Raw genomic sequence first — 288,358 nt, forward strand, 5'->3', positions numbered from 1 at the left:
AGTGGAAAGTAATTAGCTTACTGCTAATTAAATCCAATGAACGAAAATTGGAAGAAGAAATATTTTATGCCCCGTTTTTTTATGAGAAAGGAACTCGATTTTAAATTTTACGGCCCTATTTTTGCGCCCCTCTTGATGTTGCATCAGCCTTGGTGAGACTTTGCCAGCCTAGTTATGTGCTTAGGAAGGAGGATAAGAAACCGCTTAAACAACCAAACCCGATTCTCGCCAGTCATATCAGGCCAGAGTTAAGATCAAACAAATCCAAATATTACGGACGAGGATCGTTAGAACATATTCACACACACAGACACACACACACACACACACACACACACACGCGCGCGCGCACGCACGGACGCACGCACAGATATATATATATATATATATATATATATATATATATGGCAATGCGAAAATAATTTGAGCAGCAAACAGGCCATCCCCAAACCCGTCTGGGTAGAACCACTAAAAAGTGAAAACAAGGACAACAAAATACCAGCAGTCCGACAGGTAAATGCTGCCGCTGTAGCCCACGGACACTCAGCCGGAATCTAACCTGACCATGCACGTCCAGAGCTCCGCTCTAATCTAAACTGGACGCTCTGTTGGACGAAATAGACTTTGTTTATTTCTCTCTTATTGCTGCCGTCCCGGTGTCTGAGCTGGTGCTCCTGGGGATGATGCGAAGTTAGCATGCTTGTCTCAAGATCTGCCGTTTGCGAAGTTTTTCTTTTGTATTCATGTTGCTTCTCAGCCATTGCTATTTGGTAAAAGGCTTGCTAGGTTTGTATGTCTTTTGTATTATCGTTTTACGTGCGGCCAGCGTTGTGTCTTCTTGCACAGTTGTAGCATGCTTGTCGGTTCTTTCAAAGCTTTATTGCTTATTATTCTGAGCTCGCGGCATGGAAAGGAATAATGGGCCATGCAACAACCAGGACTCTTCCGTCACAGAACATTGTTTCCCTCTTTACTTTCACAACTGAATTTGTACTCTACTTTACATTGCGCATTGGTCACTTAAAAGTGTTGGTCTGTGATGGCATTGTTGTATATATACATATATATATTTTTTTGGTATGCTTTAGCAAAGCATTTGTGGTGTTGACACAATAAAGCACGAATTGTTTCGAGACAATTTGTCGATACTCCGTTGCGCATTCGGTGGTTACGCCAGCGGTTTACAATTATAATTGTGACAGGTATGCTGAGCCTCTCCGTTTAAAGGAACTACTTGTTTGCTGCTTTCATATTCCGTCTTTTAATTGCCAGGTTTCATTGTCAACTGGACTTAAGCAGCAGAAACCGAGCCCAAATGAATTATTAAGGTTGGCGAGTGCTTACAGGCCTTTCAGTCTCTGCAAAAGGAGTCTCGTAAATAAAGCAGTGGGCGGGGTGGATTCAGAAAAATTCCACTTTTTAAATCCCGTCAATATCATAGGTAGGTTTGAAGCCATTAAACATCACCAAATTAAGTAGCCCCCCCAGATTTCAGTGGGCGCTGGAGTTCCCAGGAGCCGCCAAGTTTTGAACTATGGGCGTCTGTGGAGCCTTCGCTATTAGTGTACAGGACGGGGGCAAAAGTCCCCAGGCCGCAGGTCTTGCTTCTGGTCAGCATATTCTGACACGTGAGATCACATTAAAGTTATAAATGATCTCAGAGGTTAGAATAATGCTTCTTCTACCCTAAACATGTATTTTTAGATTTGGGGCCGTCGTAGCTGCATGACTGTACTACTCAAAAGCAGACCCTGTGGCCTGGGGACCTTTGACCATCCCTGTACATCTACCTTGGCGGCAGTCCTAGCCACGCTTTCCTTGATTGGTGTTAACGCTGTGGGAAGCTGTGCAGTCCTCAGAGCTTGAAGTGCCTTATTTGCCGTTCGAAAAGGCATTGCTGTAATACGGGTCGAACGAAGCATTTCATTTTCCAGCGTTGCAATCAATACATATAAAATTAACCTCAGAAGCAATGAGGAAAGGTGCTCTCAAGTCCGCGCACTCAAATAGGGCTCGAAAGAGAAGTCTACTTTCTGACGTTGGAATAATTGAATAGAAAATTAAGGCCACCAGCAATGAGAAAACGTGCTCTCATATCTGCTCACTCACTTTTTCAAAATATTACTATTCGCCACTAATATTTACTCATATACTAGAAGCTTCGCGACTGTATTGTTCAATCAAGGCAGCCATGAAACGAGGAAAGTATGTCGCGTCTGTAAGCTACAGCATTTTTCAAGCAACAACGTTTTGCCTATCCATCAGATGCCTGTGGTGAATTCCTTAGAGGGAAATCAACTTCAAGAGGGACTTCGCAAGTAACAGGAGAAATGGTGTGAGGAAGGGAGAATTTCCGAATCCTATTCCTCCTTGAGTCACTTCCTTAAAGGTGATTTTAGTAGGATTTTAGTATTTTAGTACAATTGTCAAATTTCAGATTATGTTATTTTCAAAGAAAATTTAAACAGCATTTTGTTTTGAAGTGTGTTGTTACTGAAGTGTGTTCCATAGTGTGCTTTTCAAATTTTGTTCTCTTTTCTTGTGTTTGCCATTGTGTAACGATAACGTTTTGAAAATAACGATATTGAAATAACTATCTTCTACTTGCATCTGTTTCGCACCCAAGTTATGTAACCCTCCAATCGGAGCCCGTGAGGTATTTGAATAAATAAATAAACAAATACTTGGGGGAGTATTGAGAGTTTCCACATTACTTAAGGAGTGTGCATCTCGTGCGGATGGATTGTTGCGCACCCTCGTATCAGATGTCACTAAACAAAATGACGCTGGTTATTTTACGATGCTCAGCAAACTGACAAGATTGCTACCATATATGCTCACTGCCTTTCTTTAAGAAGTTCCCTTTTTTTAGTGTAAATAGGGAGACCACAAGCATTTTATTGTAACTTAAAGTTGATTGTTTCAGAAGTATAGATTGCACATAAATAAGATAATCAGGGTATACCGTTAAATGTATACGACCACCAGATAACACATAAGGCCTGCTAATAAGGAAAATGCCTTTTGAGATTGCAAAAAGGCACCAAAGATAACAAAGTGTACAACTGAATAAGTTTGTAACTCTCCTAACTGAAGAGCCGTGTAAGAACTGACTATATTATAGGCAAAAATTTGTAGATAAGCGCGTAAGCACGATGGAATCATTATTATAACCGGGCATACTGTAAAATAAAGCAAGGTAGAGACGGCGAGGTCGTGACGGCAAGGACAGCGAAGCCTTGTCTAGCGTTTTAATCTGATCACGAACCCAGGCGCGCGCCGGAGCCGGCGCCGTGAGACGATGATGATGGTATGTACAAATGATAGAAGATCATGGCATGTACAAATGAAACAAAATCCACAGAAGGCTCGCACAATCTGCCCGGGGGTCGGAAGCGGCCAGCCTGGCGGCTCCTAACTAACCGATGTACCACGGCGCACAAACGGTTTCAAGAGAGAAACATGAACAATTTCAGTTCCACGGTGGCGTCCATCGGCTGGGGTATCAACAGGCGTGACTTTGTAGTTAACTGGAGAAGTTTGGCTGATGATTTATGGGGACCAAGGTAGCGGTGGCGGAATTTGTCAATAAGGCCAGGGGTGCGCAGTGGTGTATAAAGCAGTACTTCGTCACCGAGACAATAAGAGACCACACGATGCGTAGAATCGTAGCGACTCTTGCGGTCTTCCTGGCAAGCTGCTGTGTTGAGGCGGGCAAGATGACGGCATCTGGCCAAAAAAGATAAGAACTGGGAAGGTACTGATGTGGAGTAGTCGGGCGTAGAAAAGAAGGAAGCGTCGAGAATTGTAGTGGGAGGACGGCGATAAACGAGGAAAATTGGTGAGTAACCGGCAGTCCGCTGTACTGCTGTGTTATAGGCGAAAGTGACGAATGGTAGAATAGTGTCCCAATTTCGATGATCCGGTGTGATGTACATGGAGATCATATCCGATAGGGTGCGGTAAAATTGCTCAGTCAGCCCGTTAGTCTGGGGATGGTAGCTTGAGGTTGTCTTATGAAGGGTGTATGACGCGTAAAGAACTTCGGCAACGACTGTCGATAGAAGGTGGTCCCGCGATCACTTAGGTGCAGCCGAAGAGCGCCATGACGCAATACAATTGATCGCAAAAAGAAATTTGCTACTTCTTGAGCGGAACCGGTCCGTACAGGTGCTGTCTCAGCGTAGCGTGTAAGGTGGTCGACAGCTGTTATAATCCAATAGTTACCCCCATCGGAGAGAGGTAGAGGACCATATTAGTCGATGCCGACTACGTCGAATGGCGTGGCAGGACAGGGAACAGGTTGTAGAAAGCCAACGGGCGAAGAAGTTGGCCGTTTGCGACGTTGGCACCGAGGGCAAGATGCGACGTATTTGGCAACGCCGGAAGATAGGCAAGGCCAAAAGAATCGTTTTTTCACACGGTCCCAGGTTTTGCCAACACCAAGGTGACCTGCAGTAGCGTCATCGTGGAGAGCCGCCAGTATACGTGGGCGAAGCACACGCGGCACGACTGGTATCCAGCGAGTTCTATCAGGGCATTACACGAAGCGGAGTAGATGCAATATTCGAACTTAAGCTGTCTTCGAAGCCGAGCATTGGGTGGGTCCGAAGCGCCAATAAGGCGGTCGATGATGGGACGGCAGTAGGCATCGGCTAATTGCTGTGAGCGGAGAGCGTGTTTGTTCTCAGAGTCGTCAAATGAAACTGTTGTGATTTACGTCGGGGAAAAAGATGGTCGGCTGGGGTCATAGGTGGAAATGCATTGGGAAGAAAAACAGCAATCCGATTCCGAAAATGGACAGCGAGAAAGAGCGTCGGCGTCTTGGTGCTGGCGACCCGATTTATAAGTTACGTCGAAATGGTATTCTTGCAGGCGTAGAATCCAATGGCCATGTTGTCCTGTGAAATTTTTGAGCGAAGACAACCAGCAAAGAGCATGGTGATCGGTCACAACTGTGAAGTGCCGACCGTATAGGTAAGGGCGAAACTTTTGGACAGCCCAGACGACGGTAAGGGACTCCTGCTCGGTAATGGTGTAGTTTTTCTCAGCTGGAGGAAACCAATCACTTTCTCACGCGAAGTTGCATCGCGCTGCAGAAGTACAGCGCCAAGACCAAGACCACTGGCATCAGTGAGCAGGATGGTTGTAGCGCTTTCACAGGCGTGGCCAAGAACAGGGTCTGATGTGAGGGCGTGCTTCATGTTATTAAAAGCAGCTTCGCACTGTTAAGTCCACACGAAGCGTGCTTTAAGTAGTTCGGGAAGTGGAGCAGCCATACTTTCAAAATTCCGTATAAAACGCCGGAAATAAGACGCCAGGCCAAAAAAACTGCGCAATTCTGTAGTACGTTGTGGACGAACAAAGTTCAAGACCGCGATGATTTTTTCAGGGTCTGGATGAATGCCGTCATGGCTGACTAGATATCCGAATATTTTAATTTCCTTCTGTGCAAAGTGGCACTTCTTAGTGTTGAGCTGAAGGCCCGCTGAAGCGAGACACGTGAGGACCTGATTCAGGCGCATGAGGTGGTCGTTAAAAGTTGACGAAAAGATGACAATGTCATCCAAGTAACATAAACAGGTTCTCCATTTTAGGTCACGAAGCACAGTATCGATCATTCTTTCAAATGCCGCTGGTGCGTTACAAAGTCCAAAAGGCATAACATTAAATTCGTAAAGGCCATCGGCAGTTGCGAAAGCGGTTTTTTCTTTATCGTTCTCGTGCACAGGTATTTGCCAATAACCTGAGCGGAGGTCCAAAGTCGAGAAATATTCGGCGCCTTGGAGACAGTCAAAGGCGTCATCATTTCTTGGCATTGGGTATATATCTTTGCGGGTAATTTTGTTGAGTGCGCGGTAATCAACGCAAAAGCGTACCGAGCCGCCCTTTTTTTCACTAACACTACTAGGGAGGACCATGGGCTTGTCGAGGGACGAATAATATTGCGATGCAGCATGTCATTTACATTTTCTTCGATTACTTTTCGTTCAGAGAGGGAAACCCGATAAGGCTGTCGGCGAACGATAGAGTTACCTTCAATAATGATGCGATGGTGTGCAACACTAGTCCATCCCAGTGGTGGGGAAGTGGCATCAAAAGTGGCTTGGTGGTGTCGAAGCAATGTCACCAGTTCTTGGCGTTTGTTCGCCGTCAGGTTAGGATTAATAGTCTTTGTGAGAACAGAAAGAGATGCATCTGGCGAAACACGGTGCTGAGGCAGAGGGGCGGTGAGCATCATCAAGGACAAAGGTTGAACATCCACCATGCAGGGGAGAGAAGTTCCTTTTGGGAGCACGAAGGATTCACGTGAAGTGCTATAGTGGCCGCTACTGTCGCTGACCCGTTGCAGAACCTCACAAGACTAGACGGGAAGGCGATACTTCGTGCAAGATGACGATAAGATGGTGCGATGAGTACGTCCCTTTCAGTGATGTGGTCAGAAACAACGGTAAGCAGTTTTTCGTACTGAGGAGGGAAGACAGTATCAGCGGTGGCAACGAGGGCATGTCGTTCAGAAACTTCAGATGAAAAATCGCTTTCTGTCATATGGTTAACACGGTAGCCATAAGAAATTAACCCCGAAGCGGTTGACAAAAACTCCCATCCAAAAATCATCAGATGCGCACAAGGGGAGAGTGCAGCAAGCTGCACATGATGGCGGACGCCGTCAATAACAACTCGTACAGTCCACTTCGCTAAAGGGCGCAAAGGGATGCCATTGGCTCCACGGAGTTCAGGCCCATCATATGGTGTCGTCACTTTTCGCAAACGGTAGCACCAATCAGCATGAATGACAGAAATCGCAGCCCCTGTATCAATCAAAGCTGCGACTGGTAAAGCTTCAGCGAAAACAGCAATCACATTATACGGGCGATCAGGAGGTCTTTTAGTAAGTTCCCAGAGTACAGTTTGACCTCCGGAAACTGCAACGCTTAGTTTTCCAGATGGCGGACAAGGAGAGTTGTTGCGGGTAGGAGAGGGGAAACTGAGCGGCGGTATGGGGATCAGGACCGCCGTCGGGATGCATAAGTTCCACGAGGCTCAGACGAGGATTCTGGAGGTGGGGATGATCGTTGAGGTGGACTTGGAATAAACCGGCATTGACAATATGACGTTGAAGGCATATCACTTTCGAAGGTGTCGCAACCACGGCGCTCGTTCTGGAGGCGGCGACGACAGAATCGGGATATATGTCCTTTTATGCCACAGTAATAGCAAACTGTTCGGGAGGGGCGCCAAGGTGCGTAATAGTGTGGTGCAGGTTGAGCCGTCGTTATTGCATTGACGTGATTGTAGGTTCGTGCAGGTCGGGGTGGAGGAACCAAAGAAGGGGGGGGGATGCTGCGGCGTGCGCGTAAGTCGGTACTGGGCGGGGTGCAGGGGGGTCAAATGCAATAGGTTGGGTGATTGCTGCCAGCTCTTCTTTGATGATGCTGCAAAGACCGGCGTCATTAGAAGTTACGGAAGAATGTTCGCACCCGTGTCGACAGACAGGCTTGAGGGCCTGGAGCTCCTCGCGGATGATGGCTGGAATAAGTGCCCGCAGATCGAGATCAGCATAGGTTGGGCCAGTAGCGTTGGCGGGCTGCAATCGGGAGGATTGCAGCTGATCGATGCGTTGGCAGGTCGTAATAATGGAATAAATATTTGAAGGATTGTGAGCAACTAGGGTGTTATAAGCCATAGAATTGATTCCTTTCAAGACGTGGTGTACTCGTTCAGGTTCCGCTATGGTGGGACTAATACGCCGGCAGAGTGCAAGTATGGCCTCTATGTAAGACGCATATGACTCATCAGGACCTTGAAGGCGGGAAGCGAGCTTGGTCTTCGCGATCTCAGTCCGAACAGCCGGGTCGGCGAAGTATTGTCGGAACTGCTGTTTGAAGGTGGGCCAGTTCGTTGTGTGGGGCTCGCGGTTGATGGACCAATTCCTGGCGACCTCAATAAGGTAGAAAGAAACGTTGACAAATTTCAGAGCATCGTCCCACCGGTTGTAGGCACTGCAAAATTCATAGGTGTCAAGCCAGTCATAGACATCTTCATCGCTACGACCCGCGAACAGCGGCGGGTCGCGCTCTCGTGTGGGCACAGTCGGAGGGTGTGGTGCAGCCGAGGTAGAGGGTCCGGCCGGTTCGTGGGTACTGTCGGAAGACATAGCGATGGTGGTAGTTGCCAAACGGCGACCGGAACGTAGCGCCAGCGAGAGGCAGGGCCCAAGGCAGCAAGGGTATCCAATTTCACTTCATACACTTGTAAAAGAAGACTAGGTCGAGACGGCGAGGTCATGACGTCAAGGACCGCGAAGCCTTGTCTGACGTTTTAATCAGATCACGAGCCCAGGCGCACGCCGGAGTCGGCGCCGCGCGATGATGATGATGGTATGTACAAATGAAAGAAGAAAAATCTTGGCATGTACAAATGAAAGAAAGTCCACAGAAGGCTCACACAATCCAATTGTTGATGACTGAACTTTTCTCTCCAGTACAAGATCTCTTTCTGAATAACCAATGCACATCTTTTTTTATGCCCCGACAGTTATCAGAATCCCCCATTTGTAAACTTTGTACTGCACAGTCGCCATAGTCACCACCTACAATGTCAGGATTGATTAACCATATATTTAATGACATGCATATTTCTTGTATCATACTCGACAGGCTTCCGGGATGTAATTACTGAGCAGCGCTGCGTTTTTATGCTGGCCTGCTTTATGCTGCGCTCTAATAATTCTGAATATTCTCATATCTATGCCATAAAGAGTGCCGTAGTTGAACTTTGGTCGAAGTGCTGAAGCATTAATGTGAGATTTTACTGGGCTCCTCGTCAAACATAACGAAATGTTATTCAGCCTGACCAGTCCGAGTAGAAGAAATCTCTGAAGAATGTGGTTAGATAATGCAATGTTCCCTTCGTTTCATTACAAGATTCTTCATTTCAGTTGTACGCAACGGTGACACGAAGAACTCAAATTTTGAAAGTTGTGGACTGCCATGTGGTCAATATGTATCCTTGCTCTGGCAAGCTCACCACTGCGTGCTCTGAGCTTGAGATGGCACTGGTGGATGTATTGATTTATAGCAAGCCTCCCAGTATTATTCAGAGAGGGCGCATAGTCAGCACGTTCACCTGAAGTCGAAAAGGGCGCATTGACTACGCAGGTTTGATTTGAACACTTTTTGCAGACTGTGCAAGCAACGTACAAAGTGAAGCCGTGTTGCTATGAGTTTTGCAAACAGAGAGAAAGCATTTTTGCGTTCACGCAGTAGGTATAGCCTCGAAGTCGAGGCCTTTGCTAAGACCACAACTTCGGTATACCTCATGCTAGAGAAAATAAAAAAAAATACGAGTGACGAATATAAAAAAAATGACACTTTATTAATGCGAAACAAGGTTTATCCTAATAGCTGAAGATGAAAGTGGTCGGCAAGAGAATCTAAGAAGAGGACAGGTAATGATTTCGGCCAACAAAAAACTCCATAAATCAGTCACAGTCCAAGTGACAATGCGTTATGAGAACACTACGTGAGTCGATCATGTGCTCTTCATGCTGGTGTTGCGTTTAATGTCAACTTCGATGAATGGGCAAGAGAACAAGCCTAGCAATAGTTGTTAATAGGTCCAGCTGATGCTGCACTCGTAGAGCTTGGCTTGGGATGGCGATGGGTTTTTATAGAGCACATCCCAAAAAGGTCTGACAACACAGGGGACACTGGAACTGCAGCCGAAAAAACTGATGGCTTGTCCTGAGCTTAACAATTCATAGGTGTGCCGCAGGGTTTTTTTTTTTTTTTTTTGCTTCGCCGCTAATCCTTGCCTAAAGCCTTCATTCACGGTAAGGTTCTAGTCGTCAAGAGGTGACTCATTTGCAATTTATTGTTATTCACGGGTAACCCCCGGGGCGCTGACAGAAGACGACATAGGGCCTAGAGCATACTCGACACTTGGGGTTTCACTGAGGTTCGTTTTGTACATTACTTCAAAAAGCGTTCATGCGTGGCTACAGAGCATGACAGTTATGTTTCACAGCTTTAATGGCGTTTTTGTCACACGCGGCTCTGCTCATCGATGAAAGGTTGCGATTCTTTAACTTCTGCTTTTTCCAGCATGTAGCTTCACAAAATAAGATGTTATTACCAATATATGCTTTCCGGAGTTCTCTTCTCATGACCTGGTGCAAAAGTAGTTGATCGTGGAAAATGGATCGATGTTTTTCTTTCTGGATCCCGAGCGCTAGCCTAGGCAATCGGCCGCGTTCTTCCTGTGATTTTAACAGGGCGGCAGGCCACTCGTATTTAAATACTTTGGCGACCGCAACGCCGAGTGGTATATATGAGGCATTAAGAGGTGTTTGGGTTGCCCAGTGAATGTTATGGGCTACGCCGTTCAAAGAGTTGCGCGCAAGCTGGCACTGCTAACCAGCAATTGCGCCAGATGGCGCTGCGTTCCTTATATTTTCAGATGTGTTTGTAAACAATCACCACAGAGGGCGCCTTTGGAGCGTTCACGGGCAACTTGGTGGGGGGAGAAGACACATATAGATGGCGGGATGACTAGAGCATTTAAAAGCGCGACTTTTTTTTTTTTAGAAAGGAGAAATTTTCAAATGCTTCATAATCGTTCAAAAATATACAACAGTCAACGTTCTGTTTCCGTTAATGCCATTTTGCGCTGGGAAATTCTACAAGCTAGATCGTAAGAATGGTGGCTACGACTGCCTTTTAAGAAAAATGCGTGAGGAGAAAAGAAGAAAAGCGTATCTATTCCCAAAAGGTTATATTTTATCGCAAGTCATCCCCTCAATGACAAGTGTATAGAGCAAAATATGAACTCTGTGCGGTAAGCCATTCTTCAGAACTGAGCATGCTTCAAGAAATCTTTATTTGTAACACTAGTAGACAATTTGCTTAGGTGCTTTATATACTACTTGTGTGCCTGTTTTCTTATCATATAAGAAGCGAATAAAGAAAAATAATTTCGCATTACACACAGGAGTTAGTCCCCCTCCATAATGGCTGTTAAAGATTCCAGCAATTTAATGTGGACCTTTCAATCAAGTACCATTTTAAACATTTTCAATGCACAAAAGTTTAATATACTAATGATAATAATAAAATAGCTCCAGAAATTTATTTCGAAAGCAGCTACACAGTGTCTCATTTGAAACCGTAAAAGTGCCAGGCCACCACCGATTGTCCCGGCTCCAGCATGCGCGAAGTCTCATGCAAAAATGCACTGTGACCACAAAGTGATCAAGATATACACTGTGAAAATATACATACCCTTTCATAGCCGCACGCCAATCCACTCTTGCTCCGTTATGTGAAAGAAGCTTATTTGAGGTTACCCTGCTATTTCCAGGGTGTGCGGGAAAGCTGGTGGAAGGTGCGACGGGTCTGTCAGACGAAGGATATTCGAATGTGCTCCCTTTTGTGACGGCTCAGGGCAGATGGCGAGATGCAACTTCGCGTCCAACGTTATCGTAAACGCCATGCAAGCGTCGTGATAACTATGAGGTCGCATTTTATATTTAAAGCATTACTGTGTCGGGTGTGTGCTTGGTGGAGACCATGTCACGCAATTTGCTGCTTTTGACTGTGTTGGTTAGTTTAATGATTGCAATTTGACATTTCGCCTAGATTTGCTGCAGTTGTCCCATCGGGGAGAAAAAGTTAAGTACTGAGTTACACTTCGGGCATGATGCAACGGGGGCCGGTGGTTCTAATTTTCACACACGCGTATTGGCATACAGTCGCAAGCTGCCACTTCCAGGGAAAGACAACCCCACACTTATATAAACCCCATTTTTGTCAAGCCGTCCAAGAGTGCCTTGAGCTCACCGGACGTTACTGTGCCCAGCTCGAAAAACAAAACGATGATGTGTTCTAATTCAGCCTGCAACCTAGTTTTCTTCCACGTTAAATATGTCACACTACAAATATCAATTATGTAATATGCAACGACCCTTATTTCACCGTAGAGGTTAAGCTTTAGTCGCTTTGATTTTACGTTCGACGCCACACTTAACGTCAACGTTCACGGTGCATGTGATTGCCGGCAATGTCATGAAGCTGTGGCGTCATGACACTGTGAACCAGTCATAATTTTCCTTCATTGTCAACTACGATGACTCAGTAAACGGTGACCCTGACATTTCTATTCCAGGGCGAGCTTAATTTGCACCTTAAAACAGGCTTTATGCAGATATCCCCAAAGACCAACACTTGCGCACCACACCTCCTACGCCTCCGCCCCGCAAGGTTGGGTGAATATTTTTACTATTTATCTGCACTTCAGGTAAGGCAGGAACATTTGGAACTCTGCTAGAAACCTAGAAGAACACGTTTATGAGCCAACTTGAAATTTCTTTTTTTTTTTTTGCAAGACATCTGAGGGAAACATTATCTTCGCTCTGGCAATATAATTGTAGCTGCGAATAAAGACTAGTCGAGTTACAGATACGATAGGGGTAGGTTAGGCATCCATATTGGTCACAGTAGATTCCTCTCTTCAGCGATTTTTGACTGAATCCACGGGCCCTATAACGCAAACATAACATCATCAGTATGCCACACTCTGGTCAATTAGCCGGCTTCTAAACTTTCTGATTGGCAGAAATATTAGCAGTTAGGGTCGTGGCTGACTGTTTATTTTTTTTTTATTTTTTTCGTTGTCATAATATAATTGTTCCATAATGCGGCCTCAAATTTGACCCCCAGTGAATTTCTTGGCCGTGTGCGCTTGCTGGAGGTGGGAGACAAATTACGGCAGCCTTTGGGCGAGCGCACCACTGAGCGTTAATCTGTCATACGGTCTAATTGGCTGCGCGCCAACGCTGAAGGGCATCACATCCGGCGCCCGTGCAGCCGTTAATTAGATAAGCCCGCGCGCCAACCAGCCAAAAGATTGACCACTTTGAGCGGTAGCGTGCCGCTGCGTAGGGTCCAGCTTGGTAGACGTTTTGTGGCTGGTGTTCACATACAGCTGGCAATAGCTTATATACAGATGTAATGCTTCTTGGGCAAATTGTTGTTGGCGTCGTGCGCAATTCATTGCGAAATAGCTTTGCAGGGCGGTTTGCCACAAAGGTGGTCAGTTACTTCTAATGCAATGCACTTAGTGCTGCTTTTACGCGTGTAAAATTTGTTGCCATTCGGTCTAAACAAACGCGCTCCGAAATTTGCGTTAGCCTGCATAAACTATTTTTGTCTCCTCTCCCATCCAATGACCGTCATAAACGACACTGCAGGCAGTGTAGTGTTTTTCGAAGGTTTCTCTCGGTGTAGGTCTTGCCTACCCGCAAGAAAGAATAATTGCGATTATACGAAAGATTGAAATTCAACATGCATCTGTGTCTGAGCCTCAATAATCACAGAGAAAGGCAGTGCTTATACTTTAATCAGCAAACTTTAGACTAATTTAAATTCTGTAGGCAGGAAGGGAATAAACAAGGGAAGAAGAAATGCTTTGGCGGAGAGAAAATGCACAACAGTATGATGACGGCCCTACAAGAAAGCAAAAAAGCATAAGGGCAATATTTATTACCGACGAAAGCATGACACGCGTTAACATAGGGTTGAAGCATTTTGTTGTGCGCTTTTTTCTTGACATGCCAAACTTTTTGTTGCAATGTTCTGACTTCGTAATTGTGTAACTACCATATTTACCTAAAATGTTTATTTCGTAAATAATATGTTTATACCTATACCCATCCTTTATGTATAAAGTATGTATAAAGTGGTGTACTATGATGTGTCAAGAATATTGTAACAGTGGTTACACAGAAGTAAGGCCCCGAAGAGCTACTGCAGTGGTTGAAGGAGAGAACCGAGAACGGGTCTACAATTCTACGTCGTCTACCTGTCCTGCCTATTGTGTCTTTCATCTTCATATAAAATATACGTGCCACTGCCACCTCCTCGACAGTATTGCCCCGATGCGGTGTTACTGCCGAACAGACGAGCGGAGAGAAAGAGAGCACAGGAGTTAAAATACGAGTCGCACATCACGCAATGGCTACAGTCAGCCTAAAAGTCAGTCGGAAGGTCACGCGTAATAGGGGTTCATTGGAACAATGTCGATGCGCCGGCTGCTGCGTGATGAGCGGGCTGGTGAGGCTGGTGCAACTTGGTATGTTAGATCGCTGAGGCTGTGACCACAAGGTAAATGCCGAAGTAGCGGCGCAGTAATGTTTCACACAGCCTGCGGGGACGAACGCGCCTTCTGACCCACATATAGTCGCCTGGTGTGTAGGTAACGAAACAGCATCCAAGGTTGTAGCGGTGAGCATCGACCTGCTGCTGACTATGTAATCGTTGTCTGGCTAGTTGCCGCGCTTCTTTCGCTCGCTGAACATACGTGGCGACGTCGAGGTCAAGTTCAGTCTCAATGTAAAGGTTAACAGGTAGCATAGCATCCGGTGGAGAGGTATAACCTGAAGACCAAAGAAAAAGTCGAACGGAGTGAGATGCTTCGTCTCCTGCTGCGCCGTATTATACGCGAAGTTTGCGTATTGAAGAATTCGATCCCAAGTTCTGTGATCGACATCAACATGCATGAAAGCATGCGCTCAAGATCCTGTTGAGGCATTCCAACGAGCCATTTTCTGCGAGTGGTAGGCCGTAGTACGTCAATGGTGGTGTGCGTGCACTTAAGCACAGCCTGAGTCAAACGAGCCCCAGACGCAGCTCCACAGTCGTCATTTATATCTGCAGGAGTACCAAGACTCTGGACGATACGGCCTCAACCGACGGTACTACCACCAATGGCCACAGGTAGTTGGTCCCCGGCGCCTATCCTGGGCAACACGCTGCGAACAACGCCAATATTTTTACGATGACATGTGCAAAGATGCGAAAACGCGGATCTGGTGGAGGGGTTTAATCTTTATTCGTGAAGTTAGCACGGAACACTCGCACAGCCGTTCCGTTATGAAGTTCGACAAGGCCCACGGACGACAACTACCCCCTTCGCGAGAAACAGTGAATGGCGGCTGTCCGCAATTCATTCGTAGTCGTGACGCGAGTCACTCTTCACTACGACCAGCACACTGTACCGTGGTGATAGCACTGCGTCGCCTTCCACAATGCGCAGAGCATTGATTCCTGTATCTTCTGTGTCATTGTGGGTCATGGCCTGTTACCTTGAGAACGTGACTTCTGCTTCGTGTGGATCGATGATAACACCGTTCGCCTACAGACATTCGAGGCCAAGATGAAACCCCTCGAACACTCACACAAGAGGACGAAGTCACCTAGGTAGACGAAACGGCAGACACCAATTCGGGCAGTGTACCTTCCAGCAGGGGTAATGAGATGGCTTCCAGCCATGTGAATGCTAGGGCCCAACCATTACGTGAAAACTTTACTGACATCCTGGGCGAGGGCGTGGCTCATTACTGAATAGTGTGCATCAGTATCAAGTACAAAGTCAGTTCTGTCAATCGTCACAGACAAACCAGAGGCAGCGCATCGGATGCTTTCGCTACGCTGCCCTTTCGAAAAATCATCGTGTGCTTGTATCGACGGCTGAGGATCTTTAGTTTTCCTGACGTCAGCAGCCTTGCCTCCGGAGGCAGCTGGAATCAGTTTTCTCAGCGAGGAAGAACAGACTGCCGCTCAGGATAGCTGTCTGCCCAGTGAGAGCTTGGGGAGCGGTAACGTATAGTAGACGAAGATAGAGAATCATAGCGGCCGTATGTCGCAGGATTCTGACGGGCGGACAGATGAGCTTCAATCCGAAGTATCCGTTCACCGTTCCGCGGACAAAATTGTCGGCAGCGAAACCAGGAAGATCCACTCGACGGTCCACGCATACCCGTTTCGCCACATTGGTAGCTGGGAGGCCGACGGTCAGATGCATGCCACGCATGAGGTAGGGAAACTATTTCTGCTTGTCATGGAGGGGTCTGCCCGCTTAAACTGAGGTGTCATGCCCTCCCCATACATTGGGATGCTTTCGTTGATCCACTGGTTGCGGGAGTGTAGCGCCGGTTCAGCTTTCTCCCGGCCGTCTACGTTGGGAATGTAGCTAAGAGATTTTGGTGGTGAACAGGGGGTTCTCGTGGTTCTCGAGCTATGTCCTAGCGGAGGCCACGAGCGCAGAGTACACGTTATGGAGCTGACAGCCGCCGCTCCAATATAGTACATTACACTTAGTCAATCAGAATTGTTTTGTTTTCTTTTTTTTGCGAGCAGCCACATAATCTATGATGCAGTCTTCGCTAGCAAAATACACCGTCTTGCTAGAGTTAAAGCATAAACAAGCAGAAATCTTCAACATGGACAACAATTCGCCGCACTGCTGTCGTCAGTTGCGACGAAAGTTAGGCTTACACACCTAGAAATACACATAATGTAACGTTTCGAGTTTATTACCTAATTTTGCGATACAGCCATGGGTTGTTATTTCGTGATAAAAAGCAGAGCAATCTCCAATAACAGCAACCACTTCGAAAGCGACGCCATTTTATACACCATGATACGTTCCTGAAGGAAACAGGCCTTGTGGGGTTAGCGGGCTAAAATGCGTCCATCATAATACAAGGGGTGTCAAAATAGTAATACCCATTGTGTTTTTTTCTCCGTCATCTCTTCTTATATTATGATGAAATTTACCAACGCCAAGTCAGCTGGTTGTTACAGTTCGTGAATACTTGTAATCATGAATAAGATATATTGACAAAGACGAGAAGGGAATGCAGTGTTGCCAACTAAGGTGCTCGGGTAGGCTACGCCGCACTGGGGAAGAAGAATGAGGGCATTAAATGGGGAAAGAGAAAGGGTGAGGAACACAGTCAAAATTTTTCACTCAGGCCAGTATCTCTCAGGGAACAAGAAAGTGCCTTGTTGGCATAGAGGACAGTCTTCTGAGAAGCTGTGGCCACGAACCGAGGATCGTATACTATATTAAAGCATGAATATGTATGCATGGAGATGTATTTATGGATATGCATGGATATGTATGCAAAGAAATCATGAATATGTATGCGGCATTATTTGGATCTGATGCGTTTGTAATGCCTCATGGTACACCTGCGATGCATGCCGGACATATCTCCTGCAAATTCTAGGCGGTAAGTTGGACGGTTGTTTTTTTCAACTGGAAACGCTTCATGTCAGTTCGCACTTGTTGTCATATGATATACGTTGCTTCTCTGACACAGCAGTTAAAAGTACACAGGCTAGACAAATCTGCTTCAAAACCAATTATCAAAACTCATAGCAGGTGAAACACGTTCTTCCCAACGACAGTCTAGATGATAACACGGCTGCCTAACGGGTCTCGAAAGTCCATATAGCTCGTACCAAATCTAGGGTTTCAGTACAGCTAACACGCTCTGCTAAAGGTAGGATTGGTTGCGAAAATAAATGCTGCAGGAGGGTAGCGGTTGTACCACTGCGGCTGACAAAATAGTACGAACGTATGCATGGCGCATCGCCTGGCCGCCTAACCTAATACTTTTGTGAATGGCAAAGTGAACAGGCAGGCAGGTGATATAACTAGGAACTGGCCAGAATATGGCCCGAAGGACAATTCAATTTAGATAAAAGCCCAAGAGGTAATACTGAAAAACCCGATTGTGGGCAGGCTAAGGCCATCCAGAGAGGTCAGCCCAAACAAAATCCCTGTCTCCACAACGAGAAGTAATAGATTAATGTAAACTTAAGATGCTGAAATATGCTGCACACACAGAAAAATGTATGCAGACAGATGGTCAAAATTTCCGGGAAAATCCATGCTACGCCTTACACAACCAAGCTACATATAACAAAATATGGCCAACGCTATGAAATACAAGTTCCCCCAGTGTCCAGCGTGTGAAGAGAACTCCGACCTGTTACACGTAATCTATAATTGCCTCGAACGTGCAGTCTGAGACGAAAAATAGGTTATGCACTACGAGAAGAAAAGTTGGCCTACGCAAGTATTTTGTCCATACAGAGCCGCCTTCTACGGTGGCTTTTCAGATTTTGCTGAATCACCAGGCTAAGGTATAGGCACCAAATAAAGTTTCTGTTGTTTCTCTATCTCACCACAATCACTTCATTTGATGGCTTCAGCAGTAAATAGAATTTATTGATGTTGTATTGAACTAGACAATCGTAGCACATTTGTAATGTCAAAATAAAGGTTTATTCCTTCACTTTGCAAAACCTAAGGTGGCAGTCGTGCTATAAATATACATTGAATATAAATATAGGCAATTGATATACTATATACCATGCTTTAGAAGAAGCTATTAATACCATCCATGAAGAGGCTACATTGGGCTGCGTACGAAATAGGCATGTTCCGGCTCAGTAGTTGCCACTGTACGCCCCAAACAATGGAGCGGAGAACAGTGCATGTACAGCTGCGCGAAATGCTTTAGTAGAGATTGCAGATAGTAAGTCCTCAGAGAGAGAGCAATCAAGTCTAACTTTCGACGCTAAATTAAGATGACCCTATTTCTGACCTGTTGCTAAGATTCTATGCAACCTACCCATTGTGATTCCGTTTAGAAAATAGGCACACATGTGGTGACCCTACATCTAAGCCCTAAGCGTAATCAGGCAAAACAACAAAGAAAATTCTCTTTACTGGACACTCATTCGTGCTTAGAATTACCTATACGCAAACGACGATGAAGCTCCGGCACCTTCAAACCGTAAAATGGTGCTCACACAGTTTTTTAGATTTATTACAGCCGGAAATAATGAAGGCTACCAGTTTGCAATGTTAGGGCTATTTGACGAATTTTCTGTAGACGAGGAAAAGCAAACCGTGAAGAATTCTCTGTATTCATCGCGCGGCAATCATAAGCACAAGAGTCGTTTCAGTGCATAGTGTAAGGGAGCGAGCTATTTCGCGCTGGTTCTGCTGGCACATTCTCTTTCAGAGCTCTTCCGTATTTTTTTATTATTATTTTTTCAATTCACGTCGGAACCATGGTAGTCTGCTCGCATAGAATAACATGACTAAACATTTTACAGACATTTATGCAGTGTTTCTAATTAACGTGTACTTCAGGCTGTGTTTCTCACAAACCTATGTATTTTCAAAACTCGCTAGTCGATGTGCAGTATGCATCCAGAGAGAAGGCGTTTAAATACGGCTCTCATCTTTCACACGAAACATAAAGGAACAATAAGGACACAGAGCCCGCACTCAAATCATCTACACCTATAAAGCGACACCTATAAACGACACCTATAAACAGGGGCATGTTTGTGTCAGGAGCTTTTTGCTGAACAGGCATTTCACTTCATCGCTTCCTATTATAACCTGCCGTTACATTATGCGCCATTTTTCCGTGATGGCCGGGTGATTAGGGCGATCGATTTTCAGATAGGGATCTAGCTTCTACCCTGGCCTTGCGGAGCCTGGACACTAGAGAGTGTGACGTCACGACCAAGAAAGCCAGGTAGGAAAAAATAACCAGTTTCTACTACGGTTTCTCCCATAGCCTAATCAGCTGTGTGAAGCTAGGGCACATAAACCAACGAACCAAACTTTAAATGCAAATGATGCTACAAGAACACGAAGGAAGTGGATTGAAAGTTGAAAATTCCGAGGCCTTGTTAGCGAGTTTATCAATAGAGAGGCGCCACTCCTATTTAGAAAGACCATAAAATAAAGCTGTTCTAACTTTCACATTTAAAGGAACACCTTTCGTTTCAATGAGCTTAGGGCTCCATATTTTTTTCTTGACAGCTGCAAACGGCGTTGCAAGACAAAAAATCAAAAAGTTCTTAGGATAAATTCCATCAAGTTATTTTTCCAAAAGGACTGCATTATAACGTACATAAAGGGCCACTTATATCAGCGCTTGGTGAAGCTTTTCGTCCTAAAGCCTCACCTGTTCTAAAAATGTGGAAATGTATTTCAGAAAACAGCCCTTACTGTATGTCTCTGATTTAGAGAATCCCATATAAAAGAGACAATTTTACACACCGAAGTACCGCCATTGGGAAGCGATTATGGTAATGTCATCGTCTGAGTTCAGCAGAATGCAGTGGTCATGGGACAAAACGGTGCAGATTCTGCAACTTGCCTTCCGATTGACATCCTCTATTGGGGAAGAGGGTGCATTACTGTTTTATACGGGACGGTTGTCGCCGGCACCGCTTGGCCACCCCTACCGGAGCCACACAAGTCCACAGCGGCATAGCAGGGCTTGTGCGCCCACTGTGTCAAGCCTGTGTGGTCGGTTGACCACAAGGCCAAAATTCGGTCGAAGGCAGACACCCACACGTCACAGGGCGATTGCGACAGAAGTAAGATCAAAAAACAGCGCGGCTACTTGGGACAAACAGAGAAGGGAGAATAACGGACAAGCGCTGTTCCGTTATTCTCCCTTCTCTGTTTGTCCCAAGTAGCCGCGCTGTTTTTTGATCTTGCAATGCACCAACTAGCTCAGATTTCCGTTCTTCTGCGACAGAAGTATTGTGTACCTTCAAGACAGAGTAAGTGGCGTGTACCCAAATTCCTGAGCCTACTCCTATTGGGGCATGAGATGAGCTACTCGGGAAGAATAAATGTATGTCCGAATTAATTAAAAACTCCATGCGAGTGATTTACTTCAGCCTTCCCACTTCATTGACGCAAAATACACTGCAAGAACTAGGCGCGCTCATTCCTATCCTTGCAGCTCTCCATCAGCGGTCCCAGTGGCTTTCCTACTCTTGTCGTCCAAAGAGGTCTGAATGCTTCAAACTTCATTAATATTATAAATCCCATAATGAAGTCGTCTTGCTTCGCGGTGAAACACCTGGTGTATTTCCGTATACTGGGTAATGGTACGAAGAGCACCTGTTGTGGTGTGACGGGAGAAGTGCGCTGCAAAACCAACCGCTCGAGCAGCACTTAAAGCGTAGAGCCCAGCACTCTGGGGACGTGTGACTCTCGCGTGGGAATTCTCACTTGGCCTGCTTTGCCTGTATTGCATTTCACTCTTTTCTCTTTCGCTTTTACGCACTCCTTTCAGTTACACCAGTGCACAGTATAAAACCGAAGCACCCTTTTAGCTAACTCTGACAAAATTCCTCTGCTTTTGTCCTTATCCCCTAAAATAAAGATAAAACTACCCTTTCAATCATGTAAAGTGAGCACGTCAAGCATTTTTTTAACAGAACGAAAACAGTGCCGTGAATATTCTAATGAAACTTCGGCTCATAAACGTAAATTTGTTTCTTAAAATGAAAATGACTTTTTAACATATAAGCACGGTTTGAAAAAACTCTCTCGGTAAATGTATATTTTTCAAGAAGCAAGAAATTGGAAAATGTACTGAGTGGATATTGATACCTATCCTGGCTACAGTACATGTAAAAGCAATACTTAGTATACATAGTGTCAATTCAAACTATTTCGCCATAGGCAACCTGGTCTATGCATGTACAGCTTCTGATGCGTATTAAAAGCTTGAAAATTGGAACGGTTATGTCTCTTGCTGGGGACGGCGAATAGGATACGGAAGCACAGTGTTGTACTTTTATTGGAATTTGTACAACGGCTGCCCATTTTCATACACATACAAAACGTTATGAATATTTTCGCTTTTCATGAAGTGACATCCAGGTTTCGTAGGAGGAGGAGGGGGTCTTTAGCGACGTCATCGTATAAGCCCTAATTGAGGCATCGCGTGTGCAATCTCTCTATCCTTCCTTCGCAGCTGAGAAAAATGTCTCTTACACTTGCAGCAAATTAGTGTCTTTCGGGTGAAATCTTATTTCTAGTGAAGCAAGTTTCGATCAGGTGTACCTTAAGAATTAAAACCTGCAGCATATGGGACATATTGGCAGCACGAAATTTCCTGCTGCTGTATTTAGCTCATACTGATTATTTTTTCAACTGCAGTTCATTTGATTTTAACTTAAAGCGGCAGCAGACAGGCAGGAATCCTGCGTCCATTGGCTGCATCGTGCTTTTCTCCTATGCACAGGGGTAAAAAAAAATGTTGTGAAAGCGTTCTAGGCAAGAAGAATAAACTTGAATCTGCTATAAGACACGCCGTAGTGAACAACTCCGAAACTGTCGACCAACTGGGATTTTTTAACGTGCAGTGACGTAGCATAGTGTCCGCGTACGACTTCGTTATGTGAGTTTTGAGTAAACGTCATAATGAAACTCTCCCTAATTGAACCACAACCATTTTGATTGAAGTAATGTGTAGGCCAAGAAAACCATATGGCCAGTCACAATACCATTAATGATATGGCGCCGGAAGATGAGCCCCCCAGTTTGGAAGGCGTCCCACATGTTACTGGGGATGAACAAAGGGCGATTCCTAGTAGCTCCAGGACGAATGAAGCGGCTGGGCTAAAGCCAAAAGGACGCTCAGTTGTGGATGTGTCGGGAAGCGACCGGGAAGTCCGATGTTGCAAGGAGATATATCACATAGCAACATGGAATGTAAGATCTATGACGCAAGGTAAACTGGATGTCGTCAAGCGAGAAATGAACCGATTGAACATTGATATCTTGGGTATCAGCGAGCTCAAGTGGACCGGAATGGGAGAATTTAACTTCGGCGACCATTATGTCTTTTATTGTGGGCACGAATCCAAGAGAAGGAATGGGGTCGCTCTCATAGTAAACAGAAGAATGGGTAAAGCAGTGCTAGGGTACAACCCCAAAAACGACCGAATGATTTCACTTCGGATCCAAGGTCACCCTCTCAACGTAACAGTTATCCAAGTCTATGCACCGACCACTACTGCTGAAGAAGCTGACGTTGAGAGATTTTATGCGGACCTACAATGCCTTTTAGACCGCACCCCATCATCAGACGTTGTTTTTCTCGTAGGAGACTGGAATGCTAAGGTCGGGAGCGAAGAAATATCTGGAATTGTAGGCAAGTTCGGTCTTGGCGAGTCAAATGAAGCTGGACAGAGGCTAGTAGAGTTTTGTCAAGAAAACAACCTGACCATAGCGAATACTCATTTTCAACAGCACAAGAGGCGCCTGTACACATGAACTTCACCGGACGGTCTGTACAGGAATCAGATCGATTATATTCTTTGCCGGCAGAGATGGAGAAGCGCTATACAAGCAGTAAACACAAGGCCTGGGGCCGATTGTGGCACCGATCATCAGCTTCTTGTTGCCAAAATTAAGCTTCGATTGAGGAAAACTGAGAAAACTAGAAGGCCTTTCAGGTATGATCTGGATCAAATTCCATTAGAATATGCTGTGGAAGTGAGCAATCGATTTCAAGAATTAGATCTAGAAGACAAAGCGCCCGAAGAGATGTGGACTGATGTTCGTGATATAATACAAGAAGTTGCTACTAAGGTAGTTCCAAAGCAAAATAAATGCAAGAAAGCAAACTGGTTATCTGAAGAGGCTTTGCAAATAGCTGAGGAAAGGAGAATGGCAAAAGTTATGGGGGAAAGAGAAAGATACAAGGTTCTCAATGCGGATTTTCAGAAAATAGCAAGGAGAGATAAGAATGCCTTCCTGAACATACAGTGCCAAGCAGTTGAGGACAACAGCCAGTTAAGGAACACAAGAGCTCTGTACAAGATATCAAAGGAATATCAAAGATATCAAAGGAAGCTTCTGTGCTAAGCTGGGCGTGATAAAGGACAAACGAGGCAAGGACCTCACTGAAGCCTCAGAGATAAAGAAGAGGTGGCAGGAATACACAGAAGAACTGTACAAGAAGGACCCGAATGTGCAAACCCAACATAAGACGGTTGTGATTACAGATATCGAGCCGGGCATCCTGATGAGTGAAGTTGAATGGGCCTTAGCCAGTCTTGCTAAGAAGAAAGCCAGCGGAAGTGATGGCATTCCAGCTGAGTTGCTTCAAAACCTCAACCATGACGCTGTTAGCATTCTGCATACATTATGTCAGAAGATTTGGACAACCCTGCAGTGGCCACAGGATTGGAGGAGGTCAGTTTACATCCCCATTCCAAAGAAAGGCAGTGCCAAAGATTGTTCCAACTACCGCACGATCGCACTTATTTCGCATGCTAGCAAGGTGATGTTGAAAATCCTCGAAGGTAGGCTGCAGCAGTATGTGGATCGGGAGCTTCCGGACGTGCAAGCTGGGTTTCGCAAGGGCAGAGGAACTAGAGACCAAATTGCCAACCTCCGCTGGATCATGGAAAAAGCAAGAGAGTTCCAGAAACCCATCTACTTCTTCTTTATTGATCATGTGAAAGCGTTTGACTGCGTAGATCACATCAGATTGTGGCAAGCTCTCCAAGAGATGGGAGTTCCAATTCACCTCATCTGTCTCCTCAGGAACCTGTATGAAGGACAAGAGGCCACAGTCAGAACTGGGCATGGTCTTACCGATTGGTTTCCGATTGAGGAAGGAGTGAGGCAAGGCTGCATACTGTCGCCCTGCCTATTTAACCTATATGCAGAGTGCATCATGAGGAAGGCCGGTCTGGACGAGTCTTCATATGGAGTGAAGATTGCTGGAAAACGTATCAACAACCTTAGATATGCGGATGATATCACTTTAATGGCAGAAAGTGAAGTGGAACTCAAGAGACTTCTGATGCGCGTACAAGAAGAGAGTGAGAAGTTTGGGCTTAAACTGAACATCAAAAAGACAAAGATCATGGCATCTTGCCCCATCAAGTCCTGGAGCATCAATGGACAAGAAGTTGAAGTTGTGACAGATTTTCTCTTCTTGGGGTCCAAGATTACCTTGGAAGGAGACTGCAGCCATGAAATTAGGAGACGCCTGCTTCTGGGAGAGAGAGCAATGGTTAGCCTTGACCGCCTAGTAAAGAGCAGAGACATTAGTCTGCCAACCAAGATCCGTATAACTCGTGCTATGGTCTTTCCAGTTGTGGTGTATGGATGCGAGAGTTGGACTGTGAAAAAGGCTGACCGTCGTAGAATTGACGCGTTTGAATTGTGGTGCTGGCGAAGACTCTTGAGAGTTCCTTGGACTGCCAGACGATCAAATCAGTCGATATTGTCGACCATAAACCCTGACTGCTCATTGGAGGGTCAAATTCTAAAGTTAAAACTCAGCTACTTTGGTCATCTGATGAGAAGAGAGGAGTCGCTGGAGAAAGATTTGATGTTGGGAAAGGTTGAGGGTCGCCGGAGAAGGGGTAGGCAGCGAACGCGATGGTTAGATGGCATCCTCGAGGCACTGCAGATGAAGTTATGTGATTTTAGGAAGATAGTGAGAGACCGGAAAGCGTGGCGTGAAATGGTCCATAGGGTCACGAAGAGTCGGACACGACTGAACGACTGAACTGACTGACTGAATGTGTAGGATTGGCGGTCTGCTCACAAGAAGGTCAATGGAACTTGCATGCGTCATTTCATTTGCGTTCAGGAAAGCGTGTTTGTAACTAGTCAGTGGAGAGTAATTATTTGATGTAGGCTGTCAAGTCACTTATATAAATCTATATTATTAATCACTGCAAACAATTTGGTTTTGCCTCATATGGATGTTTGCAAGTTATACCCGCTTTTATTTCAGTGTGCAAGATTATAATTAAGCCTAAATGTGAGTAACTGAGAAGCCAACATTCTCCAGCCTTATTTTGCTCCGCTTAGGTTGAAAAATAATGATACATAAAACCACAGCATCAGTTTTCTTGAAGGAAAATCGCGCGCAGTAGGTTACTGAGTTTTTTGAGAGGCAATCTCTACAATGACTCACAATAGATTCCTTCATGGTTGCTTAAAAATGAATTTGTGGTCTGATTGCCTTCCGATCTGCGTCTGCCATCCAGCCTTACGTTTTCTATCCCACGCGTCACTGACAACGAATGTACCAATCCCTTGGGTGCATTAAAAAACAGTGTTAGTGCTTATTATGCATCCTTGTTATTGACCGGGTTAATATTTGCACATTCCCACATTGACGGCATATTTTCGACGAGATTTTTTTTGGCGATGACTAACGTTATGAATACATGGTTATGCAACTACATTCCTTCTTCGTTTTCCTTGCCTCGTCTTGTCGCTCAGGCTTAGATGGCTTGGAGTGCTTTTATTGCGAAAGCAATACTACGCCAGGTTTCGGCTCGTCGCGTAATCCGTGGCCGCAGTCACGAATGACCTTGAACAGCCGCGAAGAAGAAGAACAAGGACAGGAAGAAAGAGAAGAAGAATTCTCGGCCACCTGCAGCTAATGCTTTCGCTCTATATTCTGCTCAGCAGCGTTGAACCATTCTCATGTTTTTATCTAGTTTGCTATGTTGCAAAGGCCGGCCTTTATGATGCAGCAAGCTAACTTCATGTGGTAACACTGGACGAAGTTGTGCATTCACAAAATTAAAGTCAGCTTTCTACGCCAAACAAACCTCTTCTTTAGTGCAGGTGAGCTTTAGAATTTGGTGGTATCTAATACGGAGCTGACAAAAATGCACCTTACGTGGTCGACGCCCGAGCAACAAGGAGAGTCAAGGAAAATCGTACGCTATATAAATGATAATGTAATGTACATGCATAATGTTTCTCGTTGTCTAAAAACAAATGGCCGAAATGCTGGTGTGAATTTGATGTTTACTGCCCCGTACAAACTAGTCTTTCAAACGTATTAATACTAATCGGTGTTAAGCTCGCACGCAAACTCATAACGGGTTTTCACAACACACGTGCAGACGAATTTCGCAGCTAAAGAAGTGTGCGCTTGACATCGTTGTCTTGTCTGTAGCTAACTGCAGCATTGTGTGGCCTGTCAACTACCACAGCATTAGCCCACTCGTAATGGGCATTTAGGTCATAAATGGCTTCCTGCAAACCAATAAGTTATCAATATCCTCATCCGCCGCACTACATCCAATACAGGAAGAAAATCTCTCCCGCTTTCTCCAGTTAACCTGGTCATAAGTTAACAGCATCCACTTGACGCACAAAAACTACTTTGCATCATTTCCCACCTGCTACAGTTTCCTTAATTTGGAATAGAATTTGTCGCCCTTAACGGCAATTGGTTATTCTCTCTCCCTACTTGATGTTCGGCCCACGCCCATTCCTTCTTGATTTCGACTAGAATGTGAAGTTAAATTTTCGATTCTTGTTTAGATTATCTTGGTCGACCGATCGTGCGGGAAAACAGATTCGGTGATTCCACGACACGTTACAGAAAACTGACTGGTGAACTCTTCGGACTCAAGAGATACTTTATCAAAGCGTTCAATATATATGGAAGGTTTTACTGGGAAAGAGTGGTAATGGCGTCTTTTTCATTTCACGACACTTCGCTCACCCTTCTCATCCCGTTCAGGCCAGCAGTCCACAACTCAGGTAGCCCAGTCTCCAACTTTCTTCTTTCGCGTCAGAACACGCGTTTAAGTAACTTTTCTACCATTCACTGTCACAGTCCTTGGCCAATCGCGAAAGTGAATTGCATGAAATAACAAGTAAAATTAATTAGAATTCAAACTTGCCAATGGCACATTGGTACCCGCGAGAGGACTTCCATCGCCAGCACGCGTGCTTTCCACAAAGTAGCATGCTTTCTCCCCTCGGGAAGATGACATTGAGACAACTTCTAGAATGCAGCAGCGGAAACAAGTGATAATTACACACACACCCACAGCCTTCCCATCTGATGCACAGGGGATGCCAGCTGGGTTTCGCTGGTTAAGCGAAGCAATGAGCAAAAGCACCGTTTTCGAATTCGCGCTTGTCGACCACAGGCAGTGCGGAAGTGGCCCTAAACGCCACCGTCATTTTCGCGCTTCCCCACCAATTTTTGGCGAATTTCGATGTCACCGTTCACAGGCATCAGGAAAAGACTCAGCGAAAGGCGCAAGTCAGAGCACGGCGTCGTAGCGGCATTCGCGGGGAACAGGTCTTTTGTTCAGAACCCAGCACCCATTTTTGTCAGTACCCCTTTCTATCCGACCAGCCCCATTCGCACGCACTCTCGTTGTGCGATCCGACATCAGCCCTTCCAACAATATGTACTCAAAAGAAATAACACACAGCGATGTTTCCAACTTCCCGGAACGCAACCAAAAATGGTACAGAACAAAAATGTAAACACAATGCGAACGTGTGCGGACGGCGTCCGATTAAGGGGCTCCCCCTCTCAATCGCTTCTTCAAAGCATCAATGCGTCCACCGGCTCCGATGTAAGCCCGGGTAAGGCATTTCGCCTGGCACAGCTCCTTCGCTACCGGCCCATCGTCATTTCTAATTCTTTTGTGAACGAGACTTCGACAAGCGCCCGGACGCGTCTGCCCGTAAAAACTAAAACAAAGGAAGGCTAAACCCGACAAAGAGCAAGGCGATCGGGCTAGCAGCTTTGGTGCGCTCTCCTCTCGAGCCGCTGCCTGCCATCTTAACTGCTACCCATTATGAATGTGTTGAGTGACGAGTATGCGAAAGTGTACGAGAATGCGGCGCCCATAAGAGCTCCAACATACATGCCGTATGGCCTGAAAACTTATGCACCTTGCCTTTTAACCAGCATGCCAGCTCCTCGCAACGCAGTGCCAGTACTCGTAGAACAAATCGAATTTCTTTTTCATTGCAATTTGAAACATGCATCTTTCTACGCAAGGCGGATGTCGTACTTCTACGCCGAAGGTATGGAACGAATTCTCTGAAGCAACACATCAACAAGTTGAACATGTGGAGGTATCTCGGCAGGGCGACCGAGGCCACATTTATTGTAGAGAAGAAGCAATTGGAGCGTCTGGCTGAGGAGAAGTCTCGGAGCGACCTACTCCGCGTGTGCTAGTGGCCCTACGTCGTTTTCAGCCCGCGGCCTACGCTTGCCACGCGAGCAGCTGCAATGCTCCCTTAGACGGTGAGTCGATAAAGGAAATATTTCAGGCTGGCAAGACTATGTACAATCACAAAGGCTGTAAGTGCTCATTCTTGGTCTACCCCAATGAGGCTAGCAGCATGTAAGAGGACCTGAGGAGGCGATAATCGCAGCGGCTTTAGGATCCAGGTGCGCACTCTTCTGGAGAACGTTAGGGGAAGGCACTGTCGGTGGTGTCGCAGTAGGTAGAAGTGCACACTACGCGGACGTCGATTGACTCTTACAAAAGGGGGACAAGGGGCGAACGCCGCGCGGGCAGACAGCGCACTTGCTGTGGGAGGGTCAGAGAAATAAAAGGGCACTTCACTAGGGTGATCATCACAAGGAAAAAAGGTCGGCTGCAGCCTGGGCGCCTCCACGGCGCGAAATATTTTCAATAGGAAGGGCTGGCTGAAGGTCAGTGCTAACACTAGCTGGGCATTTCCTCGACATTTGCCGCCAAAAGCAAGGGCATTTGGCTCTCCGCCTATATATTAACAAGGTACTGGGTGGAAGGGCTACCCCAATAGGTGAAGCAAGCGGTGTCATGCGCCGAACAAAACTTGCGTAGGCGCCCAACTGGGAGACCAGAAACGGCCGCTGCTGGGACATCATCGCTGATGTGAAGTCAAAAAGGATCTAGACGGTTATGGGGTGGCTGAGCCGGCCAAAAAATCAGTCTGTTTTTGGTGCTACAGGCGCCCCTGTGTTTTAGGGCACATCTCTGCCATAATGGAAGCACTTGCGAGAGGCTGCTCGTGAAGAGGGAGGAACTGTGTCATCCATCTCAAAGGGAGGGTATGACTGATAAAAGATCTGGCTCCTTGTTTGCACCATGAAGAGTTCGCCGGAATTATTCAAAAGAACATTGATTTGGACTAGATAGTAGTTTAAGAGAAGAAATTGCAGCCCGTTTACATAAAGACATGTAGGGAAGCAAGAACAGGATTGATTCGAGGAATATGGGAAAGGTCTTTGTCCTGCAGGGGATATAGTCGGGCAGATGATGATGATGACAACAGGAGTGCATGGCGTAGCATGTCGTTCAGCTGAAAATCCGATTTATTGCAGGCGAGACGACACAGGTGGTCGGGAGAGAGAATGTCGAAGAGGATAGCATGTTTGTAAAGATTGTTGACAATGTCATTCAAGTACATTGACACCTCTGGTTTGGTGAACCACCCGCAAACGCCTCAAGGTCGCAACGGTAGAAACGGCGTGTAAAAAGCCGGGTCCTGCCAGAGATCCTTTAACACTCGGGGCAAATATGCAGATCGCGTCTAGTTAACCACTCGTGGAACTCACCAGACAGTGTCGAACGAACACGGTTACATTTGTTAAGGAATTCTTGAGCAGCCTAGGGCCTGCATCTGACCGAGGCGAACCTCCTAGAATATTCTCCTCCGCACGTAATTGAGATATCTTGCGTTTTGCGGAGCTCGGCCGACTCTGTTCCCGTGATGCGCTGCAAACAATTTAAGAGTTGTATTAGTGGTATTTTTCACGCTTTTTAAACAGAAACCCTAATGTCACTTTCTCGGTGTTCGAATGCGTATTATTCTCTGGTACTGGCTGCCGGTGTAGCCGCGGGTCACGTGAAGTGCAATTCTTAATGTCTTTTGCAGGTGATGTTTGCTCGCTGCAGATATTGTGAGAGAGTGAGGACTGGCCTGGGCAGCCCCTTAAAATTTCTATAACTGTCCCTAGTACGGGATCGCTGTGGCTTCCGCTGCATCTCAAGCTCTGGCCATGACAGCTTTTCGGTTCTCCAAGGTAGAGCTACCTCCCATCCCACTCGGGTGGCTGAGGAGAAAGGGGCGTAAGAGTGGTTAGAGGGGCATGCCCAAACCATGCGGTGCACAATCGAAAATACGCACCCACACTGCAGGCAGCCCTCTTAAAAGTTGGACTAAAATATTACGTATGTTGGTCTATAAGTGAAGAATCCAATTATCTTCGCTTTTGGTGGCGAGTACCTAGGTGATGCCAAGTGGTTAAATACGCAGGCTCAGGTGTCTGAAGCCTCGGTTCTCTCTATTCTCACAATTGCTGAGGCCAACATGACAACAGTTATGTTCGGGCGATCCCGTTACTCGCATCTACATAAATATTTGCAGCACGTCGAATGATGCGTCCTTGTTCTTGGTTCCGCAGACTCTCCGGGAGTCGATGTCACCATTGCTGCTTCATAAGGAAACATGGAGAAGGAAACATAGGAAACATGGAAACATAGCCTAGGCGATAGGTTTTTTGAATGCAAAATTTCACTATGATGCAATTTAAAGCTGCACTAAAAACCAATCGCTGCCGTCTTTGTGCCGCTTAGTCATCAGCGTTTTATGAAATGTGGCTTTAAAATTTCTAGGTGAGTAACCGGTTCTTCTGCATTGAGCTCGAAAGCTTCAATGAGAGTATAAAGGTTTATTTCTCGTTTTAATGCGCAAGTTTCGCACTCCCTCAAAGAAGGAATAGCATTTCTTTTAGATTGTTTGCCATCAATGGATGTTTCACAAAAGTAAGCAATGATCATACCACCCTGTTACTGTGGCTGCAAAAAAAAAACGCAAAATAAAAAGAGTAGTAAGTTAGCAAATGTATGCAACAGAAGAGCAAATGGAAGTCTTTGACTTAAATTGCCGAATAAGTCAGACGCCGTCTTCCACGCGTAGCTGCAACACCATAAAAAAAATTCATTTGTTCCCTCTAAATCCACATTCCTTGTTCTAAATTCGCTGCAGAACAAATATTTTGTTTTACCCAACGACTCACATTTTAGTTTTCAAAGTAATAATGATAATATCATAGATTTAGTGGGCAATAGAACTAGGCAGTTTGAGAGAGGGTGCGCTGTTTAGGAATAATAAAAATCCAATAATAGCTAAAGCGTTAAAACATCTGACCCAACGTAAAGCACACAAATGACAGACGTTAAATGTTCATCAGCAAGCACAAGGTAAATTATAAATTGCGGACTACATATTGAAAATCAAACATTGTGTTAAGAAAGAAGGCAGCCTGTGGTTTTAATGGAGACGCGAGGTATAGGCGTAATTCATGCGCACACGCTATAAGAAACAACGAGATCAATGTCAGTACCAATATCGATAACATTTACTGTAGCCGAGGAGTCCTAGACAAATATATGGTCAAAGGGAACCCTACTGAAAAAAATGTATGAGGCAATAACCTAGCACTTTCTCCCACAATCTCACTCAATTCACATAAGAAACCACAAACAAGTCGCATATAATTGCATAAGGTCTCATAGTTTCTTGTAAATTGTAATAACGTATGTAAGATATTTTATAATAATGATGTTCACCGTATTAGAGCCTATGCGATTAGGTGCGATTTTATGAGGTTATTGCCCTATACAACTTTTCGTTTTTCAGTAGGGAACTAATAAAGAAAAAATAAAAAAGTACTGTTGGCGTAGTAGACAGTCTACTTTTCGCTGTTTATTTTTCGAAAATTCGTTGAGTGTTTATCGGCGTTTATGCACTTATTTGAAATCGTTGTTTTTCAGCTTCTTGAGCAATGCAAAAAAATACTCAAAACTAGCATACAGAATTCTGGAAGCAAAAAAGCACATATTTATTCATCTCGTAGGGAATTCTATATGCAGTATATTGTAACCATAAAATCATATATAGACACCGGGTCAACCGCAATGCCAACCCGATCTTTTATGCTGACTTCATGCAATGTTAGAAACACTCGCTTAAAATTAGCTCTTGACACAGAAAAAACTTGAGGTCTAAAGACGCTCGGGCTATAGCACCTGGCCCAGAATGCTGTTTCCAAAACAAAAGATGATCGACCATAGCGATCACTGTGTACTGGGGGTAGCTGCAGAACTGTGACTCTAGCTTCTTCTTTTTGCACTGGTACTGCACTATGGACCTGTAGGTCTGTTCTTATCGACTAAATTCATTAGTCAGCTATCCTTGAATGTCTCCCATTACTTGGTACTTACACGAAGAATGCAAGAGTGTAGTCTGGGAATGGGTGACACTTTTTGAAAACAAGTCTTCGGGAGAAGCTGTTTTAAGATTTATGCAAATGATTGCAGCGGAGAGTCTTGCGGGTACGTTTCAGCTGCCGACGTGGCAGTGTCTCCGAGAATCTCCCCCTCCCCCCCCCCCCCCCCATCTCGCTAGACTACTTTTCTCAGTGCCTGCTGGCCCCTTTACCTACTAAGAAGGAAAAAAAATTCGGAGGCTTTTTTGTCGAGAATGAGTAATAGGCTAGAATGAACATGGCAAAAATATGCGCTTTGCTCTTTGCACTGATTCCTATTTTTTACCTGTGGGCGTTCATCGCTGTTTTCCGCTGAAAATTACGACGTCCACTGCTTAAGTATAAGAAATTCGGCGATCCATCAGAAGAGTTCTTCGAGGGTGGAAAGAAAATATAATTAGCGTTACAAATGTGAAAAAGAAAAACTAGTGAAAGTAAGCTAATAGCTTATCTGTAGAAGGGCTGTAGGGGTATTTCGACTGCACAGCATTCCATCCTATTTACGCCTTCGGTGCGTACCCACGAGTAGACTTGAGTCTTAGAAGAACGCTATGATTATTTCAGCGCTTATGAAAGGAGCTCTCGAGGCCGACAAAATCAGCATGCCGTATGCCCGTTCAGCTGTACGTCCGTTCTTACTGTAATCTATAAATGGAATAGTGGGCAATTTAGCTTCAGTGAAGCAGGCAGGTTTCGTACAGCTGATTGGACGAAATCTCGTATACAAACTATCCACCCGTTAAAAAATCTGCACAGTGACGCCAGCTGGTATGTATCTATTGTGAAGAAGATGGACCCCTTCTCTGGACGTTGATGAGAAAGAAGGTGTGTGGAATTGCCATCGCGCAGATCGTGTTGGTCTTGATCGCCCCGATTCCCCGTCGACCTCGACGCCGTCGTGAACGTCCTTCTACACTATATATATGTCGTTCTACGTGACGCTGGCGGTAACAGAGGACGTTCCACGTACCCCGCTTTGGTTGAGGGTGGCGCTGGTGAACACTCTCAAGGTTCGTATACAGACAACATTAATACCCATAAAAGTAGCAGGTAGAACAGCGGCCGATGTAGCTCAGTTGGAAGAGCACCAAACGCGATATTCGGAGGTTGTGGGTTCGGTTCCCACCATCGGCACGTTGTTTTTCTTTCTACTTTGTGTTTAATTATCTTTCCCCTGAATAGATTACATTACTAGTTTACGTGATTATCAAAGTATAAAAACGACAAAGTACAATCCCCAATGTTTTTCATGCCCTCGCCGACTGTTGGGTTCTTTCCTTCAAGTATTATAACGAGCACCCTTATTTCCCCTTCATTTATCTGCTTGTAGCTTATGGGGGTCTCGGTTCTGGCAGTCTTGAAGCCATGGGTAGCGTAAGACGGTTCTAACACAGCTTTCGCCCTTGCTCTTGATCACGTTCTACGTGACGCTGGCGGTAACACAGGAGTTCCACGTCCACGGCATTGTTTGATGGCTCTGGTAAACACTCTCAAGGTTCGTATACAGACAGCATTAATACCCATAAAAGTAGCAGGTGGAACAACGGCCGATGTAGCTCAGTTGGAAGAGCACCGGACGCGATATTCGGAGGTCGTGGGCTCGGTTCCCACGATCGGCACGTTGTTTTTTCTTCTATTTTGTGTTTAATTATCTTTCCCCTAAACAGATGATTACATTACTAATTTATGTGACTATTGAAGTAAAAAAAGACAAATTACAATCCCCAATGCTTTCGTTAGCCTCGCCTACTGTTGGCTTCTTTCCTTCATATATATATATATATATATATATATATATATATATATATATATATATATATATATATATATATATATATCCTGCTTCGAGCAATTCAAAACTGTATATTTTCTTTTTATACAGCCGCCTGCATGCGGCCTTATCACTACGATTCCCGCACAGATATCGATTATGTGTTCATTGTTTGTTCATGCTCATTGTTGTGTGGTGCTGCATTATCAGTTTCTTTATCGAGTACGATGCGCCGAGATGCATCTCAAAGATTCCGACCCCCGCATGTGGTTTTGCAAGGTTCCAGGCTTTTCACCTTTTGCTGCTTTATCTGGATGTTTCTTAGCCGCCTTTAAATTGAGCGTTAACGGGTGCGACAGGCATTCTCAGTTCGACGACAAGAGAGCACGTTTGTTGCTATAGCCGCCGCCTAGGTGCTTAGTTCTTTTGCGGGCGCAAGTGAGCCCAATAAAAAGTTGATAGCAGTGCAATTACGCCTGACTTCTCTTTTTGTGTTTACCACCTTTTTGTCAGAACAAAAGGGGCGACGTCATCAGCATAGGCCAAATCTTAACTTAATGATGAGGCAGACAGAAACTTCTAATAGTAGTAGTGGAAAAATGGCTGAGACAAAGGAGCAAAATTATCGGACGAACAGCAAAGGCAGCAATCGGCAGCCTTGGAGAACAGATTATTTCAGTGAAAACAGTTTTTTACCTCTTGGTTAAAATTAGCCTTGTAGAGGACTCCTTATACAACAGCATTAATCCCTTGAGAAAAATGTCTCCAATATCTGCATGCATGTAAAAAAGCGGAAAAGAAATCCTGACGGAGTTAGCCAAACGCTTTTGCAGTGTCAACCTAAATTAGTGATAGCTGGTCAGTATAGCACAAACTTATGCCCTCGAGCAAACTATCCCCAATATTTGCATCCTTTATGATCGCGAACGAGACAATTTCGCAAGCTGATTGAATTAGAGGTACCTGGTAAGTCTTACCTTATGCTGTCTTCAATCCTGAACGTGTAATATGTATTTGAGTTTGCAAACTATTGCCTCTAATGCCACATACCTGATCTACTCCTCTTAGGATTGTGAATACGAGCCACACGTGGGCACAAAGAACCCCAGTGAAAGGTTTGTAATCTACATTGCAGAAGGAATTCGGACGATACTCTTCAACAGTGTTCAAATGAATACGGTCTTTGCATCTTTCTATGAATATAGTATGCCCAGAATAGAAAGTGGGAAGCAGAAAACCAGCATCATAAGATGCTTGGAAAACTTCCACCAAAACAGGTGCAAGGCGAGGCGAAAATCTTTTGTAAAACTTGCTAATAAAGCCATCTGGCCCAGGAGAATACCCTTCAGTTCAAAAATATCATATTTAACCTCATCCAAAATGACAGGTCTCTGTAATAACATACCATACCAATCGTAAAAAGTAGAGTACATTCGAGCAAGCGAGTGAAATCTGATCTCTTATTTTGGCTCCTAGAACTCTAAGAGAGCTTCCGACAATAGTCAAAGAAACAATCCAGAATACCGGGTGCGCCGCTGTAGGTTAGCCCATCATATTAATTTCCTATGTTTTCTTAGCCAGAGTAGTCTGCCTTTCATCACTCATGGCCCGTCGAGGTGGCTGTTCGTCTACACACCTACTGGATTTAGATCTTATTAAGGTCCTTTTATAATTCTCAATGAGAACTTATTGAAGGTCTGCTTTAACATTGTTGATTTCTTCTTCATAATTCCCAGGGTTTATTCTCTCCAGCTCATATAGTAGAACGTAAGCCGTAGCGCATGAAGGTGATGCCTCTTCAAGAATCATCATCATCATCATCATCATCATCCGCCTGACTATACCCACTGCAGGGCGAAGGCCTCTCCCATATTTCTCCACTTCAGGAATGCATTCAAGGACTGCATTCTTCAGGAATGCAGTCCTTGCTGAGGCTTTAACGGCCAAATGTTTTGTCTATTGTTAGCAAAAGTCCCACTTTTGAAAAACGGAGAGATCTATGCTCGACCATCTGTCTTTCAAGCAAGCAGGTCCCCCCCCCCCCCCCCCCCCGATTCAGCACGTCGAAATATTTCATCTGATAGGAGACACTTACTACCTATCTGGGCAGACACACTGCCATAATCTCTGAAGAATATTAGCCGCTACCAGAACCAAAAACAGTTCCTCGCCCATCTAGTGAAACGCAAATCCTCTCTGGTCAAGCGCTGGAAGAAGAATTAAAATCAGTAAAATTATTACTGTCACCCTTATTTTGTCTAACATTCCATAACTCTACTGAGACACATAATCTATAAGTTAAACAGCACTAAGTTCATAACAATTATTTAACACTGCCTGATTTCCATTCCTGCAAACACAAAACCCAAAACTATAATTTTGTGATTTGTGCGCTATTTGTAACCTACGACAGACAAAATGTCATTCCATCCTGCAGCTTTACAAGGACATAAAAGCGCATAATTATCTTTGAGCACTCGAAATTGCGAGCCCATAACATATAGGTAGCCCATTTTCAATGCAGTATGACATCACTGTAATATCCAGTTTATTGGCCAGGAATAGCGTGCACCCTCCAGATAAGCCTCTCGATTGGCTAACGATGACTTTGTATTGTCGCAAAAATAGCTCGAGGGATGCATTTCTATCCTCCTTAGACGACAACTATGTTTCTTGAAAACTTGCCCCTTTCGCACTGCATTTCTTTAGAAGCGTAACTGATTTTTCCTTCGACAATTTCGCACACATCTAACAAATGGGTGGCGGCTTAAAATGCTACGACTCTCGCCAATTTCGGGTCCTGTTTGATTGAACGCATCCCGGGGAATAGGGTGGCCCGCCTGCATATCGGTGGCATGTAGGGCTGATAGCACACTCCTTTTCGAATTCACAATCTCCACTGTTAGCACCTCAGATACATCCTGCTCATAACCACCTCCACACACCCACTGATATGCAGGACGCCTCAAAGGTTCGCTGTCGTCCATGGCCTCTGGCTCTTTCGGTACTGCCAAGACGTGAATCCACAGAGCAAAGCGGGCCACGTTGCTCGCAGCCACGACAGCAGCCGATGAAGCATCAACAACACAAGATGATAACACTGCACTTGAAACACTACTGCAATCCGGTGACGAAGCGGCAGTATCGACGGAGCTCTATCTTCACGCTTTGCAAGAGGAGTGTCTAGCTATTCATCTGCAGAGGCTTTTGGAGCTGCAGGCACTCACCAGCGAGCAGCTAGCCAGCCGGGACTAGCTCCGGTGACTTCATCTTCACAGCCCCTGAACCCGACAGACCTGCCTTTTCAAGTTGTCGAATGGTGTTCCGCGGTGACGACTATTCCTTTGTCCATTGCGGGCTCACAGCTGAGGTCACCATTTTCCTCCACAACATTTGTCACGCTTATAACATGCTGAGATGCCATGGCATTGTCAACCGTCCCTTGGCCCTAGCCCAACCTGTCAGCGTATCTGAATACGCAGTCTTCCACTGTTGTCCAAAGCGATGGCCCTGGGCACACCGAGCGAGGCCAAACGTGGTCAATCCGAATGAGCTGAAGACAGAGCGGAGGCCTTCTTGTGATTTTAACTACCACCTGTGCTCCGAAGACATTAGTGTAATGACGAATTGTACTTGCGGTGACTCCGCCCTTGAGCGGCAGAGAGGTTTCTCTATTAGAAGTTAATATGTGCTCCCTCTCAGAACATGGCCACTTCTCACGTTTCATATTCTAATAGTTCAAAAAGGCTCCAAAGCCTCTACGATAATTCTATTCCCCATATAGCGCGGGAGAAAGCCAACCTAATTTTGATGTTTTTTTTTACCAAATGAAACACTATGCGCTTTAGACCTTTACAATTAGACGCCGAGCGTTCTTTTTTTCTTTTTAATGATTCAATAAACTTCGGAGCTCATGAGAATCCGATAGTATTTCTCCTTGTTTGGTGTGAGAATAAAAGTAGCAATGACAACGACAATGCATCAGTGACAGTCATAATGCTAACGATGATAGTAACTAAATTTACTATGTCGTTAGGAAAGCCGTCCTATATCCTGGCCTTCGCTATTTCCGCTCTTAGCAGACTAATGCGCAGTCCTGTAATGGTTTCCCTTGGGCTTCAACGCAATTGAGATAGAATGGGAGAGGGGGAGCACGATTGTTAAACTCTGACATTTTCAGTGTTCATAAAACTAACTTAAAACATTTGCTCAGTTGAGGCAGCTAATGATGCAGAACCGATCGTTTATGCTTATATTTTTATGGTCCCTCTAAAATACCACTCTCGTTCTGACCTTCTGCAGACCAATGAGACAAATGACCGTAAGTGGGGAGTCAAAGTTAGCAGACTGGCTTAAAGTAACCAACAAATAGAGATATTCCTATGGTGTAAAAAGCTTTGGTCATGCTTAATTTGAATGAAATAAGTAACAAGGTGGGGGGCGAAAATATAGGCTGAGAAAGGACTAAAAAATAGCCAAAGAAATGTTAACTTCTCTGTGCTAACTGTGATGTCACAACGTAATTCAGTCCCTTTAGATCACTCCAGACCACTGTGTTGTCGACAGTGAACGGCACAAATTTTACCCGTGCCACAAACTTCAGATTGTGACGTTAGACACACTAGGTAGTGTCTCACTAAGCTCTCTCTCTATTCGGACTGCGGTGTACCAAAGCAGACCGAGCTGCTGCCGCCTTTCGCATTTAAGTGCATCACAGAAGCGAAGCGGCTGCATGAACACCCTAGCACTGGTCGTGTAGCGTTCAACGAAGCCTCGAGGGAAATTACCGCAAAACTTGCGTCAACCATCCTTTGCTCCTTTCTTCTCCTCTCATATCTCGCTAGCCTCTCTCTCGGCCCCTTGTCCTCTCTTCCTTCCATCCTACAAGCCAGGCCTGCAGCAACTAGCGCTTTTCAAGAGCAAGCTCGGACCGCAGCGGTGGCTGGCAAGCCAGTTGCAGTCAGCGCCGCCTGAGATGTATAGACCAGAAATCCTTAAGGGAAACGCGCTTGGGCGGCCAACCGCGTGTGGGGTTCGCCTCATTTGCACTGAATGAGTCTGGCGGCCGCTGTTGCGCCGTTGGAACCTCGTTCTCTACTTGGTTCCTTTGTTTCAAGCTAGCACCATAATCTCTCCTTCGACTCCGTTCTTCGCCTTCCCCTCCCATGCGGTGCACTGCAGGCGAGCCTTTTTCTACCATTCGTCTTTCTTTTTACTTCCCGTCTTTGTGCCTAAAACAGAGAGCAAGCGGCCAGAGCAAACCACTTCCGACCGAACATTTCCCTTTCCTAGTCAATGCACCCTCCCTTTCTTTCCAAAATTCACTTCGTTGTTGTGCGGAGAAGGAAATGGGGGCCGGAAGGGAAAGAGGATTCATTTGTTTGCCTGTCCTACTCCGGAGCCGCGATCGTTAAACGGAAACATTCCGGAGAACGAAGTACGCACAGGGAGGTCTTGCTATGGCTACTTGCTTCTTTGGGAGTTCTTTGTATAGCGAAATGGTAATATATGAGGAGGCAGTTGTAGCGGTGAGTGTGCAGTGCTGAATTTCTGGCGCGTAACTTTTTTCCATGAAAGCAGCCTGCAATTTAACAGAGTGTATGTTAACAAGAGACACACACAGCCAGTTGGCGGGTAGAGGAGAGTAGACAGGAAAACGCGGATTATCTTGCAAAGGGCGGCGCACGTAATACTATTCTGGAGCTTTAGGAAATTTAAACACTGGTAATTTCAATTAGCGAACATCAAAAATCACAATTTGGACAGAACAATTATTACAATTTTTGATCTGGCAAAGGTGTTTGGCGCTGTCGTTCAATGGAAGAACTGAGAAACAAACCTTAAAGAAGGCCATACTTTATTAGTAATAACCTCCAATGAAACATTTAGTTCAATTGGCCCATATATGCACCAATTCTAGAGCCGCTAACTTTAGCTTGAACCTCCATGTCGGTAAAAAGAATGCTCCAAATTAAGCGCTTCAAGTGAGGGGCACACCTCTGCCTCGGGCCTAGGAGGATATTTTCATCATGGACGCCAAAAATGCAATAAAGGAGGTGACATAATTAATGAATCTTTAAAATATACATCCTTAGAACAACATGTTCTTAAGAAAAATGGACATGTCAGTCCTCTGGCTGGGACAGCCTCCTGTGCGTGAAATAATGTAACTCGTTGTTAGGTCAAAGACGTTTTTGTTTGTGTGCGTGTGTGGGTCTGCGTGCGTGCGTGCGTGCGTGTGTGTGTGTGTTTGTTTGTCTCTGTGTGTGTGTGTGTGTGTTTGTCTGTGTGCGCGTGAGTGCGAAAGCGATGCTGCGCTGGGCATACATGAAAAACAGGACTCAGGACTGATGGATGTACGTAGTCTTACCGTTCAGAATGCCTTTGGAAGATGACATGGCTAGACACTGGTGGGTGATTTCTATAACACCAAGACCCGCATGTTATAGCCATTTTGAGAGGTGCCGCAAACACGGGCTTCGGCATTGTGTTGGAAAGCAGCATAGAAAAGGTGACATAAGTAGCTAGACGAGCTTAAAACGCTTCTCAGTGGAAGGAATCTAACAGAGAAACCATTGTCTCCCACTTAAGACGCTAGGGTGAATTCATTTCATAGCGCAGGAGGGAAGTCTAGATCATGGAGCCATCTAGCGTTGCCCCGGCAACCTTATCAAAATGCTAAGAAACTTCGTCGTCAACAGCGATTCGAACCACCATCGGCGGAAAAGAACTTACGGATGCCGGCAACTCAGCCAACGCCTCATTTTCTCGCGCCGCATGCTTACTACTCAGAGAGTCGTCCTTTTGAAGCCAAAAGCTTCCCTACGAGGGTCAGAGCCGAGCTTCGCGTGAGCCGTATATGCCGCAACGTCAAAGCCAAGGCTAGCTACGCCGTCCCTTCGCCAAGCTCTGCCGGCCGCTGAAGAGGTGTGCGATTCCTCCTCATTAAAAAAAAACAAACAAAATTAGTCTCCATCCAGGAATCGAACCTGCATTCCTTGGATTCGCAGCCGAGTGCTATACCGCTGTACCACGCCCTGGCTCTTCAATGTTTCTTTTTTCTGTATTACAGTCTTAGTATCACAAAAAAACACAAATTACATTTACATGGGCCCCGCCGGGGTGGTACAGTGGTAAGACGCCCGTCTGCTGTCCGAACCCGACCTCGGCGGCTGCGTTTCGATGGAGGCGAAACGAGGAGGCGTCCGTGTGCTGTGCGATGTCAGCGCACGTTAAAGATCCCCAGGTGGTCAAAATTACTCCGTAGCCCTCCACTACGGCTCCTCTGTCTCTCTTTCCATTTTAAAATCAAATGGGAAACTATAATAATTGGAAAAACTTGTCTGCATCTCTAACAAGTATAGATAAAGAAGAAAACTTCAAATACACGTTTCAAATCTTTTTCCTCGTATTCAAACTTATTTTGTGGTTATTTTTTTATCTTCATTGTATACTGTATTGCTTATTATATATTATATTTGTTATTTTGTACCTATTGCGTCTTCCAAATTTACACATGTACCTCGTTGTTCTTTTCATGTGCTAACTTCTGAACGAACTATGTTTTTCAGAGATTTGTACATTTATTATTTTAACCTTCTGTCATAATAAAGATATATATATATATATATATATATAGGCTGAGGGTGGCGCTGGTGAACACTCTCAAGGTTCGTATACAGACAACATAAATACCCAAGAAAGTAGCAGGGGGGACAGCGGCCGATGTAGCTCAGTTGGAAGAGCACCGGACGCGTTATTCGGAGGTCAAGGGTTCGGTTCCCACCATCGGCACGTTGTTTTTTCTTCTACTTTGTGTTTAATTATCTTTCCCCTAAACAGATTACATTACTAATCACTGGGATTATCCAAGTAAACATTAAAAAATAAGACATAAAGTACCATCCCCAACGCTTTCTTTGGCCTCTCCGACTGTTGGCTTCTTTCCTTCATATATATATATATATATATATATATATATATATATATATATATATATATATATATATATATATATATATATATATATATATTATACATAAATACATATTATACATAATACATATTATATGTATTATACATAAATAAAAAGTGGAATAAGGGTTCATGCTTGTAGAATGGAAAAACCTAATCATTTTTAATGGCCGCAGGTTTTATTTCCAAAATTACCAATATTCATGTTTTTATAGCATTTCGCATTTTCCTCCAATCTCTTTTTCGGCTACTTCATTTGTCACAGCACTGCCATAATTTTTGAGAGGGGTAATAAGTTTGGCCTTGGTATAATTGATTATGCAGTCAGTTCTCTGAGGTATAATGCCTGGATTCAAGTTAATTGTGAAACAGCAGATACCCTTCAAACAAAGCAACAGTTTTCAAACCGTTTACGTTTATCTCTTGTCAAGGCGTTGCAGAGGTTTGCCTTGCGCTTGCCAGCCACCTACAATGATGCCTAATGTTACCTTGTACATGTTACCTAGTACAGTATAACGTTACTAAGTACAGTACCTAATACAATGTTACCTAGTAGCATTGTTGTAACATTGGCACCGACACTGTGTCGGGGTTGCCGTTCTCGCCGGTGAGCATGAGCCAGGCGCATTTTCCACGGTAACTAAAACTGAGTAGACAAAATGAAAGTGGGCGACTCCTTCACTGATGTTAGGGAAACTACAAGCAATGTTACATATTTGTGTTGATATGTACAGGTACGAATTAAGTTTGCTAGATGAATGAAGAATAAGCGAGTGCTGCCTTTAGGGTATGACGCGAGAGCGCAGGCTGCCACCCCGCTTGTAAATCCCCGCTTTAGCCATGCTGTATGATTATGACATCGTGGCCTATGCGTATCGTGAAGGCATCGTTCCTGGAAAGCTGATTCTGATATCGCCGTACCATATGAAAAGAGAGGCGACCCCACGATCCGGCAGCGCGCATCTATGTCAGCTTTCAGCTACTGTCGTCAGGTGCCAAGCTCGTCCATATGAAACACATACCAACCAAGCTACGCAATGGCATATTAAAGCTTTCACTTTAATATTAGTTGGGTAAAACAAGGCTGAAAAACAGCATGAGCTTATATGCGAAAAAACATTTGCTTGGGCTTAGCTTTAGCTAATCCCGGTAGGTTGCGCATGGCTACGCTGTAGTTCCGTTACCGTTCTTCTTGTTTCCTGGATGCGTCGTTGCCGCCTAGTTGCATTCCTACGTTCTTTACTGCTGAGTGAACACGTTGACAAAGCGTTTTCACGGTTCAAAGTGTCCATTACATTTAATTCGGAGTCGTCACCAGTTGACGACGATTCAAGAAAAGCGCGACGTGCTCGTCTAGCTGTATCTTGAGCGCGCTGTCGAGTGAGAGGCTGTTTCCGTTCTTCATCTGTCTCTGTAGCCCGCTGTCGTTTCCTGGCGTCATCGAGACGGCGTACCTTTTCTTTCTGTCCATCAGAATGCATAGCGAGTGCCTCAGCTGAGCAAGCGCCATTTATATACCCATCGTTTTCTTTCTCCTCCCCTCAACTGCGAGAGAAGAGGTGACAGCAGCGCCTCCACTTGGTAGCAGCGCGGCGGGCTCCAGCTGCAGCGCGCCGTGCCTACCGACCGCCGCCACGCGACGACTGGACTTGGTAGCCCATCTCTCGCAGCTATTATGACATCACAGTGACGGCATCATCTCATCCACGGCGCACCTTGCCCACCGACCGCCGCCACCCGACAACTCGACTTTGTAGCCCATCTCTCGCATTTGGTATGACGTCACATCCATCGGGGGTCATTAAAGGTCAAGCGTACCTACCAACCATGGCTATGCGAAGGACTTAAAGTGGAAGTAGTGGTGCCTTCGCAATAAATGCAATTGAGTGCTACCGGCGTTCTCTCTAGTGACTGAAAGCTCTGCACATGTGGGTGAGTAGTATATGCTTTTATTTGATTTTCATGTGAGCACCAACTTTTTCAGTCATCTTTTTTATTTGCCTTTCGGAGTTTTATATCGGAGTAGCAGATAGCTTTTTTTAGGTAAAACCGAATTTTCTTTTTTTTATTACTCGTAGCTGACCTCATGTTGCTATCCTCCTAAAGAGGTAACCCCTTCTCCTCGTGAGGCAAAGAAGAAGCATCAAAGACCTCTAGCCATCGACGAGAGCAACCTGCAGCCAAACGTAGTTTGAGCACAGGGATAATTTTCAACTCGAAGAGGCGCCAACCAGTGCCACAGCCAATGTCACAGCCTGCGCATTGTCACGCGTAAGCTCTTCTTACGCATCTACTATAAAACCACCGAACCTACCTCATCAGCCTTTAAATTGCACAGCCTAAGGTCGAGCAGGTCAGAGACTATCGCATGTTGCTCGGATCCCTTCTTAACCTTCATGCTTTGTCTGCTTCCTTCCGCATTTGCATCATTTTCCGAATGTTTGACGTAGCGCTATACCAATGCCTTTTGTTCGAATGGGTGTTATTTGCACGCATTTCTATACGATGAAACTCCATAAGATTTCAGTGACTGTCAGACTAGTTTTGAAAGTTTAGAGAGGTATACATTAGTAGAATTCTTTACATTTTGAGTTTCGTTGGGAGAAAACAAATCGGGAAATTTAGGTGTCAAAAAAGAGTGGTTGCACAAGACAAAACGAATCCCAACTCTCTGTTCATGAAGAACTAACACGACCCCCACGAAGATGATGAACTTCTCAGGCATGAACTTCTTTCCTGCTTATCCTTTCGAAAAACTATAGAGTGGACGTATATAAGGGGCCCCTTTTTAAGAAGTTCTCGAAACGCCCACATTCTCCTCTATATATCAAAACATTTTACAATTACTTCCATATGGCCTCATTGTTCTAGCCCATTTTTCAACAAAAAATATACCAAAACCGCCGGACAAAAACTTTGTCTGTTAAAAGTACAGTAATTTTGCCAGACCTTTATAAGGTCTCTTCACACATACATCGCAAAACTTAGTTGGCTCCAGAATTTTTTTTTGTTACTTAAAGTGCAGTATAGTACACATACCGTGAATACCGAATAAACTTGGTCCTTGAGGTTAACTTATACAGGAAGCTGGTTGGACATTTTTTAACAAAGCGTTAGTTTTTCACGCCCTTTCTCACCCTGACAAAAATGGGTTTTGAAACTCTATTGTCGGACTATTGATCACCTTTTGAATTTGCTGAATTTTGATAGACATTATGCCTCAGTTGAGTATAGTCTTCATGGGGCCAACAAAACGTTTTTTGTGTTCTACCCAGCATAATGTCTGTCACCGTTTTCCTATATGCTTTGTGTTGTTATTTTTTAGCATTCACGAAGAAATTAGCGTATACTGCTCGTGCTGACCCATGTTTTTAAGTGGGTTTAGGCGCCAATGATAAGAACATGTAGTGATTTCGTTATGCTCCTTTGATCTCAATTGTAGTTAACGATTGGCCAGATTTTGCAATGTAATATAAAAGCAGCATGCGACTGCGTGCACTTCCATGATTTATAAGCGCGCATGGACATATTTAACATTAAATATGCACACTTAACTTATGCCTCGCAACAAAGCAGCGAAAATATGGCGCTGAAAATTTCATGATGGTATTTTTGCAAACACATCGCTGAATGCTAATCAAACCTTGCAAAACATCACCTTCTCTAAGTCGCAGAAGGTAACTGTAATGCTAGAGCATATATATTTTATATTATCATAAAAAAAGTTTAGTGAGTAATCATACTAACGAACATGATCCTAGATTTAGCCTAGATCCTAGATAAACCAATTGCAAAGTTCACTATATGCTTTACGGTCTGACATTCTGAAAAACCTCGGGAAAAACACAAAGAAAACGTTATAATGAAAATGGCAAAGAAAAACTTTGAGATCTGTTGTCTTTATCACCTTGAAGAAAAGTTCACTCACCTGAGGTTCATTGCTATTCAGTAACAGCATACTTCATGATAGGATACACTTCGCACACCTGCTTTCATTTCAAATGCACGGTTCCAATTTCAGCCTTTCTATTGCAGGCCTCTTTAGGCAAACGTAGCTATTTGAGCTACCGTTAGAAAGGTGAAATTTGGTTGAAGTTCTTCCAGAAGAGCCCGTAATACCTTTATGTGTTCTTCTATAGAACGGCTTTAATGCCAGTAATGACAAAATTACGAAATGAGCTTCTCTCATTCTTTTACGTGTTGCTTTGCGAGACGTCGAACTATACCAGGCTATTTAGGGATGCAGCATGACCTAACTGTCCTCTGAGTGCTATACGCTGAAACTAATAAGGTCCGACACAGAGTTTAGACCTTAGTTAACAAGTAACTATAGCAAGGTAGCGCTTAGCCGCGTACGCCGTTGTGTTTTCTGTAATGCTACGGTAATAAAGCATGTTTCAAAACACTTTCAAGTACTCTTGAAGAAGCAGAATCGCAGCTGTGGTAAAATCTGAAGGCCTGTCACCTTATTTTCAGCTGCCAAGGGCAGTACTTGTGCCGTCTTTGTTGCTCATAATGTCTACATAATTAATAACTCCAGATTTCTTGCCGCAGTGCTTTTTCAGACCATCGGACGACCCGGCACTTTGCGATGTTATCGTAGCGTGGTCGTCATCGTGATCGAAGCGCCTGAGATTAAAGCTTCGAAAAAGTGTTGGATCTTGTTGATGTTGTACCTCGTGTCCAACGTGCGATGGGGCTAGATATCACCACAATAATAATAATAATATTGATTGGTTCACAAGAACGGAAGGCCAGTATCTGTCACACTTGCTCTGTGGAAAACTGAACCGCGCCGTAAGGGAAGGGAGGAAGGTGAGAAAGTGGAAAGAGGAAAAAGAAGCCGTAATGGAGGGCTAAGGAGTATTTCGACCACCTGGGAGTCTTTAACGTCTGATCACCGCCTTGAGTGCAGAACAACATACTGTACCGGCTGCACTGCCTTGTGCACGCTCACCAGTTCTTCGCATACTTTATATTCTGCAACAAAAGGCGGCGCTAATTGGCGGTATAATGACACCGACATAATTCTAAACCCGCAGGTTTCTCGCTTTTAGGTTTACGAGAAATTCATGAAAGGGCCACACCGAACCACGTTTAGGGCCGGCGATTTTTAAGCAGCGCCATAGTTAACTATCCAGAGGGCCCATGACCTGTTCCCATAATAGGAAGCATACTTCCTACCTTTGCTGTGTTATGCCAACAGGCTTCACACCAACATTATCACTCAGATTCAGATTTCATTTCCAGTACTGAAAGGAAATACCATTTACCGAACACTTTTACGGAGTTGTAAACAATCACTTTGTTTAACGAACCGTAAGTTTTTTATCGGTTTGCACTGTGTACAGCTAGGTGAATTAAAAGGTAAAGTCGGGGGCAAAAGTCGTATAAAAAACGAAGCCGGTGGTGAGCTCGGAGAAGAATGGGATGGAGGGGGCTGCATTTTAATTCCATCTAGCAACAGCTGCTGGGATTGAGAAAATTGAGGCGGTGCTCCCTTTTATTTACATGGTGGTATTGCGGTCGCAGTACATAACGCTAGATGACATCTATAGATGCAGTTTTCCCGAGCTTCGCCGCCAGCTACCTGTTGTGTACTAAATTTGCTCATGCCTGTACGTAGGACCTCACTCGAAAAGTTGGCTGTTTGTTAACTTAAATAAAAGACACACGCGGAAATTAGGTGTACCACATTTGGGCTTTGCCCCGCCGCGGCGGTGCAGGGGTTAAAATACCGAGTACTGTATCGAAATATCTGTCGGTTCGAGCTCGAGCTCCGTCGGCTCCGAGCTTCGTAGCCCTGCCTCACAATGACCGAGAAATACTAGCTCTCGACCTCAAAGCGGCTTTTGACAAAGTGAATCACAGTGTCATACTGGAACACTTCAGTACTAGGGACTGTGTTCCCCATACATTCATTTATACCAGACTTTCTTACTTACAGTGCCGCTATGACTCGCTTGCAAATCGAAGAAAAAGGACCATATCACATGGGCACAAAGGGCACAACACAAGGTGCGGTATTGTCACTTCTGCTCTTTAAAATAGTGGGGATGCATCTCCCCACTCATTTGGCGGATATGAGAGGGGTACAAAATCCTTCGTACGCCGATGACATCATCATCTGGGCAACGAAGGTAAGTCTGGGTCATATGGAGGAAAGCCTGCAGGGAGCAGCTTGCGTGATAGACGCATACGCTACATTCCACGGCCTACAATGTGCGCTTAGCAAATCTTAATTCGTCTACATTGGGCCATCGCCTTAAGAAAACACAAAGATTTGTTTATCTCTATCTACCGGACCTATCAAAGAGGCATCGGAGGTAGAATACGAATTCTGAGATTATACATTCATCAGCAACTGAGGATGAACACAACACTGAACAAACTCCGCAAGATTGAAGACCAGGTGGGCCATATTGTGCTCCGCGTCTCTAAGAAAAAAAGGGGGCTTAAGGAGCAAATATGCATTATTACTGACACATGCTTTCGTCATCAGTAGAATACTTGCTACCCTACCTTCACCTGCGCAAGCACGAAAACGACAACATAGATGTCATCATACATAAACAGATTAAGGGAGCACTAGAACTTCAAAAAACTACATCGAACATCTGCCTTATGGCAGTAGTGGTAATCAACACCTACCAGGAAATTAAGGAGGCTCGCCTCACAAACCAGTACACACGATTAGCCCAAACACGCTCTGCTCAGACACTGCTTGACAGGCTACATATAAAAAACAATATACACATACAGGAGAGTGCGGGTATCCGAACTGTGGCGCCGCGCCCCGCTTGTCCACCCTCTCCACACGAAAATGAATAGGAGAACATCAGGGCCGAAGAACGGCGCCAACGCGTGCCCTAGAATGCCATTACGGCGGAAAATACGGCATGAATTACGTGGACATTACCGGCTTAAACAGCAGAGGTTGTTCACGGCTGCAGTAGGCCACCACACTGACAGGTGGACGGGCTTACATTCAAAGATCCTGGCCCTACTCAGGCCGAGGAAGTGGCCATAGCCTTGGCGGCTTCCAATCTGGTAGTACAATTATAATATGACGGATTCAGGAGAGGCATGCCGGAACTATGAGGCCGGCTGGGTGACACCTCTGGCAGAAATAATACTGCGAGTAAGCATGAGGCAAGCAGATGCACCGACAAAACATATTATCTGGACTCGGGGTCACCAGGGTCTAGGGGGAAATGAAGCCGCGAATCCGGCTGCCCGAGCACTCATCTCTCGGGTACCTCCCGCAGACCCCAGGGAACAGGATGAGGGCCAAATTCCCACCAGATGTAAAGAAAGCATTGATTATTACAAAAATAATAATCGCGGATATCTTTACACCCGCTAAGGGGCCCGGGAAGACGAACGAACGCGTGCGCCTTCGACGTTTAACCAACAAAATGATATGCCCGGCTGTTATAAAAAAACTTTAACCCCGTGGTCACCCGCACGCGCCAGCACTGTGCTGAGGTAGCCGATACTTACCACACGTTGTGGGCCTGCCAGAATAATTCAGCTTTTACCCCCAACAATAGCCCTACATGAGATGACTGGCAGGCGGCCCTGCTTGGCTGCTCAGAGCTTCAAGCGCAAAAGGGCTTGGTCTAGAGAGCCAGGACGGCGGCTTTGACCAATGGGGTCCCGGGCTAGGGGGCCACACCTGTTCTTCAAATAAAAGTTTTTACCTCACCACCACTACCGTCGTAAAGGAAGAAATGAAGGTAGCAATGAAAGCGGAAAGAGAGGACTGCCGTTGGGGGGGGGGGGGGGGGGGGGGTAGAGGGCTACGGACTAATTCCGACCACCTGATGATGTTTGAAGGGCACTGAAATTGCACAGCACATGGACGCAGCTCCATTTCGCTTGCATCGAAACGCAGCAGCCGGCGGTCGTATTGGAAACCGGGTACTCCGGAACAGTAGTAGGACATATTAACCACTGCGCCCCCACGGCTGGGCAGGTTGATTAGAGAGCAATGCAGTTTCCTGCTGCAGAGCTCACTTCCTAACCACGCAACTGCCTCCGCTGCTGCCCCCAAACGACGTTGTGTGGATGTTATGAGGATGTGATGAAGAATAGAGAGCAATACAGTTTCCTGCTGCGAAACTCACTTCCTCCTCATGTCGTCTCTCGGGCGCATCAGTGAAGGCGGTGGCGTGCGTGCTTGGATGTCGTTGGATAATAGTGTCTCCCCGAGTGTGCGCTGGCTTTGGTGAAAACAAACGTCGCTTTCAATTCAAATGTTTACGCCGGTCGAAGAGAATTGCGAAAGTTGTCTTCGCGCACGACATACCTTTCGCATATTAAAAAAAAGCATCTATTAAACATTTACCCGCGCTCAGCGCAGGAAAGGTGCTGCCAAACTCCCCAGAAAATCTCGGTTGGAATTCCGAAGAAGCGAATTCAGAGAACGTTGAGATCTGGAAAATCACCTGCTACATTCATTTCCCGATCGATGCTTCGGAAAACTGTATAAATAAATCATACGAGAACTCGATGCGATTGTCTCAAACGAACCTGCTCAGGTTAAATTACGTTGTATTTCATTTCTTATTCCCTATGTTATTTTTTATTTTTCCTGTGCTGAAGGAAGTCATAAACAAGCTACCCTTATACAGAAGCTCAGGCTGGATGTTTTCATCATCATCATCATCATCATCATCATCATCATCATCATCATCAGCAGCAGCAGCAGCAGCAGCAGCAGCTTCATCATCATCATCAGCCTGACTATACCCACTGCAGGGCGAAGTCCTCTCCTATATTTCTTTAACCCAGTTCTTTGCGAGCTGCATCCACGTGACGCCTGCGAACTTCTTAACCTCATCCACCCACCTAATTTTCTGCCGCCACCTGCTACGCTTTCCTTCCCTTGAAATCCATTTTGTTACCCTAAGCGACCATCGGTTATCCTTTCTTCACGCTACTAATCCTGCCCATGCCCATTTCTTCTTTTTGATTTCCACTAGAATGTCAGTGATTTGAGTTATTTCTTTGACCCACTCTGCACGTTCCTATCTCTTAACGTTATCCCTACCATTTTTGTTTCCATAGCCCTCTGCGTTGTCCTCAACTTAAGTAGAACCCTCTTTGTTAGCTTCACAAATGGCGCTGAATCGGCTAACAGAGACTTCTGAGTAAGTACTTTGAATTAGCTGTGGAAGAGCAACATGTTTACAATACCAAACACACACACTTCTTAAAAGACCAATTAGGCCTGAATGAGGACGCGTCCTCGAGCAACAGTTATCGACTCAGACAGCACAACTGTGTGAAGGTAGGGGACGGTTTTGTTACCAGGTAACAACCATCCTTTCACATAGGATCATAGCAGCCGCCGCCGCTGTTTAGTAATTAATGACGCATGCTCGTGCCAGAGACGCTGTCACGTCGCGCGTCGAAGCCAATCTCGATGTGTGATTCGCGCAATGACTAGAGTTTTATGGGTTCCACTTAAATAACACAGCTAAGTTCTACTTCAATACACTGTCTTTTTCTATCTGTAAGCAAGATGTTTTCAAGCATGCATCATTTCCTTTTTTTTTTTTCCTGTGCAAAAAGAAAAGTTTCGCTTGGGCATTAGAAGCTAATTGCATTTTGTTCTCAGCCCTTAATGACCCCTGACGGTACACTAAATGCATAAAAAAAGAAATATAGTTTCTAGCTGACGCTAGTTGGCAGCTCGTTATTATGTTTTCCTTGTTTGACATAAAGAGCCGTAACACGAAAGAAAAAGGAACAAAGGTTCTTGCCCAAGTATAGTGTTAAACAAAGGAAATGATGTATATACATGAGTTGATTTCAAACTGAGCAAGCTATGTAGCTCACAACCCTCCACTGTGAAAGCTACATTGCTGTGACTGTCCATTTCGATTAGAATGTAGAATGCAGAAATTACACTTACGTAGCAGCACTAAAATGAACTGTTTATTGTGGTAGCTTGAGCCCATAAATGAATAAGCAACGCAGTCTCTGGGATAGCAGTAAATGTGCTTTCTGGTCGTCGCACTACCAACGCTACGTCATTGCACTCGTCTGAACTTAATATAAAGTCACCTAAAAAACATTTAGTTGAACGCGCCAGAGTGACTAACTAGAACAAAGCTGGACCTGACGCGAGTAGCTGTAGTCATTCGAGATACGCCTCAGTGCATCTTGCGCAACAAGGAATGCAATAAAGTGTGCCGACACTGAGCGTGACAAAAAAGAAGATAGTTGTGCACGGCATAACCGGAGTGATAAGGTTACGTTCCAGCTGCTGTCTCAATAACGAAGATTACCAAGGTTCGAGGCAATACGAAGAGGCCCGCCTTTTCTGTCTTGCAGGCACAAAGTTTTTCGGGTGTGTACATATATAGATAGAAACACATGGAATTCATTTCTCTAACTTTTTGCCCTCAAAGAACAAAGGTTTAGTTGAAACTACTGCATCGCACTACGGCCGCTTAGTAAACACTGTATTGCAATGGTACAAATTCGTGTTTCACTTAAATTTCATGTGGAATGTTCCTAAACATGCCAGATTTTGGAAGCAAACTAAATTATAGGGGTGTGTTACTATTGCAATCCTTTTTTCGTGGGACGCATGGCAACATTTATTTTTCTTTTTAAATTAGATATCTCTCTTCTTTCGAAGAACTCGGGCATTCAGTAAAATACCATTTTTCTTATTTTTATTTATGTCTCAATCCCGTTGCCATTAATGATGCTATTTTTTCAACAATGACGTCCCTAGCGCTCTGGACAGAGAGCTGGATTGTACGCCAATGCCCCCCCAAGTTGCACAATTTTAAAATCTCTGACCTTGTCGTTTCTTTTTCGAAACAATATTAGAAACATCGGCGGCTGCATTAACTTTTTTGAAACCTGGGAACAGTGTGAACTTTACACAATATAGGGACGGCGGCGACTTCGCACTAAGCCTCGAAATATCTGAATCCGTTCACGGAAAGTATGAAGCACTTCTTTTGCGCAGAGCTTTGCAGGGTGCCTTCAAGCAGCTGCATGCTTTTTGCGAGAGCTTCAAAGTGGAAAATTGGCGCGGCTGCTTCGACAAATCAAGCCGCTTTGTTTTCCTCGTGAAGAAAACCGCAAACAATGTCATCACCAGTAAGTCGCAAAGAACTAAAACCGAGGTTTTTTGATAAGACACGGAGAGAGAAAAAGCCATTGAAACGTATGAGCTGTTCAGGCCAAATTGAAAAAATAAAAGCGACAACAAAAGCAAGACCTCTCTCTTCCAACGTGGTTCCACTTCGTTGTTTTCGCACTAACCTCGTTGTTTTTGCTGCCGTTCCCCTCCCATCCATCTCTACCTCGTTTCCCAGCCTTAAGCGTGCTTTCAATCTGTCGTTTGAGCAGCTATTCGTGTGTGAAGGCAAAACATTGAGGCGAGAAGAAGAGTGTTAGGAAGGAAACTGCTGGGCCGTATAGGACCGAGCGGCCGCCCTTTATGCGGCCATGCCTATTTTTGGGGCAGAGGCGCAATCTTGGGGAAAACGCAAGTAAAATGCGGAAGAACGCTGACAACAGCAGGGCGAAATCAGAAGTAGCTCCGGTGCAAAGTGCGGTGCTCCGGCTGCCGAAGTTAACGCTTCTTTTTGCTTTACAACACCTCCTCTTTCTCTCCCTCTGTCTCCTACCTTTTCCTTCCTATGCATGCATCCCCTGCCTAAACTCCGCTTGGAGTGAAGCTTTAAAATGCAGCGCCACTTTGTTCTTTTAGAAAGTCAGAATACGCGGCCTGCCTTATGCTGCCACAGAAAAGCAGGCGGTGTTTTTATTTTCTCCCACAAAAACAAGAAACTGCAACAAACTTTTCAAATCATTCGTTGTCCTTGTAGGAAAAGATGCGACAACGGAGAAAGAAGGCATGTTTTCCGCAGCCCGACCGGTATAAATTATTTCTTCCCGGCGATGTCTTTCTAATGCAAATGACCGGGCTTACACAGTGCGGCCATTATTCCTACGAATTTGCTCGGTGCACAAGCAAGCTGGTTTGGCTTCTAAAGCACAGTGAATTAGCCTTGTTTATACCTCAACCAATTTGGATTTTTGTTTGTTTTTAAACCGCATGAGCGCCGCTGGCTGCAAACAGCATTCTGGGAAGAACAAAGCAATCACCCTTTTGTATTTTAAAGATACCACTTGAGCGGGCGCTCAGTTTTTAAAGAACAAAAATACCCTGGTAGAATTCATTTGTTCCTTCAGCGTCTCTTGTTAGTATAAACTGCAGCTCCCCAGTGGCGGCAACCACTACTCCTTGACATCGATACGATATGAAATAGTTAACTGGTGAAAAATTCGAAGGGAAAACGCCGAATCTAGTTTGGCTCGTTTACAATGTACAAGATCCAATATATATAAATGTAAAATTGCGCAATACAGCGGGCAAGTCGACATACATGCCAAGTAAATATATAAAATGTGCACCACTAGCACCAGAGTGGACATTAAAAAGCCCAGGGAATGTGTCGGACATCTCAGTGTGAACTCATTCGAAGCGTGAAGCGTGGCGAATTGCGTGGCTTTCCAATTCAGCGCATCGTACCTACTACGTCGCCGACACACAAAAAACGGGGACTATTCCCGTGATATTAGCATAAGATATAAGACAGGAGTGACTGTCACGGGCGCTTATAATTCTCCTGATTTGCATTTTGGGATACTCAGGAACATACAGCATGGCGTCACCGAAGAAAGGCGTGATGTAATAGTCTACTGCACCTCTAGAAATGCTTTGTGTATAAGTACTGCTCATTTTCCAAAGATAGCTTGATTGCCACTGACTCCTAGATTTATGAAATATAAGGCAATAGGAGTGCAAGCGTGTGCAAATGACGCCAAATCACCGGACCCACTTGACATGAACTGTGCATTTTGATTTGGAGCTCCCCAACTATAAAACATTCAAGTATTCGGAATTCAAATAGGCATATTTGTCCATTGTTATGGATATATTAGGCGGAAACGTAGCACAGTCAGATGAATTATTCACCGTTTAGTTTCATATAAAACAATAAATTTGCAGATTTTACAGACTGCCAATATAGCATTTCTTTACCTACTGCAAAGTGTGTCCTATATCAAAGCTCCAGGCGCTTTCTCACGCCAGCTCCATCCAATTGATGTCCACTATTCTGTCCATGACTTCCAAACACTATATGATTCCAGTCCATCAATACAACAAAACCGTAGATTTTTAGACAATTTTAACTAATCTACAGAACTTTCCTTAGAGAATATGGGCGCCGGCAGCTGCCATACTGCCGCGTGAAGCTACGACTCGTACATCATCCAAATTTAGAAATTCCGACAGCGAACCGATCATTTTTGATCAAGCCACAGAAAATGTCATCCAGCGGAAACAACGGACTGGAATGCACCACAATGGTGACACGGCCGGCCACGTCCCCGCATGGGTGCTTCGCAAGCACTGAGGACCGCAAGTTTGACCCAAATTCAACACCGAAGACGCCATCGTCGTGGTGAAGCCTAACAGCAAGCTCACATTTTCTAATTGCAAGGGAAGCCATCAGATCTCTATGCTTTCGCTGGCACTTCACGCTATCGCAGGCACTCGCCATCTGGCCGGTCTGGGATAAAAACTGATTCTCAACAGAATATGAGATGCTACACTCATCACACATCACCTGTTAATCAACAACCTCGTCGGGCACAACTATCTGGTTCAAGTCTGCCTCAAAATGGCTGTAGAGAAGCGTCACGGTGTTAATACAGTCGACCCTCTATCCACTGAAGTAAACATCATAGAAGGCCCTGCGTCCATACTCTATCTCAGCTTATCCGGTGGCTTTACGGAAATTTGGCGAGTCGAGCATGCCAGTAGCTACCTTATAAGGGCAGAGAATACAATTTGAAGTTTTATATTGTGGAGAGGCGATTCAAGCTTCCATTTACCTCAAGACAACAAGCCAGCACCCGATGCGGAACCGTGAGCCGTCGGGAAAAATGTATTCCTCATTCCACAAACCAACCGCTACCATTCATGGAGATCAAATACCACTTAACAAGGACACGAGTGTCAACCCCAGGGCATGGTATACGATGGAGACCACATGACAGGCTCCTCGAATGCATGTCATAATTCCGACACAAAGTGAAAAACGAAGGCAAGAAAGCAGGGCTGCGAGTCTTCAACCAGCACCGAACTAGAGGAGGACGAGGGAAATCCACAGCATAGGTACTAAGCAAACGGCTCCAGTCAGCCAGCCCGAACACTTCTGCCCGCTACGAGGAAGAGAGCGTGTAGAAAGGACAACGAACGGCTCTAAGGAGATGCAAAATATACGCATGCTAATGCAAGGATGCATACGAGGATATGGCCGCGAAAACTCCAAAACTGTATTTTTTGGTTTTTAACAGCCGCTGGCATGCGGCCTTATCACTGTGATTCTGGCACGCGTATCAATTATGTATTCTTTGTTTTTTAATGCTCCATGTGGTGAGACGCACCTTTATCAGTTTCTTTGTCCCGCAAGATCCGCCGAGATCTGTCTCGAAGATTCTGACCAGTCGCGTATGTTTTTACAATGTTCCTGGTTGTGCTAGTAAAAGTTTGCGACGTTATCTAGATGGTTCGGAGCAGCCTTTAAATTGAGCGTTGATGTGTGCGACAAGCATTCTTAGCTCGATGATCGACGAGCACGTTTGTTGCTGTCGCTGCCGCCGAGTTGCTTAGTTCTTTTGCGGGCGCAAGTCAGCCCAATAAAGAGTTCCTTCCCTGTACTCCAAGACTCTTCATTTGTGTCATCGACCTTGTCACCTCTACGTGACAAATTAATAACATACACACCTAGTGCCCCCACCGCCAAATTCGTGAACCTCACGTCAGAACCTCGCCCGCTCGTGGAGGCATTCACCCCCATGCAAGTACACTTGCAACAAGACAATCTGGACCCACAAGAGGCCCAGCATGCTGCTGTCTCACGGATTATTAACAGCAATACTGCCAACTGCGCCAGCGGGTGGCATACCTCCGATTCACTGCAGAAACTTTCAACTGAGAACCTTCAAGAACGTGCCGAAGCAATCGTTCACGAAGTCCTCAGCAAATACCTCGCCCCCCCTTGTAGGGAACATAGCGATAGAACGTTTGAACCTCTTGCGGCTACACTTTGCACTCAAAAAATAAATTATAATAAAAAGCACCTCCTATTTCAATACCCAAAGCCATTGAGATGAGGTTTGATAGTAACTGCTGAACTTCGCGACTAACAGTCGCACAACAGAGCGCCAAGCAGGAAGCAGAGACAACTGCAATCTGATTACAAAAAAAAAAAAATTGCAAGCGTTCAACGCTGCTGAACCAAATATTGAGCGAAAGCATTAGCTGTGGGTGACCGAGCGTTCTTGTTATCTTTTTCTCCTTCTTCAGCTCACATATTGCCGCGAATCCTTCAAAACTGTATTTGTTGTTTTTCAACAGCCGCCGGCATACAGGCTTATCACACTGATTCTGGATCGCGTATCAGTTCCGTAATCTTTGTTTGTTAATGCTGGATGTCGCAAGTCACACCTTTATCAGTTTCGTTGTAGCGCAAGATGCACCGAGATCTGTCTCGAAGATTCCGGCCACTCGTGTGTCTTTCCACAATGTTCCAGCCCGTGCTGGTAGCTGTTTGCGACGTTATCTAGATTGTTCTGTGTAGCTTTTAAATTGAGCGTTGACGAGTGTGACGAGCATTTTTTGTTCGACAATCGGCCATCACGTTTGCTGCTATTGCCGCCGAGTTGCTTAGTTCTTTTGCGGGCGCAAGTCAGCTCAATAAAGAGTTAATTTCCGTACCATCAAGCCTGTGTCTTTATTTGTGTCATCGACCCTGGTCACCACCACGTGACAATATAAAGCCTTACATTAACCGAGCCGTATGAACGTGCCTTAGCGGCCTATTATAGGGTAACGTGAATGCCAGGTTCCTAGCAGGTTGATTCTGACATACCCATCCCATGTTAAACTAAAGACCGAAGTTGCAGCACCTGCCAACTGAGCTGCGGCTCCGACCGCGCCACGCCGACCGTTTGAGTTGGGAGCACATCTCTCGCTTTTGTGTCACGTGGGGTGTGACGTCACAGCGTCACATGGGTGAGACCTAAACTATGCAAAGGCCTTGCCGCAGACCGGGCCACAAGCTGCAGCTAGGAATCAGTTCTGTTTATCACCCCTCCACGTAAGCGCTCATAAAGATAGAAATCAAGTTTCGAGCCTCCTTTGCCATCGCGTCGCGAAACCGAAACCGCAATAGGGCGACGGCATTGCCGCAGACCAGGCTGCAGCTAGGAATCACTTCTGTTTATCTTCGCAAGAAGGAGGCGCCATAAATATCATGCGCTTCTTGTAAGCCCTAGGAGGTGGCAGCACCTCCAGTGAGCATGCATCGTCATTAGAGCGCGAAATTTCAAACGGAGTATTGAAACCGTACCGGTACGGAAAAACTTGCGGGACGGAAAACCACAGCCGGCCATGTACGGCAAAAACACTCAAAGGCTTAAACTTCGATTGAAGAAAGAGTAGAGAGCTAGAAAACCGCTCAGGTATGACCTGGATCAAATTTCATGAGAATATGCTATGGAAGTGGGGACTCGTTTTCAAGAATAAGATCTAGAAGAGAGGATGCGTGAAAAAAATCTGGACTGATGTTCGTGTTAATATAAACGAATTTATCCTCGAGATAATGCCAAAAGAAAATAAATGCAAAAAAGTAGAATGGTTGCCTGAAGAGGCTTTGCAAGTAGCTGTGGAACGGAGGAAGCCGAAAGTTATAAGTTGTACGGAGAGATACAAGATTCTAAATGCCTTTCTGAATCAAGCGCGCACAGAAGTTGAGGACAAACCCCAATTAGGAAACACAACGGCTCTGTTTAAGGTAGAAAGTGCTTGGGACTGGGCTCGTTGCAAAAACGTAATTTAAAAGGATGCGCAGCTTAGGCGCGCAGGGATCTTTTAAAGAAACGGAAAGTGACGATACGTCCAATCTAGCAGCTAGAGGCTTACTTCAGAAGATTGGAACGAAGACAACAAATGCACGCGAGAACAGTCCGGCGATAAACAGGAAAAAAAAAAAACAATAAACCACCCAAACACGCCGCAATGGCGGCAAGAACGGAACAAATCAACCAACTAAATGTTTCATTCCCATCCGCGCTCAAGAGAAGCCCACGCGTAGGCGACACGCATGTAATTCATTCATCAGTGCGCAGAAAATCTACTTCTCTTTGAGTGAGTGCAACGAATGAGGAGCTAACGTATTCACTCTTTTCTGAAATTGTTAAGGCCTCAGCAACCTCGCACGTCTTAATATCATCTGCACGTGCCAATATTAATGTGTTCTCAAAAGATGGTGACACTTGTATTTGAAGCAATGGGTGGCCAAAAATCCCAGAGCCTGCAATGAGCGACAATTTCTACTGGGATCGAAAAGCCGTTCATTTAGACAGCGTCCAGTCTGCCTTATTTAGCACCATGTATTTCATGTTTTCATGTTATATTGTATTTGGCAGTGTTATTATATTATATATATTATATTATATGTGGCAGTGTTAGAGCCTGCAAACAACTTCTCGTTACTAAACTTTTCACGGGGCTCCAAGCTATATATTGTACAAGGTTTCATATCCAGAGTATTTCTAGAGTGTCTGCAACACTGTTTGGAATTTGTCTTTAAAAGCTATGAGGCTAGATAACATTTTCCGGTTTGTAAGCGCTGAGGGCCTTGGAATGCTACATCTAGTACGTCCAACAGGTAATTTCACGATTCAAGTTTTTGCGTGACTGTTCACACCCGCTAGTGCTGATCCGTGCATTCTTGCAAATCAATTTAACGAATATTTTGCTGGCCTTCCTTTCCTCTCCTGATGTTTACACTCTTCACTGCTTATTGGGTGTAATTCGTGGGGGCATTTGTTCGTCTCCTACTTATTTCTTTCTCCTCTAAAATTGTGTTTCCAGTACTCCCCTAAAATTGTGTTTCCAATATCAAAAAAAAAACAAAAACGTTGTACAAGGATTTATTGTCGATTTGTTTGCGTCTTCCGATATTCTTTGTGTAGTTTGAGTTATGAAGCGTGACGTACTCCTAAGTGAACGTAAAATTCTCCTCAAGTTATATACAAGCAATTAGCTGCACACTGCGACATTGCCTGTTAAACACAGAGAAAAAGGGCATTTTTTGTACCCACAATAAATTTCTGCCTTTGTGATCTTCCAGAAACAAATGTGCGTTGATTCAGTATGATGCGATACTCGTAGCGTTTCCTTTCAATGGACGTAAAAAGAAAAAGAGGCTTTATTGGGTAATTTTTCCCCACTGACCTGCAATCGATGACTGAATAGACATGCTCTTTTTGCACGGCCTACACAGTCTAAAAACGTCCATGATAGATCTAAATTGCGAATTCATTACTTCAGCAGAAGTGCTCCTCAATGGGATTAAGATTAATTTCAGATAATTGTATGTCCAGCTGGAGTTCAAATCGAAATGCTTATCTTGCTCATTTATTTGCTCAACACTGCCTAGTTTATAGTTTTTGCTTTCTTAGTTGTATTGTATTCTGCACTGTGTTGATTTGACGACGTTTTTTTCTTATAGCTAGCGCAAACTTTCTGAATCTAAAACATTGCTTTATTGTAATAATTACCATGCTGAGAAAAAGAAAAGCAACTATCGTGGCTTATGCTGCTCTGCCATGCCGAGGGCCTCGGCTCAAACCTCGATGGCTGAAATTTACGTTTTAAATTGCATTTTTCTTCCGGTACGTTATGGAGTTACGATTCTTAATTTTCGGGTACGGCAACAGTTTTCCTGCTGAATGAGCCTAATATGTTACCATGTAAAATATAACGGGTGGACAATTATATCCATATTGATTTATTGTAGCATTAGCTTCTGCCGGCAATTTTAACAACAATGAAACGTTCTTATCGGGTTTGCGGACTGGAACACGCTTTCCCCGTTTTTGAAGCTGCTATTATTGCAAGTATTAATTTTCGACCAACTCCTTACAAAAGCGAGTCGTATAATGGAGATCCGGAATATAGATCATTGGTCCGAAAATTTGATTTGTAATGGAGGCTTAAATGTTCATGGATAGTATTTTTGAATGCATACCGATTTCGTTAATTAAGACAGATGCGTGCAGATGCGTTGCTGAATACTTCAGCTCAGGCATGTAAGTAACAACCTCTCGTGAATCGCTAATCAGTCTTGTATCGATCATCTGCCTAAGGCATTGGACTTGCGAGAATCGAGTGGTGTTGCTGGCTAGTTGGAGTGTCCGGCATTACAAATTTCACAGATTTCTCAGCTTCGACGTCCTTTTTTTTTTTCATATTCTTCGCGACACGTAGAAAATTGCCCGTTCTTACTTTCTACTATTGTTTTAAAAGGTTTCCATAGTATGCTTCATAGCGAGCAACGATTTCCGGGGCAAACATCCTCAAGATGTTAAATAAGCATTATTCTTATTTTTATTCTTCTTAAACATATTAGGGGGATTTTATATATTGAAATTGACCGCTAGTCATTAATGGAACTCGGATTTGTACTCCGTTTAGCTGTGTAAAGACCTTACTATATAGCCCGAATTCCGCTGGGGACTATCACCTACCACACAGCTCACAGAGGTCGTAAATGATCAGGCACTTGGTATCAATAACAGCAGCCAGACTAATATAATTCTCTGTGACTTTTCGAAAGCATTTGATCGCGTAAGCCACAAAAAAGTATCGGAAAATTACGGAGTTTGATCGGAGATGGGAAAATTTCAAACTGGGTTACAGACTTCTTAGCAAACCGGACAGAGTTTGTATGTGCTCTTTCACCAGACGGAATCGGCAACCCTGCCCGTCACATCAGGCGTCCCACAAAGATCTGTGTTGGGGTCACTATTACTTTTGGTTTTCATCAACGACATTACCAGGAATATCGATTGCTACATCCAGTTCTTCGCACATGACAGCATTGTCTACAAAACTATTAACGGGTACGAAGATTATGTTTCACTAAATGACTCACTGGACAAGCTAACCGAATGGTACTAAAAATGGCAAATGACGAGAAATTCAACCAAACGAGCTTTCGTGACAAGAAGAAGAAAGGAGCGAGCTTACGACTTTTTGTACTATATTAAGGCTGAAATACTGACCAAAGTTCATCAGCATAAGTACTTAGGAATTACACTAACTTCTGACCTAAAATAGGATGCACACATCGCTAATATCACCTCGACAGCATTACACAAACTGTCTTTTTTTTTTCCGAAGATGTCTGCGCCTCGCACATACGTCAACTAAGCTTCTGGCGTATACTACTTTCGTTGAACCAGTTTTCGAGTACTCTAATACAGTTTGGCTTCCTCATTCATTGACCGGAAGTATTGCAAAGAAGCTAGAAAAGTACGGGGCAAAAGCATTGCGGTTTATTCATAACAAATATATGCGTACTGATTCACCGGCTAACCCTGCAGCCATTTTGGGCTTAGCGACACTGTCATCCAAAGCGCAACTAGTACAACTCAAATATTTATTTCAACTGATCCACGATTACTATAAGATAGACCTTGAAAATACATATCGTTCTCGCAGTCACGACCATCAAGACATAAACACGCACGTACTATAACAAAATACGCATGCCACAACGCCAGGTTCATGTATTCATACTTCCCCCTCGTGGTCAGAGAGCAGAATCGCCTAGATCCTTCCATGATTTCTGCAGAATTGCTATCACAATTCACGTCACGACTGGAATTCATGTCATGGAATCAGTAATCCTCTTGATTAACCCTTCAAACGCCTCGCAAACGTTTATTGGATTTCTATCCTGAAGGGAATTTATTTTTATTGTTTCTCTAAAAATGTTACTATTATTATGTTGCCAATCTGATGATATACCTGGTTATTAGATGTGTAATACTTTTTTCTGTGTTTTTGTTTGCTGGTTATTATTATTGTTCCTAACCTAATTTGCCTTTTTGCATTCACCTTTGTTTGGCCTATTATGTGCAATTCATGAATGCACTGTTGAAAATAACATGTTTCAGTTTTGTTTGCCCGCCTGCTTTGGTCTCAGGTGAGACCGGCAGTATTGCAAATGAATATAAATATATATATATATATATATGTGTGTGTGTGTGTGTGTGTATGTGTGTGTGCGCGTGTGTGTGAGTGTGTGAGTGTGTGTGTGTGTGTGTGTGTGTGTGTGTGTGTGTGTGTGTGTGTGTGTGTGTGTGTGTGTGTGTGTGTGTGTGTGTGTGTGTGTGTGTGTGTGTGTGTGTGTGTGTGTGTGTGTGTGTGTGTGTGTGTGTGTGTGTGTGTGTGTGTGTGTGTGTGTGTGTGTGTGTGTGTGTGTGTGTGTGTGTGTGTGTGTGTGTGTGTGCGTGTGTGTGTGTGTGTGTGTGGACAGGACGTACTCTACTGCTTACACAATTAAAAGAGTATAAAGTGATCTGTACGCTTCATTAAACAAAACATTTTGAGTCGATGTTCGATTGGAGAACCGAGAACGATTTTTTGCAAACATTTTTCTGCGAGGAAAACCAGAGAATGCAATTTTGTCTTGTCTAATTTGTTCTGAAATGTAGAAGATGGACATAACTATTAGTTGATGTCGGATCGAGCATGATAGCGGATCGTAGTGCAGTGCGACTTGATTTCGAAGGTAATTTAATGTGGTTAGTACACAATCATATTGGACGGTATCAGTATATTACTGACTGAAAGCCACTGACTGAAAGCAGTGGCTGTTATTAGCCATATCTGCATTGTTAAAAATGTATATTAATAATTCTTATCACATTGCTTAAAATTGCAACAGGTTTCTGACTGTGTTGTTCAGATGACAACAGAGTCTTCTCCTGGTCTGTGAACCCCCTAGAAAACACAAACAGGCTTGTGGCGAGGGAAGAGTGACAAAAGAGCAGAAATTATTCGGCACCGCTGCCATCAGTTGTAATCTACTTGGGTGAGGAGCAGAAGAAATCAGTTATTAGCTGTTCAGCCGGGGTCATGTTTCAAACTTGTCTTAGTGGAATGGAAGTCAGGAGACCGTGAAAGCTACGGCTATTTTTCTTTCCCTGTTTTTGGCGCTACCTCAGCGAGTTTCAATTCGCTTATATTAAGCAAAAGAAGACAGCTGTAGCGCATTAGGATCATTACGGTCGTCGACTGCACCCCTACAGGTGTGCCACTCTGGCTGCACCGCCATAAAAAAAATCGATAACCTTCTTTTCTTCATTGCAGGATTTTTTCTGATGGTCTTCATCGAGCAGGTTGTCTGAGCTAAGGCTAACCTAACACTTAAGGGCTGCGACTGATTGACGTATTTTTTACTTCATTTTGCTCAAATCTGTGCAGTCAATTCAGTAGTAATAACTCTTGTTATTTATTGTTATACCATCGCGGCACAATATTACAGAGATGACTGGTTGACACATGAAGCAGTGAATAAACATAAAGCAAGGGCAGACAACCATAAATAATCAAAATTTAACAATAGTATAAGTATATGAGTAACTGAACATTACACACTGTATTTGGCAACAGCAGAGTGAAAACGTAAACGACCAGGAATTATTGTAATGCAAGAAGGAAGGTGGTTGCAGTCGTATTACGAGAGAAGAATAAGGAATCTATGAAGGGTCTAGTTTTGTATGTGTTAATGTCCAATTTAAACACGTGATCTTAGATATATATAAAGGGGAAAAAAGTAGCTGATAGCGAATTGGATCATTAAGACGGATTTTGTGAAAATACGCCACGTGGTCTTTTTCGTCGTGATTCATGTATAGTTAGGTCGAGGGCAGATTTCTTAAAGGTTATATTTTATGTTCGTTGGTATTTGAGGTACTAAAGGACGCCGTTTTCTCCCCTACCGGTTCAAAACAGTTGAACCACTCTTTCAACACCATGGCCCATATTGATGAAATGTATTCTAGCTCTAAGCATAGAAGTGTTGACCCTACAAGAAGCTTTACGTTTGTTGGCGCTGCGTTAATGTTACATGTCAAATATACGACAATGCGATTACCTTTGTCAGCAATGTGTTTTACACACGGAAACTAGCCGGGTTCAAAGTGTATTGAATTCCGAGCAACCTACATGTTCCGACGGTTTTTAACAACACATCGTCGAGATTCCATTCAGGTGAATAGTTGGCAGCGCTGTAAACACGAGTAACTTGGGACCCTTTAGCATTCAGTGCCATATACCGAGTTTCATTTACACCAGACTCAGATAACGTTAATGTCGAAGTGATACAGGCGGTTATTTAAAAATGTGTCCTGAGACAATACGTCTGCTCGGTAGCTGTACATTGCTTTAATAAGAGGTGCCCAGAATGTTTCGAAAGGGATAATCGTTTTTCAGCTTTTTTTTTTTTACCACCGAAGGAGAGTGTGCGACAAAAGAAACTGTCACGTGACAAAGTGCTCACAATACTTTACAGCAATTTATTGAAACGCCCCACAGGAGTGGTATGTTCTGGATCCCAATTTGCACCGACATTATAGCACTTGTGTCTGATAGGATCACAGTGAACAAAAGAAAGGTGTGAATTGCGAATGAGTGGTACTTATGGGCTCCCTTGACAGCAGTGATGGCCTCATGAGTTTCTAAAGTTCTTCGCCGATGCTACAATAAAAATTGTCGCCAAAGCGCCTACAAACTCTAGCCGTTAAAAATATGGAATGAAGAAAAAGAGAACTTTCGACTGGTGCTTTCAAAAAGAATAAAACTGGATTTTCTCGAAGATTAAGGAAAGCCTTTACGATAGATATACACTGAAAAGACCGCCGCTTCTCTACTAGCTAAAAGTGACAATTCGACTAGCTCTATATTCTATATGCAGGTATAAGCGGTAGTCAAATTAAGCAAACTCTAGATAGTGCAGAACAAAAGCAGCACTCATAACGAAAAAGGCAATAAAATTTTACAGATGTACATGTACACATTAAAATGGTTTCCAATGTCTGCGTGTGATTCCTACCAGAGGGTCGTATAAACAGGGATATATGGAAAAGATGGCACTGGTGCACCTGTGAACTATATCGACTGGGCCTACGCGGGTTCACAGTATTCCAGTGGAGAAAAAATTATACAGAACGATTTTGTGTCGGTGCTTTCCAAGCGTTGTGTAATAATAAAAAAATGTTTGCTGCCTCTAAGAAGAAAACTACATTTAGATGGGTAAACAAACCAATATTTTTCTTTTATTATATATATATATTTTCGGATGACGCGTAAGTAAAACTTCATCGTCAGACAAGTGCCCATATTCTCCATGCAACTGCACATTTTTTCAAAGCAGCTGTGATGTGCCACTAACTTTGAGAATGGCCACTTCGAGGAGTTTGAAAGCATAATTTCGATTCCATAACAAGGCAAAATTGGGCTAGTTAATGCACGTTGCCGATAATGCATGAATCAGCGCTAGGAAGACGTTACAAGCGAGCGGACAAGCACTTGCGCAAGTGTTCGTATGTTCGCTTGTCCCGTCTAGCGCTGACTCCCTCTTTTCTGGATAACTTCGATTCTTCTGGACATTAAGAGAGCTTTCAATGCATAAATTAGGCTTAACGAAGTAGGCACGTTTTTATTTAGTTATACTCCAGTCCAATAATTTGGCTCAAGCAGGAGGGGCTTGTATATGTCGACTTCGAGAACAGTTGTATTTCCAAGTTGGTACGGAAAAATGTTAGGAGATCTTTTTCGTGTTACGCGTAAAAGTGCAGTTTTTTCCGCATTGAGCTTCATCCCCAATTGAAACACCAGTGATTAATTTCTGCAAAGCATGTCTGCAACACATCATGATCATCATGGGACGCAATTTCCTTGAATATAACACAATCATCCGTGTATAACCGAATGGACACATTACCAGTAATAACATCAATCAAGTCAGTGACATAAATTGAAATAACAATGGTCCTAGCACACTGCCCTGAGGGACTCCTGCGGTGACCTGACGAGCACTTGAAGTACTGGTTCTAACATCAACAATCTGTTCTCTGTTTTTGAGATAAGCCCAAATCCACTGTATGATACCAACTGGCAGTCCAATTTTATCTAATTTATGTAGTAGCTTTGCATGGCGAACTTAACAGTGATAACTTAAATGAGTACCGTTGCCGCACCTCCTTACGCTCTATCCTTCGTCCGCGGGTTTCAGCTCCGGTCCGTACTTTATTTCTTCACGCTGCGCGTGCATCCAAAGCGGGATAACAGCAGGACACAAAGCGTTCCGTTGGCTCGCAACCGGCCTGAGCCAGATGGGTGAAGCCGCTGCGTCGCCCTCTCAAAATAGACGCGAGTGCGAGCGCGAGCTAACGGCACCGTGCCGCGCCGCACGCACTCTCGACACCGAAGCATGCTTCGCGCGCTTTTTATCCCTCCGCTTACCCCGCTGCCTCTCGTCTCGCTGTCATTTTGGCAGTCCGTGCTCCCTTACCTCACGCTTCCGGTGAGCCCTCGCCTAAGCCGCGACCAGCTCGGGGGAGGGGAAAAGAGACACCCGCAGTTCCCCTAGCACCCGGGGCGGAAAGAGCAACCCTTAAGGGCCTCTGCGTGTGGACGAAATAGCAACAGAGAACCGCTGTCTTGCTCCAGCATGCCGCCTCGCTGAGAAAAAGCAGTACGCGTTAGGCCTAGCGTTGCCGTGCAGTGCTCACCTCGTTTGCGGTAGTGATTCCTCGACATCGAGCAAGATCCAACGTCTAGCAAGTCGGTGAACGGTCATTGTATCGTTCGATCTGCGCCAGACAGACAGACACAAGGTCGCGAATCTCCCAATACGAGGGAGTGCAGATTTTCTCAATGTGGTGAACAAGAAAAAAAAAACACCTATTTCGGCAGAAACGGCGCAACGTGTCGGCATCGAGTGAGGGAAACTTTTGCTTCATGCGACTCCGAATAACTGGACCAGCTGTGCCACGCTCTTCCGTTGTGAGACAGCCTTCCCAGTGGGACGCAAGTGTGACGGTTTTCTGACGACCGTATGATATGGAAACAGCCCGCTCGGAAAGTGCCAACTATGTATTTGCGTTGGCCCTTCTGTGGGTAGCAGCGCTGGCTCGGGGTCTACCGGATGTCGTTCGAATAGGTGAGACCTCGAAAGAGAATTGCTCTTTTCGGAAGCTAAAATTTCGTAAAAATCATGCTTGTTTTGTATGCTGTCAACGCAGGTGTCACATCTACGCGTATGCGCTTCGAGCTGCAATTACTCATATTAAAATTCGAAAGGATAGCTAGGAAGGCGCTACACAAGTAGGGTTTCCGTGCGATCGAACAATATCTTCCATTTATATCGGCATTTAATTTAGATTGCAATGAATAAGACTATCCTCGGCCACTGTAATTTCGCATTTCTAGCGAGATTGAAATCATTTGAAGTCATATTTACCGTATAATGAACGTGAATTTATAATTGCAATAACCAGTTTTTGTTTCCATGCGCACCTACTCACGAAATTTTAGTACCAGTTTACTGTTCTGGCCTCCAAATGCCGATCCTGGGGGCATGAAAAAAAGACACTTCTTTAACTTTCAGCGAAGGCACTACGTTTCTTTTTCCTTCGCAGCATTGAAGGTTTATTTTCTCAACGCTAGCGCTGGCTATCTCCACAGACCTGTTACTGAAAAGATAGCGCTGGCCTGCCGAAAACATTTAGCTCTTTTAGCAGGGCTTAGCAGCGACAGTGAAGAAAATTCACAGGAAGTGCTTTTGTAACGTCTTCACTGAAAGATGGTTTATGCTGATGTAGCGTTCATAACCTTGCGATACAGAATAATATAAATTTTTGATCTCAATGATTGTTAGTGCCATAGCAAGAAATAATTTGGCACTCCGTGGAGAAAACAAAAAAAAATAAAAAATGAAGTGGAAATATTTTTACACAGCATCTCTGTGTGTGTCCACTATGAGCAGAAATGGTTTTAGCCACATGGGTAAGACGTGCCTATCGGCCGCGCTACACTGAAGGCTTGAAACCTAGAGTAGTATTGCGTTCTCCTCAATAAAATCAGCCTGTCATGACATTTGAATTCACGTTGCCTCTATGTACGGGCAGAAGCTGCCAACTCGGAACGCTCCTTTCATATGGCAGGGTGATATCAGAATCAGCCTGTCAGAACCATTTGCATTCTCATTACCCCTACGACATGCAGGCACGTCCATACGGCTAAGTTCAAGCGTGACTTTATATGGGGGTTGGTAACTTACGCTCTCTTGTCATACCATTAACGGATGAGCTTAAGTGTCCCTAATAATTTGGCACCTCACACTGATAGGCCGTGAGTGGAAAATAATATATAAGGCGAAAGGAGCTTCCGCCGTTGCTTTCGTAATTCAACTAGCATTAACCAAAGCTAAACCACAGCAAAATTTTATCATCTCAGCAATTTTTTCTGAACCAATGTCAGCGTTCCACAAGTTCTGCAAATATTTTTCATCTTATTCTAAAAAAGTTATTGTTACCTTTCTTCGAATATTACGCGCTTAGATGGTCTTTCCAATAATTTCGAAATCATTGCATTGCTGATTTTCATGCATCATAAAGGAACAACGCGCAATAAAGAAATCAAGTGATACAACCGAACGAATTTAGACGAAAGAAACCCTGCGTAGTCAGCTTGTCCTGAAGACTTCTGACTTTTACTGCAAGTTTGGCTGAGTGAAATGACACGAGTTGAGTAATCAACTTGCTGCTCTCATTGACAGACGCTTACCCGTCATAAATATATCGTGCACTAATACCTCACCTTAATTTAATAGGCACCTAGTATGCTTTAGCAATCTAAAAAAGCGCTTTTTCAGAAAAACAGGCTACAAACACCAACGCACAAACTCCTAGCAACGCTACAAATGATGCGATACAAAATAGCAACCTGCGCTATTATCTGCTCTTCACTGTTTCTTCGCCAACGACCTATCATCCATGATATCTAATAACCGTCGCAAGCTTTGGCAGAAAATAGATCTGTCAAATCAAACTGATGCCGCTCTAACCAAACTGATGAATACAGATTCTGAATAACGCATTAAGTGTTCCTAAGGAAACTAAAAAAAATAAAACGTGGCTGTTTGATTGCCTTTGTTTTAACAACGAAATACTTACGAATTCATCTGAAGGCGGCGCTTCATCGCAGCTTGCGCGCTGTTTCTTCGCAGCCCCTTGCCCCTCATGTGTATGCCCCGCGGCATCTGCTCAGTAATTACGGCTCTCAACTGCTGAACGCAAGGACGCATTATGAAATCCTGGGTGTGGCCACAGCTTTCCGATGGAGGTGAAAAGCAATTAGCCCGCGTACGGAGCGCTATGAGGGCATGGTAAAGCAGCCTAGGTGGTCGAAATTCCCAGAGCACAACACTACCATGTCCTTCATATACACTGAGTCGCATTAGAACGTATAAAACCCTAAACAGACAAAAAGTATCTTGTATCTTGTTTGGTTCTATAAAAGTGGAGACTAGCTATAACGGTCAATAAGGGGAAGTTTTGGGCACTTGACACGACATTGTTGTGGGAAAAGGCACCGCGACTTTAGACTATAAAAGTGGAGACTAGCTATAACGGTCAATAAGGGGAAGTTTTGGGCACATGACACGACATTGTTGTGGGAAAAGGCACCGCGACTTTAGACTGGTCAATGGACAACTGACAATTATCGACTCATTTTATTAACCCACGTGGGGATTCCTGGTAAGCGTGATTCATTCTCAGACAATGTGATATTAAAAGAAGAATATTTTAGGTACCAACATTCAGATATTCAGATTCAGATATTCTTTATTTCTCTTTCAAAAAATGAAAGAAGGAACTGCGACAAAAGGCGGTTAGGCCTGACGGGGTCACAGTTCCCCATACAGTTCACAGCGGCGCGCAACACGGAAAACAAACGATAACAGAACATTACAGCAAACGTGGTAATTAATCATACTGGAGTAAAACTTAAAAAAAGGAACAGTGTACACTGTACACTCAAAAAGAAACAACAGCATATGGCACACAAAACACGGAAAAGGAAAAAAAAATTGTACAGTAACATAACATGATGAAAATTTGCATTTGTCAAATACAAAACCAGACTAAACAATAATTCCACTTCGGAGAGAATCAACTGCTTTTTTATTTCTCTTTTAAATCTGCGTTTAGAGAGATTGAACATTGAACATAGGGATGGGTTTTTGAGAATAGTTGGAATCTGGTAATTAAGCTTCTGTTTACCGTAATTTGTCCTTGTTTTTGGGACGAGGTTTCTGTGTTGTCTGAGAGGGTATTTAGTAGGAAATCGATTAGGAGAGACGGAGAAAAGCCTATTGCTATGGATATGTTGTAACAAGCGGTATGTGTAGACTCGGTTAGCTTGAAGTAGATTATGTTTTTGGTATAGAGGTGATGTTGGTAAGTGTTCCGGTCTTCCATGATAACCCTCAGTAGCCCGGAGTGCCTTTTTTTGCAGAATCAAAAGCTTGTGATAATTGCTATTTGTTGTGGTGCCCCACACCAGTGCACAATAAGATAACTTAGAAAAAAATAGAGCATAATACATAGATACTTTTAATGAAACAGGTAAAAGGTCACTGGTCCTGTAGAGACAGCCAACAGTTCTGCTAAGATCTGTGGCAAGTTTAGAAATATGTGTATTCCAGGATAGGTGTTCATTGAACCACACACCGAGAAACTTCTGAGTGGTTACCTGCTGTATTTGTTTGTTAGCATACCTTATATCAAGTGAGTAATGGATTGGGACGTTGATAGGTCTGAAAATAATATAACTAGTCTTGGACAAGTTTAAGCTAAATTGATTTGCCTGCATCCAAGCGTGCAATTTTACCATGTAGTCATTTACAGTAGTTTCTAAATCTGGCAGAGTTCGGGCCGTGAAAAATATATTCGTATCATCAGCATACATGACCAAATCAGGTGAATCAGGTATGTTACAAACATCATTTATGTAAACTAAAAATAAAAGTGGGCCTAAAATAGATCCCTGCGGCACACCTTGAGTAACACTCAAGAAATCTGAAACAAAATTATTGCATTTGACATATTGAGGTCTGTTGCTCAAGTAACTTCTAAGCAGGCTCAAGGAAGTACCTCGTATTCCATACCTAGTTAGTTTGCCTAAAAGAATTTCATGCTGCACGCAATCAAAAGCTTTTCGGAGGTCCAAGAACAAACCAAGTGTATATGCTCGGGACTCAATGTTGTCAATAACTTTCTCTTTAACAGCAAGTAAGGCTTGTTCGGTCTATCTATTCTTTAAGAAACCATACTGGGACGGGTTAATTATATTATGAGCACTGAAGAACTTTTCCATTCTGCTGTGAATGGCTCCTTCGAATACCTTAGAAAATACAGATAATACGGAAATTGGTCGATAATTCGTAACATCATTTCTATTTCCTCCTTTATATACTGGGCACACCCGGGCTATTTTTAGTTCATCTGGAAACACACCGCTGGTGAAAGTTAAATTTATAATATAAGCTAGAACGTCGCAAATTGATACCGATACATACTTTAACGGTATGGCTTTGATGCCGTCATGGCCGGCGGAAACATTGTTTTTTATTTTACCAATATAAGGAGCTACTTCTTGTGGAACCACAGGCAACAGCACAATAGAATTAGATAAAGGTTCAATGAGGTCACGCATGGAGGGGTTTGATAAAGATTGATCAAAAGGGGGTGTACCAGCTTCAATGAAAAAGTGGTTTATGGTGTTTACTATATCAGTTCCACTGGTCTTGGAATCAGATATAACAATTTCTGCGTTATCTCTGCACTTCTGCTTGTTTAGTAATTCGTTTATCTCATGCCAAACTTTCTTGCGGTCGTTATATATTCTCGAGAAGCGTTCTATATAGTAAGCAGTTTTTGCTGCCTTGAGGTCTTTGTTTAATTTATTTCGGAATTTCTTGAACTCAGTAAAAAGGTTTGCATCACGAGTGCATACAAAGTTATGATACATTTTATTTTTAACCTGTATTCGTTTATATAACTGCTTATTGACCCATGGCTTTCTGGACTTTCGAAAGCTCTGCTTAACTTGAATTAAAGGAAATGCAGCATTATAACATTCAGTGAACTTTGCAAGAAATGTAGTATATGACAAGTTGACATCAGATATGTAATATATATTGTCCCAACTAGTGTTTCGATTAGAGTTCGAAATTTAAAAAGGTTTGTCTCACTAATATCCCTAGTTACCTTCTCGGCGCTTTTGGATACAATTTTATTGTGGTTCATAGGAAGAAAACAAAAAATCGGGATGTGGTCGCTAATTTCAGAAGATAACAGGCCAGCCTCCGTCTGAGGAGACATCGTATTTGTGACACAAACATCCAAAAGAGAAGCTGTATCAACGGTAACTCTAGTTGGTATAGATATAGCATTTATACAACCATAAGATGCTATAATGTTATTGAATTCATGTGTGTTACAATCATCATGCATTAGATTAATATTAACATCACCCATTATTACAAAAGGCAACCGGAAATTGGCGAGATAGAGCAGTAAACTTTCAAGAAACTTTAAAAAATGCCGTTTTTTCCCAGCAGGAGGTCTGTATATCACAACCACAATGATATCGGACAGTGACACAGCTAAACACTCGACATTGGGATCTATCATCGAAATGTCTTCTAGTACAGACTGTGGATAACAGTTTTTCACATACAAGGCAATACCACCACCTCTCATATTTGGGCGAATGAATCCATGATGCCGGTAGTTCATGAATGGCAAATGATTATCTTGAGATTTTAACCAAGTTTCGGTAAAGAAAAGCACATCAAACTGCACATTTAATGACCCAAAGAACTCATCAAGACTGTCACGTTTGTTCTTCATACTACGGACGTTAATATGTATGCCAGAGAATCTTCCCATGGAAGTGGCAAACTTGTTGTTAAAGCATCGTGTATCACAATGAATGCAATGGAATGGGCTGTCCATGTCAATGAGATATCAGTCCAGCTATCAGATAAGTCAACACCTAATTAGCCATTTTAGCCAGATCAGATCCTGCAGAGATTTTGATTGTGTCAGATGATTCATCCCTGCGTGCGAAAATCTTGCAGCCATTCGTCCACACAAATTTCCAGCCGAGTTCCTTTTTTCGAGCAATGGTCGCTCCTAGCAGTTTTTTGTTGGCATAGGTCAAGTGTTCATTGACGTAGATACGGCCGCTGTCTGTTTCTGTGAAGCCAAGCTCCTTATTAGACGGCCCATGCTTTCTGGCCTTGGAAAGAAATGCCTGGCGCTTATCTCGGCTCACAAAGCGGACTATGATGTTGGTTTCATCTTTGCGGCTAGTGGGGATTCTATGACACGTGTCAATGTCAATGGAAGAAACTTCTTCATTAATGAACTCGCCGATTTTCTCTACCACTTCGATTGGTTCAACATCTGACTTTACACCCTTGATTTCCAGGTTGTTTAGGCGACCATACTGCTCAAGTTATTCAACCCTTAGAGCCAAACGTTTGTTTTCGGCTCTCAAATTCTCATTGCAGCTTACCAGCTCGCTAAGCTCTTTTCTTAGTGCCTTTATCTCAGAGCTGATAACTTCCGTCTCGTCACAAGTGTCGCTGCAGAACTTTAGGCTATCCTTGACAGAACGCAGCTCAGCTCTCATTTCACGTTTGAAATCGTCCAGTGCTTTCGCTATTTCTTTATCTTTCGACATGGCACAAGAGTGACAAAAACCACTACACAAAAATTCAAGTTTGGCAGCAGTGCGCAACGAAACTATGGGCTAAGCAACAAAAAGTTCAGTCGCTCACCTGCAAAAAGCAGAAGGGATAAGAGGCTTGCTTTTCGTTCGCGCACTGCTGCCAAACTACTGCAGTCCCAGGAATGCTGTCCGTTTTAAAGGCAGCGGAATACAGGCTTCCGTAAAGGTAACTCACGCATGCGAATCGTCCCTTGCACGATTGATCCATGACATTTCATTAAGCTGTTGATGCCGATATACAAGTCTTCTTAATATTTGCTAATTTTTCTGTAGCTTCTGACAGGGTACTTCACGACCGGTTATTAAAGCGATAGGTTTAAAGACATCATTGCCCAGAATATTCGGCGTCAGCGCCATAATTGTGACTAAAAAAGTGTATAAAGCGCTTAAGACTGCTTGAATCGAGAGGAAAGAATATTTTATATTTTGTATTTTTTGTATATTTCATATCATTTTTAATTACTTTTTTTGTATTTGATTGCTTATTTCTCGTCTGACTTTTGCCTTGGGATTACCCATTGTTTAGACGCTTTGGCCAATTGAGCCAAAGCTGGTGTCGCCAGCTGCCTCACCTATACAGCCAAAGTAGCGGGACCGTCTACCTCAGAGATAGAGCGAAACTCGTGGGACTTTGCTGCTCCTCTCAGCAGGATTTGACGAGCCGATGGGGCAGTGACCACGCGTGCTTGACGCGGGCGCTGTATAGATAGCGGAGAGCATAAAAACGCATACAGCAGCACGCCTGCGCTAGTGCGCTCTGGAAAGATTTAGACTTCCGGGACACTCTCGCGGCCGCTCCGGGAAACCATATTGTATTTCCTCGAGCCCGCAATCGACTCATTGCTTTCCTCACCTGTACGGCCGCCGCTACCGATCAACTCAGTCTTTGGCGCCTCAACTAAAAAGAAAGCCGCGAAAATTCTTTGTGCCACAGACTGCTTAATCGAACATTATTTTCGCTTTTGTTAACCTTTACCTGACCTAGTAATATTTTTCGCTGTGTTTACTAGTGACTTTTGCCCATACTTATATCTAGAATACTTCTTTTGTTATCTTTATAGCCTTCTTTTTAACAAAATGGTTTCTTCATTGTCGGGTTTTCCTCTTGTCATTTAACTAGTCGTCTTTTATGAATATCATGTCATGGCGTTTTATTTTTTTCATTGTATTCTATTATTGTGCAGTGTAATTTGGTCCACCAATTATAAACATTCAATTGTTTGTGAAACAAAGTTACCTTTCTTGCACTTATTCCTGAATCACGCACCGACACACTCACTTCACGGGTGACCGGCCAAACTTTTAAATGTGTTCTGAAACCTCCTAGAGGGACGACAGGGAACCCTTAAATGGGATCCCGCGCCTCTTTCGACAGTAAAGGCAGGGGTTTGTGACAGTTGGCTTGTTATGTGGATACATTTGAATTGGATATGGATGTCTCGTTTTGTGCATTCCTTCAGAAGTCACTCGTGTGATAAGAAATGCTCTAGCCTTAAAATCACGGGCATGCGTCTGACAAGTAGTATCTTACAGTTGACATATATAGCTAAGCACTGATTATTTTCAACCTTCGACTTGTATTGAATACGGAGTCTGGCACTTTCCTCCTGGCCAAGCAGGCGCGTTCATTCAGGTTTCATTAAAGCGAGCTTTTCTGAATAACTTCGTAGCTTAGTACTCTATGCTGATATGAATGCGTGATATATTAAAAACACAAATGGTAGGATTCATAGATTAGGAAACAGACTACATGCACAAGAATGAGGAACCGAAAGATGATTTGGTTTGCGTTGGGGGATTTAACGTCCCAAAATGACTCAGGTTATGAGAGACGCCGTAAATAGGGCTCCGGAATATTCGCCCACCTAGGGTTTTTTTACGTGCGCTGACATCGCACAGCACACGGGCGCCTTGCTTTTTGCCTCCATCGATAAGCAGCAGCCATGGCCGGGATTCGATTCCGCATCCTTGGGCACAGTAGTCGATGGAAGGATGAATGGAATATAGGAGCGTCCCCTTTGAAACGGGGTGGTAGCAGTAGCTGTCATGCTCATTTTTCTCCCTATATCGTAATTATTGATTTAGATTGGATAACTAAACCATCATTCTATTTATAAAATTTTTGTTTCTACATTAATAACATTATGTCACTTCTCTGCTTTTAAGCCACCAATGTTCGAGCGCCCCAACCCCTGCGCCACCTGACCTGGCGGGGCAGTAACTGACGGAGAGGCCGCAGATGGGTGATCTTAACGTTGCCGCGTCATACCATTAAAGGTAGACCTTAAGTGTTTGACACTATGTTAGATCAAATAAACACTGATTGTTGTCAAACCTGTTAATATATCGAGTAAGGATTTTCTGTCTTTTTAGTATCAGTTTATCGCTGTCAGAAAGCTTAAAGCGTCTTTCAGCCACATACATTGATGGTATAATTAATAGTGTGCTCGACAGCTCTACCCAAGGACTAGGGATCTAATCTAGGCCGCGACGGCCGCTTTTCGATGGAGGTCACATGCAAGGCAGCCGTGTTCTGTGTGATATGAGGGCTCGCGAAAACAAATCACCAGGTGGTGAAGTTTTCGAAACCCTTCTTTACGGCCTCCCTCCTAGCCTGAGTCACTTACGGCGTTGAACTGTATACCAATCCAACCATTTTGGTGTCCAACAAGAATGCATGCTGAGCCCCTTACTATTCCAGATGATTATTAACAATATCCCTATGTTCATTTTTGTTTTATATTTCTGTACAGTTATTGTACAATTTATTGTAAAATTTCTCCTCGCACCTGTTAACAGGCCGCTTGACCTTGCTGATCCTGGTTCAGTGCATTCCCGATGCTTAATATTACGTCTCAAAAAAAGTTTTTATTCCCCCTCCCCCTCCTAACGTAAAATTGACTCTATCGAGGATCGCTTAACACTTCAAGCTGACCTCTACTAGTAACAGCATGGCGCTCTACCCGAGTCACGGAATTTGACCTTTCGAAAACCAAATTTTCTGTTCTAATTACCCAACGTAAGGTATCCTTACAGGTTGTTCTCTAAATAATACTCCTGTCAATTTGGCAACAGGTGCAAGGACCTCGTATTTCACCTTTATTCTGACCTTAGATGGAACCAAAACATTAATCTTATTCTTGAATCCGCTAATCGATCATTAGGTCTCTTAAAATATTACTTGGATCATGCTGCACCCCATCCCAGATTACATGCTCACACCACTCTGATTCGACCTTCAATGAAATATCGTTCTTTCATTTGGAGCCCGATGAAGCATGCTTAATTACTAAGACTGAATCGTTTCAAGGCGCCACAATTCGTATTATAATAATTAGTTACTGACGTCATACTAGCATCAGAGCCTTGCAGAAACGCGCTGATCTTCATTAATTATATCTCGCCTGAAAACGTGCACAAATATAATTTAGTTATACTGTTCGATCACTCAGCAAACCACAACTTTTTTTGTTCCCCTTTTTTCATTTTTACAGATCGTCTGCTCAATGTTATGCGCTTGTTATGTCCTATATTTAGATATGCACATTCGTGCACACCCGAACTGCTATGGCAATGTGCTCTGCCTTCACGTTTCGCTACAATCCTCCATCCAGCTATATTTTACAGACTACGGTCTACCACAAATACTGCTTGACTTCCGTGCTTTGATCGTTATCTAGTTATTGGGAATTCCGGCCTTGTATTTTGGTTAATGTGAATTCACGTTTTATTTTAATGGTGTCGTTTTCTATGACGTTCTTACGTTCTGCTTCACTGCCCATTTTTGTTTCTTTTGTTTTTTTTTTACATGCTCGAATGTTAATTGCACCAAAAAATTAGTTTACTTTCAGTCACATATGGCCGGTTTTTGTTCTTTTCTGTTTTCTCACTTTGTGGGTTTTCTATATCTGGTCTTGTATGTGACTTTTTCCCTACATAATACCCTCAGCATTGAGGGACTTTAGAGGCCTTTTATAGCAATAAATTAATTTCGTGAAATGATAATAATTATAGAATTTTACCTTTCAAGTAACATTCGAATGAGTTAGCATATATATAAGGCGCATATAAGAGAACTGCTTTGGTGTACAATTAATATCTGATTCTTTTAAACATAGCACAAAAAGCATTTTACTGTTCTCGCTTATAGCCATTCACTGATTGCATTAAATTAGGCCAGGTGGAAAAATATTAGCCAGTGCATTGTGTGTTCAAAAAATTATGAATTCAGTTGAGTCGTGCTTCATTTCACTTCTAGCTGTTTACGTAAAATCTTGAAGCTCATATTGATGTGCTTTAGACTAGAGAAGAGGTCCCATGGTGATTGTTTACTTTCAATGAAATTGCATGGAATTAGCAAACATTCCGTACGAGAAAATGCAGAAAATTCCGTACGAGAAACACATATCGTACGAGCAGGTTAGCACCCAATAGGGTGTTTTTCTCAAAACAAAAAAAAAAAAAAGATTGTATATCGCCAGATGGGAAAACCTTTTCGCACTTTCATAAAGTTGCACGCTGAAGCCCTGCTGGGTAGAACACTAACATTGACCACATCAGTATTTTACAGAAGTTCTATGCTATCTCTACATTTATAACCTCTCTAATAGTATTATTTGCTGCAGCAGTTATATTACTGGGGTAGGAAGAATCACAAACGTTCAATTCGGATCTACGTAAAATACAAAAGGAAATTTTCGATTCTTCCTTCTGGCACCTAGCACTGAACTCTTGCCGCTGCCTCTTTTCAGTGTTTCTCAGTATATTTTGTTTATTTGTGTAACATCAATCGCTATGGACGGGTTAATTTTTTCTATGATGTTTGAAAACCAACAGTAATTCAAGAATGTGAAAAAAAAAATAAAGAATTGTATTCGACCTTCACAAGAACAGCATTCAATTATCGATAAACTCTTATCGAACAATCATCTCTACTTGGTATATTTAAGGCACCAAAAAGTTTTGCTTATATTTTTTAAAGTTGTAACAGTTACACAAACCTGAGGCCATGTTTTTATTAATGTGATTGCTTGCTTATGCAGCTTATGAGAAAGAGAAACCACGGAAGCTGGGATTAGTACCGACTGTGTGCGGTACCATTTTAGATGGTACAATAATCGAGCTCATGCTTGGAATCTTTAAGTTCGCTTTTTTTGCAATAATAAATAGATTAAAAATGGTATTCTCTTTGCCTAGAAACCTGGGGCTGCGTTCTATATCGTTCACAGACATTTTTAGCAAATGTTTTTAGCCGCGACGTGTATTTCATGTTAGTTAAGACTAATGTTAAATTCACCTCTTAACCGTCCTTTTCATAATTCCGCCCGACACAGGGAAGAGCCTTTATTGGCCGTTGCGAGTATATGAGTCCTGGTGTGATCACTAATTCCACTTCACCACAGTTATTGCCACTGGTAGGAACATATGACACACTCTTCCATCTGTTTCCCACAGGAAGCTACTGTTTTCCCGAAAGCCTCCAAGCTCGGTCAACAGTATCTCTGGCTGGGCTAGTTGGTGTGACATTGTGTTCAACCAAAGGATAAAACCGCGCTAAATATTAGACAGAACACACAGAAAGACGGACGGGACCCGTTTGTCTCGTTCGTCTTTCTGTGTGTTCTGTCTAATATTTAGCGCTGTTTTTTTCTTTGGTTAAACACAAAGCCTCCAAGATCTTTCTGAACTCCTACTTTAGATCCAGGAACAGCCTATGTGGCTGACTTGGATGTTGAATCTGGGGTTTCGCGTGCAAATGTCCGGCTCCAGTAGGCGTCTGGCGTCCTTTGCTTTACACTGCATTCTTTCCTCAGGGATGCTCGACATTTCCACTTATACGTGCAACAGGCGCCGAATCCAAATTTGAAGAAATGTACACACTTTGAACAACTGTTATTAGCTAAGTTCTATTTAACATTACGAAGTTGTGAAAATAACGATAACGAAGAGTTTATTTGGTATATTCACTTCTTTATTCAAACTTAAAATATGTTTCACGAGACCTATTTTTACTTTATTTATTTGTTATGTTTTGTCCGTACCTAGACTGCAAATCGGAGTGCAGTTTAGTGTATCTAGCGACAACTGACTGCAAACTACTCAGATAACATATGCCTAACTGGAAAAGACGCAAACAGACAAGATATTGAATTTAAATTTTGGGGCATAAACAAAACTATATCTATTGCTTACCAGATATATTCATAGATAACTTTCTGGCATGCCTGATCAATATGGTTGTTAGCCAATTTTCAGGTATATAACGGCGCACATTTTTAGTGTAGGATATTAAGTGCGTTAATATCTGGAAACCCCTGATTTTGCGAGATTTGGATTCATGGTGTTGAGACTCTGTGAAATTATGCTGTTGTGGCAATTCGATTCTTGGCCTCAGATCTGCGGACGTTTTCTTTTGTAATATTGTGGGATATAGCTGGCTGTTCTTTTTCTTGTAGAAAAACACTTTAATAGAAAAATAGCGATGTATTATATACGAAGTACAATTGATGAAAGCATTGCATAAGCCTTACTTCTTACAGAAGTGCTTTCTACACTTAAGTTTATGCTTCGAACGACGTTGAAGTTCCAGGGACGATAAACGATTTCTTAAACGCCTTCTCCCGCTAGCCGGTTGCGTAGCTTCATGCACACATTACTGAATGCTATGAGCTCATTTCACATGAAACAGGAAATCAGAGAATACAGAGTCATCATATTGAGATTGATGTCAGTGGAGCTTTGTGGCAAACGTCTTACCGACGTGCCCACGGCTCCACATTGTTATTATACTCCAAAATAGATGATTTAATCAAACCTTTGCAGTGAGCACATATGTGTCACGGTGCCAAAATGAGGTTTTTAAACCTTTGTGTACAGTATTGGTCTGCTGCAAGGAAAAAAATCGAAATAAAAAACGTTTCTCCTTAATGTTACGCAGTGTTTCTTCGAAAGCTTACATCTCAATGCTAACGAAGCAATCGCAGTCCCGATTGCGTGACGCTTGTGAAGTGAAGACTTTATTTATTTTATTCTCCAGGATCTCCATCTTCCTTTTCGGAAACCATCCTCAAGCCTTACCTCCATCGCTTGCTCTCAAACAAGGCACACCTTGGGAACAACGCTATCATCTATGCGGAGAAAAGTTGTTTTTTGACGGGAGTCTAGTTTCCTTCAAGCACAAACATCATATTCTGGAGCTTACAATAAATCTGCAGACATATAATGGATGCTTACCGCTACAAGGCATGGCAGAAATAGTTGCGACGGCGTTGGTGGGTAGCTTAATAAAATCAAAACAGCTTGACTTAAAAAATCAGCATTCGTGGCCATACAGATTACCTGAGCTTCAAACATAGCGTACTCGAAAGAAAGGCTTAAAAATGCCATCATTTTAGAACTTTCGCAAAAGAAGCTTGAGCTACTATGAGTAAAAAGACATGAAAGAAAAACCGCGAAGAAAATGTTTGGTGGCAAGACCGTCTACATGTGGGATTGTGTTGAATAAAAAGAAGATAACGCCTCAAACGGAGCTTCCACCGCGGATTCGGAGGGAAGGCAGGGATGTTAACCAGAAAGGCATCCGGTTGGCTACCCTACACTGGGAGAAAGGCATAAGGGGCTTAAAGAGGGGAAGAGAAAGGGGACGTGGCTCACAGTCAGGGTTTGTCACACAAGTTGGTGGCTGTTAGAAAACTAAACAGTGCCCTACATGCCTTAAACGTGGTCGACTGCCGTAGCCTGAAGGCGGAATAGCACATCTTTATAAAATCTGTGGCGTCTGAGGCTTCTTATAATGTTTATAGTACAAGATAACTGATTTGTTGACTTACAAAACCAAAGTACCTCGGGGCAGTACATACAAAAACCTCTGCTCAGGGATCGGACCCTACTGCTCTGAAACTTGAGGTGACAACCACCTGATATGCGATAGGTTTTGAATGCTGCACGTTGAACATTTAAGGCGGAAGTATTTTTCGTCTCAAGTGGGGCGTCACCAGAGTGGACAGAGCCTGTCATCAGAGTGTGTCCACATGACTTGTCAATCATCCATCGTGTAGATAATTAACCTTTGCTGTCCAGAACTACTAATATAATTGAAAAAAAAAAAAAACCAAGTGATGCGCAGTGTACAGGGAAAAAGATTCAATGGAAGGGCCTGAATACTTCAGACCTCAATGCATCTCGCCAGAAGGTAGCGCAGAAATAGGTACTGCTTGAATGGCGTACGTCATGGAGCAGTCTGAGAACTTTGTCTGAAGAAATTGCAGCGACAAATAAAGTGTTTTCTATACCAGTTGTAACAGCATAAGTTGCACAATGTTGTTGATCAAATAGTTGCGCGCGAGAAAATTTCGGTACGCTTGAAGCGCGGCAAAGCATGGCGTTTCACATAATCACACACAAAAAAACTTATCCACTTGATTTATCTGGTGAACTGAACGTGTGGTTACATGCTTGCGAAACATGGCAGTGCAAAAGAGACAATTACAGACGAGAATACAGAAAGGCGCTGAACGCTCAACAATTTTATTGCGAAAGATTTACTCATATATACATTCTGTAGAAGCCTTGCCATATCTAACGCACGCACGAGTAGGTGAGCTCATTATCTGAGAGAAGGATAAATGCGGATCGGACACACGCTTCCAACAGGTTACTTACCAGTTCCCATTCCATGAATTCTGGTGTTACACGTTATCTAATAACAATTAGGTTTACTAATAAATGTTCTCTCAAGATCAGTGGAACAGTCATTAATGCAGTGGCTAACAAAAAAGCCTTGGTAATATTTTCCTGTCATCTAGTCTAGTTTCCTTCAAGCACAAACATCCTATTCTGGAGCTTACAGTAAATCTGCAGGTACACAAGGGATGCTTTCCGCTACAAGGCATTGCAGAAATAGTTGCGACGGCGTTTTTGCATGCTCTTTCAAACTGTCCCTAGCTAATCTCCCAGTTTGGCGAGTAGATGTTTTTTCCATTGATTGAGCGAATTTGGTAATCTGCGCTTTCTGCGCATTCAACGAAAGTCCGCATTTGCTTCTGGCCGCCGCTCTGTTGCTTCGTTGCCTCTGTATTAGTCATTCTGCATATACTTGACAGCCTGTGAGGAGCATTGAACGCGCCTTTCCCGTTGTACCTCTTGGTACATTGTATGTTGGTGGCCCATTTTTGCACCTTTGTGCTCATCTTTTGAGAGTGCCTTAAGCGATTAAAATAGGAATTGCTGAGAACATCCCGCTCAAGCAGCCGCTTTGCTTGATGGTCGAGCGCTTCTGTAATGAGATGCGGCCGAGTTTTACTGAGAGCTGTCTTGAAGCACGATGTGGCAATGGTGGATTTGAAGATTTTTTACCGGACGGAGTTGAAAGACGGACGTTGTTTCCAGGCGCGCTTCGTAGCCCCAACAGTCATCGTCACCATTAAGATGGAGCTTGGTATTAAAAACCTAATTTGGCTATTCATTGGATTTTCGTGGGACAGGTGAAGAGGGTTAATTATCATTCCGAAAACAGCGAATACTACTTTTCTGCTAGCGCGTTCAGTTGCCGGCGCGTCACGATATAACACAACTGAAATGTTTTCCACAAGGCGGAAGATCTTGAGTACACTATGGTATGTCAAGGACGCGATAAGGTGACGATCGATTGAAATGAGCAAGTATGCTTGGTCATATTAAAATAAAAAGTTAAAAAAGGGGCTCAAGAGTGTCAAAGAAGCTAGAATAGAAAGAATATATTTATTAAGAAAATTCATATTTTGTAATTTATCAAGTATAAATTTGAAATAATTGAAGAGTAATAAATGCGTTCAATGTTATCAAAGAGCTCACAATGGAAGCTAGTGTTTACTGTTGCTAAGTATCGGTGTGCATAAAAAAGAACTAAGAGAAAAAAAAGAGCAAAAGAAAAATTATCTATAAAAAGAAAAAGAATGAATAAAAAAACTCAAAACAAATGATGAAAACTCAGAAACTTGAGTCGACATCGTCCGTGTGTGTGAAACGCTGTCGCGTCCCATCCGCAACGACGGAGCTGAAGTGTCCCATCAAAATATTTTGTTGGATTATTGCCTGCCAAGTCGTTACGAAGCAACGCTCGCCATTCGTGTCCACCTTGCTTTTATGCGCTAGTATTGTCGATTGATAACGCCAGTTCTATTCAAACGCATGCAGGAAGATAAATATTAGGGTGGTGAGTTTTCGCGTAGGGGTACAATACAAAAGTTGTTAACCTCAAGGATACTGCAAACTGCTCAAATAGACACTGTGTGCAGTTGAGACCGAAGCATCTTGATTCCAAATGCAATGAATATAGAAGACTGGCCGCAAAATTCGGACTTTCTTTTCCACTCTGAGCGCATAATGTTTTAATCTGCCGTTCCGGAAGGGAGTGTTTCCAGCCTCTTGAAGCTGTGGTTTGCTGATTAGACACCTGCGGTACTTCTTTTCGGAGGTCTATCCCAGAAATGACGCTGCAAAGGTATATGCAAACTCAAAAAAGGAATCGGACTTGACATATGATTATGAATGGCTGTTTGTAAATAAATTTGCATACTACATTTGGTTGTGGTTTTCTTTTACTTTTATGCATTCGAATAAATGAGCTACAGCATTGTGACTTTGGCTATTTTCTAATAAAAACTGCTGCGGTCTCTCTCAATGTAGTCGGTCCCCAGCAGCCAAGTCATTAAGCGATATTTAAGCGTACATATCCACCATACAATATTTATAATTTTTCAAGTATTCAAAATATAAACTCAATGCAATTGTTAGAAAGGTTTTTCTACCTCCGCTAATTTTTTAGTTAAATTTTGATTTTATTCAAAAATTCTAATTTTATGCAAAATGCTTTCAAGAAAGGTTCAGTCAACGCCCGCGATGAAATTTGCATGCCCAAATCAATGGATCAGTTAAAGCGTTCACGGTGATAATAAATTATATACGTTTCCACCCGTACACAGTCTTAAGCGAGCCACCATAGAAATAGCGTGTGATGGCGATATGAAACGGTCAGAATAACTTTAAAGGTAACCAGCTTTACAAAGCTACCAATGTTTGCATGGCCACTTTGCATCATTTCTTTTATTAGCCCCTTTCTTGGCCAATTTTATCCAGAGGACGTTTATACAAACGGCACCCTGTATACCAAAACTGATTTTAAGCGCAGAGCTTGTCTGAATGGATTTTTCCCAACAATTATCTACAAAACAGGATGTAGAACTATTTGATATCGATAACGGATCATTTCGTATTATATAAATGATAATGGCCCACATAGTTTACCCGAATGATTCGAAATTTGTTTAGTTAAGGGCATTCAGCAAGGCCACATAATTATTTTTTTTGTGCTTCTCTCATCAGACTTGCCGCAGAACGTAAATAGAACAGCTTTATATAATGTCTTCCTGCACCTTTCAATCCGCAGAAACCAGCTTACATATACTTGGTACCATAATAGGAGCAAAACCGAAACTAACCAAATACTCACAGACGCCAAAGCACTGCTTTTCCACGGAGGGCATACGGATTGAACAAAATGGCCCGGGCTACAAATTTGATTGAGAAAAAGATCAACAGACGTCTGAATTTTTCGTATTATAGTGTGCGACACAATAAACAACAGCCTGCATAATGTAACGATTTCTGTGGAACAGGGGAACGAAGTCATTTTCGTATTCATCAGTCAAAGAATGTAGTAAAGAAACTCTAAGTACAGGTAGTGTTTTCGAATTTTGTCCACTGGGGTTTTTTTTTTCCACTGTCCACTGGAACTCACAACCACTTTGAAGAGCTTTAACAGCATCCTTACAGTGCACAGCAGGTCATGAATTGCAGCAGCTCAAAGTTATAGGACATCATGAAGGAGCGCAATCTGCATGGGATTCACTTGTAATACTGAACTCACAGCAAACAAAATGCATTTTCTTATCCCATAACGTCGCGAACTCTGAGTGCATTGAATTGACAAACGCTTATTCGGTGACTGAAGCTGCGCTCTTTCCGATCAGGTACGATTGCATGATGCTACCACGTGTCTCTCAGAGCAAACGTATCTCTTCTTATTTTTAATTGTTTTTTAGGCTGTTATCAAGTTTGTATATGACAGCTAAAGTGTTTTCAAAGCTCATGGTAGCGCCATCTAGCGCCACCCTTGCTGAAAATCAAGCACGGCTTGCTAACATGCGGTTGAATTGCGAAAGCATATCATACTAACAAGGACCTCATAATAGTTACGCAAACCAGTAATTAAGTTGTCTATCGGTAGTATAGCTATTTTTATCGAACTAATCCTAGTGCGAAAAAATATCAATTGTCTCGTGGCCCTATCTTGCGCTGTCGACAGTGTTACTGTCGACAGCGCAAGAATATTCCCTATAGTGCCGTGAATATTTATGCAGTTGTTTGTTATCAATATTAGCAAGCTATTTTCGATGACTACCTGGGATGCTTAACGTTTCACTATCAATGTTGATTTGACGCTCTCGATAGCGCTCTCGAAAGCGCCGTAGAGAATAGTTTTGATAGTACGGCAACCGTCGAAAGTTCTCTCGATGGCGCTATTGATATAACTATGTGTATTTTTCTCAACATTGATGGTTCGAGAAAGGTAAATCTATTGGTTGCATCGATACTCTCACTTAACTACCTCATAGTCAACGGCTGCAAACGACAACTTCGGCCCACTCTTTGCAGAATTTTTCTATTTTTTGAAAGCAGTGCCGTTTTTTTTTTTACTCAAAAAGTGCGGTCTGAGCAATACTCGCCCCGGGTGTTGCCGTTTTAAGTCCTAACACCTTATATATCATGAGCGTAGGCATTCAATATCATTATTAGCTTCACACAGATTTTTTTTCTCTCTGACTGGCCGCCTTACTACATCAAGCTACTCTTATGACGACGCAGACAGATGATGTGTCACTGAGATGTAAAAGTTACAAATATACACTCTAGCAATTCTAAATGAGTGAACCTATGCAGTCGCACTCTGCGCACCAATATCACTTCTACTGATCTCTAACTATGCAAGAAAGCATTCATCGCTCAGTGTACAAATTTAATATAATTATCAGACTATGTAAAAGACCGTTTCACACGAATATAAAGCCAGGCTATAACTCAGACTTACGAGTCTGCCTGCGTACCCCAAGGCTAGCGCGTCTGTTGCTGTCCAAAAGGTAAAACCGTTTCGATTTCCTTCTCTGTCTCGAATTACAAAGCAGTGCCCGAGTTACCAGCTTCTAGAAACTCGACAATGCCATAGGTACTCGCCGTATGAGTAAATTGTACTATTCAGGCCTTACGTGACTTGCGACTGTCTTTCCGATTATATATACCACTGAGGGAATATATTTAAGCCATTATAATTTTTCTCGCGAGGTTATTATAAACATTGGTTGTAACATTTTAAATTTATAGATTAGGAACAAAAACCTAATTTGATTAAAACAATGCCATTCTGATTGAAATAGTGGTAAAATACATTCAGGTTTTTCGCCTGTGCCCGTCGACATTTTAGCCTCATGCTCATATATTTCCCTCTTTCTCATACGTATTGTTTATTGCGCAAGGAGAACATGTAAAGCGCTTGACGATGTGCAATTAAAGCCTGATTGCATGTTAATTGTAATATTGATTGCAGTGTTTCGACTGTGGATGCAAAATCGCATATAAACACTGACAGTGATGATCGCGCTGCCCAGAAGAAAGTCCCCTTCTTGGAATGTTGGCTAGGCTTTCGAAGCACAGCTCGTCAGCAACTCTAGTTCAGTCCGCTTTTTTTTTTCGACGTGGTGTTACTATTGCACGAGTCCAATTGATATATTTCCGTAAAATCAGAATAAGTGATAATTTTCCAACCTGTCTCCCACGCAAAAAAAAGATACTTTGTTGATATTTGCTTGAATTCTGTTTTCGAATTATAGGCGCCGGAGAGGAGCCTAAATTCCGAAAGGCATAACATCATCAAGAATTTTAACATGGCAGACAGACATGAAATTAAATTGTTAACAGCTTATTTATTCTTCGTGATTAGCTAAGAAGTTAGTGGGAGGATAGTTGTCAGGCACCCAGCGTTAAGGTGGAATAAATGAAATGATGGAGAGAAAGTCTCCAACCAAGTTTATTTTTAGTTATGTGCAACAGTATGAGTCAGTTTGCCTTTTTTCTTTGTTGAATTACACCTTTTTACATAACACATCTGCTTCCATATCTTGCATGCCTTGAAAGTGAGGTACACGAAATCTTAACGGGGATCTCTGCGTCTCTAACATTAGTGCATAATTACTTGTTATTACGCTCATGAATCTGTTGGTTGTTCCCACCTTTAGCCAAAATATAAATGAAGTGGAATAAACTAGAAAATCAAGGTATCGTGGTAGGATGCAAAATGTATAATCTAAGAAAGCGTAATACCCCACAGAGTAGAAGAGTAAAACTAAATATGGCGTGTTTGTAGATCATCCCTCAAATATTCGCTGCTCATTCTTATAAAAAAATACAAACAATTACTTCGATTGTAGTATATCTTAAAATTTAAAATGCGTTGAGAAAACAAAAACCTGAATCCCTTCTTTGATTAAAATATATGAGAGCGACAACACGTAGAATTTCATTTTTTTCTTAACTTTCTACTCTGCTTTTGCATTGAATATTTTTCACTGCATCCTCCTGAGCACGCTCTGTTGAGGCTCGAAGTTCTATACTCCTGAACTGAGCGACCGGAGAGTTCTTCTACTCGAGGTGCCACATAAATCTTTCGACGCCCTACGTGCCGCTGCAAAGATGTGATGAAGACCGCGCCGACCACTCGTTCAGTCCATGAAATATTGACTGCATTCGTCTCCCGCGAAGGACCTCCTGAAAAACCTGACCGCTGCACCTCGGAAGGCGACAGAGTAAACACAGAGAGACGACCGCGAGGCTCAAGTGTCATCTTCTGTCGCGGGCACGAAGGGATGAAAGACTCCGGTGGCATGCTTCATCGGTCGCCTTGGCTTCCGTGGTGAAATGCACCGTCGGCGGAGGGATTCATCATCCAAACGTCCACGAATTGACTGCAATGTTGATGAATCTGTCTGGGCCTTCTAAGCCTCACATGACGTGAGAACGCAGTGACTCTTGCGGTGTAGACCAAAGGTCAAAGCATTCTGGGAATCGGGTCCTTTTTTTTTTCGTCGCGAGCGCCTGAATATTTCAAAAGGGTTGAGCATGCACCTTGCTGTTAATTTAATTTCAGCCCCTTAACTCTAATAATGGTCGCTTCACAAGCAGTCCCCAAATGACTGGCAATTTAGGCTGTCTTATGAAACTCTAGTAAATATTTCCTTATGAAATTAGGTATGTTTGCAGCTAATCAGAGCAATAATAAATTTAACTAGGCGGGCATATATGACAAAATGCGATGAACATAAATTGCATAAGGCCAGGGGCTACAGTGCTTTTTCAAGTGTTCAAGATCAATATGGAGCGCATATTACTGTTGTGAAGTTCTCTAACAGAGCACAAAATTGACTGCTTTGTCTGTTAATAGTGCAGTACTAGAACGGCTAAGTTATCTCCTCTATAAAAAGATCTTTTTCCTGTAATTGGCTCTTATAAGTAAGTTAGCAATTAAGAAATTTCTCGATCTGCATAGTCATATTATACACAATAAATGTACACGATGACAAACATATTATAAGCATGCAATATCCCAGACAAGCCTAGGACTACTAATTTGGTGTCGCGCACAGTTTTTTACTGGAAAAATGTATAATCGGTATCATTGTGAATCCACTGTATGGAATATTCCTTGCCCTAGCTCATCAAATTAGCATGTGCAAGCTTCCGTAGCCCACTTCCCACCACCTTTCTAATCATATCCTCTCAATTGACTTTGTTTCATCTTCTGTTTCGCTTGCCGTTTCTTGAAGAACGGCTCTTCAGCACCATAAGTATATTCTAAACTTTTTTGCAAGTAAACCCTGAAGAATTTTCTTATTCTCTAAATCAAAAATTGTCAAACAAACCGTGCCAACTTCACGACAGGATTTCATCTTTCCGTTACTCAGCATTCAACTTACACACCCCTCCTTGCATCCCATTTGCCGCTCATTGTCCACGCCGGAACATTTAAGCTCCCGAAGAAGCCACCAATTTGTTCATGATATAATCATCATCATCATCAGCCTGACTATACCCACTGCAGGGCGAAGGACTCTCCCATATTTCTCCACTTAACCCGGTTCTGTGCTAGCTGCATCTACTTGACCCCCGCGAACTTCTTAACCTCATCCGCCCACCTAACGTTCTGCCGCCCCCTGCTACGCTTTCCTTCCCTTGCAATCCAGTTTCTTACCCTAAGCGACCATCGGTTATCCTCTCTTCGCACGACATGTCCTGCCCATGCCCATTTCTTCTTCTTAATTTCCACTAGAATGTCGGTAACGTGAGTTATTTCTCTGACCCACTCTGCACGCTTCCTATCTCCTAATGTTACACCTATCATTTTTCGTCCCATAGCTCTCTGGGTTGTTCTCAACTTAAGTAGAACTCTCTTGGTTAGCCTCCACGTTTCAGCCCCATACGTGAGTACAGGTAAGATGTGTGCTTTTTTCTATTTCATAGTGTGATTGATTAGACACATATTTTTGTGCATCTTTTTACAGATGTTTCAAATAGTGGTACGCTCACAGTGCTGTTAGGCATTCCTTATTATTGCTGTGGGTTTGCTTGGGGCTCAGATTAATGAGTAACTCTGGCAATTTTTTCATCTCAAGTTAATGATTGCATCACTACAAACCATTCTTCAACACACCACATAGAGTTATTTTGAAACAGAAAGAAGAGCAGACCGAAACTGTGTTCGTGGCTAAGGACAATGCTCTGGCTATTGCAGTGATGGGAGGGCATTATTGGAAAAACACTCATATGCTTTTTAAATTGCTGACATACTGACTAGAAATGATGAATCAGTTCACAAACTGCCTAAGACGACCTAATACAATCCTCAAAATTTGTTGTTCACACAGGGAGCAGAGAAGGCAGCGGTGGCGTAGCGGTAGAACATCCGCCTCGCATGCAAGAGGACCGGGGTTCAAATCCCGGTGCCGAGCAATTCTCCACCGGATGGAAAAAAAAAAAAATCCGCGTGTCGATGGAATTGCATAAACAGGTTTGGGGTGCGACCTGATGCCGGTAAACACCTCCGGCAACGCACTCCCTCACCAGAACAGGAGTTGGCCACTCTGGTGCAGTAATTGGCCACAACCTCCTATGACAAGCTCCATAAAACCCCGGCCCTCAGTCACCAGCGGCTGCGGAACAACTGACCACGGCGGCGGTCAGACCTGTGACGCAGCAGGGGGTGCTAAGAAAGCCTGGCTCCGCTGGACAGGCCGCCATTGCAAACTGACCCTGGCAACGTTTAATGCTAGAACCCTAGCTAGTGAAGCTAGCTTAGCAGTGCTGTTGAGGAACTAGAGGGCATGAAATGGGATGTCATAGGGCTTAGTGAGGCTAGGAGGCCGAATGAGGCATATACTGTACTGAAGGATGGACATGTACTGTGTTATCGAGGTTTACCAGAGAGGCGACAACTAGGAGTAGGTTTCCTTGTCAATAAGTATATGGCGGGTAATATAGATGAATTCTATAGTATTAATGAGAGGGATGCAGGCATCGTAATTAGGCTTAATAAGCGGTATAAACTGAAGGTTGTACAGGCCTATGCACCTACATGTAGTTATGATGACCAGGCAGTTGAAAGCTTCTATGAAGATGTAGAATCGGCAATGCGAAAAGTAAAGACGCAGTACACTGTACTAATGGGGGACTTCAATGCCAAGGTAGGGAAAAAACAGGCAGGAGACAAGACAGTAGGTGACTATGGCATTGGCTCTAGAAATAGCAGGGGGGAGTTACTAGTTGAGTTTGCAGAGCGCAATAACTTACGAATCATGAATACCTTCTTCAGCAAACGGAAGAACCGGAAATGGACATGGAAAAGTCCTAACGGGGAGACTAAAAATGAAATCGACTTCATAATGTGTTCAACCCCCGCCATTGTGCAAGATGTAGAGGAAATCGGGAAAGTGCTTTGCAGTGACCACAGGATGGTGAGGTCCCGAATTAGCCTGAATCTGAAGAAGGAACGCCACAGATTAGTAAGAAAGAAGTCCATCAATGAATTAGCGTTGAGGGGGAGGGCAGAAGAGTTCAGGATTTTGCTACAGAATAGGTATTCAGCTCTAACTGAGGAGGGCGACATTACCTTAGAGGCAAGGAACAATAATTTCAGAGGTATCATTACTGAGTGCGCGGTAGAAGTGGGCGGTAGGATAGTTAGAGAGGATACCGGTAAGCTGTCCAAGGAGACGAAAGATTTGATTAAGAAACGGCAGAGTATGAAAGCTTCCAATCCAACAGACCAGATTGAATTGGCTGAGATATCAAAGCTAATCAATAATCGCAAGGTGGCCGATATAAGGAAGTATAACATGGAGAAAATTGAGCATGCTGTAAAGAACGGGGGAAGCCTTAAAGCGGTAAAGAAGAAGTTGGGCATAGGCAAAAACCAGATGTATGCGATAAGGGACAAGGCGGGCAACGTCATCACTAATATGGACAAGATAGTCAAAGTAGCCGAGGAGTTCTATACAGATCTCTACAGTAGCCAAAGTAGTCAGGACCGTAATGAGATTTGCGCTAGGGAAAAACAGTCAGACGTTCCACCAGTGACAAAGGACGAGGTCAAAAAAGCACTAGAAACTATGAAAAGGGGGAAATCAGCTGGAGAGGATCAGATAACTACAGATTTGCTGAAGGACGGGGGGGATATCGTGCCAGAAAAACTGGCCACCCTGTATACGCAGTGCCTGGTGTCATCGACGGTACCGGAACCATGGAAGAATGCAAACATTATCCTCATTCACAAGAAAGGGGACTCTAAGGACCTTAAAAATTACAGACCAATCAGCTTACTGTCTGTTACGTATAAGGTATTTACTAAGGTAATCGCTAATAGAATCAGGACAACCTTAGACGGCAATCAAGCAAAGGATCAAGCAGGATTTCGGAAACGATACTCTGCTATCGATCATATCCATACCATCAATCAGGTGATTGAAAAATGCTCGGAATATAACCAGCCCTTATACATAGCATTCATTGATTACGAAAAAGCATTTGACTCAGTTGAAACTTCGGCGGTGATGCAGGCATTGCGAAATCAGGGGGTAGATGAGCCGTACGTGAAAGTGCTGGAAGATATATATAGTGGCTGCACAGCAACCATAGTTCTGCATAAAGAAAGTAACAAAATTCCCATAAACAAAGGTGTTCGGCAAGGCGACACAATCTCCCCAGTACTATTCACAGCTTGTTTATAGGAAGTATTCAGAGACTTGGAATGGGAGCAGTTAGGGATAAGGGTAGATGGAGAATACCTCAGTAATCTACGATTTGCTGATGACATTGCCTTGCTAAGCAACTCGGGGATGAACTGCGAATAATGATTGATGACCTAGACAGAAAAGTAGAAAGGTAGGCTTGAAAATCAATATGCAGAAGACTAAGGTAATGTTCAACAGCCTCGGGAAGGAACAGCAGTTTACATTAGGTAGCGAAATACTGGAAGTAGTAGGCGAATATGTCTACTTAGGACAGGTAGTAACCGCAGATCCGGACCATGAAAAGGAAATAACAAGAAGAATAAGATTGGGATGGAGCGCATTTGGCAAGCACTCGCAGATTATGACTAGCAGCTTACCGGTATCGCTCTTGAGGAAAGTATACAACAGTTGCATCTTGCCTGTACTCACCTATGGGGCTGAAACGTGGAGGCTAACTAAGAGAGTTCTACTTAAGTTGAGGACAACCCAGAGGGCTATGGAACGAAACATGGTAGGGGTAACATTAAGAGATAGAAAGCGTGCAGAGTGGGTCAGAGAAATAACTCAAGTTACCTACATTCTAGTGGAAATTAAGAAGAAGAAATGGACATGGGCAGGACATGTAGTGCGAAGAGAGGATAACCGATGGTCGCTGAGGGTAACAAACTGGATTCCAAGGGAAGGAAAGCGTAGCAGGGGGCGGCAGAAAGTTAGGTGGGCGGATGAGATTAAGAAGTTCGCAGGGGTCAAGTGGATGCAGCTAGCACAGAACCGGGTTAAGTGGAGAAATATGGGAGAGGCGTTCGCCCTGCAGTGGGTATAATCAGGCTGATGATGATGATGATGATGATGATGATGATGATACACTAGCGCAATTTGGTAATAGAACAAGGAAGAATAGTAAAGCTGGCACGTCATACTATGCTAAGCGGAGCCCAAGTGTTGCTCTAATATTTTTAGTTGTGCGCCTACGACGCCTTAGCCAGGCTTGGGAGTACGACAGTACACGTGCACATCACGCTAGCAGGACCCCTGCGTTTTACGTATCTGCAGGAGCGGGAGTGATTTGCTTTCCGGACTTTGCAGGGCTGCGTGGTAACCACTACAGCTCGGTGACATCCAGCCCCCTCTGCAAACTACAACCAATGAGAGACATTGCCAGAGCTACGTTCTTTGACTAGATTGCTGGCTTTAAATGAATAAATTCGTTTGCCCTTCCAGCGCTCAACTGAAAGCCTCGGTGCCAAAACCTGCAAATCTTTTGCGCAAGCACAAATAAAATTGCCCAATAAGGTGACCTCGTTGAAGCAAACAGGAAGAAAAAAAAGCTCCCGGGCTGTCACATAACTAAAGTTGTGTTGACAGGACAGTGAAGTCACTACATGACATTGAGTGGGCACGGAAATTCCTTACAACGATCGCAATTAAACCAGTGGTGAATTCACTACTCAATTTTGCAATGGTCAACATGTTTCGTATATCACTGTAGCCCCACTTCATGGTGCCTGTAAAGAACAAAAAAAAAAAAGAAGCAATTGCGCTGAAAAGGAAAGCGTTTGAATTTGAACAGAAACTTTTCCCCATTTGTCGTAAGCAGAAAGAGGTGCCTTTCGACACTGAGGATTCATTGGAACACGTTTATTGACAGCCCTGAGTCATGCACCTTTACTTTTGGCATCTGTGCAGGCATCTGGCCCCACCACAGTCACAGCGCTCGAGGCGGGTGCTGATGTGATTGTATTTGACACCTGTCATAAAGCTTAGCTTTGAGGCAAACTCTCCGAGCTTTACCCAGAGCCTAGCGACGGTCGCGTTGTCGGGAGACAGCGGAAGGACCCAGTCGATGTTGCAGGCCGGGCGTATGGCAATTGTAATTTCGGCGAGGGTCCTGGCTCGAATGTCACGGTACTATTGACAGCCCCATACTGTATAGGCAGCGGTCACTAGACTTCGGCAGTGACGGCACATCCATACGTAGGGGTCTTTGTGGAATAACTTTTGCCTCAATGAAGGGGCGAACGGAGTGTTAGTTGCGGGGCGGTGGAGGAACGTCCGCTCATTACGATAGCTTGAGTACGTTATGCGATCACTTCACACCGCGTAGTTAGTAACCAATCATTAAAAAAGGAAATTTTAGCGATAAACGTATGCCTTGTTAGCGAATTGATATGCAAGGGGAGCCGCTGGCTTCTTAATAGGCTGTTTAAAAATATTGACTCATTCCAACTGTACATCTTAAACATCGCTCAAATGTTTTCTGCTGTACTCTTTCGCCGTGTTCCTTCGTATTATATCTCCTTCGTATGCCGCTTTCTTTTCAGGCTGTATTAGAATACCGGGAACTTGTTCTCTCACCATGTGTCTCTGCTGCCGCTTTGAGTTACTTCTATTATTTTCGTTTTCACTGTGCGCGCCTTTGTCCCATATTTAAATCCAATCTGTTTCGTTGTCATAGGCCAGTACCAGTAGAATAACGTGCTTTATTTGAAAAATCTTAGGAACTAACGTCAAAAGTGGAAATAAAATATTTTCGCAAAATAAATCTTTTTGGTCAACTCCACACTATCTCTTTGCACGAAAGACGCATCACATAGAATAAGAGGCCACTAGTGAGAAATATTTAGTCCAAAAGTATCAGATTAATAAAAATCATATTCATAGCACTATCCAACCGTAGGCATTCTTCCACCAAGTCTCCTGAATTCTGGGAAACTAGCGCACAATGTTTTTTTTTTTTTTTTTTTTTTTGCGTGAAGTATCCACTTTTGTTTTCCGACATTAGAAGTGTTACATTTCGCCACCGCCATGTGCGACACCCGACGCGGCAACAACGTAGCATCAGTCAAAGCAGCGAGCATTTCGGCCATTTCAGCGACCTGAAATCGGCCGAAAATACGTGAATATTACAGATCTACGCACCAAACTCTTCCCACCCCTTGCAAAGGGCTGGGGAAGGCTAACGAGCGGCTGCTCCTGCGCCTGCTCACCAGTACAATGTTGTGCCCGGCTACTCTAAAACATTTTGATCCGCAATTCGACGGGCTGTGCTCGCACTGTGGGGAGGTGTCTGACATCTACCAGATGGTGTGGGCCTGCCAGAAAAACCCATCTTTGCCCCCTATCCCCCACCCCACCCGAGAGAACTGGGAGGCGACCCTGTCCGGCTGCTGCACCCTAGAGGCCCAAAAGGTCTTAACGCAGCGCGTCCGGGCTGCGGCAAACGCCAATGGAGTCCCTGTCTAGGCATCCCACCTAGTGTACATACCTATATGTATTATAATAATAAATGTTTTCACCACCACCACCTCCCGCGAACATGCTCCGACCTGTCGAAGTTGCACGTGCTTAATGTGTGTGTGTGCATGTGTGTGCAAACACTGGCCAAGCCCGGCGCTCGAGGGAGAGTGCGTCGCCCTCGCCCGCCTGCAGGATGTAAAGGAAACTTCTGCCGCAACACCATGACTGAGATCTTGTTCGAACATGAATTCTCTCCCTTTCCCCCTGAACTGAAGAGTGTATAAAAAGCAGCGGCAGATTCCGGTTGGGGAGAGGCTGCTTGGGAGACGTCGCAGAGTCGACGTCAGACACCATTTGTGTGAGCGTGTCACTTTTTTCTCCGTGCCAGCTTCTCTGCCCAATTCTACGTGATGGTGAATGAAACGCTTGTTTTGTTAGTCGACGCCTCGACTTTGCCGGGACCGTTGATGCCGTCCGCCGAGCCACGGAACCGCCAAGCCAACGCTACCGATGGGGCCACAAGCCACATGTAACAAATGGTGGTTGCGGTGCGATACTCAGGCGCAGCCGAATCTAACAGTAGATGGTTCTGTTTTCCTGCTTTCTTTATTCTTATGTGATTGTCCGATACCTTGATTACGTATAAACAAATATTAACATAACTTTTATTCATATTGTTCGCTTTCATTTCTGGTTGGATTCAATGCACAGCTTTATGTAATTATCCGCTGCGTTCTTATTTTGTAGCGAGTACTACACTGCGCTAGGTTCTCAAGCCGGTGTCGTAACACCGTGGCCCCTGTGCCACGTGACCGTTGACAAATAACCGTCATGTGTATCAAGAGTTGGAGGAGGAAAGAAGAAGAAGAAGAAGGCAAAGAATAATAAGAAGAGGACGTAAAAGAGGAGGAAGAAGACAGATAACAGTGTAGTTGCTAGTCACTGACGAGAACTTCAGTGCTTCAGTGGAACTGTAGGCCGGCCGGCCAGGAAGGGAGAGAAGCGCTACTGACGTACGTGGCTCTTGATCCTGTGGAAGAGGGGGGATCCTGTGCTTGCTACAGCCAGAAGAAGGCTACTCAAAAGCTGTCCTGGGAGTCCTCAAGGTGTTCGGTGCCTGGTGCTTCTTCATGGTGAGGCTTTTCCACGTTCAGGGGGGTTTTGGTCAGGGTTCAGGATAGCTTTATAGGATTTGGTAATGTAAAGGTGTCATTGCCTTGCGCACAGGCATGTCTTTCACCTCCCCGGAAGGTGGCTCGGCAGATTGGTTCTCCAGCCTGCCGAATGAAAGCTTGCCTCTGGAGTCATTTGCCAAAAATGGTGTCGATGTGATTCCTGTCGCACTCATACCGATAGGCGATGGAATGCTGAAAATGAAAAATCCGAAAACTATTCAGCAGCAACTCAAAAGTCTGACGGATCACTACCTTGATATCTCTGAGGTGCGACCTTTCGGGAGACGAGGTATAGTTTGCAAATCTGCAAACATTAATTGTTTGTCAGATCTGCTACGCTCCACTTCTTTTACATCGATTCCTGTCAAAGTCTTTATTCCTGAACAGCTGGCTTGCACTAAGGGTATTGTGCGTGCAGTGTATCCTGCATATACTGCTCAAGAAATTTTGGAGGAATTTCAGGACGCAGGAGCTGGTGTTCTTTCAGTGTATCGCTGCTCTCGCATAATGGCCAGGGTGCGTGTTGCTACAGAGTCAGTTATAACAACTTTTGCCGATATCATGTGTCCATCTGAGTTAAAAATTTGACCAATTATTTATCGCATTGATCCGCTACATCCTCGCCCCCTTCAATGTACCAACTGTTGGCGATTTGGACACAGTGGAAGAGCGTGTAAGTCTGAGGACGAGATGCAGGGTGTATGGGGAAGGACACTCTTCTAATAACTGTACCGCTGCAAGACCTAGCTGTTGTCTGTGTAGTAATGAGCACTCGGCTGATGAGGCCAGTTGTGAAAAACGATCTCAGGAGCAGGCGTTACTAGAATTAATTCAAGAGAATCATTGCTCTCGAGCAGATGCGTGTGCCCTTCTTGATCGGAAAAGGCACACTTCTGCCATTTATGTGCGCCCTTCTACTCCAGACTTTGAGACCACGTTGTCTACCGCAATTGTGAAAACGGTTGAAAAAGCCCTTTCTGTCGTGGTTGACCGTATGCTTACCAGCTTTACTGAAGCTTTGTCTAGTATTGTTGGTAGCCAGTCATCTTGCCCACCTCAACCTGTGCTGACTCCAGCATCTATTTCATCTCAAACTTGTGCTGTAAGTTTAAATGCAGATTCTCCTCTAGTGCTGGCTCAAGTGCACCCAATCGACAGTGTCCCTGTAGGCATTTCTCGCAAAGGTATTTGCTCTAATGATGTTGAAATGGCCTGCCCTACTCAAAAGCGCCGTGCTTCTAGCTCACCTCCATTTCCCAGACCAAAACTAAAAAAGGGCCTCCCAAAGTTTTAAATCAAACCGATGTGTTAAAAGAGGCTGTTGCGGCCTCAATTTTAGGTAAGTAATCATGGCAGGTGTACAAGTTCTGCAGTGGAATTGTCGCTCTATTGTATCTTCACTTCCAGATGTATGTCTTCTCCTTTCAACACATAAGCCAGACATAGTGCTTTTGCAAGAAACTTGGCTCCTCCCCGCAAAGACATTTACCTTAAAGAAATATCATGTTTTCCGCGCCGATCGTGTAAACGGTAGGGGTTGTGGTTTATTAACTTTGATATCGTCAAAATTATGTCACCAGGCAAAAATAAGCAAAACAATAATGAATCCTGAGTGTGAGATTTTGGCTGTAGATATCACATTGCCGCATTGTGGCCCTGTCACAGTCGCTAACATCTACTGCCCCACAGGGGTACGTAGCACAGACTATTTTGACAGATTACTTACAAATTCTAATAGGGTAGTTATTGCAGGTGATTTTAACTCGCATCATACTCTTTGGGATAACTACTCCGACGCATGTGGACAGCTGTTATGGACGTGGATGTCGGCAAATGCTGTGCGCTGCTGCAATTCTGGGGCTATAACCTTCATGCGCGGAAATTCGCAATCTGTCATCGATTTATCACTGGCAGCAGGTGCGATAGGTATAGGAGGATGGTCCACAGTAGACAGTGGTACATCTAGTAACTACTTTCCAATAACATTTACCATCATGATGGGCACAACACGAGATAGAACTTTGGACCGTAAAATAGTAAACAACGCCAAATATGCAGCTTCGCTACGCTCCTCCTTCAAATCAAACCTTTGTTCATGTAGGACCAACAAAGCACAAAAGGTATTTTCCTCAATTTGCGAATGCTACTGTAGATTCCCAGTTGACTGTGCGGTCTACAGTAAACAATAACTCGCCATCCCCATGGTGGAATGACGCATGTGAGAAAGCCTTCCGCCGTAGAAAAGCCGCATGGAAAAGCCTTTCTTATAACGAGAGCCCACTAAACTGGATAAACTACAAATTTTGTTCGGCGTCATTCAAAAGAGCCATAGCACAGGCAAAGGACGAGTACAACGAAAATTTAAATACTTATTTGTCAAACCCTAAGCACAGGAAGGCTTTATATCGTTTCATGGAACGAAATAGAAACTCGCACCTTTCTCAGTCATTAAGTTCAGTAGTGTTGTCTCCACAGGAGGCAAAGGATGAGTTGGAACAAATTGCGCAAGGACTAGCATTACGTTTCCAGGAGCAGTGCAGAGTTCCCTTGCACGCTCCCATTTCCTGCTCAGACTATGTTGAGGTCGATAAGTCAGAACTCCTATCTGCGATTTCTTCCATGAAAAACTCGGCTCCAGGTTGGGACGGGGTTACGGTAAGGATGCTCAAAATTTTAGCAAATGATTTCACTCAGGATCTCCTGGATCTAGTTAATGAATCATTAGAATCTGCATGGCTACCGCACGTTTGGAAAGTGGCGAAAATTATATTGCTCTTGAAAGACCCTGGTAAAGGATTTCATGTTGAAAACATTCGGCCAATAGCTCTGACTTCGAATCTAGTAAAATTAATAATTGTGCATGGCCGCCTCTCAAAGCATATCTCAGAGGTTAACGCTTTGAGTTCTTCCCAGATTGGTTTCCGCAATGGATGCTCAATATGGTCTGCACATGTAGATTTAGAAAGCAGGATTCGCCTTGCAATGTACAACAAAGAGGTATCAGCGTTAGTGACGCTCGATATTGCTAAGGCCTATGACAGCATTGAACATTCCATTCTACTTAACAAGTTGTCATTATTACGTCCCCTGTTCTACATTTATGCGTGGATCAGGGAATTTTTGAAAGGACGAGAATTCTTTTGCACTGATGGCTCATTAATCTCAGACACCTATGCACAGACAAGAGGGGTGCCTCAGGGCTCTGTGCTCTCCCCACTCCTTTTTAATATATTAATGTGCGAAATTCCTGTTCATCCTGATGTCACTGTATATGTATTGCAGATGACATAGCATTCTTCGCCTCTGCAAAAGATATTCATGACCTATATCATTCACTACAGGCTTACCCAAAATGCACTTGAGGTCTGGTTAGACAAAATTAAATTGGTTTTAAATGTGTCCAAATGTAGTGTGCTAGTTTGTAAAACCATAACCCCCTTATATGTTTCGTTAAACTACCACTCAGATGCCATACCTCAAGTGGAATCTTTGCGGTATTTAGGCATAACGTAGATGCTAGTATGGATTGGAGGCTTCACATCAAGTCTAATGTATCAGTCAAGACTGATACGGATAAGTAACAGGAAATTTGGTATGCGTAGAGATACTCTTCTACTTTTGTACAAAGCCTATGTGAGACCGATTCTGGAATTTGGCTGCATTCTTCATTCTGGGTGCCCAAAATATAAGCTGCATCCTTTGCTGCTTTTAGAAAGGCGGGCGCTGCGCCTCTGCTTAGGGCTTCCACAGTCAGTCTCTACCACTGTTCTGTACTTGGAGGCCCACATTCCGGACCTTAACTCCCGTTTCCGCCTTCTAACTGTCAGATCATTCTTGCGATCATTTGATACTACTCCCGGTGTGGCTATACCTATTTTTGTGTCAAACCCCGCCCTCTTTCTCACTCACCAGTGGAAAAGGGTCTGCAAGCCCAAGGTTGTTTTTACGCAGAGCATTTTACCAAACATTGGTGTGGACCTTGCTTCTATATGTCCTATTGTTTGCTCAACGTCCTTTGTGGATATAAATTATGATTCTATATTTCCATCTAATGTGAAGCACTTGCCCTAAAGTCTAATATCCAGTCTCCTATGTGAACACCTTGAAAAGTTCCCTGATCACGCTGTAATTGCCACTGATGTGTCTGTGATTGCGCACAAAGCTGCGATTGGAATTTTTTCGGAGTCTCTTTCCTGGAGTTTTCGGTGCGTGTCCCGGATTACACACCGATGTTTCTAGCAGAGTTTATGGCAATTGGGCTAGCGGTACTAAAAGTTCCCTGCAGTAAATCAAAAATAATTTTTCTATCAGACTCTCTTTCTGTTTTGTTGTCACTGGAGTCAGCATGGGATGCTCTGTTGAGCCGCTCACTAAAGTATTTCATACCGGGGTGGGCGAAAGAAATACGCTTCATTTGGGTCCCCGGACACAGCGGCATTTTCCATAACGAAACGACAGATTTCCTGGCTAAATCAGCTCTTGATGCATCTGTTTCATGTACCATTCCTAATATCACCATTTTTGAAATGTCCCGTTTCCAGCAATATCAATACCTAGCCGCTACATGCAATGATTCTTTGCTATCTACAGCCGAATACCAGCATCTCATATACTCATCGAAAGTTCGAGCATGTAAATCACGGCAGTGTGAGGTTACGATGGCTCTCCTGAGATGCAGGATTCCTCGCTTAAATCTTTATTTATGTAGATGCGGGATCAGCCCCACAAACCTTTGTGAGGCTTGCGTCGAAATTGAAAATATTGATCCCTTCCTTCTCGCTTGCCGAAGGTTTTCACATCAGAGGAGGGTGCATTTAGAAACTCCAATTGCACGCTTGGGATTTACGTTGTCGGTCCCACTTCTACTCTCTTTCGGTGCGAGTGCGAAAGGATTTGCGTTGCCTCAAATTTGTCATTACTTACATAACTACATCACAGCTACGGACAGATTCCCCTTGCTAATTGCATTCCAAATTTACAAAACTCCAAATTTTTGCTTCATATTTTTTCATTCAATAACTTTTGTGATCTTAAATCTTATGTTTTTGTTTAGTTGTCAATTACTTTAATAACCTAATTCAGTTTGTGTAGGACATTTGGCAGTCCACACTGAACCCTGGGCAATCCCCCTTCGTGGGTATGTGCCAAATATCAAAGAAGAAGAAGAAGAAGAGACGAACGACAACTGCGACTTACTAGGACTTGCTAGAAGGTTCGTTGGAACGTTGTGACTGCGGCATAGTAAATACAGATGTCCGCAGGAAAAAAATCAAAATTTTCACTCTTCACTAGGTTCTAGTCATGCTTAAACCCCCCAAATTTGTTTCTAATAAATATAGCTTCCCAAGAAAATGTAGTGTTGCCGCTCTTATAGAAAAAAATAGAAGACACCTCTGCGATGAACTATCAACTTCTTAATTTCAGAAAGCAGTGATTAGCTCTTCTTTCGTGCTGTGATTGAAAGCTTACCAGCAAACGAAGGCATGCGAGAAATTATCCGAGGAAGAACTAAAGCAAGAACATTTCGAGTCGCTGATTTTTTATTTACTTGGAGTATTCTAAGCTTATCAAGATAGGACTGAAGTTAGGTAGATGAGTAAAATCAGCAATCTTATGCGGGTAAAAGGGCCTCAGCTGGAAGAAGACCCTGACGATTGGAAAGATATGGGAGTGGCTTTGCCCAGAAACGAGCTCATCCCGGCTGGTGAAGATGATTAAGAGTCGGTTGTATAAGTAGCATAAATATAAGCTCCTTCAGGCGATATAATTCTGCTTTGGCCTTCCTGCAGAGCTTTTGTTTGTCATAAAGAAAAAATAATGACTGCTGATAAGCTTGGAGAACCGACAATGCATCTCAGCTCTAAAAAAAAAACGTTTTCTTCGCTGCTCATGACGAACACAATATTAAAATTCCGGCATGGAATGAAGAAATCAAGTATGATACGTTTCTTCAAGAATTTGCACATGGTTGCAATATCGTTTTGAAAGAATGAAAATGTGTTAATTTATATTGTTTGCGTATCCTCTATGTTTCATACCTAGGCAACCAGTTAAGTTATTGCATAGAGCATTGGAGGAACACGTGCCCCACATGTCTCCTACTACAAAAAAGAGAGGTAAAAATAATTGCATACTCAAAATATACTGGCCTGGTAAGCCATTTAATTAGCGAATCCACATTCCATCTTTTTATTCAACTTTTGCTTAAAAACAGCGCTGACAATATATAAAATATTGAAATTCAGGAACATCTTTCCCGTAGAATTTTCACCGAAGGAGGCTCATGGGAGATAGTTTAGTGTTTATGAGGTTTCAACGTTCCATAGTGACTCAGGCATTGAGAGACGCCATATTCTCCTCTGCCGAAAAACAGCCGCCGCGGCCGGAATTCTATACCGCATCCGTGGGCACAGAAATCGACTGCCGTTACCACTGCATCACTAGGGAAAACTGACTGCGCTGAATTGTGCTCTAATTTGAAATTGCCTTCCAAATATCGTAAATTTGATAACCAAGCTCACTAAAGCCTTGAAAGTGTTTTTGATGAGCATGTGAAAATCACGTTTAAATGACTGTAAAGCTGTTATGCTGACATATTTCTTTCCAAAGCTAATATTTTGCAGTGCTTAAGCTTAATCTGTTGATGCGAAAGCTTTCACCTGCAGCTGCAATTCGAAGGTATCTTTGTGACGGACCCGTCGCCAGCCTTTGCGATAGGTTCGATTCTATTTTCAAAGATATTGTCACGTGGTTGTGACAATCCCTCAGGCGCCCAACTAAGAAACTAGCGTTTTACTGAAAGAAACACTATGGAGTTTACTAGTGTCCTCAGTGAAATTAAACAAACCCGCTGGACTAAGCAGAAATCGTGCTCCTTTTGTCGTCGAACTAAAAATTCCTGTTGCACTCGGCAGCGCTGAAATGAACATCTGCGGAAAACTCTCTAGATAAAGACGCAAATGATGCTCGCAGTAACCTGGAACATTGTGAAACGGGTGCCAGTGTTTGGAATCATTTCAGATAGATCTCGCGCATTTTGCATGAAAAACAAAAATGATAAGGCTGCGTGAGATGACAACTAGCATAAACCAACAAAAATTACAAAATCGCTCCGCGCGCTACAATCACAGCGGTAAGATCGGGCATGCTAACGGCTGCTGAAAAACAGCAAATTACGATTTGAATGTTTTGCGGCAATATAGTTCACATTATATTTCTTCAGTAGCTCCTCAAATAAAAAAAACAGCAGATGGTATTCCCGAGTGTTTTGCTTTGGTGTTGTTCTGATCACATCTTTTAGATCATACCAGTTGGGAAACTCTGCTTCAAAAGGTAGCTAGTTTTAATACGTAATTTTCGGGTGTCGGTCTATTATCGCGCCATCTAGAAGCGGTCAATAGAATTTTTTTGTTATTGCCGTTATTGCCTTCTGGATAGAATGTTTCTTTCTTCTCTCCCAACTTAATTACCTCTACGGCTATTGTATAGAAATATATTTGCAAGTTAAAGTCTTAAAGTTATTTAATTTTCCCTCTTTTTGCATTTATCAACAATTCGCCTGAGCAATACGGATTTATCAACAACATCAACTGAGCTAAGAGCATTGGACACGACATTCGGAGGTCATGGGCTCGAGCTCCCACCATTTGCGTGTTGTATTTCGTTCCCCTTGTCGTTTATTATTACCATAAGACATTCTTGTCACATACCAACAATCAAATAAAAACAAATCTCCAACGTTTGCCTTAGACTCGTTGACTGTCAGCTCCTTTCTCTCTCTCTCTCTCTCATCTCTCTCGTATATATTGTGAGCCCTCTACGGATCTTCTTTCATTTGTACATACCATGATCTTCGTCTTCCTCTTGTACATACTATCATCATCGTCCCGCGGCGCCGGCCCCGGCGCGCGCTTGGGTTTTTCTCCATCAGATTAAACGCTGACACGGCATACCTTGCCTTGCCTTCACGACCTTGCCGTCTGGACCTGGCCTTCTTTCACAATTAATATATATATTGTGAGCCTTCCGTGGATGTTTTTTTAATTTGTACATGCCATGATCTTCCTCTTTCACTTTTACATACCATCATCATCGTCCCGCGGCGCCGGCTCCGGCACGCGCCTGGGTTTTGTCACCGGATTAAAACGATAGACAAGGCATCGCTGGCCTTGCCGTCACGACCTTGCCGTCTCAACCTAGCCTTCTTTCACAAGTGGTGGAGGTCGAATTCGATCCCTTTGCTGCCTCTCGCTGGAGCTACTTTCCGGTCGCCGTTTGGCAACTACCACCATAATCATGTCCACCGAGAGCAATCCCGACACGGCCGGACCCTCTACCTCAGCTGCACCGATGCCTACGACTCTGCCCACACGTCAACGCGACCCATCGCTGTTCGCTGGTCGTCGTGACGAAGACGTGGATAAACGCTGCAGTGCCTATAACCGGTGGGACGATGCTTTAAATTTCCTCAACGTTTCGTTCTATCTTATTGAGGTCGCCAGAAACTGGTTCATTAATCGCGAACCCCACAGTACTAACTGGACCGCTTTCAAACAGCAATTCCGCCAATACTTAGCCGACTCGGCAGTTCGGACTGAGATCGCGAGAAACAAGCTCGCTTCCCACCTTCAAGGTCCCGATGAATCATATGCGTCTTACATAGAGGCTGTTCTTGCACTTTGTCGGCGCATTAGTCCCACCATGACGGAACCTGAACGTGTGCACCACGTCTTAAAAGGGATCAATGCTATGGCATATCACACCTTAGTTGCCCAGAATCCTTCAAGTGTTGATTCAATTATTACGACCTGTCAGCGCCTCGACCAGCTGCAGTCCTCTCGATTATAGCCCGGCTTCGCAACTGGTCCGACCTCTGCTGACCTTGATCTGCGGGCAATGATTCGAGCAATCATCCGCGAGGAGCTTCAAGCCCTCAATCCTTTCTGTCGGCATGGGTGCGATCATACTTCCGCACCTCCTAATGATGCCGTTCTCCGTAACATGATTAAAGAAGAGTTAGCTACCATCAGCCGCCCTATGACATCCGAACCTTCTGCAATCCGCCCAGCGCCGACCTACGCGCACGTCGCTGCATGCCCCCCTTCTTTGGTTCCCCCGCCCCAACAAGCACCAACATACAATCACGTCAATGCAATGGCGATGGCTCAACCTACACAACCCAATTAAGCACCTTGGCGTCCCCCCGACCAGTCTGCTATTACTGTGGTATTAGAGGACATATATCCCGCCTCTGTCGTCGCCGCCTTCAGAACGAGCGCCGTGGTTACGACACCTTCGAATGCGACATGCCTTCAACCTCATATTATCAACGCCGGTCTATTTCAAGCCCACCTCGACGATCCTCCCCACCTCCAGTATCTTCCTCTGAGCCTCGTGGGAACCATGTATCCCGACGCCGGTCCACATCCCCATACCGCCGCTCAGTTTCCCCTCTCCGCCCCGCAACCTCTCTCCCTGTCCGCCATCCGAAAAACTAAGTGTTGCAGTTTCCGGAGGTCAAACTGCACTCTGCGAACTCACTAAAAGTCCTCCTGATCGCCCGTATAACGTGATTGCTGTTATCGCTGAAGGTTTACCGGTTGAAGCTTTGATTGTTACAGGGGCTGCAATTTCTGTCATTCACGCTGATTTGTGCTACCGTTTGCGAAGAGTGACAACCCCATATGATGGGCCTGAACTCCGTGGAGCCAATGACGTCCCTTTGCGGCCTTCAGCGAAGTGCACCGTACGAGTTGTTATCGACGGCATCCGCCATCATGTGCAGTTTGCTGTGCTCTCACCTTGTGCGCATCTCATGATTTTCGGATGGGATTTTTTGTCAACCGCTTCAGCGTTAATTTCTTGTGGTGACCGTGTTATCCATATGACAGACAGCGATTTTTCATCTGACTTTTCTGAACGACATCATCCCCTCGTAGCCGCCGCTGATACTGCTTTGCCTCCTCAGTGCGATAAACTGCTTACTGTTGTTTCTGACCACATCACTGACGGAGACGTACTCATTGCACCATCATATAGTCAACTTCCACGCCGCATTGCCTTCCCGTCAAGTCTTGTCCGGTTCCACAACGGCTCAGCGACAGTAGTGGCCACTAACACTTCACGTGAATCCCTCGTGCTCCCAAAAGGAACTTCTCTGAATTGTATGGTGGATGTTCAACCTTTTTTCCTGATGGTGCTCACCGCCCCTCCGCCTCAGCAACGTGTTTCGTCAGACGTCTCTCTTTCTGTTCTCGCAAAGACTATTATTTCCTAAACTCCCGCCGAACCAACGCCAAGAACTGCTGACATTGCTTCGACACCACCAAGCCATTTTTTATGCCACTTCCACACCTCTGGGACGGACTAGTGTTGCGCTCCATCGCATCATTACTGAAGGTAACTCTATCATTCGCCGACGGCCTTATCGGGTTTCCCTCCCTGAACGAAAAGTAATTGAAGAAAATGTAAATGACATGCTCCATCGCAATATAATTCGTCCTTCAACAAGCCCATGGTCCTCCCCAGTAGTGCTAGTTAAAAAAAAGGACGGCTCGGTACGCTTTTGTGTTGATTACCGCGCACTCAACGAAATTACCCGCAAAGATGTATATCCGATGCCGCGAATTGATGACGCCCTTGACTCCCTCCAAGGCTCCGAATATTTCTCGACCTTGGACCTTCGCTCAGGTTATTGGCAAATACCTATGCACGAGGACGACAAAGAAAAAACCGCTTTCGCAACACCCGATGGCCTTTACGAATTTAATGTTATGCCTTTCGGACTTTGTAACGCACCAGCGACATTTGAAAGAATGATCGACACTGTACTTAGTGGCCTAAAATGGAGAACCTGTTTGTTTTTCTTGGATGACATTGTTATCTTTTCGGCAACCTTTAATGACCATCTCACGCGCCTGAATGAAGTCCTCACCTGTCTCGCTTCGGCAGGCCTTCAGCTCAACACCAAGAAGTGCCACTTTGCAGAGAAGGGAATTAGAGTATTGGGACATCTGGTCAGCCATGACGGCATTCGCCCAGATCCTGAAAAAATAATCGCGGTCTTGAACTTTGCTCGTCCACAACAGACTACAGGTTTGTGCAGTTTCCTCGGCCTCGCGTCCTATTTCCGGCGTTTTATAAGGCATTTTGCAACTATTGCTGCACCACTTCATGAGCTACTAAAAGCACGCAGCCCTTTCGTGTGGACTGAGCAGTGCGAAACTGCTTTTAATGACCTCAAGCACGCCCTCACATCAGATCCTGTTCTTGGCCACTTCAGTTACAGCGCTGCAACTGTCCTGCACACCGATGCCAGTGGTCACGGTCTTGGCGCTGTACTTCTGCAGCGTGATGCAACATCGCGTGAGAAAGTGATTGCTTTTGCCAGTCGGACTCTCACTCCAGCTGAGAAAAACTACACCATTACCGAGCAGAAGTGTCTTGCTGTCGTCTGGGCTGTCCAAAAATTTCGCCCTTACCTATACGGTCGGCACTTCACAGTTGTGGCCGACCACCATGCTCTTTGCTGGTTGTCTTCACTCAAAAATTTGACAGGCCGACTTGGCCGCTGGATTCTACGCCTGCAAGAATACCATTTCGACGTCACTTATAAATCTGGTCGCCAACACCAAGACGCCGACGCTCTCTCTCGCTGTCCCCTTTCGGAATCCACTTGCTGATTTTCTTCCCAGTTCATTTCCACCTCTGACCAGAGCCGACCATCTCTTTGCCCGACTTATATCACAACCGTTTGTTTTTACGACTCTGAGAACAAGCACGCTCTCCGCTCACAGCAATTAGCCGATGCCTACTGCCGTCCTATCATCGACCGCCTTATCGGCGCTTCGGACCCTCCCAATGCTAGGCTTCGCCGACAGCTTCGCAATTTCAAGCTCGAAGATGGCATCTTACTCCGCTACGTGTATTGCCCTGATGGAACTCGCTGGATCCCAGTCGCGCCGCGCGTGCTTCGCCCACGTATACTGGCGGCTCTCCACGATGACGCTACTGCAGGTCACCTTGGTTTTGACAACCTACGACCGCGTGAGAAAACGATTCTTTTGGCCTGACTTATCTTCCACCGTTGCCAAATACGTCGCATCCTGCCCTCTGTGCCAACGTCGCAAACGGCTGACTTCTTCGCCCGCTGGCCTTCTACAACCTCTTCCTTGTCCCACCACGCCATTCGACGTAGTCGGCATCGACTTATATGGTCCCCTACCTGTCTCCTATGGGGTAACCATTGGATTATAACAGCTGTCGACCACCTCACACGCTACGCTGAGACAGCATCTGTACCGACTGCTTCCGCGGAAGAAGTAGCAAATTTCTTTTTGCGATCAATTGTATTGCGTCATGGCGCTCCTCGGGTGCTCCTAAGTGACCGCGGTACAGCCTTCTTATCGAAAGTCGTTGCCGAAGGTCTTCACGCGTCATCCACTCCTCATAAGACAACCTGAAGCTACCATCCCCACACTAACGGTCTGACTGAGCGATTTCATCGCACCTTGTCGGACATGATATCAATGTACATCACACCAGATCATCGAAATTGGGACACTATTCTACCATTCGTCACATTCGCCTATAATACAGCAGTACAGCGAACTACCGGTTACTCTCCATTTTTCCTTGTTTAGGGCCATCCTCCCACTACAACTCTCGACGCTTCCTTCTTCTCTACGCGCGACTACTCCACATCAGTACCTACCCATTTTTTATCTCGTGTGGCCAAATGCCGTCATCTTGCCCGCCTCAACACGGCAGCGTGCCAGGAAGTCCGCAAAACTCGCTATGATTCTACACATCGAGTGGTCTCTTTTCGTCCTGGTGACGAAGTACTGCTTTACACACCATTGCGCACCCCTGGCCTTAGTGACAAATTCCACCACCGCTACGTAGGTCCCTATGAGGTCATAAGCCAAACTTTTTTTTTTATTGTTTTTTGGTGCGCTACAGGAAAATACGCAGACACTGCTTGGACCCATAGCCAGCGGCTAGTAAAGGGTCCAATGGAAAAAGTTCATAGGTTGCAGGCACCCAATCGTCAAAGTTAAAGACATCAGAAGCAGTTAACTTTACAAGAAACATAAGAAAGTTAGTTATCGCTTATACATTCGTAAAACTACCAATGAAGAGAAGAAAACAAACTAAAACCTCACAAATCAAACAAAAGCGCGTAGAACTTATACAAGAATTAAAGCAAAGAAAGATGAATGCATAATGTCACCACACTATAACAATACATAATGTCACATGTCGCGGAGAATTAACGCATCAGATAAAATACAGGTATATGTAGGGGTTACATTGGTAATACCAGGCGAACAATGTAAAGTTACAGTAGGCAAATGCAAGTTTAGACTCAAAGTGTTTCATTCATTTTAAGGTAGTATTCTTTTATTGCAATGAAAAAGTTCTTGGCAAGCTTTACGTCACAGGGTAGAGAATTCCAGATTTTGACGCCCGTAAACTGCAGCATACGCTCAACATAAACGTTTCTTTTTATGGGTAAATTAAAACTTCCGTAAGTGTGGCTTTGGGTTGCACGTGACGGGGTGTTAAATATAGATATATCGAAGGGGAGGTTGTTACTTACTATTTTGTGAATACATTCAGCAGTGTTTTTCTGACGAACCAGGTCAAAAGGCAGCACGCGTAGTTTAATAAATAGTGGTTTGCTGGGTCTAGAGTAGCCTGAAAACGAGATTATTCTACGTGCTCGCTTTTGTGAACGTCTAATGGGTTCTAGGTAAGTATCGTACGTCCAACCCCACGACTCAATGCAGTATGACAGGTGAGCATGTACTAACGTGAAGTAAAGGATTCTCAGAATATTGACATCAAAATATTGACGAAATTTATGCAGAGCATAGCAACCCGATGCAATCTTCGTGCCAATGGAGTCAATCTAATGTTGCCAATGTAAATGGTTATCTAGGGTCACTCCAAGGTACGTAAAGACAGTGGTTGGTTCAAGCTGGGTCTGACTGATAGTTAATCTAATATCACTCGAGTCCAGTGATTTTTTCCGTGAAAGTAACAGTATGTATTTATTTTTCTTAGTGTTCAATGTTAATTTGTTCGCGAGATACCAGTCTGCAATTTTTTTCAATTCTGTGTTTGCGATGCTTTCTAGTTCGGCAGTATGACAAGCAGTAACGATAATGGCAGTGTCATCGGCATACATGAGAGCACTGGCTGAGAATAATATCTGAGGAAAATCGTTGACGTAAAGTGAGAACAGTAACGGACCGAGTGTTGACCCTTGCGGTACTCCTGTGTGTAAGCACCGCACATTTGATGTTAGGTTATTCATTGAGACAACTTGTTTGCGATCAGTAAGGTAACTAGAAAAAAAGTCGAGCACCTATCACGAAATCCATATATTCTTAATTTATTAAGCATGATGCCGTGGTTCACTGTGTCGAAGGCTTTTCTTATGTCCAGAAATATAACAGCGGCCAGCTCATTGTTATCTAATGCACTGTTAATTGCCTGGGTGAGTGTAATGACTGCTGAGCAAGTAGAGTGCTTTGGGCGAAATCCATGTTGCTGGGGGCAGATAATATTGTTACGATACAGCAAGCCGATGAAGACCGGAGACAGAACATGACCGATGGCGATGAAAGATGACGTTTAATCAATGTTCGCGGGCCTAGCGCGAGCGCTCCTGCCCGCGCCACTGCCCGCTTCTTCTTTCTTGTCGTCCGTAACATGACCAGGGGCCACCGAGCGATCGTCCCGATCGTGGACGAGGAAGTTTAGCGATGTTAATGATTTTATGGCATGGTGATGGGCGTGTCTGGATGTTTGAAGAAGAAGAGGAAGAAGGAAGAATAGAACGGCTTGCCGGTACGATGTCTGATGCGTGGGTGATCCGCCTCCCTTGGAGCTGTCAACCGTCCTTCACCAGAGTCCATGGGACTGATGGCTCGAGGTCACGTCGGGCAGCTTGGGCGGGGGTTGCGTGTTCGTGTCCATCGGTTCCTTCGGGTCATTCGGGTCTTTCGGGTCCTTCGTCTCGGTTCTGATTCGTATGTCTGTTCTCCTCTTCTTCAGGTCCGGGCTGGGGGCTGGGCGGTGGTAGCTGTTCTGGTCTGGGCTTAAAGGGCTGGGCCGAAGCTGCTCGGCGATGTCCCTGGGCCCTCAGTGATGGTCCCGGCTTGAAGATGGTCTCGATGCCCCAAAGCGAGGATGGGGATGTCGTACCCCGCACCTCCACCAAATGTTACGATACAGCAAGCCGATGAAGACAGGAGACAGAACATGACCGATGGCGATGAAAGATGACGTTTAATCAATGTTCGCGGGCCTAGCGCGAGCGCTCCTGCCCGCGCCACTGCCCGCTTCTTCTTCCTTGTCGTCCGTAACAATATTATATTTCTCAAGAAAAAGGAGAATACGTTTGGACAGAATTTTTTCAAATATGTTATTAATAACGCTAAGTACGGAAATAGGCCTGTAACTAGAGGGGTCAGGAGGGTCACCATCTTTAAATACGGGGGTGACTCGGGCTACTTTTAAGGGTGATGGGTATGTGTAATTCAGCAGGGCATAGTATGTGCCCTAAGATATCAACATTTTCCTTAATAAGCTTTTCAGGAATACCGCCCAAGCCTGCTGCCTTGTTTGTTTTCAAGTCCATGACAACCGACAACACCTCATTGATTTCAACTTCGTGCAGAGCGAAAGAATTAACAACTGACGCTGGAAGATTATTGTCTGCACTGGCATCAGGAAGCTTTGCAGCTAGATCTGGACCGACACTTGTGAAAAATGTATTGAATTCATCAACAGTTTTTTCAGTGATATTAGAGGGAAGTGTGGGACATCTTTTTAAGTTTTGCGTGACCTCATTGATAACTTCCCACATTTGTTTTGGATTTCCAGCAGAACCTTGAATTCGGCTAGTAAACTATTCTTTTTTTCGGGCTCTCATTAAGGACACTGATTTATTACGCACGAATTTGTACTGATACAGATAATATTCGTTGCCTTTATGATGTAGCCATTTATGATACCAATAGTCCTTTCTTCTTAATATGTTCAATATTTCTTCAGTCATCCAGGGACAAATTGGTTTATGACGCTGGGAAGACGCTACACTTTGGCTGCTGCGATTTATAAGGTCAACCAGAGCGCTAATCAAGTTAGAGAACTCTATATTGACATCTTCATGATATATTAAGTCAGTATTGAGTAATAACAATTGGTTACAGAATAATTCATAATTTAACTTGGTTGTATTTCTTGGTTTCATACCTTTTACTTTTGTAGGTGTGTCTACCTTAACAAAAATTGGCAAGTGGTCCTAAATTGGTGTTTGGTAGACGCCAGCATGTACACCGGTGTCAATATCTGTCAGTGCATGATCAATAGATGTTGCCGAAAAGGTGGTTATGCGTGTTGGAGAAGCAATCAAGTTGCGGAAGCTGTATGATTGAAGAAGGTATGTGTAATCTGGGGCACTCGTGGAACTAGTATCAATATTCATGTCACCAACGATAATAACTCGGTTTTTGTAGCTTTTAGTTAAAGAGGACAAGATTGATTCCAGTTTATCAAAAAAATCGGCAAGATTTGAATTCAGAGGTCGGTAGACTACGCCCACTATAAGCCCGCATTCAAGTTTCACAAATAATGCTTCAAGTTCGGGTGAACAACAAGAGACTGATGATAAGATAGTGTAGTGAAGGTTTTCTGTCACGAATAATGCCACACGCACCACCGCGAAACTGCGTGTCCCGTGGGCGTGATATTGTTGCATAGCAAGGAATTGATATATGTTCATGTTTCCTGAGCCACGTTTCAGTGGTCGCTATGATTTCAAAATACTCTCCATTGCTGACGATAAAAGAATTTAAAGAGTTCAAGTTTCTGTTTATGCTGCGAACGTTGCTGTGAAGTACAGATATGCCTTTTCTGGGAGCCATCATGAGCTAGAGTCGGTGTAGCTAGCATCGTTATTAGCTGTTCGCCAGAAACATTGGCTATTCTTTCCAGATCTGTTTCACAGGTAACGTGGACTACTTTCAATTTTTCGGCTTTCCTCATTAATATTTTTCCGTCGGAGACCCAAGCAAACTTCCAGCCTTTAGCGCGTTTAGTTTGAATGGCTTTTCCCAACAGTATCTTATTTTCTGGGCATAGGTGTTCGTTGACGAATATAGGATCCATTCCTTCAAATCCAAGCCTCGATGTGTTCAGTCGCGTTATTTTTTGCCGCCAGCAAAAATCTATCTCGGTTAGCCCGTGAGGCAAACCGTACAACAACATTTGGTGGCCCTTTAGCCTTTGTAGGCACACGATGTGCGATTTCAATGTCATGGCTGGATAGTTCTGTGCACAAACATGAAGCGACTGCCTCAACAACCTTATTAAGGTCCTCATTTTCAGCGACAGGTATGCCTTTCAGTTCGAGATTGCTCTTTCTACTGTACTGCTTCAGTTCGATCAGTTATTTTTTGGTGTCGCTGAGTTCGTTACATATTTTTCGGTTTTCTTTCTGGCACTCAAGGCTCAGTTGTTTTGCACCTTCAAGTTCTTTACGGAGTGTCTTTACTTCGGCCCTGAATTCTTTAAAGTTCTCGTTGATGTAGTTCATTCCAGTTTTGACCGATGTGAGTTCTTCCTGTATAGCTGTGTTTGATGACTGCAGCTCCTTTACCTCATTCTTTAGTTCTGTCATAACTTCCACGAATCTGGAAGTCATATCAGTCAAAACTCTGACTATTTCTTTTATACTACTTGGTGTTTTTTCGGCAAGTGTCTGTGCAAATTCGTTAAAACATCCCTGGTTTTACTTCCCATCGTGGCAGGGTGTACCGCTTGCAGCATGTGCGAGAGTACAACACTGGCAAATTCAGAGCAGCCCAGCAGCCATAAACTACAAAAGCAGAACAGATAATAACTTTGTTTTCCCACCTGCAACAAGCGAGGGCAGCGATTTAGCAGAAGTGGTAGCCACGGCTGCCGGTACCGCTCTGAATGTGCCTTGGTCGATGATCCATGGCTTTATATAGGTGAAGGTGACGCCTCCAGACGTTGGACCGCCGCAGTAGAAAGGCACGTGTCTTGATGATGACGTCCGTAGCGCATGCGCGTAGCTCCTGATGTCCTTGCTGTTGACGACCGTTTCTTATCGGATGCCTGCAACCAGCGAGGGCAGCGATTTAGCAGAAGTGGTAGCCACGGCTGCCGGTACCGCTCTGCATGGTACCGCTCCAGTGAACTACAAAGTGACGCCTGTTGATCCCTCAGCTGATCGACGCCACCGTGGAACTGAAATTGCTCATGTGCCTTGCCTGAAACCGTTTGTGCGCCGCGATGCATCGGTTAGGTAGGAGCGGCCAGGCTGGCCGCTTCCGACCCCCCGGGTAGATTGTGTGAGCCTTCCGTGGATGTTCTTTAATTTGTACATGTCATGATCTTCCTCTTTCATTTGTACATACCATCATCATCGTCCCGCGGCGCCGGCTCCGGCACGCGCCTGGGTTTTGTCACCGGATTAAAACGCTAGACAAGGCATCGCTGGCCTTGCCGTCACGACCTTGCCGTCTCAACCTAGCCTTCTTTCACAATATATACATAAACAGGATGCCACAAAATTTCCCGATTATCTATTTTATTCCAAAATTTTCAGACGATGGACTGTCCTTCTTCACGGTAGAATGGAGAATTGAGAATGGAAGAATTGTAGAATGAGGTAGAATTGAGCCCTTCTCAATTCTACCTTAAAGAAGGACGGTCTACCGTCTGAAACTGCTGGAATAAAAAGAAAATCGGAAAAGCTCTGTAACACCCTGATTGAATTTACCTCTGGTCCATTAGTAACAAACAAAACATTTCTCTCTCTATATATATATATATATATATATATATATATATATATATATATATATAAACGCATGTTTGTGTGTGTGTGTGTGTGTGTGTGAGTGTGTGTGTGTTACGCTAAAGGCCTTCGTGGAAAACGGGACATCAGAGGGACCGTGTAAGCATTCAGTTGTTTCGTGCCCTGTGCGCGCGCCACTCATTTTTTTTTACTAGCGCCTAGCACTTCATCCGCGTTTGGGGCCCGTTGCAATATGAAATTATTTAATAAACACTTAGAACAGGCTAATTTGATCACAGCAAAACGTTTATATATATATATATATATATATATATATATATATATATATATATATATATATATATATATATATATATATATATAATGTCTTTCTGGGTAAGGTAGGTTGTTTGCGATTTCCTTTGATCTGACTTGTGCGCTAACTAACTGGTCCGAGTGAGATCGACGGAATCTGATCAACAGCCGACACAAAAGCGGCCACCTCCTTTGAGGCTTCATTCTATGGTGCTGTGCATGTTTCCATGTCTATATCGAATCATACTTTGGGAATGGGAACGCTCTTTGATAGCTAGATAAAGCATAACTCTGTTACTAGGCAATTATGCAACATTATGTTTGGGATCGTTGTCCAGTGCAACGATATACATCCCTCCGTGATCGACACGCAGGCGCCATTTAGCTCAATATCTCGAGAACCGAATACGTTCAACGCCTAATTATTGAACTTGGGATGTGAAATAGCCATGTTCTATTTGAGACCATAACTTTGAATCTTTAGAAACGTTTTGCTCAAAATAAGCACATTCCAAATTTACTTACCGGCTTTCTATAGCGTTATAAAAAAAATTTACCTCCCGTTACAGCATCACGCTAGCTAAATATGCAGAACACGAAAATTTTGTAAATAATGTCATGCTTCATGTTGACTGACATGCACCCTCAGTAAACTCCTGCCGAAGATTTGGACGGTATCTCGTATGCTAATATCAAATACCAGAAAAAAACTCTTTTCATTTCACATCAAAATTGCTAACACGTATCTTGTAGAGCTCAACCATTCTGCCCATTATAACTACTTGCCCGATTCGAACATTTTTCTCATGTGTAAAGAGTCTTTGGATCGGGACGCTGTTCTCGCTCTGCTCATATTCATCATCATCATCAGCCTGACTATACCCACTGCAGGGCGAAGGCCTCTTCCATATTTCTCCACTTAACCCGATTCTGTGCTAGCTGCATCCACTTGACCCCCGCGAACATCTTAACCTCAACCGCCCACCTAACTATCTGCCGCCCCCTGCTACGCTTTCCTTCCCTCGGAATCCAATTTGTTACCCTAAGCGACCATCATTTATCCTCTCTTCGCACTACATGTACTGCCCATGCCCATTTCTTCTTCTTAATTTCCACTGGAATGTCGGTAACCTGAGTTATTTCTCTGACCCACTCTGCACGCTTCCTATCTCCTAATGTTACCCCTACCATTTTTCGTTGCATAGCCCTCTGAGTTGTCCTCAACTTAAGTAGACCACTCTTGGTTAGCCTCCACGTTTCAGCCCCATAGGTGAGCACAGGCAAGATGCAATGTTGTATACTTTCCTCTTTAGCGATACCGGGAAGCTGCTAGTCATAATCTGTGACTGCTTGTCAAATGCTCTCCATCCCAATCTTATTCTTCTTGTTATTTCCTTTTCATGGTCTCGATCTGCGGTTACTACCTGTCCTAAGTAGACATATTCGCCTACTACTTACAGTACTTCGCTACCTAATGTAAACTGCTGTTGCTTTGCAAGACTGTTGGACATTACCTTAGTCTTCTGCATATTGATTTTCAAGCCTACCTTTCTACTTTTCCTGTCTAGGTCACCAATCATTATTTGCAGTTCATCTCCCGAGTTGCTTAGCAAGGCAATGTCATCAGCAAATCGCAGATTACTGAGGTATTCTCCATCTAGCCTTATCCCTAACTGCTCCCATTCCAAGTCTCTGAATACTTCCTCTAAACAAGCTGTGAATAGTACTGGGGAGATTATGTCTCCTTGCCTAACACTTTTCTTTGTGGGAATTTTGCTACTTTCTTTATGCAGAACTATGGTTGCTGTGCAGCCACTGTATATATCTTCCAGCACTTTCACGTACGGCTCGTCTACTCCCTGATTTCGCAATGCCTGCATCACCGCCGAGGTTTCAATTGAGTCAAATGCTTTTTCGTAATCAATGTATGCTATGTATAAGGGCTGGTTATATTACGAGCATTTTTCTATCACCTGATTGAGGGTATGGATATGATCGATAGTAGAGTACCGTTTCCGAAAACCTGCTTAATCCTTTGCTTGATTGCAGTCTAAGGTTGTCCTGATTCTATTTGCGATTACCTTAGTAAATACCTTATACGTAACAGACAGTACGCTGATTGGTCTGTAATTTTTAAGGTTCTTAGAGTCCCCTTTCTTATGAATGGGGATAATTATTGCATTCTTCCATGGTTCCAGTACCGTCGATGACATAAGGCACTGCGTATACAGGGTGGTCAACTTTTCTAACATGATATACCCCCCCCCCCCCTTCCCGTCCTTCAGCAAATCTTTATTATCTGATACTCTCCAGCTGATTGCCCCCTTTTCATAGTTTCTAATGCTTTCTTGACCTCGTCCTTCGTAACTGGTAGAATGTCTGACTGTTTTTCCCTACCGCCAATCTCCATACGGTCCTGACTACTTTGGCTACTGTGAAGATCTGTATAGAACTCCTCGGCTACTTTGACTATCTTGTCCATATTCGTGATGACGTCGCCTTCCTTGTCCGTTATCGCATACATCTGGTTTTTGCCTATGCCCAATTTCTTCTTTACCGCTTTAAGGCTTCCCCCGTTCTTTACAGCATGCTGAATTTCCTCCATGTTATACTTCCTTATATCGGCCACCTTGAGCTTATTGATTAGCTTTGATATCTCGGCCAATTCAATCCGGTCTGTTGGATTGGAAGGTTTGATACTCTGGCGTTTCTTAATCATATCTCTCGGCTCCTTAGACAGCTTACCGGTATCCTCTCTAACTATCCTACCGCCTACTTCTACCGCACATTCAGTAATAATATCTCTGAAATTATTGTTCATTGCTTTTAGGGTAATGTCGCCATCCTCGTTTAGAACTGAATATCTATTCTGTAGCTTGTATTACTTGTATTCGGTCTTGCAGACCGAATACAAGTAATGGCGCTATCACAGGGAAAGCCGACCAGGAAGAAGTTAATATACCTACAATTCTGTTAGACATCAACAGAAAGCTTAGCTCTCTCCTTTGCCTCCCTGAAAAAGTGGACAGAATCAAAAAAAGCAATTGACTTGCTTTCGGGTGAGTTCGACAAGTTCAAAGAAAGACTGGATGCCCAAGAGAAGGAAACAAAAGAGCTCACAGTTCGAGTTACAGTGCTGGAAAGCAACTCTGCTGGGTCTGATTTGACCGAGATCAAGTCTAGTGTCAATGACCTTGAATGGCGTAGTCTGCGTTTAAACCTAGAATTTAATGGTATTATTCAGAGCGAACAGGGACACTTACTGGCTAAAATAATGAAGTGGGGACAGAGGCTTCTCTTGAACCACTACTGCAACAGGATGTCATGACCATGCATAGACTGCCCGCGAAAAAAGACAGTACTCCCATCATTCTTGTCCGATTTTCTCGTCAGGAGCTAAGGGACAAATGGTTCGCCAAAAGGAGCGCCTTCCGTGATCTAGACAGCTCTGTCTTTGTCAAAGAGAACACGACCAAGTATTCGCGAGACCTCCTTTGAATCGTGACAGAGCAGGCGAAACAATTTGGCTTCAGATTTGCTTCGCATGTCAATGGCAAAATATTGGTCAGGAGGAAGGAAGGGGACTCCGCCTTTGCCATTCGGTCAGGGAGTGACCTTGCTGTGCTAGCCAAATAACTCGCCGTAAAATGAAAACTAAATATGGAGTATCACGAATTACTACTTCCCCATAAAGTAAACGGTTGCCTCGACCTAAATAATTTCTCTGCCTTACATAATAATGTCCGGTCTCTGCGTAACAAGTTTGATGACTTCTCATATTTTGTTGACAGTCTGCAGCACAATTTTGATGCAATTCTGCTAACTGAAACCTGGGCCGTATGCGATGCTGACTTGGTGAAACTGCCCGGCTATGATCCTTGTTTCCTGAATCGCCCTTCTCGTGGAGGAGGTGTTGCCATTTACGTAAATAACAGTGGCCTTCATAGCGAAATATTACCTGAGTCCTCTATAATGACTCCGGTCTGTGAAATGGTCACGCTGAAGACTGCGGACAAAATAGTTTCTGTCGTTTACAGGCCGCCGTCAGGTGACCCAGATAAGTTCCTAACACATCTCGACAAATTCCTTGATTTTGCCGCTCAAGTCCAACACTCTACTATTATTGGTAGTGACCTCAACATTAATACACTTGCATCTTCTAGTATAAATCGCCATTTGAATCACACAATTGCTTCCAATGGTTTTACAAATCTTATCACTACACCCACAAGGATAACGACGACGTCAATCAGTACAATTGACCTTTTTGTAGTAGACATTGTCTCCCCCGTCATTTCTGCTGGTACTATTGCTTGTGACCTTAGTGACCACTGTGCCATTTTCGTATCCGTGCCACATGGCTGCTCACCAAGTTACGCACAACCAAATAGTTTTGCTTATCAATGTATAACTGATGTGACACTTGCCCGATTTCGCGAATCTGCACGCGTTGCAGATTGGAACTGTGTTTTTGCCTGTTCTTCCCTTGGTGAATCTTATGAGCTCTTTTTAAGTACTTTGAAAGACATTTAAAATAAGTGTTTTCCCTGGAAAACAAAAAAAAAATCAAACACGAAACTCCGTAAACCTTGGGTGACTCCAACACACGTCAAAATGATGAATCATAAGTCTAGGCTCTTCAAACGCTTTATGTCCAGTCGGAACCCTGATCACCTTACAGCTTTCAAAAAGCACCGCTACAAGTTAACCAACGAACTGCGGAGATCTAAATATGCCTATCAATCGCGTATCCTCACTAGCAGGCAAGCTTCGAAAGCATTCTGGGAACTTTTAAATGAATCGTTTCTAAACAAGAATAAAAATTCCACTTAGGTCAGCTTGTGATCGATGGCTTGCCCTATACCCGCTCTTTGCTGGCAAAAAAGTTCAATGACTTCTTCGAAGCACTTCAGTATCTCCAAAATACAGGTTTAGAGACTTTTGCTTCTCATTTAATGACCAGCGAGGAAGTTTCTAGCGTTATAATGAACCTAAAAGCTACAAGTTGCACCGATTTCGAAGGCTTCCAAATTAAACGAGTTAAATTTGCTTCGGATCTCTTAGCATCATGCTTAAGCTACATCTTGAACTTATCGCTCACACCAGTAATTTTTCCTGAGCGAATGAAATATGCAAACGTAACTGTTATTTTCAAAGGAGCCGATGGAAACGAGACGACAAACTATAGGTCAATTTCTATTCTCCCTGTTTTTTCAAAGGCTCTTGAAAAAGTAATGCTCAAGAGAATCGATGGGTTCTTTTCTAAACATGCCTTAATAAATGCCAGTCAGTTTGGATTTCGAAAGGGCAAGTCCACGGAAACTGCTTTGCTCTTGCAAAAGGAAATTATTTTAAATAATATCGAAGCTAAAAGTTTGACCCTTGGTATTTTCATCGACTTTACCAAATCTTTCGACCTTCTTAATCATGAAATACTACTCTGTAAACTAGAAAGCTATGGTGTCCGTGGTCTTTCCCTCCAACTCTTTCGTTCTTATTTAAACATGCGCCAGCAGGTCGTTTCGGTCGATAATCATACATCTAGCTCCCTTCTCATTGAATGTGGTGTCCCGCAAGGTAGCCTTCTTGGACCGTTCCTCTTTATTGTATATTCTAACGACCTTCCGAGCATAGCTTATCATACAAGTTGTGTTCAGTACGCTGACGACACAAGTTTTTTTCTTAGGGGATCTTCTGCCGATGAACTAATCAATAGTGCAAATCTGGTTCTTCGTGCTCTCCACAAATGGTCCACAGCTAATGGTTTGGTAGTTAACTCTAACAAGACCAAAGCAGTCTTTTTTCGTCCCCTTAGCCAGCATATTACAGTAAACAGTACTCTTCATCTAGAAAATAACATTATTGAAATTGTAGACAAGTTCAAATCACTCGGTGTTCTATTCGACTCTCGCATGAGGTGGTCTGACCATATAATGTATATTGAAAGCAAGCTCGCTAGATCTGTTGGTTTCCTCTCGAGACTGCGCAACGAATACCCCCCAAACCATAAGCTCCTTATTTATCATGCTTTAATTCGATCTCACATAAACTACTGTCACCTCGTTTGGGGTACATCAAAAAGAAATCTAAACATCATACTCGGTCTCCAAAAGAAGGAAATTAGACTGATCGCTGGTGCATGCTACTCTGCCCATAGAGAAACATTATTTCCGAAGTATAGGATTCATCGTGTGCATGCCATGTTTGAGTATCGTCTACTCCACTGTGTTAAATTGTCACCTCAATGCTTAACTGACTTCTTGAAGAATATATCTGGACTTAAGCCTTACGAGAAACCCTTTCACACCAGAAGTAAGCACATATGGAACGTTCCTCGAACGAGAGCGTTATACGGTAACCAGAGCCTTCGTTTTACTTTACCATGCATATTAAATCATTATAGCATACACAACCCAAACATCTTTACCGCGTCAATTAAGGACTTCAAGCTATATTTTATCAATTCCGCACTGGTCTCTCTGCACGTTCCGTTCCTTGCCTTAAACATTATTACAAGAATAGTCACTTCATTTTCATTACGTTTTGCCATATTTCGTGCATACTGTTACACTATTCTGGGTCGTTATTTACTGTGCTGTTTTTTAACTTGCTTTTTCATTTGTATATATGTACTCTTTCTGTGCTTCATAATCTTCATGTTATATATGCATATCCTCGCCTTAACGTCCCACGTCCTGTTGCTCTGCCATTACTGGGCCTCGGGCATCTCTCAAGCTATCGCTGTAGCTTTTCGCCCGAGGCCCATTTCCTGTATATTACTGCAAATAATTTTTTTTTCAATTTTTCAATTACTACATTCGTAAATATTACCTCTATGATTAGACACATGCTCATAAAATACATCCTCAAGGCACCACTGTAGGTGAAAGACTGCACTACGGGTATTAAAATGCTGCTTATTTCCAAGCCGTACAGAATGCCTTGTTTAACCAAATCAGTAACTATCTGCTCTCAGGCTAATTGTGTTCTGCCACAGCGTGTAAAATATTGTTATTTAAATTGTTCTTTATGCGAAATCAATTTTCTTATAAGGCTAATCTTTCCAGTGAACCAGTTATCTTTATTTCGAAGCTAACGGGATGTTTTCACTACTATCATTCCCCATTTCTACGCATTGAAGTTCACTTGTAGCGTTATAAAATTGTTACATCACGACCCTTTCTATCAATCAGCGGTTTTCAAAAGCTCGAGGCCAATGTCGCTGACACCAGCTTTCCTACTACAGAGTTTCCTTAAAGCTGCCTCATTAAAATACTCTTCAGCTGACTACAGCTGCAGCCTAGAGCCTCGACTGTTTAGCTCGCATATGGCAGCGGTACCTATGTTTCTTGAGCATCTAGCTCGCATGCCGCAGGGGTAGCCAAGTGGCTTCCATATTTTTCTTACATGCAGGATGAGCAGAATGCGGCACCAGTGCCACTAAGCTACCACCAGTGATAGAAAGTGCACATTTCACCTTGCTTGAAGCTTGGTGTCGCCGTAGCAGACTCCTTACAACAAAAATAACTGTGGCTTATCCAATGTTAAGCCTGGATATCTCTTAGCGAAAAACGTTCCTCTCGCACTTCTGCGTTTCAGCCGCTCGTCTAGCTTTGCGCTTTTCATATATTCGCTGCTTTTTAGCCAACTCTCAGACTACCACTTCTGGATCGGTGTTTCGGCGCCATCCGACTGTTACTTCTCCTTCTCCTTCCATGTCGAGTATCTGCGCCTGTTTTATAAGCTAGCGCACTCATAGATGGGGAGAAATGGTGGCGCGCATGCGCCGTAGCGCGCGCGGCGGCGGCGAAAGGTACGGCGGCGAAGTCAGCGGTGCCAGCAGCGACGGCGGCCACGTGTGCTACACAAGACGTCACTCGGTTTTGCGCATGCGCAAAAGTGGCAAATTTGGGGCCCGGGCTCACGCGATGCGCGGTGTTGACGAGCCTAGTGAACCTTTTCGCTCCAAAAGAAAAAAACGTCTAGTGCCATTGTGCTTTCATGGAAATGCTGACGGTGCGCCAATAAATTTCTTTATCAACATTTTTCTAAGGTAAAGGGCGTATCCTGTACGGCGGTAAACGGTGACCAAGAAACTTCATCTTTTTGTAGCTGCTTTTCTGTGTCAGTCCTCCCCCATTCATGTTGGTTTCGCTTGATTATTATCATGAGCTTGTACAACTATGCTTGAAGGACAAGACTGGGTCCGGTTCCACTTTGGTTCTTATCGTATTCCGCTGATCTATGGTCGAGTTTATGTAAAAAAGCTGTTTTGTTGCTGAGGGCCTGATAGAACACAGTCCCTCTCACAGATCTGCAGCGCATTGCTTTACATAGCAAGGTAAAAAAAATAAAAAATTCTGGGCCTGTTCAATGTTGTGTAACTTACCTTAAATAGATTCGCACTATTTTGATGAACTCTTGAACTGAAGAACGGCTACCGAACAGTCTAGGCATGTCCGCTGTGTTCTTTTAAAATAAATATTATTATCAATGTAGCTTGGTGCCACATATAATAACAGATTTTCTAGCGTCCATTTTTGTGCACGATTTCAGAATTTTGGGGGGATATACTTTATATCCTGACATTCCACGGGTCCGCATCTTCAAACCTATTGCGTTTTGTTTCGTTCTAGCATGTTAAAATATGAAACGTTGCCACACATAAAGTTCAAAGAAGTCACACTCGCCATTCATTGAAAACTTTACTGTTTGGGCTAGCTCGGGCGACATGATCCGGGAGGACTGAAACGACTGGAAAACGCATTGACGGGAGAATGAAAGCACACGGAGAAGAACCAAGCTGAAGCTTGTGTGCGTGTTTTCCTTTGTTCGTCCAAGCCCTTCCCTACCTTGCTATTCTTTCCAGAGCGTATCTTTTGAAGGCTTCGAGTCAGGTGTTTTCATCGCGGAAGAATATACTGGATCTGTAATATGTATTATTTTAGGCTATAGAACCTGCTCTCACCTTTGCTTATCAGTGATGTTAACATAATGATAGCTCTAGGTTTGAGCAAAGCAGTCCTAGAAATAAGCAATGGGAGCAGCCTTCATAGGGATAAAAACTTTATCGTCGTTTCCCTACTTCCTTGCATCTGATGTCGCACTTTTCGCATATATGTCACTATTATGTCAACTTCCCTGCTAGCATTCAACCATAGTACCAAAAGATGGGCCCCTTCGCAGGACGCTGATTAAGAGGAAGCAGTTGTGGAGTTGCCATCGCGCAGACTGTATTGGTCTTGATCGCTCCGCTTCCCCGCCGTCCGCGACGTCGTCCTCGACGTACTTCTTCTACATTATATATATATATATATATATATATATATATATATATATATATATATATATGAAGGAAAGAAGCCAACAGTCGGCGAGGCCAAGGAAAGCATTGGGGATTGTATGTATATATATATATATATATATATATATATATATATATATATATATATATATATATAGGTTGCGAGAACATAACGTACTAGACTGCTAAAAGAGTATATAGCGAAGTATACGCTTCAATAAAGAAACAATTTTTATTTTTTATTTCCCTCGACGTTTCGATCAGAGACCGATCTTTCTCAAGAGTCTCCGAGACCATTGAAAAAGATCGGTCTCCGATCGAAACGTCGAGGGAAATGAAAAATAAAAAATGTTTTTTTTTAATGAAGCGTATACTTCGCTATATATATATATATATATATATATATATATATATATATATATATATATATATATATATATATATATATATATATATATATATATATATATATATATATATATATATATATATATATATTACTTGCCCTCTGGACTAATTCTGCGGCTTCCTAGTAGTCGTATGGTTTAGTTATCTAGCTATGTCTGCCATATTTGCTGCTCCTCGTCAACCCTTCCTCCATGCAGATGATAAATAAGAAAAATACAAACAGCTGCTTTCAGCCACTAGACGTAAAAACTACTTCTCTTGCATATGTTTCACAAATAAAAACATCACCACATTAGTATTACTTGTGCCTCTACGCAATTTACATGTTGTTCTCGAATAGAGTGTCTTCAAACAAGATCTAATGCAATCCGTTTGCATCGGGTTCGCAATTACTCTTCGAGGCACTAGCTTCGAAGACGGCCCCGCTAATTACTGTCACCTCATTCGATTGAATATTGTGCCCCCGATATTGTGCAGAATGCACAGACGCGTCCAAGACAGCACCTAACGACGAGTATAAGTTCCCTGCGCGCTGACGCGGAGTGACTGAGACGCCGCGACTCTCGTTCGGAGGATATACCGGAAGGTCCTTATTGATGAACGGTTCTTCCAGCTGTCGCGGCGCTAGCGAAAAGGAAGGCGTAGACAAAAGGTCGGCAAGAGAACGCAAAAGCGAATCGCAACGCCACTCCGTTATTGTCTCGATTGGCATTGTCGTGGCGCCGCCACGCTGGCATTCATTTGTTCCCAGCGGCGCCTGGCTTCCAAATTTCCGGAACCTGATTATCGGCTTCGCTTGGCTCAGCTCTTCTGCTGGATCGCAGCGGTTCCGGCTTGACTGAGATCGCTTCGTCCTGGCCGGCGGTCGCTGCACCCATCGCCCGGTTGTTTTGCATTGAGTTTTCACTGTTTTTCTTTTTCTCTGAGCTAGAGCGGCCGCAGAAGTTCAATGCATTGCAAGCGGCGGGGGTATGAACAGATGTCGCAAGGAAGAGCATGCTAAATTCGTAGCTAGACTTGCGTTTTTCGTTCAGACACTCTCGGTGGGTTTATCGCGAGTTTCGTGTGCCTCTGCTCGCTTCATGACGAAAAATCGCCGATGCTGTTTCCGCGGGTTCCCACTCCCTGCGGGATGCATACAAATATACACGACGGCCCCGCGCATTAGCCCCGCAAACCCTGCTAAGGGTCTCGGGCTTGATTTATGGCGACACAGGCTGCCAGGCCAAGTCTCATTGTCTGGGCCACGAGGAGCGTCGGAGGAAAGTTTTCCTTCCGCTGCTCCGGTACTTTGTTACGCTCCCCCCACGAACATTTCCTGCGCGTGGCATGTGCGATGGCAGGCTACCTTTTTTCCTTCGCACTTCCGTATGCATCGCAGTATGGAGAACGTTACGTATTTGTACCAGTTCAAGAAGTGCATTGGTCCTGAAAAAAGGAGAAGCATACGAATGCTTTCTGCCAGACTTTGATCAGACAGCCATTCTATCTTAGACCTCGTCGTTACGGTGCAATGGTTCCTTGTGCATGAGCCAGTAGGCAACGGAAATATACTAGGAGTGCGAGTTTTGTTGCTATTACGGCATTACTCGGGATTTAAAATCGTGACATAGATTAGAGCAGCGTAAGAAAAAAAGACTGGGCAGCTAGCGGCCTATATTCGCAGATAAAGCATTTTTAATATGTAGGTAATTTTGCACCGGAGCTCCTGTAAATGCATGTTAAATTTCATGTTGGCTGCCTACGACGCAGCCCTAGCAGTTTCACTCAAAAAAAAAAAAAAGCAAACCTCGAATGCATGTACGCTAACATAATGGGTTCTTTTGACCTGTTTTTGCTTGTTTAGTTCGTCAAACTATATAAGTTTCTATCATCTACACTTTTAAAACTTGTGCGATCAGCAAGAAGCAATCCGAAGACAAGACAGCTATAATAGCCATACCAAAGCGCAAACACGTTACATCGTGGAGATAAAATAACAAGCGAAGTTTATCAAGCAATCAAATAGGAATTATCTGCGTTAATACCCATGTTCTCTAAGCCGGTGCATCGTTTTGCATTTCTGGTTTCAGTTGTCTTTTCTGCGCTTTCTTTAACGCCGTCATTCTTGTCTATCCAACATCAACGTAATAAAAGCCTAATGTTTCAATATTAGCATGGCATTCAGCACATTTTATAGAAACGTAGTTCCTTAAAACAATTATTCATGCGATGTTTGTTGAACGAAATATGCCGTGGGTAGGAAATTCATTAAAGCCGAATTTCTCATTATGACTCACGTTTGATTTCTGATATTTGGACTTGTAAGCTTTAACCTTAAAAAGCGACTCAGGCTGCGTGAGACACTGTAGTAGTGGGCTCCGGAAATTTTTACCACATAGGGCTTTTAACGTGAAATCGCATCGCACAGCACACGGCCACCTTGCTTTTCGCCTCCATCGAAAAGCTGCTGCCGCCGCCGGCATTTGACCCCGCATCCTTGGACAAAGCAATCGAGCGCTCTAACCACTGCGCCGAAAACAAGGCGGGGGTGTATGAAACCAAAGGTCTCGAGCTTTATTTAAAAAGTTTTTTCCCGTTGTTTGACTTATACAAGTTCATCGCCTTTATTCAATGGGGCTACACGAATGGCACCTTCAGCGTCTCTGTGATTTATTAACGGCATATAAAAAACTGCAAACAACTAAGCCCAAAATTGTATCACTACATCAAATGTAAAAGCATAAAAATTTCTACCTTGCTCTCCTGCACTTCGGAGGTTCACAGCTTAAAGAAATCGTATAACGTTTGTGCGCCCGCGTGCGGTGATTTGATCCTAAAAAAAAACAAAAAAGCAAGCCAACTTAGGTGGATTAGAACCATTTGGGTTCGAACAGGGGCACTCGGGTTTAGTAACCGAGTGTATTAACCACTTCACCACCACAACTTTTCTTTTTCAATAGGTGACGTTTACTGTACGGGGTCATGTACAGGAAGGGCTATAAGTGCACAGACCAATTACATAGCACTAACCTTAACGAGCCACGATATCTTCACGGATAAGGCAAATAAAAGGGTAACAGAAGATAGATTGCTTAATCAACATTGGAAGTCAATGAGATCGAATGAAATGTTCGTCAAAAATGAACTTCAGTTGGAGAATGATTCGGCTCACACTAATAGTGGCTGAAAAGGAGGTTCAACGATACGGTTCAACTTCCGCGCTTTCATCGCACTAGAGAATCCAACAGGAAAAATCAGTTGCAGTATTTGTAATCAGGTTGAGAAATTGTGGCGGGCTTCACCCATTGCACAAATTTAGCCCAAACGTTTTCGTTAAAGCTTTTCGCGGCGCGTCCCAAAGAGAATTGCGTCTTCGCAATTAGTGAAACAATATTCAATTGCTTCAGGCAAATATCACATAGATGCCAACGGGTAGAAGATACATAAATGGCTTTCCTATGTACAGTACGTCTTACTTTCTGGCAGACGTTCCTGTAACACGGCCCCTAATTAATTACGAGTAGAAAATACCCCACATTCTATTCATACCTTCGCATCGTGTTTGGATGAATGAACGCTTATTTCGCATTTTGTCAATAAAATTTCTTGAAGCACTTAAGACATCTTAAGAGCGATAAGGCGAAAACTCTTTGGACTGACTCTAGTGGAATGTATATTTGGCAGAAACACGCCGATCACACAGCGCAGGGCAGCGATTTCTTCAGTACCGGGTTCGAGGGGAGTAGCTCCACTCGGCTGCGATGGCGCGTGCTCTTTGCGATGCTTAGCTTTCACTGCTGGCGGCAGCTGGGGGCAGATGCCCTCTGTAACTCGAAATGGTTGAGGGCATGGCTACGCATATCTCATTGGTCGAGTTTAGCAGACAAGGTATTGTTATTGAGAGTGTCAAACGCCTCACTAAAATCTTACTAAATTTTATATTGCCTAATATATATATACTCTTTCTGATTGAGTAATGGATCATTTGTGAACTTGTTTGTCGTAAACCCGTATTGGCAGTAATTTATACCAATGTTTTAGAAGGATATCACGCGCTCGGCTAAGAATTATGCGTACGAGTTCATTCGAGAAGAAAGGTAAAATAGATATTGGCCTGTAAGTATCTCCACAATTTCTCCCTCCCTTTTCAAGAAGAATGCCCCCTTACAAAGTTTCATATCAGAAGTAAAATTTGATGTAATTAGTGAAGTGTTATATATTGCCACTTGGTGTTCCTGATGTTTTAGATGACGCCTGGAAGAAGAGGACGCTGAAGTCGGCTTGCGTGCTGCTTGCGGAACTCTGCCTGCTCGTACAGCTTCGCTTAGTTACGTTGTCCCTGTTGTCCACGACATATTCTGATGTCGACGGCGGATATTGATCCCACTATATGTCTCGCACACCGCCGCGTGCACAGAACTCAGCTCCTGCGCCCGTCGACACCCCTGTAAATCGTCGTAGCAGGAGGAATCAAAGCCTGTCACTGAACATGGGTCGTTGGAGTTCAGCACCGCAGCCGCCCCTTGACCTGCCATGCAAGCTCCAAGTTACACTCTGCAGAACCCATGACTGCCTCTGCCCTTCCACGGCAGTCAGACCGAAGACGTCGAAGACTGGCTCGCCCAGTTTGAACGGGTCACCTCGTTTAATCCGTGGAATAACGCCACAAATATTAGAAACGTTTTCAACCTGGAAGATGGCGCTCGTACTTGGTACGAGAGCCAAGAAGATCCTAACATCATGGCGCGAGTTCTGCTTACGCATCCTTGAGATCAATACTAGCGCGGATTGGGGAGAAGCCCAGAAAGGGCTTTCTCGTATCCATAGGCCGAATGAGACTAAACATGTACGTGGAGGACATGACCCGGCTTTTCCGACAATCAGACCCGGCTATGACCGAAGACAAAAAGGTGCGCCACCTCGTCCGCGGTGTTTTAGAGCCACTGTTCGCTGGCCTTGTGCGTAATCCACCGAGCACGATTGCCGAGTCTCTTGCGGAAGCTGTCACAAGGGAGAGAATGCTCCAGCAGAGGTCTACCACCTACGACAGGCCAGTACTTGCCGCTTAGGTTGCGGAGCCGATTTCGGCCTTCGGGGCCACTTGAATCTATGCGACATCATCAGCTCAGTTTTACGTGAAGAGCTCTAGATGCTTTTCGATTCTCATTAGCTGATGGTCGGCTCTGTAGCTAGCATTGTCCGCGAAGCTCTTCAAGCATTGATGCCTTCGGTATCATCGGCTGACCCGCCATCTTTTCCCACGGAGTACCATCGTCCAACCTATTCAGATATGTTGCGACGGCCTGCGCCTGCTTCGACGCCATTGCAGGCGCCCGATCAAGGCTCACTGTATTCCTCACACACTGAGCCGTACATCGACAGCCGACGACCACCCCAGTGGAAGCCGGGCCTCTGCCGCACCCCATATCGCCAGCGCCTGTCCTTCTATTGCGGGGAACCAGGTCATCTGTATGCTAGCTAGTGCCCCTACCGACCCCTGGGACTGCACCGATTTCCCATCGACGCTCCTCACCCTTCATTAGGCCAACGACCCCATGAGATTGAGGACTACTTAGCCCAGCTGCGCATGGCGCCAACTTCCCAGCGGCAGTCACGCTCCCCGTCCCCACTCAGACCATCGCTGCAGTCCAGATCCTCCTGGCTAGCACAGCGACGGTCGCGAAGTCCCCGTAAGGAAAACTAAAGGCAGCGACCTCCGGAAGTGAGGCTCTTGCGATCGGCATGATTAAGACCCCCTGACAACGAAGCCTGTAAGCGACCGCTATTTTACGCCACAGATGAGAGTTCCAATGCTTGAAGATCGTTTCTCGCTGGACATACCCGTGGTTCTCGACGGCTTTAAGGCATTGATGGACAGTGGAGCTGCTTTTTCAATATAAGCGGGAAGCTAGTGGCGCTTCTTGACGCTAATTGAAAAAAGCGACGCATATTGAAAATATAACCGCCAAAGCATCGCGCGCGCCTCGCCAGCCCACATTTTTAACTTTTGTTTGCCATCAACTAGAATATGTATTTGCCAAATTATCACCACATCAAGAGTATCTGATCAAATCCCTAGAAGCTATTCAAAACCGTGCAGCACGTTTTATTTCCCATGAGTACAGCCGCTATTTGAGCGTGACTAACATTAAGTTGTCCTTATAACTCACAAGTTTACAATCACGTAGGGATATCGCGCTTATCTACTTACTGCAAAAACTAATCTGCAGTCGCCATGCATCAACAGCGCCACAAGACCGACTCGTACCTATTTGGCCGAAAACATGCATTTAACTTCTCTGCCTTGCGACGGGCTATAAAGTGTTGGAATGGTCTTCCAGGACGCATCGCTGACATATCTGACGCACTAAGATTCAAAACGAATTCAGTACCGTTTTGCAGTCAGAATAACTCTCTTATATAGCGTTCATTGTGTGCTAGTTGATTTCGCCAAATGCCGCTAATTATTGCAGAATGATATAATCCTCGGCTTAGTACTTCCCACGCATGCTCTAAAAGTTATTTGTAGTTCCAATTCTGCATTACTGTTCACTTTTGTATTTTAACCTTGTAGCATTGTTTCTTTCGGTATACTGTAACCCCTTTCCCTCACACATGTTCTATGTTTGATACTGTGATATATTTGTATAAATAAATAAACAAGTAATGACTCCATGTGTCTGGCATGCAGATTCGCACCAGTGGCGGGCATGTAAACCCGAGAAGCCTGTGCACAGCAAGAGTACAAATTCGCAGCTCCACGTTCGTTGTCAGCTGCCACATTATACTTAAATGCTACCGTGACTACATCATTGGTGTTTATTTTCTCCGGGAATACGGAGCTATTATCGACCGCCGGAAGCGTAGAGTGACGAGAAAGCTGCTGGTAGAGACACCGAGTGTCGCCAACGCCACGCCGCCCTTCGAATTTCCGCCGAGAGCGTTTCGATTCCGCCATGAGCCAGTGTTTCAGGGACGAACTGCGTGACGGGCCTGTTTCGCGGAAGGCAACCAGTCTCTTTTTCTCACCCATGGCATCTGTACAGCGCGCAGCCTCATCCACCTCCGCGACTGCCGGTCTGAGCTCCTAGTGACTAACTTCACCAACGAACCCGGGAATCTTTTTCGTGCTACTGCCATCGCATTCGCTGAGTCCTTAGCGAATATTACAGAATGTTTTACGTTTGGGGCTGTTAGCACTGTGCACCCGCCTCTTGACCGTCTTGACACTAGTCCGGATCTCTCGGAAATACAGAAGCGTGATCTACGTGTCCTACTAAAGTAGAGCACTTGTTTCGCGTCCTCATCGAAAGTACCGCAAAACGCCTTTTGTGAAGCACCGCATCATTACTCATGACGACGCCCGCCCTATCCGCCAGCAGCCGTACCGTATCTCAACGACGGAATGCGAAGCGATTCAGACACAAGTTCAGGAGATGCTTTGTGATGGCATGACATGACCGTCCAGCAGCCCGTGGTCTTCTACTGTCGTGCTGGTAAAGAAAAAGGATGGAACTCCTCACGTCTGTGTTGATTATCGAAAGTTTAACGACATGAATAAAATAGACGTCTATCCGCGTCCCCGTATCGACGATTCGCTTCTCCTCAATTGACTTGAAGAACGCGTACTGACAGACTGAGGTCGATGAGCTTGGCCTCGAAAAATCAGCTTTTGTCACCCCAGATGGACTGTACGAGTTTAAAGTGCTACCTTTCAATCAATCAATCAAAGTGATCTTTATTTGTAGGAAACGAAATACATAAAGAATATTTGGACCGATAGCCGGGGGGCTAGTAGACGGTCCAGTACAGAATAAACTTGGTACAGAATAAACTAAACGAAACGAATGTAGGAAACGAAATACATAAAGAATATTTGGACCGATAGCCGGGGGGCTAGTAGACGGTCCAGTACAGAATAAACTTGGTCAGAATAAACTGAGCCGTACATCGACAGCCGACGACCACCCCAGTGGAAGCCGGGCCTCTGCCGCGCCCCATATCGCCAGCGCCTGTCCTTCTATTGCGGGGAACCAGGTCATCTGTATGCTAGCTAGTGCCCCTACCGACCCCTGGGACTGCACCGATTTCCCATCGACGCTCCTCACCCTTCATTAGGCCAACGACCCCATGAGATTGAGGACTACTTAGCCCAGCTGCGCATGGCGCCAACTTCCCAGCGGCAGTCACGCTCCCCGTCCCCACTCAGACCATCGCTGCAGTCCAGATCCTCCTGGCTAGCACAGCGACGGTCGCGAAGTCCCCGTAAGGAAAACTAAAGGCAGCGACCTCCGGAAGTGAGGCTCTTGCGATCGGCATGATTAAGACCCCCTGACAACGAAGCCTGTAAGCGACCGCTATTTTACGCCACAGATGAGAGTTCCAATGCTTGAAGATCGTTTCTCGCTGGACATACCCGTGGTTCTCGACGGCTTTAAGGCATTGATGGACAGTGGAGCTGCTTTTCGGCCTATGTTCAGTGCCGGCTACGTTTCAGCGCATGATCGGTCACGGTTCTTGCCGGCCTCAAATTGCAAATTTGTTTAATTTATCTTGACGACGTAGTCATGTCCTCTGAAACCTTCGACGAACATCTTGAATGCCTGCGTGCAGTATTAGATGCCCTCCGGTCAGCTGACCTCACGCTCAAGCCCGAGAAGTGCCACTTTGGCTACAAAGAGTTCACGTTTCTCGGTCATCTTGCGAGAGCAGCGAGCGTTAGGCCAGATCCCGACAAAACTGCTGATGTCGCCAATTTTCCCCTTCCTGCCCCTAAGAGGAGTTTGAAACGTTTCTTGGGTCTATGTGCGTATACTAACGCCTCTTCTTCGCCTACTTTACCAAGTTGGCAGCAGTCTTCATCCGCCTCACACGGGATAATACACAGTTCGTGTGGGCCGCTGAGCAACAGGAGGTTTTTGCGGAGCTGCGCAGACGACTGCAAACTGCCTCTGTTCTTGCGCACTTTAATAAAGACGCTGCCACCGAAGTCCACACCGACGCCAGCAACATCGGCCTCGGCGGTGTACTCGTTCAGCGCAAATCTAGGGTGGAAAGGATTATTGCCTATGTCAGCCGTACGCACTGCCGCGCTCAAAACAAATTATTCCACTACGGAAAAGGAATGCCTCGCGGTTGTGTGGACAATTATGAAATTTAGGCCTTACCTCTATGGCCGCGCGTTTAAAATGGTTACCGACCACAATTCTTCGTCCTGGCTGGCCAATCTCCGCCACCCATCGGGGCGCCTAGTATGATGGAGACTTCGCCTTCGAGAATTTCATTACACCATTGCGTACAAATTTGGTGAGAAGCACGAAGATGCTGGCGTGCTCTCACTTGCGCCTGTGAGATTAGTCGATAACATCACGGATGACGACACAGAGTTTCTTTGACTAGTGAATGCCTTAGACGTAATTACCTGACAGCGAACTGACCCAGATCATCGATCTGTCATTGACCACCTGGAGCACCGCGCTGTTTATGTCCCTCGCCAGTTTGGTAGGAACATCTCTGGATTCTGTCTCCAGAATGGCGTTTTATTCAATCAAAACTCCAGCACTGTTGACTGAGCGCAGTTTCTCGTCCTGCCGGCCGACCTTCGCCCCAGTATCCTTTTTGCTTGATATCCTTTTTGTCCCGGCCACTTGAGCTTTGGACACACTCTCGTTCGAGTTCTTCAAGCCTGTTATTAATGCGAGGGCATTACTTCGCTATGTTCACAGATTTCTGTCCACAGACCGTGTCCGCAGGCCGCGTCCACAAAATCTTGTCCGCAGTAGTTGCGAGCAATTTATAAGTGGTAGATGTTAATGAGTAGTGTCAGTCGATATAGGGTGATGTAATGTTACTGCCAAAATAAATAGGCCGATCAGACAATTAAACAATTAATTACAGGCAAAAAGGTAAAGGTTGTCCGCAGCAGTTGTGAGCAATTGCGAGGTTGTAGAGGTTCATAAGTGGTGTCAATCGATAAAGGTTTATGTAATGTTATGTTCGGAACACTATTAGGTAAATAAAGTAATTAGGTAATTATTTAGAGGCAAAATACGTAAAATCGTGTCCGCAGCAGTTGTGAGTAATTGAGAAGTGGTAGAGGTTAATGAGTGGTGTCAGTCGACAGAGGGGGACGTAATGTTGTGTGCGAACAAGTATAATTAGGGTAATAAGTTATTTTGTAATTATTTGAGGCAAGAAAATTAAAAATTAAAGGCGCTTATGGTTTCATTACCCAATGGTTTGGCGCCACATTTGAATGTAGCAAACATTAAAATAGTTAATCAAATCAATCAATTGGAGTCACGTCAAGGCTGTGACGTCACGCAACCGGAAGTAGCGCCAAAAAGCGCGTAGGAAGGGATTGGCGCGCAATTTGAAAGTACTGGAGGCTAAAATGGGTAAACAAGAAGTCAATTATTGCGACGCCAAGGATGTCAAGGGATTGGCACGCAATTTGAAAATGCCAGACTAAAATGTGTAAACAAGAAGTGAATTAAGCAACTAGAAGCAAACAGCAGCAACCAACAGCAGCATTCGTGCTTTCGCATTACTGCATAGCAGATGCTGCAGTGCTCTTTAATTTTTGGCCTAAACTTCATCGCTACGTCAGAAGCTGCTGCGAGTGTGAATGTCGAAAGATGCCGCCTCTCAAGACCGCGGGCTCGCTCCAACCAATTACGCTACCTCGGACGCCATTTGACGGGGTCGGCATCGACCTTCTGGGCCCATTTCCGCTGTCATCGGCTGGTAACAAATGGGTTAAAGTCGCGACCGACTATCTCACACGGTATGCGGAAACCAAGGCGGTGCAGCGTGGCACATCATTTGAGATCGCTCAGGATTTTATGCAGTAAATCCTGTTGCGTCATGGCGCACCGTCCCTAGTCTTCACCGGTCTAAGCACCGCGTTTATGGCACAGCTCATGCGCTGGAACTTAGTCATGCGAGCGCCCGCGAAATCACTGCATATCACCCACAGACGATGACTTCACGGAGATACTAAAAAAATATCATCGCTGACATGCGATTGATCGCAATGTACATAGACTAGCAGCACGAAAGCTGGGATGAGATTCTCCGCTAAATCATATATACCTACAACACGGCCACGCAAGACACAATGCGCTTTACACCATTTAGCCTAGTCTACAGACGTGATGCTCAGACGATGTGGGATCCCATGCTTCTTTGGTGCACTGGTGATCATCCACTCACGCCAGACGCCGAGCAGTTTGCTCAGCGCGCTGAAGAATCACGTCAACTTGCCTGTATTCACATTCAGCAACAGCAGGGCACGGATGAACGCCGCTACAACCTCCGTCATCGACATGTCACAAAACACCCTGGAGAGAAAGTTTCCGTGTGGACCCCGGTGCACCGCCCCGGTTTGTGTGACAAACTGATTTCATGTTGCTTCGCACCTTACAATGTTCAGCACCGTGTCACGGAAGTGACATATGATGGCCTTCCAGCGGGTACTGTGCATCCCTCGCATCGGCAACCATGTTTCGAGGTCGTGCACGTTGTCCACATGAAGCCATATTACACCCTGTAATGTGCAAGCGACTATGCGCTTGTTTCGTTGTCGCGTAGGGCACCTTACCCAGCCTCCGTTATCTATTCTGTTCCTGTGCTGATCCTTTTGTTTTCGCTTGCATCGCCTATCGCTCGCGTTCAGTCTCTGCTTTCCTTTTTTTTTAGTATTGGGGAGCAATACCACCTGGGGTTCCTGATGTTCTTAGGTGGCGACTGAACGATAGAGGAAGATGAAGTTAGCTCGCGTGCTGTGTGCGGAACTCTGCCTGCTCGTACAGCTTCGCCCTGTCGTTTAGCTACGTCTTTCCCGGATGTACGCGACAAAATGTGCTTTAAACATGGAAGCATTGACGCTGAAACCAGCGTCAGTCACAACTCATGTACTTTCCCTTTTTATCTCTTCGTTCGACCTCCCACACGCACGCACGCACACACACACAAACACGCACACACACACGCATGCAAGCACACAACTAAAAAAGGCAAGACATTTTTTATTGAACTACTCTGGACATCGCAAGTCTAAACTTTGCCGTATGTTTCAAGGTTTTTTAGATTAGAGTGCACGTTATTTTAATCTGGTGGTTCAAAACAGTGAGATATTTTGAAACTCACAAAGAAGTTTATAGAAATGAGGGAAGTGTGATCGACTCCGAACTGCAGCAAAACTTTCGTTAAAAGCATTACAAAATGAGGCTCACTTAGGTCAATACCTTTTAGTAGTAAGCATGTCATATTAATTGGATGAGTTCTTCTGTTTAAATGTTGATTAAGGCCGTTCCATTTTTTTTTAAGTAAAGTTCGTAATCGAAGAGGGTGTTGTGGTAAGTCGTTGTAGGTATCTTGATTTATTTGTTTGGCAGAATATTTTATTATAACTGCCATACTGGTTCTTCGTCGTGTATGGCATTGCCAGTAATTATTAGCATGTGAGCGTAGTCCACTTACATATACAAAGTATTCAGTTTAATCAGCGCTTCCTTGTGTTTTTTTTTTTTAATCTGTTTCTTCTGTTGTGTATGTAGCGTGCTCTCAGTAAGTCAAGTATCGCTCAGCATAGCCCCGAAAAAAAATTGCAACTTACTTTCTTCTTTTTTTTTAGAATACTCGTGTCGACAGCTTTTAAGCACTTTATGCAAGTAAAAGAAAACAAAATTAAGGAAGCAAACACCTAAATACTTAAAAGCTGAACATACTATGTCACACTTATACCAAGCACCTATACGTTTTTTTACGAGGGAGGGGGGGGGGCGAGGATTGCATCCCTTTTTTTCCTTCATAAAGTCTGTTTTTGTTGGATCTTTAAGATATATATTTGAACTCCTATTACTTGTGGTGCCGGACAACTACATCCGCAGGTTACGCATATTGTCTAATTTTCGACCAACTCATTTTGACACAATGGACCGCTCCTGTTATGATCCAGCAAGTGATTAGCTCATTGAAATGCATAAAAAGTGGGAAGAAAAGCAATGCGGTCAAGGTGCGGCGTTGCATTACCCATTGCCTTATGCGGGTTTCATGTCAAGTGCTCACGCATATTCAGTCACGTGCAAAACGTGATGTAGACTATAAAGAAATGACACCAGGAGTTGAAGGACTACACATGGAAGACTTGTCAATGTCGCCATTTCCTCGACGGCACACAGGGGCACGCCGCCAACAATGGAGACTTTGCCGTTTAAAACCACGCCATCGGCATGTTCGCGGGCAAGGAAGGATGAACATGTGCAGAAGCCCACTGTTCGCTCCGCCGTTACAACCTATTGCTTTGTCTTCCAACCTGCTCTGACCATCACTCGCCCCGGCACAGATATTTGCACCGACCTTTACGATCCGTGAGAATTGAGCCACATTTCTAATCTATTTACCAGTTATGGTCGCAAATATATTTCTTGTAATCGCTGTTCCTAACTCACCATCTCAGAACAAGTCATATCAGATGTTTGCTCATACTTCGCCCTGATGATTGTGTTTTACCGGAAACTTTGCAGACGTTTCCGAGGTGTAACCTCTGAATGTTATTGTTATCCGCTCTTTTTGCAGGCGGGATATTTGAGAGCGACAACCAGCAAGCACAAGTCAGTTTTCGCTATGCCCTGGACAAGATCAACAAAGACATCACCATCCTGCCCAGGACCGAGCTGATGCCCGTCATATACGAGGTGAAGCCCAAGGACAGCTTCTCTGCTTCCAAAGCTAGTAAGCATCGCCAGAGCGATCGACGCGCACTTCATATCTTATCTTGCTTTCTCATTAGGTAGAATACCATCTTACCTTTTCATTACATGGCCAACACCCGGCCATTCTTTCTTGATTTTGCCAGGAATGTAATTACCACGCGTTCGCTTCCTGACACACTCTGCTCCTTTTCTATTTTGAAGTTACACATATCATTATTTCTTTCCATACCTCGTTGTGTTTCCTCAATTTATTTTTAAATTTTCTTCCCACCATTCACTGTTTAAATGCGGGAGCTTTCGTGCTCCACGGCATAGCTTATTCACCATGTGCGCCATGTGCTGCGTGTGCGCGCGTTTGGCCTTAACAGAAGAGAAACTACTTAGAAGCTATGACGTCACTCATCCGCCGTCGTCGGTGCTACCTCCCCAACCGAGGTAACCGCGCACTCGCCTCGGCTGTGACAACTGTGACGTCACTCAACCATACCTACGCCGGAGCCGTGGCGCTCGCTCTGTCTCTGCTTGCAGACTCTGCTACAGTTAAAAATAAAGAGCGCCCTCTTGGCCCGAGCTAGTGCGCTCGGACGTGGGCTCGGATAGATAGGGGAAATTTTTGTGATTAGCCTTAGAAAAAATGTTACAACCTAGGGTTGCTCTGGCTCTTGATCCCGGGTGGTGGCCTACAGTCCATGACGTGCGTTGACCTTTCCAACCCTCTACAAAAGCCGCCTTTTTAAGGTTGGTTCGAAGCTAGAGATCGTTATCTCTTAACCCTCTAAGACCACGTGATTCCAGCGAAATGGTGGACGAAATTCTCGGCAGAGGTATAAATTGTGGTCGAAGTTGGCTCCCGGAGTCTCACAGAGACGTTTAGAGTTTGTAATGGGGTGGGTGAATAAGAGTTAACAAAGTAGGTGAAGGCAATCTGCGACCATGGAGCAGTCTCCAGATAGTTTGCTGTTTCTGCGAGAGGGAGGCGAGTGGTGAGGGATAGACGAGTATTTGCTTATGTAGTGGAGTATCATGTCATGGTAGGTGACGAGCCGGACCCTAACACAACCCTGGTTTACGGGGTTCCCTAGTCGGTTCATGTTCGCTCGAGCCAGAGACTGGATTGGTCTGGGTTTTGTGGAGCACCCATACTATTTAAATTGGTAAAGTTCTGTGCGGGCTCGGGCAGATGCTTCCATAAGTGACCAGACGTCTGATTGCGTTCTTATTTTATTTCGCCATATCTGTTGGTTTCGAAACCAGACGACGAACTAGGAGCTTTCGAATGCCCGTTTAAATTCCTTTAACTTGCTTTCAGCGGGTGCCAACGGATCAGCTCTCGACAATTTAACGGCAGCAGTCGTCATTGATTATGCAGGTGAAACATCTCGTAAACTTTCTGCGTCTGATAGGCTGCTAAGACGACAGATCGAATCCGGTCAACCAGTGCACGTAGCTCGCCAAGAAGCTAACAGAGAGAATAAGATCAAGGATATTCGAGCTACGGCTTGGGTGGGCTTGGTAGTGAGTTGATAGAAAGAAAACGTAGAACAAAGACCTAAGAAGTCACAACTCAGGTTTGAAGCAGGGATTATGAGAGGACGTTGTGATGACCGAGAAATGTTAACAAAGTTGAGATCACCTAAAATAACTATTTAACGATAGGCGGCGTATTGAGACTATATTAAGGGTGTCATTAAGCTCGGAGACTAAGGCCTAAGGTACAAAGGTGAGAAGAGGTGCCGTAACATAACCAAAAATATATTTCTTGTCAACGCGTTCAGCGCACGTTCACGCCGATTCGAAGTCAGTTTGAAGATTAATAGCTTAAAAAAGAATGGATTTGGTTATTGGAAGCAACACACCGCCATCACGACGAGTACGTAGAGCCAGCACAGCGATAAGTTATGAAAATACTTTCGTGATAATAATGTTAGACTGCAACCACGTCTGAGTTAGTGCGACGATGCCTGCGTCACTTCTGTCAATAACGGAGTTATTGGAGTCGCGTTTATTATGTATGTTTTGAACATTAGCCAGTAAGATCGATACACTTTACTGCGAGGATTGCGTGTCACGTTCCTTCGCACGGCCGTATTTGGCCATGGCGTTCAAGCCTGGAGGAACACTTTCGCTGAGTCACTTTCTTCATACTATGCGTTGCACTGTAGTAGATGTAACATTCTTTGTTAAAGGGCCACTGTCCAGGGAAGAACCTTTTAAGCAAAGGAGCCCAGTGTTTCGATCAGGCACCGGAGATAGTCTGTGCAAAATGCTACAGTGACATGCGCGTCGCAAAGCAACGAAAATACAATTCAAAGCTCTCTGATGCTCTTCTTCGGGAAGCCAGCTTGCCCGTTCCCAGCGCTGGCCCGTGAAGCCGCAGCCATGACGTCTTAGTCGAAAACGACGTCCATTGGTCCGTCTCGCTGTCTGAGGATGAAGGATGGGTGTCCCGCTTGCTGCGCGCTTTTCCCTCGCCACGGCCGAGCTGAATACAGCGGCGCACGCTTCCTCGCGCGTTTTCTTTCTTTCTTTTTCGCGCACGCGGAGTGCCACGCCCCACCTCCCGCTAAACGCGGAGGAGGAAGGGGAACTTGGTTTGCGGAGGCTGGATGACCGGACAAGAGAGTGAAAAACATTTGCGAGGAACGGGGGGGACAGGAACACCACAGAATCGGGTGATTACGGTGGCTACCTCTGCGATATTAGTTACTCTTCAAAAACATTTTACGGCCTTGCGTTCTGGGGGCGAAGTCTCACAGTCACCGGGGAAGAAAATATTTTCAACCGGAGGGTGGACAGTGGGCCTTTTAGGAGCAGCTTCTTTTACCTCAGGTGATAGGGAGGGAGGAGGAGAGGACTGTGGTAAGTATTTCACGAAGTCGATAAGTTTTTTTTCCTAACATGTATTGTATCTGGTGCAAAATATCCTCTGACGAAAACAGTTTTTTTTTTCAGGTGTTGTCGTGATAACAGGACTGAGTTTTCAGTTTTAAATGAAGAGAACTTGACAGTGAAGGGACGACATTTAGATGGCGTATATGTACCAATATGATGGGCGCGTTCTACAGCGTCGGGTATTAATTGGCGACCAAGAGCAGAACAATTAAAGCTGATGCGGCGCTTTTCCTTTCATTCTGTCTCCCGCCATGATCTACTTTCATCAGGAATACCATGAAAAATCAAATTATTTCATCTGGCCTGGGCCTTCTCTATTTTTACAATGCCAGTCGAATCGCCCACTCCACAATGGGAGCAGTCGGCAACAATCACATTTGTCAATTGCCTCAATGCGGCGCTATCCTTAAGTAGGACTGCCTGCGTCATGCTTGCGTCTGGGCGCATGGTGCTGGCGCTCTCTTGATCGCTTGCTATCACTCGAACACCACAAGTGTGGCAGATTCTTGTTTCATACATTTTATAGCGTAGCTCCTGCTTCATCCATAGCGTGTCGCTTTTTCAAGCGTCAATCTGCGGGAGCGGCAGCATTGCTCGTCGTTTGCAGAGGCGGTTGCTACGATCGCAGCGCTTATCGCTTGAGAAACGCGGCTGGCAATACCAAGGACGTTGCTTGAGATGTTTTTTGTCACTGATTGCTGTTCCTTGTGACACAAATAAAGTGTTATAATCTTTTGCGTTCGTTCATTTTCCTCGCAAAAACGTTTTGCTGACTCAGATCTTTTTTTCCGTCTCTCTGGTTCTGCGTTTCCCAGTGTCTTTGCGCCTTCTTTGTTCTCGTCTCGCTCGCGGAGCTCTTTTTTGGGGGGGGGGCGTCTATCATGAATCAAATAGCGCGAACAGACCGCAAATGAATCCTCTCAGTCCAGCAGTTCAAAAACGATGCCTAGCCGATATCTTCATTGGCAGCCGGTAATTGCTTTGGCATCAGCTGCACTCGACAATGGAGTTCTTTCCGCGTCCTACAATAATTGTAGCTGCAGCTATCGAGGACGCAGAAAAATATGTGCTGCTGAAAGAATGATCCCTTATCCTGGCTAAATTAGAGTTTCGTATTGAAAGCCATTGATAACTTGTAGTTTGGAAAAATGCCTTCTTGGGAAGATTTAGCATACCGTATCTATTGAATTCTCCCATTTTGCTTACAAAACTTGTTTGAATCAAAAACAAATGTAGCTGAACATATTGTCACATTAGGCGGTGCAACGCATAAGGAAAGAAGAAGAACGCATACGCATAAGGAAAGAAGAAGAAGACTCTCGTGAGTTTTTCAGAGAAGACGACGTTCAACAGCGTCGGCTGGTGCCTACAGAGAATGTACGTTGGAAAGCCTTGTCTTCGGTGTCCGCCCTCTGCTACAATCTGAACTACCCCGTAACACCTTGGTGGAGGCGCTGGGTAAGACATCCACATCCTCGCCTTGGAGCATCGAGGCCATCTTCAAGCCGGGACCATCACAGAGGGCCCAGGGACATCGCCGAGCAGCTTCGCCCCAGCCCTTCAAGCCCAGACCTGAACAACTACCACCGCCCAGCCCCCAGCCCGGACCTGAAGACAAGGAGAACAGACATACGAATCAGAACAGAGACGAAGGACCCGAAAGACCCGAATGACCCGAAGGAACCGATGGACACGAACACGCAACCCCCGCCCAAGCTGCCCGACGTGACCTCGAGCCATCGGTCCCATGGACTTTGCTGACGGATGGTTGACAGCTCCAAGGGAGGCCGATCACCCACGCATCAGACATCGTACCGGCAAGCCGTTCTATTCTCCCTTCTTCCTCTTCTGCTTCAAGCATCCAGACACGCCCATCATCATGCCATAAAATCATTAACAAACTTCCTCGTCCACGATCGGGACGATCGCTCGGTGGCCCCGGGTCATGTTACGGGCGACAAGGAAGAAGAAGCGAGCAGTGGCCCGGCAAGGAGCGCTCGCGCTAGGCCCGCGAACATTCATTAAACGTCATCTACCATCGCCATCGGTCATGTTCTGTCTCCTGTCTTCATCGGCTTGCCGCTTCGTAACAATATTGTTACATGGTGGCATGACAAGCGATGGAACACGGCGACACAACAGAAACAGAACGATGCTTTTAATGGCCAGCGGGCCTGGCGCGAGCGCTCCGCCCCGCGCCACTGCCCGCTTCTTCATCTTCGTAGTAATATTACTAAATAAGGCATATTACCCTGCGATTACTCACCTATGGAGCTGAAACATGTAGGCTAACGAAGAGGGTTCTACTCAAGCTGAGGACAACGCAGAAGGCTTTGGAATGAAAAATGGTAGGTGTAACGTTAAGAGATAGGAAGCGTGCAGAATGGGTCAGATAAATTACTCAGATTACTGATATTCTAGTGGAAATCAAGAAGAACAAATCGTTATGGGCAGGACATGTACGGAGAGAGGATAACCGATAGTCGCTTAGGTAACAAACTGGATTCCAAGGGAAGAAAAGCGTAGCAGATGGCGGCAGAAAATTAGGTGGGAGGATGAGGTTAAGAAGTTCGCAGGGGTCAACTGGATGCAACTAGCACAAGATCGGGTTAATTGGTTTGGTTTGGTTTGTGGGGTTTAACGTCCCAAAGCTACACAGGGTATAAGAGACACCGTAGTGAAGGAAACCGGAAATTTCGACCACCTAAGGTTCTTCAAAGTGCACTGACATCGCACAGCGCACAGGCGCCTTGCTTTTCGCCCGCAGTGCAGAGCGGCCGCCGAGGCCAGGCTTCGACCCCGCATCCTTGCGAACAGTAGTCGAGCACCGTATCCACTCCGCAACCCCGGCGGGGTAATTGGAGGAATGTGGAAGAGGCCTTCGCCCTGCAGTGGGTATAGTTAGGCTGATGACAATGATGATGACCGTGTGATTTCATATTTCTGCTCAGCAGTTTCAGTGCCGCTGCCGAAATGTCACAGCTTTTAGCTAAGACACATGATTTGAACAAGCCGTGGCAGCATTCCATAGCGATAGCAAAGCTCCTGCACCCTACTGTCCGTGACTCCTTTTAAAACCAGCGTTTGCAGCTGCCCAACGATAAGCAGTGTCACGAACGGCGCCCTCTTTGACGCATCAATACTTTACAGGATAGCCTAACTATGGTGTACATGTGCCTTGGCCTGACGACGATGATGGTGCACAGCGCCCTCCTCAAAGAGAGGGAGACACAGCGCAGAGGGCTGTGTCTCCTTACCAAAATTGCTTTTCCGAGTTCTACCATGTGGCGCCGTTAAGCTGGTTCTCTCCCCCACAAGCGCAAAGCAGGAGCGAACGCTACCCAATCGTAGAGAGTAGGAAAGGAGCAGAGGAGATAGCCTTGGCCGGTCCGAATGGCCGTATTCAGCTGGCATTGTAAAAATAGAGGAAGCGCTGGTCTGGCTCCATCTTTTAAATTATCCATGAGAATGAACGCAGTTTTACTCCTGGGCTAAATATCCGATGGTGCCCGCAAGGCTTCCTTCAAGAGTGCTTAGAGTGCAAACTTTTCCGATGAAATACCTCAAGAGGTTGGAGAATATTTCTTATATTCGTCTCGATATTTGCTGGGCAGTTTTAATATCTTTGCTGATGTTTTGATGCTACCATTTGCAAGCATTTCGGTAACAGCGGATGGTTGGCCACACGGGTTCTCGAAGTTTGAACAAAGAAGCCTATGGCCAGGAATGCACTCAATTTCACTGGAGAGAAGCAACATAATCACGGCACAATAACGCATAATTGCACATAACATTGGCGAGCGTCGGAGCAGGACCAGGCCACGACCGCTGCATTTTTTTCGCGTAAAGTGAGGAACCATTAAAACCTGTGGGACAAACAAAAAATTCCACTGAGGTATATTGATGCTTGCGTTGCTTCCATGCTAAGTGAGAGAGAAGGTGTTTCAAGGTCTATGATGCTGTCGCTGTCCTCGATGCTGTTTCGTTCGTGTCGAGTGCGGGCGAGGATGGCCGGTAGCCGCAGAAAATATTGACTGAGTCGCAGGGACAAAGCACGCTGGTAATGCCGATATCGTTGATGGTGGAGTATTCGTTGCTTGAAGGGTTATAGCTGCACAAAGGCAACGTCAGCATAGCCTCTAGAGCAAAAAAAAAACAAGAGAAAAAAGCTGAGACTTAGCCATGATGCTTAAAGAATTCAGCGATGACTAGTTAATTTTTCTAAAGAGCTCAGGCAAACACTAATAGTGTTGTCAAAACTACTCTCACTGTATTCAGGATGTGATCTGTCCCTACTTGCCACCCTTTCCTTTCAAGAGTGTTTGATGCAACCTCGAACGTTTAGGGTGCGAGGTGCTGACAGGGAACAACTAATTAACTGCTGCTAATTTTATAGTACTGCAGCAAAGGTAATCGCCGCGAACTGTGTCAGCATGCTCATATTTGAGTCATCTTGATCTCACAAAAAAACGGTAACTGAAAGAAAAACGCTTTATGCAATTACTTTATTTCCCAGGAAGAAAACTCCATCAACTTGGTTAGCAAACTTTTGCAAAGCGTAAATTTAATATCAGCTAACAAATATAATCGCTACCAGATCTGTTTGTTCCGCGTCATACATCGCTAAGAGCGAACGTGTGTTACCTTCATTATAAGTGCTTACAATAATTATAATAGTGGGCTTATAGGTCCATTGTTAGCCAAGCTAGATAGTTTGTAATTGTGTTTCAGCTCTCAAAATGTTGAAGGCTCTAAGAACGGCTTTCCGGCGCCATTTCCAATCAGAAGTAAACCATGTGGCGCAATGGCTGCCGTGTTTTAATTCAGCCAAACAATTCATTCAGCCCGCGTAAAAAAAGGATAGAATATCAAACAAATTAGAACCATTCTAATATTATTCATTTCTTCTACGTGACGTTATCTCTGATTTGGTGCCTCAGTTTTCTCACTTTTCTTCTTTTTCTCCTTATGGCGCCCTCAAGTCGTTTTTTTTTTTTTCATATGCCCTTCTTCTTCTTCATAGCACAAATAACTTCCAGTTGGTAGTGTGCGCTTCACCAGTGTGAACATCTTGCTGTAATCGCTTGTGTGTGCACCAGTAATACGCAAGTACTACCGGTGCCACAACTATCATTTGGCACTGAAACCAAAACTAACACCATGTAAAGGATAAGCTGAATTGTACATTATTTCACAATAGGAGGAGTCGGCAAACTGCAAGAACTCAATACGTACGTTTCCTAGCATCACGCATCATTCTAACTGAGGAATATATTATCAGGATTTGTAGCCTGTAGGTTCCCTAGTGAAAAATCCCGTATCGCGACAAACGGGTTTGAACCGGTCCTGTATTATCCCGTATAAATTTGACACCGGTGTGACCAGTCCTGTATGAAGCTTAAACGAGTTTATATCGGACAGGTCATGTCCGATATGAATCTCAATCCGGATGGTCCAGTCCGGTATAGAGTTAATACAGGGCAGACCATTTCTAGTATGCATCTTATACATGACATCCCAGTCCGGTATGGATATGAAATAGGGCGGACCAGTCCTGTACAGGACAGGTCATGTCCGGTTTAACAGAAACCGCACAAATCCGATATGAATGAAACTGATACGGGACAGAGTATTTCCGCTTCTCAGTACAACTCGGGCGGATCGTGAAGCTCAGCCAGGATGACCACGTCGGAACATGCCTTCACGCTAAATAAGCATGAAACCATACGTTAAAACTTTTCTGTATATGTGGAGTAAGCATTGTTTCGTACATACCTAGAAGATATGAAGCCGTGGATGTGTGCGTTAGCAAGTACATACATGCATCGCGTTTGGTTTTTGCGTGTGCAACAGTCGCTGCAGCTTGTACGATCTTGCGGTGCATCTTCATAATCTGCGACTGAAGATCTGCCACCTTCAACGCGAAAGTGCAAGCAAGAACGTAGCGTTTCGTTAGCGCGGATAAAATACGCTCGAGAATAATTGAAACATCGCTGACCATCGAAATATGCACAGGTCAGCCGAACATCGGGAGTCGCTTCCTCGAGTGTTTACGCATGCAAAACACTTGGTCAGAAGTAAATTCACTGACGTCGCGGCTCCGCTGGCAGCAGGTGAAGCTAAAACAAGCAGTATTACAAGTGTTGGTGCACCGCATATATGTATAAGTAGCAAAAATTGCATGCGTTCGAAGACGATGACAAAACACATCAGCACTAGTAAATTGTGACACTCTGAGGTTTGTCTGCAAGAAAGCGATACATTGTAAAGATGCGGGACACGGATAACCCTTCGTGATAGCCAGGAAAAAGATGCAGCGTGTTTAAAGGGCGATCGTTCAATTACGACCACAAATTCTACACCCTACAAAAATACACAAACTACAAAAGAGCAATCTCGACTGCATAAGCAGATATATAACCACAATCACCGTGTCTTGCTGTTGTGCAGTGGTTAAAGTGCGTGCTTGCTGGCTAAAAAGACCGAAGTTCGAATCAAATCTAATTTTTTTTCCTTTTCTTATTTCTTTTTGTTTCTTTTTCTTTTCTTTTTTTTTTTTTCAAATGTAGTGGTGTTATGTATTGTTCAGTCTGTATCAATCAACCAGAAACCGGACGAACGCGTCATTTCTGGAACTGATACCGGGCAGAGTATTCCGCTTCTGAACAGAAGCCGGGCCGATCGACGAAGCTCCACCAGAAGCTCCACGCCAGCGCACTAAATAAGCATGATACCAAACATGTTATACAACTGTTCTGCATATAAAGGGCACGCTTCGTTTCCCAAATACCTCGAAAATGTGAAGCCGTCGAAGTGTGCGCTAGCAACCATATACGCACATCGCGTCGCTTTTGCGCGTACAACAGTCGCTGCAGCTCGTACGATCTTGCGGTGCGTCTTCATATCTGCGACTGAAGATCTGCCGCCTACAACACGAAAGTAGAAGCACGAACATATCGTTTCGCTAGCGATGACAAAAAACTGTTCGAGAAAAAATAAACAAACATCGCTAACCATCGAAAGATGCGCAGATAGCTGCATACCGGGCGACGCGTTCTCGAATGTTTACATATTGAAACCGCTCAGTCGGAAGTGTATTCATTGACATCGATGATCCGCTGGTAGCACGTGAAGCTAAAACGCCCAGTATTACAAGTATTAGTGCACCGGATATCTCTGTATTAAGGAAAACTTACAAGCGTTCGTAGACGATGAAAAACACATCAGCACTAATAAATTATGATATCTCGAGGTTTGCCTTCAATAAAGCGACGCATTATAAAGATACGGCACATTTGTGAACCCTCGTGATAACCTGCAAAGATATTCAGCGTGTTTAAAGGGCGATCGGTGAATTACGGCCACAAATTCTACTGCCAAGGAAAATATACAAGTGCGAAAGACCAAAAGTAGCTATATATATTGAATAATAACCACTGAAGCCACATTGCGGCGTAGAGTAGGGGTTAAGGTGCTCGTTTGAAGACCATAAGGACCGAGGTTCGATTCCACATTCCGTAATAAATTATTTTTTTTTTAATTTTATTTATTATTTTAAATGTAGTCGTTTTATTTTATATTGTTGCATGCTTTTTCCACCCTGGCGACGCGTTTCTTTCCGGAAACGAGGGTTATCAAACATACAGGCCATTCCCGTATCAGAGCTCCGCGTGGTTTCATTCCGGACTTTCCAGGGCAGTACAGGAATTTGCTGAAATAGCCCCCAATCCTGTATCCCAGATCCTGTACAGTAAACCTGTATACGATTTCCTGTACGAATTTTATACAGGATTTTTCAGTAGGGTTTGATCGCAGCACTTGCTTTGTCGCCTACTACTGTGGTGGTTCGCTCAGTAGCAGCAAATTATAAGATGCAATACAAAAGAAAACGGGATCTGCAAAGAATCGTTGCCTCTCCTGTGTGATGCGACGCCACAGGAGGAGCGACTGACAAGTAATAAGAAAAATGGCAGTGGCTTAGCTCTGGTTAAGCCTGGTAAATGGCGTTAGCAATGGCCGCATTGCTACGCTTGAGTGTTCGTTTGTGGCGTAACTTGCGTGGTTCAATAATTTGGCTATATAGTAACACATAAAACACAATGGATGCGATTGGTCTTCCGGCGATTCTTCAGCGCGCTGTCTTCGCTTGGTGGCATTGTGGCGTTCCTGAGGCGTCATTTGTTCATCAGTAGCCGACGAGGGGGAAGCACTCGGATAGCTAGAACGCAGTCGCCGAGCTTCAACTTGTGCACGACGCTTGCACGACGTTCTTCCACAGTCTCTTGTGCACGTTGTCGCTTCCTTGCCGCAGCTTGTCACTGACACCTCTCTTTAGCAGCCTGCATAGCAAAGCAAACACGGCGAAGCCGAAGCAGTGGCGAACCATCTGTTCGGCGCGGCAACGGACCCGCTGCAGCGCGCGCCGACGGTGCCGCCATCTGGCGGTGCTCGGCTGAAGCGGTTGCTGTTCATGGTCTAACGCGGCTTCCGCTTGAGGATACGGGAAGGCTCCAAACCTAGCGAGTACTGGGCGCGAGGACATACCGTGGCGCCACCTCTCGGAAGCGCCCGCATGACGAAGTAGGTGGGATAACGCAGGTTGAATTGCTGCTGTAGGATGCTTTCCTAGGCAGTTTAGTTGCGCTAAACATTACGTTCAATTATTTATTTATTTTACACCTCGGTCTGGGCCTATATACGCTTATTTTGAGGTATGAGACTCCCTCATTTGGCAAAAAAAGGACTTCACCGAATAAGAGCTATCGAAGTTGGCGAGCTTTATTGCTACGATGACCTGCACTGGCTACAGCATTGCTGCTGTTATGAACAACAAAAAAACTACTGAAGCCAACAGACAAGCGGTCAGATGTAAGCAGTGTCAGTGTACAGGTAATGGGATTCCTCTGCAAAAGCAGATGACTGTCAGGAGCCTGGCAAATGCTGAGCGCCTTCGCATAGCGCCGGCGGAAGCGGCATCGTTCGCCTGCTCCCTTGAGCGTAGTAGAGCAAACAAGTTTGGCTATGGGGATGACATAGATTAATTTTTTTTATCAAGTGTGAAGACCTGCGTTTCATGCAGTGAATTACTGCGCACTTACAACCGTCATTGGCACTCTTGGTTAGAGCGGATATTTGTTTTCCCCACGCACAATAGGTTTTTCTTTAACGCATATCTCGACCAGCACATCACAACATGCATGCCATGCTCTATCTTTCGCCTGTTTACAGACTTTGTCATTTAAAATTACTGCAGTACTGGAGACGCTGCCTGAGACAACTCACGATGCATACCGCTGCCCGAGGCGACAGAATCTTCTGGTTTACTTCAGTGAAACTTCCGTGTCAACGCATTCATTTAGAATAATTTGACACCTTTTACACTTCACACGATCCCTCCTTTCTTTGGGAGGGCACTGCTCCATGAAGAAGCCAGCATCTTTTCAATCCTTCCAGCAATAGTAGCGTTAGCTTCACAAGTGATAAGCTCAAATAAAACGCAAGTTAACGCGCCGTTTCTTCTGCTGCTCACCGAAATTTAAGCGCCACCTCTATGGACGAAATCTCGCTCGCTGAAATGTCTGCTGCGCACATCATGAGAATGATCACTAGCTGATTTGCCCATTCAAATTGTGATGAAGGAAGGTTCTGTGAGCTTATGTTTCGGGTAGCAATAAGAGCTTGCGCCGGGTTCCCACGCTTACGTCGGGCAATAACAGCTTAATGAATGGCGTTCTTCTGTTTTAAATATCACTGCAGGAGTACCACAGAGAAGCGTATTGGGACCAATATTTTTTAGCATTTATATAAATGATATAATAAATATTAGCAGTAGCGCACATTATATAATTTATGCAGATGATACCAGCCTTTTCTTCCAGTCGAACAAGATCTATGATCTCAAACACTATGCAAATATAGCACTAATGAAACTGCTTCAGTGGAGTGGAACAAATGGTTTGGAAATCAATGCTAGTAAAACAAAAGCTCTCTTATTTGCACCTGTGCAGAAACATATTAGTCGGGATTTCAACGTGCAACTTGGCTCAGAGAAAATAGATCTAGTAAGTGACGCCAAAAGCTTAGGGGTAGTCTTCAACCAGCACTTAAAGGGAAGCTGAAGCACTTTTCGAAAAAATTGAGTTTTCGGCAGCATTTAGTTGTTTTTGGTCCACTGAACAAGAATATAGCATGAAAAAAGGGCTTAAATAAACGCAAACAGCTGTTTTTTAGAAGAAAACGCGCGCCAGCGCCTCAGGGCGCCGAGCGAACGCCACTGTCGCCTGTGAGTGGTCGGGACCGTCGTGACGTCATCTACGGGTGTCCCGCGGGTCTCCGGCCTGCACCGACGGCGTTGCTGTGTGGTGCGTTGCTAGCGCGTTGCTTCAGTTGGCTGGAAGGCCTAGTCTTAAAAATTATGGATAGTGCGGGCAGTAGTGAACAGTTTGGACTCTCGCCATATATGTTCGAGCCATCAGCGGCTGCAGAAAACGGCGGAACCAATGACCCCGCGGAGTGCGCCGATGGAGAAAGTGACGCCGCGACATTTTCACGGGTTTGAAATCTCCTCTGGTACGTATGTTTTGCGTAGGTGCTTGTTTTTACATATCTTTGCGATGTAGATGTGCAAGTGGTAATAAAGTAAATCACGTCGAAACGCTGTTGCTTACTGGCTGCTGCATAACAGCCGGAACACATGACACCTGTAATATCGAATTCAAAACGCCGGCATGCTTACACGAGTCACGCGAGGTAAAGCATTTATTTTTCATTGATTCAGAGCACGGTGCCTACTTACATCCGAAGGCCTTTTATTACTACGAAAAAGCGCCAAACCTGTTTAGTGAGTTCACTGCTGGACTGCAGTGTAACGAGATGACAGAGGAAGCTATTCGTGTGTGCTATTAAGTGCGCCCCTGTATTTTTTTTTCTTCTGTCGTCCTACGAGATGTAGTAGAGTGGAGAGCTAGGTGAATTGGCACATTTTAAACAAGTAAAGCCAGCTAGAAAACGAGGCAGATCTTTGCCGCGTCGTCCTGTGCACCTCTTTTTGTCTGCGGCTTTCCGTTGGTCTTGTTTCGGCAGGATGTAGTTGGTGGTGTTGCGCAGCGAGATAGCCAGCAGAATGACTTACAACAGATATATGCATACCGCGGCTCGACGAGTTTGCCATTTTTACTCGAGGAAAAATTTGCACGAACGCTATACTATTGTCGATCATCAGCCTTGTCAAGCGTTCCCGAATGCAAATTGTTTGCATTGCTCAAATATTTAAAAGTTCAAATAATCGAATTTTGTTCAATTAGGTGCAGCTGTATGTGCTGCGCGCTGATGAATAATGAAGAGGACTGCTTGTGCTGCCAGGAGGCCGCTCTTGGAGGTGGCGAGGCGTTATTGTTGTGCGGGAACACTGACGGAACGACTCCGGGCTTCAGTTGCACTGATTTAATTGGAATTCCGAGTGCCTACATCGTTCCCAAGCTCCGATAATAGTCACTGTCACGAAAATGGTTCGAGCACAACACAGTTGATTTCGTAGGTACGAATTTTTTCCTCTTCACGGCAGAGACCCACCGCGCTGAAAGTTTCTTGTCCTTTGGAGACGTGTGAAACACCACATTGTCCCGGCCGTCAGTGTTCGCGCAGCCGAATGCTGCGCAGAACGACGGCATGATGGCCACTTGTCGCTACACCCACTCCACACAGAACGCTCGAACTAGAAAAATCAAACGGCACTAGCAAAGGATTACGTTGAATCGTCGTTCGCCACGAAAAAGCGCGAGACGCAGCGGAGCAAGCAATGCGGGACGGGCAGGACGGCTGGCCGGCTCCCCGTGAATGGCGTCACTTCCGCCAGCTCTCCAATTTTGCCATCCCCCAACCCGGCGCTTCCGGAGGCGACGGGGGCGTGTCCGAATCGGGTTTTTAAAAGGCGATTGTGGCTGTTCTAACGGACAGAATCGAGAAAAAATTTACACATATGATTTTCGAGGTCTTTTCTTCCCAACCACGGCATTTCATGCAATTTGAAAACCGCTTCAGCTTCCCTTTAAGTTGGAATACGCATGTGGACCATGTGGCCGGAAAGCTAGCAAAAGTTACTGGTTTGCTTTGTCGGTTCAGGCAGATGCTTCATTTAAAAATTAAACTTCTGCTCTACAATTCACTATTTCTTTCTCACATCAATTACTGTAGCCTTATCTGGACTGACACAACCCAAGGTAATATGAATAAATTGTGCCTACTGCAGAAAAAAACCATTCGGCAGGTAGCAAATGTCCCCTATGACGCCCATACTAATGAACTATTTTCCTCTTTTAATGTGCTTCCTGTCCAGCACGTCCACAAATTCCACCTCATTATTAAATACAAAGAAGCTATCAGACATTACAATAACACTTTTTTAAACATATGCAATCTTAGAAGAACGCTAGAAACTTTTTACCTGATTAGAAGAAGGGAATTGTGGAGAATTCCGTTTTCACGTACAAATCATGGCCTACACAGACTACAATACCACATACCGGAATACCTTAATCTATTACAGGAAAGCAGTATCGATATACATAACATCTCAAAAAAAAAAATGGAAAGAACACCTGATATTAGAACGAACTTAAACATACCAATTGTTTACTTTTTTTTTTTTTACAGTGAATACCAAACAATCATTTCGTGCAAAGTGTGCATTTCGATGTCCTGTATTTTCTTTTTCTTTTATTTCTGTTGTTAATCTGATTTTCCGAGCAAGTGCATAATTACGCGATGTTGTGTTTGAGTGTGTGTGATCTTAAAGCATTGCGAATTCTGTTTTGTGCATAAGTGCCTGTTTGTTTTTGTCTTCCACCCATGCCAAGACAGGGGCAGGAACCCGCTACTAGTACAGTAGCTTTTTGTTTCTGCCCTGGTATTTTTTGTAAAAAAAAACTGAATAAAGGATTTGGATTTGGATTTGGGATACAGAGCAGTAACGGACGGTATCAACAGTTTAAATAAACTTCAGCAGCCCGAGTAACAATGCAAAATGAAAAAGTGCTAGTCTGGTACTCTATATCAACCCAAACTACATAAATAAACGTGACTATTAGCTTTTAAGACACACCAAAACGCAGCAGTAAGAGGAGTCACGTGATACTACTTGCTCCCCTAGGTCGACAGTAGCGCCGTTCACTCCAGTGGTGGCGCGCGCGCCCAATTGCTATCGCAATAAAAATCAGGCAGTTCGATGTTTTCCTTTTTACGCCTGCGGAGAGAAGGAGCGCTACGCTACCATGGACTTTTTGATAGTCTACGCAATCTAGGAGGAATTACTTTGCACTTAGATTTATCTTCTGGACATCGACAAGGAGTGTGTTCGTGTAAATTTTCTTCCCTTGCATTCCGATCGCGCCAGTGTATACTACTATGCAGCAGAGGCCATGCCCTAGAAACTGGCGGTCTAGTTCTTGCGTCACGTCATGGTTGAATCCTAAGCGTCGTGAACGGAGTCCATATGGCAAGCCTGGGCTATGAATGAAAGAAGCCAACAGTCGGTGAGGCCAAGGAAAGCCTCGCCGACTGTTGGCTTCTTTCCTTCATGTATTATAACGAGCACCCTCATTTTCCCCTTCATTGATCTGCTTGAAGCCTGGGCTATGAAATATTGTAATATAGAGCTTCTGAACACAAGACGTAGGCAAGGCTTTGGCTCTTAAATGAACAATTACATGCTTTTAAGAAATAATCGAGGTTTTCTGGCAAGGCCCTATGTACCGTCTTTGCGAGAAGTGACTAGGCTGCGTGTTCCGCTTTTCAGTCGGGTAGCAGAGAATTCGTACCACTTCTGAAGATGTAAATCCCTGCAAAGTGAAGGCGAGCTCCTTTCCTCACTTCTCAACAAGTTGGGATCATCTGGGAATCCATGTCGGTTTTAGAATACAAGCGAAAAGCAAAACATGCAGCCTGGTTACTTTTGTGGCCATGGTAAGCAGCAATCATGGAAGGTTGATCAGAAAGTACCAAAATTAAGCTCTATGTAATGCTTTGCCTTCAAATTAAGTATTCTAAACAGAATCTATGCTGAGGCGCGGCACACCGAGTAATAGTTTTGAAATTGAAGCCGACAAAAAAAAATGACCGACGATTACGTTACTTTACGACCACCCCCGGACGCAGCACCCAGACCCACGCATCGCAAGAGGTGAGCGCATTCACAGTGTCAGCGGCCGCTCGCTTACTCGGCTGCACCGCGCAATGACCCTCCGTGCACGCATCGGATGTGTGTGGCCTGGGGAACGACGGATGCGCCACGGACTTGCCACCAGTGACGTGTATGACGCCTGTGGCGCGGTAGAAACTCTCGAACATCTTCTACTGCTCTGCACCGCGCTAGCCGAACCACGATGTGAGTTGCTGGCGGCTTACAGAGCGCAGGGGGTAACCCCGGACAGCGTAGCTGTGCTCCTGTGGCCGCCGGGCAGTGCGCGCGACCGCTAGCGAACACACGTGTGCCTGTGTGAATATATCGAACAGGCGGGCTTGATGACCTGCCTATTTCATCTCGCTAGATAGTGCGCGCTGTAACTGAACGCTCCGCTTGTGCTATTTCGGACAATAACAGAGATCGCCCACGACGGCCGTCAGTGTTTTGTACAGTGTGCAAGTGCGTGCGTAGTGAACAATTGCTTGGACTGGATGCAGAGTTATTACGGAGGCCCGCCCAATATACCGAGTGCTCAGTGACCTAAGACATTTGCGGGTGGGCCTCAAGCAAACTACTGTGTACTGTACCATAGTGTATATATTTGTTTTATTTTTACCTACCCTTTATAGTCTCCCTATCGCTCACCTCTTTCATTTGCTCTACCTTTTCCTCGCTATCCCTGTATTTCCGCCGCCCGAGTTCAGGGGCTTCAGATATCAGATAGCAGACACCGGGACTGGCAAACATATTTTCCTTCCTTTTGTATATACAATAAATAACCACTCCACCTACCACCACGTTACTTTCTATTGCAAAATTTGAGCGCAGCTCATCACCTGTTTCAACTTTTCAATAGATTGAGGTATGAGTTTAGGCTCGGGCGGTGTACATACCGATATCCACCGCCACTGATCCAGCGCTCTGATTGCCGCCGTACAGAGACAGCATCGGACGAGGAGCGAATAGAGCAATTAAGGTATAAGGCTCCCAACCTCAAGTTTCCAGGCACGACCGCAGCGCCAGAGCGGTGCAAGGCGAAACCGCCGAGAGCTGGTCGACAGCGGAGTCGCGGAGTGCAGCAGGCGCGTCAACACGTCGAGCGGTAAATCCAGTAAATGTCTCCTTTGCTGTAGTGTCAGTTTAATTCGTATGGCGTAGCAATATTAGTAATCGCAGTCGTGCCTCAGACTAATTTAAAAGATGGCTTTCTTAAACAAAATCTTGCATGTCCTACCTAAAAACCTATTCACTCGCTGCTTTTTACTCCAAGGCAGCGCAGCTTGCCGGCAATGTTAACGGAAATTGACAGTGCCGCATGCAGTTCGCAGCGTAGAAGTTTAGCTTATTTGTTTTGAATCATTTGGAATTAGCAACAGAAGAACGTGAAACAGATTGACAAGCGACAGGCTTCCGACGCGTGCATCGCTTCTCAAATTTTTCCCTGTGAGCTTTCCAACTCACTAAGACACTTGGCGACAGTTTTCGGCTATAGTTATAGGGTTTAAGATCACTGGATTGCTGTACTGCCTGATAAGTTCACATGCAAAATGACCGTTTTTACGCAAACTATTGCAACGTCTGCAGCTGCGAGGATTCGAAAATTTGCAATTTTCTATCAAGTGCGGTTAATGTATATATCACAGTTTAAAAATAAATTTGGCTAAATGTACATTTAGACAAGCGCTCAAGTTTACTAGTGTGGACAAAAATTTTGCCCAGTTTTTACAACTGTGCGGCGTGTTCGTGCGTAATCTTTGTTAGGAATCGCCTTCGTGGACGGCATCGGCGATTTTACACCGCGTGCACAAAAGAACGCGCGGCGTAGAATGTCGCAACGAGCAGAACCGCGTTTTTTGCTCGCTAGCCAAATGTAAAACAATTTAATGAAGTCCCTAACCATATGCGCGTGAAATGGGCTTTCATCTGTGACGCATCCATCGCTTCTATAAAAATATTGCTGCCTTATATGTATTGTTCCACACTGTCGTAGAAGTGGGTTGGTCACAGAAGAAAAATCAGGTAAACTTAACCACTTATTTACTCAGCTATACGAATGAAGAAAACTGTACAAAATTACGCTGATGACCGTTTCGTTCGGCGTCTTGAAAGCCACTGTCAGCGCCGACTCTTCTCAAGGCCTTCCTTTGTTTCCCTTTTCTACTTACCTCCTTCGTACTAGTGAGACCCCCAGCTTGCGTGGAGGTTTGGAACCTGGCAGTCGTGACGCTAATATGGTTTGGCGGCGGCGGTAACAAGAATCCTCGTCGCCTCATCGCCCACTCACGGCCCCTTGTCGGTTCGGATGTCCGATCTTGTTAGGCCGCCACCTCGTACACACGCATACGCCCACACACACTTGCGAGCAACCGCTCGGCCGGAGTTGAGGACGATGAAACCGCCGTCTCCTGACAATCCTTTCAATTCTGGAGCTTGTATTTGTCTATCCGACACACAATGTACACGTTAGAAAGCAATATTTGCTATTTTCTAAGATTTCCGCCCAAAAATGCCCTTCAAGGTTGCGCATTTTTTAAAAGCCGCATTTAGCTGGTTCATTGCGAAATGAAGCGCCATAGCCTCCCGCGGTTTGAAATTCTCGCTGAAGAGGGCGCTGATCACTTACTTTTGATAAGGCTTTTGGTAGAGTGACTGAAAAATTTTCTGAGTACCGCATTCATTTTTGCCCGCGCCGCAGGCTCGTCTACTGGCTGATGCGCGTCACATGACTTCGCGTTGCCATATCCCTTCCAAGCGCGTGCGCAGAAGACATGTCTTGCGCGGGAGTTCCTCTTTTTCCGATTGTTTCTCACAGTGTACACGCAAGCAATTCAGCTGTGCCTCTTGTGCGGCACCAAGCCTGAGTCTGCAAATGCGTTTTCCCTGTGCCTGAACGAAAATAGTGATCTGCATCAGTGGTAGGTGTGGCTTCACAGAACCAACAAGGAAAAATTCGTGCTATCAAGGAACACCTTCTCGTGAGAAATGCGCTGGTCCATTGGTTTCAGATTTTGTTCGTTTAGCAGCGAAAGTAGCATACGAAATATTCAATGTGAACATGGTTCGCCTGATCGCAACGTGTGTTCACCTTCTAACGTCGTATACCGGGTGCGCAGCAATATGCAGCGTCCATTTTACTTGCGGAATTTCGGAAAAGCTACCCTCACATTAAGTTAAATATCCAGCCAGTCGGCGTTAGATACATTGATTGATTATCCCCATCCGTGGCCATCAGCCTTCCCATTCAATAAAGGACATTCAATCAATCAATACATTTACATTAAGTTCTGCGAAATCCCACACACTCTGCTCGTGCATTCATGCGTAAGGGCGCGTGCTTGTGTGCTGATCAATGACCGCCCGCAACTCTACCTAAGCTGCAGAGCTGGTTACGAGGGAAGACGATGACGAGTGCGACGACATGAAACGCCGGAACGCGCGCGGTCAGTTGCTATACTTTCTCGTAACCTGTGAACGCCCGAGTCTCAATCCAGGGATTGGAAAAGCGTACATTAGAAATCATAGGTGAACGCTAAGTCCCATTATGCGAGAGGTGCCTGACTGCAATTTATTTTCTAAAGAATAATATATTTTGGAAAGTTTACAGAGGAGCACCGCTGCTCAATCGCCATGCCTCCATCAAGTCGAATGTTGGAAGGAAGGGACTGCATAAAGCGCTGCGAGAGTTATCCGTCCATAGAAGTTTGGAACACAATGTGTATTTTCTGTGGTGTGCTGTACTCGACACGCAGTATTTTGGTAGGAACAGTGATTGTAATTGTCAATCCTGTCTGTTTTGCACAATTTACAAATATCCGTCCGATAGGCACATCAGAACGAGGAGAGATAAATTGCTGTTTTATCGTTCTCAACATAGGGCATATCCTTCGAATGTTTACTAGAAATATCAAGAAGAGAGGATTTCAGCGTTTTTTTAGTTTGAGCAGTCCTCCTGCCTCACTAAATGCTATAGGCCACGAAAGCTCTTTGGCTTCTTGCTTCTTACTGAATAAGTCTGAACCTAGTGAATGCGGTAACATATTAGAGTAGAAGGCGATGCAGGTCCCGTCAAATGCAAATTTTCTTTAATTTACACACAGAAACACTGCCAGTAAAAAAGTTCTTGGAAAGGAAGAATTTATTTTTACCTTGTGGTTCGCATTGCTTAATTTGTAAACAGCCAGAAACTATAGACCACGTTTTCCTACATTGTTGGGAAGTGGTATACTTTTGGGACATTTTACAAAGGACTTTCAAAAAAGAATTTCCATTAGACTCGCACGGTATTAGGTACTTGCCAGTAGAGAATGAGGATGGGGTGCCATTTGACCTTATTATGCTAATGGCCCTCCACTGTATTTGGCGCTCGAGAATGGCGATCCTGACGCACGGCCAGCACGGATATAATTTCGGGAAGGCATGAATAGATAAATTGAAATTCATAAGCTTGCTCCTGAAGCTCCCGAGTGGCTCGGAAGATTGGAGCCATTAGTGACCCTAAGAGAATTTTAGCACGACGACGCCACAACCCACCTGGAATTCTCATTGTGCCCTGTAAGTGGTTTTGTGAATTGTGCCGAAGTCAGGCAATAAAGAAAAAAAAAAAGAACACGGTTTTCGGCTAGTCGATACATTGTGCGACAATATAATTAAACCGCCAAAAAGGCGTCCACAGAGAAAACAAAGCAGCAGACAGAAAAGAGGCTAGACTACCACAGTTGGTAGTCCAGTCTCTTTCCTGTCTGCTGCTTTGTTTTTCATTGTGCGTCCTTTTTGCTGGCTCATCTATCTTCACAAAAAGTTATTTGATCTGGTGAATTGTCACGTCTCTATGCGTTCATCACTAATTACAACTATTCAAACAAACGATTAGGTCATTGCACGAAAAAGAAACATATCTAACAGCGCAACGCTGTCTTATTTCTTTACGTCACTCTGATTAGCACTTCCACGTGGGCGCACATGGAGCCGAGAAATATAATGAAATTAGTTCTTGGGACACATTACATAGCTTCGAAGCGGAACACATGAGTTACATATCTGTGAAAATACGTGAGACTCAGAGAATGCGTTCAGCCCTCATCTTTTTAAAGGGGCCCACAAACACCTCCCGAGCATTGCTCGGAAACTATCTCTGTCGCTAGGTTATGCTGCGATACACATCTGAACGTAATAAAACACGTCTACGCGCAGCACAGGTCCCGAAATCCTATTCGAAAGTTGCCGCTCTCTTCCCTTCCACTTTTGCGGTCCCCCGTCTCCTCCGTGCAACGCGTCTACGTACACGCGTTTTCGAATGACTATTGGTCTGCTTCTTTGCGACCTCACGCATCCATAAAACTACCACTCATGCCAAAATAATTGTAATACGCTTAACTTTTAGTTATCAGGAAAGAAAATTAGAATGTTTTGTAGACAGAAACATTTTTTGAAAGCTTTTTTCCTTGCACTTCCGGTGTCACGCGGGCACCGCGGTAACCGCGGTAACCACGGCGCGGTCGCCCGCGGCGACTGTCCTCGTTTCAGTTCGCTGCAGGGCGCTTTCCGCCTGTGTATGCTCTCGTTTCTTGTGTCTCCCATGCGAAATGGACTTCGAAATCGGTCATTGTTGTGATGTATCAATACTATGGCGGCTTTTAAAATCCTACCGCTTCAACTGCTGACTTGATTGCATCAAACTTGTTTTGTCACGTAGTAAGTTCGTAGCGTATGAGCTTTTGTCTTATAGTAAATTAGCTAAGACAACTGTATTTACCTGGCTCGGCCGTGTGCGATGCGTGAACCCGTGGTATCATGTGCCGGCGTTGGCAGCTTTCGGCCCCCGATACTGGCGCAGATCGCGGGTTCGCATTGTACGCAGCAGCAACGAATTAAGCACCCTTACCTAACTTACTGCGAGCAAATAAAAGTTACCGCAATATCAAAGCTCCGTGCGCAGTTTCACCACAAACTACTGAGCGGTTAGGCCGGAGAGATACAAGACGCCGCGGTAAACACGTATTAGCATTCGCATGCTGTATTTGCCCCTTGCAAGGTTTCACATGACGTGCAGTGATGAGGAGGCACCGAAGAAACAAAGAAAACAACTTTATTTCGAGAGAAGGCCTACAGCATTTCTATAGATAAGTCCTGGAACATATTCCATTATGTCCTGAGGCAGTAAACAATTGACGTTATTAAAACAAAAAAAACTCCTCTCCGCAGCGAAGCGTTGTGCTTTCTTAGTCGCTCAGCAGTATAAATTATCGCTAAGAACACAGTATTATATCGCGCACATAATAATAATAAGCGCGATTACACTGTTGTCTTGTAAACTGTGGACCTTAACGGATGCGGAACAGCGAGCCTGTGAAAAGAGAGACGTGACATGGTCGCTTGTGATGTCGGCTCACTCTAATAACTTCCATTTACTTCCAGCTTGACCTCAAGAAGCTGAACAACTCTGATCGGCATAATTATTTGCTATCTAGCTTTACACACACACCCTGAACCCACAGTTGCTCTGTCTTTCCTACTTTTTATTTCAAGCGGCAGCTTTGATGCAATACTTGAAGGGCCTCCGAGCGGTCGCACATCATGTGAGTTACCGCGATAAGCAAACAGCAACATGTTTTGTGTGCACGTTTGCTTGGCCGCACCCAGAAACGAAACACAGAGACATGGGTGCAAGACTGCACTCACTACGACAAAAAAATGTCATATGAAACTGCGCTCCAGTTATAGTTAGTCGCAGCAAATATATTGAAACAATTGTTTTGGCTCCAGCGGCCAATGCTTTGCGGCGCTGATGCCAGTCTGTTGAGCATTTGGGTTCAGTATACTGACAGTTGTGCTGTGCAATTAAATAGTCATGATGAAGCACAAATCTGTGCCTGTGTGCAGCAATTAGTTCTTCTTTTAACGGTCTTTCATAGGCATCAGTCATAAGGTGGCGCTCTGAAGCTATGCTTACAGCTGTGTCTCTGTGTAGGGAGCCCTGAGACCGTTTCTCCGCATCCTGGAGGAGCCTGTGGACGTACGCTGCGTGAAATAGTCATCGTGATTACAACAGTTCACTTCGTTTTTTGTGTAATAATATAAGTAAAACGAAGTTTTAACTTACACAAAGTATGCTCCATTTTCACTGAAGCGGAACTGAAATGTCGTTTTCTTGATTTTGCCATTTTCACTTTCCAGCCGTCCTCTCCTTTCTTTTTCTGTGCCTGGAGCTTAGAAGAATTTTCATTGAATTGAATAACAGCCAGATGTGACCTAAAAAGAAAGTAAAAATGAATGAATTTCTCATACTTTGGAAAAAATGTGTTTCTTGTTGCCTACTAGCAAAATTATGCCAAGTAGAGGCTACTATAAGAAACCATTATGCATTATATTCACATCACTGCAGCAGATTTTGCTTCTGTTTTAACTTCTATATCCAGCGCCTTTATATCAAATTCAGAATGTGATGCAATGATCTTCAAGCAGCAAAATGAATGTATGACATGGGCTATGCAACTTCATATCGTGGATCACCCGTGTTCTCCCTGCTGTTGTATTCTAGCGATCATCATTAGTCCAAGTGATCAAGTGAACCTTGAGCATTCTTTCAGTTTCAATACATTAGCTTCGAGACATTTGAGATGGTTCTACTGGGGTCGTAGGCTTGCGCTGATAACTTCCAGTTCTTTAAAAACTACCTTTGTCTTGGGACTGCACTAAGATGAGGAGCACAAAAGAAAGACGAGGTGTTTTTCCAGAGAGCCCTCCATGCTTGCCCTCAACTTTATGTCATTGCAGTGTCTCAGCTCATGTCATTTCTGTCTGTATGTATTCGTGGTGCACTGTTCTTTATCTCATCCCATCTGCCTATTCTAATATAACAGCAATGACTTTCAATGAGGACCCTTGGTGGCCTGTGCAGTACGTCTATAGCCTCCTGTCTCACTTTTTCCATGGAAGGGGATTACAGAATGGCTAGTGCTACCATTCTTCCAAATATGTTTTTACCATATTATATGAAGCATCCTTAAATGTCAGAAGTGTGCACTGCAGTCTCCTCCAAATGTATGATAACTACCTTTGACATGGAACTGTTCCAAGTTTCGAAAAGAAAAACACAAGATAAGTTCAGCTAATTTTACAGCAGTGTATTTACTATCAGGATGGAAGGAATGTGGCAGCTGGCTCATAAGGTGCATTTAGTGCCTACTTTATGCAGAAGTTGGGATTGAGTTATGTGGTGGGCACTTTTTTTTGGCAGATGTCAGGGTCGACTCCTGTGAATCGCAATTGCAGGGTCTCATTTTACCTGGCCTGATAACATGAGTGCTCCAGATCAAGCACTGCATTAAGGAGACTGAAGTCAAGCCCAACTTCCATAAAACGAAGGCGCCAAATGCGTCCAGTAACACAGCAGCTTCCTCCTCCTCACATTAAAAAAAAAAAAAAAAAAAAAACTTTGAACTATTTTTCTCGAAACCTCAGCACTAGACCATGAGAAAATCTGTTTTGAGGTGCTTGAAATTGGTCACAAAGCAATTTTTCAGCCCTCCAGGGCTATTCCATAGCACGAACTAAAAGCGATCTGCTTAGTTGCAAGTTCCAATGGGCTGCTTAGCAAGTTGAAGAATCAAAAGGAGCAAAAGGAAATGGAGCAAATGATATGAACTTCTGTTTTTCTTTTTCGCACTGTGTTCTACTTCCTATGGTCTCTGTTCCTTTTATAATGACAATATTATGTACATACATTAAAGGCTTCATGCAAAGACTTATTGTTTGCACATGCCATGCAGAAAAGTTGGGCTACATAGTCACACTGGAGTGAAAAATAATGTCTTAGTCTTCTCTTTCATTCAACAAACCTTACTTGCATCCCACCATCCGAGTATGCAATTGATTTGGGAGCAAACTTGATTACAAAGTTGTGAAAAGATTCAAGGGAAGATGTTTGGGCTTTGGGAGACAGTTGTCGAGTGTCAATCAAAAACCGGGAGTTCTTCAGAATGGAGTTCAGCTTCTTGAAAGCACATGAATCTGTTAACAATATATACATAAAAAATATTTATAAATATTTGGCTGATGAGTTGCAGAGTTGGTGTGTGTTCTAGTCAATCGTAGATGCTGAACCTGCTTACAGCTGCTGCATTGCAGCTGAAAACAGTTTTAGCATCATATTCGTAAAAAGACCCCAGGCCTTGCACTACAATATTATGGTGAAAGGAAATCTGAGAGATGTTGTCTTGCAAACATGCTACGCTTTGTCTTCTTTAAAATTGTCAGTATAGGGCAGTATGGAAAATCCCATTGTATTTGTGTTCCATACTAGCATGTATAACCAAGCTGCCTCAGTATTAAAATATCTTGCAGTCTCAGCACTCACGTTTACATTATTTTGTTTCTTCACTTCATTAGGGGTTTCTTTCTCAGCTATGTCATATGTGAACTTGCTGTTATGTGCGGATGTGTACAAAGTTTTTTTCCGTGAAGTTCTATTTGCATTACCTAAGTCTTAAATTTATCATTGGTTGACAAATGGCACAAGTGTGAGCCGTGCACCTTCCAAACAACATCAAAGTGAAAACTTTACAAAAAAAAACCTATACAAAACAGATTACCTCTGCTCATCCATTGCCGGTTTGCAAGGAGCTAATGCAGGCATTTGCTGTATGGTCTACCATGGCCATCACGCTTATCGCATATGTGGTTCAACAGGCTGCACTACATGCTGATGATCAGGTCACCATTACCCTGGCCCAGGGCAGCAACATAGACTTGTGATTGTCTTGATCCATGGTTATTTTGCTTCACAGCCCTTTGACCTGCTCACAGCTTCCAACTTCTTAAATACAGTATAGAATATTGTTAGTACCATGTATTCGCCCTAATTATTAAAGCAAGCAACTGAATGCATTTTTAGTAATGCGCCAAGCATCAAAGTAGTGCTGTATGGGCGATTTGCTGCTCTTGCAATATAGCCAGATAGCTGGGTGGCGGTCTGTAGATAGATGAAAATAAAAACTCCTTACATTATAATATATGTCAGCAAATGTACCTCTTCCCTAATGGTTTGCAACAATAAAACATTTTGTAATTCAATTGTTTGTATTATATAATGATTAATTTGATTCTTGTTATGTATAGACATGCAAGCAGCACTTGCCAAGGGCACTCTTGGTGAGGCTGAAAATAATTACTCCTTATAATATGCAGAAATTGTCGCCTTTTGTTAAAGACTGCACTGAGACTCGTTAAGTTGAGGCCAGGTGCCATGCTCGCACTATTGGGCTCTGCAGCTGACTTCACAGAGTTAATATGAATTGCAGCTTGCCAATTTTCATACCGCAGCATTGCCTTACCTCTCCTATTCTTACCTGTTCCCATTGTAGAATATGGTCAGTCTGAATGATAACGTTGTACGTGCAGTACTTGGCACTGCAGCCCGGGGAATCGCAACGCCCATCTCCTGCGAGGTACACTTCTATTCCATCCAGCTGGCTGATGATCTGCACCCGCTGTTCCTGGAAAAGCTGGGACAAAAATAAATGTGCATTTGTGAGCCACTTGTAACATTGTGCCGAACTGTGTCACTCGATCGTTGCACAACTGCATGCGTGCGCTGTTATTTTTCTTTTTTTTATTACGCAAGCTTGCCATGAGGCATATTATAAGAACCCGTGCAAATTATTTTCCGTTAGGAACCGGAGAAGGCTCCTGCTCTTATTGCTGTCGGTGAGCCATTTGGAGCAGTACTCTTCCCTTGTGGCAATTTATCTCTCCCCCCCCCCCCCCTTTCCGCAGGAAAAATCTAGTTGTGTATAACTCCTGTCTATGCTCCTGTCAAAACCAACTCTTGCACTTCCGATCGGCAGCTGATCGCTTAGGGATAAAGAGGCACAGCTTTGAGCGACTAAGCCAGTTCATGCGAGTGATAACGTTTCATTCGCGACCCCCCCCCCCCCCCCCCCCTCCTGCTGAAGGGTAAAGCCTCTTGGCACTTTTTTTTTCTGTTTCCATCTCTTCATTCCTCACTTTCTTCTCTTTCTTCTTATCAACGCCCATCTCGGTTTTCACGTGTTTCTAATTCCTGGCCGCCTCGGTTGGTGAACTTGGACGCGGCTCCATCCGCGTGACATTTCAGGGTGCGCTCTGTACAAATAACACACGGCGAAAAAAAAAAAAGAAAAAAAAAGGCTACGGGGCGGGAGTCATACTGCGATAATAATCGGGCACCGAACAGAGTTTGTTTATTTCCTGTCGGCGCGCGCGTTCGCCGTTGCAGTCAGCTGACGCCGAACCGCGGCTGACAAACTATACCACAGCGCACAACTACGCAGTCCCCTTCTCCTCATCCCCTTTCATTTTTTTTTTTTTTTTTTACAATCGATCGTTATCTTTCACGAAGGGGCATCATGTAGTCAAATGCAAGAGGAGCCTAAACACGGAGGTTTCAATGTTCGGGCAAGGTGCACGAGAGAGTTTCCCTCCGCAACGCCCGGAAGACCGAACTCTGCGATCTCGATTCTGAATTTCTAGTCTTTCGATAACATATCATGCCCTTGCTGCGGTACGGATATTATGGACCCCGAGCTCGAAAAGCGACTTCGGCGAATGAGTACCGAGATGGGACTCGACCCCCACAAGTACACGCCGTTGAAGAATCCGTTGCTGAACCCCGACAATGATAGTATACGGCTTATATGGGTGCATTGGTGCATGGGGTCGACTAGCCTACCATTAAAAAATAATAAAATCCCATCGTAAGCTCGCCACTGGTTTATTTTGAGCAGAGTAGTTCACAGTGATCATGACAAATCTTGCTATATGCATGCCACAACGCCGAGCAAGATCGCCTGAGTTAAAAAAACACAATCCACACTGTACTGTGATAACGCGTCTAAAGCTAATATTATCCAAATCTTTTCATTTTACACTTACCGGCAGGGTTGGAAGAAACAGGGTTGGTACCGCTCCTTCACGCAGGCTCAGTCTTGTTGGGATCCCCAAATCGCGAACCACATATCCGGGTAAAGCAAACGTAGATAAACGCTGTCTTCACCGATGCTGGCTATCCGATGATCTGTAACCACTGTTTCCGGAGGTTGGCGTTTTGAAGCACTTTATGCAGAATGTTTTTCCTGCCGTCACTAGCAATACCTTCGCAGCCAGGGACTGCACACTGTAACAACCTCCCGCTCATGTCCCGTCAACAACAATTCAGCGCTTCGATAACTGCCTTTGCGAACTCAAGAGAGTGACTAGTCTAGCCCAGAACTGTCCGGCACCCGTCGCGCACACGACGTAACACAAAATCGAAGGTGAGGTCAACGCCAGGGATGTATAGCATGGCAACAAAACTTGCGAGTTGGGCCGAATGGCGATGACGATGAAGCAGACGACAAGAGGCCCCCGGCGGCGCGTCGGCAAGCAAGCCAGCAAGCGCGACAAAACGGAAGTTGCGGCGTGCGGCGCTAAACAAAAAAAGTAAAAGCGCAGATGCGTCAGTTGTGACGTGTAAGTTGGCGAGGCCTTGGAGGAGGGCCAGCCTTTGCGCGCGCTAAAAAGTTGAAAAGAGGAGGAAAGCCGCGAAGGCGCGGATATTCAAAATTTGATTGCAAATAACTCTGCTTCTAAATGCCGCATTTAAAAAAATTTTGCGGGAAGGTTATCTTACATCGACATTCTTTCACATACTAAGCATAAGGAAACTGTATCGCTACGTCTGTTTTGGGCCCTTTTAACATCACGTCGCTGGGCTTACTCAGCCGACCACCCATATTACTTGCTCTAACCTTTTCTGCCTGGACACTCCAGCCGTTTGACATCAGCCATTTTATACGAGGTGTAAATCTGTAGAGTCGCATGCCATACTCTGCGCTTCTGCCAGCTGCTCTATTTTAGCCCAGAAATAGCTACAGAACTACTGTATTTTCTTCCAATACTAAATTTTTCTAGGAGAGTTTCTCTCTGCCCTTTATGGGCTCCTAACAAACTAAGTGTACTTTACATTGAAGCCCATTGCAGGCTCTGGCTACAACCATGTGTTCTTCACCATCTGGAAACAGTTTTTCATCGGTTTGGTCTCAACACTGCTTTCACAAGTCACTTATAGTTCCGCGTATAAAAATTAACAGTTTTAATTGCGATAACTTCGAAGTTGTGAACAGGGTGTAGCAAACCTTTGTTTTTAATATTCAGCTTGATCGACGAACAGGCATAATATTAACATCTAATGAAGTCGCTCATCCAGCTGCCTCTAAACTTGCGTTGTGTATTGGTTCCCTGGGCTTGTCTTTGGCCGCAGAAACATGTAATGAAAGTTATTTTTATAGAAGTGATAATAGGACTTATGGTTACAAACTTAAAAGCTCCGCGTTTATAAGCAATAGTGCTATTTATGCGATGTGCATTGTACATGGTCAGACCATCTGTGTACGACTGCATAAATGGTTCATGTACACCATTTTGATGAGTCTCATTTATACTCAGAGTAGCAAGTCAGCGGCATTGAAGCGCATAATAACTTCTGTGGCTTTTTCACTCACTCGTTTATCTACCTAGTATGTAGAATTGTGGCAGCGGGTAAGGGTAATACATATGACTAGAACCACCTTCCTTCTTCAATTGCCACAATTTCTGAACCTTCATTACTTCGCTCTGCTGTTACAATTTCTATTGTCTAATATATTTTGTAATGTCTGTCATATTTTTGGTTACTTATTCCAATTGTTGTGCATGTTTTCGTAGCTTATTCTCTTCTTGCTTTTTATTGTCAGTATTTTATGTATTACCCAATCCCCTCTGTAATGCTTTGACCTGAGGGCACAATAAATAAATAAAAAATAAATAAACAGCAGCCATGGTGATTTTACGTCAGCCCTTTGTGTATTAACATATTCAGTGAACTATACGTCTGCAGCATATGCAATTTGAGTATGGCATCAAGTAAACAATATTTTATAATAGATAGAAAATTATTCCTGTGGGTAGTTGGAAGAAACAACACATGTTGAAAAACTAATTATTGAAGTGAGACAGTTGAGCATCGAACACATTCTTGAGGAAAATATAGAAACCTTGAAACGAACTATACTTGGGCACACCCGACTAATGGATTTTTTTTTTTTTTCAGGATATTTTCAAATCGCGAAAAAGATATAAAATGTACTCCCATGGCTCACTTCTTTTTTTATTCCAATCCTTTTCTGGGCTCACCTATGCTTTTAAGAAGACGATGCGACTTCGTTTCACGTGTGCATTTCTCTTCCACGAATGCAGAATGAGCGTAAACAAAGCGTATTACTATTGCCTTAAAAGCTTACTCTTTGTTTTGCTTATATATTTAAGAAATGGAAGCTCCAACAAGCAAAAACACTTCACGACATTTGGCTCTAGGAAAAGTATGTTTTTGGGAACGACAGTACTGCTTGCAGGGTATATAGCATAAGCTACGGTGCGACTCAACTGCAGTTGTGAGATCTGAATAGAATACCTGCGTTAAGACTCCCGCGCAGGCTGCACATAGATAGCTTTCAATATGACTGCACAAATTTAAATGTACTTCACCCCGACATGATCCTCCCACTTACAAGAGTAGTAAAAGAAAGTGAAAATGCCCCTCAATTTTTTACATAATTACTAAAATATTTTGGCTTAGAAGCAAACTATAAGCACTTTTTAGATAAAAAAAAGCCAAAATCAGAGAGAAACAGATGAGCGGAAAGACAGTGATGTTAACTAGGTGACTCCCAGTAGCGTGCCTACACGTGGGGAGGGATCAAAATAAGAAGAAAAGGAAAGCAAGGGTGGCAACGAATTAGCTTTTAACGTGTCCATTGACCTATGAAAAGGGGACAGAGGGAGCACACCTAAAATTTATAGTCGGAACCTCAACCCCGATTCCTTTGACAATTTCAGAAGCGCCTTCACCTAAAGGTGTGCGCGGGCCGAAATGTTGAGCTCGAGCCCGGATCGACCCGGAACTGAGAGGGCATAAGCTCAGCTCAGCCCGGTCTAATGTTCAAACTGTGTTCACGGCCTGGCCCGGCCCGACATGCTGTAATTGAATTTGAAAGGGATCATTTATGGATGATGAGCTTATCTAAGATCATGAAATGTTGAGTTTAAGGTGTTTATGATGGTGGTGGTAACAACTTTTATTGCCACGAAATGAAAGGAATTATTTCGGGCTGGGGCGAGTCTAGGGTGGCCTCCAGTCGGGAGCGACCTCTTGAGCTCGCGTGACGAGGGCCAGTTGCGTAGTTTTTCTTGGGCTGGACAACAGCTTGTCCCATTCCTCCGCTGAGGGAGCTGGCAAGAGTGTCTTTGGAGGGGGATTGCTGGCGCATTCCCACAGTATATGGTCTTGAGTGGCCTGCGTCCCGTCACCGCAGTGCCGGCATGCAGGGTTGAATTCTCCGTTTGTAATTAACGATAGTCGGTAGGGGCTAAGAATGGCCTTTGTTTGTAGGCGTCTGAGTGTCGTGGCTTGCGCCCGGTCGAGGTCGGGGTGAGGGGCGGGGTACGTGCATCTTAGCTCGCGATAAAAGTTTGTTACCTCCGCGTATGTGCGCGGTGCCTCGACAGGCGCGTCCGTTCCCGATAGATCTCCCGTCTCCCGGTTGGTTAAGCATCGGGCTAGACGGTCGACCCCTTCGTTTCCGGAGTTATCCGCGTGAGCCGGAACCCATACGAGATTGATGTTGTGATTGAGAGATCGGTTGCGCAGAATTCGTGCCGCGAGTGCGCTTACAGAATTTTTGGCGAAATTTTGAACGGCGCTTTTTGAGTCGCTTAGAATAGTTTTGGTGGGGGGATCCGCGATGGCCAGTGCGATAGCTACTTCCTCTGCCTCGCATATGGAGCTAGCATGAAATGTTATGGCGTTAATGAAGGTTGACTTTGGAGTGGCCATACATGCCACGTATGCTCCGTTTCTGATGTGCTGGGCTGCATCCACGTACACTGCTTGTGGATCGTCCTCGTACTGTTTCTCAAGGGTCTGTGCCCTTGTCTTCCTGCGGGCATCATGTCTACCTGGTAGCATGTTTTTGGCTATTGGTTTAACAACTAGTCTACTAGTTATGTCAGCCGATAAATGAGATGTTGCGCACACCTCCTCAGTGGGGTGTATGTGGAGCTTGTCGAGAAATACGCGTCCCGCAAGGCTGCGTGACAAGCGGGTCACTTGTGCGGTCTTATGGGCTTCAATTAGTTCAGATAGTGTTTTAAAAATTCCTAACTGCAGTAGTTGATCTGAGTTAGCGTATACTGGTAAGTTAAGGGCCGCTTTGTATGCTGTTCTAATTATGCTATTAAGTGCATGTTCGTCCCTACGACGCAGATAATAGTACGGGCAAGCGTACATGATTCTGCTTATCATAAAGGCTTGGATGATCCTGCACAGGTCGGCTTCTCTCATACCCGTGCGACGTGTGGCAATACATCTCAGCAGCCCACCTATCTGGTGCGCCGTGACGCGTAGCCGGCGTATAGCTTCTGTGTTCTGCGTATTATTCTGAATCAACATTCCGAGAACTCTGATCGTGGCTACCGGGGGTATCGGATGGTTGTCAATGTGTAACTGAATAGGTTCTCGAGAATCTGGTTTTACCTGTGAAGCTTGTTTGTTCCTTATAATTAATAGTTCTGATTTAGCCGGTGAACAGGTAAGGCCGTTTTCCTCCACATATGACTGTACCGTGTCGATAGCTCGTTGTAATGAATCTGTAATATCTCCATCGGAGCCAGAATAGGGTCCATATGGTGATGTCGTCGGCGTATATGGAATGATGTATGTGTGGGATATCATCTAACAGACGCGGGAGGCCGCTCATAACGATGTTGAAGAGAAAAGGTGAAAGTACGGCGCCTTGCGGTGTTCCTCTCGTCCCTAGTGTAATTTTGTCGCTAACTTTGTCAACGAAATGGAGCGTAGCCGTACGCGCATTCAGAAAGGCAGCGATGTAGTCGTATGTCCGTTTGCCTACGTGTAGCTGTGAGAGGTGATTGAGGATGGAAGCGTGTGACACATTGTCGAAGGCCTTACTCCCATCGAGTCCCAGGATGGTTCGCGTGGCTCTTGTGCGATTTGTATCTAGAATGTCTTGTTGAATTTGCCACATAATGTCCCGAGTCGAAAGACCTGCTCGAAACCCAATCATGGACGGGGGAAACGTGCCTTCCGCATCGGTGTGCATAAGGAGCCTGTTTAAGACAACGTGTTCCATTACCTTCCCGAGACATGACGTTAGCGAGATTGGGCGGAGGTTCCCCATCTGGAGTCTTTTGCCCGGTTTAGGTATGAAAATAATTTTAGCGTGCTTCCATTCCTCAGGGACGCTGCCCTCTGTCCAGTACCTGTTGAAGAGGTCCGTAAGAGCCTCTACTGACTGGTCTTCTAAATTGCACATCTTATTGGTGATGCAATCTTCCCCCGGTGCCGAGGTGGTGTTACTTTTGTTAAGAGCAGCCCTAATTTCTGCTACGGTAAAGACGCTATCCATGCGAGGATTATCCAATCCTGAGTACCCATCTGGCGTGGGTATATCCTGGGAGGTGTTAACGTATTTATCTTTTAAAGTGGTCATGAGCTCTTCGTCGGTGCCTTGGAAAGATTGCGAGATCCTATGTAGGTTCTTGTGGGAATCTGCCTTAGTTCTAGTAGGATCCAGTAAATGTCTATGTAAAAACCACGTGTTCTTGTTGCCCAGTTGCCCATTAAGGCGGTCGCAAGTCTGATGCCGCTTTTCTCGGCTAAGTTCCCACGAGTAATCCTCGATTTCCTTTTCAAGCCGGGTTAGCCGAATTTTTAAACGTCGGTTGTGCTTATTTTTACGCCATCGAGCATGGATGTTATATTTGTAGAATTTAGGTATAGAAATAAAATCTCGTATAATCGCATAGTTATCATTCTAACTTTTTAGCCAAAAACAATGCATTGTACATTGATGAAGGCATGGAGCATTTGCAGCGCTCCTGGATTATGAATTGGCAGCACTGAAGTTTCAATCCGTCCTCTGACTTGTGGCTGAAATTACTATCAATATCTTAGCAAGCAAAGCAAGTCTTGAGTTTAGGCGGCTTCGCTGCTTCTACAAACGTGCGGTAGCTCTAAATTTAAACGATTGATTGAATCTGTAGCCAACTGCTTGGTGAGCTAGCCTGGCTCACTGTGTACCATTGGCGTGTACTCTTCATGGGGTGCCGGCAAGGCGCCACCGCTCAATTGCCTGCTCCGAGAAACAAGAGGAAACTCAAACAACGCATATGTTTGAGCCCTGCCCCACTTCAAGCGAGGAAGTCGTGGCCAGGAACAAGTCACGAAAGAAACGCGTCGTGAGCGGCGACAGCGTGAGGCGACACGGATACCTAAGAGCATTCCGGTTTCCAAGTACTCAAACTTAGTACTTGTCTACTCATTTACGACTACAAGATTCGTTCACAGCGATGTGTGGAAAAAAGGCAGATCGACGCCGGAGAGAATTCGCATGCACTTGCATGCTGATGTCGCGCGGCACATCTATAGAAGCATATTGTGCTATGATCATATTGTCCTTGTCCAAGGCCTTGTCCAATGCTACAGAATATTTACTTCTATAAGAGGACGACAATCCAAGCTCCGGAGTGTAGCAGAAGTGTGATGTGTTTTCACTGTTGTAGTTTATGAATGCATATTCTATGGAAAGAAACTGCAGCTGCGGAGTAATGCAAAATGGGAGAGGGGTGGGCTGGAAAGTATACTTTCGAGTCTCGAAAGTAAACGTTCTCCATGGTGGGGTGGCTACAGGAACTTCCAAAGACAATATTTATATTTTCAGCTCCATTCACTACATCTCAAGATCTCGAATTTCGCCTTCTTGTATCCGCCAAGCAGCGGCCTCGAAATCTAGATCAAGCATCGCCACTGTGAACTTAAAAAGGCTGATTTATGACGCGTAATTTCGTTTCCTCAATGGTAGGGTGTTTCTTCTAAATGGTTGTCTCTCAGCGGGTTAAACGGCGATTGTTACCGAGAGGTGTCTGTGAACGCAACCTAAAGGTAACATACACTCACTGAAGGAAGGAAATGATTACGGTAAAGGTAATTGAATAGTGTTGCCGTTGTCATGCCGTCACCTCTAAGCCATGTTCATGGCTGGTTTTGCGGCTATTAAGAGTTAAAAACATCAAATAATGCAACCTAAGGGGAACACACCATAGGAAAGATCTTGGTAGCTTATTTTAAAATCGCAATTAAAAACATCTTTTAGTGCGGGATTCGAACAGATGTTTCTTTTGATCATTGCTCAGATAAGTAGTGTCTAACCATTGCGCCAATGAAGCTTTTTATTTTCATTCTTTTCTGTTAACAGTGAAATAAGCAACGAATTCGACAGACTTTGAATGCGCTCTTATTCATTTTTCCAATAATTCCGCTACCTGCCTCCAGGTGACACTGGGATAATGAAGCATAGGTATCCATCCGGAAGTTGGTGCAGGAGCAATCACTGTTCCTGAAGCTCTGGGGTTTAGAGATAACAGTGGCCGGGTGAATAAACCGGCGGTGGAAACTAGCAAAAAACGACTGGAAGATTGGTGGCTTAAAAGCAGAGAAGTGACATAATGTTAGTAATGTAGGAACAAAATTTAATAAATAGAATGATGGTTTAGTTAACCATTGTAAATCAATAATTAAGATATAGGGAGAAAAATGAGCATGATAGCTACTGCTACCACCCCGTTTCAAAGGGGACGCTCCTATATTCCATCCATCCATCCATAGAGCACTGTGGGGATACAACAGGTATGAGGTGTTGAGGGGTATTTGGAAAGCAACTATGGTGCCCGGGCTTACTTTCTGAAATGCGGTTTTATGCCTAAAAGCACTGATACAATCGACATTAGAAAAACATTAATAAGCCGTCGAACGGTTAGCACTGGGTGCCCACGGCAAAGCCACAAATGAAGCGGTATATACAGGGAGGTATGGGCTGGGCATCTTTCGAAGTACGGGAAACTCAGAGTAAAATATTATTGAGGAACGCCTGAGGAAATTGGACAGTAACAGGCGGGAAGCTCAAGTACTTAACTACCTATAACTAAAAAGCGTTGACTCACAGTGGAGGAAAAAAACTAGGAAACTAACCAGTTTCCTAGTTCTTTTCGAAGGCATCAATAAACTTATTGGAAGAAAGCGACATGTTCTTCCTTCCGAAATGCAAATCGATTGAGTTCTTTATAGCGGTGCCTCACTCGCTAATAAACTTAACGACTATTTTTTAAATGCAGGAAATCCCACTTCATATACTCTTCCCTCAGCTGTAACATCTGTTGATTCCGTTTTGTTTCCGGCATGTCAGAGTTCAATATTCTTATCTCCAACATCAGAAGATGAAATTCTCTCAATTATAAACTCAATGCGCAATACATGCTCTCCTGGCCCAGACAGCATTACTGCACTAGCCGTAAAAGCTGCTGCTACATTTATTACCTTTCCTCTCGTACATATCTGTAATCTAATGCTTCTTACAGGTGAATTCTCAGAAAAAAATGAAGTCCGCCCGTGTTACAGTAATTTTCAAAGGAGGCAATAAAAATGACCCCAGTAACTATCGTCCTATTTCCGTACTACCTGTGTTTTCGAAAGTTGCAGAGCGAGTTATCTTTACGAGGGTATACAAATTCCTGAATTCTAATAATATAATTTGTAAGGAGCAGTATGGATTTCAGCCTGGAAAATCCACGCAGGCAGCACTGCTCGAAATCAAAAATAGTTTGATTAATAGTATTGAACACTGTCGGTGTATTTCTTGACTTTTCCAAAGCCTTCGATTCGGTCAAGAACGACATTCTACTTCACAAATTGCAGAGATATGGTATTCTTGGAACGCCTCACAGGTTATTGCAAAACTACTTGTCCAATCGCACTCAGTACACACGACTAAACAATTCCGTATCTGAAGCAGAAATAATAAACTTCGGTGTTCAGCAGGGATCCATACTGGGGCCCCTTTTTTTTATATGATATATCAATGACATAGTAAATATTTCAACTTATTCTAACATTGTTTTATACGCAGATGACGCGAACATTTTTTTTCTGGTTGTGATCTTCGCGAACTAGAGCGTCGCGCCAACTCCTGGCTACATGAACTGATGCTTTGGCTTGCTGTGAATAAATTGAAATTGAATGTTAGGAAAACTAAATTCATATTATTCCGACCTAAAAATAAGCCTATAGATTACACCCTTCAACTCCGGTTTAACGGTACCCTGATTGAATCTGTAACCTCCTGTAAATTCCTGGGCGTATTTCTCCGTAGTGACCTAGGCTGGGGTGACCATGTAAATCATGTTCGCCTGCAGGTAGCTCGATCAATTGGTGTGATCAATCGTATCAGACAGCTGTTGCCCTCGCAGATAAAAAAACAGTTCTATTTTGCCCTAATCCATTCTAAACTGGTGTACTGTAATCTAATCTGGGGGACTTGCAACAAAACTTGTTCACACAGACTATTTTCTTTGCAAAAAAGAGCTTTACGCGCGTGTTCTAAAACCCCTCCAAACGGCGACCACTCATTTCACGCCCTACATATTCTTTCATTCCCTGTGTGCCATGAGTATTCTGTTGCTGTACATATCTTTCATAAAATTAAGCAAGACATCACATCATTTAGAAATACATATCTGAACAGAAATACCGGCTACAGTCTGCGTGTTACCTCTCTTGTTTCCACTCGCGCCCGGACTAACTACGGCACCCAACATACAGATACCCAAATTAGTATAGTATGCAATGCCTATCCTTCAATAACTGATGATGCTATAAACAGTAAAACTGTTTTTCAATTTAAAAAGAAAATGAAGTTGCTTTTTTCACTTCTTAGGAATGCACCAAATATATGTGACTTGTAGCGCTTGTCGTATATTATTTTGTTTACATTTTGTGTCGCGAATTGTAGCGTTACTGATGTACTTACCTTGTTTACGATGCCATGGTTCTTATATAATTTCCTAAAAAGCCAAATATAATCTATGATTTTTTTTTCATTAGTTGTGTTTTGTTTTGTTTTTCTTGGTGAAACTTACCTTGACCTTGTCCATCCTTCTGCCATTGATGTGTGACCCGGGTTTTGGCCTCGTCAGGAAGAATGCCATCAGCTTCTTCCTTTTGCCTCTTCCCGTGGGCATGTTCTGTATACATGTTTCATGTCCGAATAAACTTATTATTATTATTATTATTATTATTATTATTATTATTATTATTATTATTATTATTATTATTATTATTATTATTATTATTATTATTATTATTATTATTATTATTATTATTATTAAGTATGCTGGTCCCAAGGACGACGAAATAAAGAGCGTTAAGCAACAGGTGAAAAACACAGAATGTAAATTTGAATAAATTCTGCGGAAAAGAAACAGAGTGTGAAACAATACCGAAAGTGGAAGAAGCACATCAGGAAGGAAGCTTTCATTGATACCTCAAGAGGCAGTGCCCTACTTTTTATTTTATTTTATTTTTATATTTTATTTGAAGGTAGAGCGGGGTGCCTTAGAACACGCAGCTGCGAAATGAAATTTAACGATGGAGATGACAAATGTTCAGTATGTAGCAAATCCACATAAAAAATTAACCATCTTATAGTTTGTATTCACTAGCGGCTACCGCGCGGAGGACGACGAGAAAAAAAGCAGTTTTCCGCTTCTGGTCTGCCATAGCCTTGGTCATCGGCGTCGTCTGTTGAGGTGTCGTTTGGGTAGTCCGGAAGACCCAAGGTGCTCTCAACTCTGTATTTTGCTACAATAACGGCCAACAGCGCTGTCTGCGGATGCGGCAATAAGTCCTGCAGGTGTAAAAACTTCGAGAACAGCACAGCTGTCAACTTTTGGGGTAGACGCCTGCTGTGGCGGGTCTTGCACTGTTGCTTCTGCTGCATCGTTATGCTAAAGCCTTGCCGAGCTGACTTTCCCACTCGATGTGATATAAACGCAGTTGTGTATGTGCAAGTGATCGCGCTTACTCAATGACAACTTCATAAACATGCTACTTTAAACTCTTGGAGGAGAACCTTTCCGACTGCTGCCGTGTGCTCCCGGTACGTGTAGGCAGCGTAACTGCAAGCGCGCTAAAGCGCTAGAGGAAAGCGAGGAATACCTTCAAGCCGTTGCACGTTACTAATTAGCTCTTGCTAGCGTTTCTCTGTGACTGTGGGTACCAGACCAGGCGCTGACCAGACATACCGCTGCGCGCAATAGAAGCGTCTGGCTAAGATGATCAGGATACAGAACAGTGCGACGCCCGTTCGTGCCCGTTTTGCGGCCCTACTAGTCAGTCCCTCAAAGCCCGCACTTTCCTCCGGCGTTTTAGTAGAATACATGTTAAGCTGTACATGCTTGGGCACCAGGATGTGGCTGGAGTGCTTTCCGCTACAAAAAATAAAAGCAAAAGAAAAGTGTCGTTCGTGTATGAATCGGAACTGCGAAAACACTGCTCGCGGACGGAAGCAAAGCGGCGGAAATCACTGACTAAAGGGTCACGTCTACGGTCTGCTTGCATATTCTAGCTCACTATAGGCACTCAATGCCAGATCGCGATAGTGCTTAACGATTTTGTCCGTCGTGTGACTCCACCACACGTAAACTTTAGTATGCGACGACCGGGCAGCGTCGCGCACGTGACCAAAAACATTGCGGATGGCGCTCGTGCGATGACTTAATGTGGTGCGATGACGTCATGTGATATGACCCTATACCCGAATGTGATGATATCCATCCTGAAGTCGATGTAGGCGCTGTCACTCTTCCTAAGGCCCTGGGGTTTATAGATACTAGTAGCATGATGAATGCTGCGGTGGAAGCTAGCAAAAAGCGATTGGAAGATTGGTGGCTTAAAAGCAGAACAGTAACATAATTTTAGTAATGCAAAAACAAAAATTCAATAAATATTATGCTTGTATAGGTAACTAATCTAAAACAATAATTAAGATATAGGAGAAGAACACGAGCGTGATAGCAACTGCTACCACCCCATTTCAAAGGGGGCGCTCTTAATTCCATCCATCCATCTATACCGTTGAGAGAATAGAATCACGCGTTTATGACCACCTCTCCTGTTAACCAAAGTTTCGATAGCGGATGGAGGATCAAAGGCAGCAAATGAATCTTGGAGTTCGTTCGCAGATTCGTTTGCCTGCACTTTATCACGCACCTGTAGTTGTGACGTAGGCTGCTGGGGTGCGCTGGCCTTGTCGAGATCTCGGCGGTGACGGATGTGGTTGTGCCTGCTTAAGAACCCTACTTTGTGAAACGTTGTTCCTGATTAGAGAATATTGCTGGCACCGGAAATACAAGAGCAATTGGTAGTGGCACCAGCCCACTGCCTTCCATCTGCGTCCAGATGCTCAAACATTTCGGCTCTCATTTGGTTCATTATTCGCATCGTTTGGCAGCCATGAAATAATCAGATGAATTTAAAATATTGTTAAAAAAAGGCCATTTCTATCAGCAGATATAGTACGCTGTTCAACCAGTGCTGCCTCTGTTAGCAACTAACGCAGAAAAAATACTTCACTTAAAAAAGAAAGAAAACCACCTCCTAAACAATATTGTAGTACACGTCAAGAACATTCTATACCTTCACCCCGTATTTAATTCACAAACGGCATGACGAGCAGTTAGAGCAACTGGGGCGAAGCGAAAAGTAAGAGAATATTGCCAAAGCCGCTACACTACACTGCAGTTCAGATTAGGGAATTAGAGGGGATTAAGATTCTTTGGCAGGCTCGAAGAAGCGTTAATTACTCATTGGAAGCACGTGATTTGTCTCGCTTTGCTGATATTCTGGCAAATCCTGCTGGTAATGAGATAATTATTTCGACTGAAGTTCAGGCGTGGTTATTTTCGGAAAGTGCTTTAGGGACGGCAAGAGATTTCTTCGTGTAATGCCCGTAGCGCCATCACTCTGGAATGTCTGAATGTAGCTTTAAGTTCTTTATTCAAGGACGACCATTCCTTTGTCATATTGACATTACATTTTGAATCAGAGTCCTTACTCAGAGTGGAGGCCAAAGTCGTGAGTTGATCCGTCAAACACTATAATATCGTTTTCAGAAAACAGGATGCCAAATCATGCAGTTTTTTGAAAACATGCTGTTGCTCATTTTAACTTGTGATTTTTGTGCAAGCGATGGTGCGAAAAGAGCCATCAGACACTCATATTGAGGCCTGTGGGAGATTAAGCCATATGATTATCATTCGTTACTCGTTCCCCCAAGCCATTGCTCTGTGCTGGAAGCAATGATTGCATGTTACCTCGCATATACTTGAGAATTCGTTTTGCTTTTCCTCTGCCCGCCTCGGGGTTTACATCTGCCGTTTCATTTCATGTCTTATACAAATAATCCCAAACTTCTATGTTATTTTACTCAAGTATTGACGCAAATCGGTCTTGCACACACTTTCATGCATTTTGCTTTTTTCCTTGCGATTGACACTCAGACCGTCGGACTTCACCTTTGTGGACCAGAAGGAAAGTGTGGTGAACTCCCTGCTTCCTTTCTTTCTTGTCTTCTTTTCGCTTTGCTATTTTGTTTTCACTTGTTCCACCACGTGGCTCAAGTCAGACGTCCATGGCTGCTGCACGATAATAAGAGATATTCTCCAAAAAAAAAGGTCAGTTGAAAGACAGGATCCAGCATGCTTCTGTCAGTTCGTTCGCATAATTTTCGCGGTCGTTCTTTGCTTACCGTGAAGCAACTGCTTTGAACGCAGACAGCCTCTTTCGATCTTACTGATACACCTGTAACGTTTGTGATCTTTATGTCCAGCTACTGGCATGCCATTTTGCGAAACGGAATTTCTGAGTACCACTGGAACGTTTTTCTTTTGCCATAAATTGAGCGCACGATAGAGCGCTGTCCAGCGTGCGAGTAACTACAGCGATGTGAGTTTCCAGACCCAAAAATACACAAAGGGTGGAATGGGACCTAAAAAGAACAAAACAATTCTTCTCGGTCTGACATGGTGTCCAGTACCTTTCTACTGCTTCATGGGTGTTTTCTTTTTGTGAAACGAAGAAGAACATGGGAAGTATAACTATACAGCCTTGTATGGATTAATATATATATATACGCATCGCAATTCTTTACGTTGTCTCTTGGAAACATATATGTAAAGTGATTCAGTATCAAGAGGTACAAGCAAGTGAACGAACACGCTGTTCACAGCGGCCGTGTATTCCACCCAAAGCGAACCGAAGGAAAATGACATAGTTGCGTATATTCCTGAAAGCGTTGACTGATTCTCCACCTCGACGCATTGACGTGGCGGATTCACGAGGTGTCTGAAGAAATGGTGGACACCCTGTCCTGTTCCCACTGTGTTTAGAACAAGCTACTAATCAAGGTTATAATACTACAATGCAGTTTATTATAGGCGAACAAAGATAGTCTAATAAAGCTATACCAAAACTATTTATAACAAAATAACGAATATTACGAACTAAAACCGATTCTCATAGTATATCTCTGTAGGAGCAGATGTATTTCTTATCCAGTGTTTAATTCGACCGCGTTAAAAGCTCCGCTCCACAGAAAGTCTGGGGTCGACGTTGTTAATAAAAAGTGACAGCCGTGGGGCTAGTAAGCGGTAGCTGGCAGCTTATATGGCCGAGCATGAATACTTTGGTAGTTTGTGTGACTCACGAGACCACATGATATCAGAACGTTGAGAAGATTTGCCATCGCGGTTTAGTCAATCGTGGTTGAAAGCTGGAATAAGAATAAACCTTCTAGTGCTACTGAATGCCATGACAAGCACACTACTATAGGCCATGCAATCAGGTGCGTTAGTTAAAGTATCCCCTATAATTATTTTACTACTCGAAGCGAGCTGCCACATTGACACAAGAAATCATAAAACAGCCTCTGTGGCTATATTGCAAACCATTTCTGCACTTGTAGGCACAGGCGCCTCTACTACGCAAATGAAAATTTCTGTTATTGGTTTGCATAATAACGCACTGAGTCATACTCACTGAAATCGTCATCATGCCGTGGCGTTTTGAAGAGTTTATCAAAATAATCGAGTAATTCGAAGTCGATGGTCCCATATTCTCGCATCGTAAAATACGTAAGCCACTGGATGAAGCGGACTTGTACGGTGCGAGCGCTGAGTTAAGTAGAACCATTTTTCTTCTGCCGCACATTGTTGAGATCATTGGAGTTCCTCCTTCTGCCCCGTCCTCCATGAGAGTGCGCCGTTCACTTTACATGTCAGAGGTAGTTAATTTCTACATTTGCAGCGCTCTTACGACGTTAAAAACTGTTTGAAAATATGTTAGGTGCGCATGATGAAATAGAACCAAAAAACAGCGCCACTACTTGGAACAGAGGAGAATAACGGACAAGCGCTGTTTTTTTTTTTTATTTTGCAATGCACGAGCTAGCCCAGATTTCCGTTCTTATGAAATAGAACGTGCCGCTCGTTTCCGGCGCCGACAGGAGGTGGAAGATAAGCCACGAAAGGATTAAAGGAGTGCAAAGCTGCGAGCGAAAGCGGCTGCGGAACCGGAGTACTCGGCCAGCTAGGTTTGATGGAGGCGAATGGAGAGGCGTCTGTGCGCTGTACGGTGTCAGTGCACTTTTACGATCCCCAGGTGATGGAAAATACTGCGTTGCAAGTGGAACCAACTTTCATGCCCTGCGCATGTGATGCCAGCAGACGCTTTCCTGCTCCACTCCGCAAGGTCTCCGTGGAGGAGCGAGCATGCCCAGTGCGAAAACTACCCTTCTGCTCCTCTCCGTGCCGGCATGCGCATCTGTTGGGATGCTACCACCCTCCTCCTTTCTTCCTTCTGTAGTGAGAGCAGGTATCGCCAGCGGCGCTGTCGTCTGCTGCAATGCGCGACTCTCGTTCGGTCTGCATTGTCGTACGGCGTTTGACAACTGCCTTTTAAATGTAATTCTGTCTAGGATGTATCACTTGAGGGGCAGTATTATCAGGCTAATTTACTCCATGCGGCAGTATATCAGACAGTAAACAAAACTACGCGATTCGCTGCATGAGCATTTAGATTATTTGGGGAGTTTTAAAAATATAACGCCTCCGCAATGATGCAGCATACTTCTTCAAAGCGCTGGTCAATGCTTAAAGACTGGACACCGCAATTCTGGTGCTCTGCAAAATGAGAAAAATGTGGAGGTAAGTTGTGTTTACTTGTGTTTTTATGGGTCGCCTTCCCAACTCGCACCTGCGTACGTTTCGCGACGTTTTAAGAATACTTCGCTTCGGTAATGAAATTTCATACTTTCACAATCTGTTCTAGGATGTTCATAGTTGCTCTGTGCTAAATAACGGCATCATATGGGCCCTGGGAAATGAGAAAACTGCTTAGAAATATTTCGGTTCCATGTATTCCTATGGGCGCTAACCCTATTTTTCACCCTCAGTCGGCTGCGACGCCGCGAGCGCCCCCTTTGTTTGTAAACACGGTGTTGGTCCATTGGCCTCGAGATCGAGCAGAGTCGCCACCTTGCGGCTCAGCGGCGAAACCTACTCAGCGTGCATGCGTTTTCGTGTCGCGTGCCAGCCCGCAGGGATTTACGCGCGCGCATGCAGCGTGTACAGGAGTGTTTTTGTTTGTTTCGCAGTCCCTGTGAGCTTTTGCTTACCTATCTGCCTCTTGCAAAATAAATATGAACAGTCTATAACCCCACGCTTCAATAAAAAAAAATGTACTTGTCCGTATCGAGATGTCATGCTAGGATAAGGACATCACCCATCGCAGTCTTCGGCGCTTGAGATTCTTTGACTTGACATGCAATGTCTCAAACGATGTGGTACTGTCGTTACCGCTGTGTCAAAGCAAAACAGGTCGTTGCCGTCAATAAACGTTAATGCAAACGCTCAGAAATCGCATATTCCCGTTTCTGTTTGAAATACCGCAGCTACTAAAACATAAGCCCCCCCAGACTGCTTCATATAGAAGAATGCAGTTTGAACAGACCACTCTATGCCTACTATGCCGTCTGTATGTATGACAGAGTTGTGTGAGTACATTTTTTTTTTGCCTTTAAACCTCTGTCGCGGTGTCTCAATTGTAAGGGCGCTCGACTGCTGATTTCGAGACACGGGGGATTTAATCACAACCGTTTCGAAAGGCGTTCCTCTGCTGTGGGATTTGACTGCACAATGAACAATCCCACGTGGTAAATGTGGTGTTAATAACGAAAAAAAAAAAACGACACCAAAACCAGCCTTTGCAATCATCCGTCATAGCCGATGCCGATTTCATGCGTTAAACCCGGGCCAATATGCATTTCTTTTCATTTCTTTTGTTGTTGAAGGCTTCTGTGCATCCGTAAAGGTTTCAGTGAGCACATTTTGCTTGAGAGAAATGCTCGAATGTTTGTAAAACATATTCCCTGCACCTAATTGTTACCCTAAATATTACATAATACACCTAGATCAGTGTACTTTACTGGTAGCCTATTATAATCATAATAATCTCTTTTCGTACAAGTGCTGTCTTCCGACAAAACTCGTCATTTCTGACAAGGGGAGTAAATCACCTTCATGCGGGCTTAAATATCAGTGGTTAGTTCGGGAATAAATACATTTTTATAGTCGCATGATAAGATTACCTCTATCTCTTTCGAATACTTTTATATCCGGCATCTGTTTTGGAAGCAACCCTAATATTTTACTGCGCATAAGATTTAGTCACTGCGAAATAATTAGTGATAAAGAAATTTTCAGCCTGTAAAATTGCTTCCCAGAACATGACAGTGCCCATGCGCAGTTTATACCGATGTCTTCGCAGCGAGTAATTCGTAGCTTGCACTTTAACGCTACTGAAAATTAATCGCTGATTATTGTAAATTCTGTCAAGTGTGTAAAAGTTCTCTCACACGGTGAAATTTATTCGCATTCGAAAACAAAATAATTACACTACTAATTTACCGTTATATATAAACATCACACACATCAGAAATCTCTTATACTTTACTCAGTTTCAGGAAATCATTTACAGTTAGTGGCGCATGCATTAGTACACTATCACATTCTATGACAGTGGCCGCAGAAATCACCTCGGCAAATTCAATCCACTCAGCGCTGTACACGTGAACAACCAGCTTTCCTGTGCGGCGAGGTTTCCTGTATAGTGACGGCGTGATCTCATTTTTGGGGAATACTTGTCCGTGGTTGTCTGGGCCAGAGTTGATGTGCACTCAGGCTAAAGCAACTCGTTATGCAGCGCGCTGCCAATGCCCCATTTAAATGCTTAATCCTCGAGTCAAGTACGATATAATGAACCAGGCTTTCTCTATTCAATCTAAATTACTGCAGGTTAGAGCACGAACCTTGTATCTGCGTGGGCTTGACACTAAATTCGCCGGTCTCACTCGCATGAGACACGCGCAAACTGTTTAAAAGTCGATAAGAAAAACAGAGCTGTCATTAGGCAGGCCCAAGCATTAGGCGCGTGAGCGCGGTACAGCGCAAGAAACGTGCAAAATAAATCTAGAAGACTGGTGGTTGCGTGCTTTGTTTTCCTAAAATCCGCTGTTCCTCTGCTGCATTGGCGAAATCCTTGGATGTTTTTCTGCAATATTGCAGAAATACTGCAGAAGACACGTTTTCATCGCCAACAAACCCGCCGTAAACTTGGAAGCAGACCTACGCAGCGTGCGTTTCTGCGAGCGCCGCCGGCTGCCGATCCACACTACCGCGGTGACGGTGGCGCCACCTCTAGGTCGATCTCACGGCGAATAGACCTCTCCCGGCCTACGTCACGAATGACGTCTCGGAGGAGGAGCGATGGGCAAAACATTCTGCTGCTCGTGGCATGGTGCGGAGGATTTGGTCTCGTCTGGTAACAACTTCCTGTGTTTTTCGCAACGCCATCCCGCGTGGTGTGATGCAATATTCGATCCCAGATGACCAACTACATGTTTCTTCCGTTCTATACGTGGTCCAAATATGTTTTTCAGCTGTGCAAAGAGCCAAGCGACAAATGTCGTGCGCTGGCAGGCCTCGACATTGTTCTCGACCGTAAGCACATTTTTCTGGTATACAAGTGCGTTCGCGTAATTCTGGGAAAGACAATAAGCACTTTTTAGTTTGCTTTATTATCCTTCCGAACGAAGTGTGTTGAATGCTGGCCAATCGCACTCTAAAAGGCTCGGGTGGCATGCGATCAATTGCAGCTCTTTTAGAGATTCTTGCTCGGCATTGAATTTATTCCAGTTCAGTAGGCCATGTTGAAGGAACAAGCTCTCTCACCAAACGGCTCCCAAGATCAGGCCAGCGGCATGATCGCAGAAGTACAACAGTATCCCTTGACGGAATCGTTATATAGCTCGTTCAAAAGCTATCGTGTCCCAAGCGAAAAGTGTTTTTACTGAAATCATTCAAGCGCGCTTATGAATATTTGTGCACGTTCCATGAATAATAATTAGATGTACAAATCGCGCTTTGTTACTTTTCATACCACGGGACTAATTCGCGTGTTATTGACAGTTTCCTTGTAACACAGTTTTGGTCGCAGTACTACACGACTAGGCGGAAATAATATTTTTTCTTTGTCTGGCTGAACATAACAAAAACTAAAGATGTTTGTACTTGGAATGGAAATCATCGAGCACAGCACGAAGCTCGCGCTTGCGCTGCTGTTTTTGCTCATAACTGCCTACGTCATGAGACTATATCTGAGACTATCATGAGACTATCTTATCATGAGCCAAGATAGTCTCATGATAGTCTCAGATATAGTCTCATGATAGGATGAACTACAATTATTTAAGGATAGTTTTGTTCGGCATATGTTTTGAAAGTCAACAAAAGAACCTCTCCAAATCACTGTTCGACAATACTTACGACGATAAAGAAATCTCCAGCCTTTAAAATTCCTTGCCAGAACATAACAGCGACCAAGCGCAGTTTTTACGGTCTTCGCAGCTACTGATTTGTAGCTTGCACTTTAACGTTACCGAAAATTAATCGCTGACAGTCCTAAATTTTGTCAAGTGTGAAAACGTTCTGCCACATGGTGAAATTTATTGTCATTGAAAAAGAAATTGGTTGGGAGCATAGCTTGGTGTAGCGTGGATATCAGAAGCGAAAAGTTTCGGCGATGCCTTGGCTTAGCTTCTGGTTCCTTTGCGTAGTTGTGGCTTACCTTGTTGTCAACAGCTGCATCTGATAGATATTCTATGGCGTATCATCACCGGGGAACATTGATTACATCCGTACATCGCATGAGATAAGCGCGCGGCACCGGCTAAAGGACAACCGGCGGAGTCGCGGCGGCGGTTGCGGCGGCTCCGACCACCTGCCCCTCTCTTGGGACGTCACGTGGTTTGCGTATGCGCAGCTGTGGCTTTTATTGCGAAAGCAATTCTATTCGCACTTTCAAGCCGTCAGCGTGGTCCCGGCGGTAACCACTTTTGACGTTTAGACGACCCCCGTAGACGACCCCAAGCTGGCAGGAGCTGCCAACTTGGGTCTCTCGTTTCACATGGGACAGTTATGTGAGAATCAGCCTGCTAGGACCCTGGCATTCACGTTACCCCTACAGACCACTAAGGCGCGTTCATATCGGTTGGTTAAAGCGGGGCTTTATATGTGAGCTGAGGAAGAAGAAGAAGAGAAGAAGAAGAACGCTCGGTCACTTGCAGCTAATGCTTTCGCTCAATATTTGCTTCAGCAGCGTTGAACCCTTGTAATTTTTTTCTAACGGAGCACACGCGAGACTCAGAGTTGACTTTTATAGTGAAGCTTTTCGCTTCAAAAAAATAATTACACTATTATGTAACATATATAAACATCACACATATCAGAAATTCCTTATACCCTCGGTTTCAGGATATCATTAAGAATTATTTCACAGCGTAACACCACATTATCTGTGGCAAGAAGCATCCCCCTTGTTGTGAGCTTGGCAAACTCAATCCACTCACCGCTCTTCACTGCGGCATGGTTGCCTGTACAGTGTCGGCGTAATCTTATTTTTGGGGAGTACTTGTGCCTAGTTGTCTAACCACAGTTGATGTCAACCCACCGGGCAGTACGCTGTCAGTGCTGCATTTCCTCGAGTCAAGTACGATAAAATGAACCAGGCTACATCGATTCAATTTAAAGTACTTCACGAACCTTGGTCTCCGTGGGCTTGACTCTATATTTTCCTGTCTCACTCGTATAATACACGCACACGCTGTTGAAAAGGCAATGAGATATGTTCAGGTTTACGTGTCAGGTCTGTGAGCGTCGTACAACGCAAAAAGCGCGCAAAACGATGTCAGTGCGTGTGGTTGCGTGCCTTGTTTTCCTAAACTCCGCGCATATATATTTTGTTTTTGCATTGGCGAAATCTGCGGATCGTTTTCTGCTTTCAGCAATATTGGAACGCTCTAAACAGTAGATCACTAATGCATTGCATAAGACACGTTTTCATTGCCAATAAACCCGCCGTAAACTCGGAAGCAGGCATACACTGCGTTCGTTTCTGCGAGCGCCGCCGGCTGCCGATTCCCACAATCAGAGCGACACTGGCGCCACCTCTAGGTCGATGTCGCGGCGAATGCTGAGCTTTCGCTATAAAACACTTCCGCTGGCTAGAAGGTAGCGGTCATCAAAAGCAACATCTGCCGGATGCGAATCCTTTCTATTTGTTTAAGAATTTTGCACTGGACATTTCGGCTGAGCCACACAAGAGCTGCTTATACTGAGCGTGCACATGTGCCTTGCATAGAAAGCGCTAGTAACTACAGCTTGCTACTGCTTTAAAGCGGCGAAAATTGGCTCTGAGCTCTAAAATAAAAAAAAAAAAAACGAACTGTGCCAAATCGATGCCTTCTTATTTTGTACGACATTGTGACTCCAGGACTCGCACTTTTTACGCGCAACGTACGCGGCGCACAAGCAACGCGCGCGAATTGTCGTGGCCGGGTTGCTCGGCTGGAGTGCTTTCATTGTGACAAGTAATGGTAATATTTTTCGTTATATCTATATATCTAGGGCACTCTGAACAATACTACACTTTGCATGGTTTACATCAATATGGCCAGACCATCAAGTGAATAATAACAACGCTCTGCATGGTTTACACCAATATGTCCAGACCGTCCAGTAAAGGCAAAGGAAAACGAATATATAAGTAAATATATATATATATATATATATATATATATATATATATATATATATATATATATATATATATATACTTACACTTTTCTGTGTTAAAATATTGCTTTTATATGTTTAACTATGTGTAATATGGACAAAGAATCCGTTAAAGGCCAAGGAAATTGACTGTAAATCCGACCAATAAAAGCTTTTGCTTTTTCCAAGATAGATTGAAGACTGGAATATGCTATTAGAAAAGGTCCAGCGGATTAACCCCAGCAAATCGCTTGCTGCTGCTGTTTAAATTTCCTATTGAGATGTGCCGGCTTGTCACGTTTGCACTGTTTGTTTTTTCGTTTGCTCGTTGATTTTATATATCTGATGTTTTGCCCCCCTCACCCTCCCCCCTGTAATGCCGCTTGGGAAATTTCGGTATGGCAATACAAAAAAATGAAGTATGAATAAGCATTGTTCTTTTTTTTCATTTCGTTGCTCTTTGGACATTTCCTATGTTGTTAACTTTTTACTAGCATTCAGTAAGTAAATTCGAGGGAGTTCTAGGAAAGGACGTTGAAATTAATTTGCGCAGGCCAATGTTCTCCTCAAAAAAAATACAAAAAATTGCTTATTATTAACTTTGTGCAGATAACTTTCCATATTAGCGGAATCTCAAAATTTCGTGCAGAATTGCACTTTCTATCTTACGGTGCGACGGCGATAATGGATCTATGGTAGCTCTTCCAAGTATTTTCTTCATGTAAATTAAGTTTCCTTTCAGGGTCGTAGATTGTGGGCCCTGATGTGCTAAATTGATTTCTTGTAGTTACGTAGATTGAAACATTTATTTTATCGCTATATAAGTGACAAAGTGGCTCAACTCTCGTTGCGTATCTGCGATTGAACTAATGGAAAAATATAAAAATAGCAGTTTTAAAATTTGACATTGCAAAAATATTTGGCACATTTGGGTAATCTTCCCATCTTGAATAGTATTGTGAGTGGAACTGTCGTATACTGCAGTCTCTCTAGGTGAAAGCAAAACATAGTGCGCATGAAAAATGCACCGTAGTGCTTGAAACGTTGCCTTTACCAAAGGCGTCAACAAACACGGAATTTTCTACGTGGACGCCTCCGGCCCTCACCATGGGGGTTGGTACACAGCCGCAGTCGTCCATCAAAAAATCACGGTGAATGGCCTAACCTTCCGAGCTCAAGACATAACACATGCGGAAGAAGTTGCCATCGCGTTAGCCGCCGCAGACAAGGACTCACGAGTCATTATCACCGACTCGAGAGGGGCCTGCAGAAATATTAAACAGGGGTACATTCCTCTCTTTGCGCACCGCATCCTTCAAAACAGTGACTACCTCGGGGCCCCAGCGTCTCGAACGATTGTATGGGCTCCAGCTCACATGGGCCTCGAAGGCAATGAAACGGCCGACGCCGCCGCCCGCGCGCTCACTCTCCGGGCAACGCCTTCAGACCCTTATGATACGGATCTCGAACCCAATCCGGCTCTCACTTTTCGAGAAATTATTGAATTATTTCAATTCGGCCATGCAATTTATCCTAAGCCTTGTAAGGGTCTTACAAAGGTGGAGGAACGCACACTCCTCCGCCTTTACACCAAAACGCTGCTGTGCCCGGCAGTTTTAAAACACTTTGATCCTGCCTGTACAGGAAAGTGCCCGCACTGTGCGGAGAAGTCTTCGGACATCTTCCATATGGTGTGGGCATGTCAGTCAACCCCGAACCTCACCCCCAAACCCAACCCCACCCGGGAGGACTGGGAGGCAGCCCTGCTCGGCTGCTCCGATCTGGCAAGCCAGAAGGCCCTGGTTCACCGAGCCCTAGCCGCAGCGGTCGCCAATGGGCTCCTGTAATGAGGAGCCCACCTAGTGTTTGCGTGAGGTTGCTCCGGCTACCTCAAGCTTCCTCCCAATAAAGGTTTTACATACATACATACATACCAAAGGCGTCTGCATAATGCGGTCCTTGGTATCTCACTCTGCCTCGCAGATCGTCTGCTTGGAATTTTAGGAAGACGTGAAACGCACAGACACCAATACATGTTGAGGAGATATCATGTGTCTCGTAGAGTTCTTGTATGTTTCCTGCTCTTCAATTTATTCTCAAACTGCGTGCATGTGAGAGACGTTTGGAAACGAGCAATTCTATTTTCTTCGCATTCCAGTCTGTACGTCCTTCAAGCAAAGGGTGTCGGCCATCATCGGCCCCACATCCCCAGCGGTCACTTCGCTGGCGATGTCTGCGTGTACCAACCTGAACGTACCACACCTGCAGACCTCCTGGCAGCCCACGTCCAACCGGAACCCGTACACACTGAATGTCTTTCCGGACCCTGACCTCTACGGAAAGGCTTTCCTCGACATCATACTCAACAAGAAATGGAAAACATTCACCGTTCTCTACGAGGACCAGCAGAGTAAGCTGCTTGCTGCTTGCGTGACATATCTACTTCTGGCCATCAGTTTCACATTTACCTGCTGGTAGTTAACTGACGACCGTAATAATTCGCGTCTCGTGTTTAATACATTTTACAGGCACAAGGGCAGAACACGCAATTATAGTCGCATGCAGATCAAGAACACAGAGGCTGAACGTCCCTAAAAGGGAGCAATCCTGCCAAATATATATCGATTATTCCGATGTCACCATCATTTTCATTTCCCAAGTGCACCTATAGCAGCCACCCATGATTTCACGCCAAGAAGTAGAACACGGTATCATAACATCTGATTGATTCCATTGGCTGGAGAACCTCGTTTGAACGGCATTCGAAGCTGCGGTATGCAATTTAGCGCGGTACCATATATGAAATATCAGTATAGTGATATCAAAGATGTAATTTGATAAGCCTTATCCTACAAGGCGCGTTTTTCGATCTCATTAGACTTGCACAACGTTTATTTGTGAACCCCCTAACAAATTTCAGAAAAGAACAAAGAACTCGAACAAAAATATAAGATTTGCAAGATTTAATTGCATTTAAACACCGCTCAACTTCGGCAGTCGTCGTAGTTTGTCCATGTATACGTAGTATTTCATCATGGTGCCTCCGTGTAGTGTTCATTGCAGACAAAGCCACTTGATGCTCTGAAAACCTAGACAGACTGCCACCGTGTCCATAGGGTAGAGTGCCCGCCTCGGCTTCTGTAGGTGGTGGGTCCGACCAGCACTCCCACTGCCGGCCGGCCACCGACCGGTTTTTTCAAATGGGTGCAAGCTATGGCCCAGCCTGGTGCTGGGCTTACCAGGGCTCGTGGTTTGGTAAAGGAGCCCGCGTCTTCAAAGCCCATCACTATGAGCAGTAAAAATAAAGGGCTTCTGCAACGCGAAGAGGACTTATTGTTGTCCGATGGCTGAACGGATCACTGTACCATTCCTCTGCGGGAGGAGTCTGTCTTTGGACTCCATCTTACCTTATGTCCCTATGCCATTCAGAAAAGCGCTCAACGGGTCGCAAGTTCTAGCGTCTAAAATGAGAGCCCTGATGCCTGAGCATGGTAATCGAAATGCTTTTTACGAAATTTGTTTTACCGGAATCGCCTCAACTACGTGCCGTGAGGCGACAACGCCCCTCTAGTCCAGTATCTCGTAAGGAAATTTCGTCACCCCAGAAGCCGCAGCATAACTAGCAATAAGGTTTCCTTGACCCCACCCTCTGCTCGCTAACGACCGATCCTGCTGACTGCTGCGTGCAATAAGCCTAATACGACTCCGCAAACAAGCGTAACACTGTCAGCGGGAATCTGGGCTGCGACATCCCTTAGCTTACCCGGTCAGTCGATACAAAGCTCCGCTACCTTTCCTGTAGTGATTTCAAACCCCGAGTTGGGATTCAACGGCTGCTGTAACACAATTGCGTATCGTTCCATGAATTGTACCTTCGTACTACATGTCTTTTACAGTGAGAAGTGCAAGTGATTTTCAGTTTGGATTGTTCTTTCAAGTACAGTAAAATCTCTTTGTGTGCCTAAAAAAAAACACAATTTGCGGTGCTCGGCTGCACAACACCGCCATAGAGTTCATTGAGCGGAAAGACTCCGTGAGCGCCTTGAGGGACCAGCAGATATGCGTTTTCGCACTAAACGTAAACGACGACAATGAACAGCTAAAATACCGTAAAAAGGGGCTATTATTGCTTTGCGTCCTCCGGAATCGCGCGTTTTCAAGATGCGCTGCCCGAATAATACATTAGACTCAATGAACAAAGAGTGTTTACAATAGATTACGCTCAGGCTACAGCCGGATTCACCTGAGATACGTCCGCAGCTTCAGAGTGTGTTGCTGTTCGAGTTGGGGACTGATCATGGTAGTAGAAGATAGCGGTTGGTCCGTATGTGCGTCAAATGTCTCATAAACTTAGGCATGTCGCGCGTAGGGTAGGCGTACATGTTTTGTTCAGTGTCCCATACAAACTAGAGCGTATGTGCAAGAAGGGGAACCTCTCAGGTCCTCGAATGATTGAATGTGACAAGACACATATTAAGCGTTTCGTTGCCTGCCGCACCTACGTTGTTTACGAGGTCCCTTTTTCTTGCAGGGCCTCGTATGTAGGTCAGACAGCCCGATGCATCAATTATCGCCTCAGAGAACATGCATCGTTCCTTGCTGACATTGTGCCCAAAAGCAACTGGGCTCTGCCCTGCAAATCTTGTCAGAATTGGGTTCCACTTTTCAAACAGTGCGTGATTCTAAAATGTTACGATGCGTAACATACCAGGAACTTTTTGAAGCTCTTTTCATTGCCCGCAAAGGGGCTTCTTGCGCAAGCATACGTTCTGTTTCATTATCGCGCCATGAGCTTGCCTATCTTGACTCCTAATGATTAGCATAAAATATTTTGGTGTTGACGTTGTGGCCTTCGTCTTTTTCATTCTCATCCATCTGTCGCTCAGCGTATTCATACGTTCGCTTTAAATACATTCAGTTGTTTGTCTGGCGCTCGCGTTGTCTATTCTCTTGTCCCGTCTTATGCGCTATTTTCTACTACCGAAATCCGCTGCTACAATTGGTTAAAGCGTAAAGTATGGTAGTTAGTAGAGCGGAAAACGATATTGCGTGCTCTGGGCAATCACGCCTGTTTTATTAACCGGAAGAATCCTCATTGGTTAGCTACAAAGGGGGAAAAAAGACACACACAACCGCTGGCGATCGTAACTACAGGTTAAAAGCGAAATGTGTTCGAAGGCAATATTGGCCTCCTTTTACATTTGCACGCACATTTACATATCGCAGAACCTCTTTACCGCCTCTTGATACTGCGCTTATCAAGAATTGCTTTTCGTGTATGGCATTGCGTTTTCAGGTAATCCATTGCCTGCCTTGTAAGGTCAATTGGTCTCAACATCACTTACACCCGGCGCACTAACCTGGTAAATTACGAAGTAGCATAGAGGCGAATAAATGTTGGCGAAGGAAAGGGGTTTATTTCTAGTCTTATGATACAATATTAGAATCTTGTTTATTATTTTAAAAAAATGTTTTAGGAATTGATTGTTTTTGTTTCTGTATTCTGCCTCAAAATTCTTACTTTTTGCAAAAAGTATCTGTGGAAAAAGATGCGAACTTGAACACAAAAAAAAACAATTACAACAAGTGCCTTATTACACTTTTCAGACAGTATCCTATATATTTTGTGCCAAAATATTACAGGTTTGATACTGCTGAAGGACGTCCTGAACAGTTCATTCGCACAAGACCACTCCGTGTCCCTGGTTCAAGTGAACCCCAAACTGTCCTTCATGAAAATTATGAAAGACATTGGAGTCACGAAGCAATACAATATCATCTTGGACATAAAGACGGAATCCCTGCCGACGTTATTACGTGAGGTGAGATGCATTCACAGTGTTTACCTCTGCTGCTGCGCTTGCAAATTCCAGGGCCCGTATGTTTTACTCGCATATGACAATGCTGATTTAAAGAGCTGCCTTATTTGAGTAAAACGGACCTTTTAAAGAGACAGGGATAGCTCGCCCTGGGGTAGGCTGAAGAGTGGCTCAATAGCTATGTGCAGTTCTTTTCTTGTCTGTTACAACTGCCGTGCGCGTCAAGACGATGAGGAAGGGTTTAACGTTATTTTCTAGTCTTGAGCCTTTCCTTTGAACGCCGGCAGTTATATTAGAGTGCCCGGCTGGAAAAGGCTAGCATTTACTTATTATCGCAATTTACGTTGTACGGCTTGAGAAATCTTCAGCAAAGATATCGCGAAATCGAAAATCACTAGCCCCGTAAAAAATCTGTGGCGCCCATAGAAGTACTTAGCAAAAATATATTACAGAATGTGTGGACCCATCCATTACTTTCATACAAACATTCAGCAGTAGCACTCAGGACCGCCCAAGGGTATGAAAGCGAAGGCTGGCTCCTGAGATGCGCTGCCGCGCCCTCTCTCCCCGCTCTTCTTTTGGCGCACGCCTCCACATAACGGTATTGCGATTACCCCTGGGCCCTCTATACTGCTCCTTTTTTGACAAATCCTGCGGCAGAAGGCCACTTGATGTAGGTAACTAAGGCATATAATTGCGGGTACATACGTAGTAAGCTTGATTTCTTATAGCAAACTAGCCTTTTATAATAGTCAAGATGCGCGTTAAATGGATAGCGAAATTATATGAGACAGCTGAAACGCAGCGCAAATAACGGTTGGGTAACAATTCTGATACGAAGGGGCAGGAACCTGGCGTCACATGTGTTTTCCTTCGTTATACCATACGCGAGAATGACCCTCTGGAGAGGATGGGGGAGGGGCCATGTTTTGCGACTGGGTTACCTGAACGGCATACCGTCGTCCCACTCGCAGCTTCGATGCCTTGGCAACGGTTGTTGAAACGCTACATTTATGGATTTTATCGGGTGTTAAGGACAGCAACCACGCCAAACGGATTTTTCGTAATGGAACTAGTAAGGCTTTCCCATTATTAGAGGATATGGCCATGTTTACTAGATACACCGCATGCGCTAATATTTTTGCAAAGCCTAGTATGTGGATAAGTTATGGAGGTCTTGTGAAGAGTGGAAGTTAGACACTGTATTAAACTCAATGAAAGCATAATTAAGGGCAGGTTAGACAATACATTTACACTACATAAAACACAAATAAATTAAGCACAGGGTCGCTTGGCCCTGAGCAGAAATCCTTTACAGAAGTTTTTTCTCTTTATTTTAAGCTGCGGCTTTAAAATAGGAGTTTTGAACTTTTCCTCTCCCTGCCAACACGTGGATTGTTTTTGGCGCATTAAAAAACGGGCGCTAAGTTAATGTTTTGAAATTTATTTTCAGGCTCGGGAAGTGAACATGATGACGTATTACCACAACTACATCATTACATCACTGGTAAGTCTTACCTCGCCCCAACGAATGTCTAATTTCCAAGTGCAGCAGAACTCCAAACAGATGTCATCGAGAGTATATCCAGTTTTAGGGAGAAAATTACTTTTGAGCCAACTTCTATCCTCTTGCTGTATGTGCTCCAATTTCCAAAGGGCGAAAGTTTTGGAACCAGGCACACTTTAAGCAAAGCTCTGTGCAGTTCTTTATGATACCTGCTGCAGATATGCGGTGAACTTCTTATGGCTCCGCATAAGCACATGCATTGCCTCTTCAATGCACAATGTTTTGTGTAACCATTAGAACCGTCATCCTGAGCACCATTTTCATAATACGTGCGTTTTTCCTTTTTTTACTGTATGCGGTAAAGATAAGTGCACGAATCAGCAAAATTATTACGGTGCTGTGAACATGAGTGGAACCTGAAAACAATAAAGCAGACACCATATTTATACTAAGGTTGTAATTTCCTAAGGAAGCACAGTTACAATTAAAAGTACGAGTAATTAGCCATATGTTGTTTCACACTCTTTGTTCCGTTACTGCTCCTGGCTAATGATGGCGCTTCTTGTGCATGCGGCCGCAACCAGCGTGGAGCTCATTCTTCCTGGCTTGCACGTAAAGGCACGAGCTCGCGTCCTATGGCTTATCCGTCTCTTTGCTTACATTATGGAGGGATGGGTCTGAAGAGGAAATTCCAATATAAATACCATTTATGTTAACGATCCTACGAAATCCGTACTAAAAGCACCACTAAGGGTACCAGCGAGCAGACGGATAACTATACGGCCCTCTATCACTTAAAAAAGACTTTAAGGCGAATGCCTTTATAGGCTCATAAGTGTGCATCCGTGCGTATGTCCGTCCTCAGAAAGTGTCGCACTCAATCTGGCAATCAAATGACGGCGAGGTCTGGTTTTACATTCAAGAAAAAAAATTATCCTCTAGCGGGAATCGAACTCTTACCCCTCAGATAACCAGCTTGATAAAGATATCTTAATTCTGCTTTTCTAGCATCATTTCAAAGCGTTTGCCATGGAGACTGCCGCCGCTGGCGTCATGGCGCATCTTAGAAACAACATGGCGTCATGGAGAGGGCGGCTGTGCGATGACGTCGTGGGGAGAGTGTGGTGGCGCGATGGAAAAAATCCCTAGAATGTTCACGAGGCGTCTAGTCAACTTCAGGCGCTTTCGGATTGTGTCTGAATGTCAAGTGGCGATGAGTACGCTGCTCGAAGGAGCGATGCCGTACTCTCAGTCCCACACTTTAATGAGCACTGCAACGAACGGTTGCCAAAGAACGCCGAGGCGAAAGCCTTTATAGGTAGTGTGAAGTGTCGATAACCTCCGCGCTATAAAGGCTTTCGCCTCATCCAACTTTGTTGGTTCAAGGGCCATTGAAATTGCCTTGTGTTGCTGAAGAATGAAAACAAATGTGCCGTTTTAAAAATTTATTTAGAATAACGTACCTTTCAGCCAAAACGTTTTTTTTTTTTTTTCACAGGTTTCTGTTTTGTTTAATTTAAACCAGTTGAATAGTACAGTTCTTATGCCAATATGTTCCGAACTCCACAAAGGTTACCGTTTCTTGAGTTTAAGGCCTTTAGAGACAATCAAGGTCATCTAGATAAGCATACTACAGTTGGCGTGATATAAAAATCAACGTCTTAGTTTTAATCTAGACGATCATATACAAGTAAATTTTATTTTAAAGGAGAAATGATTTTTTTGTGCTCCATAAGCAGCCACAACAGCAGGAAAGGTTGAACTACGAATTCACTGCCGAATTCGTACGTGTCACCGCCTAGTGTATGGTTCGCATATGATTTCGTTCTCTTCACTCACCGAACGTGCGTGTGTGTTGCATCACAGCTTTTCAGACACTTACCACATTACAAGCGATGTATTTTCGCCAGTTCATCATATCTCATTTTGAGGGGTCGGGGCGCTCAGTTGTGTGAGGACGGCATATATATGAGTGTTTTCTAACGAAAGTCAGTGACCAACTTACCTTAATTTCAGCTGAGACGCAAACAAAGTAATTTACTTCTCTTTTCATCGCACTCGAAGCGTATACGATCTCTCATAGTAGGCAATAATTGCCTATGAAAATGTTTTATTACGCTCGCTCATTGGTTTGAAGTTTTATTCAACTCAAGTTGAAATTTATAATGCTTGAAAACTTAGTGTCATACATAATATGACCACCTAAGCACTCATGTTCGTTTTTTTTTTCTATGGATATTTCGAGTGTTTTAGTACTATAGGGCGAAAGGCCTTAATCGTATCTGGGCCGTGACTAGGGCTGCGATTACAATACTGAATTTCGAAGGAATTCCTTTTTTGTACTTCTATTTGGTAGCTTGAAAGCCACGTTACCCTCATTCTGCTTTTTTTCTTACTGCTGGCTCAGTCAAATACACCATTCACCGTGACTGGATTTACTCCCGCAATAGTATTACCTCTGTAAGCTTATTTTATTGCCTCACCTTTCAGCATCCCACAGACCGCAGTGAGCGAATGTGTTGCTTGAAGTCCTGAAGGACTTTTCTTCTGCCAAAATATATGGTTCCCATAAATAAAGAGGAGCTTCAATTAGTTGTTTTTCTTCTTTTATTTTGAATAAACCACTTAAAGAAATATAATTTTTTAGTTGAGGCAGACTTCTTTCTCTAAATTCTCGAGTATTGTTCTCTGGAATGTGAACGTATACAGAATGGTTTAAAGTGGCACGAAGAAGTGGCGCGAAGATAGTCTTCTTTGCACCCTTCTTATCTGGAGACAAACTGACTCCGAATTGAACGTCGCGACCTATAATTTTATTCAATGACACGTATATGCTCTTCAATGAACTGACATTTTTGCAATGTCTGTCATCGAGGCTGATTATGTACTTCAAGAAATAATATCTTGCGGCAGGTACAATTTACTCGCATAAAAGCATTTGGGTAATAAGCAAAGATATAGATGCGCATGGTGAGCCAACTAAAGTGTTTTGATCTTGAAGTTTCAACTACCAATACGGGCCCAACTAAAAGAAAATTTCAATTTTTGCGAAGCTCATAAGTTTTGAAAACCACTTCGTATAAAAACTTTAGGTTATTTTCTACCAATAACAACTGCAGTATTTTAAAGCACACAAAATATTTTTCGCTGAAACGGTATTCAATTCAGTTATACACACTTCCTTATTATACAATATTATTTATTTTATTTATTAAAGAAGAAGAAAAAATCCTCCATCAATGATTATACACGAAAGAAGGTCGCAAGTTAAATACTGTCAAAATATATTACATCTTGTTTCATGTAGGATTTAATAAATATTTTGTTAGACCAAATTTCACTTCTTCGCGCAAACTTCAAAAAGTTCTTACATAGGCAAAATCTTTTCTCGAGAAATTTACTTCTTCGAAAGACCCCCCCCATTTTGTTTACCTGCAAACAACCCATTTTTCTTTTCCAGAAGAATTGGTAGTGGTCGCTTTAGGGGCTTGGACGTTTCCCACTAAGCGACACTATTGGAAAGCCGTAGGTCAGAATGGCTATTGGGAGTATGGGACGCAGCCGAAAGCGCATGTATGGTCTTGAATAATGGCCTTAGTTACATGTGTCCATGAGTATATCTTAGAAGTCAGTGTTCGTGCGAACAGTAACCAGTGCGAGCAAATATATCTTACCTGTTTCGAGGCTACTCCTTTCTCTAAATAAAATGTGTGCTATTTGTGACATGCATTTAGTAAAAAGACACCGAAATATTTTGCATTTATTTGATGCGACTACTTATTTGTATGCGGTTGTCCTTCCTCGTGCTCCTCCAATATTATCCTTTCTATAAAACATTCTTCCTGCTTTCTAAAGCTCGAACTGCCTTATTTGTATTTATTTATTCGTATATTTAATTACATTGCAAACATCTAGCATCTTCAAACTTTGAACTGGTTTGGTCATAGACATTACAAAAATGGGCTCCATTCGTTGTAGACATCCAGCCCTCTGCGTTTTCTGCCAGCCAATACAATGCCGCTATTTTCCACCTCAAATTTCAATTTATTTTGAAGATTAAAATAAGCCTCACTTTTCGGTAGCCGGCGATTTACGCTACAATAGTCCCAGTATAAAGATCATTCGACAAGCTTTGCATGCTAGATCCAGGTTTAGCCATTACTGCCTCGTGCTCGATAGTTCGAATTTCTGATGAAACTTGACTCTTGCTCATTATATTTCAGGCGCAATTATCTTCTACTTTTTTTTCCAAAGGCGACCCAGTAAGCACTCTCCAATTGTGTTTCAATGCAGCGTTGACGTTCTGTTGTCGCAATTTCAAAAGCCGTATTTCGCAATAAATTATGCTGCAAAAAACAAAAATATAATGGTAAAAGCTAGAAACTTGAAATTTATTTGCTGCACCGATCTAAAAGTGCATCGTTCCACTAGGTAAGCAGGCAGCATACGTTGAAATATGTAGTGGTTATTTTTTTTTAATGTCTCCGTCTACTCATATTTGTTAATCGTGTTTCAAACCTGGCTTCATATGCATTTTTCCCTTTCTGAAACATGACAGTTTTAACATCTCTACTTGTATTTTATTATTTGTATTCCCGTGCTGCAGGACTTGCACACTCTAGACCTATCTGAGTTTTCTGACCTTCAAGCCAACATCACAGCATTCCGGCTGGTGGACCCACAACGACAGGAAGTCATGCACGTCATCAGGGACTTCAAGATTGGCAGGGCGCTAGCCAAGTATGGTGCCAATAATCATAACGACAGCCAGCTCATTGATGTAAGGGAAGTGGGGATTTCTTGCCTGCTCCTCACAGATATCATTCTCCACTTAATTTGCACATGTTTGTAACTGGTGTAAAATGAAAGTGAGAAAGCGCTCTTTGATTTGTCATTAAAAACAAAATGGCGTGACGCTCTCCTGCTTTCTCAAAGGTAGGATTAATCTATGACTGCCGGATAATAAAGTAGGTTTCAGATGCGGAATTGAACAAAAGTACCCTAATGTCACAAAGAAAATGCAAACCATTTGGCAAGATTCTTTCAATTTTTGACGCGGCGCACACATTGAATGTAAAATTATTGCATGCATAGGAATTTGAAGAATTCAGAACTATCAAAATAATCACCACAATCAGAGCCCTGCGATAACGGGGGCGACTTCTACGCACCGTTTCTTGAGCGCTTTAAGCTATGTGTGTTTTACGGTTTTATAGCTTTCAGGTAATCATTGCTTGTCCTGTTTTAGGTTCCTCCGTCAACATACTCTCGTTTGTGGTTCGTTGTTCAATTGTTGTATTGTATTGTGCTCTATGTCTCCACTTATATCTTTTCACCCGTCCGAACAAAGAAGTATACTGTTTTTATGAAAGAGAAAACACTCGTCGTCACCATAACCAGCCCAAACTCGCCTAATTAAAGCCCAAATACAGCTCTCATATCAGTCCCATCCGCCATCTTCTGTGCCTGCTACGGTCATCGTATCACGTGAACACAGCTATCTGTCGCCTCCTGCTGCATTTACCACCTATCAGAAACTAGTGTTACACTTTGCGACGATTAGTTATCTTGGATTCGCTCTACATTCCTTGCCCTTGCCCATTTCTTCTTGTTTTTGACTGCAATGTCATTGATTCCAGTTTATTTCCCTTACCGAACACTTCTTCTCTCTTCACCTCGACGTATCATTTTCATTCGCCTACCTCGCTGTGTGTTCTTTAAGTCAAATAAGGAACCAGAAAATTCTATCTAGAAATAAGTATGCAAATAGCTAAACAAGTTCATCAGTGTTGGAGTCAAAAGCAAATAGAATAATGAGGATGCATTTCAAGAGGTAACGGAATACGTCTTCTTGCCACAGATATCAACCATATAACCGGGCCACGAAAATGAATTAACAGAAGAATGGGATAGCGGTGAAGGGTGCTTGTCAGGTACTTTCAGACCATAAACTGCGGTTTACCAATATCCCCCTCCGAAAACAAAAAGCGTATACGGGCTCTAGCTTGCCTGTACTCACCTAGTGTGCAGAGAAGCTGGGGCTTATAAAAGGGATCATATTTAAAATAAATAGGAGCCTCCATACACGTTCGCCCAAATAAGAACATTACAAGCGGAGCCCTCTCACCGAGCGTATTTTTTCTCGCAGACAGACACGGCGCTCATTTACGACGCAGTGCTGCTTCTTGCCACCGGTCTGCACAACGCCGACCGCGTGATGCACAACCTCGACCTGCAGTCCCTCAACTGCGAGCAGCCCAAGCCTTGGAAGCATGGGTCCTCCCTGCTGGAATCCATGAAAATGGTGAATATGTGCTGCCTCTGAACTTTATAGTGCACTAGAATACTAGCACGCTGTACACCGAACTAAAGTTAAAAACAATGACACGTAATAAATGCTTCTCAAATATTTGTTTCATAAACCTGTGGACATCTCTGTGTTGCTTAAGGGTATTATATAGTGCGGGAATTAATGAGTGCCGACAAAGATACACGCGTGTTCAAAATCGAAAAAGAGTTATCAAACCAAACTCCAAAATCCTTGTCCGTCGCACTCTCATAGCCGTTTCATCTCATTTGCATGATTCGCCTTCCTTTGGTAATTTTGGCTGGTTGTAAAGCAGAAGACATTTGCCGAAGCATTTTAAACAGAACACAATAGCGGCCGCTGCGATTGCACGTGACCATAGCAGCATATTTTTTTTCTGTGCTGTTGGCGTTCCCATTATAGTGTGGAATCTTCGTCGCTAAAGACACTGGCATGCAACGCGTGCTGGCGCGCAGAGGACGAAGTTGGTCGCTGTCTTCCTGGTTCGCTACGCCTGACGCTCTGCTACAAGTTCTTCCTGAGCTTCTAAATCCATTTTGGTCGCCTGAATAAACACACCCCTACACTATTTTGTATCACGAGAACATATTTTGTGCTCAATGATTTAGGGTGTCTAAATGTCCACGTATGGCTTAGAGCAGGAGTCTAAAACACGCGGCTCGCTGAGCAGTGTGATGCGGTCTGCAGGATAAGGACTTAAGTCTTTGTTCCAAAAGCATGTTCATAGCAGCTTTACCGAGTTTGCTTAGCGGCCCGACTCGTTTTTCAACCCCCAGTCGAAAAAAACTACAGAAATGTGTCAAAAATACGACAAACTATCCTGTAGTTCTGACGTAACCATCAGATTTTTCTGTAGTTCTGTAGTACTTTTGTGTAGTTCTCTAGTTTTTCTGTAGTATATTTCTGTTGTGTAGTTCTGCAGCACTTTTCTGTTGTAACTACAGAAATTTCTGATGTTACTACAGAATATTCTGTTGTCACAACAGGTTTCCCGTCCAAAACCGCACAGACATTCCGTCGTAACATCAGAAAATTTTCTGTAGTTTTTTCCTACTGGGTATCCACTAAAAGGCCTCATCCGCCGACTGTTTAAGTTAATCAAATGAAGCGAGGAGTGTGCCGCTTAATCGGCACCAAAATGGGATGGACGGAAGATGGCTGCAAGTGTACGAAGATGAACAACTCGCCACCCTTCTCATTACCAAGTGTGCATTTCTTTTTTTTTCTAGAATACGTGACCTTCAGATATAAAATATCAACCATTTGAACAGCACTGTTAACGTTATTTTGAAGCTGTGCCCCTCCGGCGTCTATATAGTTACAAACGGGCACGCACCGCACTTTTTTTCGACCAAGAATTCGAGGGTGTGATCGGAGAATCAATATATTGGGTTATATATACTGGTTTTTCTAATTATAAGTTTATTTATTTTCTTACTACTCATTGTTTTCATTTCTTTTTTATTTACTAAACATATTCATTGTTTCTAGTGCTTATTTTGTTATTTTCGGCTCCTGCCCATGAGTGCAGAAGTTTTCTCAATTGAGCCTGCATAGCAATTTGAGTTGGGGACCACTGCCGTAGAACACCCTTAAATGCACTGTTCACAGTCTTTTTTGCCCTCTGCTTTTGTGGCTCTGCAGTGGAGCAAGTAGTGCAGTGGAGCAACTAGTGGCCCTCTCACCCTTCGTGAACACATATTAGAGACAGCGCTAATTGGTGTGTCCGCCTGAACTCCAGTTGCGGACACACTGGCGTGTTCGCTGGCGTGTGACGACATTTCAGAAAGCTGAACTTGTTTTAAGGGGGGAAAGAGTACCTCAAATATAGAGCTTAGTGAAAAGTGATCCAGCTGCCTTTTTTTTACCGCGCTTGATGTATAATTCATCTGGCTATAAAGTTTCTGTCAAACATGTATAGATCAATAGATGCTGAATAGAAATTACTTCATCATGGAGGATCGCAGTAAGCATTCAACCAACATCATTCCTACTCCGTGATGATCTAATCATCGATGCTTTCTCATTTGATACCCCTACACACCAGCGAAGCGTGTAGAATAATTTCGAGGGCCCGTGCAGGCTTTCAAGATGTTGCGGTTAAACCCCAAACGAGGACCAATTTTTTTTTCAACTATAATACTTATGCAAAGGCTGTGCACATTTTCTCGGTAGTCGTCTTCTTCTTGGGCAAGTTGCTTATGAGTAAATACTCCCTTTTTTGGGAATTTAATTTAGGCGATTCCTACCAACATAGCGCGAAGTAAATATATTGTAGGTATTTTCAGATAGGAAGAAGCAACAGCCCGCAAAAGAAATAATTTTTTCATTACAGTGCTGTCCTGGGCATAATGTATCAACTAATTCTCATATTTTTTTAATTAACTGTTCTATCAGCGTGCAGCCATGCAAAGTCTTGAAAATTCCATTTTCTATTCTGCAGTGTTTCGTTCGTTCTCGATGTTTAATGACTGATGAGTATTGAACAGCCGACTATATATTTTAAGGTTAGACAAAAAATGCCGATTTTAAAGTGGCAGATTGTATATAGAATGTTAGCTCCAGTGCTGTACTAGGCTGCTTGCATAATGTTATTCACTAGTTTTGCAAGAGGGATATCACTTGGCCAGTTAGTGGCTCGTATCTCAGGTACGTCGCACATGCAAAGCGCCATCGGCGAGAGCGCGCTCAGATAAAATCGTGTCGTCTGGGGCGCTGCTGAAGGAGCTGCTCCCATGTTGAAGCCTTCCTACATGGCGAGTTTTCATTAATGATCGAATAAAAGTACTTTTAAGAGAGACTAGACCAAACATTTCAATCAGCTATTTTCTAAGACGATGTAAATATTCAAGGATATTTGCTGTGTTACAAATTCTGAATATGCACTTAGACTTTGAGGTAAATACTTAAAAGTTTAGAATGTTAATCTCAGTAATGAATTAACAACCTATCTATGGTTGAATAATATTGCAAAGTTTGCAGGTATGACCTGGATTCAACCGGCACACAAGTCGTTAATTGTAGCAATGTGAAAGATACCATTGCCCTGAATTTGGTGTCGTCCTGCTGTTGTTGTTGATGATAATGATTATGATGTATCAATAATTAAACATTGAGAAACGAAAAAGGCATTCATGATTGCTAACTGCTCTCACTTTATTTGCCTCGGCTAGGTCATCTTGTTCTTAAAGGCACTGCTGAATTTCACTGCGACATCCTGTATCGCTAACACCAGCGTAATGTATCAGCCGCCCCAATGGTCAACCAAGAGTTCTCCGGGAATGTTAAGCCCGCTTATCTGCAGATGCTGTTGCTTTCGCTACTCGATCTGGTCCACCGTCTGCAGCCCACATTATCAGCTGCATTTGTACCAACGTCACTGCTACGTAATTAGATTTAGCCACAATTTGCTGCTTACCACTAGCAGTCGCCCTAGAGAATTTCGCTCCACCTGAAATAAATGTAGCTCACACACAACCCACGTGTAACATACCGGTATCCTTCAAAAGCGCAAGCCAACTCCATTCCTTTAAGTGCCGTCATGCTACAACAAAAAACAAAAATCATGCGCACTCGTTGTGAAAGCGCAAGGGATAACTAATACCCCTATTAGACCCCTATGACATTATATTAGAGCTGCCTACAAACAGCGGCTTAGGCGGAAGCGGCGAGGAGAAGTTTGGTTTAGGGTTTGGTTTATAGGGTTTAACGTCCCAAAGCGACTCGGGCTATGAGAGACGCTATAGTGGAGGACTTCAGAAATTTCGATTACCTCGGGTTTTCAGACGTGCACTGACCTAGCACATCACAAAGGCGCCTTGCATTTTGCCTCCTTCTAAAAGCGGCCACCGTGATCGGAATTCAACCCTGCATACTTGGGCACAGTATTCGAGCGCCCTATCCCGATTTCCAAATTGATCGATAGGTTAACTCTATGGTTATGGAGCGTAATATTGCGGAGACTCTGCTTATGTATAATGTAGCACGCACTTGGTTAAGTAAATTACATCAACACTCGCTTAAAGATAGCGCTAGCAGTTGCGAGGGAATTATAAACACCCTGCACAAGTCAAAAATGAAATCGTCATATTGGAAAACAAAGTAAATTGTGCTGCTCTCATAGCTAGGTCTTATGACTTTATGCAATTATATCTTAATTTTTTTCGATATCTCATGCGGTCCACGTACAATCAAGACTTCTCTGGGACTCATAAGAACTGCAATAAGCTATTACGTATTGACCGGTGTCATCAAATAAGAGCAGAATAAGTGAGACTTAGCGGAACGCCGAATCAGCGTTTAAAATTTACTTGGCTTGTCAACTGTACCAAGCGCGTTTAAGTGATCATATTCAGTGTCTTTTTTGCTTCTGTGAAGGATAATAGTGGAAATTATCGCGTCACTGCGGTTCCGCTTTAATATGTTCATTTGTCATAGAGTTTCTTACACTAACTAGAAGGAAAGCCGAGGGCGCTGCACATCAGCCACTATGGGCGCGCTAGGAATCATGGGCCGGTGTGCTACTTGGTGCGAGACAGTCGGCTTTTCTCGGGTGCATAGAGTGGCGTTACTATGATATTTCGTTTTCCACATCATCATCATCTAGAGGTTCGTACATAGACCGCAAAAGCCATAGTAGCGAAGGCGCAAAAGCAGACGTCGCCAATAAAAGGCTTCTGTTTCCCGAAATGCCATTAAAAACACTCATAAGTGATTGCACAACCATAAATATTTCCAAAACGTTTTTTTTTTTATTTTCAAATTGTGTCTATTAGGTGCAAAAGATTGGTATTTGTTCTGCTCAAAGCTAAGCCAATAGGAGAAAGAGCCATCGCTTATATTGGATAAATCTCACAGTGACATGCTGTTTCTCTCTCTTTTTGCAATTCATAGTCACAATGTTGAATGTTAGGACGTTATTTACGGTAGAATAACGTTAATCTTTGCACTAGTTTTGTCCAAAAGTTGTATGTCTGCACTCGATAGCTCTCCGGCCCATGATGCTTTGAGCGCCCATGGCGGCTGAACTGATCGTCTGGAAACTCCGTTTAAACTCCCATAGATGGCAGCACAGCTTTCCCTTTAGGTAAGAGTAACAAACTCTATGATTTTTGTCTTGGCAATGTTGGTTCGGCGATGGATTGTGACTAATTGTATGCGACATTCAATTTCGATAGACGACGATTAAAGGATTGACAGGCGACGTCCGCCTGGAGCACCGTGGGATTCGAGAAGATTTTTATATGGACGTCATTGAGCTGAAGTCAAGGGGACTGACGAAGGTGAGTTATGCTCACGGTTTTGAAGGTGACCCAACAAATATGGCCGCCGAGAATAAACGTCTTAACTTACCCTTCTTGCCAGCTTTTAGAATTTTCATAACTACAAGCGCTTTTATCGTGGCTCTTTAGGGATGAATAGACGTTCACTATTTTGTACGTAGCTGTCATGGCAACTTTAATATTGGAGAGCCCGAGCGACGCTTCTTCATCAACAGGAAGCACGGTCTTCTTGTTGTCATTAAGAGAGAGGAATATTGCGAGTTTGAGACTAGCCGTACAGGCCGGAGTTTTAATCTGCATTGACAAAAGGGCTTTGTATAAAAGTCTCCCTGAACAAATGAAATTCCCTTCAATGAAGTGACAAGTTTTTAAAGAAATTACAAAAGAAAAATCGATTTAGATGCTAGCTGAAATGTTGTTAAAGCGTTATCACTGCAGTGGTAATATATTTTTCGTAAATTGAAGGTTGGGACTTGGCATCCAGTCAACGGCCTTTCGTACTTCGGCAATTACACCCTCATCTCGGAAAAAGAGTTCACAGACAAGCTAGAAGGTTTGACCCTGCGGGTTACAACTGTTGAGGTGAGTAACTTATTATGTAGTCCTACATATTCTCAGAGAAATGGCCATTGTTTACCCAAATCATGGAATCGAAAATGGCAATAAATACCATAATTCCTTGCGTTAACCTTTGATAATTTTGCTTCAGCCAAATCTGCGTAAAACGACATCTCATAAACCGACTGAAAAAGCAGCAGCGCGGTATAGATGAAGCACGATTGCCAGGTAGACCTGAGGAATTCAACCAGACAGGCTTTTGTGTTTTTTAGGACAGCAGAAGGTTTAGATATGTATAAGGTATTCTTTTAAATCCTTACAGAAGGACATGTTTCGGCGTCTATTCACCTTGTCTTAGGAATGAGACTGAATATTCCTTATAAAGGTCGGTCGAATTTATTAGAAATGGCGTTAATTGGTTAAAAAAATCTGTGTAAGAAGCGGTTGTTACATCCATTTGCATGTCAGCATACTTGCCGCATTCCAACGACCTGGATATATGTCATAGTGCTCGACAAACGGCGAATAGAAGATTCAAGCAACGTCGAAGCAATATGTTTTCGTGGCGATGCTTCAATAAAGCGGCAGAACATTTACAAAGCGTTTGTGATAAGTTTTGAGATAAGCATCCACTACTCAATCGATTTTTTCCAATTTTATATCCCGCTTTCCTTTCCGCAGAGGTAGGGTGGCAAAACAGTTGACCTCCTGCTTAACTTCTCCGCCTTTCCTCCTCCTTGTCTCCTTCTTTGCCCGAGTGAACTTTTAGTCCCCTTATTAAAGAATTTTACGCCTAAGCCTAATTTTGTACTGTCAGGAAGTGCGCATCTTCCATACTTATCTCCGCGCGCCACCAAGCTGCCGCTTGCATCGCTAGAGGAATACCTTGCATCGCAGCTATTGGCTTGGGTGATATCTTCTATCCGGCTCATCAAATCTGACCTAAAGATGCATCCTGTGTTTGCGGCCTTTATTGGTCGCCAGTGTCAGAATGATCATGCATATTTTGATGATGTCAGCTGGAGACTGCCCTGTGATATTGTCACGTAGTAGTGACAAGGCCATATACACCAAAAGAAGGCACAGGCGTGATGGTACTGAAATTACCCCTGTATTGGGCTGACTTGCGCCCGCAATAGAACTAAGCAACTCGGCGGCGGCGATAGTAGCAAACATCTCGTCGATCATCGAACTAAGAATGCCTGTCGCACTCGTCAAAGCTCAATTTAAAGGCTACTCAGAAGAATCTAGATAACGTCGCAAACTGCTACTAGCACAGCCTGGAACATTGTATTAACCTAAGCGAGTGATCGGAATCTTGAAGACAGGTGTCGGCGCATCTTGCGGGACAAAACTGATAAAATTGCTTCTCGCGACACCCCCCCCCCTCCCCCATTGTGCATTAATAAACAAATAATACAGAACTGATACGCGATCCAGAATTAGAGTGATAAAGCCACACTGCCAGCGGCTGCCAAAAAACAATAAATACAGTTTTGCAGGTTTCGCGGCAATATAGTATTTAGTAAACCGATATTTATTACCTCTTCAGAGTGCACACCGCTTGCACTAACTTACTCACTTCTATCTGTGTACTTTGAATCTGATTGATATCATTTCTATTTCTTTGAGTTTTTTTTCTGCCTCTTCTTTCAGACCATGTGTTTTGACATGCCTTACCCATGCACTGCAGAAGTCTTGTGAAGCTTGCGAAGGCACGAAGTGCTTTTTCTCTAGGCGCTACGGTTTTCTTTCAGTCAGCAGCAGAGGAGATAACTGTTAACTTTTTGTTCTTACTCTTTCTTTCCAAAAATTTTCTTTCTTTCTTTCTTTCTTTCTTTCTTTCTTTCTTTCTTTCTTTCTTTCTTTCTTTCTTTCTTTCTTTCTTTCTTTCTTTTTCTCTCTCTTTCTTTCTTCATTTCTTTCTTGTCTTTATTTCTTTCTTGGAGCTGCGAATTCCGAAATTTGAAATTGCTCAATTACAGTGCAGGTGACGCAGGGCCAATTTCGACAGCATGATTATTGGCTACAATTTGTGTCTAACACAGGCTCTAGAACCCCCCGCCTCCAGAACAGCTTTGCGAAAAAGTAAAACCAAATAAAGTCAACGCTTTAACAGTTAGCGTAACACCTTATTCAGCAATCATTTTTGCGATAAATTTGACAATAAAAAGATATAACCGCCAGTGACCTGAGTTTAGTGACTACGTTCTACTGTGTATTCTGAGCGACCCTTCCTGCTTTCGCTTTCTTACCAACAAGCTTTTATCCCCACTATGCCCGAATGACCTTAGGAATCTCCAGGGGCGTGGGCTGCGTATTGTTTGTATTAGGCACACTAGGGATGTACCGGACGAGCTAACGAAGCTCCGCAGGGACTGGGCAGGATTATCGAGGACAGTGATTTGGAGGGAGCTTCTTCTGCGCTTTGGTCTCCTCTGTGCAGAGCCGCCCATACACGATGCTCCACCCCGAAGGCAGCAACAAGACAGGGAACGACCGCTTCTACGGCTACTGCATCGACCTCATCAAGATGCTGGCCGAAGAAATAGGCTTCAAGTACGAGTTCTACCTCACCGCGGACGGTGCCTACGGCAGTCCGCAGGCGAACAACGAGTGGAACGGCATGATCAAAGAACTGCTCGACAGGGTATGTGCTCATTCAGGAACTTGACTCTCATGTCACGAATACTGGAACAGGGAGGCCGAAACTCTTAGTTGCCAACTGGAACAACTGAGCAGTAGAGGAACCTAGTGTATATTAAAAAAAAAAGAAAATTCTGCGCTTCGAAGGGGCAGACACCTAAAGAATTGGCAAGACGTTCATAATATACACATGTTCCGATTCTTTGGAAGTGCTGGTTTAGTTACACTGCAAGAGCATAAAACGGCGTAATTCTAGCGTGTTATCGCAACTACATAACAGAATCTTTATTTTCTGCCATTGTCTAGGGAAATATTTTTTTTTTTTTTTTGTAGAACCACTGTGGTATATCAGGAGCGTAGAACTACAGGAGCTTTTTTATCCATGTATACGCAAACCATGCAACGCGGTTATGCATTCAACAGAGATTCTAATACCTCACAAGATAGCTTAATCCATTCAGTATAACATGCCAGGTCTCTTTTTCTAAACAAAGCCGGTTACCCAAAACAAGTTGCTAGCAACTACCACATTTTGTCAGTGAAGTGCATCGTCTGGACGACGTCGCAACAGTATCGCTTCGCAAATATTGTTGTCACAATGGCAACATGGATTATAATCAGGCCGCACTCAATAAACCTAATAACTTTGATATTAGATGCAACTGCAAACAATAATAAAGAATATGCATTTACGTTACAGATGCTGCCACTTTGTGGTGCAAGCAGTGAAGGGAATAAATGCAGGCGTATGTATCTAATCACCTTTCCGCTGCCTTTCCCGGCTTGCACGCACAATTTGGACTCTGCACCTCGAAATACTGCCCTTGTCATCACTTGACTAATTTCTATATGGAAAACAAGACGAGGAATCGCCAATTTTTGAGCACCCAGTTACACGGCGGTCGCCGCACAAAGCGTGTCAGCGGAAAATAAAGCCGGTCGTGGCGGAAAAGATAGATTGGAAATTTAGCAGGCGTAGAGAAAAACTCGATGCAAGGAAAAATGCCATGTGGAGATGTAACGCTAACAAACCAGATAAGATAAATACAGCAATCCTAGTTTGGTGCTGCAGTAGCAAAAATGAAGTTATATGCGATGAGAGAAGATAAAATGAGATCTGTGAACCAGTAAAACTGCGCGAAAACCGAGACTGAAGGAAAACACAGACAAAAACAAGGCGCAGACCTCCAACTATACGTCTGCGCCTTGTTTGTGCCTGTCTGCTTTTTCAGTTCAGTTTTTCGCGCAGGTTTACTGCCTGTCTTCGTCGTCGTCGTCGTCGTCGTCGTCATCATCATCAGCAGCAGCAGCAGCATCAGCCTTACTATACCCACTGTAGAACGAAGGTCTCTCTCGCTTAATATGAACCAACTAGCGCATCGGAGTGTCTTACTCCATGAATTGGAAGTATGCGCCTCGTTTGTGGCTGTATGTTCCTTCAGTCCCGTTATTTTCCGCAGTTTTACTCGTTCGCCTAATATGAACCAATTTGCCTTACTCCATGAGTTGGAAGTCAGCGCCTTGTTTGTACCTGTGTGTTCCTTCAGTCCGGTTTTTGACGCAGTTTTACACATTCCTTTTATATGAACCAACTAGCTCACCAGAGTGTCTTAAATCAGACGTGTGTTCATAAAAACTATGTATGCATATGTAAAAGGGATCGATTGCCCAACAAATGAATATGTACACTAGGAATTCCCATGAAGAAAAAAAGGAAAAGCAGATAAGCACTGGGAATAAAACAAAGAAATGTGATGTGGCTATAGCGCAAAAAGACTGCCTCAACGAGACGCATCATCGCCAATTTCACCTGAACACCAGGTTGATATGATTGTTGACCACCAAATTAAAAGGTCAAGATTATTATCTCAGTAACTGCTCTTCTACCGAGAAAAAAAAAGTACGTCCTTCTGATAAGAGCTACTAAGTTCAGGACACAGCTGCAAAGAGAAGTTTATTCAACAGAAAATGTAACCTCCATCCTTCGCGAAGACAAGAGGCACTTTTGTGTTTAGATTGTTTATTTACATATGTACAATTGATTAGTTACACAACACATGAGCATGAACTTATTAACACTAGACATCGTACGAAGAGGTCACACTGGGTACGGGAATCGATACAAGACACCATGGTGGCGACGAATGTAAACTACAGCTGCGCAACGACTGCGCCATAAACTGAACAATCCGGCCAATAATAACAGGCGTGCGGGACGGCTGTTATTAAAACGACCACGCAAAATAAATAAATAATGCCCTGTTGTTACGACCGGGCAGCATAGCCGTATTGAACCAGCAAATAAAAGACTTGTAGGTGGTCCGGTAGGGAGAACAAAGTTATGCGGGCCCAATGCAACAGACGCATTGGTGACCACCGATTTGCGGGTACAAAACGTAATATTAACTCGCCTACTATAACGACCACACCATCTTCAACAATATTGATGTAAGACTGAATAAACTTAGCATGCCTTTGAAAGGCAGCTGTATATTTGTAGAAGGGCGACAGTTATTCACATTGACCTCCAGAGTTAACAAGGACAGTAGAATCCAATTTACGTGTAGAGGGGCCCATGAAATACCTCATCAGAGTTCGTATAGGGGATACTGCGCACATCTTGATGCGCATGAGATTTTACAATGCTGGCAAATATGATGCGAAAAAGAGGTTACGAATTTCAAATCCCCCGCGCTCGCGTGGCTGTCCCAGCACTGCTTTTGCAACCAGTTCTGTCCCTCCAGGCGAGAACAACGCAAACACCGCGAACTGCACAGGTATCATAACATGGAGGGTGTTTAACAATGTTAAGCTGGTACCAAAAGGTACCCAGCATCACTAAATGGACAAGATAACGTCGCTCACATCAAAGAAAATCAAACGACTGGGAAAACCGGGCGCCAGCTTTGACGCTCTCCGCAACATAAGTCTGCATTCCTCCTCAGACAGCGAAACTTGAGTCGCTGAGGATGTGCGCCTCTGCGAGGACACTGTAACTAAGTAATTGCTTTTAGAGTGACTCAGATCAGCCCCCGATAAATAAGCATTCACTCTGAATATAGGGAAGTCCTCAAGCTGGCTCCGTTCATCTGCAGAGCACACAGTGATGTCGCAGACAGCTGTAGCACACACGGTACTGCTACCTGACAATGGCAGACCTCCAATACAAGAGTGGCGATTTGCTGCTAAGAAATTGTCCAAAGAAATTGTCCAAGTGGGAATCCTTGGAGAACGCCATGGGTTACAAAAAAGAACACTTTAGCGACCATCAGGAGATAATGTGCTGCAAATATCTCTGTTACGCTCCTTTACTAGAAGAAAAAAGGCAGAAGGGTGCCAAAGGCTTGAAGCGTAGTGTAAATGTAGGCATGTTCGAAACAATCGAAGTTTTCTTTTATTTATTTAGCTTTTGTAACCTTGAAGACCCCAGAAGGGGCATTACATGAGGGGTGGGCATACACAACCAAAACAACAACAAAACGTGGTACATATTTTGCACAATACCTACACAGAGGGACTAAATAGATATATGATATAGTTACACAGCTACAATGGATTCAAAAGCGATAACAGAAAGCGATAGGCAGGCGAAGAACAATGAATGTAAACCTCGGATGTAAAACTGGGACGTCGGACACAAGTAATCCTTGAGCGAGGAGACGGATGCTGTACTGTATCATATCTGGCATTTCAGAAGACTTAATATGGACGTCACGACCAGCTACAGATCACACCTGATGAAAACATATAAATTAAGGAACCAGGTTTCCGCAATGTCGGACCAATAATTACCTCAATACTATGTAATTGAAGTTTAGGAAAGTTAGGAGTCGAAACCTCCAGGAGGAAACGAAGAAGAATCACTTTCGGGTATGAGAACAATGCGATTTGCTTTGGATGAATGTGGAAAAACTTGTTGACGGAAGCAGAGCCTAATTACATCGATGAAACTGGGACCTATATCGCGCCAGAACCGGATTAAAAATACCACCGGGAAAACATCTGGCCCATGTGCTGAACCCATTTTTTTAATTTTGCTAGAGGAAGGCGGAGCCACAACGCTGTCGTAATATTCATTGGCAGTTTGAGGCTAGCCTGTTAAGAAAAAATGTGTTGCAACGAAAGTGCGAGATATAGGAGAAAGTGGCTGTGCATTGGCACAAAAATACCTGAAGGAAAGAAGCTTTTCGATCCGCATATACTGGAGTACTAGAGAGAGGTATAGGATAAAGTGGCTGTGCAATAGCACTAGACTACCTAAAGAAGCGAGAGAAGCATTTCGATCTGCATATACAGGAGTCTATAGAGGGAAATATTGGAAAAAGTGGCTGTGCATTAGCACAAAAATACCTAAAGAAGAGAGAGAAGCTGTTAAATCCGCATGTACTGGAGTTTTAGAGGGAGATATAGGAGAAAGTGGCTGTGCATTAGCACAAAAAATATCTGAAGAAGGGAGAGCAGCTTTTCAATCCGCATATGCTGGACTACTAGAGGAAGGTATAGGATAAAGTGGCTGTGCAATAGCACTAAATTACCTAAAGAAGCGAGAGAAGCATTCCGATCCGCATATACAGGAGTCTATAGAGGGAGATATAGGAGAAGGCGGCTGTGCAATAGCACTAGAATACCTAAAAAATAGAAAAAGGCATTTTTATCCGCATATACGGGAGTACTAGTGGGAGATATAGGATAAAGTGGCTGTGTAATAGCACTAAATTACCTAAAGAAGAGAGAGAAGGTTTTTAATCCGAATGTACTGGAGTACTATGGGGAGATATAGGAGAAAGTGACTTGAAATAGCACTAAAATATCTAAAGAAGAGAGAGAAGCTTTTCGATTCCCATATACGAGAGTACTAGAGGAAGTTTGAGGTCCAGTTATCCCAGAATCGGCAATTTAGTTGAGCACTTCAGGATCAACTATAGTACTGCGCCGACGACGCCACGCCGCCGCCGTCAAGGCGGAGCACGCAAACGACGTTACGGTCGTCCAGGGAGCTCTTCCCTAAATGCAAACTGAGTGCCGATGAGAAATGCGTGCACTGTGCCCCGCGAAGTTCTGCCGTCACAATACCAACTTCGTCTGACACCCGATTTCTTAGGGCGCCATTGTTTCTTTAGTGCATTCCAATCTTCATGCGCCACACAGTTTATTGATGCCCGAAATGCGCTGAAAACCATTCCTCATCCCTCTGTCATACAAAACACGGAATTCTAACGCCATTCTTTGGAGAAGACGCTAGTGAAATGAGGACATCGAGTGATAGAGCACAGGGACAATATCCAGTAATCTATACTAATGCAGGGGGGAAGCTGCAGAACATCAGCAGCGCAAACCCTGACACAAGCCAGGGTAAAACTTACACCCTGTCTAGAGGAAATACTGTGGCTCCATGTTCACTAAAAGACTCGCCTATGGACCAGCTCGAAAGCATCGGAAAAACTATTCAACCAGGAGTCGCTGCTCTCGCGTGTTCCAGCCTGGCCTGCTTTAGAGTGGCCATGTACGTCTGCAACCGTATCCAGCACGCGATTATAATCACCAAACTTGATGACATTGCGACCGACTGAAAATAAACATTAGGTCCCTTGAGAAATCATTAAACTAATTGGAAGGAGCGGAAGCGTACGTGCAGTAAATACTGAAGTTAGTATAATTGAACGCACATTACGGTTACAAGGGTGTCATATAGCATTGTGGCAGTCGCGCAGGAGAACGCGATTCAAAATGACCACACCAACGTCATTTGAGTGTGAGCTAGCGGATGAAAAGAACGCAACAGCATTGTTGAGAAAATACAGACGAAGTAAAAGAAGAAGAGGAAGAGAGAGAGAACGAGGCGCGTCGCGACAACAGTTGTCCGCCATCGAAGCGGCGGTGGGTGCAATGACGGCTTTCAACAGGTGCAACCGCCGGGGGCAGGCCAGCCCCCGCGGCAAACTGCGGCCAACCATCCTCAGCCACGTAGAGCCAGGATTAGCCACCATCTTCTCTTCGCATCTAAATTAAAACTTTTTTCAAATGCTAATGCGTGAGCTAGACAAAAAGAGCTACTTTTTTGTAGGCAAAGGATATAGAATTTTTGGACAAGACAAATATCATCACCTCAGCCTCCTTCGACACTTCACAAAATTCTTACGCAATAAATGTAATACTTTTCAGGGTATCAATGTAGAAGAAAACAAAATTAAGCGGCATGTTACGAAGAGCACGCTGAAAACGGCGCAGACAAATCCAACGTTTTGCTAAGGGTCGCACCCTAGGAATCACGAGGCCTCCTCAGCTAACCTACTGTGGAGTCAGTCGCTACGGCGTGAGGCCGCTTCAAGTTGAAGTTTGAGGGCAGCTCGATCTCAACGTCTGTTGCGTCGAGCAGACCAAGGTTGTAGTTATTGAAACGTTTATTACAACTTGAAAGGAAGAAACAAAACAGTACTGATAGAAGACACAAAAGGGTTTGACCGTTCCGACAGCATTGCCACACGGAACAGCAGTCACAACTATGCCTGAAGTTAACCACGTTACAGAAGGAATTGAAATTCAATGAAATCAAAATTATTTCTCAGAAAACGCTGCTGCAATAAAAGGAAAGATGCCGTCCCTTCCGTAGTCGCTGATGTCAGATTGATATGGGTACAGCCGTAAAACGTCGGCAAAGGCGGGCAGCCTTGTGCTGTAATTTACACCTCCCAAATCAATCGCTTTCTACACAGAAAGCGAGAAAGGCAAAATAATTAAAACAATAAATTGTTACCTGCAATTGACCAATAGTTTGGTCTCAAAGCGCTAAAATTATGTGACCTTATTTAGCATTGCAACCCGTCAAAAGCTGATGTGCCAGAAACTGTATTTTTTATTTTTCCATTCAGTATAAGTTACCCAGGCCGGAGCATATATAATGACATATAAATAGCACACTCTGAGCCCTATGTTTTCTCAACACGAAAGTAATACTAAGATGAAGCGTGCTGTGATAACATTTCAAAACATTGCACCAATGTTATATTAAAACTGTCGCAGGGTTAAAACTGTCTAAGTCGAAGATTACGCGTAAAAAATGAAAACGATGAGGAAACTGTTGAGAAAGTGGCGTGGCCGGCTTCACCTCCCTGCAGACGTTATTCGCATTTCCCATCAGCGTTTGTCAACTGCGCGAGTTTCAGTGTGCGTTTCTCAAATTCCTCGACTTCCAATTCGTGCCGTGTCAAGTACGCGTTTCACGTTTCTACATGTGTATTTTCATAGGCGTCGCGTTTTCTTATTACAGAAAGCGGACGCAGCCATCGTGGACCTGACTATCACTTACGAGCGGGAGTCAGTGGTGGACTTCACGATCCCATTCATGAGTACCGGCATCAGCATCCTGTTCAAGAAGCCCGAGAAGAGCGATCCGTCTTTATTTTCGTTCCTCTACCCGTTTTCGGTGGACGTATGGCTGTACATGCTCACGGGATACCTGGGCGTCTCACTGCTCATCTTCATCATGGGGCGGTTCACGCCGTACGAGTGGGTCTCCCCTCATCCCTGCGTGCCCGAAGAGGGAGACTTGCAGAACCAGTTCAATCTGCCAAACAGCTTCTGGTTCACCACGGGCGCCATCATGCAACAGGGGTCCGAGATTACGCCCATGTGAGAGTCCGGTCGCTAGCTGGCGATTCCTAGTAAAAAGCGGTCGAATTGAAAATTGATTAGGCCTTGGTGGAAATATTTAATTCTTTTTTTTTGGCAGAAGAAGGGACAATGTAAAATGATATGAACTTCATTACGTTAATTCGTTATTTTTACATATGTGACAGGCCAAGCCATTTGTTGTTTTATATCAACGCCTGGCAGCAGGCGCGGTATGTGCAATGCGGAAAAACCAGAAAACCTCTTTTATCGAGGCATTGTTGAAATGCACGAAGAGCATAGCTCTAAGCACAATTTCGGAGTCGCTGGTAGCCATTGTTTGTAAATCATTTGAGTAGCTTGATCTTACCTAGAGATACAAATAACGTATTTTACTCAGCAAGCACCGCAACATAGATATGCATTCGCGCATATCAGGTACTATATTTAAATTGAATTCCCGAGCACGAAATACCTACAAAAGCGCCCGTGTTCAGTGGGTGAAATTAGAAATCTGAACGTCGTTTGGGAAGAAAGGAGCATAAAAAAATTATTCAACTCTTATAATACGGTAGTCTTTTCTTAGTACAGCAAATATGCGTAGCGAGAACCGTGCACCTGGCCTCAAGGGTTCTATTCAAGTCGCTGGCTTAGAAATTACTAAATTACTTCAAACCGCTTTCCCCATTACTCTCATTTCATAGACCGTGGCTGTAAGGGTAAAATTGCGCGTGCCGTTAATTGCTGCAATAAGTGGTTTATTACCATCGACGAAGCGGTGCATGTGTTTTCAGTGGTGGAAATGGAGTAGTTTTTGGGTACTCGAGGCCAGAATGGGCATTTATACTATGAAACTAAGGCTAATATTTATTTGTCCTTTTTGCAGCGCCCTATCGACGCGCATCGCCTCGACTATGTGGTGGTTCTTCTCCTTGATTATGATCTCGTCTTACACTGCTAACCTGGCCGCCTTCCTCACAGCGCAGCGCATGACGGCACCCATCGAGAACGCCAATGATCTCGCCAAACAGACCAAGATTTCCTACGGGTGCCTCGAGGGCGGTTCAACGTACCGTTTCTTCAAGGCGAGGCAATTTCTTATTTCCTACGAAGCGCTGACATATTCAAGTTGCAGAGAAGGTGTTGCCCTCGTTGAAATGAAAAACAAATTAAAGCAAAAGTGATCGGCTTGGAGCAGTAATCATGAAAAGCTGTGACAGCTTATGCTCAGCCATTTAACCGCGTACGTTTCTCAGAGTCAAACCTTCAGTCAGCGCATGACGGGAGATTTGGGACCGCTATAAAACGGATGGAAATTTTAGCGTGTGCACACTAAACATTGTTGCATCCTTAAAGGTGCAACGCTGTCCATCCTCAGGCTAACACCCTATGAGTATAGTAGAACTGATTCACCGTAGAACATCCTTCGTTGTGCAAATATCATTTGTTTGGCGTCGAAAAGCTGATCCTATGTTCTGTTGAGGCCACAGCACTCGGCAGCCCCCATAGTGCTCAGGACACTGTGGCAGCGGATTTTAAATTTTAGACAGCATTTCTCTCTTTCGTTTTTCTTTTTATGCCCCTCTTCCGTTTTACACAACGCAGGGTAGCCAACCGGAAACTCTTCATTACAAACTGCCGTGCCTCACCCCTGCTTTGCTGTTTTTCACGCATGCGATGTTAGCTCGGCTGCACTCGAGCACACTGTTTGCATCCAAAAAGGTGTAAAAATATTTAGTGTGTGCTTTTTAACTCCTTGCTGTCGTAATCTTTTACCGCTATCGCTGTTGTGACCTCCACCTTCTATGGTAGCCTTCCGACTGGTTGTTCAGGCCACACCCAAGGCTCTATAAACATATGTTCAATAGTTTCCTATTTTCTAGGTAAAATACAGATAGCTAAAAGTGAAACTGTCTATTTGTAGCTATCGCCATCGCAAATCAGCTCTCGTGTTTAACTGCCCTTCTTCGGGCTGTGCAGTCGATGTCGTGGTCTTCATGAATCTCCATCAGTACTCCCTGGTCAAAACACATCACTATCGCTTTGCCCTTTTAAGATGCGTTTAGAGATCCAGAAATAATATAGTGCGCACACACTTTGGTACCAGTCAGCGTTTTGACCGATCTTTCTTTGAAGGCTAATCATGATACTATATGTTTGCACCAAAACGAAACGCAACGGGTCTGTGCACATTTGGCTAACATTCCTATAATCGCCTGCAATGCTTTACCCCCGGGTGGGGCGATGTGTGTTTAATGTCGACGGATCTCTTAAACCTTCACATGCTCTTCACTCACTACCATTGCCAGCTTTTGTTGTACAGATTGCACACAAATGCTGCCGCGCAGCTTTTGGCCTCGTTTGCCAAGTTGGGGCTCCTAATTGATTTATGCGACCTCAAGAGAAAACTTCTCGGGGAAATGCCGCGAGTGCGGAAGGAAAGCCTGAAAACCAATAGTTCACTTGCCCCGAGGAGTATATGCTCCGATACGTTCCATCTCTCCGTCCACTTGACCTCACTCAGCATTCCGTTTACTTTCCATTCGTGAGTGCTTCAGAGACCGGCCTCCGATGTTGAATTAAATTTCCCGCTTGGAGATGAATGGGAGCGAAAAGCTTTATGCTTATGCGGCCGCCTTCATTGACAGCGCGCCATTCAGAGGCATTGCTGAGACCTTCGCTTCTATTGGGCTTCAATTTGGGAGCCTGGGTAAACAACAACTGAAAGACCGATACAAAAATATCAGAGGGACTCGAGCTTCTTGGCCTACTATGATCGTATCAGATGTTAAAGAACGTATTGTGTTCTATTTAATAGTACATAAGCAGCTGGGTTCAAAAATGCAGATCCGGCTTTCTTGAAAAGGCATTTACGAGTACTGTGGATTATATTCATGATTTTGTGTCAGGTTAACGCGAGGCCTTTCGTAAATAATGGCAAACTTCTTTTTCAGGTCTCATCTACAGCTTGAGCATATATCACTGCTGTATGGCTCCTTCCTATTCCCTGCTTCTAGTAACTGGGGTCACCAACTATCCATTCAGTAACCAGACACACACCTATTGTTCCCCCGCCATCGTTTTTTGAGCCCTGCTGCAATACGGCTCGTTTATTTATATGAAATTGAGAAATAATGAACAAATGGGTACAAAGACGCAATCAGAATTCGTATGAAATCGGTGAAAGAGAACCAACAAGCCCGGACACAAGCTTTGCTAAAAATGAGAAATCTTGTTTTAACGCATGAACACAATCTTATTGCAATAGCTATAAAGGACAAGTACCCTTTGAGAACGATTATTCACTTCCAGTCGAAAAAGAATATTCTTCTAGAACAGCAATTTTAGAGAAACGTCATAGGTACACGTACGTCAAAACTACCTCCCCGAGAAGCTTGCTTGTGCGGTTTTATCTTGTTTGTTTTTTTTTTCTGCCACCTCTCAGCTAATGCGTCTCTAGCTGGGAGTAATGCGGGGCGTTGGCACTAACTGATTGCGTGCAGCACCGTTATGGTGACGTACTCGATAGATTCTCTTGATTCGTGCACTTTTCTTTCTCAGATTTCTGTGACAGCTGCACACTCCTTCGAGTCGAATACAGTTGGAATACAACCAGTACGGAGTGTGTTTACCTCTTTCGCGGTTTCGTAGCACAAGTGCTCGCTGTTTTATCACAGTTATATACGAAGGTAACAACTTCACAGTAATCGCGGCATATATATATTCACCTGAACTCGTTCAAGAATGGGCGGGACCCTTAAGTTCCGGCTTTAAAGGAAATCACAAATGAAATAGTAAGGCAGGATAGACATACAGGTTATGGCATGTGTAAACAAATATGCTATCTGTAAAAAAAGCCATGCTTTCTTAAGCGGTAAAATTATCGAAGCAGATCTACCCTCGGCGCTGCCACATGCAGATGGGCGCAGCAGCCGTGAGTTATGTACCCAATCTATGTCTTGAGGAGCGCTATTCGTTGCCTGTGGACTGCTAATACCAAATTACGAGGAGTGCAGAACTGCAAGCGTTGCCAGTAATTGAAATTGTTATAATTAATACAGCGCATGAAAGGGGCGGAGAGAGACACTAAACACAAACACGAGCACTGTGTCCTTCTTGTCGCTGGTTTATGCTTCACGAAACGTCTCAACGGCATTCACGCTCATTTGGGCTTGCTAGGAACCCGGTGAAGTAGTTTTTACACTTTTATACGCTTGAAGCGCAATGAATTTCCACGTTTTCAACAAAAGGTACGCGGTGCGCGCGACATTCGTTGTTTTTGCATAGTGTAAAAGCCTTCAAAATATCCTTGAGTATGCCTGAGTAGTGTAATGTAGCCTCGCCTACCATTTTCTTGATTAAAGGGAGAATTCCTACCGCACGTCACCAGGAATGACGGTCATGAGGCATCGGTACGCAAAGCAGAAATGAAGGGAAACATTTTCGAACACTTAATTTTTGTTCATTATTTCTCAAATATATTCCCTGCCGACAGCTTATGCTGGTTAGCAGCAACCTGTACTTAAATTGGGCCGAACGTACCCTCAATCCCTTTCGCTTACATACCACCAGAAGAAATTCCTCAACTTAGACATCGCACGCGACCAACGGCTTCCTGTCGCCATACTATAAAGCGTAGATCATTTGAACGCATTTAAAGGTCCTGTGCGCATTGCACGGCAACAAACAATACATATAAGTCGATAGGCGTCAACGTCTACGATGTGTACGCGCATGGTCGTCCTCTCTTAAGATTAACATTCGAGGATGTCTTCAATCTCTTCAAAGCTCAATCTCATCCGACGTGCCCACACGTCGAAGCAAAATGGCGGAGGCACGGATGGACCTGGACGTGCGGCTTCGCATGAGAAGCCATTTTGCATCGGTACGAAGTCTGGTGCGATGCACTGGCGCCCCAAAAAGAGCGGCCACGCGTTCCCGTGTCCCGCTTAGAGTGAACGGCCTTGGGTGTGAGCTCAATCAATTTTGCACTCTTCTGCTGCCTTGAATAACTTTATGCAATTCCTGGTGCTTCGAGACAGCCTAATCCTAACCGCACGTGTGCGTTACAATTAGACGCAGAGGTGAAGCGTGAGCGTGAAACATAGCAATTCTGTCGAAGCTAGCTGCTTTTGCACCTTGGCGCCACGGTTGCCTGATTGAAAGGATCAGAGGAGAAATGGATCAGTTTGGGTTGATATCCACGTTTCCGGTCTTTGGGACTGCCTCCTCTGAATCGAAAGAGAGCTCTACTGTAATGACGTCACAGAAATGGCCTTCAGCAGTTTTGCCGTTTCGCCGGAGCTTTGAATGTGGACGACGTTGAGGATATTTGATATTTTCTGCCAAACGCAGCTACTTTTTCTGAAAAAAAAAGAAAACAAACAAGAAAAGGAGTATTCGCGAGGAATATTTTATCCGTTTTTGTTAGTGTGATGTCTCCTTTCGCCGATGCAAATAGTTGGGCCAGTAGCGCTAATGGCCCCCGTCTGCACACTTCTGGAAACCGTTGCAAGTGCGTTCTGCTATTAACCTACTCATTTATCCTTAATTGCTGTGCCGCTATTATCTTACACATATTGACTAGCACGCAGCCGTAAACTATCACTTGATGTGAAAGACCTCCCGACACTGATAAGACCGTTTTTAAACAATTCTAGCTTAGCATGCCGGATTATGGTTCATAGGAATCATGGTTCTATTGCTTACTCGTGCTAAGTCGTCCTAAGTCTTGCCAACTCGTCCATGTCATAGGGTTTCGAATAATGTCTGATGGCGAGCATGGTACACGCTCATGGTATGCCTAATGCTGAGAGATTACAAAACATGTATTTAAATACCGCAGAAGTCGGTAAACCACACATATATTTAATACGTTTACCGTATCGAAATGTTTTACACATCTCTGACATCTGATCTCAGGCTTAGCGAACAAAACCTATGGTGCTCACATAGATATGTTTTACAATAATTACGCACTAGTGCGGACACTTTTTGAGTTCAGCTTTGCGCGCCTGTTTCTAGATAGTGACCCCAGTCCCATGGCAGCGCGTTTTAACACAATGACAGGTGCTGGGTTATCGGCTGACCCAGCAACGCACATTTCCATGCGACTTAACCCGCAACCGCTTGTGTAACAAGCTTTCTGTACTCCAGTCTGCAGGTTGTGCGAAGCGAAGGAAAAAATGGTCATTCTTGATTAGTTATTCCGCTCGTCGACTGGAAGCGCAGGACGTTATACGTAAATATTTTTATTCTGCTGTCCTTTTATCTCCCTTAATGAAACCGTTGGATTATTTCTTTAACCTTGTGTGGTCGTTGTCATTCCACATATTAGCTATTCTATACTCTTTCTCTTGCTATTGTGAATATACCTAAATACCTGTATTTAGAGCAAAGATAAGCAAATGAACGTAAAAATTGATTACTATAATTGAAGCCCGCTACTGCAGAACTCGGACAACGCTTTGATTAAGCGCATGTGGACAACCATGAGCACTACCAGACCAACAGCGTTCCCCACCAGTAATAAAAAGGGCGTGGAGCGGGTGAAGCGTGGCAACTACGCTTATCTCATGGAGGCCTCCTCCATCGAGTACGAGGTGGAGCGAGACTGCAACCTCACCGCCATCGGAGGCCTGCTCGACAACAAGGGATATGGCATCGCCACTCCACCCGGTAGGTGCTGCAAAGAGGGACGGAGGCAAACTCAATCGACTGCGCGCCAAAGTAAACGTTGTTCCAGCTTATCAGAAAGACAATGACTTCAGCCACGACCTCGTTCCCGAGAAAATGCTGCGATACCTTGAACATGAATTTTTAATCAGCTATAAAAATATTTCGAAGGAATACAAATGTAGTGGTCAGGCTTGCCTGAAAGGCATTCTTATTTTGTTGGCTACTCTACCGCTACATATTAGTGCAAGTATCGTACAGCCTGGTTGAAATGATGACTTGGGAGTAATAACGTACAGGGATATGGAATAGACTCAGGTGTGTGGATGATATCCATACGTTTGCTAAAAATAGGGCGGCCACAGCTTCCACAGAAGAAAGTTAAACGGGGAGGAGGGTTGCGGTACAACTCTTTATTCTGCAGTACACATAGATAGCCGAATGATGGTGATAGTATTACCTTGCTTGCGAGAATAACGCTACATGATCGCTTGTAGCCGACACAAGGTTAATTACTATTAGTCTAGGATATACACACTCATGTGCTTGGTAAGAAATTAATTTTCTTTCCAATTGAAGGAGCAATTAAACATTGAGAAAGACTTGTTTATTTATAAACTTCGTATTTTAATACAATTTTAATTTCAATACAGTGCAGCGCTGGCGTGCAGAAGAACATCCGCCTCGCTTGCAAGAGGACAGGTGTTCAAATCCCGGTGTCGCGCAATTCTCAACCGGATTAAAAAAAAAAAAAAATCCGCGTGTCGATGGAATTACATAAACAGGTTTGGGGTGCGACCTGATGCCAGTGACACCTCCGGCAACGCACTCCCTCACCAGAACAGGAGTTGGCCACCCTGGTGCAGTAATTGGCCCCAACCTCTCATGATAAGCTCCATAAAACCCTGGCCCTCAGTTACCAGCGGCTGCGGAACAACTGACCACGGTGGCGGTCACCCCTGTAACGCAGCACGGGCTACTAAGAACTGCTGGCTCCGCTGGAGAGGCCGCCATTGGAAACTGACCCTGGCATCGTTTAACGTTAGAACCCTAGCTAGTGAAGCTAGTTTAGCAGTGGCTTTTAGAGGAACTAGAGGGTATGAAATGGGATGCCATAGGGCTTAGTGAGGTTACGAAGCCGAATGAGGCATATACTGTACTGAAGGATGGGCATGTACTGTGTTATCGAGGCTTACGAGAGAGTCAAGAACTAGTAGTAGGCTTCATTGTCAATAAGTATATAGCGGGTCATATAGATGAATTCTATAGTATTAATTAGAGGGTGGCTGTCGTCGTAATTAGGCTTAATAAGCGATATAAACTGAAAGTTGTACAGGCTTATGCACCCACATGTAGCTATGATGGCCAGGCAGTTGAAAGCTTCTACGAAGATGTAGAATCGGCAATGCGAAACATAAAGACGCAGTATACTGTAATAATGGGCGACTTCAATGCCAAGGTAGGGAAAAGGCAGGCAGGAGACCAGGCAGTAGGTGACTATGGCTTGGTTCTAAGAATAGCAGGGGGGAGTTACTAGTTGAGTTTGCAGAACTTAAGAATCATGAATACCTTCTTCAGCAAACGGAAGAACCGGAAACGGGCATAGAAACGTCTAACGGGGAGACTAAAAATGAAACTTACTTCATAATGCGTTCAACCCCCGCCAATGTGCAAGATGTAGAGGTTATCGGGAAAGGGCGATGCATTGACCGCAGGGTGGTGAGGTCCCTAATTAGCCTAAATCTGAAGAAGGAACGCAACACATTAGTAAAAAAGAAACCCATCAACGATTTAGCAGTGAGGGGGAGGACAGATGAATTCAGGATCTCACTACAGAATAGACATTCAGCTCTAACCGAGGATGGCGACATTACCCTAGAAGCAATGAACAATGATTTCAGAGATATCATTACCGAGTGTGCGGTAGAAGTAGGCGGTAGGATAGTTAGAGAGGATACCGGTAAGCTATCTTAGGAGACGAAAGATTTGATTAAAAAACGCCAGTGTATGAAAGCTTCCAATTCAACAAACCAGATCGAATTGGCCGAGATATCAAAGCTAATCAATAAGCGCAAGGTGGCCGATATAAAAAGTATAACATGGAGAAAATTGAGCATGCTGTAAAGAATGGGGGAAGCCTTAAAGCGGTAATGAAGAAATTGGGCATATGCAAAAACCAAATGTATGCGATAAGGGACAAGGCGGGCAACGTCATCACGAATATGGACAAGATAGTCAAAGTAGCCGAGGAGTTCTATACAGATCTCTACAGTAGCCAAAGTAGTCAGGACCGTAACGAGATTAGCGGCAGGGAAAAACAGTCTGACGTTCAACCAGTGACGAAGGACGAGGTCAAGAAAGCCTTACAAAATATGAAAAGGGGGAAATCGGCTGGAGAGGATTCAATAACGACAGATTTGCTAAAGGACGGGGGGGGGGGGGGGCGATATCGTGCTAGAAAAACTGGCCACCCCGTATGCGCAGTGCCTGGTGTCATCGACGGTACCGGAATCATGGAAGAATGCAAACATTATCCTCATTCATAAGAAAGGCGACTCTAAGGACCTTAAAAATTACAGACCAATCAGCCCGTCACGTATAAGGTGTTTACTAAGGTAATCGCTAATAGAATCAGGACAACCTTAGACTGCAATCAAGCAAAGGATCAAGCAGGTTTTCGGAAACGGTACTCTACTATCGATGATATCCATACCAGCAACCAGGTGATAGAAAAATGCTCGGAATATAACCAGCCCTTATACATAGCATTCATTGATTACGAAAAAGCATTTGACTAGATTGAAACATCGGCGGTGAGGCAGGCATTGCGAAATCAGGGGTTTGATGAGCCGTACTTGAAAGTGCTGGAAGATATATATAGTGGCTGCACAGCAGCCATAGTTCTGCATAAAGAAAGTAACAAAATTCCCATAGAGAAAGGTGTTAGGCAAGAAGACACAATCTCCCCAGTACTATTCACAGCTTGCTTAGAGGAAGTATTCGGAGACTTGGAGTGGGAGCAGTTAGAGATAAGGGTAGATGGAGAATACCTCAATAATCTGCGATTTGCTGATGACATTGCCTTGGTAAGCAACTCCGGGGATGAACTGCAAATAATGATTGATGACTAGACAGGAAGAGTAGAAAGGTAGGCTTGAAAATCAATATGCAGAAGACTAAGGCAATGTTCAACAGCCTCGGGAAGGAACAGCAGTTTACATTATGTAGCAAAGCACTGGAAGTAGTAGGCGAATATGTTTACTTAGGACAGGTAGTAACCGCAGATCCGGACCCTGAAAAGGAAATAACAAGAAGAATAAGATTGGGATGGAGCGCAATTGGCAAGCACTCGCAGATTATGACAAGCAGCTTACCGATATCGCTCAAGAGGAAAGTATACAACAGTTGCATCTTACCTGTACTCACCTATGGGGCTGAAACGTGGAGTCTAACCAGAAGAGTTCTACTTAAGTTGAGGACAACGCAAAGGGCTATGGAACGAAAAACGGTAGGGGTAACATCAAGAGATAGGAAGCGTGCAGAGTGGGTCAGAGAAATAACTCAAGTTATCGACATTCTAGTGGATTTAGGAAAAGAAAATGGGCATGGGCAGGACATGTAGGGCGAAGAGAGGATAACCATTGGTCGCTTAGGGTAACAAACTGGATTCGAAGGGAAGGAAAGCGTAGCAGGGGGCGGCAGAAAGTTAGGTGGGCGGATGAGGTTAAGAAGTTCGCAGGGGTCAAGTTGATGTAGCTAGCACAGAACCGGGTTAAGTGGAGAAATATGGGAGATGCCTTCGTCCTGCAGGGGGTATAGTCAGGCTGATGATGACGACAATGATGATGATTTCAATACTGTTGGTCCAGGGTTTTTGAATGCACATGGTCCGATTCTAAGCGCTAGTTTCGTTTCAGCTCCTTATTCTTCTTACATGAGAAGAAAACCCAGTCGAAAAAAAAACTACAGAACTGTGTCAAAAATATGACAAAATATTCTGTAGTTCTCTCGTCACCATCAGATTTTTCTGTAGTTCTGTAGTACTTTTCTGTACTTCTGTAATTTTTCTGTAGTATATTTCTGTTGTCTGTAGTTTTGTAGCACTTTTCTGTTGTAACTACAGAAATTTCTGATGTTACAACAGAAAGTTCTGCTGTCACCGCAGGTTTCCCGTCAAAAACCGCACAGAAATCCTGTCCTAACATCAGAAAATTTTCTGTAGTTTTTACCGACTGGGAAATTGAAGAATTTCTGTACATGTGTAAACAATCGGCAAGAATTCCACACAAAAGTTTTATTTTTGAACTTCGTCTAAAAAAAGAGAAGAGCAGTGTCACTTGACATGCAGTATCCTCGTGCATGGAAAACGACGGTATGCGGCAACACAAATTAATGAAACTCTGGAGTTCGAGTTCATTTCAGCACTTACAGAAAACATGAGAAGCGTCTTAATATAATTTATTGTGTGCCATAAGTCCTGTGCGAATGCGGCGTTGGTTATTGTTAAACGCCATGCCCAGAAAAACATTTTTATTCTTTCTTTTTTTGAACGCTGCAATGGTTTTCTTTGTTTCGAGCCGGCACATTGAAAGTGTCCAACACAGATGATTTGGGCAATCACCAAGGTGGTTCGACAGCGAAGCTTCTGCACTGTTCTCAACTTTCCTAAGAAGCACTGTTTTGATATAGTGCGGGCAGAACTCGTATTTACAACTTTAAGCTGAGAGGGAGAATGTGGCCATTATGTGGCCATTATGCGGATTTTGAATTAAAGAGACCGTAACCAGTCTAAACGAGTACACAATTCGGCGATACACGCAATATGATCGGAAAACATTTACTTCAGCAAAAGCTGGTGGTTTAACTAACCAACTAGAATTACCCAAAAACGATGATATCTTGCATTCGACCAGCTGAATCGTGCTGTTCTTGATAAAGAGAGATAGAGAGACGAAACCATCAAAGATAGAAAAAATATGCCTGGCACGTACACAGTTGGTTCCAATACAAGCTGAAATAAAAGCAGGAAATGCTAAGTATCAATATATACAGAAACAGTTTTCTGCGGAGGCTGTAGACTGCAAATATACTCAAGAAATGTTTTGTTATTAGAACACAATTTTTGTGTGGCGTTTTACATTCTCTTGAAAAAACAGAAATTTGTGTAGTAACATCAGCTTTTTATTTAGCTGCAACAGAAGAATACTGCATATCTATAAAGGCAGCACAAAAACACTACGAAATATCCACAGAACTACAAAACACTAGAGAACAACAGAAAAGTATCGTGTTATGACAGGGCTGCCGAATATTTTGACTTAATTTAGACAAGCTTGTGTAGCTCTTTAGGTTGGATATGATCAGGCCCGAGCACTAAAGACCAAATAGTGTGCACTGCAAGTCTCTTGTTCACTGTTTCAAGCGGGTTTCGTGTTGCACGGCACAGGCTCCCCCGTGCGGTCGGTGCTGTCGTCATACATCATCCGGCTGCAGGAGCGCGGGGACCTGGAGATGCTCAAGCGGCGGTGGTGGCGCGTGAAAGGCAAGGACGCCTGTCCCGTCGAGTCGGCCGCCTCTTCCACGAGTGAGATGGGCCTGTCTAACGTGGGCGGCGTGTTCCTGGCTCTGATATTCGGTTGCGGCGGCGCCATCGTCATCGTAACTCTAGAGTTCTTCTGGAAGATAAAGAAGATACCCTATGGAGAGAGGGTAAGCTGAAAGGCATTTCTCACGTTACGACCTCACCTCCAGAAACCGTATACCGGAAAAGCACGTAGAGTGTTCCTATGGACAGAACGTTTACTTTGTTGTGGAAGCCTAAGCAATTGCTTCTGTTCGTCATTTATCTCGAGCAAGTCGTATTAGAGCATATAAAGTCAAGCTCCATTTCACCGCTGCTCACAAAACGACTCTAAGGCGTCTGTTAGTTTCTGCCCAAGCCAGGACCGGGGTTATTAGGCTAATTTAATCAGTGGCGTTTTTAACCCTACCCATCCTGAAAACCAAGGCGTAGTTACGGAATCAAGTGTCCAAAGCAAACACTGCGCACAAATCCGACACTTACAGTTGGTATTTGAGTAATAGAAGAAGCTTGCGTGATTTGCTGAAGGGCGCGAATATTGTTTCGTATTTTTGGTCAAAAGATACGATAGTATCGCTAACATAGGACAAGTGTATCCAGACAACATAGATGACCCCTTATTCCTTGCGCTATAAAATAATGAGAACGTTATATCACGGCAGCGCAGTTTCCGTGCGCTATACTATGATTCCCCATTACAAAAGCCTGGCGGTTTCTAACGGTCCTGGTTATGGTTTCAAAGTTTCCTCTTTGATTGTTGATAGTTTGGTTCCCAAAACGAACACTTTTGTTGAGCAGGAGAGTTGCGCCGGTTACAGATACGTGGAAATCAGCGACACGAAAAAATGCAGAAATCCTCACTTATGAAAAAAAGACAAAATTCTGTATTGTAGGCTTGAAGTCATATCGCGCTAAAGCAAACAAAATTAAAGGGAAAGAAGGAATCCCGCATAGGTAATGTTAGCATTCAATTTTTAATTATTTAAGTCGTTGCATGGCCCATCTCACTGAGCGACAGCTGCTCACCAAGCCGCTGTCTGTGCGCGCGTTTCATTATTGGGAACGTGACCAGAAGCTAACGCAAACTTGTAGAACATTTGTGCATTCATTCATATATAGCACCGCTATATATAGTGCTACAGGACCGCTTGTTCCGGTTATGCATTGATTTTGTTCCTTGAGCCACTGCTGCTGGGCGCTTGGCAGGACAAGGGGAAGGGCGTCCAGGCAGTGCGTGCTCTTTGCCGTGATTTGAGTGCCAGCGGACTTGATTCGCGCTTGTAAAGCAAGCTGCTGTGTCTGTATATATATTTATATGCCTTCTCCCACATCGTCACCCATCATGACCTTCTTTCTTCTCTCCTTCCCCTTCCCCAGTGCAGAGTAGCAGGCCAGATTTGAATTATTCGGGCCAACCTCTCTGACTTTTCCTTTCAATAAATCCATCTATCTATCTATCCTTGAGCCACGAACTTCCGATTCGTTGACTGCCACTTTATCCGTCGTCTTGATCGGCCGCTGCCGTTCTTCTCTTTGACCACGACAATGTTCTGTGTTGGTCAGTGTAAACTAACTCGTGTTAACGTCAATGCAAACCCACAAACGCCGGCTCAACCTCTTCAGGCTCGTGTAGGCTGCGATATGACGAGGGTTTCTCCAAGGCAGCTACAGAATGAGCTGGAAAACCAGAAAAAATATGCGCCCGAGACACTGATTGAAGAGAAACTTTTATTTGCAAATAATGTCGAGTGCAACTCGAAGGCTAGGTGTCAAAATGTGGCAGCAGATTCAAAATGTATACTACCCATTATGGCCTTTAGTGCAACTCTGTCGAAGGAAATAACGATGTTGAAGATGTCAACATTCGAAGCGCTTCTTGAAAGACTGTACTTTAGCACACGAAGAAAACGGCTACTAAGATCGCGTTGTGGTCTAGCGCAGTGCCCGCTGAAGTTGATCTTTTTGCCTCGGCCTATAATAGAAACCTGCTGACCGCACAGGATATTGTTAGTTCTTTCTTCGACCTTGACACCAAGCTGGTCTCGTGGCATCACAAAAAGCGCTCACAGTGACACTAGCGTGGCTGCTGAATTAACCTTTATGTTTCAAACAAACATCGGGTTTTGCTTAGAACGCAGATAATAGATACTGGTAATATGGAGGTGCATGGTTAAAAAAACAGTATCGTTTTTTTCTTAACCTCCAATGATGAAAGCAACACACTGGATACATAAATGAATGTATAAATAAAAAGAAATTAATCATACTCATCTTGTTTCTTTAGGTTTATAGAGCTTGATGTCGTAAAGCAAGCCAGCCTAATATATTTATTTAAATATCACGCTGAGCGTAATATAGAAACTCCTTGAACAGTTCTAAATAACGAAAAACCATGTAACCTGGCTCCCACCAAGTTATGTTGTACCGGTAGTTTATTAATCATAGTCTTATATTACTTACCACACTTTGTATTAAGACAGACACGTTTAGAGAGTGTCATCTTCCATCACAGCCAACGTTGTTTAGAGTATACTTGACGGAAAAACACGCACTTGTTTTTTTTTTCATGAACACTGTCGTCCGCAATTTCCTTTGAATAAGTTTTCTAATAGGAATTTGGGCCCGTTTCTTTTCAGGATTCCGTCTGGATGGAGCTTTGGAAAGAATTGAAGGTTGTCCTATCTTGCAAAGGCTCCAAGGAGAACCCGACGAAGACACCTGAAGACTCGCTTTCAAACAGCATAGGGCTCAGCTCACTTCACCACATTAACTACAGCACAACTAGCATAAACCCGGCCGCGAACATCCTTTTACCCAAAGCAGTCATACGACCCGAAAACAAGGCCTGAAATATTTTCAGATTCTTTTTATTTGTGGCCTCATAAGAGCACCTCCCCAAGCGTATCCTTACGTCCCGACATTCCTTAAATAAAAAACGTCCAAAGTACTGGACTTTCAGCAGAGCCGAAGGATGAGAGGCTTGCGGAAGAGTGATATGACTAGGTTGAACACAGGAATCTAAATGATGGCCTTGACTTTTCACTGTGAACTAAACAGTAAAACCGCCCATACCTTCCCTCTGGGCACTGTGAAAATTTTTAAGCGTTCGTACAATGACCACGTCCTTAGTATCAGATCAAAAATATAAACTGTATGTGCCTCATGAATAAACCAAACAAATCAGCTCTTCAGAAGTGAAAGCCCATGGGGCTGCGGCTATCATAAACTGAACCGCAATTTTTTTTGCGCTATTTAGAGATCGCAGACAGCTTAATAAGGTGCGGCAATTCGCGGTAAACGTCCTACAAAGAATGCGTGCTTTCTAGAGACAAGTCTGGGTTAAAAATTTCTTATGCTTTCTGTACTTGTTTAAATTGAAATTAAGATACCGTCCAAGAAAAATGCACAGAGGTTAAAAGGGCGAAGGTGATAGCTGTATGTGATACGTGTTGCTGAACATAAGACAGCTCGTCAACATGTTCTGCCTGGATATCGCAAATTACTGAAAGCGCTTGGCTCTCATCCTTCTTTGCGCTTCGCTTTCAAACTAACAATTTATGGCGCAATCGGTTCCGAACCACAAGGAAGAGAGGTAAATAAACTCTTTATTGACGCAGTCGCTATTTATGGCTGAATAAGTTGAATTATTTGTGGGTGAATAAATTGAATTGTGCCTTTGTTTGATTTATTTAACTCAGTAGCTTGATTTGCGGCGCGTATAATTATTTTTATGGCGCGCTTAAGCCCTGAGTCTAAATTCGTAGCTCTTCTGTGGATTTGGTATCTACGTACACTTGAAAAACCCAAACATCTGCACACACTCTCATAAATATTATCGTAACTTCGCCGAGAAAATTACGATGCTTATCAGCTCGAACAACAAACCCTCACTGGAAAATGCAGTTTAATCATTCATTCTTCCTTTTTTTTTCGTAGATATGGTAATAGCTCGTTCGTTCATGCATTGAGTCATGCAGTCAGGACTGAAAAACCTGACGGATAGTTAAGTTTACATCTGGAGGAGGTAGTGTACCAATATCACCTGGGGCTTTTGGAATGAGGGAGAGGGCTGGGAGACAGAGCCAGTTGCTTGCTTTGAAGTCACTTGTTTATAGCTTGAAAGGTAGTAGTCATTTAGCTCCAATGATTAGAAAAGTCAGTTATTGGCAGTAAGTAAAAAGTCATGATAGTTGTGGAGGTTGTGATGAAAGTCCTTATTTACAACTATACTCTTCAAATATTCAAACGAATAATCAACTTTTCAGTTCCTGTGAATACAGCAGTTATTACAGACAACACTTCCAAGATATCGGATAAATTGAGAACAGGGAAAAAGTATTTGTAGAAACTTTGGGCCAGGGCGGCCGCAACGTAAACCAATTCGTCTTATTATGTTTTAATGGCAGAAGCTATACTTTTTTTAACCCATTTCGGTTGTTAATGCCAACAAGGAGTTTAAAACCGTTAGCGACAATAATAATAATAATAATAATCAAATGAGGATTTAATACCTTGGTCCAACCTCTAGTGCTAACAATCTTTCGGGAACACCAGGATAGAATTTCCAGCCGCAGTTTACAGCTTCAGCGCCAGAGATCGGCGCCGGAGACAAGCCATGACAACGGTTATGCCGCGGTGCTGTCTATTCCTTGTCTTTCTTAGAATGCCCCGCGTGAGGAACTCGCAATCTTGTTAACTCAAGGGGAAGAGACGACAAGAGGGTTGTAATACGGCTCGAGACGGCTAACACGGTGCTTGGTTTCAGTTTGCTGGTGGCAGGAACGCATAGCTAAACGAGGCTGTCAACGAGGAACGTCGGAGCAGGCGTATCGCTGTCATGTTAATCTTTCCAATAGCCTTGAGTGTTCGAAGTAAACATACGAGCTAGCTGACGGCATTCCTCGGCCTTCTGTACAATATCTGACAAAGTACTGTACTCAGAGGCATCTGGGTGGTATCGCAAAATCGTGTCAAGAGTACAAGATGGTTCACGGCCGTATATGAGAAAGAAGGGAGAAAAACTATTTATTGCTTGGGTGGCAGTGTTTTACGTAAACGCTACAAAAGGCAGTAACTGGTCCCAGTTGGAGCGTCCACAGTCAGATGTGACATACATTGTGAGCATGTCCACAAGAGTACGGTTGAAGCGCTCCGTGAGACCATTCGTTTGCGTGTGGTACGCGTCTGTAACACAATGTTCAATTTAGCTTCAAGAAGACCGGAGGACTACTTCAGAAAGAAAGACACGACCTCAATCACTCAGCACCTTGCGAGGGGCGCCGTGCCAAAGAACGAAGGGATGCAGAAGAAAATGGGCTATCTCTCGGGCTGTCGCCGCGGGAAGTGCGGCGGTCTCCGTGTAACGGGTCAGATGGTCGACGGCAACAATGACCTACCGATTACCAGAGCTACTGCATGGTGGGGGCCATGAAGGTCGATTCCAACGCGATAAAATTGGCAAGGTGGGCAGTGTAAGGCTAGAGAGGGCGTGCCGTGGGCGAGAACTTTTCCTTTGTTGACAGGCGGTACAAGAGCGAATGAAGCGACGTACGAAATTGTACATTTCCCGCCAGTAATTCTTCTGACGAATTCGATCATAGGTTTTCAGGACGCTGGAATGAGCGCTTTGCGGGTCAGTATGATGGTGGGTACTAACATCAGAGCAAAGTTGGCGCGGAATGACAAGAAGCCTTTTTTTGACGTCTGTATTTTAGTTCCTTCGGTAGAGGAGGCAGTTCCGAATTGTGAAATGGGAGGATTGTCGGCGGAGCGCCCGAGGATGCGTAGCCGCGGAAGTGGTGCCAAGGATATCTAGCATAGTAACCCAAGGATTCCGTCGTTGCTCAGAAGGCATTACCTCAACGGTGAGGGCTGTCAAGGATGGTTGAAGAGGGGACAACGATTCAGGCGTGTATACCGGTGTCCGAAAGAGAGCGTTGGCATCAGAGTGCGTGCGGCCAGAGCAGTACACCTCCCGGATGTTGTTTATGGAAGCCTGAGAGCCCAGCGGCGGAGAGGGCCAGCCGGATACTTGAGAGGCGCGAGCAAGCAGAGATAGTGATGATGCGTAACTACTTCGAAGTAGTGGCCGTATAAGTAAGGACGGAACTTCGTTATAGCCCACAAGATAGCTAATTACTCCTTTTCGGTAAGGGAGTAATTGTAGTCGGTATTGGTACTAGCACGGCTTGCGTAGGCGACAACATATTTCAAGAAGTCAGGCTAGCGCTGGGCGAAGACAGCGCCGAGGTCAACACCACTGGCATCGGAGGCAGGAGGTGGTGAAGGGTGGCTGTTCCTGGCCCTACGGGGCTGGGACGGTAGGTCAACGCCGCTTACGGCGGGGGCAAGCGAGCCACCGAGTTTTTATCTATTGTAGGCCGTCATTGCACCCGCCACCGCTTAGGTTGTGGACGATGGCTTTTGAGGCGCGCGTCTTTCTCTACCTCATCGTTTTCTTTCTTCTCTACTTTCTTCTGTCCGCTCGAGGCAGCGGAGGTGGCTTAGCTCACGGTGTAAGAGTAGATTGCTTAGCTACATAGCCAGTAGCAGGCCCTTCCATTTTCTTTTCCTTTTTCTTACAGCCACAACAAGAACAACAACAACCACTGGCATCGGTGTGAGGTTCTGCAGGGGCAGTAGGGTTGTAATGGCGATGGATTGGCGTTGACATTAGAGCATGGTGCAGCGTCGCGAATTGCACCATCGCAGGCTGGCAACCAAGAAGGTATTGCCGCGTGGTTTAAAACTCGCCGACTTTGAAGTACGCCTTTATATACACATCGCCGTATTACATGCCGGCGTTGCTCGTTCAACTAGACGTCCCGATCATGCCGATCCACAGCTTCAGTCCATGATAAACAAATCGATACCCACCAACGACCACTGAATAATGATGGAGGTTCTTATGGAACATGCGGACGTGTTCGACTTTGCTCGAGATCAGCCACTACCGATTCCGCCTTCCCGCACCCATCACATGATCGAAACTGGATCTGCACACCCGATTAGACAGACGCCATACCGTGTCTCAGCTTCGGAAATTAAGGTAATTGACGAACAGATCCGTGATATGATTCAAATTAAAAATTAAAAATGAAAGCACTGCAAACAAGTGAAAGCCAGAAATAAGCTGCAACTCGCGTGATAATTGCGCACATTTATGCTGTGATGGGCCGCGTAGTTTACAAACGAGGTAATAGCTTCTCCTCACTTTCTATCGTATAGGCTGATCCGTTTTTAGTGGGATCACTTCCGAAAACCTCGCATATACTCATATGACGCCAGATGTGCCTGAAAGTGCCCCGATTACCCTTCACCTTTAGCGAACTTTCTTTTTAATTAAGCAAGCTTGCCATAAGACATATTGTTGTATAGCATTTTCCGTAAGGACTTTACCGAACTTGCGTGCTTCCGATCTTCCAAAGCTGCTTTAAAACCGTACTTGAAAAAATATAGCTATCGTGACATGAATCTAAGTAAGCAATAATCATGTGGCTGTGGCGGGAGCATTTAGAGAATTGGATTCATGCGATGGATGTTTATGTAAGTTGCCACACTCGTAAATACTGTATTTAGCAAGTTAATGAACTCGCAAATGCACGCCGGGTAAATACACACTGATAAAAAAAAAGACGCAACCGGCATGCATATTTCGGGCAGGCATGCAGCTTCGGGTAGTCGCTGAGTAACTTTGCGCATGTGGCCCTCATATTATTAGTACTTTAACGATCGCGAAATTGTTGGCTGCCGTCTTGCCCGTGGCATTTTAAAGCTGGCAGCTCGACTGTGGTACGAGCGCAAGCTCAGAAAACTCGTGTTTTACAGTTCGCGCCAAGCTGCGGAGGAACACTTGATGCATAGAGCGAGCGCCGCGGTGCGGCGACAGACGCTGCTACGCCCCTTTTCCAACTTACGTTCTCTCCGGCCGATTGGAACGGCCTGAGAGAAACGTGCGCGCGGAGATGATCTCGGAGGCCATGGAAAGGCATGAGCGGCGGCTATGTGAAAACCTCTCGAGGGACCCGGGAATCTTATCACGGCACGAGGCCGCCCGACAACGTGAGAATGAAGCAAGGAAGCCTTAGCGAGCATCGGAGACGCCTGAAGAGCGGGAAGGATGTCTTGCCAAGTGGCGGCGCCAAGTCTCGGATTGGCAAAGACGCCTAGTCGCTGCCGAACTATAAGGATGGACAGCTAAAGTATTTAAATACCTATACCTAAAACCCGTTGACTGACAATGGAGGAAAAGAACTAGGAAACTACACAGTAACTATGCTGGTCACAAGGACGAAGAAATAAAGTGCGTTAAGTAACAGGTGAAAAACACAGAAGGTAAAAATTGGATAAATTCGATGAAAAGAAACGGAATGTAGAATTCTACCGAAAGTGGAAATGGCAGATCAGGAAGGAAGCTTTTTTTGATAACTCAAGAGGCAGTGCCCTACTTTTTGAAGCTAGATCAGGGTGCCTTAGAACACGCAGCTACAAAAAAGAAATTTAACAATGGAGATGACGCATGTGCTGCATGTGGTAACTCCAGTGAAACAATTGATAATATTATACTCGAATGTAATGGTATCTATCCGGAAGTTGATGCAAGCGCAATCACTGTTCCTAAAGCTGTGGGTTTTAGAGATACCAGTGGCCGAGTGAATAAACCTGCGATGGAAGCTAGCAAAAAACGAGTGGAAGAGTGGTGGCTTAAAAACAAAAGTGACATAATGCTAGTAATGCATACACAAATATTCAATAAGTAGAATGATGGTATAGTTAACCAATCTAAAACAATATTTAAGATATAGGGAGAAACATGGGCATGATAGCACTGCTACCACTCCGTTTCAAAGGGGACGCTCGTATATTTCATCCATCCATCCTTCCACCCGATAAGACCGTCCAACAGTACAGCTAGAAGTCGAAACGACGAAGTGACCTCGGACGACTGACAATGCCATTCGGCCGACAGCCAGTATTATGGCAGTCGGAATATTTGAGTCTGACCCTAGCTTTCGACCGTGTATCGTGGTCTTGCTCCGCTAAGTCCCTGCAAATTTTTAGCTTGAAAGCATCGAAAGTGAAGAGTGATACGCAAAACATTTCTGATATAGTATTCTGAAGCGAAAAAAGAAACGTGTTGTAATGTTACCTCTGGGCGTTGAAGTATCTATGGTACTTATTTTTTGCCTGTATACATAGTCATTTCACATCATGAGCAACAGCCTTTGATGCACAGAGGTACGGTGAACAGGAAAGATTCCGTGCAGCAAGCATGCGCTCAAGTTGAAATGAGTTTGATAAATTGGGATTCGAGAGCTTTTTAAATTGAGGATTAGAGGTCCCAAACTTTGTTCATTGGGATATTTCTAATCTCAGCTGAAGTGTTGCAGTGTGTCATTCTCGTAATTCGGGGGCCGTATGTCCGGAGTATGCAGAACGCTAACGTAACGTTCAACAGCCTCGGGAAGGAACAGCAGTTTAAGTTAGGTAGCGAAGCACAGGAAGTAGTAAGCGAATATGTATACTTAGGAAAGGTAGTAACCGCAGATCCGGACCATGAAAAGGAAATGACAAGAAGAATAAGATTGGGATATAGCGCATTTGGTAAGCACTCGCAGATTATGACTAGCAGCTTACCGGTATCCCTCAAGAGGAAAGTATACAACAGTTGCATCTTACCTGTACTCACCTTTGGGGCTGAAACGTGGAGGCTAACCAAAAGAGTTCTAATTAAGTTGAGGACACCGCAGAGGGCTATGGAACCAAAAACTGTAGGGGTAACATTAAGAGATAGGAAACGTGCAGAGTGGGTCAGAGAGATAACTCATGTTTTTGACATTCTAGTGGAAATCAAGAAGAAGAAATGGGCATGGGCAGGACATGTAGTCCGAAGAGAGGATAACCGATGGTTATCCTCTCTAAGGAAAGTTAAGAATGAAGTTAAGAAGTTCGCAAGGGTCAAGTGGATGCAGCTAGCACAGAAGTGGGTTAATTGGAGAAATATTGGAGAGGCCTTAGCCCTGCAGTGGGTATAGTCAGTCTGATGTTGAGAATGATGATGGTGATGATGTCCGAAGTCCTTGGGCGGATTATATTTGCATTTTTTCACTTTCTAATAAATTGTGCCCCAGATTGCATTTTTATTTCATGCTTAGCAACACGAAGAAAATTCTCTTTGGTTTCCTTGGTACCAGGCGTTGCTGGTTCCGTCCGTAGAAATCTCAAAGCGGCCCTTTAATTTTTCATACTTTTCTTTAGTGAGTTGGCGAGAAACATTTACCTGAAAATCCAGACTATCCTCTTCAAAATCACCTGTAAAGGTCTCAGAGGCACCGAGTAATGACAAAGGCTTCCGACGAGTGTTTTACACAAACGTGTTTGCGCGGAAAAGAAAAAAGAAAGCAAAATGCAGTGTTTTGAAGCGGTTGAATAGAAAAGAACGTAATGGAAGCACGGTCGCTATTCGGTGAGTCCGTGGGCGCACGGTCGTCTCGTGAATTTAGCTGTCTCTAGCAGAAGCTTAAGGAAGACACGTTTTGATTCAAGTATTTACGTTTCTGGCTGCAAACGAGGGTTCACGTCGTTTCTGAAGAAATTCTGTGGGTGTAGCGTTTCAAATTAGGAACCTATGCGAGGGTCGCAGTAGGACCAAAAAATGTGGCTTCATCCTCAAAGAGAGAAGTATCTGTAAGACAAGCGTGTCCTAAAGTTTAATATTAAAATAAAGCCAGGTTTAAAGCCTAATCTAGGAACTAATCTTGATCTTAACTTATTTTAGCATTCCTTGCGTCCTAAATTTGTAAATCAGATAGCTAAACATTTTAGCGAAATTTACATTGAAGAAAGCAGACTTATTATTCTTGACTGCGAGCCTGCAAGGCGAAAAAAATAGGCTTGTTTCACATGGCAACCATGAAACGCTACCAGTAATAATAATAATATGATTTAGTGTTTGCGTTTTTGGTATACAAGTAAAAGTGCTGTCTCTATGAAACTGCCTCAAGGCGGAGGAAGAAAAGCAGGATGAAAGGCGGAAAATTTAATCGGCAAAAAAAGCTGGTTTTCTACCCCAAACTGGGGGGAAAGAAACTAAGGAATATTAAAGGGAAGGATAAAATGGGGTTAAGAACCAATGAATCTTAGAAGGCGAAGACGCCCTGCAATGAAAGAGCCTATAGAAGCTTTTCAAAAGTTAGCGTCGTCTATAGTGAAAGAAACACAAACTGTGCGCGGCGGCCATGTTTTGATCCGTCTGTCCGCCCCTCCCGTAGAGTACGCTGTCAACGTGAGCATTCATGGAACCTGCGCGTGCACCAAAAGCTGTGTTGCAATGTTCACAAGCGATTGTTTATTTTTGAACAGCACAAGAGTCGCTGATAAAACCAAGCTCTATTAGGAATGCCAACAGGTTGCTGCGTGCCCTTGGGCAGCCAGCCCACCGTCGTAGACGCGCACGGAAACAAGGTATATGTGTGTTTGCGACTGCTAGTTTGCAATCCTAATCGGCTTTACAAGAGTCACTTGCACAATGTCAAGCATTGCTGAACGTCCATCTGGCTGGGAGCTAGCTCACAGAACGTGCTATCACCTAAAACCGCAAGGTTGTTTCACGTGCTATGGATTCTTGTTAACCTAAAATATAAGCTTATATGCTGCGATGGAGGACACGGTAGAAGGAGTAATGCATGTATAACGAACGCTATAGTACAACTAGCTTTTTTAAAACCTTTTGTACGTAGATTGCATTCGCCATTCTGTATCTGACCTACGACAAGGGCATGATTACCGAAACTACTTTCCACCGTCGTATGAACTGATAGTGATTGGTGCAGAGAGCGATACGGTTCTCTAATGCGCCCGAGCTGCGTGTTCACGCTGCGAAAGCGGCTGCCAAACCCGTGGTGCCTGATAAAGCAGGAAAATATGGCATCGCACTAGTGTGCCACGATATTCTCACGTTCAATAATAGAGTCGAACGATGAGCTATATGGTCACACATCTCTTGGAAGAAGGCAGTAGAGCAGGTAACAACACAAAGCATAAGAAGCACACACACGCACACAAGGACTACGCTGCACTGACAACTATATTAACTGGAAACCGCACATCTTTCGATAACATCTTTCGAAACGGGCTGGACGCTAACATCGTTAACGTCCAGCCCGTTTCGAAAGATGTTATCACGCGATCATGCCTGTAAAGTCCAGTACGTGTCCAGACCGCGAAAGTCAGATTTGCGTTCTGTACCTAAAAATACCTGCAAGGCAGCGCGGCTTATAAAATAACGAAGCTTGCGTTTCACTTTTGTGTGTTTTGTCGAGTAACCTATGGTTCGCTAACTGACAGAACCTGAAATTTAGTTTATTTTGTAAACATCCCAATTTCTTGTGTATTTCTGCTGTCAGATAGTCTGAAGCCTTAACCTCATATGCAAGCGCTGACATTGGAAGATTCGATAAAGAGGACCTCGGCTGAAATGAAAATAAATTTGAAAGTCAACTCACGTTACTGCATAGTGTTTGCGCTTGATGCAAATGGCTATGTTCATAAAATCAGTTTTATATGAGTGATATAAAAAATTAGGGGGACACTAAGTTCCGCCGTTAAGAGCATGACGAGATAGCGTTCTCTATGTCTCCAAACACACACACATACACACATAAGCGCGCGCGCGTGCATGCTCGCGCAGAGACGATATGTTTTCTTTCTTTTCACGCTATACATTTTAGTTTTATTTTTCTGTTATTTTTTATCTATTTTTTATTTCTTGCTTCAGTTCTTTCGTTTCTTTATACTTATTTTGTTTAATATTTACATTATTATACCCTTATAATCAGTATCAGCAAACATTTGCTTCCCATTTCAAACAATTTGACACCATTGATCACGTTCTTCAATTATTTTAATATTTCAATTACACAGAGCACAACTTAGATTCGTCAGAGTTCAGCACTGACAGTCAAAAAGCGTCAGACTGATGAGGAAACCTAAGAGGCATCCGCTGATAAGTTTCGCTTTGTTCTTCGAAGCGAGGGTGCTGCGCAAACCAAGCAAACTCTCGATCATCTCTCACAGGCGTCCAAGAAAACAGCAAATGAACACAGACCAAAAAAATTCTCCGCATTACAAAACTTTGAATACTGTAACTGGATAGTGGTGGCGCTACGCGTATCAAGAGGAGCCCGTCTAAGACTCGCGGAGCAGTTTGTAACTGCAGTGAGCTTGGCAGCGCGGCCGGCCACGACTCGGCTGTTAAAATACGCATCTAGGCGTCGCTGACAGGAACCGCCAGGGACAGGAGAGGTCCCTCGACCAGGCAGGGTCTTCTCTTGGCACCCAAAGGTCGACACAAACATAGCACACTAGGTTACAACGGGACAAGAGCGGACAGAACGGCGAGCACTGATGGACTGACACGGAGCGGACGGATCAAGTGATCAAAATATGGCCGCCAGCGCAGGATCAGCATGCCACTCACGGTCACCAGACTTACTTTTGCAAACCTTCTACTGTGCTGGTCGGATGCGCTTGCCTCGCAGGCCTTATCCGCAGGTGATCGCCGCTGCCACTGTGCCAAGATCCTTTCCTCCGTCAGCGGGCATGCGTGTAGATTTTCTAGTTCATTCTTAGAAGTCGATTTTCGATATTGCTTTCGGAGCACTCGCAAAGAGTACGTGAAATGAATTCCTCACGACTACAGATGTCGCACGCAGGGTTATCGCCCACGTCAATAGCAAAAGAATAATGGTTTAGAAGAAACAAAGCAGAAGCGACGCAGCATTGTTTATTCATGTTTTGGTAAGTTAGGGAAAGCTAGAGCAATAGCCAAGAGTCTAAAGGTAGGACACGTCGGCTCGAAAAGTGGCCGTAATTCAACACGACAATCGTAATCTCGAGCGACAGTATTCGAAGTCTTCTCGCTGCATCTCCTCTTGAGTAGGTGATGGATGCACGAACGCCCGGCTGGTGGGCTGTTCGCGCAGAGATAATTGCAACCGTCACCGCAGAGTGCCAGGTAACCAGTGATAAATAATGCCGTCCCTTTATTGGTAGCAGCGTGTTGCAGATGGCAGATTTCCACCACCAGTTACTAGTCAGAGAGCAAAGGAAGGGCATTTGGTGAGCTCTTGAGTGGTGTTTTTAAGTCTGTAAATTAATGCCATTGCTGAGGGCTCTCATGATGAATGTAGTCAATACTGGCAGGAAGAGTGGTAGGCTCTGCATCAATCAATAAATCTTCAGTAAAGTTTTAACTCTTCGTACAGGTTTCCTGACGGGTTAACCACAAAGACAGAAAAACTATTGGTGTTCAATAAGCCGTCTGTGTAGACGCGCAGCTGCTGTTCGTTCTTCTGATTCATACAATCCAGAGCACTCTTATTATTCACCCAATGATCCATCGGCTTTCGTCTTGAACCCTGGTATGGAAATGATGTTTGAGTATGATGCATTGGGCCTACCAGACGGAAAGCTGCCAAGAAGGGCAAAGAGAATCCGAGAGAAGTGACGAATATGTGTTCTGAGGGTACTTTACTCGACTTTCCCATCCCTTTCCTCTTAGGGAAGAGAATTAGTTTGCTACTTTTGCACAGAATTCTTCGGCAACCTCTTTGTTGCTACGCCCTTGGCAGAGTTGTACGTAATTGACAACTTATATTTAATTAGATTTTTGTGGAATTTGGTAAGCATTTCATTACTGTTTCTAACACTAACATTTCGGGTAATTCAATTATATTTTTCTATAACTGGTTACTGATGATCAACTGCTTCATTGCAAAGAAGGCTCCAGGGGCGGTGTATAAGCGACAATGTTATTGCCTCTAACTGGTCAGCCGCACCACGTTGCTCATGGCTCCTTGGAAATGCGCACCGTTTACAGACGACTTCGGAACTTCCACCAGATTCTGCCCGAAAAGTTGAGCCAGACTTGTTATGATTGCTAACTACACCTATGGATAATTTCTTCACATTTTCAACGGCCTTACCTACGGCGCCTTAACCTTCAAAAAGGCGCGGTGCTGCTATCTATCTAGCCCGTCTATAAGTTCCTTTATTTCATGGAGAGCGTACAAACAGTCATTGTACATGTACTAGCGGGAGGGCAAGGAGTCTGTACGGTATAACACCGCTGACAGTGAAAAGAGTTCGGTGTAGCAGCTGATGTCTTCACGAGGAAACAGTGCGAAACCAGCGACGACAATTTTGAAAACAGCTCCTGTTGCAAACTTTAAATGAAGCCGCCTTAGTTGAATGCAATTAGAGCGAGTGTATCTTTCATCTAGCAAATTCAAAGAAATATAAGGCATTATATTAATCGATTATATTTTTTTATTTTCACTTTTTTCTGGGCCCGTTATTGGCCACGATAATGAATAACATTTCAAGTGGAGTAATTGCCTATTTTACAAGGCTTAACGAATTTAATGATTAAGTTGCTGATGAGTTGTCCGCAGGCCGCGCACCATACTCCACGCGGGTGAAAGAGGATTTCGAAACACAATCGATTCACAAAATTTCTTCCAACAGACTGTCTTCAGGATTTCAGTTCTGCGTTGGGATTTCTTCTTACGACGCCTTGCATCCTAGGTCCAGGAGCGACTCTGCCGTTCCTCTCGTGGTCGAAGTGATCAGAGGGGGTATAGCTGCCCAACGAAATCTCTAATCACTGGCATAGGAGCGAAGAGACCGCTCGCGTGTTGCATAGCTGCTTTGGAGTACTCCTGAATGCTTGTGAGAAAGGGCTCTCTGGGTGCTGTCTTCATAGGAGCTTTGGCCTTAGCCCAATCAATGCCGACATTTAACAGGAGCGCGTACAGCACGGCCTGGGAAAAGAATACTGATGGGGTTATGGTCACTCTCAAACAATACCCGCAGACCACTGATTCTTCTCAAGCCACACCTTGAAACACAAACCAAGACAAGGCAGCGGCTGTAACACAGTCCATAATGTATGCTGGGGAGCCATCGGTAAGATACTGCGGGAAACTGCCAGTAGCGATAAAGACACGGGCCCTCCCCGTCGAATTCATCCAGGTGCCCACGCACATCGCCTGATCGGCATTAAATTGTCGAGTGATGACCTAAGAGGCTAGTGTCGAATTGTAACCAAGATGTTCTTCAATCGGTCGACGTGAAAACGTCCTGCAGGAGATAAATAGGCAAACACAAGCGTAAGCGCGAGCCTGCGCCTCTTCTCCTTTAGAAAAATGTACCGATTATCATTGCGAGGCAGAAACGCATGGCGGACATGCGTAAGCTCGCGTCGAATGTAAGCGACAAAATAGCTGTTTCCTCAAAGCGTGGAGGAATGATGAGCCTCGTAACCAGAATTCTGGATCGCTTTTTGTAAATTTGGCTCACAAATCTCAATGATTGGAAGCCTATTTCTGCAAACCTTATTCTCGGATGTCCGAAATGCAGAATTTTATGCCTAACCTGACTTGTGAGAATGCTAATACTGAAAGAGTGATTGTGTCTGCTACTGTGGTAGTACTTGGTTTAGCTCGTCCAGCATCTCTAATTCACTCTGTGCTGCTGGCGATTAAAGGCTCGACAGCATCACCCAATTGGAATTGATAGCGACCTCAGCGTGACAGTCATCTTTGCCTCTTCGCATAGGGCTTAATGATGGTCTGGCACTCGCTGAGCTGTAGGCGTACGGCACTGGGAGCGCGGTGTCCACTTAGAAACTCAGTTTGAGTCTGGCTGTGGTAGTGGTCGCCAAGTCACCTTGGTAGGACTTGATATGTCTTCAGCCACCAGCTTGAATTAGTTTTATTTATTAGTACCTCAAAGGCCCACGAGAGGCAATAAATGAGGGGTGGGCTAACATCAAGTACTAAATTTTCATTGAATGATTTGAAGTGCACGTTGCCGAGATGAGTCACAACTTCGGCAGGCAAGCAGTTCCAGCCTTTTTCTGTTAGAACACAAAATGACTTAAGATGAGCTGACACGGATGCACGAGGTGGTTGGACGGCTTTTTGACGGTTGATCCGGGCTGAGTGGCGATGTGCAGGGGTGAGTGATAGAATTTGTGTAAAATGCAGAGCCTGGTGGTTTTACAGCAGTATTCTAGGCTTGCAAGGTTAGCTTTTTCTTTTAGTGACGAAACACTTGTGTCATATCAATACTCAGAAAAACTAAATCTAAGCGCTCGGTTTTGGACGGATCCGAGCGCTTTTGTAAGATTAGTTTGGTGTGGCTCCCAGAACGAGGATGCATATTCCAGTTTGGGGCGGACTAAGGTTAAATAAGTTGACAGTTTTACCTGAGGTGGAGCAAGTTGTAGTGTTCGCCGAAGATAACCTAAAACACGGTTAGCTTCGTAGTGATGTTAGCAATATGCGATGTCCAAGTATGATCTTGACTAAATGAAATGTCCAGGTATTTATATGTCGTTGCATGTAATATTTGGTCACGACATATGGTGTAGTTGTCTGCCTGATATGATGTACGACGATGGAATGAAACCAGAGTGGGTTTGTTTACATTTAGCTGCATTAACCAATTAGCACACCATGATACAAAAAGTTTTAAACCACATTGAAGTTTATATGAGTCCATGCTGTTTGTTATTTGTCTGTAGTTAACGCAGTCGTCCATTAGCAAGCAAATGGTAGAAGACGGGTTATTTGGGAGATCATTAATATAAACTAGAAATAGTAAGGGTCGAAAAACAGTACCTTACGGTACGCCAGAAGTGACTGAGGACAGGGAAGATGCACGGTTATTGGCTGATAGGAACTGTTGGCGATTAGTCAAGAAATTTTGCTGCCATTCAAGCACTTGTGGGTTTAAGTTTAATCGTGTGAGTTTATGTAGTAGTCGTCGGTGGGAAACTCTGTCAAAGGCCTTTTCAAAATCTAAAAATAGCATATTCACTAATGCGTTAGTGTCCAAGCTAGAGCTGATGTCGTTAGAGAATAATGCTAGCTGGGTGACAGAATAAGTTTCCTAAAAACCTGTACTGACTAGTACATAATAAGTTCATGGACTGCAGGAATTTCATAATTTGTGAGTAAATTACATGCTCCATAAATTTGACGGGAATACTGGCTAAAGAAAAAGGCGGTAATTTTTAGGGTGTGTCTTTTTTATGCACTGGAATAATATTTTTTTTCGCTTTCCAGTAATGAGGTATGACATTGTATTCAAGTGATTGCTGGAAGATATGGGAAATAATGATGGCGGCAGTATTTTTAGTTTTGCGCACTACTTTAACGTTGATGTTATCGACTCTCGCTGATGATGACAGTTTCAGAGATTCGAATAGCAATTTATTCATTTAGGGTCGGTTTGTATGCCTGGCACAGGTGGGTAATCAAAATGTTGATAGTGAGACAGCCGGTATTTGATGAGGGAAGATAAAAGCAGGAACTCTAGAGTCTTCCCCACCGCTCTTATCCGGTGGTGTACTCTGTCGTCGGCTACGAGAATGATGTCGACGTTCGTAGCAGCAGCCTCGCTGCGAATTGAGTCTTCATCCAGGGACAACCTTTCTAGGGGACGTCAGGAGGGGGGGAGGGCGGTTCCTGCACTTCAGAGCATATCTTTCCGCGGCACGTGACACCACAAAGTGCCGTAGGACATTGCCGGCCTGAAGATGTTAGTTGGATGGCTGCCCCCGTTAAATCAATTTTCGGCTCAGACACTGTTCAGAAAAAGCACTTTGTATTTTTGAGGTGGCGTCTAATTACATTGCAACATATCTTCAGCATTCGATTCTAAGTGATTTGAGGTTTGTGCACCTCACGTCACTGACGTTTAAATGTTCATGAGGTTTGCTTGTAACCCCCACAGAACTGCTACTGTTACCTCTCCGGCATTCAAAACCTACCGAAGATAAAGAGATGTCTTGCCTTGAGCTTTCGAATGGACTTCACTTACGTGGCTTAGCCCCAATAGAAGCTAACTACCTGTGTTCTAAACATTGGCGAAGGTTGTAAAACCATTGCTCTATGTGGAACGTATTCTGCTGCGGCAGCCAGTCGGCGTGGCAAGACTCGGGTCGAGGTTTCGTCATCAGTAATGTGTATATAGTTGCTTTGAGGACATTGTGAGTGGTGTTTATTATCTAGCACAGTCATGACGTGAAACAGGGACGGCATAGTGACATCTGGGAATAATTTAGACATACTTGATATATTAAACACTAGAGCTGGTGTGACTTGGAGGCTCTTTTTAATCGCCGATATCTGTGGTTCTACAATTGCTAAGGAGAATATTTAGAGGCAGGAATTATAAAACGTCTCATATCAATCAGTATCGTCAACTTTCCTTAGTCTCGTTCTACGCACTTTAAGACCCGTTTTAATCACATCGGCGAATTTAAATGCGATCAAAATGCGACGCCCGAATGGTTCGATGACGACTCACCACCGCAAACTTCATCCAGTTAGAGTTACGGCACCAGCATAGAGAGCTTGCATTGCGTGTTGTCGTCACTCATCAGTGATATAAAAAAGCAGCAATTTTTTAATTGTTGCATTGTAATAAACACTATGCAGTAGCAATAGAAAACAAAATCTCAGTGTGAAGGGGAAGCTTTACCAAACGATCTCTTTATTTCTGAATGACTGTGCGATCTACGAGGTGTCTTATGCAAAAGGAAAATTTGTGATGCGAGACCTCGATGAGCGCCTCGCATCACAAAGCCTTTTCAACCTTAAAGTACCTGGAAATATGTGCGGGATTTACTTTGTCGTTGACTATGATATTTGATGCATTCCGATGTCGGCGCTGTCACGGCATTTCCTACCCAATTGATGATACTCCGCGAAAACATGCACATTTTGTCCCCATGTGCAATACTATCTGCACCAGCCTCTTCTTTCTCAAACACTACAAGAATTATTTAAATATAAAAATACTGCGTTTTCAAAGCCCTAATATAGGCAGTAAATAAGATGTGGTATGAAATATTCAACTATATTTCGGTAACGAATAATGATACGCTGTTTTGCTGCTACTACATGCCATTTTTGAAAAACGCCCTCTCTGTGGCCACCGCATAGTGCCCAGCGGATTTTATTTAAGCGGTAGGGTACAATTAGCGCTCTTGCTGTGATTTTCCTCTGCAGTAGCGTCATAACGAAGCCTGGAATTGTCAGAATTTACTTACACTCCCGTATCGTGGGTGACACTTGGCGGGAAACCTAGACTTGTAGACTCTGACGTCTGCTCTCGACATCCTGTCGCCAGCTTCTTCCCGAAAACCTATCAAACAACGCTTCCATGATAAACAACGTGATTAAGCGATGCTGCTAGCACGTCGTAACTAGGTATTGGCATGGTTGGCTTACTGGCTTAGGCGTCAGGTTGATCTGCCTAATAACTTGCGAGTAACCACAAATTGTACTGCCTCTTTTTCAATGGAGGTGAAACGCACTAGCTCCGTGCACTCTCAATGAACCCAATGGGTAAAATGGCTGAAAACCCATTTTTTTTTGTAATAATCGTAGCATTTTTTCGTTCTTGGACACCATTCGTTTCTTGATCTCTGGAATAACTTTATTACTTTCCTTGCGTTGTTGACAACGTGGAAAAACAGTTCAATTACTACTATTTCAAAGTACATTTTAAGAAAAAGTTTTAATAAGTATCTTTTTCCACATTTTTAGTACCTTTTATTTAAAAAAAATAAGGAAATTAATTGCAGTTTTGTCTTAAGAGACCGACGCGTTAATTGAGCGGGTAAAAGATTTCCTAGACATACAAATAAATGTTTATTTCTACAATCTTCCTCCTTCTACAATAATTCTTCTTTTCATTGTGAACAAGGACATGCAGTTGGCCGAAACGTTATCGTTTCAAAACAATGGTCGGCGCTTGAAGCTTTTCCGCTTAGTTCACTGAGTCCACCCCAAGTGCTCTGAGAATAAAAGGTAGAAGACCTACAGTTCTGTTTGTCGGATGCCTGGTATTGACTCGGGTAAAGAACTGCGTTTCCTCGGAGTCTGGGGAAATTAATCCAAGTGGCACATTATGATTTATGAATATTCATATATAGAGTAGTGGAGAGTTGTCACTTTCGCAGTCAACTAGACAAGATTTAAGCAAGACACAGTAAAGGCCGTCTCTTGTCTAAATTCTTGCTCTCGATTATCAATGCTGTTCTTTTGGAACTTTTTCTGGGCTTTCTAAGAAGGAGAAAATTTTACATCAGTTCTGTTCGCCCACTAATTCATATTGCTCAATTTTTGTCGCCAGTTATCCCGCCCTTCATATTAATAAAATGCCAGAAGGCAGTAAACAACAACCATCATCATAGGCGCATACGTTCTTTATGCAGTGTATTCGTTTGCCTGTGCTCGAAAGATATTTTGATGGATATATAATATGTTTCGGTAACTTTATGGCTTCTCACGGTCGCGCGTTTGAAATAGCTGATCGTGTTGGCATGAATTTTTAAACAACAATATGGATTCCAGCTAAGAGGCTAATATTTGGATGCTGCTGTACACCAAACCTGGATTTTTTTATCCCGGAACAAAGTGTGCACTGAACACTTAAAGAAACAGCCACGGAAAATCGAAGAGTTGAAAGGAATTCGCGGTACTCACGCTTCAGCGCGATGAAAACAAGGAGATCGAGGTTAGTAGGACATTTCTCCTTTGCGTGTGTTGGGCTGGTGGAGTACGGGAATTCAAGGAGGCCATATATATCATTTTGCTACAGCGGTGCGCTTTAATAATGCATGTAACGTAATGAGTATATCAAAACGTCCACACGAGGCAATCAGGAAGATTGGCAGAAATAGTGAAGTGCTCTAGAAAGGGCGCAAAGAGCGAAGCTTGGTTTTAGGTATAAACAACCAGGCGGGGAAGAAGATTAAACTCGAGGCAGTCTCCTATCCAAACACTGACGTGCCTGTCGCAGTGTATCGTGTTATTTTGTGCACATAACTCTGCGTAGCAGAGCGTTCGGCAGTGTGCGAATATCCGGCCATTTATTCTGCGTTTTGTGTGAACGAGCGAGATGAAAAGTTCAGTTTTACATAAGTTCCCTTTTTACGGGCATAACGCAGTGTCGTTTATAGTTCCTGCGTGCTATAAACCTCTTGCTCGTACGCATGCATGCACCTTCCAACTCGATTCTTCACTAACGCCTAAACTTATGGCTCTGTTATGTTGCATGTTCATTACCATGCAACTGTAAGCTGACCAGTTACGTGCAAGAGCATCTGACGTTGACATCTGTGAGGGCTGGTTTTAACCAAGCACAAGTGATGCAGAGGCGTGACATAAGAGTAGCATTTCTCCCTTCTTGCTCAAGGGTCCTTATACGGTTAGATTCTCATCACAATGTCACGTCCCAAATGGAAATCAGGACAATACGCAACCCACCGATAAATGAGTACCCTTCCTACCCCTGCACTAGCCATATATATCCGGGATTGTTCGCTAACAGCAACATACTTTCTGCAGAATAAGGTCTTAAGGCAGTCGCAATAAAATATGCAGGGCACCTAAGCTCACCTTTTATGGATTTGGCGAGAGAGGCGTAAATGCCCTGTCCTGTGGCATATATTGCAGATCCGCATGCGCGCACGTATATTTTTCAATTCCTTTTGTCATTAAATATATAATAACTTCTGTTATTAGCTCATTACTACTCATTCGTTTACGCTCGTACGCTACCCCGTTATGCCAGAGGCCATCGGACATAGATATAAATCTGCGCCTTATAAACCAACGTTCTTAGAGAGTTCCAGTTCCACAGCTACTCTTAAAAAGTGGCCCCAATTCGGTGGTCGTGCGAACCACGAGGGTAATCCCAAAATTAAGGTCTTCAGTTCTTTAATAAATCGAAAGATATTTTTGTTATTAAGAAATTTACAAATTACCTAAAAGGTTGACCTATCTTTTACTTTTCCACAAAATCGCCGTTGCGGTCTATGCATTTTTGCAGGCACTAAGGCAGTTTTTGTATGCCCATGTCATACCATCTCGACGTCATGACGTTGAGGAAGCGTTTCACCGCATCCTTTACTTCGTCATTACCGGTGAAGCGCCTTCCTACTTGATGTTCTTTCAGCTTTTGAAACAAGTGGTAGTCACTTGATGCCATGTCCGGACTATAGGGTGAATGGTTGATGACGTCCCATCCAAATTGTTGCAGGAGAGTGACGGTTTGGCAGGCAACGTGGGGGCGAGCGTTGTCGTGGAGAAGACTCAAGTCCATGCTCACCATTCTTTTTCTGCGATTTTGAATCTCCCGTCTGTGTTTCTTAAGGGACAATATCTGCCTGCGTTTACTGTGGTATCAGGAGCCATGGAGTCTATCATCAATACCCCTCTTCAATGCGAAAACACAGTTGCCATCTTTGACGGCAGACTGTGTTCAGTTGAAGTTTCGCGGCTTGCGAGGAGAGGAATGCCGCCACACACGTGATTCTTGTTTGGTCTTGTAGTGCGATAAGCTGCGAACTCTCTACGCCACTTGCGGACGTTTTTAACATCCATGCACGACTCTCCGTACACTTCCGTCAACTGGCGATGAATTTCGACTGGTTGAACGCATTTTGCATTCAAAAATCGAATAACTGCGCGAACTTTGCAACTGGCGGTAGCGACAAACGGAAGCCACATTTCAAATGGCTGTTGTGCCAAGACTGACAGTCCCCTTCGGGCTGAGTCATGGCTTTTTTGGAAGACGGGCAACTATATACACAACAGTATGGCGAGCAGCCACGCAAATAGCTTACGACCGGCCGCCGCCCTTTGGAGACCTTAGTTATGGGATTACCCTCGTATAGTGGTGCTATAATCGCACTTTTCGGCACTTTATGTTGGCGTGGCAGTTTAGTTTGCTTCAGTAATGGCAGCCCCGTCAGATTTTAAGGCTGGTTTCTATGCGAATGGTGTTCGCAGTGATTGTGAAACCTGTTCTGTTGGAAAATCTGCCCACTTGACGAGTTCAAGGGGGTGAAAAACGTTTCATTCTGTTTTGCTGCACAAATGTTTACTGAACCGATACTACCAGTCTTCATTTTTTTGCACTGCCGCACGATGCATGGCAAGCCCAGATGGATATCCGACTTTTTAGGCATGCGAGCACCTTTTTTTTGGAGGTGGCCTTAGTATCAAAGACTACAATCATGTCGCACATAGACAAGAGGTGCGAATTCCTCGTGGGAAGTTGAATCTAGAGTGTCAGATGCTGTGTACTCTTTCCCTATATTCTAGAGAGAATTTCAACGGCAAAAACAAAACGTTGAGTGCAGCGATGATCGCTCACTGAGCTTGCTTTGAAGCAGACCGATATAAGCACTGGAGTCCTTGCATCTACAAAGAGCCATATTTAAGCGCTCCATGCAACCCTCATTCCAATATTGAGCTACTTCCACTGGCCTGCTCGGATGAGGCCGTTACTGCATCTGAGCTTACACTTAATGGCGTGCGACTATAGATACCTCTACGAACTTGTAACATGAAGATAAACCCCGCCGGGGTGGCGCAGTGGTGAGGGCGCTCGACTACTGTTCCCAAGGACGCGGGATCGAATCTCGGCCTCGGCGGCCGCTTTTCGATGGAGGCGAAAAGCAAGCCGCCCGTGTACTGTGCGATGTCAGTGCACGTTAAAGAACCCCAGGTGGTCGAAATTTCCGGAGTCCTCCACTACGGCGTCTCTCATAGCCTGAGTTGCTTTGGGACGTTAAGCCCCACAAACCAAACCAAACCAACATGAAGATATACAGAATGAAGCAACAGAGAAGGTTGTGTTTGGCGCCGGCCAGAAAGCAAGCCGCTGGTTATTTGTCCTATATGTTATCGACATAGGTATGTGCACGTATAAAGATAAATCTAGACGAACAGATATGCGGCACTGTCGAAAACTGTTCAGCACAACATCGGTATTTTTCTTTGTTTTCAGCCAATGGTTTCGTTCGGTTCGAGCGAGGAAAAATATTGGATGGAATCTTATGTGCTCCACACTTGAGGGTATGTGGCGACTGCGATAATGGCTCCCGTCTGCGACTACCCCTTGCGGATCTTCCGCGTGCATTCCCTTTGCTACGCGATTGAACAGAAATGTTTTATTGATGCCGCTGTTATATCTCACACAGTAATGGTAAAGGAAAGAAAGATGGCTACACGGTATGAAAGAGGTGCTGAGCAAGGGTAAAGGGGGAGCCTCAATTCGCAAGTCAAGCCAACGTTTCGACAAGTGGACTTGTGACAAAATGAGGCTCCCCCTCTACCCTTGTTCAGTGCTTTTTGATACAGTAGCATTTGTGACCTACCACATTATGACCACCGGAGATTTATATGTTATTTACATCAAGCACTGTTTTAACCAAACCGTCAGTCGCACGTGCTTGTGTAGCCGGTGGGGTAGTGTACGTGTCTAACTCGAGTCCAACGGACCTGGTGCGTTCTATTCCCAGCTCACATTTCCATCTCCAAGGAGGAGTCCGAGTTGGCAGCGCTGCAAGTTCTCTTGGTCAGGTCGTGTGCTCTTGTCGCGCAACCCAACGACCTTCAGCCTCTTAATTTCAAAACATCAATACACCACTTGAAATCAAAGTCCGCGCCGCAGGGTAGCATTCACAACAAAGCTGAATTTTTCTGCACTAGCTGAAACAATTGCGTCATGTGATATCCGAGTGGCGCTAAGCAAAGTGAGGTTTATTTCAAATTTTGTTACAGCACAGCTATCAAAGGTAAGCGATTAAGAGATATAACTGGTGGAAAGAACTCGGTGAAGACCAAAGTGCTCGGACGGCATAAAGACACACAAGATGGGGCGATTGCGTGTTTCTTCTTTTATAGTGCCAGGCATGACGTCTCCAAATATCGGGGAGTGTACCCTGGTGAAATGCAGCATTTTAGTTTCACAAAATACTAATACCACTTTAGTCACATTCTTGTTTAATCACGGCGAGAAAACCAAACGCCCTACCGGAATGTATGCGTGCTCCGCCGCCGGTCTTTATGGAGACGCAGTAGGCAACGCGCGAAATGTGTACAAAACCGCGACTGCAGTGCTGTTTGCTCCAGCGACGCCAACGGGGGCCACTTCAGTGTGTGGATGGATGGATGGACTAAACTTTAATGTCCAACAGATAAGGTGATCTACCACCCCCCGACACGCAGGTCAAGGGGCGGGTGCCGCCGCCTCAGAGGCAGGCCGGGAGGTCTTTGGTCCCAGCAGCCTCTTCAGCCAGTCGGACGAGTAGGAGCTGGAGCTCAGTGTCCGAGCTGCGCAGCAGGGTCTCCCAGGTGTCTCTACAGCCTATATTGTTCGTCCTCCTGGGAGAATACGGGCATTCCCATATTATGTGGTCGAGGGTCCCTCTCGCCCCACAAAGATTGCACTCGTCACTCCTAGCCTCAGGGAACATGTGGTTCGCCATAACCGGGTGCGGATATGTATAAGTTTGCAGTCGCCTCCACGCCACTGCTTGTCTGCTGTTTAATTTCGGGTCTGGTGGGGGTACCAGTCTACGATCCAATCTGTAGTGCTGCGTGATCTCCCCAAATTTTAGCAAGCGCTCTCCGCTTCCTCGGTCATCAAGTGGCCCTGTAGCGGCTCGGCGGTAGAGATCTCGAGCCAGCTTGTGGGCCGCCTCGTTGCCGGGGACGCCTTCATGCGCAGGAGTCCAAATTATTTGAATTTTCCTATAGAACTTTTTCTGGCCTAGGATTCTGGCTGCTAAGGGCGAGATCCTGCCCTTGCTAAAATTTTGTATGGCAGTTTTGCTGTCAATGATGACACACTTCGCTTCCGTTCCGACGCAAGCTAACACAATCGCAGTTTCCTCGGCTATTTCTATGCTCCACCCGCGCAAAGTGGCAGCTGTCACGGGATTGCTCCGGCCGCTGACGACCGTTGCTACCGTGAAACTGCCACCACCTCCCGCTGCGTCTACATAGGCAACTTCATGTTCCGAAATTTCGCCGAATCTAATTTCTACTGCTTCGGCTCGTTTTTTCCTCCTGTCTTTGTTATTTTCCGGGTGCATGTTTTTTGGCAGCGGGGAAATCACCAAATTTTGTCTGACTTTTCTAGCTACCTCCACCTTGACCGTGGGACCCCTATCCGGATTTATTCCAACTTTCGTCAAAATGACTCTTCCTGTCTTCGTGGTGCTAAGTCTCTCAATTTGCGAGGTTCGCACCGCTTCCGCCAGTTCTGCCCATGTGTTGTGTATCCCTAGATCCATCACTCTCTCTGTGGATGTGCATATGGGCAGTCACAGCGCTCTTTTTACGCATTTTCTCATTAGAGACTCAATTTTTTCTTTTTCCACCGCTTTCAAATCTAGATACGGCGTTGCGTAGCTCACTCGGCTGAAGATGTAGGCCTGTATCAGTTTCATCAAATTTTTTCCTTTAACCTTCGGCCTCTGTTGGCCACCCGCCTAATTAGGCTCAGGGTCTGCATCGCGTGATTCTCCAGCCTCTTGATGGTCTCGCCATTATGTCCGTGTGACTGGAGAATCAAGTCCAAGATTCTGATTTGCTCGACTATTGGTATCTCGTTACCCGCCACTTTAATTTTGATCTCCGACGGTGCTTTGCACCTTAAGTGCTTCGGATTGTATATAAACAATTCTGATTTCTGCGGCGAGCACGCTAGGCCTCTCTCTGCCGCGTAATCGACTATAATGTCGGTGGCGGCTTGGAGCAGGTTTTCTACGCACGAATCACTTCCCCGGTTGACCCAAAGGGTGATATCATCCGCATATATACTAAATTTTAATCCTTCGAGCTTTGCCAATTGCTCGGGGAGTTCCCTCATAACCACGTTGAAGAGTAGGGGGGACAGCACTGATCCCTGGGGCGTACCCTTACTCCCTAGCTCTATTGAGGGGGATTCCAGCGTCTGGAACTTCATGCAGGCCGTTCTATCAGTCAGAAAGTCCCTGATGTACCGATATGTCCTGGTACCTACATTAATCTTGTTCAGCCCTTCCAGGACCGCCTCATGTTTTACGTTGTCGAGAGCCTTCGTGAGGTCGAGCCCCAAAATTGCTTTCGCATCTTTAGACTTTGAGTCTATTATGTCATGTTTGATTTCGAGCATGACGTCCTGCGTGCACAAGTGAGGACGGAACCCGACCATCTCATGTGGCCACAGATCACCCTGCTCCATGAAACTCATCAGTCTGGTCTGGACGACGTGCTACATCAATTTCCCCACGCATGAAGTTAAGGAAATTGGTTGTAAATTTGCCAGTTGAGGAGGCTTCCCTGGTTTCGGTATTAAAATAATGCTTGCCGTCTTCCACTGTTGTGGGAGCTCGCCTTTTTCCCAACATTCCTGCATATACTCCGTTAGATACCTAATGGAGTCATCATCTAGGTTCCTGAGCATTTTGTTCGTTACTCCGTCAGGGCCTGGAGCCGACTTCGTTTTAAGTCTTACAATCTCCGCCCTCACTTCCGCTTCTGTGATGGGGGCGTCCAGCGCCTCGTTAGGCGCTCCACCATAGTCAGGAAGTGGGGTTCGTGAAGTTTCCCCCACATACGTCTCAATTAATTTGTTCATGAAATCATCACCATTCCCTTCGAAAGCGTGCCTCACTTTTGCCAATCTTATACCAGATTGCGTCTTCGAGTTGTCTGGGTCCAACAAGTGCCGGAGGAAGCTCCACGACTTGGAGAGGTTCATGCTCCCCTCCATTTCGTCACACTTGTTGTCCCAATTTTGTTCGCATAATTTGAAAGTATAGTCTTCGATTTCCTTATTATGTCGCGCAATCCTTCTTCTTAGGTTGCGGTTCCATTTCTGTTTTTTTGAGAAGACGCTCATTGCTCTGCTTAGCTTCCCACATATGCAGAAGACGGCTGTCCGCAATCTCCGGGGCGTTATCACCTTCGAGCAATTTTGTTGCCTCTCTAACGTCCGATTTGAGCGCCGTCGCCCATTCCTCGATGCTTCTGATGGGCTCTAGTTCCTGGGCCATCCTGATATCTCTAAATTCATCCCACTCAACGACGGCCGGCGCGCGAGCCCGGCGTGTTTTAACGCCTTTCCTCAGTGTGGAGACAATTATGCAGTGGTCGCTGCCAAAATTTTGATCCGAATTATACCATTCTAGACCTTTTACGTTTTTCGAGAATGCCAAGTCTGAGGATGTATCCTTACTGACGCTATTGCCCACCCTCGTTGGGCTCTCGGGGTCCGTGTGCAGAGTGAGCCATAGATCATGCGTATCCTCCAACAGCTGTCTACCTTTTGGGCACTGGTGCGGGTATCCCCATTCCTGGTGATGTGCATTAAAGTCCCCCACTATCAACAGTGGCTGGTTGTTTGAAATTTTGAGGGCCTTGCGAAGCAGAGCTCTGAACCTCACCTTCCTTTGCCTGGGTGAGCTGTATAAATTTAGAATGAATAGACTAGGGTCTTTCTGTTTTCCGGTTAAAACTTCTACAAACACGTTCTCGATCTCTCTCGACTCTAGATCGTGTTCAATGGCTGCAATGTTTCTTTTCACGAGTGTTGTGACCGAGGATTTCTCTCCCCTGCCACTATGAAATGCCTGATATCCCGACAATTTTGCGGGCCCCCCGGTTTCTCGGAGAGCAATTGCCAATGGAGTCTCATCTAATAGCAGAAGGTACTGTTGCAGAATCGGCCGCTTGCGCCGGAAGCCGCGACAGTTCCACTGCCAGATTTGATTTTCATTTGCGCGCCTGGCCATATTGCAGTTGCGAGACGACCTGTTCTATATTTTGTTGCCACCCGTTTATGGCGGCCATCTCATTCCTTAACCTTTGGCATTCCTCGGCCTGTTCCCGAACTGCCCCGAGGACAGCTTCAATTTGGATGTTGATATGATTCATAAATTCACTCATCTTAGCATCTAACCTTTCCAAATTTTCCATCCTTTTCTCCATAGCCTGAATAGGGTCGGTGTCTTGAATTTTGCGTTTCACCGGTGGTGGGAGGGACGGCTCTGTGACCATCTTATCCTGTCCCTGCGGCTGTTGACGTACCGCTGGGGAGGTCGTTTGTCTAATGGGTTGTTGCGGAGGAGGTGTTGCCTGCCTCTGTGATTTCTTTAAGTTCTGTATCTCGGACCGCTGCGATTCGACTATCCCCGTTAAGTTTTCGATCATTTGCTTTAATTTCTCAATTTCCTCGTCTCGTTTACCCCTGTGATTATTTTCCTTCCTACAGTCGCAAACAACAACCTCGCGCTACGAAATTCTTTGCACAAGAAGCATCTTGAATGGGCGAAAAACGTCTAAGCTGCTCATAATAGCGATGTGCTATCTCTACAGCTTTTTATACTTTCGGCAATTTGTTTACATACCCTACCTCTGTATTTTCCTCTTTTCGCCTCCTTCTTTCCTGCCCTTGCCTTTCCTGTTCGTTTCGTTTCCGCCAGCCGCAGTTCACATGCTGACAAGTGCCCCTGCTAGAAAAATCATTTTTTTTTCTTTTTCGTTCGAATTAGAAGAGAAAATGGAACCAAAAGCAGAAGAGTAAAATGAGATAAAAATTTTAACAGCAGACGAATGCGGGCGTGTCGCGGTACACAGTTCCTGTAGCACATCTTTCAATTTGCGAAGACTATCAACCTCTGAATTTCTAGCACCAACTGAACGCAGGGACTCCGGAACTTTTCTTGAGTGGGGGGGGGGGGGGAATTTTGTCAGGTCATATTTGTTATTTTTCTGATGCTTTCGATTTTATATTTTATTTTCATTTTGTTTTATTGTTATTTTACCATTTTGTCTTAATTTTTTATTTAAATTTAGCCCCAAATTTACACTTTGTAAATTTAGTTTTACGCAATTTGAAACCATGTTTTTCCCTAAAAAAGAATGAGGCCATGAATTGTTCACAAATACAGCCTTCTAAAACACTATCGCACATCATACTGTCAAAATACTCGTTACTATACTCACTCAAAATTACCAACATGATTCAAGTTCAAGCAATCGAAAAGCTGGTTTAAGAGAATACATAACCTTCAGATCAGTTCAGTCGTTCAGTCGTTTCCGACTCTTCGTGACCCTATGGACCATGTCACGCCACGCTTTCCGGTCTCTCACTATCTTCATAACATCACTTAACTTCATCTGCAGCGCCTCGAGGATGCCATCTAACCATCGCGTTCGCTGCCTACCCCTTCTCCGGCGACCCTCAACCTTTCCCAACATCAAATCTTTCTCCAGCGACTCTTCTCTTCTCATCAGATGACCAAAGTAGCTGAGCTTTAACTTTAGAATTGTGCCCTCCAATGAGCAGACAGGGTTTATGGTCGACAGTATCGACTGATTTGATCTTCTGGCCGTCCAAGGAACTCTCAGCAGTATCCGCCAGCACCACAATTCAAACGCGTCAATTCTTCGGTGGTCAGCCTTCTTCACAGTCCAACTCTCGCATTCATACATCACAACTGGAAAGACCATAGCACGAGCTATACGGATCTTGATTGGCAGTGTCCTTACTAGGCGGTCAAGGCTAACCACGCTCTCTTTCCCAGAAGCAGGCATCTCCTAATTTCATGGCTGCAGTCTCCTTCCGGGGTAATCTTGGAGCCCAAGAAGAAAAAATATGTCACAGCTTCTACTTCTTGTCCCTTGATGCTGCAGGAATTTTGTAGGGCAAGACGCCATGATCTTTGTCTTTTTAATGTTCAGTTTAAGCCCAAACTTCTCACTCTCTTCTTGTACGCACATCAGAAGCTTCTTCAGTTCCACTTCACTTTCTGCCATTAAAGTGGTATCATCCGCGTATCTAAGGTTGTTGATACGTTTTCCAGCAATCTTCACTCCAGCTGAAGACTACTCCAGACCGGCCTTCCTCATAATGCATTCTGCATGCAATCGGAAACCAATCAGTAAGACCATGCCCAGTTCTGACTGTGGCCTCTTGCCCTTCATACAAGTTCCTGAGGAGACAGATGAGGTGAATTGGAACTCCCATCTCTTGGAGAGCTTGCCACAATCTGTCGGGATCTACGCAGTCAAACGCTTTCGCATAATCAGTAAAGCAGAAGTAGATAGGTTTCTGGAACTCTCTTGCTTTTTCCATGATTCATAACATAACTTTAGGGAGCCAACAAAAGGTTGATTAAGGGTCCCAACAACTTGCCTTAATCTTTGCGAGAAGAAATTGCGTTGTTGACTCAAGAGTACCTTGTACTTGCAATCTGTCAATTTGCAGGCCAGCGAACGAAACTTGGGCAAAGAATTGAACATGGGCCATAATTTGTAATGAAAGATAGACATAAAAATTCTTAGTTCAACGAAGTATACGCGCGAACAATATACACAATTTAGTTATGGAAGTTCGCGCACGACCTGTTTCAATCCTCTCCTTGTTGCTTATCAACTGTGGTCAGTCATTCAATACTTGTTTTTTTGTAGTTATTTTTAGTAATAATTTAGTTCACGCAAAGAAAACGTTTTCAAAATACTGGCAGTCCATGCTAGCTCATTTACAACACAGTCTACATTTTAGCGTCCTAGAATTTGAGCGTTCACAAAAGTTATTTTAGTGTGAGCAGTGGGAAGGTGAGGGGGGGAGGTGGCGCCGCCCCTTTGGAATAAAAGTTGGGGGGAGGGGGGGGGGCGACCACCCCCCCTGCCCCCCGGTTCCGGAGTCCCTGACTGAAAGTGTTTCTCTTCGGCATCCTTTGTGTAAGTAGAGAATTCTGTGCTTGTGTTGGTATAGAAGGGATAGGGAAAAAGGATTACCTGTACAAAAAATTGTCGTTGGGAGACTAGCGCATGATAATATTTCAGGCAAAAATTTACCAAAGGCCGTCTTGCAAAGGAAAGGAGTCATGTAGGCAAGACTCAAATTGAGTCCTCAAATACCCCATGCTGCGGACGCTTGAACGCTGAGGCTTTGCCAGACAACAACTGTGATCTAGGGTAGTAAATGGATCCAAAATAGAAAATGAATCCTTCTGAATAGAACATCAGTGGAGACCTCAATGCAGTAGACGCTCAAAGAGCAAACCAGATATGCATGATTCGCGGGACCAACAAATGTAGCGCGGTCAGCATTGCTCCTAAAAATGAAATGGCAAGCTTCGTTGCTTTCTCTGTTTTAACTGTTGCGGTAGCCCATCTCAAGAAATCATACAAGATTTAAAATTAGATCGAACGCTATCCTGTACTGCTTCCTTCATCGCAACTCCCGGCGCCAGCGGTACGCCACTTCCTTTCTGTACCATATAAAGTTACACAATAATTGTAATCAGACTTGTATTTCTCTGCCGACCCCATGAAGCTCATATGTCGGTCATTTGCGACAGCATGGCTTGACCCATGCTTAAATGGTTTTTTATCTTAAGTCAGGTACTTTCAGAACGGAAATACTTGAATACGAAAGCTCCGGACTGCTGATGTGCGCTACTTGTCTGCTGTTACGCGGATGCAATCGCACATACCAGAAAGGCAATATTTCTCAGCTTACCAGCTATATGGAGCCATCTAAACAAAATGGCCGCGCCCGTTATAAAACAGCCTATGATAAAACGATCTAAGAAAGGCATCGGGGTACCTGGTGAACGTCTGACTAGTAACAGAGACTCCCTCTGGTTTCGATCCTCATCATATGGTCATTTGGCCTCTCCATTTTTTTTTTTTTGTTAACACCATTTAAAGGGCGCTACAAGCTTGGCTTTGTCATTTCAAAGCGAGACTTCACACAACCCGCTGGCCAGTGGGGGCTCAGCCACAACACCTGTTACCGCTCCCCTCCTTGAAGGTACGTGCCAGATTCATTTAAGCCAATTTTAACTCGCTCAGTGCTGAAGTATACGAATGCATGTTTTGTTGAATGCATGGTTTTCTGCGAACCATGTCGACAGCATGTCTGAAAGGCATGCTTACAAAAGCAACGATGAAAATGGCTCACCTTTTCGTTTCTACTCATGCCCATTTACGACACAATTCAACACGCACCATCCCTTAATGAAGTTGGTGGCTTATTGTTTTATCTCATTTGTCCTCTTAACGAAACTATTTTTAACCTAGTATTCCTAGCACCAAAAAATCGGTGATGAAAAACGGTGCTCCTCCTCTTCAACCTCAAATTAACGCATGCCGGCGCAGAAGAAAAAAAAAAAGGAAGAAAACAAGCCGCGCAGGCTCCCCACCACGCTTCATTTCGCCCGCGTCCCTTTGGAGCTCTCAATGAATTGGCGCACCCAGCAAGCCCCGATTACGTCACATGAGAGGTTTGCACGGAGGATAAAGCCTAACCTATACTTGATTGCGACTGGTCGCGAGGACCATCTCTTATTAACTATTTTAAAGTTATAGGCTCCTCGCAAAGCTTTTTAAAAATTGGTTCGAATCCTCCCAAAGACCACGCCTATGGATTTCTTCCACTACAATAGTGGAGAAATTGATATTTAAAAGAACCTCTAAAGATTTGTTCGTCATTAAAGGGGAAGCGGAGTGAGCGAAATCTCGCGCGAACGAGATGGTGGCAAGCCCTGATCAGCGCCGTCGCTCAAAACGTTTTGCATATGCCGTTGCTCGGATCTGAAGAGAAAATATTGGTAGTCGTTCGGAAATGCGGCGCGATTAGCCAATCTTGCAACAAATTACTCAAACAATGCCACAAAAGTAGCAAACTTGTCAGTTAGCTCTGGCTCCAGTCAGTCGACATGTAAGGCGGTCAGAATCGATCAATAGGAGCAAGCTTATTTGATCGGTTTATGACACTTTTGTATTTGTTTATGATGCGATCGTTGCATAATACGGCCTCAAGCTATTTTGCAACCTAACTCATCCTACGACTTCTGGCTTTTTCTCAACAAGCGAATTTAGTCTTGGTTAAGGCGCTACCCTTATGAGGCGACAATTCGCGACGACACGCCGCGTGACGGCGTCGCGCGGTGGGCTTAGGGCCGTCAAAGCATTCCCGCTCGTCGCTGTCACTCAGTTTCTGGGTTTTTAGAAAATGTCGTGTGTCGCCCGGAAGCAGCTTGCGAGCCAGTCAATCTCAGAAGACATTGGGGTTCTCAACATCTGTTGCATTCAGTATTATATTTTTGTTTTTTTGTTCGGATGAAGTTAGTTTTCCTAGTCTGGTTTGGGCGAAGAACCTTGTGCCTGCAGACTATACGCATCGAGACAATTCAGTAAAAACATTGAAGGGCAGTAAAAGGAAAAAAAAAAAGGCTAGTGTGGCTAGACATTGTTAATTTTTCAACGGAGCAGGAGAAAGTCACTATTTGTAATGAAAGTCAGCATCGCAGTGTAGTAGCGCACCACTGCGTTGTGACCTTTTAACGTGCGATGCGTTACAAGAAATTTCTTCAGTGTTTTGTTGTACTTCATGCTTTTTGGCGTTATAAATGGGATATAGCGTGATTGCACTGCTCTTGGCCGAACGAGAAGACGGCAGTAACAGAGCAACGCCGAAAACGCACCTCTCTGTCGCTGAGCCCCGTCGCTCCGTGCGGTATAAACCAGCGACAGCGACAGGCGTTGGCGGCGGCGTCGCGCGACGGATCGCTAGGGGTTGTCGCCTCATGCGGTTACCGCTTAATTGTCTTGGTCATGCTCGCAACTGCTGCACCGCTGCCGTAGAATATTGCATTAGCTGTGAGGTAGCCGCTATACTGAAATAAAGGGCGATCTGTTAACAGCTAATGGCAGTCTCAACATATGGAACGGGCTACATATACGAGCTGCTCACGACGGAGATATGCGAGTCGGGGCGGCACGGCTGCTCATTTCCCAGTGTCTTTGCGCTTAAGCTGTCGGAGCGAAATAACTCGCGGCGCATATGGTAACGTGCAGAGTTAGCTCTCTTTCAGATAGAGCAAGGTATTGTTTACGGGTGTGTTTACTAAGCTGAAGTGCGCTCGCGCCGCACGATAGTGCACCTCATCCGTGAATCGTCAAGCGCGCCGGCTTGGTGATCACGCTGTCGCTACAGCGATGCCGTAGAGAAAATATTGAGTTTGCCCTAGCAAACAGGCAAGCCCGTAAACGTTAGTAGAGTGAACAGAGATCAGGTTACGGTAGTGTTTACGAAACCGCGAAGAGGCGAAGACGTCTAAACGGGTCTGCGCGTCAGTTTCGCCTTCGTTTTGCATGTGTCTTGCCCACTGAGCGATGGAGCGACCGCGTTCACTGAGCCCAAGCTTGAACCTGTTTTCTTCGTGTACACGGACCTAACCTTTCGTCTGGAGTGATCACAGCCACGAGAAAGTTTTTTACATTGTTCCTCGTTGTTGTGGCTACTTCTGTCGTTTCCTTTCGAAGGTGCTTTGCCAAATTTCAACTTAGTGTAGCCGAGCTAAACAGCAGACATCTAGTTCTTCGTTGGTCGCCCAGCACTTTGCTGCTATTGCGCCGTAAGCCGTATGTTCCTTTACTGTCTGTCCGACTTTCAGACTACCGTTACGTTTATGTTGCAATATCTCGTATATAACGGGTAATCCTATATAACGTGTTCGCTTTTTCGATTTTTGCAGTACATCGCTGATGACAGCGGTGGCTCCGTTGCAAAAAAAAAGAAAAAAGTCACGTTTCTGAAGTAAAGACCGCGGTACAGTACTCCATATGCGCCTAAGCACGTCAGAATTCATAACGGTGTTCTCCATCACCGGCATCTGTGTATTCAGTGATGCCGTGTAGTAGCATTTTCATTTTACATATGCCGCAGCAGTACTTCCAAAATAGCAAAGATATCCCTGCCCATGCGCCCAATTATAAAGTGAATAGAGGGAGCAGTGAATATCTTCTTTGGTGGGCAACTGCCACCAGCGAAGTTGAACGTACTCTTTCCGAAAATTTTATCATGTGTGCTGGCCGCTGTTTAGGACTTCTACCAATGCCTTAAAGTCTGCGATCAAATTCTACACAGCCTAGTGTTCATTCAACGTACCGCAGGACAACGCGGATTACTGTCGAACCTGAGATCAGGTCGGTGATCTACTAAGGCGTAGTACAACTAGAGAGTGTCCTCTTTTAACACGTCATTTTTCTTAGTGCTGAAGAGGGGTTTATTGGGGGTTATTCGAAGGACTTGAGACGGCGACTGATGACACAAGACGATCGTAGAGCGAAGCACAATCTCGTCCGAACAAGACGGTCCGAGCTCTCTGTGCGCGCACCAGCTGATCGGCGTCTTCATCGTCGTTAGTGTCGGCGCTGTGTCATCTTCTTCATTAAAGTGCCAACTGCTTTGCGCCAAATTGTGTGCTGTAGGTTTGCGAGCACGCCACAAATATGGGCAATCTTCAATGCCGCATTGTTAAAATGATAAAGCTACATGCCCCAGCCGGACGATCACTTGTAAGGAGTGAGATTTGGCTCTGCCGTCAGGCCTTCTTAATTTAATCGCCACACCGAATACCGCTGCGGATCTACAGCGGATATATTACATCGAATTCGATTTCGCGTAAATTAATAAAAGCCTGAAGTAAAGCACGGGCATGAAAGGCGCATAGTAGCCGGGATGGCCCGCCGCTCGCTGCACCTCGATTGAGAGTGGTGCCCCCAGCTGCCCCTTTTAAGGCGAAAGCCTTTAATGGCTCATGCCGTCATGGACAAAATGTGTCCCACATTTGTGCCGTTCTGAATGGCCGAGGCGGGATGACGACATAGAGGTTCGGACCAATCACAGAGCACCCCCACAGTATGCGCGAATACGTGCCCTACACGGCCATATGTCAATAAATACTAAAAATTATTTTTGAAGTACATTTTAATATAATAAATTATTATAAAAGTAGTTACTGACGAATTACATATGTAATTGATTAACTACCTAATGATAATTGTTTAGGTAATAATTATTCAATTATTACTAACAACTTAATTATTTGAAGAACAATTATTGACTAATTAATAATCAGTCTCAGTTTCGTAACAGAATGCGGCACTCAGGCTACTCGGGCTAAATTCACTCGTAATTGTTTCTTCGTGAACCGAGAACGGGACTGTTAACACGACGGAGGAAGGTGCATGTATAATTAGAAATTTTGAAGAACTGTGCCAATCAGCCGCAAAACCAGACAGCTCCCTCCCGTGAAGAAGAGTCAGCCTTTTTTAGTCATGCTACAAAAATATGTCTATGCATATGGTACTTAAGGCTGGATCACACTTGAGTAAATGAAGCGAGTGTTGTTCAAATTGAGTGGCACCGTAGTTGCACAGTAAGTGACATCTTGCCGGTTAACATAACCTGCAATTCAACAAATGCCTAATTTTCTCTGCGGAGCGATTAATCCAACACAACCAAAGAGTAAGCCGAATAGACGTTTTGTTTGGATCCCTGCACACGAGGTAAATGGAGGAAACAAAAAGGTGAACTGGCGTGCCTGGGCACTAGCAAAACTGGAGGGATCAATGGGTTTCTCGAGTCCCGCGTCCCCAAAACTTACACACAAGAAAAATGGCCAATCGTCTAGGTGAGGTTCCAAAACACTGAATCACACCAGGACCTTACCAGAAAACAGCCGAGAAACATGGGTACATCTCAAACAGGGGCAGTGATGACACTCATTCTTCGGTCTACAACAACTAAACGTCCCAAAGATCCTAACTGCGCACATTGCGGTCATATAGCCACAGAACACCGTCTATTCGACTGGAAAATCTGTCACAAAAACAAAAGAACTTCGAACTGCACCCGCACGGGAGTCCTCCATAGGCTAAAGAGGGAGCCGGAAAAGAACACACACGCCAACTTGCGGATTGGGTGGAAGAAATTGCCCTCCTTTAAGGGGTCACTAATCTCATCCCATTGATATTTCCAAGCAGGAAAGGGTTTCATATCCAATTATACTACTCAATGTCTTTCATTGCGAGCAGTTGGCGCCGGCATCGAATGAAGTGGAATGGCAGCTTCAAGTTTACCACCCGAAATAGCGCCTAATTTGCGGTTTTTCGTCATGCAGTCCACGGATATTGTCATAAAGACAATTTATTGCCACTCGCAATCTGTCAACGAAAGATACTTGTTATCAAGGAGAGTCCGATAGTCTCAGACAAAGCTGGCAATGCAAACTAAATGCGAGCTCAGATAGGATTAAAAGCTGGAGTGGGTAAAACCAGTTAATCGCTCGAGAGCTTACCAATGCCCTCGCTTCAGTACGAATCTCTAAATCACAGATGAAGTTGACTTACGGCGCGTTAGGCTCACCAAGATTCTTTTCTAGATTGGCGGTACGTCATAGCCGTTAAGTAGGGCTTCAGCTCGCGGGTCATCTTCAAAGGTCAGCAACCAATGAGCCGCTTCGGTAAGGTCCTAAGGCATAAAGGATCACTGAGATTATTATCAAGTGGCGAGATCCAATACAAACCTTCAAAGGGCCGACAGGAGTTTAGAAAGATCGTTGAAACCAAACTAGGCACGGCGTTGAGTTTATCGCGATAATGCAAGCTGGACGAGAAAGATGACGCTTCGACATTAGAACATGACTTTAAAGTTTCAACAAGAGTAATATGGGCACTGTCGCCAAATTACTACCGCGGCATTTATGTTTTGTCCCTTGTTTTGATGTTGGCTTCTGGTACAAATTTATGTCTGACATACAGATGATTTTTTATTCAAACGACAAGCAGAAAAAATAAAGAACAAGTGGGAGAACCTAAGTTACTGTTACGTATGGTATTCTACAAAACACTAAATAGAACTAGAAAAAGACGCTGTTTTAAGGCATAATGTTTTTGCGATTGGGGCTCATATGAGTATGAGTGCTCCTGCCGGAAGCATCGCTGAGCTAAGGTGGGAGTCACTTAAGTTTCCAGGTGCACATGTACACCATAAGAATTGTTTCCGCTAGCTGCACACATCGTGATCAGGCTATCGTGCCATGTACTCTGTAAGCACAGGAAATCTCATAGGACGTGAAGTAGGATGAAGATTCGGAGAGAGCGCGTACGGTTTCCTGTGCGTGTTTATCTGCTTCTGCCCTCCACGGAAATAATGTGGATTTTGTGTAAACAAATTACATTCCATTTGGCTTGCTTGTGAGCTGTGCAGTGGGATACAAATGTCTCATATTCGTAAGTAATGAACCCAACCACGTCACGAAGGAAAATATTTTAGGTTGTGCCGGGCACGCGCGCGTACGAACACACACACACACACACACACACACACACACACACACACACACACACACACACACACACACACACACACACACACACACACACACACACACACACACACACACACACACACACACACACACACACACACACACACACACACACACACACACACACACACCCCTCGGAGTTCCCACGGGGACTACGCTCCTGTGTTTCATGGTCGTAATTCTAGCGACGTATACGTTGGCGCATGTAGAAAAGGCAATATTGGCTGAGGTCTTCTATTAACGTATTGTACCATGCTTGAATGCAATTTGTAGATGCCAACAATGCCATTTCCGTAATGAAGCCGGTTATTATGGGTGTAGCAAGGAAGCATTTCAGGGCCACTTTTATTTTTGATCTCTGTAAATGATATTCTACATTGCGCACTTAATTCTACCGTTATTTCGTATGCAGATGATACAACAGTTATTAATACTGGCAGTTTGTACAAAGATATTGAAAGTAATTCTAACAAGACACTAGCTGATTTAAAGGTCTGGGCTGAAGTAAATTGTTTGAAAGTAAGCCCCATTAAAGCGAAGATAATTCTGTACTGGCTAGAGTTAAAGCGTTGACAGAACAGATGAGTCTGTTTCTTGGCTCCCAACCGTTAGAGATGATGGACTCGGTTATTAGTATTGGAGTACAGTTTTCAAAGCATCTCGCCTGGAATGAACACATTGACTATCTCCAATCGAAGTTGTCATCTGTCATTTATGCCATTGGTCGCGTGCGACGCATTCTCCCTGCCAAAGTGAAAATCATTCTTTACAATGTTTTAGTGTTATCGCTCATGCAGTACTGCATCATGGGGGGGGGGGGGGGGCACAACTGGTGTGACAAATTTGCGCAGGCTACATTTGCTGAAGAAAAGAGCCTTGCGTTTATTGCTGATGTTCATTATACTTTCTCCATGAAGGCTCTTTTTCTAGAAAATGATATTCTTCCCGTTTATTGCTTGCACAATTATAGATTGATGCTACGTTATATTTTCTCAAGTTTCATAGGGATTATGCAATTCGTATTGCAAAACTACAGGTGAACGCAAGCGATTGTCAAACCAGATATAAAGAAACGTGGCTCGTGCCCACACCTAGAATATCTTATGATGAATAATCTTACAGGCTACCCTCGCTGCTAAACTTACTAAGCCGGCACGAGTTTGATCCTACCTGTCACCAAAAAGTTATCAAATATTTTCGCCAATTTGCTTTTTCACAGGGCTAAAATAATGGATTCCATTTTGTCCGTGTTCTTACCGACCGCTTCTGTTTTAATGTTAATTATTTGTACCGGCAATTTTGTTTATTTGTTTTCATCGTTCCATGCTCTTTGCTACTTGTCTGTTGTTCGCAAATTTCATGTATGACTGGCCGTCATCTTGCTGTTTGCTGACTTTTAAGGGGTCGGGACACCATCAAGCTCTCCGAGCTTTTCGTCCCGTACTCCTCCTTTTCAAAGGAAATAAAGACGTGGGTAATTGATTGATTAATTGATTGATTGAGTGCAAAGTGACGTTCGACTGGATCAGTTCTTCATCCATGGTAGAACTGCTCGAGAAGGTTATACAAAAGACAGGACATTGAGGAGCGATCATCCCATATACTTTGGTATATGTTCTTTTCGGAAGCAGTTACGATGTCGGCAGAACCACAGTGATGATGCTCTTTTTTGTTTCCTAAGCTAGAACTCCAAACCATACTCCTTAGAACTAATAAAGGCCATCAACCTCAATTATCTTTGCTGACAGCTGGTTTTAATTTGCTAAAGTTGGTTTAGTTGGTTGAAATAAAGAAACGGGCATAAAACTAGGCCTCATCGCCCCTATACTAAATGCAGCGTAGGAACCCTCCTGGGCGAGCAAGTTTAGCGTTATTTCCGTGTAGTGCCTTTCCTTTTACAAGTTGTTAGGGTTAAAAGGGAAAGAAAACAAGAGCCTATGTTTACATCTACTGCCTTTATCTACCGCCTTTAAGTAATGAAATAGTAACATAAGTGTGATATCTTCAGTTATGGGGGCCTTTAGGGGTATTTTGTATAATTGAAATAAACTGAAATAAAACGAACCTCCTGGCTATTACTGTAATAAGCAAGAACAAGCACAAATGTTGGAAGCACGAGAAGCGTTGAGCATCAAAAACAAGTTTATTGAACTGTAACTCACCGAAGTAATTGACATCTTCTTCTCAGTTTCATACACTTGAATTTTTACATCACTTGAGATGCGTGCTTCAAGGCACAGTGTACAACCTTATACTGGGTGCTTGAAGTAAGTTGAAACGCCGTGATTCCATGCAGTGCCGGCTGTGTACAAACTATCGGAGGTGTTAGTTGCTCACTGGTTACGTGCTAAGAAAACAATCCACGGAAAAGGGCAGTGGCAGCTCAGCGTGATATTGTTTCAAGCTCTCACCCAATAAATAAATACTGAGCCTTGCGAGAAGCATTTCTTTCTGTTCTTGATTAACTGACAAAAACGAGTTCACCTTTTCTTTACCCTAAACTGTTTTAGGCACAATTAAATTAAAACAGAAAATGCAATGCTTTCTAAGGACCCCCTCATTTTTATTTACAAGTGTTATTTCCGGTTTTACAAGCTGTACATTTTAACATAGCAATTGAAGTGTATTGTAAAATTAAATTGTTTGCGCAATTAGACGTATATCATTACCACATTAGACTTCCGCCAAAAAGAAACTATATTTTGTGTTGTGCTTTATCCATTTCCTTAAATATCCCACTCGTTATCATGGAAGTTTTCAAGCGGTCACTCGCTGCCTGAAATCTGTTTTATGAATCATGATGGCATTTTCTTATCTTCCGGTGTATATCACACAGCCCTGAAGCTTTGCTCAGTAAGTAAATAATCGGAGAATATGAGCAAGATCGAACAGAATCTTAAGTAGTTTCTCTTCTTGTATTCCTCGGCCGAAATTACATATCGGAAAACAAAAGCTTCATAAAGATGCCAGAAGTGTCGCTTTTTAAACCGAAGATATATGTAATGTTATATCTATGTCAAAACAAATAATGAGTAATTACCACATACAAGTAATAAACATGATATTTTATGCTATTTAGATCAACTAACAAACTTATTAAGCATGCACAAAGGACTGCAGTAAAAATACAGATGTTAAAGGTGAATAAGTTTGTAAACATTTTGATGCGGCTACATTGGATAACGACCGGCACATAACGTAGGCGCTACTTATTAACCACGCTTTGTCGCCACTTCGGAGGCGTCACAAAAAATATCTCAGCGTGTTGCGGTTCTCGTCTCAAAGTTGGAATTAACTTTCTTGTTTGTTAGAAAGAGACACATGCGTGATTAATGATCGCACATCACCTGCTGTCGCGCACACATGGCGACGGAATAGGTGTTCCCTTCACAACAGTTGCACTCAAGGCACGCATAAAGAGAAAGTAACTTTCGGTTAAGCGTTTGTTTCTGTAAACAGGACAATTTGTCACAGCACCAACGGCATTTCGAAAACCTCCGTCACTCGAGAGGATTCTAGCTGCCTCTCACTTAAGCGTACCGCAAAATGTTCCCTGGTAGTGTTGGCCCGCTTGATGCAGCAGCGTACATTCCATCGCCGTAAGTAGAACGCAAAGAAACAGGACTGGAAAGTTGAATTTTAGGTGTACGCATCAAATATCGTGGTGATGCCACATATTCATTTTTCCCTCAAGTACTTCGAAAAAGTTCGAAAACGTTCGCAAAGTTATTCTTGGATGCAAATTACAACCATATCAAATAATATTCTGTGGACATTATTTGTATTTGTATCATGTGTATTGTGGACATTTGTGCAGGACTGCAGTACCTATGGCATGGTGGAACATTCTAATGGTATTTTTTTTTCTTTTTTTTTTGTGGTGCTAGGGTTACTCACTGGATCAAGTGGAAATTGTGGCAGTATTTCGAGCTTTGCAGGACAGCGGCCCTGTAACAAACAACATGCGAAGAAAACATAGAAAAGACAGAACATCTTCAAGTCGCTCTCTAGTATTTGAAATGCTAGGGTAGATATTTACAGTGTTTTATTCCTCCTCCTGCAGCCCGTCTGACAACTCAGAGCTCCTCATTTAATGATTAAGGCTGATGAAGAAAAGTGAAGAATGATTCCCTCGCTAACATATACACATCTTTTTCACATTTGTTACACCGCTTCCAGTTCACATCATCTGTAGAATGCTAGGTGAGAGACTCGCACTTGTAGGATGTCATGGGAAAGTTGTCCTGGTCGTCCTGAAACTCCTTTGGGGGATCAAGGATGATCAAATTTGAGTCCTGAAGCGATGCGCTGGCAGGTATCTTGCGTCGTGTTTTCCGCCATCTGGGCCCCTGTGAAAAAAAAAAAAAATCGGAATGAAATTATGAAATCCAGAGCTGGCAGTTTATAGGAAATTACCATGGTTCCTGAGAAAACGCGAAAACCGCGCATCCGAACAACCGGGCATAAGGGCCATAGAAGGTTTATTACTCGAATCTTCCTCTAACGTAATGTTTCTTCTGCTTCAAAGATATCTTTTGTAAATCTGTCTAAACATTACATATGAAAAATAATTAAACTCAGTTTTTTCGGAAAGAAAAAGTATTTTATTTCATTTGTTTAAATTCAAAAATAAATATTTGCCTCTTAGCATGGTAAATGCTCAGCTGTGTAAGGTTATTATTATAAATTAAAGAAAAAACTTACAACAGTGAAAGATCTTGTTGTAAAAAAATTATCACTGTGTTTTTGTGAAGAATCATAACTGTACACTATATATAGATTGTTTTTTCATGTTTAGTACATGTCCTGCTCTGCTGTACCATTTTCTACCTCAGGTATGCAACTGCAGCAATAAAAGTAGCAGAAAATAATTTATCGGCTACAGCTAACTTCCGGGACAGATCAATTAACCCACGCTCGTGATGCCGTCCTGGCTGTCGCGTGAAAGACATGTTCTCAGGTTCGTTTTAAGAATAAGAATGAAATAAAGACGTCTTAAAGAAAATGAGGTTGGCTTAACGGGCTCCTTTGTGGATGGCAGTGTTTCCTTCTGTAGAAAGAAAAAAAAAACAGGGACAAAAGACGCAGGACCAGTAGGAGACACACACACACCTTTAAATATGTGGTTAAGCAAATAATAAATAGTTATACGTCCAGCGACGGTGTGTGTTTGTGTGTGTCTCCTACTAGTCCTGCATCTTTTATTCGCTGGTTTTTTTCTTTTGACAATATACCAACTCGTCAAGCAATTCACGCTCCTTGATATTTTAAGTCAACCAGATAAAAGGATATGAAAGAGAACCGAACAACAGTTGAGTGGGAACTTTAGTTCGCAAGCAAGCGTTTCGACAAAAGGCTTGTCTTTGACAAATTGTTTTCACAGGGGCAAATAACTAAACCAACCGAACTCGAACCTGGTTTCTCCGCTTTGGCGAGCAGCGAGACCTCCAGAGGCACTCGGCGATCACCACCGCCCCAGAAATAAGGCAACCAACACCAAGGAACAGCAGCAGCTCACGGATGCCCAGGGCATCCTTGCTGCCGTTGCTGCTTCCAGCTGGGCTTCCATCTGTGGAGGAACCTCCATTTCCTGCACCGGGACTGCAGCGACGGTCTCCGCCGTCGCCATCCTCCGGCGCCACTGACCACCAACGCTGTCGCAGGGCAAGAAGGGTGCCGTTCTCCTGAAGCTGCAGGATCTTGCTGGTGAAGAGCTGCCGCAGTGGGGAGCCTGAGCCAAGAAAGAGCCAGCAATAATTAAGGTCACCAGCGAGTCAAGCAGCAACTAAACGCGCAAAACGTGCCATGAGCGATCATGCGCACCCACTTAGTGAGCTGTCGCTGGTTTTGTGGAATTTCGTCGAATCGCCATTCATATCCTTGACGTCTCCAACATGGGCGTGTGTACAGCTAGTTTCCTTTCAGTGAATGTGCATTTATTGTAAAAACAAACTACTTAGTAAACTCTTCGCAGCCACCCCCGTTTTATTCACAAATAGTGTTAGCATGCGCGAAAGCTTTCAACGCAACAGTGTCAGAAAAAGCACTTCGCCGCTCCGAACAAGTGCAAAGCTTCCCAGCTGACCTAAATGTCAAGTTCCTTATGTAGGCCAGAAAACGGGGTTTTATTTTTTTGCTCCTAGACAGCCGAAACGCATGTAGGGTGACGCAGAGGGGCCAAGCGTAAGGCTAGTGGTGAAGTGCCGCCATTTAAAGAGGATAAGAAACAACCAATCCAATAGTTCTGGTAGCAGGTCTATAGAAAAAGTGGCCACTCCAGTAATGTGCTAAGAGGACACACAATACCATTTTCGTTTCTGGTCAGGATTCAAGTCACTGACCAATACTTTTGAACATATTGCACAAAGAAAGATGTTCAAATTCAAAGTCGCGGCATTTCACATTCCGCCACTACGCGAGAAATGCGGCAGGCCAAGCTTGAGAATCGGTTCCCTATAGGCCGCTGCTCATGCTAAAGTTTACTGGATATTGGACCTGCGCTCTTGCATGCCCGCGCTTGCTACGTCCTCCTCACAGTGGACAGGGTGCCTTTACTCCCTTATTTGTCTTTTATTTTTTCGTTAAGTAATAATGAGGCTAGTGTCTCCAACTAATGTTCACCGCTCGTCCGAGGGTTCGCCGCGTGTTTCAATCTGTCAAGTTGATTACCCTTGGGAGCTTACGGCGGTTGATTTCATGGCAAGACACCCTGCATTTTTCTTAAATTTCATCACGGCAACCATTCCCGAATTCCTCCTTTGTCAATTATCTGTCACACTTGGGTATAATAATAATATTTGGTTCACGGGAAGGGAAAGGCGCACTGTCACACTTGCTCTGTGGACACCTGAACCGCGCCGTAAGGGAAAGAATGAAGGTGAGAGTGAAGGTAGAAAGAGAGAAAGGGGAACCGTAGTAGAGGGCTTCGGAGTAATTTCGGCCACGTGGGGATCTTTAACGTGCGCTGACATCGCACAGCACACGGACGGCACTTCGTTTCGCCTCCATCGAAACGAAGCCGCCGTGATCGGGTTCGAACCCGGGAACTCCGGCACAGTACTCGGGCGTCTTACCACTGCACCACCTCGGCGGGGTTCATACTTGGTCAACCTTTCCACGTTTCAGTAGGGCTTCCCTGATGGGGCTGGGACAGGTAGGTCACCGTCGCTTGCGGCGGGGGCTAGTCTGCCACCGAATTTTTATCTGTTGCAGGCCGTCATTGCACCCGCCACCGCTTCGGTGGTGGATGACGGCTGTTGTTGCGGCCTCACATCACGCCTATTTTCAAAATGTTAGATGCTTAAAATTAAATAATATTATTATTATTAAATATTTGGTTGCGTCAATGGCCGCTATCGTCTATTTTTACCCTTTACGAAAAACTAAAATTGATTCAACAGCGTCATCAGAGAAATTTCCTCTGTTGTGGGTCTTCACTTTTGGCACCTCATAGTTTTCAGAGCCATATAAGCAGGTCACAATGTTCTAGTCCTCCGAGGGAGGCTGATATGACCACACGCATAAAACTGTTAATTGTCGAACTATGTAAAAATATATAAGCTGTACACAACTGGAAAGGTTGATTTAATTTCCTGCAGCAAGACAGCCAAATTACCGCTCAGTCAAGGACTTCTCTTAGGCCTAACGTATAAAAAGAATTCGGCCTCTTATCTTAAGCCGCCTCTAGATTCTAAGTATTTACAACGAGAAACACTACAGAGGAGGAAGTTTATAAGATAGCAGGATATTTTTTCTTATCTTAGCGACGATAATTTTATTGCGATGTGTTCAGTGCGAACGATAATAACATCCTCTCTATCCACCTTAACCATTCCCTCATTACCGAAATGCTTTATTTAGTTGAGTGCACGTAAGCTGTCTTGGTTTCAAGACACAAAACACGTTGTCACATAGGATGTGGGCTCTCACTCATGAGTTCGGAACGGTTAGCACGCAAACTTGAAATGTTTATCATGAATTTAAGATGTAAGTAATTAATTATGCATACATTAACGTGCACAGACTTCAGAAGACCCTTAGCATTTGGAAGTATTTCAAAGAAATATACTCCGAGTTTTCGGATGAGCAGCCTTTATAACGTGGTGGGCGAAACTGAATGCTTGAGCTTTTAAATGGTTTTCAAAGCAAGTAAACCCAAACGCATGAAATGAAGTATTTGCGCACGCCGCCTGCTTTTGAGAAAAAGATTATATTTTAAGCTCGTCCACCTCTGGGTCCTCAATACGCGCCAAACAATGGCGTAAAAGAAACCAAACAAAGAAGGAAACATTTCTATGTATATCAATGATTAGTGACAGTAAACAGCCTAAAGTACCGAAAGGATATAGTGAGCTTTGCCAGAGAACACGGAAGATAATATGCGGGCATTCAGGGACGATATAAGGTACGTGGAAAACAGCTCCTTCAAAGCGGAAGTATAAAATTTGAGTATGATGGTTCATTGCAGAACTTTGCAGAACTGCAGAACTTCGAATCAAAACCTTATGTTTCTTTTCTATTAAACCCAGTTAGCTTAGAACGTGCACATAGGGCAATAACGATTAGGCTAAAAGTTCCACAACCGCCAAAAGTTTTTTGGTTTGGTTTGTGGGATTTTAATATGGGAGAGCCCTTCGTCCAGCAGTGGGTATAGTCAGGCATTAAGATGATAAGGATAATTAACGTCCCAAAGTGACTCAGACTATGAGAGACGCCGTAGTGAAAAACTCCAGAACTTTCGACCACCTGGGGTTCTTTACCAGGCACTCACATTGCACAGCACACCCGAAATTGTTTTATATCATCGCATATATTGCGGTCATTTTATTCAACTTGAATTCCTTACAGCGAGACAAAAAAATATTTTCTTTAGTAAAGAACAGTTGGTAAGCATAGCAAGTTCACTTCAACACAATAAAGTTAGAGAGAAGTGCTAAAAGGTTTGCCTATAGACAAAGCACATTGCATCCCGTAGCTGAGAACATTGATCATTGGGTCGGCTAAAAGTTCACAGCGCAAAAATGGCAATCCCAGAGCCATATCTTAAACCCTGACGTTTTGCTGGCATTGTTGCTTCATGACTGTAGTATAGTTTTTTGTGTGTAAATCACAGGTAAATTTTGCTAGGCTGCACATTCATAGTCGAAATGCTTATCATGGCATAAATTATTAAGCATTCAATGCGAAAGGACAGGTGGTGCAAATATTCTCTTCTAAATGAATCTCATCGCGACTGCCTTATTAGGTGAGGCGCCGCACACTACACTTAACTAGGCAGCACAGCTGAAATTTTGGGAATAGAGTCGAACATAAAAAATATGTTCACGTGTTATAGCGTCTCCTATTCTGCAGAAGGCAGAATCCAAACAGAGACGGTCATAAAAAAAAAAAAAAAAACTCGGACTGACAGCGCTCTCACTTCGGGTATGACCGCCATGACCGGTATGACCGATATAATAATAATAATAATAATAATAATAATAATAATAATAATAATAATAATAATAATAATAATAATAATAATAATAATAATAATAATAATAATAATAATAATAATAATAATAATAATAATAATAATAATAATCAATCAATCTTTATTTATTGTGCGCAGGAACAACCATGTGGTCTTTGTGCTGCAGCACAAATAAAAAAAAAGAAACAAAAATGAAAAAGCACGAACATGTTTACACACACAGAGAGAACACAAAAAAAGAAATAAATAATACATGAAATGACAGACGAAAAGTATCACGGAAAGTAAGCAAACAATGAGTAGCATCACTTATATACACAGTGAGAGAATATTTTAGCACACCAGGAAATAAAGAAAAAAAAAAAGAACGGTAGATAGAAGAAAAAAACAACAACAAATAAATGACATTGATTATAGTAATATAGAAATATACATAAAATAAACAACCCTTCCAGGCGCAACAAGTGCATGGTACTTAAAACACAGGCTAGAAATACAGAATAATACAATAAAGAAGTAAAATTGAACAAGGGGCAGTAAGATTCGAATATAAAGTTTAAAGTTGAAATATAAGTAAGAAACGGATAAAAAGTAGTTCACGATACAGACAGCATTGAACAGGAGAAAAAGCAAAAAGTGAAGTATATACAATTTAAGGCTAGAAAGTGGGAGTTTTAAGTGATAAAGTACTATTTAGAATACAACGCTACGAACATCCAATGTAAATGAACAGAGCGAGTTTTGGAAGATGTCAAGGTGAGGACAAAAAGAGTTAAATAACCACTGCATCCTGTCCAGAGGGGAGTGGGAATGAAGAGGAGAAACCTGAAATGGTCTGAATTCCCTCATGCTCTTTCGCGGAACGCGCAGTAGGATGTACTCTAAGAGCTGAAGGCACATAATGTGGCCATGAAGGAGTTTGTACAGAAATATGATATCAAGTCTGATACGACGGCAGTGAAGGGAAGGAAGATTCAGTTGGGTGCTCCTGGTGGAGCGAGAGGGGGAAGTTGCACAAGGAAAGCGATAATGAAATATCCGTAAAAATTTTTTTGTACTCTGTCAACCTTGTCCAAGTTCGATTTGCAAGTGCCATTCCAAACAACCGACGCATACTCCAAGACCGGCAGGCATATGGACAGGTACAGTTTTAGGAACGGAAGTGGAGTATGGAACTCTCTCGAAAGTCTGCAAACGAATCCGAGTGTGCGCATAGCCCGCTGAGCAATGCGGTTAGTGTGAGAGGAGAAGCTGAGGGTGCGGTCAAAAAGTACACCAAGGTCATTAATTTCATCAACCCTATCCAACAGCACAGAATTCACAGAATAATGGTAGAGAAAGCTATGTGTTTTACGAGTAAAGGACACAACCCTAGTTTTGGAAGAATTGAGGGTAAGTCGATTCATCGCACACCAATCAGAAAAAGCAGATATGTCCGATTGCAACAACACGCAATCTTGAAAAGAATGTATTACCTTGAATATTTTTATATCATCAGCATAAAGAAGAAACGAGGAGTTCTTTATCGGCGAGGAAACATCATTAATAAAAACGGAGAAGAGAAGCGGGCCTAGTACTGAACCTTGAGGAACTCCACTCGTTGCAGGGTAAACGAAAGAAGTCTGTCCATTGACACTGACAAAGCAGAAGCGATCAAGGAGATAGTTGCGTAGGAGGGCTACGAGTGAGACTTCAACGCCAGAGAGTAGAAGTTTTTCAAGAAGTAGTGAGTGAGTAACAACGTCGAAAGCTTTGCTCATATCACAGTACACAGTGTCAACCTGACCCCTCTGAAGGACTGCTGCAGAGGCATACGTCATAAACGTGACTAGGTTGGTAGAAGTAGAGCGACCCGACATGAAGCCATGTTGATTCGGTACTATGATATGTTTGAGATGGAAGGAAAGTACGCTGTGCAAAGCTAATTCGAAAAGCTTAGAGGTTGCACATAGAAGAGAAATCGGACGATAATTGGAAACATCAGATTTGTTTCCAGACTTGAAGACAGGAAACACGCGTGCCATTTTCCACACGCGAGGAAAGGCAGCATTTTTTAAACAGTTATTAAATATGGCAGTCAGTACTGGTACGAAGATATAACTGAAGGCTTTTATTATGGCAGCTGGAATGCCATCAGGTCCAGGAGACAAAGAAGGTCTCAGACGCTTAAGACTCTCACTTATCAACTCCTCGTCAAAGAGAATGGAATTAAATAGTGCACCAGATGGCAGGCAAACGGAATCACAATGTGGATGTTTGTAAACGGAGGAAAAATGTTGTGCAAAACTGTCGGCAACATCCCGAATTTTCGAACCCTGAGAGTCAACTAAGCTGATACTTAAATCTGATTTAATGGAACGCTTGCGAACGTAACGCCAGAACTGACTAGGACGATTTGAGGCATTCCTCTCTAAAGACTCAAGATAGGAGTCGTAGTCCCGCTTGTATAAGCGTTTGCAAAGAGAACGCACACGGCGAAACTCATCTGCCCAATTGTGAAACCCAGGGCGTTTCGCCTTACGATGGGCCCGTTCCTTGAGCTTTAACGCCGTTATTAGTTCCCTTGAAAACCAGGAAGGGAACTTCCTACGCGTAGGAGTATGCAAAGGTATGTACCGACGCATACCATCAAGAACTATTTCTGTAAAGCGACTGACTTGTCCATCTGAATCATTAATGTCATTTAAAAGGGACCAGTCGACGGAAGAGAAGAAATTGAAAAGACCGACATAATCACCACGTGCATACGCGAAACGGGGTGAATTCCCCACCCGATCTGAATTAGTAGAAGGTGAGGCAGAGAGAGCAGTAGTAACTAGAAGCGGAGGGTGAAATTTGTCACAGCGAGTCAGCGGTATGTCTGAACTCGAGACTCGAACACTTTCAAAATTCGATAGACAGATGTCAAGAATATTACCGCAACAGTTTGCAATGAAATTGTGTTGCTGCAAAGAGTTAAAGGCTATAAAATCAAGTAGAGCGTTACACTTACTTAATATGTAATGATTGTTGTGAGAAGAAATAAGTGAGTTCCAGTTGATACCAGGAGTATCAAAATCACCTAAAATAAGAAGTTTGTGTTTGCTATGACGGGTTATAACATGTTCGATTGAGAGCAGAACATCATCATAGGCTGAAGGAGGTAGATTCGGAGGAATGTAGAAAGCTGCAAGTAAAAGTTTTTCATATCGATTTAAAGTGAGCTCGAGCCACACACATTCTTCAACAGTTTCCAGATCGGAACGTGGAACACACTTCACAAAACTGTCAATAGCAATGAGCACTCCACCTCCTCTTGATAATAATAATAATAATAATAATAATAATAATAATAATAATAATAATAATAATAATAATAATAATAATAATAATAATAATAATAAAAATAATAATAATAATAATAATAATAATAATAATAATAATAATAACAATAATAATAATAATATAATAATAATAATAATAATAATAATAATAATAATAATAATAATAATAATAATAATAATAATAATAATAATAATAATAATAATAATAATAATAATTTATTTTTCCTTTACTACAAGGAAAGGAAAGGAGCAGCCGCTAAAAAGCTGCTTCGAAGAGCAGATTGACGGGGCGGCTGCCCCTGCATATGACGGCATTTCACAGCAGAGAACGTCACGCCCAAGCAGTGAGTAAACAATCAATGGAGAAATAAGTAGACTACAAAAAGCACTAGGTAAATCAGGAAAAATACATGAAAATAAAACAGAAACGCCGCAAGACAGAACACCTAACTTAAAAATATATATTTATTAAAACATTTCGCGGATTAATTTAATGGGAGGAAGAGAGAAATCTTGATCACTATAAGCAAAGTATTGATTTCATGTGGTAGGAAGTCTGAAGCGAAGCATCTGCCTGCCATAGTTCGTCCGGCACGCTGTAACGTGCCAATGCTCCGGGTTACGGGTATGTTTTTATGTTGTCTTGAAACGCTGCTATGAGTGTTAGTGTGGTGTCTTTTTTACTGATGCCT

General features: G+C 44.1%; 2 protein-coding genes across 2 annotated transcripts in view; one reads left to right on the forward strand and one right to left on the reverse strand.

Moving 5' to 3' along the window:
• The first annotated feature begins 68,142 nt into the window (after nucleotides 1–68,142).
• Nucleotides 68,143–238,392, forward strand: LOC146209637 (glutamate receptor ionotropic, kainate 2-like). Its single transcript, XM_084587433.1, has 15 exons — nucleotides 68,143–68,626; nucleotides 141,481–141,636; nucleotides 194,975–195,226; nucleotides 198,460–198,638; nucleotides 200,089–200,142; nucleotides 204,749–204,922; nucleotides 206,291–206,446; nucleotides 211,648–211,752; nucleotides 212,218–212,334; nucleotides 214,757–214,960; nucleotides 222,224–222,585; nucleotides 223,451–223,649; nucleotides 229,017–229,242; nucleotides 234,686–234,948; nucleotides 237,457–238,392. The coding sequence occupies exons 1-15, from the start codon at nucleotides 68,527–68,529 to the stop codon at nucleotides 237,667–237,669; spliced, it is 2,760 nt and encodes a 919-aa protein (XP_084443559.1). The 5' UTR covers nucleotides 68,143–68,526; the 3' UTR covers nucleotides 237,670–238,392.
• A 40,046-nt stretch (nucleotides 238,393–278,438) lies between these two features.
• Nucleotides 278,439–288,358, reverse strand: part of LOC146209638 (glutamate receptor ionotropic, kainate glr-3-like) — a 30,536-nt gene continuing 20,616 nt past the window's right edge. The window contains exons 4-5 of the mRNA XM_084587434.1: nucleotides 280,286–280,602; nucleotides 278,439–279,220 (exon numbers count right to left, since the gene is read on the reverse strand). Of these exons, the coding sequence (XP_084443560.1) occupies nucleotides 279,071–279,220; nucleotides 280,286–280,602 (467 nt within the window). The 3' untranslated portion in view covers nucleotides 278,439–279,070. The remainder of the gene's footprint in view (nucleotides 279,221–280,285; nucleotides 280,603–288,358) is intronic.

This window comes from Amblyomma maculatum, chromosome 1 (assembly GCF_055883805.1).
Source record: "Amblyomma maculatum isolate TAMU_Amacu chromosome 1, ASM5588380v1, whole genome shotgun sequence".
Taxonomy (NCBI): Eukaryota; Metazoa; Arthropoda; class Arachnida; order Ixodida; family Ixodidae; genus Amblyomma; species Amblyomma maculatum.

Bases quoted from the DNA above. Each gene is read 5' to 3' on its own strand.
- LOC146209637 (XM_084587433.1), top strand. From the start codon at position 68,527: ATGGAAACAGCCCGCTCGGAAAGTGCCAACTATGTATTTGCGTTGGCC. The intron at 195,227-198,459 runs GTAAGCTGCTTG...AAAATATTACAG, and splicing joins TCTCTACGAGGACCAGCAGA to GTTTGATACTGCTGAAGGAC. The intron at 198,639-200,088 runs GTGAGATGCATT...ATTTATTTTCAG, and splicing joins TGCCGACGTTATTACGTGAG to GCTCGGGAAGTGAACATGAT.